This window comes from Vulpes vulpes, chromosome 3 (assembly GCF_048418805.1).
Source record: "Vulpes vulpes isolate BD-2025 chromosome 3, VulVul3, whole genome shotgun sequence".
NCBI classification, from domain to species: domain Eukaryota; kingdom Metazoa; phylum Chordata; class Mammalia; order Carnivora; family Canidae; genus Vulpes; species Vulpes vulpes.
In genome coordinates, this window is record NC_132782.1 from 131,111,077 (window position 1) to 131,399,434 (window position 288,358).

Below are 288,358 nucleotides of genomic sequence, written 5' to 3' on the forward strand. Positions count from 1 at the left end.
CTAAGAATTAATGTTGTTAAATCTCTCCAGATTTATGTTGAAAGTTTTTTTGGGGTATGAAAACTAATTTATGTTGCTTTCATACTCTATTCTTTTGCATCCTGTTCTCTGGGTTGGATGTTTAGCTATACTTGTTAAGTCCTAGGCGTCAGAGTGAGCAGTTTCTCCATTTCAACATGGCTTCAGCATTCACTACCTCTCTGACCCTTAAATTCTTTATCTGGAAAATGACAATAATAATAGTATCTACCTCCAGGAGTTACTATGAGGATTAGAGAAATACTTAGTGTTTCTTTTTTTTTTTTTAAAGATTTTATTTATTTCAGAGAGAGAAAGAGAACACAAGTAGGGGGTAGGCAGAGAGAGATGGAGAAGCAGACTTCCCACCGAGCAGGAAGCCCAATGTAGGCTCGATTCCAGAATCCTGAGATCAGGACCTGAGCTGACAGTAGATACTTAACCAACTGAGCCACCCAGGTGCCCCTCACTGCTCTTTCTTATTAGTAGTATTGATGGAAATACACATACACCTAATTTTTACTCTGATGTTTCATCATCTTCTTGGTTTTCAGGTTTATCTCTTGAAATCAATATGGAGAAAGTGTTAGGACCTAAAGGGAGTTTCTCTTGAATAGCACTAGATATAAACAAAGCAGGCAAGTGGTAAAAGGGACTCTTCAGGACTGCAACTGGAAGGCTTCATAGCTATTAAATGTTTCCCTCACTGGTGGCTAATATTCCATAAGCAGAAATCTGGCTGCTTAGGTAAGAATTTTGCTCAAAAATAAATATAAAAAAATACTGCTGGGGAACATAATGGAGTGAATAATTCTTAGAATAATCCCTCTTTCCTAAGAAGAGGGATTTTGAATGAGATTATAAAGGAGAAAATATGGGGGGGCAATGGACTTCTGATAATCATAAAAAAACAATTAGAATATTGAGAAGATAGTATTCCAAGGACAAATGAAAAGGTTTAATTATTAAAATGTCAGAGTTAAGAGAGTCCATTTGCAAAATCCTGATATTGTAGCAGATTATGAGTCTGGGTAATGAGACAAGTCAACATGAAGAGTGGAAACTGCTGTCTGCAGGTGTTGTCTTAGAAGGCAGGGTGAGTGGTTAGGCTTCCTTATCTACCTCCCTTAGATTGCTTACCTACGCTGTTGGAATTATCTGGCAAATGCAGGTGGTCCTGGAAACTGAGGATTAGAACTGAGGCTCACAATGAGTATGGTGGCCCCACTCAGACCCATGGCTCTCAGCTTTGATGTAGTTCCCATGATTTCACTAGAGTCTTGGAGACTGAGCAAGCATAGGAGATCTGTTGGAGACCAAAGAGATTTCCTAAATCACAGACTTGTCAGGAGTTAGACAGGCTTATGTTTGAGTCCTGACTCAATGGCTTACTCACTGTGTGACTTTAGCAAATTGCCTAACTGCTCTAAACCTCAGGGTTTTTTTTTTATCTGTAAAACAAAGATTAATACTACTTCATGAAGTTATGAGTATTAAGTAATATACTTCACAAAACAAATGAACAAACAAAAAAACAAACAAAAAAATCCCCAGATTCTTACATACAAAGAACAAACTGGTGGCTGCCAGAGGCAAGATGAGAAGGGGGATGGGTAGAATAAATAAAGGGGATTAAGAGGTACAAACTTCCAGTTATAAAATAAATAAATTCCAAAGATGAAAAGTACGGCATAGGGAATATAGTCAATATTACAATAACATTGACTGATGACAGTTGGTGACTACACTTATTGTGGTGAGCCGTGAGTAATGACGGAATTGTCAAATCATTATGTTGTACACCTGCAACTAATATAACACTGTGTGTTAATTATACTCCAATTAAAAAATATATGCATAGGGATCCTTGGGTGGCGCAGCGTTTTAGCGCCTGCCTTTGGCCCAGGGCGTGATCCTGGAGACCCAGGATCGAATCCCACGACAGGCTTCCGGTGCATGCTTCTCCCTCTGTCTATGTCTCTGCCTCTCTCTCTCTCTCTCTCTGTGTGACTATCATAAAAAAAAAATATATATATATATATATAGTTCATGTGAAGTGCTTAGCATGTATACCTAGCTATATATAATAAAGTATAGCTATTTTTATAATTATTTTTATGGTGGGGGTATGATGGTTTGTCTTATGTGTCAACATGGCTAGACTATGGTATCCAATTATTTAATCAAATACAAATATAGGTGCTACTGTGAAGGTAATTTGTAGATGTGGTTAACATCTATAGTTGGTTGGTTTTAAGTAAAAGTGATTACCATTGATAATGTGAGTAGGCCTCATCTAATCAGTTGACGGCCTTAAGAGTAAAAACTGAAGCTTCCTGGAGAAGAAGTTCCACCTCAAGTATGCAGCATAAAATCCTGCTTGACTTTTTAGTCTGCCAGCTGCCTTACAAATTTTGGACTCAAGACTGCAACATCAACTCCTGTGTGAATTTCCAGCCTGCCAGGCTGCCCTACACATTTCAGACTAGCCAATCCTCCAAATCACATAAGCCAACTCCTTAAAATAAAGGAAGTGTGTGTGTGTGTGTGTGTGTGTGTGTGTGTGTGTATCCTATTGGTTCTGTTTCTTTGGAGAACCCTGACTGATACAAATAGTATTGTATATGTATGAAATGTAGTTTGGCCATAGATCAATACAAGAGTTTTAGAAAATCCATTAGAGATAGTGGAGGAAGGAGAGAGGACAAGAGAAGTTCTAAGAAAAATAGCATCCTCTATATAGGATGCTCACTAGACCCAATTAAAATTTCCAGGAAGTAGGATCCCTCAACTTTTGTATAACCCAAAGTGTCTATGCAAAGCTGGGCCTGGTCTCCCTGGAGAACTTTCAAACTTTCACTTCACTATTACTGAGGATCTTCTCCCATGGAGAATTGCTTGCTCTACCATACCCCTTCCAAAGTGGCCCTCTGGGATTCACTGGAAGGAGCTATCAGACTTGCCTCTTTTTCATGGCTCAGGCCCTTCACAGTTAATCTGAAGACTGAATGATGCTGTTCAAGAATCAGGTGCCTTAGTGCCTCAGTTGGTTAAGTGCCATAAGTATAGACTCTTAATCTCAGGTCTCAATTTCATGGTTGTGAGTTCAAACTCTTAATCTCAGGTCTCAATTTCATGATTGTGAGTTCACTCCATGCTGGGTGTGGAGCCTACTTAAGGAGGAGGAAAAAAAAAAGAAACACTGAAGGAAGTCTGGCCCTCCCAGGCTCCTATTCCTCAGTGGCTCTGGACACAAGGTAAACGGCAACAAAATGCTCGGGAACACAATTCTCATCCAACCCCTAAGGATTCCAAGGGTTGACTCTTTCCTGGTTTATGTCATGTACTAGTTTTTATATGTTTCCAAAACAAATATAGATACAACATAGTGATTAGAATCAGAGTTGGAATTTGCTGTTTTAGGGTCCCAAAGGGCACCTAGCTTTTAATTAAAACTCAGATAAACTACTTACTGTATCTGGGCAATGAAGCAGTTACTTCAGATTTTCTTTACACATTAATCATATTAATGATTCAGATTTTAAAAATCAACTTGTCAAATGACTTAAAAACCACTCATTTCACACATTACTTAAAATTACTTAAAAAAATCAAGATATTACTGTGCGTTGAAGACCATTTGAACAAATGGAAACCTAAGAGGCATACTACCAGTGTGGATTGTCTTGATAAAAAAGATTTTTTTGCATTATACATATTAAATGTGTAGGTGATTAAATATGGCCAATTTTATCTCACTTAAATTTCTATTACATGGGTCTCATCAGCATTTTTTCCCCTCAGTCTGTTATTTTATTTTTAGGATTTTATTTATTTATTCATGAGAGAGAGACAGAGACAGGCAGAGGGAGAAGCAGGCTTCCTGCAAGAAGCCTGATGCAGGACTCGATCCCAGGACCCCGGGATCACAACCTGAGCCAAAGGCAGATGCTCAACCATGAACCACCAGGTGCCCTCCCTCTGTTTTACCTTCCTGAAATTCCAGTTTTATCAGATCATGATTAACAATGAGCTTCCTCAGGCCGTGGTTGGCTCTGTCAGCTAAGCATCTGCCTTGGCTCAGGTCATGATCCAGGGTCCTGGGATCAAGCCCTGCATTGGGCTCCCTGTTTAGCCTGCTTCTCCCTTTCTCTCTGCCCCTCCCCCTGCTCATGCTCTCTCTCTCTCTTTCTCTCTCTCTCTCTCTCTCTCTCTCTCTCTCTCTCCCCCCCTCACAAATAAATGGATAAAAAAATATTTTAAAAAATTTGGGGGCGTTGACTGAGGAATCAAACTGAGGGGTGAGGATGAATTGGCTAGACAGCAAAACTGATAACCATAAAACTGAAAGACTAGATTGAGGAGGCAAATATTGAGCACATATGGATAAAATTTTATATTGGTAGATGTTAGAAGGTGGAAGAAGAACGTTAAGTATCCTCCAAACTGAAAGGCACTCTGTGACCAGAAAGCTAAGGAAGCTACTTCATATCATTTACCCGTGGGTTTTATTCCGGATAACTTAGTGACAGGAGTGGAGGGCATGGAGACCAGGCAGACAATGATGCAGATGCTGTGCAGCTACTCTCCTCAAAGTCTGGAACTTAATCCACAAATTTTACAAAGGAAGGGATGTGCAGAGGTCACTGAGGTGAGGTCAAGGGTTTAACATGTAGCAGACCTCGTGCACCATCTGAGAGCCAGAGGCGAAGGAGGGAAAGAGACTATGTTATCTCTACTAGTTATCTAAGGAACTTTAGGGAAGATCAGAACAAACCTTCCTTCATTCCAATCAGGGCATACATCAATCTCTGAGGGGGCTGAAACACGTAGCCCTGAGGGAGGTCACTGCGTGGACATGAACAAGATGAAGTGCCAAAGATGGTGTACCATTGTCACACTCCTAGGCCAGAAATATGTTTCATCCTATTTTCAATGGAAGAAAATAATTTGAGGAAGAATGCAGCTATAAAACTGTTGAAAATTATTGTTCATTTGACCAAAATCTGAGTTTTGATCTCATTGATGTCACTGCCTACTCTGTATCTACACCCAGGTAATTCAACGTGCCGAGGGTAAAACACATAACCGCACCAAATGCTCTCATTTTAAATTCATGACTGTGAACATCAGGTGGATCATTGATGATGCCTGGCAATCATACTATATTTCTTTAGCGAATTCATTTTCTCACTCTCGTAGACGACTATTTCATACCTTTTCTTGGCTCCTTAAAACTGCCAATATTTTTTCCACCTCCACTCTCAGATGATGACATCTCTTCTTAATTCACCAAGAAATAAGCACAACCAGAAAAGAATGTCTACACATTCAAACATGTTGGTATTTGTCTTGCTTTAATAACAAACAAAAAACACTGCCTTCAACCACTCCCACATTTTTTACCTTTCCTTTATGGCAAAACCCTTTCAAAGACTTGTCTGTTTCTCTAATTCTACTTCCTTTCCTCTTAGTTTTTCCTGGACCCACTTCAGTCAGGCTTTTGCCCACACTGTTCTTGGAAACAGCTAATGATCACCAGTGAGTTCTATATTGCTAAATCCTATGACCATTTCTCTTGACCTATCAATAACAAGTGACTCAGCATTCTTGAAACACCTTTTTATTTTCTCTTGGTTTTCCTTCCGCTTCACTGGCTGCTCTTTCTCAGTCTCTCATTGGTTCCTCTTCAGCCCAAACTTTCATTTTCCCCAGGCTAAGAATCAGTCTTTGATCCTCTCCTCTCTCTTTTTTTTAATCTATACTCACTCCCTTAATTCAACTTCATGTCTTCAAAAGTGTCCATAAGTCTGATCTCATTTTTTAAAATAAACAAAAAAACAGTAGGTTTTCAATACTCAGAAATGAGACAGAAAGGAAATAGGAAAAAAAAGTAAAAAAAAAAAAAAAAAAGAAAGAAAAGAAAGGAAATAGGCCAAAAAAGGAATGGTGATTATCATTTGGTCATGAGATTATAAATGCTTTTAATCTCTATTTTTTTTTTTTTGTAATCAATTAATGTGTATTGTTTCTGTAATCAGGTAAAAAAAAAAGATTCATGGCTGGAGGAATGCAAGGAGACTTACCTAATAACCTCTATTATTATTTTTTAATTGTATTTTTGAATTATTATTTTTTTAATATTTTATTTTTAAGTGATCACCCAATGGGGGGCTCAAACTCACAACCCCAACACCATGTTCTACTGACTGAGCCAGCCAGGCACCTCACCCAATAAACTTTAAAACGGTCTTTTCCCAGGGGATCCCTGGGTGGCTCAGCGGTTTAGTGCCCAGGGCGACTCCCTGGAAATCCTGGGATTGAGTCCCATGTTGGGCTCTCTGCGTGGAGCCTGCTTCTTTCTCTGCCTGTGTCTCTACGTCTCTCATGAATAGATAAATAAAATAAAACAGTCTTTTCCCACCCAAAGCATCAGAACACTTCAAAAATAATGACAGCCATGCAGATTTGAAACAATTCTTTAGAGATGGAAGAGAAGGAGCCTTGGCCAACAAAAACTATGCCAACTTACTTGCATTGTCCAGGAGGGGAACTAACTATATTTCCTAGGTGTTAAGGACATTCTCCTGGGAAAGGAAAATAGGAAGATCCGAAGGCTCAAGGATCTTAGACTTGGATATTTTCTTTGAAGTAGAATGAAAATTCACTGAATGCTTTTGTTTCCTAAAATTGGAATTTCAATAGTATTACTTCTTGTTTATAAAATCAGAGTTTTTCTTTTAAAACAATTGTATCATGTAATATTTGTTCAAAAAAACATTGGGTGTAATGAAATTCAAGAATTAAAACAAACTTCAACCTGGAACTTCACTTGATTAATAAACATTACCAATATCTTTGCATGTATTTATGCCACTCCCTTCCTATCCTGTTTGCCTGCCTCTCTCCCTGGAGAAAAAGAACACTAATCTAAATTTATCATTTCCATATCTATTTCAATAGTTTTGTTTGGTATATATATTTTCTTAAACAATTTCTTATTTATTTCTTTTTAGAACTTCCAAAAAATAACATCATACCTTATCATGCTTTCTGTAAGTTGCTTTTGCAACTCAATATTATGTTTCTAAAGTTCATCCACATTGTTGTATGGAGCTGTAGTTCATTCATTTCTGCTGTTATATAATATCTTATTGTGTTAATATACCATATACTTTCACCAATCAATGAATATTTGGTTTGTTTTCAGTTTTTTCTATTACTAACAATGCTACTCTGAGCTTTCTCAAAACTGTCTCCTGATACACATGGGTTAAAGTTTTTCTAGGCCAATAGCTTTTGTGCTTCATTTCACTGCAACCCAAATAATGAGTATATTTTACTCAGTAATTCAGTACACCTGCATGGCACAGATGGCTAGCTGTTATATGCTTCCATGCTGTAGAGTTATGGCTGGAAAACAGAAGTCACTTAGAAGTTTATATTCAAATACTGAGATCTCTGGAGATTAAAATTGGTTTCTCTATCTTTTCATCTTTTTTTTTTTAAAGACTTTACTTATTTATTCATGAGAGACACAGAGAGACAGAGACATAGACAGAGGGAGAAGCAGACTACAAGTGGGGAGCCCCATGTGGGACTCAAACCTGGGACCCTGGGATCATGCCCTGAGCAGAAGGTAGACCCTCAACCACTGAGCCACACAGGCATCCCAATATTTTTTCATCTTTAATATAGAAAGAGAAATAAAAATTTTGTTGTTGACTTCTAATTTAACTGCATTTTGTTCAGAGAAAATATTCCATATAATACCAATTGTCTGAAATTTGTTGAAACATGATTTATGGACTGAAAAGTGGTCAGGTTTTAGAAATATTCTATGTCAATTTTTATTAATGTTCTATGAGTGCTTGAGATGAGTGAGTATTCTCAAGTTATTGAATATAGGCTTCTATTTTTATGTGATAAATTAAGATTCTTACATTGTTTAAATATATATATATATATGTATATTTTTTTTTACAGATTTATTTGAGAGAGAGTGTACACCGGTCCATGGGGCAGGGGGAAGGGCAGAGGTGGATGGAGGAGAGGATCTCCAGCAGACTCCCAGGTGAGCATGGAGCCCATCCTAGGGCTCAGTTCCTGGACCTTGTGATTATGACCCGAGCTGAACTCAAGAGCCAGATACCCAACTGATGGAGTTGGGTATGTGCCCCCATTTAAACATATTTTTAAGATTTTATTTATTTATTTATTTATTTACTTACTTACTTACTTACTTACTTATTTGAGAGAGAGAGACTGTGTGTGTGTATATGTATGTTTAAGCAGGAGGAGGGACATGGAGAGAAGGAAAGAAAGAATTTTTAGTAGACTCTGCTGAGCTCTGAGCCTGATGTGGGGTTTGATCTCACTACCCTTCCACCTGAGTGGAAACCAAGAGTCTGACGCTTAATTGACTGAGCCACCCAGACACCTCTAAGTATATTTTTAAAAATGTTTACAGGTTGGGGGGGGGGGGGGGGCCTGAGTGGCTCAGTCAACTGTCTGCCTTCAGCTCAGGTCATGATCTCAGGTCCTGCAATTGAGCCCTACATTGGATTCCCTGTTCAGTGGGGATCCTGCTTCTCCTCCCCCATCCCTGCTCTTGTTCTCTCTCGCTATTTCTCTCTCTCAAATATATAAGTAAAATCTTTTTAAAAGTATTTACAGATGAAATGAATTTGTTTTAAAATATTCCAGTTCTTAAAAAAAAATAAAAAATAAATAAATAAAATATTCTAGTTCTTCTTAACTCCCTCAGAAATAATTGGAGAGATATTTTAGGTAAGATTACCAAAATGAATGATAGTACTTAGGGGTTTATTCTATCATAACGGGTTTGTTTTTCTTTTTAAGATTTTATTTATTTATTCATGAGAGACACAGAGAGAGGCAGAGACATAGGCAGAGGGAGAAGCAGGCTCCATGCAGGGAGCCTCATACCAGGGTTCTTAAAAGTGTGGTCTCCAATCAGCGGCACCAAAACTACCTGGTAACTTGTTAGAAATGCAAAATCTTGGGTCCCACCTTTGACCTATTGAATCAGAAACTTCAGACTTACTGAATTAACAAACTCTCCAGGTGATTGTGATGCCAAATAAAGTTTAAGACCACAGTTATCTTTTAGTTGATATTTGCCTGATTTTTTTTCTAGTTGAAATTTTATTGAGATAATTGCATATGCAATTATAAGAAATCATGCAGAGAAATCTCTTCTGTGTTTTGCCCAGTTTCTTGCAATAACATTTTGCAATACTATAGTATATTGCAACCAGGTTACTAAAATGGATAATTTGCCTTTTTTCTATCACTTTTTTCTATCATCTTTTCTTGTTCTTATGTTTTAGATATGTTGTCTCTTGTAGTTTATCTCTGATTTTATTTCTATTTTTTAATCCAATCTATAATAGGCTAGTGCAACCCATTTACATTTACTAAATTAGTAACATATCTACTTGTTTCCAATTTCTATTTTTTCTTTTTCTTTTTCATATGCTATTTTGCTTCTTTGACGCCTTTCGTTTTTTACATTAAGGTTTTAAAAAAATTGTTAACTTGTATATGATCATATTCCATTTTATCCTCTCTACTAGCTTGGAAATAGCATTGTCTATTTCTGTTCTCTTAGTGATCACCCTTGAAGCATACTTAACAATATCCAAGGTTAGTATCTTCCCTCCAAAACAATATAACAAACTTTGAACCCTTTAATTCTGGTCATCCCAACCTAAATGTCATTATTTCCAGCTTCTTAGTTTTATCCTTTTCTTAATCCTCTAAATTAGCATTAAACAGATATTTGTTTAGATCTAGCTACATGTTTGCCTGTATCTTTGCTCATTAATTCATCTCCCATCTCCCAGCAAAGGATTATTTTTCTTCTCTTTTCCTGCTCCTGATCTGAGACTAGCAGCATTGGCATTACCTGAGCAATTATAAATGCAGCCTCTTAGGTTCCCTGTTTAGATCTACTGTCTACATTTTCTGCATTTTATGAAAATCCCTGGGGTTATTTGCATACACATTAAAGTTTGAGAAGGACTATCCCAAAGTATTTCCTTTAGAAATTCATAGACTCCTTGTTCACTACAATCTGCCTTACTTTATGAAAACTTCTTTGATCACCCTAGTATTAGTCAGGATTCTTTAATTCTTAATTAAAAACCCAACTCCAACTAGTTCCTTACCATCCCTTCCTCCTCCTCCCTCAGTCTTCCCCTGTCATAGCAGATGGCAACTCTATCCTCTGGTTGACTAGCCCCTAAACCTCAAAGTTATCTTTGATCTTTATTCCATAGCCAGTCTGAAGGGGAATTACATAGGCTGAAAACAAATCCACATTTGCTCACTTCCCTTAGCTAACCTGAAGGGGAATTACATTGGCTAAGATTATACCCACATTTGCTCGCTTTTTCTCACCCTCTTGCACTTCCCACTCCAGGCCACAGTCATCATTTCTCAATAGCTTCTGGTGACTGGTCACCAAGTTTCTACCCTTCTCGAGAGTCAATTCACTGCATGGGAGCCAAATGATGCTTTTAAACAGAAAACATGAGTTAGATCACATCAATCTGCTTATTTGTCCCATTTAGAGTAAAAGATGGCCAGTAAAGCTGCCTATGTTGTCTGGTTCTGCTTTCTCCCTGATTTCATATCCTAGAATTTTCTATGTTGCTTGTGCCATTCTAACCACACCACCAGCCTCCTTGCTGTTTCTTGAATATACCAGGCACATTCCTCCTTTAAGGCTTTTGTTGTACTTGCTTTTCTCTACCTAGAATGCTCTTTGCCAGATGGCTTGCTCTTTTACCACTTTCTTTGTGAGGTCTTCCTTGACTTTCCCAGTTAAAAAATAACTCTTCTCTACATTCTCTTTCCCCTTCCCTGTTTCAGTTTCCTCCATACACTTATACCATCTAATATTCTATACATTTTTGTTGTTATTTATTTTTTCAATTTATTATTTCAACTAAGTCAAATCAAGATTCTTTCTCCTCATTCTCCATTCTTTTCTTCTTAGGTGATCTAAATTCCTGGGAAGCCCTCTTTTCTTTTATTTTTTTATAGTAGAAAAGTAGACATAACATGAAGTTTGGTAAACATGAAATTTACCATTTTAACTATTTTTAGACAATGGTTAGATATTTAACCATTTTTAGACCATTTAGGTATATGATTCAGTGGCATTAAGTACCTTCACAATATGGCATAAGGATCATGAATATCTAGTTCCAAAACCTTTTCATCACCCCAACCAGAGATTTTGTGTCCGTTTAACAATGACTCCTCATTTACTTCTCTCTTGGGCTCTAGTAACCTCAATTCTACCTTCTGTCTCTATGACTATATTTTCAAAGTTCATCTGGGTTCTAGCATGAATCAAAACTTTATTCCCTTTTTGGCTGAATACTATTCAATTGTATGGATATGCCATATTTGATTTGGACTCTTGAGTTGTTTTACTTTCTGACTATTATAAAAAGTAGTGCCGTGAACATCTGTGTATCTGTTTGAGATCCTGTTTTGAATTCCATTAAGTGACTTGGAGTAGAATTGCAGAGTCATATGGTAATTTTAGGTATAACTTTTTGAGGACATGCCAACTGTTTTCCACAGCGGCTGATTCCAGTTTTTACGTTCCTACCAGCAATGCACAAGGTTCCAATTTTCTCCACATCTTTGCCAACATTTGTGATTTTTTGCTTTTTTCATAACGGTAATCATAGTGGGTATTAAATGACATTATGGGTTTTGATTTGCATTTTCCCAATGGCTGATAGTATTGTGCATCCTTTCACATGCTTCATATACTTTCTTTTTTTTAATTCAAATTCTATTAACCAACATATAGTACATCATTAGTCTCAGATGTAGTGTTCAACAACTTATCAGTTGTGTATGACACCCAGTACTCATCACATCCTGTGCCCTCCTTAATGCCCATTACCCTGTTATCCCATCCCCTGTTCCTGACCTTAGTGGAAAAGCCAGTTTTTTTCCCATTGAGAGTGACATTCACTGTGGGCTTTTCATAGCTGGCTTTTATGATGTAGAGGTATATCCCTCTATTCCTACCTACACTGTGGACAGTCTTAATCAAGACACAATGCTGTATTTTGGTCAAATGCTTTTTTAGACATCGAGGGGATCATATGACTCTTGTCCTTCTTTTATTAATGTGATGTATCATATTGATTGATTTGCAAATGTTGAACCACCTCTGCAGACCAGGAATAAATCCATCTGGTAGTGGTGAATAATCCTTTTAATGTACTGTTGGATACTATTGGCTAGTATCTTGGTGAGTATTTTGGCATCCATGTTCATCAGGGATATTGACCTTTTTTGGTAATTCTCCTTTTTTGGTTGAGTCTTTGTCTGGTTTTGGGATCAAGGTAATGTTGGCCTCATAGAACTAGTTTGGAAATCTTCTTCACATTTCTGTTTTTTGAAACAGCTTTAGAAGAATGGGTATTAGGCTTTCTTTAAATGTTTGGTAGAAGGGATCTCTGGGTGGCTCAGCAGTTCAGCACCTGCGTTTGACCCAGGGCATGGTCCTGGAGTTCCAGGATCAAGTCCCGCATCAGGCTCCCTGCATGGAGCCTGCTTCTCCCTCTGCCTGTGTCTCTGCCAATCTCTGTGTGTGTGTGTGTGTGTGTGTGTGTATGTATGTGAGTCTATCATGAGTAAATAAATAAAAAATCTTTAAAAAAAAAACCCTGCAAACCTCATTTCTTTATAATAAATAAATAAATAAATAAATAAATAAATAAATAAATGTATGTTTGGTAGAATTCCCCTGGACTCTCGTTTGTCAGGAGTTTTTTTTTTTTTTTTTTTTTTTATTTATTTATGATAGTCACAGAGAGAGAGAGAGAGAGAGAGAGAGAGAGAGAGAGGCAGAGACACAGGCGGAGGGAGAAGCAGGCTCCATGCACCGGGAGCCTGATGTGGGATTCGATCCCGGGTCTCCAGGATCGTGCCCTGGGCCAAAGGCAGGCGCCAAACCGCTGCGCCACCCAGGGATCCCTGTCAGGAGGTTTTTAATTACTGTTTCAATTTCCTTGCTGGTTATGGATCTGTTCAGGTTTTCTATTTCTTCCTGTTTCAGTTTTGGTAGTTTATAAATTTCCAGGAACACATACATTTCTTTCAGATTGCCCAATTTGTTGGCATATAGTTGTTCATGATATGTTCTTAAAATTGTATTTCTTTGGCATTGGTCATGATCTCTCTGCTTTCATTCACGATTTTATTAATTTGGGTCCTATTCTTTTTGATAAGTCTGACTAGGAGTTTATTGATTTTATTAATTCTTTCAAAGACCCAGCTTCTAGTTCCATTCATCTGTTCTACTGTCCTGGTTATATTTCATTGAGTTCTGCCTTTATTTGCTGTTCTCTCTCCAGCTCCTTTATGTGTTAAGGTTAGCTTATGTATTTGAGACTTTTTACATTTTTTGAGACTTATATTGCTATGTACTTCTCTCTTAGGACCATCTTTGCGGGCAGCCCCGGTGGCTCAGTGGTTTAGCGCCGCCTGCAGCCCAGGGTGTGATCCTGGAAACCGAGGATCGAGTCCCACATCCGGCTCCTTGCATGGAGCCTGCTTCTCCCTCTGCCTCTCTCTGTGTGTGTTTCTCATGAATAAATAAATAAATCTTAAAAAAAAAAAAAAGGGACCATCTTTGCTCCAAAGGTTTTGAACAGTTGTGCCTTCATTTTATTTGTTTCCATGAATTTTTAAAAATTCCTCTTTAATTTCCTGGTTGACCCATTCATTCTTTAGTATGATGCTCTTTAACCTCCAAGTGTTTGAGTTCCTTCCAAATTTCCTCTTGTGATTGAGTTCAAGTTTCAAAATATTGTGGTCTGAAAGTTTGCAGGGAATAATCCCGCAGTCTTTTGGTATTGGTTGAGATCTGAGTTATGACCCAGTATGTGATCTATTCAGGAGAGTGTTCCATGCACATTCGAGAAGAATGTGTATTCTGTTGCTTTAGGATGGAATGCTCTGCATGTATCTGTGAAATCCATCTGGCCCAGTGTGTCATTTGAAGCCCTTATTTCCTTGTTGATCTTCTGCCTAGATTGTCCATTGCTCTGAGTAGGGTGTTAATGTCCCCTAATATTATTGCATTATTATCAATATGTTTATTTAATTTGATTATTAATTGGTTTATATAATTGGCTGCTCCCAAGTTAGAAGCATATTTATAATTGTTAGATCTTCTTGTTGGATAGACCCTTTAAGTATGATATAGTGTACCTCTTCATTCCTTACTACAGGCTTTGATTTAAAATCTTATTTGTCTGGTATGAGGATTGGTACCCTAGCTTTCTTTTGACGTTCATTAGCATATAAATTATTTTTCCATCACTTTCAATCTGGAAGTTTCTTTAGGTCTAAAATGAGTCTCTTGTAGACAGCATATTGGTGGGTCTTGCTTTTCTTTTCTTTCCTTTTTAATTTTATTTATTTATTCATGAGAGACACACAGAGAGAGAGGCAGAGACATAGGCAGAGGGAGAAGCAGGCTTCCCGCAGGAAGCCCAAGGTAGACTGGATCCCCAGATCGGGGATCACGCTCTGAGCCAAAGGCAAACACTCAACTGCTGAGTCACTCAGGTGTCCCAGATCTTGCTTTTCCATCTAATCAAAACCCTGTGTGTTTTGATTGGCGCATTTAGCCTATTTACATTCAGAAAACTATTGAAATATATGAATTTAGTGCCTTTGTATTAGTAAAGTCCCTGTTTCTGTATGGATTGTTTCTGTTTCTTTCTGGTCTATGTTACTTTTGGGCTCTCTGTTTGCTTACAGGATCCCTCTTAATATTTCTTGCAGGGCTGGTTTAGTGGTCACAAATTCTTTTAGTTTCTGTCTGTCCTGGAAACTCTCTATCTCTTCTTTCATTCTGAATGACAGCTTTGCTGGATAAAGTATTCTTGGCTGCACGTTTTTCTCATTTAGTACCCTGAATATATCATGCCAGCCCTTTCTGGCCTGCCAGGTCTTTGTGGATAGGTCTGTTGTCAACCTAATGTTTCTACCATTGTAGGTTAAGAACTTCTTGTCTCAAGCTGCTTTCATTATTTTCTCTTTATCTCTGAAATTTGCAAGTTTCACCCTTATATGTTGGGTGTTTATCTATTTTTATTGATTTTTAGAGGGGTTCTCTCTACCTCTTGGACTTGAATGCCTGTTTCTTTCCATAGATTAGAGAAGTTCTCAGCCATGATTTGCTCAAATAAACCTTCTGTCCCTAATTTTCTTCTTCCTTGGAGACCCCAATAATTCTTATATTGTTTCATTTTATGGTATTGCTGATTTCTTGAAGCCTCGCCTTAGTTGTTTTTCTCTTTTTTTCCTCAGCCTCCTTCCTTTTCATCAACTTGCCTTCCAGGTAACTTACTCTCTCTTCTGCCTCATTTACCCTAACTGTTGGAGCATCCATTTTAGACTGCATCTCAGTTAAAAACATTTATTTTACCCTGATTAGATTTTATTTCTGGACTAAGAGATTCTCTAGTCTCTTTTATTTTTTTTTTTCAAGACCAGCTAGTAACTTTATAATTGTTATCCTGAATTCCATCTCTGATATTTTACTTATATATGATCAGTTAGATCTGTGGCAGAGAGTATTACCTCTGGTTCTTTTGCTGTGAGTTCCTCCATCTAGTCATTTTTCCCAGAGAATAATGGGTGAACAAGTGAACAAAATCAAAAATACCAACTCTGATCCAAGCAAAAGACACACTAGACAAATCCAAAGAGGTCAGAAACCAAAAAAGAAAAGAAAAAAAGAGAGGCGCCTGGATGGCTCAGCAGTTAAGCTCTGCTTTTGTTTGTTCTATTCAGGGCATGATCCTGGGGTTCAGGTATCAAGTCCCATATCCGGCTGCTTGAGGGGAGTCTGCTTCTCCCTCTGCCTATATCCCTGCCTCTCTCTCTTTCTGTGTCTCTCATGAATAAATAAATAAAATATTTTAAAAAGAAGGAAAGTAAACAAGCAAGCAAGCAGGGGTGGGGTGGGGGGTGGAGAGAGAATATAATCTCACAGGTGGAAAAAACAGGGTGATTTGCTTGGTCCTGGGTGTATTTTGGTCTGTTTGTTAGGAGACACTAAATCCCAAAATTATAAAGGAAACAAAACTTATATACATCCCCAAATAAAATTGAATACAGTGAAAGGAAGCCAACAATGAAAAATATATCTATAAAATGCAAATATAAAAAATGAAAGTTAAAAAAAAAACTTAAAAACAAAGACTTAAGAAAATAAGAAACTAGTTGAAAAGGAAAAAAAGAAAAAATAGAAGGACAATTTTAAACTGAAAAATAAGTGAATCGTGAGAGGAAAAAAAAAACCCTCAAATTCTGTATATTAGTTTCCCCTAGTCCTGAAGTTTTGCAGTCCTGCGTGCTTCATAATCTTTGTGTTCACCTGTTATTTCAGCTGGTCTTCTGGGGGAGGGGTGTGCTGTGCAGAATCTCAGGGGCTTTGCCTAGGCGGACCTAATCCGCCCCTTGCCAGGGCGCAGGGCTCAGTGTGAGCTACTACTGGTTGCTCCGTGTGGCTTTTGTTCCCTGAAGGCTTCTCCGCCTCTTTAGAGGATGAAAATAAAAATAGCCATGCCAGGTCACCAGCCCCAGAGCTGAAAGATCGTGGTTCCCTCTTCCGTAAGCCCTCAGGAGAAAGCAGTCCTCACTTTCGTTTGTGGCAAGTTCTGCAGACTCCTTTGGTGCGCTATGGCACAGATCGTCCCAGGGGAAGGCGGGGGTGGGGGTGGGGTGGGGTGTCTGCATTTCCGTCTTTTGCAGGGCCCCTGCACAGACAGCAGTCACTAGGTCATGCACACTCTTCGGGGAAGGCAGAGGGCTGTCACTTCTCTGTCCTTTGTAAGCCCCCCTCCCCCCCAATAGAGCTGTCTCCCCATCGTGCTTGTTTGGGGTTTATGGTGACCTGAGCTGAGATCCCCACCCCTGCTCACTGACCCTCACTGGGTTTCCTGCTCCAACGCTTAGGAACTCTGTCGCCCCTGGGACCCCTGTTCTTTCTGTGAGCCTCGGGATCCTGAGACCAACACTGTCCCACCTAGAATTCTGCTCTGTTTTACCACCTGAGCACCTTTCAGCCTGGGATGTCTCTCTCTGGAGCAGATTTCTAAAGTTTCTGATTTTGTGGTCCGTTGCTGTATCACTTTCTGGTAGGCGGCTTATGGAGGCTCCCCCAGACTTTATCTTCTGATGTATCCCCTCAGATTCACTTCTCCTCATCTCCTACCTTGCAAAAAGTGGTTGCTTTTCTATTTGAAGAATTGCAGCAATTCTTTTCTTGCATCTCAGGTTGAATTCATAGGTATTCAGAATGATTTGATAGTTTTCCATCTAAATTCAGGGGACCAGATGAAATAAGGTCTCCTACTTCTCTGCCATCGTGCCTCCCTTGACTTTATATACTTTCTTTAGAGAAACGTCTATTTAAGTCCTTTGCCCATTTTGTAATTGGCTTATTTTTGTTGTTGATTTGTAGCAGTTCTTTTTATAATCTGATAATCCTTTATCAGAAATATGACTTGAAAATATTTCTCCCTTTCCATGGGTTATTTTTGTTAACTCTTTTGATAGTGTCTTTTGATGTACCAATATTTTAAATTTTTATTAAGTCCAATTTATGTATATTTTCTTTTGTTGCTTATGTTTTTGGTGTCATTTAAAAATCGTTGCCAAATTCGATGTTATAAAGATTTTTCCCTATTTTTTTATAAGAGTTTTATAGTTTCAGCTCCTGAGCTTAAGTCACCAATTTATTTTGAATTAATTTTTCAGTGCGGGATAAGGTGAGGATCCAACTTTATTTTTTTGCATGTGATATATTCAGTTTTCCTACTATATATATTTTTAAAGATTTTATTTATTTATTCATGAGAGACACACACACACACACACACACAGAGGTAGAGACACAGGCAGAGGGAGAGCCCAACATGGGACTCGATCCCGAGTCTCCAGGATCAACGCCCTGGGCCAAAGGCAGGCGCTAAACTGCTGAGCCACCCGGGAATCCCCCTCCTACTATATTTTTTAACTTACAGTACATATCTGTTCATTGTCTGTTTATTCTCACTATAATTTAAGCTCCGTCTGGCAGGGTTTATGTCTGTTTTTGTCACTGATATGTTAATTATCTATTGCTATTCTATTTATTGCTATTTGTGGTTTTAAAAAATCACCAAATATTTAGTGCCATAAAACAACAGTAAACATTGTCTCTTACAGTTTTTTTTTAAGATTTTATTTTTAAGTAATTTCTACACCCAATGTGGGGCTCAAACTCAAAACCCTAAGATCAAGAGTCACATGCTCTACAACTAAGCCAGCCAGGTGTCCCTCTCTTATAGTTTCTGTGTGTCAGGAATTTGGGATCAGCTTTCTGACTGGTTCTGGCTTGGGGTTTCACATGAGATGCAGACAGATGTCGTTTGAAGAAGTTCCTTGGGGAACTGAAGGATCCACTTCCATAGTGGCTCACTGAGTGGCTGTCAGGTTTGTCTTCGGTGCTGATGGGATTTTTTTTTTCTTCATAGAGTTCTGCACACATGGTGGCCAGCTTCTCCCAAAGCATGTGGTTTAATAGAACAAGGCAAAAACTCCAGCGTCCTGATGCTAGCCTCAGAGGTTGTACTCTGTCTCTGCCATATTTTATTGGTCCCACAGACCAGCCTCATTCAATACATAAGGTTCTGTAGGTGTGCATGAAAAACAGGCAGCAAAAATCACTGGGCCAAATTAGAGGATGGGTAGCACACATGTATCTAGAATAGTGCCTGTTAAAATAATCAGCTGGGCAGCTCGGGTGGCTCAGCGGTTTAGCACCGCCTTCAGCCCAGGGCCTGACCCTGGAGACCCAGGATTGAGTCCCATGTCAGGCTTCCTGCATGGAGCCTGCTTCTCCCTCTGCCTATGTCTCTGCCTCTCTCTTTCTGTGTCTCTCATGAGTAAATAAGTAAAATCTTAAAAAAAAATAAAATAATCAGCTTTAATAAGTATATATTATATATAAAGTTTGGGAAAAGCCAAGATTGACTAGACTCAGGGATTCTAATATCTTCAGGATGTTCTCCAACTCATTTTTGTTTCTCTGAATATAGCCAGGATCTCTGGACTCATATCTTTATTTATTTTTTTAAAGATTTTTATTTATTTATTCATGAGAGACACCGAAAGAGAGACACAGGCAGAGGGAGAAGCAGGCTCCCTGCGGAGAGCCCGATGTGGGTGGGACTCTCCTGGATCCTGGGACCACACTCTGAGCCAAAGGCATCCGCTCAACCACTGAGCCACCCAGGCGTCCCGGGTTCATATCTTTAGAGCTTCATAATGAGAAGAAAAAGGGCCTTTACTTGTCCAAGTCTGGTTTGAAAAATCCCATGGCACAACTTTCCCAGGCCTACCCCTTAAACCAGTCAGTGTGGTCATGGGGTAACATGAATAGTTTAGCTTGTGTGAGGCACCTACATCTGTTAATAGAAGATGGAAGGGGGTGTGAGCAGATAAAAATAGTACAATTCCTTCAGGCAGGTTAGGTACTCCCCATTTTGTATATTTCCACCATAACATATCACCATATATAATAGAATATTCACATATTGTCCATTTATTTCTTCAAACGTCTGTCTTCTACACCAGACTATATGTTCTAAAACTAGAGCCTGAATTGAGCTTCTGCTTTTGACTCAGGGCATGATCCCAGAGTCCCCGGATTGAGTCCCACGTTGGGCTCCCCACAGGGAGCCTGCTTCTCCCTCTGCCTTTGTCTCTGCTTCTCTGTGTCTTTCATGAATGGACATACAAAAATCTTAAAAACGAAAACAAAAAACTAGAGCCTGAACACCTGTACTACATTTTTGTAACTACAAACAACATAGGCTTTGTAGCGAAGAGAGACTTATGCTTGCAGTTTTACTTTTCCTTTTACTATCACTGTGACTTTGGACCAGCCTTAATCTCCTCATCTTGTGAATGGGCCTGATAATGGCTATCTCACAGGAAGCACAGAATGTTTTTGTTGACATATTGTAGGAAATGAGAGTGTTAGTTTTTGTCCTCCTTAGGAAGGTGCCTGACACAATTGTATATACTTAATATATTCGTGAGTGAATGAATGAGTAAATAAATGAAACATTCTTAGTGACTTCCTTGGGGTTCACTTGCAAATGATGATTATAATATTGTTATGGTGAAGATTAAGTGAGATGATAGATGAAAAGTGCTTCCAAAGCACAACTCATGGTAAGACTTCTGAAAAAAAAAAAAAAAAAGCTATCATTATTAGAGAAGTGGTTTTCTGAAACTAACATTTTGGGTCTCTTCCGAGACAATGGGAGAATAATGGAGAAGAGAATATGTCTCTTTAGATATCTCTCAAAAAGCATATCACTTGCTTCTGTATTTCACAGTAAACTCTCAACTACTAGCCCTGAGTCGTACAAATGCTATATCCATTAATAGAACACAGTAGCCTACAGTGTTCTAAGAGTTGAGGAATTAAAAAAAAAAAACCCAAAATGTAAGTCCTACCAGATTAATAATTTTGTCTAGTATCTAAGACCACCTAATATTTAGAAGTTTCTAGCCCATGCCTCAGTATCAGCATCAGCATCAGTTTCTAGCCCATGCCTCAGAATACAGCAGTTCATAGAAGTTGTCATCCTGAGACAAGTCAAGCCATTTAAGGAAGGAAAGAGAAAGAAAGAAAGAAAGGAGGCGAGGAAGGGAGGGAAGGAGAAAGGAAGGAAAGGTGGAAGAAAAACAAAATCAATTAGTTTCTCAAAAGACCAAAAAAAGCATTGATTACTGCATTTCTAGTCCTCCACATTCCCAACTTCCTCTAAAGGTTCTACCAAACAAATGTATAAGGTGGAACTGAAAGGGTGTTAAATGGGTGGATCCCAGTGGCAGTCACTGTAAACACTCCCTGTGAGTCAGCTATAAATTCAATTCAAATCCCCAGTCTCCCTTTCTTTGCTTATCATGGTTACCACCAAAATGCTGCCTTTCGAAATGCTAGTGGGAAACAGTTAAATGTCTACAATGTTTGATTTTATCAAAACTTCTAAAAATGTAAGCACTGCAACATATTTTATTACTGAGTTGGGGTTTATATACTGAACTTAGTCTTCAAAACACAGGAATAGCTTGTTACCACTTCTTCAGTTTTAAGGATATTATTGTATTATAACCATTCAAGGGATTAATAAGAATTTATGAGCATTAGGTTTAATTTCACACCCGTAGGAGAGGTATTTTAGCAACTGACTTTTTGTAATTCAATACTGTTTCTTTTCCTTGCTGTAAGAGGCTACTGATTATCTTTCTTGAATGTGCATTCTCAGAGTAGAACTGATGAGTACATAAGGGCTTCAAATTTTTCATGTGCGGAGAAAGAATAGCTAGAAAAATGCCTGGGTTACCATAGTATTCATTCACAAATTCCATTTGGTGGCAGTGTTGAAGGTTGTGTGGTCTTTCAGTGATGACTTCAGCAGTGGTGGCCCTGTTGTTTGGGAGTGCAGTTTATAATAAAAGCTAAATTAATTTTATCATAAAGCAATACCTTCCTAATGTAGTTTCCTCATCCTTTTTTGTGGAGGTGAGGGCAGAGTGTTAATTAACATTGGCTAAAGTTTGTACTTTACTGTTAGACCATTTTCACATGAAATAACACATCTCAGTATCTCAATCTTTGGCAACTATTATACTTATTTGCTTGACGAAGTAACTGAAGGCTAGAGGAGTTAAAGGCCAATTAGCAGGGGGTAGAGTCAGGATTTTTCTAGTTCAGAGTCTTAAAAAATCTTTAATCTTTCTATTTTCGCACCTTGGTGCTTTATTGCTTTGTTTAATAGCAATTACAATTGCTACCATTTGTTGAATTGCTTGTGTGCCTTGCATATATTATTTCATTTAATTGTCACTTCAGTGCTTATGTCCATATGATTATTATTTCATAGTTTATGGATGAGAAGATTGGATCTCAAAGAGGTTAAAGCACACTTTTGGCAAGCACTTGAAATTTTATTTTATTTTATTTATTTTCTATTTTTTTATTTTTTTACATTTGAAATTTTAGGTCACAGTCTAGTAGAGGTTACTAATTCTCAGATAATTGGATAGTTTAAGTGAAATTACTATTTTAGTTGCATCAAATTTTATCTTGTTTTAAAACAGTTACCTCAGAAAGTAAAAAAAATAACAGATTTGCTGGGATGGAAACCGGCCCTCTATTGATGTCCCATTTTGGTGGCTCAATTTTAAAAGTTGTTGGATTGATAGTATGAATGTCTAATATCACATATACAAATGTCCCAATTCTCGAGCCAGAGAGCTAGTTCTTTACCACAGTTGTGGCAGATCTAGTCTCTACCTGTGCACAAAGTGCCAAGAGATGACAATAGAACTGTGTGCCTCTTAACAATGTTCTTTTCTAAGATAATGTATCTTGCAAACAATGGACTGTGGTAGAAATAAGTGAGGTTAAAGCCATTCTTAAAACTTTGATACATTGAGAGGCCACAACTTTGGTGCTCAAGTGAATTTGGATTCAAGTTGTGGAAATCAATGAGCCAAGTGAAATAGGCTTTCCCTATTTCATCATGAGCTTTCATTTTTCAAAGCAAGATATTTTGAACATTAGCTGAAATCTCAATGGAGTGTTTTTTTTTTTTTTTTTTTTTTTCTTTTTCTAGAAGAGTGCTGCCAGGAGAACTTTCTGATAGATGGAAATGTTCTATATCTGTGCTGTTCAAGATAGTAGCCAATAGCCACATACAGCTATTACTGAACACTTGAAATGTGTGAGTGTGAGTGGGAAACAAATTTTAATTTAAGTTTCAATGTAAACAAGCACATGTGGCTAGTGGCTGCTGTATGGGACAGTGCAATCCTAGAATGTAACTGAGATGCCCTGGTTCTCTAAGGAAGCCCCAAATGCCAGATGCCCAGGGTGAGGGTGGGGTGTGGTTCCACTCCACTGGTGAGTTCCTCTTCCGTGTACTGGGTAGTTTTTTGCCTCTCAGGGGAATGCCTCCTTTGCTTTTCCTTTCTGTGAGCAATGACTCACGAGGCTGACTTATAAAACACCTTTGGCAGTTGAATGCTTGGTGTTTTGAGATTTAACCCTTGCCAGGTTTAGAGGGAATAGAGCTCAGACCCTCTCCTGTGTGGTGACACAAATCAATGCCAAGGTATATGACATTAGAACATAGAAAACTTTTGAATTGCTAACTTAATTTACCTCAAATTTAACAGTCTTCAAGGAGGGTGCCACTGCCCACTGCACCCATGCTTCCTCTATTTTGAAGTCCCAGAGTGCGAACAGCAGAGAGGTTGCGAGCTGGAGCAGAGGTGGTGTTGGTGTGGAATTCACACGGTAGAATTTCACTTACGCAAGTGCTCAAGCACTCGTGAGAAATCAGAATTAGCTATTTCTCTGGTTGGATTGAGCTATTTCAGTGAAAAGTTAAAGTGTAAACTCTTTCATCAAATAAATTGAGTGAATGCAGGAAAGGGGTAAAGCAGGGAGATTGCTAGAGCATCAGAGCTAATGGAGCTTCTCTCCTCCAGCCATTTAAGATAAAATATCTCAGGCATTTAACACAGCGATGCTGATTATTTAGATTATTTGGAATACGTATATGTATTTTATATTCATATATATTAATATTTATATAGTGCCAATTAAAAAAATATAATTTGGGGACACCTGGAAGGCTCAGTCAGTTAAGTGTCTGCCTTCAGCTTGGGTCACCATCTCAGGGTCCTAGGATGGAGCCCTGCACGGGCCTCTTTGCTCAGAGGGGAACCTACTTCTCCCCTTGCCCCCCACCACTCGTGTTCTCCCTCCCTCTCTTTCAAGTAAATAAAATAAAATCTTAAAAAATATATAATTTGTATCAATAAAATCACACTAAGCGTGTTTTTTTTCATTCATTCAAAAAACATTGAACAGCTACTGTGCAAGTACTGGGGCTACTGAGAAGTAAGACAGTATGATTTCTTTTTTTTTTTTTTTTTTGACAGTATGATTTCAATCATTAAAAGCTCTTGATCTAGTGGACAATATATATAAACTACTTTTGGCATTAGACTGACTGGGTTCAAAGCCTTGCCTCACCATTTTCCAGTCTATATAGGGGCAAGTTACTTGGTATTTACTCTCATTTTTCTCATATGCAAGGTAGTTATAATAATATCTGCTTCATGACCATACTACAAAGATTAAAATAACATTTGTACAGCCCTTGCCAATACTCATACACAGAAAGTACTCAACCGTGTGTTAGTTTATTTTTAAAATAGTAAGTCTTGTTTATTTTTATATAGTTCTTCAAGGTAAAATTCACATTAATTGAAATGTTAACTGTACAGTTTTTGACATAATGAACACACTTTTGTAACTCATACCCCTATCAAGATTTAAACCATTTTTATTACCCAGAAATTTCTCTCATGTACCTTCAAAGTAAATTCCCTACCAGAGGCAACCAGTTATACTTTCTTCACCACTGATTTGGTTTTGCCTTTTCTGGAACTTCAAATAAATAAAACCATACAGTAAGCACTCTATTGTGTCATTTATTTATTTTTTAAAAGGTAATATATTCACATGGGTGGAAACTGAAAAGGTACAAAAGGGCAGTCCTGTCTCCCAGGCACCCAGTTTTCCTCTCTTGAAGCAACCAATGTTATTAGTTCCATGTGGGCCTGTCCTGTAGCTACCATTAATATAGGGGTTTATGGGATCCCTGGGTGGCGCAGCGGTTTGGCGCCTGCCTTTGGCCCAGGGCGCGATCCTGGAGATCCGGGATTGAATCCCACGTCGGGCTCCCGGTGCATGGAGCCTGCTTCTCCCTCTGCCTGTGTCTCTGCCTCTCTCTCTCACTGTGTTCCTATCATAAATAAATAAAAATTAAAAAAAAAATATAGGGGTTTATACCAGGAGCTTTGAGAACTCCATTTTATAGGTTACCCAAAGAATATTGTGATAGTTCAGCTAAAACAATATAAAATCGGTTTTAAAAATAACGAGTTTTTTTTTTAGTTTCTGATTCCAAATGTCAAACTGTGACATTTTACCTCTCTATGACTTAGGTAATCTTTAAGCCACATCTTGTTTAAATTCTAACATTCTATGATTTTCATTCATCAATTAAACAAAAACATATTGAACAAATATGGAAATATAAACATGATCCAAAGAAAACCAAGCTCCTGGACTTATGAATGTAATAGTCCAGTGGTGGGGAATAAGAATTCAACAAAATTATACAACTACCATTTTAGCACACTGTGATAAGAAGAGACCAAGGTGAGGTCTGAAGGTGCTTCTCAGAGGTAGAGACAAGAGCTGACTGAAGTCAGAAGGATGAAGGTTGGAAATGCTACTTGCACTGAACAAAGCATATGCACAAGCTCTGTGGATAGAGGAAGATTTGAGGGATTGGAGGAGGCCAGTGTGGATGGAACAGAGAGCAGGTTGGAAGAGACAGAAGTAGTTTGAACAGTAAGATAAGGTGGAGAGAAGAGATTGATTGACAAGGCACCTGAATATGCAGGGCTTGGTTAGTAAGGGATTTTGTCTAAGAGAATGGGAAGCTATGTAAGTGGTTTACCTGGGAAATGACAGGGTCACATGTAGTCTTTTGTGTGGAGAAGAGATGAGAGAGGAACTAGGGCGAATGTGGGTAAGCCATTTAGAAGAGTAGGTTAGGCACTCCCCCTTCACCCAGGTGGCTTAGACTAGGGTGGTGATGAAGGAGATATAAGAGAACATTTTCAAGGAAAATTTCAGAGGATTTGCTGATAGATATAATGAAGGAAGGAGTAGATTTTCAAAATATCTCTTAACTTTCTTTTTTTTTTTTTTTTAAGATTTTATTTATTTATTCGAGAGAGAGAGAGAGAGAGAGAGAGCAGAGACACAGGCAGAGGGAGAAACAGGCTCCATGCAAGGAGCCCTACGTTGGACCTGATTCCAGGTCTCCAGGATCACGCCCTGGGCTGAAAGCAGACGCTAAACCGCTGAGCCACCCGGCCTGCCCTATCTCTTAACTTTCTTATACAAAATGGATTCAGTTTCAATAAAATTGTTGACCAAAATTGACTTTAAATAATGGCATGACCTGAAAGTCATGAAAAAGTTTGTCCCTTAAAATTTCAAGGTTTCAAAGTTGCTAGCTGGGCGGAGGGCATGTTTCTACTTCCTATATTTTAGTATTTCCTAAGCCTGTTTTTTTTTTTTTTTTTTTTTTAAAGGAGAGTTCTTTTCTCTAAAATGCTTACCACAGTGGAATCCCTTCTGGAGACTGTAAATTTATATCAGAAAATAACCAGGGGCTATCTAATATTTAGGCAAACAATTTTGGAGTCCTTTTTTGCTGGCAGTTGTCATTTTGTAACTTACACATGTGTAATGAAAGTAATTTATATTGCTCTTATCATTTTTTCTTGTCCGCCTTTCTTGGAGTTGGACTGGAATTGGTAGATAGTTTCGGTCCCAAACTAACTACTTCTAAGAACTTATTTCTTCGTTGATACTGGATGGTTGCCGGGCTGGACTTCACGTGTTTGTGCCCATGTTCCGCCCCCTGTCGGACTCTGCATAAACCCAGCGTGTCCAGACGACTGAAGGTAGAAGCATTTGCCATCACAAATGGTATTTGCACAGTGATCATTGTTCTGGAGAGTGACCGAGGTCACTCTCGGGGAGCTCGGGGGGCCTTTCGGAAGCCTGCGCTAGGCGCCGCGGGCCGGCGGCCTGGGAGGCGCGTGGGCGAGGCGGTAGCGAGAGGCCCGCAGCTGCGAGCTCGGGGTCGTGCGGGGCCCGCTGGGGGGGGTGTGTGTGTCCGGGGCAGCTCGTTCGCGCAAGGGGGCGGTTCAAGAGACCGGGAAGTCTGCAGCTGGTAAGGCCGAGGGCTGAGCGCTTTCAAAGAGAGGCGGAGGAGGGAGCGGGATTTCCCCGCCCCCGTTCCCCCACGGCCCAATCCCTTCGGCTTCTCCTTTTCTCCTCCGGCCGCCCGGCCCCTAACCTGCTCGAACCCATTATGCGGTAGAGGCGGCCGGTCTCTTTAAGGCCCCGCCGCGCCTGCGCCCTGGGCTTTCCTGACGCGGCGGGCCGGACCCCGGAGGAGCCTGCGGGCGGGCAGGGCAGGGGGCCGGGGGTCGGGGAGCAGCGCCGCGGCGGCGCCCGCAGGCTGCGCGAGGCTCGGAGGCCGCCCTGAGCTGCCGGGCGGGCGCGGCGCTCCGGGGGGCGAGGAAGGCGGCCCGGGGAGCCGGAGCGGGGCCGAGGCGCTGAGACGCGGCGGCGAGGCTGCCGGCTGGATGGGAAGTTAATGTTTACGGCGGAGTCCACCCAACGTTTCCAAGGTGAGGGGCGCCGCGCCAGGCCGGGCGGGCCGCGAGCCCGGGTTCCGCTGGGCGCGCGGCGGACGGCGGGGCCGCGGCGCGGCGAGCGGGGGCCGCCGCCGAACTTGCCGCACGAGCGGGGCGGGCGCGCTCGGCGCCGCCGGGGCCTAAGTTCGCTGAGGCCGCGGCGGCCCGGGACCCTCCCCCCGTGGGCGCCGGCTAGGAAGCTCGCCGGCGGCGCCTGCACTGGACTCGCCGCGAGGCGGAGGGACCCGGCGGCTTCGGGGGCGCTCGCCCGCGGCTCCCGGGGGACGCTGACCTTTCGGCCTCGCCCTCGAGGCCAGGAGTCCGTGCTCGCCGGGCGTCTTCGCGGACTGAGACCGCCGGCGCCCCTGACTTGCAAAGTTGGCGTCTTTACGTGGGCCCCGGGATTCTGCGCAAGGCGTTTCTCCAGGCGGGTGGGTGACGGGCTCGCCAGGTGTGCTGCGTGAGCCCCAGGGATGCGCTCGGGCAGCGATCGCACCCGTGCCCGGATCACCTCATGACTAGCGGGGCAAGCCTCAGATTGACCGCAGAATTTCCGCTGCACTGGATTGTGGTGTTGGTGTTTGCTTTAGAATTGCCGTGATTTCTTTGTGCCTTTTTTTTGTTTTTTAAGGGGGGTGGGCGTCTTAATCAAGTCAGTTGTCATCCTTTCAACGAAGAGTTAACAAAAACTTTTGGAGTGGTTCCTTTGCTTTTCCCTGTATCCTTTGCCGTTAGAGGTGACTTTGAAAAAGCAGCATTTTCTTGCAAAGATATCTTTTCTTTGGGTTACACTGTAGAATAATAAACTCCTTTCTTCGCTGAAATGAGAGAAACCCAGTGCTCCTTGAAAATCAAGAAAAGCTATCTGTTGGTGGTTTTTACTTTTGTTCTGGACTGATATGTGTTAGTGTGTTAGTAGTTTTTTTTTTTTTTTTGGTTTTTAATTTCATTCGTAAACTTTGTTGAGTTCACCTGAAGCTCCTTTTCTGTTCTAAAACGCTAGCCTTACGGTCTCTGAGAACTTTGTGTCAAGAAAACTTAGAAAACTTATTGAAGAATAATAAACAGAAAAAGTGCACAATCCGGAGTGCAGGTAAAGGATTTTTTTTTTTTTTTTCCAAGTGTGCCATCGCAGTTCAGGAAACAATATTTCTAGGTTGGAGTTTAGACCTGAGAGTGGAATTGTTGGTTTGTGAGGTATGTGAATGATAAAACTCTAGCATTAGGTACTGTTGAACATTTCCCCAAAGTGGTTGTGCTAATTAGCAGGGAATGGTAATCCAATTACCCCACATTCTTGCTGATGCTTGTCAGTTCAAAACATTTTTGCTATTCTGGTAGAGGTGCAATAATATATTAGTGTGGTTTTATTTTGTGTTTTCCTAATGGTTGTGGTTTTATCTTTTATTGGTCATTTGTATGTCTTCTTTTGTGAGATGCCTGAGTCTTATTTTTTAGGATTTTTTCGTTAAGAGCGCTTTCTGGGAGGTACACACACACACACACATATCCATATCTGTAACCTGTACATAGTTTATCTTATTCCATTTTGTCTTTCCATCTTTTGATAGTGTTTTTTCTTTTTTTTGATGGACATTGTTAATTTTAATGAAATGTATTTACTGTTTTTCTTTGAGTACTGCTTTCTGTGCCCTATTTAAGAAATCATGCCTAGCCTAAGAATATGAAGATATTTTCCTATGTTACCTTACAGAAGTTTTTTCCCTTACAGAAGTTTTATTTTGTTTTACTTTTCACATTTAATTTGTGCAATTTCGAGTAAATTTCAAGTGGATTGTAGGGGAATCAAGATTCACTTTTAGCCAGGTGAATATCTTTTTGACCTAGCACCATTTTTGAAAATAAAGTACCATACTTGTCCCTCTGCACTGTGTGGCACTTTCTCATAAATCAGGTGATTGTGGATCTGTTTGTGGATACTGTATTTTGTTTTACTGGTCTATTTGTTATCCTTGCACCAGTATCACTATTAATTAATGTAACTGTATAATAAGCCTTGATATGTGATAGTATAAGGCATCTAACTTTGTTTTTTTTAAAATATTCGTCAGTTCTTGCCTCTTAGCATTTCCATATAAATTTCAGATTCTGCTTGTCAATTTCAACAGATTTTGGAAATTGGAATTGAATCTATATATATCAATTTGGAGAGTATCTTAACATTGAGTTTTCTAGTTTATGAGCATGGCATATACTTGTATTTATTTAAGTCTTTAAAATTTCAGTAATGTTTTGTAGTTTTCTGTATAAAAGTCTTGCATATCTTTTATTCTTAGCTATTTGAAATTTTTGATGTTACTTTAAATGATATATATATATTTTTAAAGATTTATTTATTTATTTATTCATGATAGATGTAGAGAGAGAAAGAGAGAGGCAGAGACACAGGAGGACAGAGAAGCAGCCTCCACACCAGGAGCCCGACGTGGGACTCGATCCTGGGACTCCAGGATTGCGCCCTGGGCCAAAGGCAGGCGCCAAACCACTGAGCCACCCAGGGATCCCCTTTAAATGATATTTTAAAATGTCATTTGTGGCTACTATATAGAAGTACAGCTGATTTAAGACTTTATTTTTTTTTTAATTATTTTTTTTTTTTAAAGATTTTATTTATTTATTCATGATAGTCAGAGAGAGAGAGGCAGAGACACAGGCAGAGGGAGAAGCAGGCTCCATGCAGGGAGCCCGACGTGGGATTCGATCCCGGGTCTCCAGGATCGCGCCCTGGGCCAAAGGCAGGTGCTAAACCACTGCGCCACCCAGGATCCCTGATTTAAGACTTTAATCTTCACTCAGGACCGAATCCAAATTATACTTTGTATGTTCTAGTTTTCCAAGTTCTTTTTGTGTGTGTGTGTGTGTGTGGTGTCTAGTCTAGTACCAATTAAGGAGTATATAGTATTGAGTATATTGAAAATCACTGTGTTAGGCCTTTGTAGATACAAAGCTGATTAAGATGCTGCCCCTGCCCTTAAGGGGTTTAGAGTCTAGGAGGGGTAAGTAGAAATTCAAGAAGAGACCTTTATCCTCCACTAAAAATGCTATTATCAAAATTGGTTTGGCAGCATGCAAAAAAGCCATTTAAATCAAACTGGACAGGGGAGAAAGTGGGGGAGGTAATATGACTGGCTCGCACTGTTCTGAGAGCTGAGCAAAGGAAGTGGGCTGTGGGTGGGTAGGGGCTGCTATTCACTATACAAGCTTCTGCTTAATCCTTTGGCTTTCAACCTTAGCCTCACTCCAGTCTTTGGGAGTCTGGAGTCTCTCCAAGTCACTGTTTCTAGAGAATAAATTTATGAGTTGACATAAGTGAAGGGAACTAGAGGGTCTATATTTTATAAATTTGATGCAGACTAAATTTTTAAAAAATTTTATTTATTTATTCATGAGAGACACAGAGAGAAAGAGAGGCAGGGACACAGGCAGAAGGAGAAGCAGGCTCAATGCAGGGAGCCTGACATGGGACTCGATCTCGGGTCTCCGGGGTCACGCGGAGGACTGAAGGTGGCGCTAAACCGCCGAGCCACCGGGGCTGCCCTTGATGCAGACTTTAAATTGCTAACCTGCTCTTCAGCCCCATACCTCTTCCCCACTGACTGACCACATACTGTCTGGAAACTCCCAAGTCCTGACCCTGCCTGGGGTTCTATGAGTGAAGCATATCAGCTTTTGACCATATTCCCTTATGCAGGCCTGTAGGTTTGGCTTCTTTTCTACTCAGTTGTGTATTTTTCTATGTCTTGTTTCACGAATGCCTTATCTTCTTTTATCTATCTGAGAATGTTAAAGATAGTTTTTTTAAGCTTTCTTTTTCCTTGCAGTTTGTTTCCTCCAAGTTACTTTTTTTCTGTTTGGCATTAGCCTCAGCACTAGAGATCCTCCTTAGAGTTTTGATAATCCTTGGTTTTTGTTCATGAGTGAGAGTGGACAACTAAAAGCCGATTGGAAGCCCTGAGCTTGTAGGTGGGGCTTACTTCCAGTTTTATTCTATGAACTCCATAGAACAGTGGTTCTCAGTTTTGGTTGCACATTAGAATCATATGGGGAACTTTATTTTTTTAAATATTTATTTATTTATTTATTTATTTATTTATTTATTTATTTATTTATTTATATTTATGAATGATAGACACACACAGAGAGAGAGGCAGAGACACAGGAGGATGGAGAAGCAGGCTCCACACCAGGAGCCCGACGCGGGACTCGATCCCGGGACTCCAGGATGGCGCCCTGGACCAAAGGCAGGCGCCAAACCTCTGAGCCACCCAGAGATCATATGGGGAACTTTAAAAATACACAAATACACAGCTAAACTAAATACAGCCGAATCACTCAGATTAGGACCCAAGTAGCAATATTTTTTAAACATTTAGGTATGATTGCATACAGAAAGATACACAAATTTTAAGTATAGTTTGATTTTGTCATGTATACACCCATGTCATCAACAGAGGATACAGAGAACCTTAGAAAGAATTCCTTTATATCTCTTTGTCTTCCTTACTCCCTGCGCAGAGGCAGCCGATATTCTGATTTCTATCCCCATAGATTAACATCAGTATTTTTTAAAGTTGTCCAGGTGATTCCCCTTTGTCGCCAAGATTGAAACCATTGGTTCAGTGGACTGTTGGAGTTACTCTAGCGTCTTTCCTTTTGGTCAGGCCAGATTTCCCAGAGAGTATTTTTCAGTTTTGTTCTTGGAGGGTAGCAGTTTGGTTGCCAGTGATCTGAGAACTCTAGAAAAGGGACTAGGTAATGAGCCATAGAACATTTAGTATAGGGGCGGCCTGGGTGGCTCAGAGGTTTAGCGCCGCCTTCAGCCCAGGGCGTGATCCTGGAGACCCGGGATTGAGTCCCATGTCGGGCTCCCTGCATGGAGCCTGCTTCTCCCTCTGCCTGTGTCTCTGCCTCTCTCTCTCTCTCTCTCTCATAAATAAATAAATAAAACCTTTTTTTTAAAAAAAGACCATTTAGTATATAAGATCACATAATTTGCTTTTTTTTTGTTGGGATACCTGTGTCTTCCACCATGTGTGGTTTACCCTCTTGAGAGAATAAATCTCCAATCAGCTGCTGCACTGAGGATGGGCCACTCAGCAGCTTGAGGAGGAATGGGGTCTAGGTTTCTAAATGTTCATAGCTTTCACCTGATCCTTTCTTTAGTCTCCCATACCCTCTTTGTTTTGGCAGTCCTGGAGCCTTTTGAGGAGTGCATAGTATAAATTAGGTTTGCTCTGAGTTGCCAGCACTGCTAGTTTGTAATTTGGCTGTCTTTAACAAAGTCGGTTACCACTCCTCCATCTTCTTTCCAGCTTCCAAAATTTTATTGCTGTCATCTCTTCTGTTCTTCTATCCTTATGGTTTATGAGCTAAAAACAGAACACAACAACATCATTTTCTTTATCCTTGCTTTAGTAGAGTTTTGGGGAGGGAGGAAAATTAGATGTGTGTGTTCAATCTGCAAACTTAACCTGGAAGTCCATCATCTGCTTTCCTTTATACAAAAATGTGTTGCCATCTGCTGTTCACTCTTGTCTTCTACTTGTAGGGCTATATCTTTTAAATCTCTTTACTGTTATCTAAGAGTGTCAGGAGGGAGAGTACCTAAATATTGGACCAAACTGTCATTTTTCTAGAAGTCCCCAAATTCTTTCAAGAAGTTCTTGTCCCAGAATTGTACATTCTTAGGATTGGAAATGGTTTCAAAGGTAAGCCAGTCTAGTGAACTGATACTTTGTATAAAGTGGGAATCTCCTGGTGAAGAGGGGATTCATGATTGGAGAAAGAGGATAGTGGATCTCTGCAAGGGGTGTGAAAAATCCATATGGACATCAGACATTTAATATTGAAAGAATAAATAATCTTGCATATTTGTAACATATAAAAGTTACTAAAAATAATGGTGGTTTTGTCTTTTCAGTCAATAATACTTCAACTATGGTCATGAAGGAAGAATATTTTGAAGAAAGATTATATACTAGAAAATATTGGAAACGATTGCTAAAGATAAAGTTGTAGCGATTTTAGTTTGTAGTTAACATAAACTGATAAATTAAAACCACCCGTTAAAAGCTTTATGTTAAGTTTCGCTAATAGCTTTGCTGTTCTTTATACGCTTTATTTTCTTTAAAATACTTATTAAGTCTCTAGGTTTCCAAAAGGTCTTTGAGACAGTTTTTACCATAAAGTTTACAATGAAATGAAAATACTATTCTCAATATAATTTGTTTTCTCTTAGGCTAAATTTATACAAATTAAAGTATTTACCTTTAAATTGTGTCTGCCCTTTTCTGTGCCAAAATGTCTTTTTTCATAAGAAATTTGTGGTGGTATTTTATTGATTTCTTACTGTCTTTATTACTTAATGTCCTTATTTGACACCAAAAGCTGCCAGCCCCATTTTGCTCTTCAAATTAATTTCTGACAAGTTTTGTAAAATGTAAAAGTTTGCTTATAACTGCCCACAATTCTCAATGCCTTTTTTGCTCCTCCACCAATTATTTTCCTTCTGTTTGCATATAAAATTCAAATATAAATAAAAGATAACACTGGCAGTTATCACTGTCTATCTTGGTCATATGCTAATTCTTTCTTGGAAGCATGTAGGTTAATTAGTGTTTTGTAGATAGAATTTGTTCGCTGTGGTCCCATATGTTTGCTCAGAAAGGATCATCCCATTCTCATTATTTCAAATTGCCTGGTGTGTTTATTTGTTGCCATTTCCAGGTCTTTTTAAAATTGTATCTGTAGTTCAAGAGAGCTTTCCCCTGCCTGTGCTATTTGCAGTTTATCCTTTAAGTGGCCAAAGATAATGTGGATTTAGTGCTTGTTAATTGTTCTTTGTACTAATCCAGCCCTGACAGTTGTACTCTGAAACGTGTTCCCCAAAGCTGGTCAAACTGGCCATTATCTGGTCTTCATTGTTGGTTTCGCTATTCATCGTCTGGTGGGTTCATGATTAAGGCTCTCTCCTTGAGGACCTGCTAATTCCTGTGTTCTTGGAAGAGACCTTGATGAGAGATAGGAACAGAACTGGTTTTATTATTGATCATTCCTCTTTTTTGTTTTTCATAGCAAAGTGCAAGCACTGATACAGAAGTGAAGATGGGAATTTTGTCTTACTTTCAGTTGGTTTTCAAAAGATTAATAGCTGTCTTCTTTTTTGGCCTAGTACAGATCTTTTGCTATGTTAAAAATGAATCCAACATTCTCATGAATTATGCTTAGTAAGTTTGTTAGATCAATGTTAATAGATACTGGATAAAAGTGTAGTTTTAATGAACAATTATATAATATGTTTAAATGAGCTGCATGAGAGAAAAGTTTAATACTACCAGGTATACTAGAAATCAAGATAGTTTAGAAGACACGATGGTGAGAAGATAGAGCTTAAAGTAAATTGAATATATATATATATTTTAAGATTTATTTATTTATTCATGATAGACCTAGAGAGAGAGAGAGAGGCAGAGACACAGACAGAGGGAGAAGCAGGCTCCATGCCGGGAGCCCGATGTGGGACTCAATCCCGGGACTCCAGGATCGTGCCCTGGGCCAAAGGCAAGTGCCAAACCGCTAAGCCACCCAGAAATTCCCCTTAAAGTAAATTGAAAATGAGTTTTAGGGAATAAGCCCATGAAAAGTCTAATGCCTTTGAATATTTATCTGAAATACATGTAAGGGATGAGCACAAAGTTAAAGACTTGACTGCCTTTTTGAAAATGTGGAGAAGCTTCTTTTCTACCGTCAATGAGCAAAGTTTATAAAGATTGTCAAATATGATGGTACATTTACGTGTTAACATACAGGATCAGAAAAATGAATCAGTAAGTGATCTAGAAATACAAAGAAGCTATAAAATTGTCAATAAGTCATTAAGAACCACCAAGATAACACACATTGAGCATCTCCAATGTCTAACATAATGATAGGTATTGGGAAGATAATGATCTATTCTACATAGATAAAATCCTTTCTTTTTTTTTAATTTTTATTTATTTACGATAGTCACACAGAGAGAGAGAGAGAGAGAGAGGGGCAGAGACATAGGCAGAGGGAGAAGCAGGCTCCATGTACCGGGAGTCTGACGTGGGATTCGATCCCGGGTCTCCAGGATCGCGCCCTGGGCCAAAAGCAGGCACCAAACCGCTGCGCCACCCAGGGATCCCTAGATAAAATCCTTTCACAAAATTTACAAACTAGGCACAGTTGATACATTGTTTCTAAGTGAGATGATAGTTTTGTAAAAAAGAAAAGTAAGTGAATAGTTTTCTTAAATCTTGAGGCTTTTTTTTTTTTTTGATATTTTATTTATTCATGAGAGGCAGAGGGAGAAGCAGGCTCCCTGTGAGGAGCCTGATGTGACACTCAATTGCAGGACCCCAGGATCATGACCTGAGCCAAAGACAGACACCTAACCACTGAGCCACTCAGGTGCCCCTCAATCTTGAGGCTTTTTATAACTAGTAAGGGAAAATACTGAGTGAAATAAATTTTAAATCTTAATATTTGCTTTAAAAGTTTTTTGAGGGATCCCTGGGTGGCGCAGCGATTTGGCGCCTGCCTTTGGCCCAGGGCGCGATCCTGGAGACCTGGGATTGAATCCCATGTCAGGCTCCTGGTGCATGGAGCCTCCTTCTCCCTCTGCCTGTGTCTCTGCCTCTCTCTCTCTCTATGACTATCATAAATAAAAAAATAAAAATAAAATAAAAAAAAAATTAAAAAAAAAGAAACACTGTAAAAAAAATAAATAAAAGTTTTTTGGAGTAAATTTATATATAGCATAGAACTTAACTATACAATGGAGTGAGTTTTGATAAATGCATATGCCTTTGTGAATCTCTCACTCTCTCCCCGCAATAATCCTTCATGGTTCTTTTAGTCAGTTCCTGCTCTGTTATTTTTTTTTTTTTTACCACAGAGTAGTTTTTCTTGTTCTTGAACTTTACATAAAAATAGAATAAGTGTGTATTCTTTTCTGTCTGGCTTCTTTTGTTCAACATGTTTCTGAAATTCAACCATGTTTTGTTTTGATTTAACCGATTTAACTGTTTTTGCACATATCAATAGTTCTTTTTAGTTGGTGTGTTATCCATTGTATAACTATGATATAGTTTATCCATTCTGCCATTTCGCTTTTGTGAATAAAGCTGTCATGAACACTTGATTATTGGTCTCTTTATAGACATACTTTTTCTTATTTCTCTTGGATAAATAACTAGGAGTGAAATTACTGAGTCATGGGGCAGATATGTGTTTAACTTTAGAAGACGTTGCCATATATTTTTCCTGAGTGGTTCTACCATTCTACAGTCTAACGACTGTGAAAGTCTGTGAAAGGTCTAGTTAAGTGACAAATCGGAAGTGAGTTTCCGAAAGATTGTTCTGGTACAGTGGGGCACAGGACTTAAGATAGGGAAAACACACAGTAAAGTAATATAGTTGAAAATTGATGTATTCCTGTTTCAAGTAATTGATAGGGAGAGAGAATCTTAGGGGATTCTAGAGCTATGGTATGTGGAGTGAGGATAAGGGAGGAGTCAGAATGACCTCCATGTATCTGTTCTAGGCTGGTAAATATTGGTGTGGCAGTCATTAATGGAACCGTTGAAGAGTAGATTTTGGAGGGAAAAGAGGGTAATAATTCTGTTTTGTTTATAAGTAGTAATTGGGGATAAAAGGAAGTAGATGAGATAGCTCTGGAAGTGCATGTAGTGAGGAAAAAGCCCAGGTTAGAATGGGATCTTTGGGGGCCATTGACGTTTCAGAAATGACCTGATGAAAAGGAGTCTAGTCTGCTAAAGAACAGAAAGAGTAGCCACTAAAGAAGGAAAACCAGGAAACTGATTTAACAGAAGTTGAGAACTTTGAAGAAGGAGAGAAGGGCTTGAATGTAGTGCCTGTGAGTAAAAAATAAGTACAGCCATTTTGGAGGTTTTTTCTATGTATATCTGCAAAAAGTTTAAATGTCACTTCTTTTTTTTTTTTTTTTTTTTTTTTTTGAGAGAGTAAGTGCATGTGAATGCATGTGGGCAGGGAGGGCAAGGTGGGTGGTGAAGGGCAGAGGGGGAGGGAGGGAGAGAAGGAATCCTAAGCAGGCTCCACACCCAGCATGAGTCCAATAAAGGGCTTGTTCTCATGATCTTGAGATCATGGCCTGAGCTGAAATCAGGAGTCAGATGCTCAACCGACTGAGCCACCCAGGTGCACCACATTTCTTTCTTTTTTTTTTTTTTTTCTTCTTTTTATTTTTAAAGTAACCTTTATACCCAGTGTGGGGCTTGAACTCACAACCTCGAGATCAAGAGCTGCACATTCTACCAAATGAGCCAGGCAGGCACACTGAAATTTCACATTTCTTGATCTCTTATTTTATGGAATAACTCCTAGAGAACCACAGGAATATGGAAAGGTGTGTTTAGAGGTATTCATGGCACCTAGTATATAATAATAAAAAATTGAAAACAACTCAAGTAGCTGTCAATAAAGGATTGCTGAATTTGGCATCTGAGTGATTCAGTCGATTAAGCATTTGCCTTCAGCTCAGGTCATGATCCTAGGGTCCTGGGATCGAACCCCACATCAGGCTCTTTGCTCAGTGGGGAGCCTGCTTCTGCCTCTTTTGCTCCCCCTACTTGTGCACTCACTCTCTCTGTGTCAAATAAATAAAATCTTAAAAAAAAAAGGGTTGCTAAATAAAATGTACATTCTTATGATAGAATGTTATACAGCTAATGTAATATGCTGTATATTTATTGCTACATTTCCTATTGCTGCTGTAATAAATTAGCAGACTTAGGTTAAAACAAAGACTTAGTCTCTTATAGTTATGGAGGCCAGAAGTCTGAAATGTTTCACTAGGCTAAAGTCAAGATATTGGCAGGGCTGTTTTCAAGGGCAGAATCTGTTCTTTTGCCTTTTCCAGCTGTTTGAATTGCATTCTTGGTATTACTTGCGTTGTCTTCTGTGGCCTCTTCCTCTCTTCTAAGCCAAGATTTTAGTATCTTCAGATGGGCCCAATCCAGATAATCTGGATAACCTACTCATCACAAAATCCTTGACTTAATCCACCAAGCCTCTTTTGCCATTTAAGATAGCATTCATATGTTCTGGGTATTATGATGAGGAGCTCTCTAGGAGACTATTAATTAGGCTACTACATAATACTAACAAGGACAGAAGATTGAGATGCATTTTAAAAATTCTCAAATATATGTATAGTATGATCTAATTTTTAAGTTAAAAATACATATATACTCAGTATATGTATAGAAAATAATTTTTTTAAAGAATAAATCTTGATGGAGATAGACTATGCTGCTAATGGGTGATCTTTGAGAGTAGGATTACAGAGTATTTAAACTTTTAATTTTTTTCTGTGATTGGGCAGCCCCGGTGGCTCAGCGGTTTAGCGCTGCCTTGGGCCTAGGGTGTGATTCTGGAGACCCGGGATCGATTCCCACATCAGGCTCCCTGCATGGAGCCTGCTTCTCCCTCTGCCTATGTCTCTGCCTCTCTCTCTCTCTCTCTCTCTCTCTCTCTCTCTCATGAATAAATAAATAAAATCTTTAAAAAATATTTTTTTTCTGTGATATTTCAATTCTTTTTTTATAAGTTTATTTTTTATTAGTGTTCAATTTGCCAACATATAGAATAACACCCAGTGCTCATCCCATCAGGTGTCCCCCTCAGTGCCTGTCACCCAGTCACCCCCACCCCCCGCCCACCTCCTTTTCTACCACCCCTAGTTCGTTTACCAAAGTTAGGAGTCTCTCATGTTCTGTCTCCCTTTCTGAAATTTCCCACTCATTTTTTCTCCTTTCCCCTTTATTCCCTTTCACTAATTTTTATATTCCCCAAATGAATGAGACCTATAATGTTTGTCCTTCTTCGATTGACTTATTTCACTCAGCATAATACCCTCCAGTTCCATCCATGTCAAGGCAAATGGTGGGTATTTGTCATTTCTAATGGCTGAGTAATATTCCATTGTATACATAGACCACATCTTCTTTATCCATTTATCTTTCGATGGACACCGAGGCTCCTTCCACAGTTTGGCTATTGTGGACATTGCTGCTATAAACATCGGGGTGCAGGTGTCTGGCGTTTCACTGCATCTGTATCTTTGGGGTAAATCCCCAGCAGTGCAATTGCTGGGTCATAGGGCAGATCTATTTTTAACTCTTTGAGGAACCTCCACACAGTTTTCCAGAGTGGCTGCACCAGTTCACATTTCCACCAACAGTGCCAGGAGGGTTCCCCTTTCTCCACATTCTCTCCAACATTGGTTGTTTCCTGCGTTGTTAATTTTCCAAAATAAAGGATAGAGTATTATACTGGGTCACATGTTGTAGAGAGATAGAGGCTCTTGGTGAGTGACCTTAGCAAGTGGTTTCAGTAAAAGGGTAGCATAGAAGCCAGATTGCAGTGAAAAAGTGGGAGGTGACGAAGGGAAGAATGAATAGCTAAATATCGTTCCAGTTGCTTAGCTATGAGGAGTGGCAGGATGCTGTGAGACTGGGATACTTAGAGGGATAAATAAGATCCAGTGAGATTTTTCAATATGGCAGAGCAGCAGGTTTGAAAGTTGAGGGCAGAAACTGGGAGGAAGAGAGAGAAGTTGAGTTCCAGGATAATTCAAAGAGCATGAGGCCTGAGGTCTTCTGACTTGGTTAAGCAGAGCTTGTAGCTCTTGCTTGTAGCAGCTAAGACCTAGAGGAGTGTGGCTATGCATAGTAGTTAAATTTATGTTTTAGTTTTATTCAGTATTATCAGATTAAAAAAAAATCTCTTGCAATCCTGCTTGCTGCTTTGGCATCTTCTGAAAGTCTGAGGTTATTGTTTATGTAAATTTAGTCTTTTTAATGCACTCTCACTGTTTTGGTCTGTCCTCAAAACTTCTGATTGTTTCAGTAGTCTAGCATATGAGTTTCAGAGATAAGACCATAGTTTTCTAGGTGCAACATTTTGGGATTTTTTTTTTTTTACTGTTATTCAAACTAATTTTTGCATTAAAAGATCTGCTTAGGGATCCCTTGGTGGCTCAGCCGTATAACGCCTGCCTTCGGCCCAGGGCGCGATCCTGGAGACCCGGGATCGAGTTCCACGTCGGGCTCCCTGCATGGAGCCTGCTTCTCCCTCTGCCTGTGTTTCTGCCTCTCTCTCTCTCTCTCATGAATAAATAAATAAAATCTTAAAAAAATAAAATAAAAGATCTACTTAGGGACGCCCAGGTGGCTTAGCCATTGAGCGGCTGCCTTTGGCTCAGGGTGTGATCCTGGAGTCTGGGGATGGAGTCCTGCCTCGGGTTCCCCATGGGGAGCTGGCTTCTCTCTCTGCCTGTGTCTCTGCCTCTCTGTGTGTGTCTCTCGTGAATAAATAATATCTTAAAAATAAAGATCTGCTTATATAAGTTTGTATCAGTTTTCTCTTGATTCTAGAATGTTACAAGAGGAAAGCATGGGAAATAACATTCACTTCCAACTATTTTCAAGTTCCTAACAAGGAAAAAGAGCTTAAATAACTTTTGAGTAGCTTAATTGACTTGAGGAGGCCACATGTGTCTTGTAAATAGAACCTGGTACTTTTTTTTTTTTTTTTTTTAAAGATTTTATTTATTTATTCATGAGAGAGGCAGAGACACCAGCAGAGGGAGAAGCAGGCTCCATGCAGGGAGCCCCACCTGGGACTCAATCCCAGGTCTCCAGGATCACGCCCTGGCTGAAGGCGGCACTAAACCGCTGAGCCACCCTGGTACTTTTACCTTGTTGAGATGCTGAGGACCTTTTTTTTTGTTTTTTTAAAGATTTATTTATTTATTCATGATAGATATATAGAGAGAGGAAGAGACACAGGCAGAGGGAGAAGCAGGCTCCATGCTGGGAGCCCAACACAGGACTCCATCCCGGGACTCCAGGATCACGCCCTAGGCCAAAGGCAGAGGCTAAACCACTGAGCCACCCAGGGATCCCCCTGCTGAGGACCTTTTTAAAAATTATTGTTTCATTGATAATTTTCATTTGTGCTAGGATTTCCTGATTTTTCATATGTATTTTTCTATCTAGTTTTGATTAACATATTTCCCCCTCATGATTTGATCACTCTTCCTTTTTTAGTATCCGTGTAATTAATTAACATGACTAGCATTAAGGTAGAATTTTTACGACTTTGCTATGATCTGTGCACTATTTACCCATTTGGAGAATTACGTTGAAGATTTTTTTTTTTTAAGGTTTTACTTATTTGAGAGACAGAGAGGCAGAGACATAGGCAGAAGGAGAAGCAGGCCCCTCAAAAGGAGCCCAAAGTGTGACTCGATGCCGGGATCACGCCCTGAGCTGAAGGCAGACGCTCAAGTGCCGAGCCACCCAGGCGTCCCTATGTTGAAGATTATTATTGCCATTTTAAGATTTTTACAAACAGTGGTAATTCCTTCTTATTTCACATTGAGTGACAGTGCTTAACACATTTATTTTTTTTAAAGAGCACATGAGCAAGTGGGGGGAAGGGCAGAGGGAGAGACAGAAACTTTTTTTTTTTAATTTTTTATTTATTTATGATAGTCACATAGAGAGAGAGAGAGGCAGAGACATAGGCAGAGGGAGAAGCAGGCTCCATGCACCAGGAGCCCGACGTGGGACTCGATCCCGGGTCCCCAGGATCCTGCCCTGGGCCAAAGGCAGGCGCCAAACCGCTGCGCCACCCAGGGATCCCGAGAGACAGAAACTTAAGCAGGTGTGGCACCTAGCTCAGAGCCCACACTGAGCTCAACCTCAAAACTGTGAGACAATGACCTGAGCTGAAATCAAGGGTACTTGCCAACTGAGCAACCCAGGCACCCCTTAACATACTTTTTGACACAATGCTTGATACAGTGTGTATACTGAATAAAAAATTTGTGTAATATATGATAGATTTTAGGAGATACTTGTTCTGATTTTGTGCTTTTTTTTCAGACAAGATTGAGACATAGGTAAACCAGTATTTTAGTACATACGCTTATTGCTGCCAGGAAAAAACTGTGTATGCGGATATGTCCTTTTTTTTTTTTTAATTTTAATAAAGAGTTTTGTGTTTGTAACAGGGGAAGGTTGAGGTCAGGGAACAGACTTAGTTCCTTACCCATGAACTTCAGCACCTCAGCTATAGCAATTTTAGGTGCAGCTCAAAGGATCAAATTTTAGTTAGATAGCACTCTTATTCAGTGTTCTTTAGATAGCATTCTCTCCTCTCAGTTATAATACAAAAATATTTTGGGGGAAATTACATCAGTAATATGGTAATACAATAAAATATTTTACAGAATAATAATTTCCCGTTCTATAAAGGAAAAACAATCTTTTTGTTAAATCTAGTAAAATTCTGTATTATAAATAATTTCATTATAAGAATTGATGGCTGGAAAAAAATGTGGCATGATGTAGTGGAACAAGCATTTTGCTTTGTCATTTTCATTGTTTAACCTCTCTGGGTCTGGTTTTTTTTTTTTTTTTTTTTTTTTTTTTTTTTTTTTTTTTTTTTTTTTTTTTAAGATTCATCTATTCAAGAGAGACGCAGAGAGAGAGAGAGAGAGAGAGAGAGGCAGAGACACAGGCAGAGGGAGAAGCAGGCTCCTCACAGGGAGCAGGATGTGGGACTCGATCCCAGACTCAAGGATCACGCCCTGAGCTGAAGACAGATGCTCAACTGCTGAGCCACCCAGGCATCCCTCTGGGTCTGTTTTTTTTTTTTTTTTTTTTTTTTAACCAGAAAGTATGTTTTCATGTTTACTGTGCAAAGATGGACATGAGGAGTGCAAGTAATAGATGTAACGTTCCTGGAGTAGTAGCTGTTATGTGTTTTGATGTCCAATATAAATAGCAGCTGTTATTTTATGATTATGATGTTATTAAAGGAAGACTAAAAAATGCAGAAAGGACAAATGAAATTTATATGGAAGGTAGTATATAAGGAAGATCAGTCTGACAAGATCAGTCAGCAAGATTGGTTTCAAGTTTATATTAAGTTTTGAATTACCAAAATAGCTTTACCAAAACTAACTGTAAGATCATTTTCTCATATGTTAAGGTGATAATAATAATAATATACCTAATATATAATATTAGGTATATAATATACCTAATATAATAATAATATACCTAATTATTGTTTGATTATTGTGTGTGCTTAAAAATATCTTATTCTTTGGATGGTTTTAGTTGGCATAGTAGCAGGAGAGATTCTAGGTTTGTGTAATACCTTTTATGGATTCTTTACTGAAGTGTATAGCATTAAGTAAGACTTTATTTTTTTTAGCATGAACAAAACTTAATTCAGATCCATAGCTCATTGTAATTTTGGTCATTTAATCAAGATGGCTTAAAGGAGCACTATTTCTTAAGAAATACGTGTTACCTAGTAATTAATATATGAATTCATAAACATGAAAAATATTTTAATACTGGGTAGTAGTTGAAATGGCCAGTTAAAATATTTCATTAAATTTTTGAATATGATTGAACTTGTATGACTCTTAGGTTTTTTATTTTTATTTATTTTTATTTTTTTAACTCTTAGGTTTTTTTGTTTTTTTGTTTCTTTTTTTTAAGATATTTTATTTATCTATTTATTCATGAGAGACAGAGAGAGAGAGAGAGAGGCAGAGACACAGGCAGAGGGAGAAGCAGGCCCCATGCAGGGAGCCTGAGGTGGGACTGGATCCTGGGTCTCCAGGATCAGTCCCTGGGCTGAAGGCGGCGCTAAACCGCTGAGCCACCTGGGCTGCCCTAACTCTTAGGTTTTAAATGCTAAGTGAATGCTAATTCTTCAGGATAATTGCATGCTATTTCTAGTACAGTTTCAGATACTTTAAACATTTAAAATATTAAAACTGAGTAGTACTTCATTCACTTGAAATGTTTCAATCATGTAGCCTATAAATATCAGCAATACTCAGATGTTTTGAACGGGTTGGAAGAGTGTGTGTGTGTGTGTGTGTGTGTGTTGGGGGGGTAACTTTATATGTAGCTTACAGTATTTCTGAGCAAAGTCCAGTAGAATTAAGGGAATTTAGGGAAGCCTGGGTGGCTCAGTGGTTGAGTGCCTTGCCTTTGGCCCAGGGCGTGATCCTGGAGACCTGGGATCGAGTCCCACATCGGGCTCCCTGCGTGGAGCCTGCTTCTCTCTCTGTATCTCTGCTTCTCTCTCTGTGTGTGTCTTTCATGAATAAATACATAAAATCTTAAAAAAAAAAGAATTAAGGGAATTTAGTTAGCTGGAGAGCATTGCACATGGCACCCTTTAGAAAAGTTCTTTAACTATAAATACAGATTTGCAACTATTAAACCGTAAACTTATTATTGGAGCATTAAATATAAAATATTAGCAACAAACTGATATTTTATATTTAGAAGATCTTTTGAAAAAAACTCAAGTCCCATAAACAGGTTAGTTGGAGTTGGTAGCCATGGTAAAATTCTGTTTTCCTCCAACATAGGCATGGAATTGTGGTGGCCGTTGGTTTTTATTCTCTGTTCATTTTCTTTTCTTCCTTTTTCTTTAGAAACTCTTGTTGTAGTTTGTAAAGTGGGAAGGTTTCCTTTTGTGCATAATGTTAAAGTCAGGAAAATGACCAATGTTTCTCTAGATATGTTGTACAGATCTGCTCTGTTAATATAAAAAATTATGAGGTTTTTGTTGATATTCTTAAGACTTTTTGTATTAGTATTACATGGCTTAAAAACTATTGCAGTCTATAATAGACCATTTACAAAGGACATACAGATCTTCATGTGATACGTTGACAATTTCATTTTTAAATAGAATTTCCATCTCAATATTTTAGTTAACTTCTTAAGTTGGTAATCAGATTGGTTTTGGGCAGGCCCTGTTCTATCAAAATCCCCAGGGTTATGACATGTTCAAAAGTGCTATTTTTTTACTTTGATGTTCTATAGTTAGTTTTAGCTCACCTTCCTATCAGTGATTTATACTTGTCAGGATATTTTTGTTTTGGGTGGGGCCAAATGGTCAGTATTCTGGCTTCATCATTTATTAGCTAATGGATCTTAGACAAGTTGTTTAATCTACACAAACATCAGTAAAACCTATATTAGGGTTATGGTGAGGATTGAATAAGATAGTGGATGTTGGGCAGCCTAGGTGGCTCAGCGGTTTAGCGCGGCCTTTGGCCCAGGATGTGATCCTGGAGACCAGAGATCAAGTCCCATGTCAGGTTCCCTGCATGGAGCCTGCTTCTCCCTCTGCCTGTGTCTCTGCCTCTCTCTCTTTGTCTCTCATGAATAAATAAATAAAATATTAAAAAAAAAAGATAGTGGATGTAAATCATGTCACAGTGTCTGGTACATAATAAAGTATATTGTAGATGATGGTGGTGGTTGCAGTAGTAAGTACAAATTTGTATACAAATTTCACTTTTTTGAAATTCAGTTCTAGACTTAGGAGGGATCATAGAGATGGAAATGCACTGTATGCCTACAGAAAATAAATTAACTTAGAAATTTGTCATGTAGACACTTAAAGGAAACTAGTCAGCAGTGTTGCTCTTATTTCCTGTTTTTTTCCCTTTCACTGTAATCTGTTCTGTTTTTTGATTCCTGTTGAAGGCAGTGCTCTGTATCTTCCCTTCCTCCATCTCTGTTTAACAGCTGTTAACTTACATAAATGAAAGACATAGTTTGAAATTCTTCGTGGATATTTACAGGCTATGTTTTTAAATCTGTATCCTGGGATCCCTGGGTGGCTCAGCGGTTTAGCGCCTGCCTTCAGCCCAGGGTGTGATCCTGGAGACCTGGGATTGAGTCCCACATCAGGCTCCCTGCATGGAGCCTGCTTCTCTCACTGCCTATGTCTCTCTGCCTCTCATTCTCTGTGTGTCTCTCATGAATAAATAAATAAAATCTTAAAAAAAAAAATAAATCTGGGCAGCCCAGGTGGCACAGCGGTTTAGCACCGCCTGCAGTCTAGGGCATGATCCTGGAGACCCTGGATCGAGTCCCACGTCAGGCTCTCTGCATGGTGCCTGCTTCTCCCTCTGCCTGTGTCTCTGCCTCTCTCTCTCTCTGTGTCTCTATGAATAAATAAATAAAAAATCTTTAAACAAAAAAACATTAAAAAAATAAATCTGTATCCTATATTTATTGATAATAACTCAAAACATGCAAGACATTGCTATTTATAATATTTATGCCCATGTTTACAGAATTGGAACAGTACTTTTTTTTTAAATGACATGATATGATTTTTATTGTTTATTTTTTTAAAAGATTTTATTTATTTATTTTGGAGAGAGAGAGAAAGAGCAAGCGAGCAAGCAGGGGAAAGGGTAGAGGGATGGGGAGAGGGAATCCCAAGCAAACTCTGCACTGAGCATTGAGCCCATTGATCTCCCAGGACCCTGAGATCATGACCTGAGTTGAAATCAAGAGCCAGACACTTAACCGACTAAGCCATCCTGGTGCTTCTGGAACAGTACTTTCTTATATCCTGCTTAAAAGATTGAAGATGTATATTACATTTGTACCAGCCTTAAGTCCTACCGAAACAAGGTTAAGTATAAATAATTTTTTTTCTTTTCACACATTTATTCAGTTGAATATCAAGTTTTTCATGGGCTCAGAATTTCCAGAACTTTGAAGAATGAAGAGAAATAACAATGTATACAGGTATAAGTTAATTTTTTATGTTTACATTGATATAGACCATTTTGAAATTTGAACAAACGTTTTAGAATATACTTCTAAGTTTGGTACATTGTTGTTTATTTTGGAAGCATAAAAGACCTTTCTGCATCCATTTGCCATTAAAAACACTTCTACAGAAACCTACTAAAAAAGCATGTTGCTAGAAGTTGGTGAGCTCTGGACTTGTAATCCTGTATAAGCAGAGTTGTAGCTTAAGTAATAATTCCAGAAATACAACATCCTGTCATTCACCTACCTCCCAGATTCCCTGTGAATTTATGGATTCCTATGAAGCTTATGGTAAAACTTGATATGCTTGTAATAATAAATTTTAGACTAACTGTATAAATCATTTAAAAAGTAAGATGTAGGTGGAAGACCTTGAATATCTATAGATTTGTCCATCTATTTATTCTTAAGGCCAGCTTTTGTTGTTGAGTGTCTAGTGTATAGCAGGTATGTGTTAGGCATGCTGAAGGGCAAAGTAGTACCTTCTTTTTGGTCAGAACGAAAAAAAAGATGCTGTCAGGTTCCAACTCTTCTCCCTTCTCAGTAGTATACCTAATCTGCAATCCTGACCTTAGTATTGATCTCTTAATATCTTACTTCAGCATTTTGTTGCTTTCTCCCGTTTATTTCCTTATTATATATTATTTTTCAGGTTAGAACATATATATCCTGTCATGACAAAGGACTTTACGAAAAGGATTTTCCTTCATTTATGCAAATAATACATATTTTTAAGAAAATTTGTAAAAAATAAATATGAATATGGGTTTTAGTGTGAAACCATAAAGTTAACATTTATATATTATAGAATATATAATTTTATATATATTATACTCTGTATATTCTATATATATATATTTTACATCTAATAGAATATTATAGAAAATATAATTATATATATTATACTCTGTATATTCTATATATGTATATATATATTTTATATCTAATAGAATATAGCCTGATAGTCTATTTAATTTTGTTGTGGTAATTCCTGTTGGCAGTTTCTGTTGCTATTTGCCTTTATAGTCCCTCTGTTGGTGTTCCAGCCAGAGCAGACTATTAAAAGTATGTTTGGCACTTGTATGCCAATGTTTATAGCAGCATTATTCACAATAGCTAAAGGAGGAAACAAGCCAAATGTCCATCAACAGATGAATGGATAAACAACAGATGAGTGGAGATCTATTTATCTATCTACCTACTTATCTATACCTATCTTTCAACCTTAAATATATCAAGTTTTTTATAGTCCAGAGTTTCCAACACCTTGTAGAATGAGAGAAGCATATATATAATGAAATATTATTCAGTCACAAAATGGAATGAAACTCTGATACATCCTGTGGTGTGGATAAATCTTGAAAACATTGTTGAATGACATAAGCCAGATGCAAAAGGACAAATATGATTCTACCTATGAATCTAGAATAGATAAATTTATACAGTCAGAAAGTAGATGAGAGATTACCTGAGGCTGGGGGGAAGGAAGAATGGATACAGAGTTCCTCTTTGGGGTGATGAAAAAGTTTTGGAAATAGTGGTAATGGTTGTATGACATTGTGAAAACAATTCCAGTGAATTGTATACCTAAAAATGGTTACAGTGGTAAATTTTATGTTAAATATATTTTACCATAATTAGGAAAAAAAATCTATTTAGAACTCTTAAGGGCATGTGGCTAGTTCACAGTTTTACTTCTGTGTGAGGTGATCTCTCTCATTCATGTTCCATCATGCTCCCCTAGTTCCTGCTCCATAATTTTTTTAAAAACAGGCTGGCACTGATTATTTGAGTGGTATTTTATGGATAATTAATTTTTCTTCTTGATTTAAGAATTTTTTTTTGCTATAAATGTACATCACTCAGTGAAAAAATCTATAAGAAACATTTTGAAAACAAAATGAAATCAGAAAAATTCTTTTTTATCTTTATTTTATTATTATTTTTTATTTTTTTTTAATTTTTATTTATTTATTTTTTTTATTTATGATAGTCACACAGAGAGAGAGAGGCAGAGACACAGGCAGAGGAAGAAGTATGCTCCATGCACCGGGAGCCCGATGTGGGATTCGATCCAGGGCCTCCCGGATCGCGCCCTGGGCCAAAGGCAGGCACCAAACCGCTGCGCCACCCAGGGATCCCTTTTTTTATCTTTAGTATACCTTATAAATAGTATGCTTTTCTTTCTCTTATCCTTTATCTCTTCCTGATCATCTCTCACTATTTTTGATATATATATTCTTTAATTATACAAGTTTTATATAACCAAATTGGAGATAATTGGGAAAAGAATGAAATTCTAACATTCAAATTCTAACATAACCTTGGTTTTAATCTTGTGTATTTCCCCCCTTCCCATCTTAACACCACAGTAATGAAAACGTATTTACAACAGCTCTTTTTACCTAGTTACATCATATCCAACTATCAAGAAAAATTACAAGCTATACTAAAAGACAAAAAAAAAAAAAAAAAACCAGTTTGAAGTGCTAGAACAAGCATCAGATCTAGCCTTAGGTATGGTAGGGGTATTGAAATTATCAGAACAAGAAAGAATTTAAAATAACTGATGAAAATGCTAAGGACTGTAATGGATAAGGTAGACAGCATGTAAGAATAGATGGACAATGTTAGATGAGAGAGAGAAATTCTAAGAAAGAACCAAAAAGAAATGCTAGAGATCAAAGACATTGTAGCAGTGTAACAGAGAAACACTGTAACCATTTGATGGGCTTAGAAGATTGGACTACTACTGGCTGAGGAAAGAATCTCTGAGTGTGAAGATGTTGAATAGAACCTGCTAAAACTAGAAAGGAAAGAGAAAAAAGATGAAAAAAAAAAACAGAACAAAATACTCAGGAACTGTGGAACAGCTACAAAAGGTTTAACATATGCGTAATGGGAATTCCATAATGAGAAAAGGAAAGGAACAGAAGAAATATTAGAAACAGTAATGACTGAGAATTGCCCCAAAATAACATCAGTTAGTGAATCACAGATCTGGGAAGTTCAAAGAATACCAAGCAGTATAACTGTGAAAAACTACACTCAGGCATATCAGTTTCAAACTACAGAAGATCAAAGATAAAGAAAAAATTCTGAAAGAAGCCAGAGGAAAAACACACCTTATCAATGGAGAAGCAATGATGAGAATTACAGCCAATTTCTCAGCAACCATGTAAGCAAGAAGAAAATGGAGTAAAGCATTTAAAGTGCTTAGAGAAAAAAACAAAACAAACTCAACCTACAATTTTGTATCTTGCAAAACTATCCTTCAGAGTGAAGGAGAAATACTTTCTCAAACAAAAATTAAGAGTATTTATTGTAAAAAAAAAAGAGTATTTATTGCTAGTAGACCTGCCTTGCAAGAAATGTTAACTTTTTTAGAGAGAAGAAAAATAATGCATATCAGAAACTGGAATCTAGGGATGCCTGAGTGGCTCAGAGGTTGAGCGTCTGCCTTTCGCTCAGGGCGTGATTCTGGGATCCAGGATCGAATCCCACATGGGCTCCCTGCATGGAGCCTGCTTCTTCTGCTATGTCTCTTCCTCTCTGTGTCTCTTGTGAATAAATAAATAAAATCTTAAAAAAAAAAAAAGAAACTGGAATCTATGTAATGTAAGGAAGAGCATGGGAAAAGGTATAGGTGAAGGCAAAATACCTTTTATTTTTATTCTTAATTGATCTAACAGATGTTTCTTCAAAATAATAGGAACTGTGTATATGATTATAAATGCTTATGTTTATATATATGCTTAGTCATAAGTGAAATGAATGACAGCAACGATACAAGGGATGGGGACAGTTACAATTATTTTATTATTATAGGGTGCTTACACTACCCCGGAAATGGTATAGTGTTATTTAAAAGTGGAATTTGATTAGCTATACATGTATATTGCAAACCCTAGGCCAACCATGAGGAAAAGTAAAAGAGGGGACGCTTGGGTGGCTCAGGGGTTAAGCGTCTGCCTTCCACCTCAGGGTGTGATCCTGGAGTCCCAGGATCGAGTCTCACATCAGGCTCCTTGCATGGGGCCTGCTTCTCCCTCTGCCTATGCCTCTCTCTCTCTGTGTGTGTGTCTCTGCCTCTCTGTGTGTCTCTCATGAATAAATAAATAAAATCTTAAAAAAAAAAAAAGGAAAAGGAAAAGAAGATGTATAAGGGATATACCAAAAAAGGACAGAAAATGCAATTGTATAAAATGCTCTCTCAGAATCACAAAGGGCAGGAGTGCCTATGTGGTGCAGTTGGTTGGGCCTTGGACCCTTGGTTTGGCTCAAGTTGTGATTTTGGCATCATGGGATCGAGCCCTGACCTGAGTTCCCTGCTCAGCATGGAGTCTGCTTAAGACTCTCCCTCTGTGCTTTCCTCTTGTGCACACTCACTCTCTCCCAAATAAATGAATCAGTTAAAAAAAAAAATACAAAGGGCAGAAAAACAGTAAAAGACAAAAATAGAAACAAAGAACAAGGGAAACAAATAGAAAACAGTAATGGATATGGTAGATGTTAATTCAGTTATATGGGTATTCACTTTGAATAACTGTGGTCTAAAGACACAAATGAAAAGATAGTGGTTATTAGTGTGGATCAAAAAACAAAATCCAATTCTGTTGTCTACTAGAAATCCACTTTATTTTATTTATTTTTTAAAAGATGTTTATTTTATTTTAGAGACAGCAAGTGTGAGCAGGGGAAGGAGTAAAGGGGGAGGGAGAGAGAATCTCAAGCAGACTCAAGCCCATGAGGGCCTCACTTTCACAACCCTGAGATCATGACTTCAGCTGAAATCAAGTCATGCTCAACTGAACCACCCAGGTGCCTCAGAAATCCTTTCTTTCTTTCTTTCTTTCTTTCTTTCTTTCTTTCTTTCTTTCTTTCTTTCTTTCTTTCTTTCTTTCTATATCTATCTATCTATCATCTATCTTATTTATTCATGAGAGACATGGGGAGGGAGAGAGAGAGAGAGAGACAGAGACATGGGCAGAGGGAGAAGCAGGCTTCATGCAGGGAGCCTGACATGGGACTCGAACCCGGGTCTCCAGGATCACACCCCGGGCTGAAGGCAGCGCTAAACTGCTGAGCCACCTGGGCTGCCCAGATATCCACTTTAAATGTAAAGATGCATATAGATTAAAAAGTGGTTGGAAAAAGATATAAAAGATAAACCAGGCTAACACTAATTAAAGGAGTAACTATATGTATATATTTTTAAATTATTTATTTATTTATTTAAGAGACAGCATGCATGAGTGGAAGCGGGGCAGAGGGAAAAGGAGAGGGAGAGAGAATCTCGAGCAGATTCCATGCCCAGTGTGGAGCCAGATGCATGGATTAATCTCGAGATCCAGAAATCATAACCTGAGCTGAAATCAAGAATCCGAGGCTTAACCAATTGAGCCATTCAGGCACCTTGCAGGAGTAACTATATTAATTTCAGATAGAGGAGAGTTCAGATGAAGGAAAGCTTTCAGAGATAGAGGGGAATTACATGATGATAAAGGAGTCACTTCTCCAAGAAGGCGTAACAATCCTTAATATCCTTAATAGGTGGAATCCTTAATATGCACCTAAAAACAGAATATCAAACTAAATGAGGCAAAAACTGATAGAATTCCAAGAAGTTAGATGAATCTACTACCAAAATTGGAGATTTGATTACCCTTCTATCAGAAATGGACAGATCTAGCAGACAGTAGGGACATAAATGAGCTAAACGACATTAGTAATCAATTGATTATAATGGATGTCTATAGACTACTTCATCCAACATCTGCAGAATGCACATTCTTGTCAAGCTCACATGAACACTCATCAAGATGACCGCATCTTGGAACGTAAAACCAATTCCTTGAAGGACACAATCTGCCAAAACTCATGTAAGAAGAAATAAACAATCTGAATAGGTCATATGTGTTAAAGAAATTGAATCAATAATTAATAACCTTCCGGAACAGATAATACCAGGGCCAGATAGGGTCACTGCTGAATTCTACCAAATATGTAAGGAAGAAGTACCAGTTCTCTACAATCTTTTTCAGAAGATAGAAGCAGAGAGAATGCTTAATAACTCATTCTATGAGGCCAGCATTACCCTAATACCATAATTGGATGAAGATACTATAAGAAAAGAAACAGACTCATATCTCATGAGTATAGTTTTTATATATTTTTTTAGTACAAAAATTCTCAAATATTAGCAAATGGAATCCAATAATATGTAAAAAGAATCACATATCATGGCCAGGTGGGATTTATCTAAAATATGAAAGGCTGATCTAACTTTTGAAAATCAATTAATATAATACATCACTTCAACAGACTAAAGAAGAAAAATCACATGAGCATATCAATAGATGTAGAAAAGCATTTGACAAAATCTAATCCCCAGTCATGATAAAAACTCTTAATAAACTAGAGGGGAACTTGATAAGGATATATCTTGATAAAGATATATTAAAAAACTTGATAAAGATACATATAGAAATGTGTACAGTATTTTACAACATTAAGTACAACATCATACTTAATTACCAATGAGAAATTTGAAATTTTCCTACCAAGATCAGGAACAAGACAAGGATATTCCCTATTACCACTGCTTTTCAACATCATACTAAAAGTCCTAGTTAATGCAATAAGGTAGGAAAAGAAAAGGTGTACAGGGTTTGGGAAAGAACTAAAAAAACCTCTCTTTGTTCACATATGCTGTAATTGTCTATGTAGAAAATCTGAGATACGTAGGAGGAAAACCTCCTCTGAGACTAATAAACACAGTCTTCCTCTGTGTTTGATGGGGTAACCAACAAATCCATTGTAAGTAGAAAATATCTAAGTCAAAAGTGCACTTAACACCCCTAACCTAATTTAACATCATAGCTTCGGCTAGTGGACCTTAAACATGCTCAGAACACTTAGAGTGGCCTACAATTGGGCAAAATCATGACACAAGCCTATTTTATAATAAAGTGTGGAATATTTCATGTAATTTATTGAATACTGCAGTGAAAGTGAAAAACAGGATAGTTGTATGGATACCGAATGGTTTTATCAGTTGTCATAACTTACTGTCATGACTGTGCAGCTGATGGGCAGCTGTGGCTCCACTGCCATTGCCCAGCTTCACAAGAGCATTTGTACCACATGTTGCTAGCCTGGGAGAAAAGATCAAGATTTAAAATTCAAAATACAGTTTCTACTGAGTGTGTAGCGCTTTCACGCCATCATAAAGTTGAAAAATTGTAAGTTAAATCATGGACTGTTTTTATAGTAGAGTAACAGGAAAAAATGTTAGTACACAAAATCAGTTGATTTTTCTATGTATATAGGAATGAACAAGTGGAATTTGAAATTGAAAACAATACTATTTACTATCTCAAAAATGAAGCATATTTAAATCTAATGAAATATGTTCAAGGTCTGACATAACTAATGAAATATGTACAAAGTGTATGTGAGGAAAACTAAAACTCTGGTGAATGAAATCAAAGAACTACTGAATAAATGGAGAAATAGTCCATGTTTATAGATAGGACTATTCAATATTGTAAAAAAAGTCAGTTCTTCCCAACTATGTAGATACAATGCAATCCAAATCAAAATCCCAGAAAATTATTTTGTGGATATTGACAAACTGATTGTAAAGTTTATATGGAGAAGCCAAAGACTCAGAATAGCACAGTTTTGAAGGAAGAGAAGAAAGGTGGAAGACTGCTGCTACTTGACTTCAAGATACATTCTTAAGCTACAGTAATCAAGGCAATAAGATATTGGTGAAAGAATAGACAAATGGATCAATGGAACAGAGTAGAAAGCCCAGAAATAGACCCATAAAATATAGTCAATTAATTTTTAACAAAGGAGCAGAGGCAATAAAATGGATAAAAGATTATTTTTTCAATAAATAGTGCTGGAGCAATTAGGCTTCCACATGCACAAAAATGAATTTTAAGTATAGATTTTACATCCTTCACAAAAATTGATTCAAAACAGATCCAACACGAAAATGTAAAATGCAAAGCTATAAAAACTCTTAGGAGATAACAGTAGAAATTTTAGGTGGCCTTAGATTGGTAATGATTTATTAGATGCAACATCAAAGGCTTGATCCCTGGACTTCATTAAAATTAAAAATTTCTCCCAAGCCACAGACTGGGAGAAAATATTTTCAGAAGACATATCTGATAATGTACTGTTACCCAAAATATAGAGAACTTTTAAAACTCAACATTGAGAACACGACATAATTTAAAAATAGACCAACGATCTTAACATACTTCACCAGAGAAAATCTACAGATGGCAAATAAGCATATGAAAAGATGCTCCACATAATGTGTCATCAGGAAAATGCAGATTAAAACAATGATGAGATACCACTATACTCCTAGTGGAATGGCCAAAATCTAGAACACTGAAAACACCAAATGCTAGTAAGAATGTAGAGCCACAGGAACTCTCATTCATTATTAGTGGGAATGCAAAATGGTACACTCAATTCGAAATACAGTTTGGCAGTTTCTTATAAAACTAAATTCAGAAGTTTATATGAATGCAATTCAGAAGTCATGCTTCTGGGTATTTACCTAAAGGATTTGAAAAACTATGCCCACAGAAAAACCTGCTTTATTTCTAGTTGATAAAACTTGAACTCAACCAAATTATCTTTCAATAGTTGAATAGATAAATAAACTGGTACATCAAGACAATGGAATCATATTCAGTGCTAAGAAAGAAGGAGCCATCAGGCCATGACATACATGGAGAATGTTCTTTCTCCCTCCTGCCCTCTATACCCAGGGTGGAGCCCAGTGCAGGGCTTGAGTTCATGACCCTGAGGTCAGGAGTCAGATGTTTAACTGACTAAGCCACTCAGGCACCCTTAAATGCCTATTTATAAGTGAAGGAAGCCAGTCTGAAAAGGCTATACACAATGTGATTCCATTAACATGACATTCTGTAGAAGGCAAAACTATAGAGATAATGTAACGCTCAGTGGTTGCCAAGAGTTGAGGGGATTGGAAGGAGAGCATAGGAGAATTTTTAGGGCAGTATAGCTACTCTGTATGGTACTATGATGATGAATACTTGTCATTATACATTTGTCCAAAACTATAGAATGTACGACACCAAGAGTGTACCCTAATGTAAACGATGGGCTTTGAATGATAATGGTGTCCCATTACTTTTATCAGTTGTAGCAGATATTCTATCTGGTGGGGCATGTTGGTGTTGGGAGGCTATGTATGCATGAGGGCAAGGGATATTTGGGAAATCTGTACCTTCTGCTCAGTTTTGCTGTGAACCTAAAACTGTTCTAAAGAATAAAGTCTACTTAACACAAAACCAAAACAACCACAGAAATTACAAAATACCTCGTTGTATTGTGCTTTGCTTTATTGTGCTTGCAGATACTATTTTTTACAAATTGAAGGTTTGTGGTAACTGGCTAAGCAAGTCTATTGGCACCATGTTTCCAACAGCATTTCCTTATTACTTCATTTTTCTGTCACATTTTGGTGATTGTCACAATATTTCAAACCTTTTCATTATCTGTCATAGTGATCTGTGATCAGTGATTACAACTTGCTAAAAGCTCAGATGATAGCATTTTTTAGCATTAAAATAGTTCTTAATTAGGTATATGCATTGTTTTCTTAGACATGCTTTTACACACTTGATAGAGTACAATATAGTGTAAACAACTTTTATATATACTGGGACACCAAAAAATTCATTTAACTCTCTTTATTGCAGTGGTCTGGAACTGAACCCACAATATCTCTGAGGTATGCCTATAGAGGACAGAGTAAAAATTTTTGAGAATGGAAGTCTTTAAAGTACAAAAGGAAAGTTTTCTCTGTCTGCTTTTATTTCTCTTGCTAAATTTTCACTCTCTTGAGGTAGCTGTTAATAGCTTGAAAAATAACCTATCAAAAAATGGAATTATACTGCACATCCTATTCTTCACCAATAACTGATTGGTTCCATCATATTGGGAATTTCATTTTTTTTTAATGGCTCCATTCTGTTGTATACTGTTGTCATTTATTTGCTCATTCTTTAATGGGCATTGAGATTATCACCAATGGTTTCATATTAGAAATAGTTCTGTGAGGGCAACCCCTGTGGTGCAGTGGTTTAGCACTGCCTGCAGCCTGGGGTGGGATCCTGGAGACCCGGGATCGAGTCCCACGTCACGCTCCCTGCGGAGCCTGCTTCTCCCTCTGCCTGTGTCTCTGCCCCGCCCCCCCCCCTTTGAATAAATAAATAAATAATAATCTTAAAAAAAAGAAATAGTTCTGTGATTAATTTTAGTACATACATCCTTAGACACGTTCCTGAGTCAGCTTATGCACATGTAAATTTTGTTATATATACTTCCATATAGTCTTTCAAAACAACTTCATTTACTAATGTATGTGCTGACAGTAATGTGTTTGAAAATATTCATTTACTTTATTCAAAGCATTGGATTTTTTTTATAATGAAATATTTCAAACTCAGAAGGTATTAAAAAAAGTATATTAAATGCCTATATTCCCATCACCAACCTTAACAAATAAAGCATTACAAAGCACTTCTAACCATTGTGCCCCCTCCTTCCAAACATAATATTTTTATGCTCATGAATATGTATATATTTATAAACAATACAACATATAGCCATAATATATTTCATAGGGTAGTTAGCATGGTTCTTGATAACCCTGCTTCCTGATATTTACATTCTGTATAGTTTCCTTCTACACTAAAAATGGCTTGTGGAATAAATAGGTTATTGCAGAAATGAAAGAATGTGACTTAAGATGCAAGGTCATATAAGGTATTACATCTTCTGTTTTACTTATTTATTCTGGGGGAAGTCAGCTGCCACACTGTGAGGATACTCACCAGTTTTCTAGAAAGGTTCTCATGTGAGGAGCTGCAACCCTCTGCTAATAACCATGTGCAGGAGACATCTTGAAGCAGATTTTCTAGGCCCAGTCAAACCTTCAAAGATGATAGTACTGGCCAAGAGCTTGCCTGCTATTTTATGATAGGTCCTGAGCCAGAATCACCCAGTTAAACTATGACTTAAATCCTGCCACACAGAAACTGTGAGGTAACTAATATTTGGTATATTAAGCTTCTAGATTTGGGGGTAATGGAAGAAGGAAAGAGAGATAAATAGGTAGATATGGGAACCTTGGTCCATGCTTTGAATTATTTTCAAGAGAGACCAGGAGAATGATTATCTGGTACTTTTTAGAATTAGATGAGGGAAATTCCAGAATACTAATGGGGATGCAGATGTTGGGTGGTCAGAAAGAATGACAGCACAGTTGACCTTTGAAGAACATGGGGCTTAGGGGATGCAGAACCCCTGCACTGTTAAATCCATGTATTACTTTTGACTCCCTGAAAACTTAACTACTGATAGCCTACTGTTGACTGGAAGCCTTACTGATAACATAAACAGTTGATTAACATATTTTGTATGTTATATGTATTATATGCTATATAAAGTAAGCTGGAGAAAAGATGTTATTAAGAAAGTCATAAGAAGAGAAAATACATTTATAGTACTGTATTGTAAAAGGTCTGTATAAGTGTAGCCACACAGTTTAAACCTGTGTTGTTCAAGGGTCAACTGTAAATGGGTTTTTGACTGCACAAGTAGTGGGAGGGTTGGCACCCTAACTGCTGTGTTGCTCAAGGGTGAACTGTATATACTTTTCTGTGGCGTTTGCCATATTGTAATTGTTCCCATGTTGTCTCCTCACACTCTATTAGGGTGAGCTACTTGAGGATAGGACAAGACAAGAACTATGTGTCTTACTCATCATCCCACTCAGTGCCTGGCCCTGTACTTACCCTAAGTATTTTTGTAGTGGAGGTAAAGACCTTAGAAGGGATATTAAATCCCTGAAGCTTAGATAGCCAGATTTTTGAGTCATTGTCAGATAGCATGTTAAGACCGCCCTATTTCTTCTAAAAAGTAGTCATTGGTCAACTTCTGAACTACTGCTGATTTGGCTGTAGGCGTTTGGCACTGATTTTGAAGTCATGATATTTGGCTATTTGGCTGGTTTTTTTTTTTGTTTTTGTTTTTGTTTTTTTAAGAGGAGGAGAGAGAGGGTGGAGGACGGGCAGAAGGAGGAGGAGAGAGAATTTTAACCAGGCTTCACGCAGGGCTCAATATCACAATCCTAAGATGATAACTTGAGCTGAAATCAAGAGTCTGTCATTTAACTGACTGAGCTACCCAGGTGCTCTGATATTTGACTTCTTTGCTATTGTTCTCTGGAGCTTGGATTAGAGAATGTTTTCTGTAGATTTAATTTCAGACTCCTAGGCATATTAACTGAAGCTAAATATTTCCTTTCTTTTTTTCAAAATATGAAAGAATTATAAAGACCTATAGCCCTTTTAATTGAGGACTTCGCTGGTGTATGTACAGGAGGCATTACTACTTACATCCTAATAGATTTTTTTGTTTTGTTTTTGAATTATGGAAAGATAATATATTACCAGCAAGAGGGTATTATATCCAATTTTAGAATATCTGGGTTTGAGTCTTTTAGTTTTTATTAGTAAGTCTAAGCCTCTCCAAGCTTGTTTTGTATTTGGAAAAATTCTTGATTCAGTTCCACCAATTTCAGCACCCCTTGCCAAATAACCACAGAATGCTAGTTTCTCCTGTCACAGTAAATGGCACCACTGATTGCTCAAGTCAGAGTAGATTACACTCATGTTTTTTCTTTCTCCTTCATTCTTTTTCACTTTCATTTAATCATGGTTACTTTGTTTCATTTTCTACAATATCTTGCATGCATCTTTTCCTTTATCTCTGCTGCCCCCATAATAGCCTAAACCTTAATGATTTCTCACCTAGATTTCTCTTTCTTCCTAGTCTCCCTACTTCAGCTTTTATTCTGTGTAATTTGTAGTTTAAAAGGAGAGTACTCTTTTTATAAAACAGAAAATATCAGATTTTACTTTGCATATTTAAACTCATGTGATTTCCAGTTGTACTCCAAATAGATTCCAAATTCCTTTCCTGTAAGACTATTAATGATTGGGCACCCATTGACTTCTCATCTTTCTACACATTTATTCATTCATTCATTCATTCATTCATTCATTCGAGATACAGAGAGGCAGAGACATAGAGGGAGAAGTAGGCTTCCCACAGGGAGCCTGATGTGGGACTCAATCCCTGGACCCCCAGATCACACCCTGAGTGAAGGCAGATGCTCAACCGCTGAGCCACCCAGATGTCCCTCTACACTTCCCTTTAAATTACTATGTATTAGCTATAATGGTCTCCTCTTTTTTTTTTTTTTAAGATTTATTTATTTATTTTTATTTATGATAGACACAAAGAGAGAAAGAGGCAGAGACACAGGAGGAGGGAGAAGCAGGCCCCATGCAGGGAGCCCGACGTGGGACTCGATCCCGGGACTCCAGGATCGCGCCCAGGGCCAAAGGCAGGCGCCAAACCGCTGAGCCACCCAGGGATCCCCCCTAATGGTCTCCTCTTATCTTAGTTCTTCTAACCTGTGCGTTCAATATGGAGGCCACTAACCACGTATTGAGCACTTGAACTGTGGCTAGTCTGAATTGAGATGTGCTATAAGTGTAAAATATACACTGAATTTCACCCTTAGTATTAAATAAAGAATGTAAAATATTTCATTAAAATCTGTCAAAATAATGTTTTGGATATATTTGGGTTAAATAAAAGATACAATTTCACTTTCTTTTGTTCTTAAAGTATAGCTCCTAGAAAATTTAAAATAACTAGTATTTGCATTTGTGGTCTACCTCATATTTGTATGGGATAGCCCTTCTCTAACCCACTAAGCTTTTAAATTCCTCAGGGCCTTTATACATGTCATCTCCCTAACTCTGTTTTTTTGCCTAGATCTTTGCGCCGCTGGCTGCTTCTTGCCCATCTTCTAGATCTTAAGTTGAACATTCCTTCTTGGGAAAGACAGTCTTTAACCAGTCTATCAAATTAAGTTACTGTTTGTTGCCTTTAAGTCATATATCTTTCTCCACATTTGTTCAGTCTTTTACTTCTTAACTAGCTCCATGAGGGGAAAGAACATGTCTATTTTATGACTATATATTCATATGCATTCAATACCTAATGAAGTACTCTTTTAGAGTAGGTTCTTAATAAATACGTGTCAAATGAGTAACACAGGACTATCTTCTCAAATCTGCTTTAAGGATCAACTGTGTGGAACTATTTTATAAACTATAAAGGGCTGTACTAATTTATATGTAGAAAAGCTGAATAAATTGGTTGTATACCTCTGGAAATTAAGATTTAATTGGATGAAGCAAAATCTGTGACTTTAGCTTGCATTTCAGTGTGTTCTTCAAATTTTTCATCTAATAGTTTGACACATTATTCATGTATTATATCACCTAGAGCTTTTGAGAGTTATGTTTTGTAAATATTCTTTAAAAACCATTACTTCTATTCCTTTCCTTTAGAAGTTTTTTTTTTTTTCTATACCTTTAATTTTCTTTGTAGGGATAGTTAGGTGTTTTAAATAGTATCAGACCTCAGAAATAGCAGGTGCTAAAATACTTGTAAATGAACGCCTGTTCCTTTCAGTTTTGGCAGTATATTTTTCTTGGCCATTCCAGAATACAGCTCATTATGCTAGGAAGTATTCAGGCATCTTTCATGCTTAAGTTATGAGTGAAAGTCTTTAAGAAATTACCTCTGTAGGAAGGATACTTGTCACAAAGTTTAGTTTAATTTGATTTTTTTTTCCTTTGGTAGTTATACAGCTGTATTTGTATATAAGAAAACAAAGGGTGAGAGCAACCCTCTTGAGTCCCTTTCCTCTTCAGGAGTTTTGTATTATCACTTTACTATCTTTCAAAAAACCTTGCTTTGCTGCCCTCCCCTGTCCCCCCAAAAGAAAACAAAGGGTGACTAACACAGTTTGTAACTTTACTGATTATGAGACCATCAATAACAGCAGAAGTCTGGAGGAGGTGGAGGAAGATAATTCTTTGTAAACTGTTAAAGATGAGGACAAAAAACAAGCAAGATTCCAAATATAGTTTTGAAATGTGTGATTAGTTTACATCTCTGAAAAAGCTTAGGAGATCTGTTGGGAGCACCTGGGTGGGCCTTTTTAATAGTAATCATAGTAGTAGTAATAGTAGTAGTAGAAGCAGTAGAGATAGTAATGTAGTAATAATGACAAACATTTGAGTGCTTACTATGCCAAGAAGTGTTCTGAGTGTCACAAAACATTTAATTTTCATGCAAAGCATAGGGGATTGATATGCTTATTTATTTAAACAAATATTTTATTTGTTCATGAAAAAGAAAGCGAGTGAATGAGTGCAGGAGCATGAGAGAGCACAAGTCAGGGAGAGGAGCAGAGAGAGAGGGAGAAGCCCACTCTCCTCTGAGCGGAGCGGGGAGCCAGATCCCGTGCTTGATTTCAGGACCCTGGGATCATGACCTGAGCAGAAGGCAGACGGTTAACTGAGCCACCCAGGCATTGATATACTTATTAATCCACTTCTTTTCAGATGAGGAATTGAGGTGTCAATTAGTTAAGTAAATTGCTTAAAGTCACACAGCTAGTTAAGTGGTAAAGATTATTAGAACCTGGGTATGGAGTTTGTATTTGATCCAGCCTAGAGTAAAAATAAGTGACCAAAGATAGATTTATGGGGGACAACATTTGATAAAGCATAGAAAGGATCCAACAAAGAAAATTCCTGAGAAGTAGAAGGAAAGCCCTAAGAACAGGTTGTCATAAAAGCCTTGGGAAGAGAGAGAAGAAAAAAATGATAGTAGGAAAATAGCTGCATTTATTGAGTGCTAAGTATATGCCAAGTATTTTGTGTACATTTTATTATCTGTTTTACAAATAAGAAGCTGAAGCTTAATATCAGCAGCAAGCAGAGGACCTGGGGTTGAACCCAGGTCTCTAATGTCATAGCCCAGTGTTCAACCACTGAGTCATGCTTTGTAACAATATCAAGTGAGGCTGTGTGAGATGAGAACTTGTGGAAAGTAGCAGTTAAATTGGGAAGAAAGGTAAAATCAGAAAGCCAGTTCAAGACATACAATAGTTGAATAATAAGAATTTAAGTAAGAGGAAATTTAGGGAGTATATCATCAAAGAAAGAAATCAGGAAAACTTCCCAGAACTGAAGGACATGAGTTTTCTAAGTTAAAAGAGCCCATCAAAGTGCTAAATAAAATAAATAAATACTGGCATCAAGGCATTTCATCGCAAATTTTAGCAATTAAGGATCAAAGAGAACATGAAGTTCCCAGAGGTGAAGGGAAATAGGATAATTAACATAATTAGAGTGGCTTCAGACTTTTCAAGAAAAGTAACGGAAGATAAAAGACAACTGAGGGCAATGGTCTTCAAAAATCTGAGGCCAAATTATTTCTAATGTGGTTTATAATGCAGCTGAACTTTCAAGTGTTACAGTGGAATAAAGGTATTTTCACATAGGCAGTGTCTTATATTTACCTTTTAGGTAGCTATGAAAAGAGGTAACCCGCCAAAATGAGAGAATGTATCAAGAAAAAGGAAGATAGACATGGGATTTAGGAAACATTATCCAACCCAAAGAGAGGTGAAGGAAAAACCTGGATCCTAGTGAAGGGAGATCCCCAGGTGGTAGTTGAGCACCAGGTATAAATAGCAGCCAGTTCAGAATGGAGCAGGTCAGAGTGTTTTAAAGTGGGAATGTTCAAAAATAAAAACTTGATTAGAGATGAGGAGGGTTGTCAAGCATTCCCTGCATCATAATATCCTCTGTTATTTTACGAAAAAATTCATTCATACCTATTTTTTAAAAAGATTTTATGTATTTATTCATGAGAGACACAGAGAGAAAGAGAGAGGCAGAGACACAGGCAGAGGGAGAAGTAGGCTCCATGCAGGGAGCCTGACGTGGGACTCAATCCCGGGTCTCTAGGATCTTATCCTGGGCTGAAGGCAGTGCTAAACCGCTGAGCCACCCGGGCTGCCCCAAACCTAAAATTTTAAAAACAGCTTCCTACATATATAATTCATGTACTATACAATTTACCCATCTAAAGTGTACAAATCAGTGGTTTTTAATTTGTCCAGATATGTGCAACCATCATCAGAGTCAATCTTAATATATATATATTTTTTAATTTTTATTTATTTATGATAGGCACACAGTGAGAGAGAGAGAGAGGCAGAGACACAGGCAGAGGGAGAAGCAGGCTCCATGCACCGGGAGCCCGACGTGGGATTCGATCCCGGGTCTCCAAGATCGCGCCCTGGGCCAAAGGCAGGCGCCAAACCGCTGCGCCACCCAGGGATCCCCAGAGTCAATCTTAGAACATTTTCATTACCTTAAAAAGAAACCTTGAACCCTTTAGCTCCCTGACCCTCCTCTCCCTGAAGTCCTAAGCAATCACTAATCAGTTTTCTGTCTATAGATAATGCCTATTCTGGACATTTCTTACAAATGGAATCATATGTAGTATTTCGTGACTCTTTGACTTAGCATAATGTTTTCAATATTATCCATGTTATGGAATATGTCCGTGCTTCATTTCTTTTTATAGTTGTGATATAAGTTTGTAAAGTGTAAATTTAATTACAAACTGCTTTGCCATTGAACTAAGCTCTTGTATATCTTTACTGAAATGTTTCTAATTTAGTCTCAATGAAAATATGTTTATAATAAAGTCTTCAAATTACTTATATCCTGTATCACTCAAAAAAAAACAAGATTCTTGGGGCACCTGGGGGGCTCAGTGGCTGAGTGTCTGCCTTCAGCTCAGGGAGTGATTCCAGATCATGGGTCCAGGGATCAAGTCCACATTGGGCTCCCTGCAAAGAGTCTGCTTCTCCCTCTGCCTGCCTGTCTGTCTGTCTCTCTCGGTCTCTTATGTATAAATAAATAAAATCTTTAAAAAATAAACCCCAAATTCTTAACTTTAAGAAAATAGCCTACTTGTTAAATAAAAGGCTTCCTTGAAATTCTTATTCTTGGCATTGCTTTAGCATGCTAATCAAAATGCCATTTTAATAGCAGTGGAAAAGTAATGATGTGGTTTAAATGCATTTGACTCTGAGCCACAAATCAAGGATAAATTTTCCTAACTGAATTAAGTTCTATTCTCTCAGGCCTCCAAAGCATTAATGTAATTTTCTGGTTCTAATGTCTACTGATTTTATTTTAGTGTACTGTCCTTGTATCTACTTATATCACCTACAAGTATATAAAAAGATGGTCTTTCTCCACTATGTGAGCCCTCGATCCCCTCGAAAACAATTTCAGAATGATGTCTTTACTAATAATTTATACTTTAGTTTCCTGGTTTCAGTTAATTTTAAATATTGTTAAATAATTTTGTGAGGGATCCCTGGGTGGCGCAGCGGTTTGGCGCCTGCCTTTGGCCCAGGGCGCGATCCTGGAGACCCGGGATCGAATCCCACGTCGGGTTCCCGGTGCATGGAGCCTGCTTCTCCCTCTGCCTGTGTCTCTGCCCCCCTCTCTCTCTCTGTGACTATCATAAATAAAAAAAATTAAAATAAATAAATAAATAAATAATTACGTGAGATAATATGATACTATTCCAGTTACGATAGCTGTATAACAAACCACCATAAAACTTTGTGGCTTAAGATAATTGCTTCACTGTGTCCGTGGATTCTCTGGGTCAGGAATTTGGACAGAGCATTAGGAGAAAGGCTTGTCTCTCCTTCAAAATGCCTGTGCAGCAGAGAAGCTGGGAAGACTTAGAGGCTGGAGTTGATTCTTCATTCCTGTCCAGTGGTTGATGCTGGGACCTCAGCTGGGCTGTTAGCCAGAATGTCTGTACTTGGCCTTTCTGTGTGGTCCTTGTGTGGGCTAGTTTAGGTTTTTCAACAACATGGTGGCTGGGTTCCAAAAGTGAGTCTCAGTAGCCATTTTTGATATATATTATTGGTTGAGGCAGTCAAAAGTTAACCCAGGGAGGTCATACCAAGATACATAGTAATTAAAATGGCAAAAAATAGTGATAAAGAGAGTTTTAAAAGTAGCAAAAAGAAATAAAACATTTACATACAAGGGAAAGGCCATAATACTATCCGCAGAGTTTTCAGGAAAAACTTTGCAGCCCAGATGGAAGTGGCATGATGTATTCGAAGTGCTGAAAGGAGAAAATCTGCTGCCAAGAATATACTCTATCCAGCAAGGCTATCATTCAGAATAGGAGAGATCAAGAGTTCCTAGTCAGATAGGAACAAGAGCTAAGGGAGTTCCTGACCACCAACGTAGCTCTACAAAAAATGTTAAAGGGGAACATTCTTTGAGTGGAAAGGAAAGACCATAAATAAGAGTAGAAAAGTAGGAAGCACAAAAGCTGTAAAAATAAGTATATCTGTAAAAATCAATCAAGGGATTCACAAAAGGATGTAAAGTATGACACCATGTATCTAAAACATGGATGGGGATTCAGGGATAGAGAGAAGATATAGACTGCTATATGCAGAAGTCCTTATATACAAACTGAATGGTAACCACAAATTAAAAACCAGTAAGAGGTATAAAAAAAGAAAAGAAAGGAACTCAAGTATATCACTAAAGAAAGCCAACAAATTATGAGAGTATAGAGCAAAGGAAGAAAGGAACAAAGAACTACTAAAAACATGAAAAGCAAGTAACAAAATGGCAATAAGTACATACCTATCAGTAAGTACTCTGAATGTAAATGGACTTAATGTCAAAAGACACAGGGTAATGGAATGCATAAAACAAAAAACAAAACAAAACAAAAACCAACCAGGACTAGTAGAACAGATCAGTGAAACCAGGAGCTGGTTCTTTGCAAAGATCAACAAAATTAATAAACCTTTAGGTAGACTCATCAAAAAAGAAAAAAAGGCATCAGAAATGAAAGAGGAGAAATAACTAATACCACAGAAACAGAAAGAATTATAACAGAATATTATGAAAAATTATATGCCAACATATTGGACAACCTAGAAAAAATGGATACATTTCTAGAAACATACAACCTCCCAAAACTGAATCAGGAAGAAATAGAAAGTGAACAGACCCAATGTGGGGCTGGAACTCACAACCCTGAGACAGAGTTGCCTGCTTTCCCAACTGAGGCAGTCAGGCACCCCCCACTCTCATCACTTTTAGTCAGCATAGTACTGGAAATCCTAGCTACAGCATCAGACAAGGCATTCAAATCTGTAAGGAAGAAGTCAAACTGTCACTCTTTGCAAATGACATGATACTATATATATAAAACCCTAAAGACTCCACCAAAAAAAGCTACTAGAACTATTAAATGAATTCAGTAAGGTTGCAGGATACACGATCAATATTCAGAAATCCTTTGCATTACTATACATGAATAGCAAAGCTTGAAAGAGAAATTAAGAAAACAATCCCATTTACAATTGTACCAATAATAGTAAATATTAGGAATAAATTTAACCAAGGAGATGAAAGATCTATATTTTGAGAACTATAAAACGTCAGTGAAAAAAACTGAAGATGACATAAACAAATGGAAAGACATTCCATAGTCATGAATTGGAAGATACTGATACGTGCCCGTGTTACCCAAAGAATCTACAGATACAGTGCAATTTCTATCAAGATACCAATAGCACTTTTCACAGAACTAGAATAAATAATCTTAAAGTTTGGAACCACAGAAGACCCCAAATAGCCACAACAGTCTTGGAAAAGAAAAAGCTGGAGGTGTCACAGCCCTAGATTTCCAGATATACTACATAGTTACAGTAATCAAAACAGTTTGGTATTGGCACAAAGTTTGAGACACATGGATCATTAGAACAAAATAGCCCAGAAATAAACCTATGATTTTGTGGTCAATCAGTTCTTGACAAAGGAGACAAGAATATGCTATGAGAAAAAGACATCTCTTTAGCACATAGTGTTGGGAAAACTGGACAGCTATATGCAAAAGAATCAAACTGGACCACTTTCTTATATTGTAGACAAAAATGGAATTAAGGATCTAAATGTGAGACCTGAAACCATAAAAATCCTAGAAGAGAGCCCAGGCAGTAATTTCTCTGACATTGGCCATAGCAGTATTTTTTTAGATATGTCTCCTGAGGCAAGAGAAACTAAAGCAAAATATAAAGCCCTTCCAAAGGCAAAAATAAACTATTGGGACTATTTAAAAGCATAAACTTGTATACTGCAAAGGAACCAGTCAATGAAACTAAAAGACAACTGACTGGGAGAAGATATTTGCAAATGACATCCAATAAAGGGTTAGTCTAAAATGTATAAAGAACTTACACAACTTAGCACCTAAATAACAATACAATTAAAAATGAGCAGAAGACATGAATAACATTTCTCCAAGGAGGACATACAGATGGCCAACAAAGTGAAAGATGCTCAATATCACCCCTCATCAGGGAAATGCAAATCAAAACCACAATGAGATTTCACTCCATACCTATGAGAATGACTAACATCAAAAACACAAGAAACAAGTGTTGGCAAGGATGTAGAGAAAAAGGAACCCTCTTGCAGCATGGATGGGAATGCAAGCCACTATGGAAGCAGCATGAAGGTTCCTAAAAAAATTAAAAATTGAATTCCCATATCATAATGGGTATTAGTGCATATTACTCAAAGAATATGAAAAACTAACTGAAAAGGATATTTGCACTCTTATGTTGATTGCAGCATTATTTACAATAGCCAAATTATGGAAACAGCCCAAGTGTCTATTCATAAATGAATGGATAAAGTAGAGAAAAAACAAAAAACAGACCTTGTTTGTTTGTTTGTTTTTTAAATAGTGCTCCATGCCCAATGTGGGGCTTGAAATTATGACCCTGAGATTGAGCATTGTGTGTTGTACCAAATGAACCAGCCAGGCACCCCCAAAAACAGACTCTTAACTATAGAGAACTGATAGTTACCAGAGGGGAAGTGGCTGGAGGGTGGGTGAAATAGACAAAGGGGATTAAAAGTACAATTATTTTGATAAGCACTAATATGCCCAATTACTAAATCTCTATATTGTGCACCTGAAACTAGTATAACACTGTATGTTAGTTACACTGGAATTAAAATAAAAATAAATTTTAAAAGAATAAAATAGTCATTTTTGGGAGTGAAGAGCATCCTTATAGTAAAATACAGAACAATAGAAGAACCATGATTGTTTTTCATGGGAGATCCTATTAAAATCTTGTAGTAATATCTGAGAATCCTACTAAACTCTATTATTAAGATTTTACTTTTTTAGAACAGTTTTAGACTCACAGCAAGATTGAGTGGAGAGTACAGAGATTTCCCATATACTCCCTTGTCCTCCAACATACTTCGCTTCCCCCCTTTTCAGTATTCCCCATCTGCATGGTACATGTGTTACAATTGACGTACCTACATTGACACACCATAATCACTCCAAATCCACTAGTTTACATTAGAGTTCGCTCTTAGTGTTGTGTATTGGATGGATTTGGTCAAATGTGTAAGGATCCGTGTCCATCAGGTGGTATCGTACAGAGTGTTTTTACTGCCCTAAGAATCTCTATGCTCTGCCTGTCCATCTCTCCCTTACTCCAGCCCCTAGCAACTATGGATCTTTTTACTGTTTCCATTGTTTTGCCTTTTTTGTATGGTTGGAATCATCGATTCCGTAATCATAGATTATGTAGTTTTCTGAGATTAACTAAGCCCTTTTAAAATTGAGATAATGATTCACATACCATAAATCCACTCACTTAAAGTTCAGTGGCATTTAGTACATTCACAAGGTTGTGTAGCCATCAGCACAATCCAATCCCAGAACATTTTTGTCACTCCAGAAAGAAATCCCATGTACATTAGCAGTCATCCCTTATCCCCTTGAAGTCACTGATCTACTTTCAATCTCTAGATTTGCCTGTTATGGACATTTTATAAAAATGAAGTCCTACAATATGTGTCATTTGTGCCTGATTACTAAGCATTTTTAATGATGGTTTTACCTTTTCAAAGTATGTTCAATATTTAAAAATAAATGCATAACCTCTCTATGAGGTAGACAGGAACTTTGTGATGTAATGGCATTGTCAGATTTACTATATCTTCATGACCTCAGTTTACCATAGGATGAGGGAAGGAGATTTAGAGGTGACAGGGTGGAGATTTGGAAAAGTACTGTAGAGTTAAAGGAAAAATAGAACATGATGATATTGAAAAATGAATCAGTCCTATGGGATTTTTAGAACCAAGAGTATTAAACTTTATTAAAATGCAACTGCAATTAAATACTCCAGTTATATTTAAGTATTTAACATTTAAAGATGAGATAATGAGCCTTCATTAGATCTAGATTGAATCTCGTATCAGTTGAATTTCAGCAAAGTTGGAAGGATGTCAGGATTGTGCTCTTGGTTATTTCAAACTCTTTAAATGGAAGCCTGTTGCTACAGTGTGCAGAAGGGGTATGAAAAGTTTATTTGTTTTAATAAATGAAAAATAAGCAAATAGGAATCTTTTGCTTTTCCTACAGTTAACTCTAGTAGAGAACTTTTATGTAATGGAAATGTGAAGTCTTAATTTTTGAAAGTTTGTAAGTATATTTGAAATTAATGGTTAGTATTAATAACGGTAACAGTTTTCTGTAAATTTTACATTAGGTTTTCTGTTTACTGTGATTGTGTTTACTGTGATTTACATTAGGTTTTCTGTTTACTGTGATGCAAATTAGTGCCATCTTCACAAATGAATTTGTAGTTGTAATTATGTAGAGAAGATCAGTAGGATAACAAATCACAATGGGCTATTTTGTGGTCTACCATGACTCCTACTATTTAAAGGAAGTTCTGGCTAAATTATCCTTTGGTTCCTGTCAGGCTTTGCCCTGAGGAGGTATGCTGCTGCTCTGCTTTGGCGAGGGCTTCTTTTGCCCGGAAGCCTAAGTGATCTGCCCCATACTTCTTTTCCTTGGGTTCCACACTGTATCCTACTTGTCTTTCTTGGAGATTCTTCCCTCAACAGTGTGGGTTCCCTTATACCACCTATTATACTGTTTCTAAGAGAAGTAAGTTCTAAAATAAGTTACTAAAGATAAGAGGTGTTCTAAGGTTAAAAAAAACTTCTGTCCCTTTCAACACTTGTAATCACATTTTTGTCTTAGAAGTTCCAGTCTCATATTGAGTTGCTCAAATATGATCTTAGAATCCCTTTTCCATTTTATCCTTTCCTTACATCAAAATATTCTGCTGGGTTGAGATGGAAGAAATAGGGCAGGGGGATAGAGAGAGAGTCATCTATGTTTTGAGGTGACAAAAAAGGCTTTGGGCAAACCATGAGAATAGTGTTTGCTAAAATAGTTTCACTGGGATTGTATGTCTTGGTGTTGTAATTTCTGTGTGCATGAATTGCTATATATAACTAAGATTAGCTGAGACTATGCTGATTCCGAAAATAATTCACAGTGTTTTAGCCATTTACCTATGATATAGAATTTAAGATCTTCTCAAAGCACATAAAAGTGCTTCATAGTTACTAGCTTTTATATAAGTACTTCACAATCAAGAAGCTCTTTTTATGGGGATTCCTGTGTGGCTCAGCGGTTTTAATGCCTGCCTCACACCCAGGGTGTGATGCTGGGGTCTCGGGATCATCGAGTCCCACGTCGAGTCCCATGTCGGGCTCCCTGCATGGAGCCTGCTTCTCCCTCTGACTGTGTCTCTGCCTCTCCCTGTCTCTCATGAATAAATAAAAATCTTTAAAAAAAAGAAGCTCTTTTTATGATAGTTTTTAGAAAATGTAGGCCTTTAAAAAGCCTATTAATACCTTATTTTATAAACATATCATTAAGAATGTTTAGTTTTATATAGATATTCAAATATGGCTATTATGTATATTGTTTTTCATTAGTGAAGTGATAATGCTATGTTTGAATATTATTTATATATATTTTGTTTTTCAGCTGAATTTGTATACATATCTGTTTAGGAGATGGGCATGATTTATACTGAATATATGGATATCAGAATCTTAGCAACTGGAGAGATCTTAAGGGCTTTTTAAATTTTGGTTACCTACGTCAAACAGAAAGTTATCTTCAACTTCTGACATTTGGCTGTTATAATAACTGCTTTGTTATAGCCATTGATGGGATGTCTATTCTTTCTAAGCATCCCATTTTATTTCTGAATTGTTCTAACTATGTGAAAATTGTGCCTTGCATCTCTCCCACTCTACTCACTTAATCATTTATCATAATTTTGTTCTTCTAGAAAAAGTCCCTCTTCTATAAAAATACTCTTTAGCCATTTGAAGACAGGTATCATGGGTCTTATTACATTTTAATTTATGCTAAGCAACCCTAGTTTTTGTTGAATTATTAGTTATGTTACAGCATTTCTGGGTCCTCATCACCCATTGGACATGTTTTAATTACTTGGCTTTCAAATGTTTTTCATTACAGAATACATTTTATATTCCAACTCAGTATACTAAAAAATGTATGTATACATTTTTACATTACATTTTTGTATACATTTGTATACAAACGTATACATTTTGTATACATTTTGTAAAATGTATAAAAATGTATACATTTTTACAACTACGTACTAGTTGTAATACATATATTGTAACTAAACCAACAATTTCATAAGAATATATGTTCATATAGACAATTTCATAAGAATAACAGTATACGTTTACATTGATATTTTCTTTTTCATTTTTAAAAGGTGCTGGCATTACCTGTCATATTGATTTTATTACTCTCTGAAGAACTTTAGCATGTAGTTTGGAAAACACTGTTCTAGTTTGTTCATGTTGCAGAACTGAAATATTTTCCAAAAGCTGGATGTTAGGACAATTGTTGCTAAAGTAGGTTTTACCTTTATAACCTCAAAGAAAATATTGTGATGGTGGTTATTAGGTATAACTTAACTTATTAGGTAAAACTTCTTACCTTCTTGGTAATAAATGCAATAAAACTAAAATATATTCAACTTTCATTTTTATTTGTAGGTGGCGACAGACAAGGTTGCAGAAAAGCTGAGTTCTACTCTCTCATGGGTGAAGAACACAGTATCACATACAGTCAGTCAGATGGCCAGTCAGGTGGCAAGTCCATCTGCTTCATTACACACTACATCCTCATCTACCACACTATCCACGCCAGCCCTTTCTCCATCTTCCCCTTCACAGTTGAGTCCAGACGACTTAGAACTCCTGGCTAAACTGGAGGAACAAAACAGGTGAGTGAGGTTGCTTGGCTTTTCTTTCTTTGCAGTTATACGAGCGCAATCATTCATTTATGTATATATGTATATATAAGTTTACCCATACTATGAATGTTTATTTTCTAGTGTTTGGCTCCTTGTTTATCAGAATTATTTTTTAACAAGAGTATTCAAGTCTTTTTTGGAAGAGTTGGTCTTAAAACTAAAGTTGTACTAAAATTTTCTCCTGGCTCAGATAGCTTTAGAGATTTTTTTTTTATTTTTTTTCTTTTTATTTATTTATGATAGTCACACACAGAGAGAGAGAGGCAGAGACACAGGCAGAGGGAGAAGCAGGCTCCATGCACCGGGACTGATGTGGGATTCGATCCGGGTCTCCAGGATCGCGCCCTGGGCCAAAGGCAGGCGCCAAACCGCTGTGCCACCCAGGAATCCCTGCTTTAGAGATTTGTTTCTTAATATAGCAAATTCCCTAAGTTCCTGAATTTTAGGATTTTTTTTTTAAGGCAAAGAAACTACCATTTTTTCTTTTCTTTTTTTTAAGATTTTATTTATTTGAGAGAGAGGGAAAGAGAGTGAGCATGAGCAGTGGGAGGGTGGGGAAGGACAGAGAGGAAGAAGCAGACCCCTCACTGAGCAGGGAGCCTGATGCGAAAGCAGGGCTCAATCCTAGGTCTCTAGGATCATGATCTGAGCTGAAGGTAGATGCTTAACCAATTGAGCCACCCAGGTGCCCCTAAAACTGCCATTTTTAATTTAAACTCTAACTAGTCCCCTTTGGTTAATTTATAAAGTAATTTAATTTAGATATCTGATTTATGGTTTAGAGTGGGAAATCTCTTCATTCAATTTATTCATGGAAGGCAAAATGCCCTTTTCTCTTAATGGGAATGAAATAGAATAGTTGTTAGGAATGTATACTCTGGACCCTATAAACCCTTTCACATTATTATTATCAGAAGCTCTTTTTGGGCATTAGCTACAAAAGAATTATTGGAAGACTTCCTTTTTATGTTCAGTCAAGATATATACTACCACTGGCTTTAAGGGTAACAAGAGAGATAAGTTTTAGTAACTTTTTTTGTATATAATTGACATAATAGAGTACATATAATTAAGGTGTGCAGTTTGATAGGTTTTGACATATGTATATATATTTGTGAAATAATCACGAAAGTCCAGAAAATGAACATATCTATTATCCCCCTTCCCATCCCTAGGCAGCTATTGATCTGCTTTCAGTTACTGTAGATTAGTTTGCATTTTCTAGAATTTTATAGAAATATGGAATAATATAATAAGTACTTTTCTTTACATGGAGTATTTTACTCAGCATAATTATTTTGAGATTCATCCATGTTGTAGTGTGTATGAATAGTTCACTTTTAATTGCTTAGTAGTATTCTATTATGGATATATCATAATTTATTCACTTTTTGTTATGAAGTGCTGTGAATATTATTTATTTGTGTGTACAAGCCTTAGTATACATAGATGTATGCTACATTTCTCCTAGGTGGATACCAAGGATTGGAATGGCTAGTTTATATGATAAATGCATATTTAACTGTCAGACTGTTTCAAAAGGGCCTATACTTTTTCACATTCCCACCATCACTATGAAATTTTCAGTTCATCTACATCCTTGCTAATACTTGGTTAGTCTTTAGTTTTAGCCATTCTAACAGTATTGTTTTACTTTGCATTTCCTAATGGTGTTGAGAATCTTTTTATGTGCTGATTTGCCATTGAAGTATCTTCTTTGATAAAAGAAATTTGAAATTTTTTGCCCCTTAAAAATTAGGTTATTTGCTTTCCTATCATTGTATTTTAGGAGTTCTTTGTATATTTGGAATATGAGTTCTTTATCAGCTATATGGTTTTAAAATATTTTTTACCAGTCTGTGGCTTATCATTCTCTTAATAGTATCTTTTGAAGAACATATGTTTTAAATTTTGATGAAGTCCATTTTGAAATGGTTCTTTTATAGATTGTGTGTGTTTTTTTTTAAAGATTTTATTTATTTATTCATAGACACACACACACACAGAGGCAGAGACACAGGGAGTGGGAGAAGCAGGCTCCATGCAGGGAGCTTGATGTGGGACTTGATCCTGGGTATCCAGGATCACACCCCAGGCTGCAGGCGGTACCAAACTGCTGCGCCACTGGGGCTGCCCCCACATTGTGCTTTTGATGACTCAAGGTCACACGGCTTGACTCCTGTATTTTCTTACAGAAGTTCTAATAGCTTTATGTTTAGATCTGATCTATTTTGAGTTAGTTTTGTTTATGGAGCAAAGTATATGGATTCAAAGTATCTATACTTTGAATATGCATATTTAATAGTTCCTGTACCATTTGTTGAAAAGGCTATTCTTTCTTCACTTAAGTACTTTTGCACTTTGGTAAAAAATTAGTTGTTATTGTATGTATAGGCTTATTTCTAGACTTAACTCTGTTCTATTGATCTGTTTTCTATCTTAATGCCAGTACAGTTCTATCTTGATTACTGTGACTTTATACTATGTCTTGGAGGATCATGTTAATCCTCCAACTTAGTTCACCCATTTTGACTGTTTTTGGAACTTAGCATTACCATATGAATTTTACCTCAAGTTGTTAATTTCCACAAAAATACTTGCTGAGATTTTGATTGGAATTGTATTGCCTTATGTATCCTTTAGCCTTGCTAAACTTGTTCTGTAGGTTTATATTTTTGTTGTTTTTAGATTCCATGAGATTTTTTATGTAGATGAGCATGTCATCTTGAATAAAGCACTTTGAACTTCTTTCTTTTCAATCTGGGTGCCTTTATTTATTTATTTTTTTTCTTGCCTATCACAACTGGCCAGCACCTCTAGCAAATTTGAATATTAAGTGGTGGACGTACATTCTTGTTTTCCTCATCTTGGGATAAAGCATCAAATATGTTAACTAGGTTTTTGTAGATGGCTTTTATCAGATTGAGGAAGTTCCTTTCTCTTCCTTGTTTGCTTAGAGTTTAAAAGAAATAGATTTTGGATTTTGTCAAATGCTTTTTCTGCATTTATTGAGATAATCATGTGGTGTTCCTCTTATTGTTTAATATGGTGAATTACATTGATTTCTGAATGTTAAATCAACTCTGCATTCTGGGATAAACTCACTTGGTCATGATATATTGTCTTTATAAAATATTGTTGGATTAGATCTGCTAAAATTGTATTTGGGATTTTTGCATTTATGTTCAGAGTGAATATTGATCTGTAGTTGTCTTGTGATTTTTTTTTGACATTTGTATGTAATGTTTGTGTCCTTTTATTGTCTTTTCTAATATAAATGTTTGGTGCTGTATATTTCTTTTTAAGCCCTCCTTTAGCAATAGCCATTTAAACTCGTTGAGACTTGTTTTATGATCCTGAATGTGATCTTATTTTGGTAAACATTTTATGTGAATTTGAGAAGAAGGTATATTCAGCTGTTGTTTTGAGTATTCTGTAAACATTAATCAATTAAATTTATTTGATAATATTAAGTCTACTGTATCTTTGCTGGTTTCCTGTTTACTTGTGATATTGGATATTGACAGAAGACTGTTGAAACCTCCAACCATAATTGTGGATTTGACTATTTCTGTTTAAATTCTTTGTAGTCTTTGTTTCATGTAGTTTAAAGTTGTGTTTTTGAGTATATAAGCATTTGAGTTTGTTATGCCCTCTTGTGAAATATCTTCTCTAGTCCTGGTAATATTGTTTGCTTAGAAATCGACTTTATCCCGGGGCACCTGGGTGTTGCAGTCAGTTGAGCATCTGAGTCTTGGTTTTGGCTCAGGTTGTGATCTTGGGGTAGTGAGATTGAGCCCTGCCTTGGCTCAGCAGGAAGTCTGCTTAAGTCTGTCTCTCTCTCTCTGTCTCTCCCCACCTACACTCATGTGTACACACAGTCTCTCTCTAAAAATTAAAATAAATCTTAAAAAAGAAATCTACTTTATCTCGTATAGTTATTGTAGCTTTCTTTTGAATAGTGTTAAAATTTTATATATTTTTCCATCCTTTTTTTTTTTTTTCTTTTGAATCTTTGTCAGCCAGGCAGCATATAGTTGGGTCTTGCTTTTTAAAATACAGACTAATGATCTTTGCCTTTTAATTGGAATATTTGCACCATTTACTTTTTAAAAAATTGTAACAACAAAGTTTTATTTGTTTCTCATTTCATTTTCATCTCATGCTGCAGGTTAAGTACATCTTTGTTCCACACTTCTTCATTTTAGGACCAGTAATCAGTCCCTATTCAGGATAAATCAGACTTGCAGCAAATGGAAAAGAAATAGAGTGGGAATACCTTAAAATGTCTATTAGGGAGTGATCTACATAATAGTCTTGCTGGAAAAACACATTTCTGACTCTAACAAAAAGTAAAATGGCAAACACTAGGTCTAGCTCTCCTTTCCCTGTTCTGCCCTACTATCCTGCTAACCTATTAAACCCATGGAAAAATTATAAGAATAATAACTTAAATTTTCTTTGACCACTTCTGGGGTATATAATGTAGATATGCAAGTTATATAACTAAAGTAAAAATTATGAGATGTAACTACTACTTAAAATAAGGGATATATGGATATGCTTTTATTTAGGATTTTTTGTTCTCTTCTCCAAATATAGATGAGTCTCTGGTTATGTTACTTAACTCTCTTTAATTCAGAAAGTATAAAAATGGCAATATATTAGAAAATGATTTAAGAAACATGAAAATACCAACTTTTTTTTTTTAATTCATGAGAGAGAGAGGGAGAGAGAGAGAAGCAAAGACATAGGCAGAGGAAGAAGCAGGCACATAGGCAGAGGGAGAAGCAGGCTCCATGCAGAAAGCCCCATGTGGGTCTTAATCCCGGAAATGCCCTGAGCTGAAAGCAGACGCTCAACCGCTGAGCCACCCAGGCATCCGAAAGTACCAAATTTTTATATAGTTTTTCCTACTTATAGTTTTACTGCAATTATGACTTTTAAAAAAATCAGTGCATGTGGCAATCCCAGAAAGATGTGAAGAAATGTGAAGAAATATCAAAGATCTGTTTGATGAAAGTTAATGATTGATAGCCTTAAAGTTGAAATGGGACAGCTATTTTTTTCTAATGTGTTAAATGTGTTTTTCATTTTAAAAATACAAAGGCTTTGGCAGAGATGAATTTAGGAAGGTAAGGTTCAAGTGTGATAGCAGTGCATTTTAATTAAGGAGGGAATGTTGCTGATTTAAATTTTTAATGGGTCAGCCATTATTTGTGTGGTTCAAAAGTTCGGCAATGCAACCATGTTTGTTTCCTTTTATATTCGACTATTTGGAATAAACATTTACTTTTTAACAGATTTTTGGAGATGAGATATGAGAATAAGGAAATGAATAAGGGTTCTTTTAAACTAAAGTAAATGTATTTTATGTATTTTTAAATGTAATAAGCAAGAATCCTTGAAACCTTAATTTACATATCTTTATCTTACCAACATCTGAATTCACCCTGTCCAGTATGTTAGCCACAAGCCAGATGTGGCAAATTGAACACCTAAAATGTGGCTGGTCTGAATTGTTATATGCTGTAAGACTAAAATGTATACCAGATTTTTGAAGAGTTGATTTGAAAAAAAGAATATCTCAATTAAATTTTTTATTACATGGTAAAATGATATTTTGACTATATTTGGTAAAAATTATTAAAATTAATCACATTAAATTTTTTTTTTACTTTATATGTGGCTTCTAAGAACACTTAAACTGATATAAAGGGCTTGCAGTATATTTCTGTTGTACAGTGCTAATCTAGATGATCTAACTTTCATCTTATCTTTATAATTTTACTACTAAAGCATTACCTTGTTTTCCTGAGGGTACTCTCTATAACACAACCATGACTATGAAGGAAGTAAAAACAGATCTTTTCAAATTTCTCTGTTAAAAATTCATGTAATTTCAATTGTATGAGAGGCCTTTAAGATCTTCACATAAACTCTTTATCCTTTTCTTTTTATTGAGGATTATGTTGAATTTTATCAACTGATTTCTAAGGAATTTGATAATATAAAGAATTTATTAAACTTATGTTCCTATTGTTTTAAAATTAAGAAATGTAAGAAGTCTGCTTTGCTTGTCTGTCTGGAATGTCTATATAAAAGTAATCCCCAAACCATCAGTTTATGATCAGGATATTTGAGAGGGAGGTGCGAGTCTCCTGTGTTTGCCTTCTTTGAGACCCCATCTTAAACAGAAGCAAAAGAAAACCCTCTCATGCTTTCAGAACTGGAGCCATCCCTGTCATGTGTAGGTATCTCACTGTAAGTTGTCTCTGAATTGTTTCCTGTGCTAATTTGTTGGGTTTTCTCTTAATTCTCCCCTTTTTGTTTCTGTTGCTTTGAGACTTGAATTTGTGCTTGATGGTGTTGATGAGAAAAGGTGTGCCTCCTCTGTGAATCAGCCAGATATTTTGTTGCTACTGATTTGCCTTTCTTTTAACTTGCTACTTGCTATTCTTTCTCCTAGTACATTCATATCCTGTTTCTTTGATGTAACATTATGAGAGATACTTAAACAGTGTTTGGAAAGTTGATCCCCCTGAACCAAGTGCCAGTGAATTTAGTTTATGTAGTAATTTTTTACATTAGCTTTTCTTGGATCTATCCTTATCTCTTTGTAAATTATCTTAACAGTTTACACATTTCTAAATGGCATGATGACCTGTTGCTGTGTATCCTGATCTTTTAGTTCTGATATCCATAGGAACGCATTATGCTGAGTAAAATAGGATATCATAAATAGAGTAGTTCCCCATTGTCTGTGGAGGATACATTCCAAGAATGCCAGTGCTTGGTTGAAATTGTGGATAGTACCAAACTCTGTATATGTACTGTTTTTTCTATACATACATAGCTATGATAAAGTTTAATTTATAAATTGGGCACAGTAAGAGATTAGTAACAACAACTAATACTATAATAGAACAATTACAACAATACAGTGTAATAAAAGTTGTGTGAATGAGGTTTCTTTCAAAATATCTTAACGTACTCTTCTCTTGTGGTGATGTGAGATAAGATGTCTACCTTGATGAGATGAAGTAAGGTAAGTGACGTAGGCATTGTGACATAGCATTAGGCCACTCTTGATCTTCTGTTTATAAGTCAGAAGGAGAATCACCTGTTAATGGACCGCATTTGATTGTGGGTGACTGAAACTGCAGAAAGTGAAGCTGTGGATAAGGGGGTGGGGGGACTATGATAATTGCCAGATTTCTATTTGTAGGCTTCACTTCTTTTCTAAGGTTCTTTTACATTGCCATGCGTCTTACCTACATTGATGTCCCCCAAGTACTTCATACGCCAGATACCCAAAAGAGAACCCATTGTTTTCCTTCTCCCTCATTATATTTTTCAATCATGGTATTATTGTGAGAGGTATTATTGTTTTCTTTGATGTTTATCAAGCTACTCTTTTTTTCTCATATGCCCATCATGAAGTACACCGTCTGCTGTTTTCCTTAAATAGGTGACCCTTTGGTGAGAATAAGTTTCAGTTCCTCAGGAGCAAAATTATGGTGAAGGTAATCTGCCTAATATAAAATTGAAACTACTTTCTGTTGGCGTATTCGCTTGTTCTCAGTTTAGTCACTAGTTCTGTCCATAAGGGAAATGGAAGTTCTTTTTCTCTCCTGAGTCTTCTAAGCTTCTGGAGCAGCCAAATACAGATTCACTTAAAGTGTAGTCCAACTGAAAATTAGCTTTCTCACACTCCCATCTCAGTTAATGTGGGGTTATAGCCATTGTAAATGCTGCCCTTAGAGCAAAAACTTGGAGTTGCTTACTTAGGCTGAGGATTATGTATTCTCCAATAAATAAACATCCAACCTTTGATGTTTTAGTCTGGCAGCATTCTAGGAGGATGAATAAATTTGGGCTTATGAATTACTGTATAATAGTGGAAGATAAAAAATGGCCAAGAGGCCACACAAACCTGTGGAGAATGCCTTTGATTGTAGCATATACAATATTCCTGCTGGGTCAGTATTCTTTTCCTTGAATCTGTTAAATTTCTTCTTATATTAGTCATAAGGAAATTATGATGGGATAGAAAGGTACTTTCTTTTTTCTGCAATAAATCTGTACAAGGCAGTGAACCCACATGCACTGCAAAAAGGGAAATAAGTACGTTTTGAATAGACTTCTCAGCAGTACACAGACCTGTGAGTAATGCTGTATTACCATTTTTCCAGTTGCTAGTCTCAAGTCTTTTTTTTTTTTTTAAGATTTTATTTATTTATTCATGAGAGACACACAGAGAGAGGCAGAGACACAGGCAGAGGGAGAAGCAGGCTCCTCACAGGGAGCCTGATGTGGGACTTGATCCCTAGATCCGGGATCACAACTTGGGCTAAAGCTCAACTACTGAGCCTTTCTGGCATCCCAACTAGCCTCAAGTCTTTGGAAATTGTTGACATTTTCAGATAGTATGTACTTTCTACTATCATGTCAGAATATTTTAATTATATTACAACTAGGTGGCAACCTTTTAGGAGTCTTCCTGAGTTGTTTCATTACTGTATTTAGCAAAGAGGAATAAGAATACATGATTCTAACTACCTATTCTGTAAAGTACATTTTCTTCCTTTCCTTTCCTTTCCTTTCCTTTCCTTTCCTTTCCTTTCCTTTCCTTTCCTTTCCTTTCCTTTCCTTTCCTTTCTTTTCTTTTCTTTTCTTTTCTTTTCTTTTCTTTTCTTTTCTTTTCTTTTCTTTTCTTTTCTTTTCTTTCTTCCTTTTTTCCCAAGGATTGTATGTGTTTATTTGAGAGAGAGAGAGAATGAGCAGGAGGGAGGAGGCAGAGAGAGGGGGAGAAGTAGACTCCCTGCTCAGCAGGGAGCTGGATACTGGGCTTGATCCCAGGACCCTAAGATCATGACCTGAGCCAAAGGCAGACACCTAACCAACTGAGCCACCCAGGCTCCCCAAGTCTACATTTTCTTTATGAATGTGTAAATTCTTTTTCTGTGTACCATGATTTAGTAGCTCAATGGGGAGTCTTGACAGTATCAGTTCAAGTACTACTTTCTGGAAAATGTTCCAACTCTCTAACAAAAGACTTCTTCATTGTACCTACAGCATTGAAAAAAATTCTGAAGTTCATCTTTAGAAAAGTCTGAAATTTGCTAGCGTGACCAATGAATTTGAAAAGGAAAAAATGGAATAATGTTCATATTTTCCTTTCTTTACAAAATAGATACATTTAAGGGCACTTGGGTGGTGCATTTGGTTAAGAGTCCGGTTCTTAGTTTCAGCCCAGGTCCTAAACTCGGGGTCCTGGGATTGAACGCTGCATTGGGCTCTATGGTAAGCATGGAGTCTTGGGATTTTCTCTCTTCCTACCCTTATGCCACTCCTATTTGTGCTCTCTCTCTGTCTCTAAAATAAATATAATCTTTAAAAAACAACAACAGCAAAACAAAATACATATATTTAATATATAAAAAATAGTCTTTTACAAAGTAATAGTCATTTAAAAAAAAGTTTTAAAGGGCTTAAACTACTCAGCAATAAAAAGAAACAAACTAGCCTTCCTGAAAGGGCTTTCAGGAATAGAAAAGCAGTAGATTCTCACCTAATTGTCAGTACTCCTAGAGTCATTAACCATAGATAGTATTTTCTTTCTTTCTTTTTCTTTTTTTTTTAAAGATTTTATTATTCATGAGAAACACAGAGAGGAGAGAGAGAGGCAGAGACACAGGCAGAGGGAGAAGCAGTCTCCAGGCAGGGAACCTGATGTGGGACTCGATCCCAGGTCTCCAGGATCACACCTGGGCTGAAGACAGCGCTAAACCGCTGAGCCACTGGGCTGCCCCTATAGATAGTATTTTCTATAAATTTTTATAAAGTTGGTGTATAATTTGCAATCAGAGAAATGCTCAGTTCTTTAGTTTGAGTTTTGACACATTTGTGTGTAAACCGTCCATTAACACATAGATGATTTCTATCATGTTAGAAAATTTCTGTCATCCCAGAAAATTCCCTCATTCCCTTTCTAGCATCCTCACCCCTCTGAAACTTATTTTGATTTTTATTGCCACTGATATATTTTACCTGTTCTTTTTTTATATAACACTTTTTGAGATATTATTCACATACATGCAATTCACCAATCTAAAGTATACATACAACTCTGTTTTTTTCACATATCCAGAGTTGTATAACCATCACCACAAGAAAGCACATGTCCATAAGCAGTTACTATTCCATTCCTTCTTGCTTCTCTCACTTCTACTCCATTTCTCAGCAAAAACTAATCTACTTTCTGAGTTCTAGATATTTTATATCTGTAGAGTCATACAATGTTTCCTTTTGTGACTTCTTTCACTTTACATAATGTTCTCAGGGTTTGTCCTTGTTGTAGCATGTACCAATACTTCCATCCCTTTTCATGACTGAGTAATACTTCATTGTATGGCTATACCAGTGTGGTTTTTTTTTTAAATCCATTTAACAATTAATGGACATTTGCTTTGTTTCCACTTTTTGGCTAATGTGAATAATACTGCCGCTAACATGTGTTATGTAACTTTTGTGCACTGTCACCACAGGAAATTGCGTGTCCATTAGCAGTCACTTCCCCTCCCTTCTTGGGCATAGATTTTCATTTCTCTTGATTGTATACTTAGGAGTAGAATTGGTGTTCACATGATAATTCTTTGTTTAATTATTTGAAGAATTACCATACTGTTTTCCAAAATGGTTTTTACCATTTTACATTCCTAAAACTGGTGCCTAAGAGTTCCTATGTCTACATTTCTTCACCAACACTTGTTATTAGGTCTTTTTGATTATAGCCATCCTAGTGGTTGTGAAGTGGTGCCTATTAAGGTTTTGGTTTGCATTTCCCAAATGATTAGTGATGTTGAACAACTTTTCATATACTTATTGGCCATTTGTAATTTTTTTGAAAAATGTTTATTCTGATTATTTCACCATTTTTTTAGTTGAGTTGTTTGTCTTTTCAGTGAGTCATAAGAATTTCTTATATATTCTAGATAAAAGTCTTCTGAGTTGCAATTTTTTTTCCCTATTCTGTGGGTTTTCTTTTCAGTTTCTTGATGGATCTAGTAAGGTATGAAACATTTTTAATTTTGATGAGTTCAATTAGTGTGTGTTTGTGTATTATTTATTCAATACTTTTGGTGTCATATTAAGAAGGCTTTACCTAACCTAGAGTCATGAGGATTTACTCTTATATTTTCTTCTATAGTATCTTGTTCTTGAACTTCATATAAGTGGAATCATGTAGTATATGCTTTTTTGCATCTGGCTTCTTTCACTCAACCTAACATTTGTAAGATTCATCTATGTTATTATGTGTATCAGCAGTTTGTTACTTTCTTTTTTCTTCATTTTTTAAGTTTTTTTTTCTTTTTATTGCTGAGTAGTATTGCAGTGAATGAAATCTATCACAATTTGATCATTTATTTTTTTCTGGATATTTGGGTTGTTTTGGGTTTTAGCTATTATGAATAAAGCTTCTCTGAACTTTCTTCAAGTCTTTCTGAGGACATAGGTATTCGTTTCTCTTGCTGGGTCATATGAAAATGTATTTAGTCCTTCAAAGTGGTTGAAGTATGACCATCAATATATGACAGTTAAAATTGCTGCCATCCTGGGCAACACTTGTTATGGTCAATCTTTAAAATTTAGCCATTCTAATACATACATAGTGTGATTTTAGCTTACATTTCTCTGATGACTAAAGTTGTTCAATGTTTTTTTTATTTCTTATTGGCCACTTGATCTTCTTTTGTAAAATGACAATTTTAGGTCTTACTCATTAAAAAACTGTATTAACTTTTGATTTTAAGATTTTTTGTATATTCTGGATACTGATCTTTTGTTAGATACATATGTTGAGAACACTTTTTTCTTAATCTATCACTTACCTTTTCATTTTCTTAAGGGTATATTTTGAAGAGCAAAGTTTTTAAGTTTGATTAAGTCTACTTTATTTTTTCATCAATTTTTTTTTTATGGTTAGTGTTTCCTTGTGTCCCATGAACACATTTGTTTCCTCCAAGGTTGTAAAGGATTTTTCCTGTTTTCTTCAAGGAGTTTTAATAATTTTAACTTTTATATTCATAGCTGTTGTCCATTTGAGTCATTTCTGTATGTCAGGGACAGTATTTTAAATAATGTAGTATCTTTATTTGGAATACTTCATTTATACGTTTTTTCTTATACTTCTGTATATTTGTGTATATTATTTCACTGTCCTCTGTTCAGGTTTTCTGTTTCTTCCTGTTCCAGTTTTAGTAGTTTGTGGTTTTCCAGAAATGCGCCCATTTCTTCTAGATTGCCTAATTTATTGGCGTAAAGCTGCTCATAATAAGTTTTTAAGATCATTTGTATTTCCTTGGTATTGGTGGTGATCTCTCCTTTCTCATTCATGATTTTATTAATTTGAGTCTTTTCTCTGTTCTTCTAAATAAGGCTGGCTAATGGTTTGTCTATTTTATTAAATCTTTCAAAGAACCAACTCCTGGTTTTGTTAATCTGTTCCACAGTTCTTCAGGTCTCTATTTCATTGGGTTCTGCTCGAATCTTTATTAACTCTCTTCTTCTGCTGGGTGTAGGATCTATTTGCTGTTTTTCCTCCAGCTCCTTTAGGTGCAAGGTTAGCTTTTGTATTTGAGTTCTTTCCAGTTTTTGGATGGATGCTTGTATTGTGATATATTTCCCTCTCAAGACTGCTTTTGCTGTATCCCAAAGATTTTGAAAGGTTATATCTTCATTCTCATTAGTTTCCATGAATCTTTTTAATTCTTATCTAATTTCCTGGTTTACCCTTTCATCTTTTAGCAGGATGGTCCTTAACCTCCACGTGTTTGAAATCCTTCCAAACTTCTTCTTGTGATTTGGTTCTAATTTCAAAGATTATGGTCTGAAAATACGCAGGGGATGATCCCAATCTTTTGGTATCAGTTAAGACCTGATTTGTGACCCATTACATGGTCTATTCTGGAGAAAGTTCCATGTGCACTTGAGAAGAATGTGTATTCAGTTGTGTTTGGATGTAAAGTTCTGTAAATATCTGTGAAATCCATCTGGTCCAGTGTATCATTTAAAGCTCTTGTTTCTTTCCAGATGTTGTGCTTAGAAGATCTGTCGATTATAGAAAGTGCTACATTCAAGCCACCAAGTATAAGTGTATTATTATTATCTAAGTATGTCTTAACTTTGGTTATTAATTGATTGATATACTTGGCAGCTCCCACATTCAGGGCATAAATATTGATGATTGTTAGGTCTTCTTGTTAGATAGATCCTTTAAGTATGATATAGTGTCCCCTCTTCATCTCTTACTACAGTCTTTGGGATAAATTTTAGTTTATCTGATATAAGGATGGATACTCCTGCTTTCTTTTGAGGGCCATTTGAATGGTAAATGGTTCTCCAACTTTTTATTTTCAGACTGTAGGTGTCCTTATGTCTAAAATGAGTCTCTTGTAGACAGCAAATAAATGGGTCTTGCTTTTTTATCCAGACTGAAACCCTGTGCCTTTTGATGGGGTCATTAAGCCCATTCACGTTCAGAGTTACTACTGAAAGATGAATTTAGTGTCATCATGATACCTATTCAGTCCCTGTTTTAGTGGATTGTTCCCTTGCACTTCCTCTTTCTATTACAGAATCCCCCTTAGTATTTCTTGCAAAGCTGGCTTGGTGGTCACATATTCTTTCAGTTTCTGCCTATCTTGGAAGTTCTTTATCTTTCCTTCTATTCTGAATGAGAGCCTTGCTGGATAAAGTATTCTTGGCTGCATGTTCTTCTTCTCATTTAGGACCTATTTCAGTGTCCTCTGAAGATAAACTATTTTACCCTCTTTTCTAACTCACACCCATGATTGCACCTGGCATTCCTGCTTACACCAAAAGTTATAACTTGGCAATCTCTGAGACCTTTCTAACTCTCTAAAAGCCTTCTGTTTAGGGACTTTTTCATCTATACTTCCTTTGTATCTCAAACTTATGTTTAGCTTAGGAAATACCAGTATTTCCTTTTTAACTACATGTCTCTATTGATGGTAGTGCAGTAGTTAAATTACTTGGCATATAACAAGCACTTAATGAATAATTAACTGAAATAAATAACTTTGGCTCAAGTTATTTCAGTAAAGTTTGTTTTTCTATACTATTTAGAATTCAGAGGGATTAGACTCATACATAAAAGTACTTACATAGGTACACTAATTTTTTCCATAAGATATATTGTGGACTTACTGAAATAATATCTATGGAAAAAACAGTAGTTAAGTAAACACCATCATTAATTATTTTTTCTAATAAAGAATATTTATAGCAAATAGTTTGACCCTTAATTTTTCTGTTTCTAGCAACATTTGAGATATTTTATATAAATTATTGTTGCAGTGGAAATAAAGTATCCCATAAATAAGAACAGAATTTGTTCAGTTTATGTTATTGTGTTTTATTATTGAATATGACATATTTGGGATTTGAAGTTTTTTTTAATATGGAGATTTTGATTTTATTTTAACTCAGTATTTAATGTACTTTGAACTGAGCTAAATCCTGTCAGGAACAAAAGGATGATTAAGTTATAAATCTCCCACACAAAGGGTATTTCTATAGTCTATTCAGTAGGATTTGACACATATGTTTCTTTATTAGTTTTTATTTATCTTAAATTACTATTGGGAGCATTTCTTGTATCCTAAGCAGATGACTTTCTCAAGAAATTACTGGAAGTATATATAGCCATGTTAAAAACACAAATAGATCTTTTAGGGTTCTTATTTGAATGACATGTAATTTACATCTTTATAGTGATGAAGCCACATTTTCCAACCTTTCTTGATAGTCTGTTTCTTTATGAAAGAAATAATGGATTTGATGTGATGAGTCATGGACTTGATCTCTGAAATTATCTTAATTCATCTTTCAACAGATAAGGAAACATAAAGGTGATAGAGCCTTAAGAGTGAAGAGGTCTCACTTTGAGAGTGCAAACCCAATGATAAATAACAGCTGTTAGTTGCCTGAGTTTTTGGGAGATAGTAGGGATTATCGTGATCCCTGGGTGGCTCAGTAGTTGAGCGTGTCTGCCTTTGACTCAGAGCATGATCCCAGACTCCCAGGATTGAGTCCTACATCAGGCTCCTTAAAGCCTGCTTATGTCTCTGCCTCTCACTCTCTCTCTCTGTCTCTCATGAATAAATAAAATAAAATCTTAAAAATAAATAGTAGGGACTATGGAGACTGAGTGGGTTAAAATACTCCATCTAAAGAGTGAAGCACCTACTCTGCTATACCTTGTTGTTCCTGTGCAGGAATATGGGCCTGGTTTTGTCCTATCTTTTTATTTTTCAACAGAATCCCCAGAGTTGTGAATAAATATGAATATATGTGTATATAAACAAGTAAAATATTCCAATTTAATATTAATAATTGTTCAGTTTATACAAACACTGTATGGCCTATTCCAATTTAATATTAATAATTGTTCAGTTTATACAAACACTGTATGGCCAAACAAAACACTTTGGGGGGCAGATTTATACGTGGGTAGAGAAAAGTGAAAAAAGAAGTGGTCTTTTTGGGTGATTTGTATGGCCCTGCCTTGCTGTTTTTTTAGCCTACAACACATTCTAAACATGTTAGGATTAGTTCTTTTGTAAAATTTGTTATACCTGTTCCAACTGTAGTTTCTTTATTTCTGAAGCCCTCCCAACTACTTTTCTCACCGAATTCCTTCTAATTTGTATTTTTTAGTGAGATGAAGGGAAATTATGTTGGGACTAATAGCACTAAAATATTTCACATAATTTACTATCAAGTTTTGAAATTTGGGGCACCTGATGGCTCAGTCAGGCATCTAACTCTTGGTTTTGGGTCAGGTCATGACCTCAGGGATGTGAGATTGAGCCTTGTGTCAGACAGAGTCTGCCCTCAGTGCAGAAGTCTGTTTGAGATTCTTTTTCCTTCCCTCTCTCTTTGCCCCTCTCCCTATCTCTCAAAGTCTTTAAAAAGTTTTTGAAATTGCCATGCTTAGATGAAAAAATATAGCAGTAATTTTATAGATGCCAAGAAGATTATTGAAATTGTGTATATTCTAAAACCATGGCTATAGTGCAGCTCTAAGTATCATCATTACTTCATCTGGTATCACTGTGAAATTAGATCTTGAGCAATTTTTAATTATGTTTTAGATTGTTAGAGACGGATAGTAAGTCTTTAAGATCTGTAAATGGGTCAAGAAGAAACAGTGGCTCCTCCCTTGTATCAAGTTCATCAGCCTCTAGCAACCTCAGCCACCTTGAAGAAGATTCTTGGATTCTTTGGGGAAGAATTGTAAATGAATGGGAAGATGTACGCAAAAAAAAGGAAAAGCAAGTTAAGGTATTCTTTCTTGAAGTTCTTCCTCTTATCCCAAAGGGGCATCAAGGCATGAGTTAATAGATTTTTAAATTCTAATTTAGATTCTAATACTTTCCAAGTGCTATAATAAAGAGCTCTGCTTTATATGTTTTCATTTATTTGTGCCTATAAAAGTTTTGATTTGTAGATACCAGTTTTTATAAGTGTCTCCTAATGGCAGAAATATATAGCTGAAAATTATTTTAGAAATTAAATTTTTGCATTTTTTTATATTCAGGAATGAAGTTATAACACCCAGCATCTTTGAATTATTAGTATTTTACTTTTTTTTTTTTTTGGCCTGAAACACCTCTTTGATAGTTAATGGTTACTGTGCTTTCATTCACAGCTCTGCAGATTATCAATTCCTTCCTTAATAGCTTTGGAGGCCATACTTTGGGAGAAATGCCAAGAATTTATCCATGGTATTGTAGCCCCCTGACCAGAATAGGACACACTCAAGGGCCAAGTCTTATTAGCCTTGATTAAAAGGTTCCCTAGTATTAAGGGTAGCTTTGTAAATTATAAATTTGATAAAGTGTTCCATTCCAACCCCCAATATGTCTTCGATGGCTTTTAAGGTAGGAGACTTAAATGGTTCATTTTTAAAATTTTATCCTTTTATTTTTAGGAGCTTGTTCGTAAAGGGATACCCCACCACTTTAGAGCAATAGTTTGGCAACTTTTATGTAGCGCACAAAGTATGCCAATTAAGGATCAGTATTCAGAACTCCTGAAAATGACCTCACCGTGTGAAAAATTGATCCGAAGGGACATTGCTAGAACTTATCCTGAACACAATTTTTTTAAGGAAAAAGATAGCCTTGGACAGGAGGTTTTATTTAATGTAATGAAGGTAAGTTTTATTTATTCATTTTTTGAAGTGAATTCTCAGAAGGCTGAAATTATACATATAGTGAAGCATGAACCTTCACCACAAGTTTATTTTTCAGAAATTTGTCATTAGAATAATTTCTGCTTTAATTTTAATGCTACGTTACTGTTCATTTTGGAGAACTTACAAAATTCATCCCTTTGCTTGGTATTAGTTGGTTAAAATCAAATAGCCTATAAATCAATATACACCATAGAAAGATCCTTTATGAAAATGGATCATTTATCTTATGTGAGTTCCATAATCTAAGAACAAAGTTTTCTGCTTACTGTGGCCAATACTGCTAAAGACTCTTAGCTCTTAAAAGTGTGTGCCATTGTCATTTTTTCTTTCAATATTGCCTTTTTTCTTCTCATAATTCCTTTCCCTTTCAACTACCTCTGTGAAATATTAATTTCTTCTTAAACCATTTCAGTTTTTCCAATGCTTTACCTTAACCTTACTCTGGTTTTACCTCAGGTAAACATTTTATAAGATTTGTTACTTCACTGATTTATTTTCTTGTCCTTAGGAGCTCTCAGTTTCTAATTGGGAAATTGTAAAAAAAAATTTTTATGTAATAAATCACCTACTTTTTAAACACTTATAGGATAACCTCTACAACCAGCAAGCAAAAGCTTTTCTAAAAAATAAATAGTCTTTACTCCACTATATTTTTAAGTGTTTAGAGAAGGAAGATATAATATAGCATGTTAAAGTCTTCTGAACATTTTTTACTTTTTAGGCATATTCTTTAGTGGATCGTGAGGTTGGTTACTGTCAAGGAAGTGCTTTTATAGTTGGATTGTTGCTTATGCAGGTAAGTTAGTATAAATCTTAAGTGTCTGATTAAGTTCTTTATTGAAGTTGGGTTGGTGAATTTAAAAATCAAACTTGTTTTTATTGTTTGATACTAGGAATTTTTCCCTAGGCATAATTTAAATAGGGATATTTAGTTTGCACTTGAAAATATTAAAAGTGTTGAAAATAACATATGCAATAATATCCTGCCACTAAATGAAATGTCCGTTTCATTGTGGCCATAATATCCCACTAAAGCCTGTATCTACTTTTAAATCTTAAATTATATGTTAATATTTAATAAAGACTAATCTTTTCTCATTCAAGGAGGACATGATTGAAGTGTTGGTATGAAAATCTTGTTTATAGCATCCATCTTTGAAATTTACACAGAAATTTTGGTTGTCATAGATTTGAGGGCTTGTTACGCCTATCTTGTTATATAGGCTCTAAAATATAGGTACTCAATTATTTTTATTGTCCTGAAGATAATAACCTATATTTCTATTAGCAACTAATTTTGGAGTGGGTTTGGGAGGGATGTTTTTAGAAGTCAGGAACAGATCCTCAGTTTATAAATTGAATTAAGGGAATTGACTAATAGTGTTCTCTTCACCTTTGTTGAAATTTTTTTTTTAAAGTCTATCGTACTCTATAGGATTCTTAGACTAAAATATAGTCTGAAGAGAAACCTTGGAGATAGCTTGATTTGAGTCATTCATACACACACACACACACACACACAGTCATCAGCTTTGAACCCAGTATCATATATATATATGATATGAGCATCATATATATATATATATGTATGTATGTATGTATGTTGGTTTTTGTATCTCAGTACCTCAGTACTACACTGAGTTTTGTGAATGTGGGCTACATTATTTAATCTCTCTTTGAGCCTTAATTAGATAATACTGTCTACTTTCCGATGCATTGTGAGGTCATATGAAAAAATAAATGTAAAAATCTAGCATGGTGTTTGCCACATAGTAGACATGCAGTCAAAGTTCAGTGACTTGCCCAAGATCACTCTTCTTGGTAGATAAAAGCAGAGTAGGAACCTGAAACTGTTTCCCCTTGCTTTGCTTTAATTTCCCAGCAGTTCTGCCTGAGTTTTAAACCTCTGTTACTATCAAACTACTTTTCTGAGTAGCAAAAACCTGATGTCAGAGACACTGGTGACAGATTAATAAGAGTGACAGATTTTTATTTTGTTTTATAACATAATAACTGATTGTTATTGTTGTAAGATAACTGTCCATTTCTAGGTGACATTGGATTGTAAATAATAAAAACAAAACTAGATTTGTTGAGGTATAACAGCTTTGCACAGTTGTGATTTTTCCTAATCTGTATTCGGTAGGGTTTTTACTACTGAACTCTCAAGCATTCCTATTATCAATCCAGTGATTTTTTTTTCATAATTCTATTCTTTTTACTTTCTAAATTAGCTTCAAAATAACCTTTCAGTATTTATTTCTGTTAAGCATTTTTTAAAGAACAGATTTTCCTTACTTGAGTTAGGAATCTCATAACTGCAGAGCTAGGCCTGTTTGAATCCTAAGGGGCCATTACATTTTTCTTCAGGATAGTGTAGGCAATGCTGGTAGCAGTATTTTTATTTAATGATTAATTTCCTTAGCTAGGATTATCAATGGCAGCTAATATATTACCATATGATAATTTTCTAGCCCAGGGCCATAAACTAGAAAATTTGGTGCAGCCAGATTCAAAAGCTCCCTCTCTTTGGTTTTTAAAGTATATTCTTTAATACTTTGTGCTATATTGCCTCCCACATGTTAGCTTGGCAAAATAACTCAGAGTCTGAGAAAAAATTTTGCAAAGTTAGCTTAATTAATACATGTTTTTAAAAATAGCTACAAGTGCTGGATATATGTTTGGTGTATATCTTAATACTCCTATAAAATTAGGTAGATTTTGTCTCCTTTAGACCTTTGCAAAAGGCATGGATTCTCATTAAGTCAGTGTCATAGAGAAAATACGTAGCAGCTCTAAGATTTGGTGCCCAGATTTTTAATAGAAAGGAGTGGCTATAAAACAACTGGGTGATTGTTCTTCATATTTATATTTTCCTTGGTATCACACTTTTTGTTTTGTGACCATTGTTTCAGTCTTCTTGAGAAGGACCCAATGATTTTTTTTCTTTTATTCAATTACTTCAACTTTTTAAAAAATATTGTCAGTTCCCATATCAGTGCTATTGCAGAGGAGGGAGGGAATGAAACTTTTTTGATAATGTTCAGAAGAGAAGAAATTCTTATAAGACAAAAAATTTATTCATCCTCACTGTGACTAGAATGAGGGGTGGTAGGGGTGGAATGGAAAGGGAAAGGTAGTGGTAGAAGAAGAGGTTAGAGAAATAGTAAGGTGTCATATAATGTAGGACCTTGTAAGGATTTTGGCTTTTACTGAGGATATGACAGGCTACTAGAGTGTTTTGAGCAGTAGAGTGAAATTGTCTAATTCATACTTTGAAAGGATCACTTTGCAGCTCCATGCTGATGGGGAACAGACAGTTGGGAAGGAAACATAGGAAGGTGGCAGAGAGACCCATAAATGATGTAGGAAAGATACTGGATTCAAAGCTGATGACCAAGAAAGAATTCTTGAGATGTCTGGGGCAAAAAGCTGGTTTTATTAAAGCATGGGGACAGGACCATGTGCAGAAAGAGCTGTACTGGGTTCATGAGGAGTGGCCTATTATGTACTTTCAAGTTGGGAGGGGGTTAGGGATAGTGTAGGTCTCTAAGGAATTTTGAAAACAGGGTTTCCAGGACTTTGATGGAGCTAGTTATAGTTGGGAAAAGGTCATTTATTACTGCCTAATGAAACCTTAGTCATGAGACCCTTTAGATATGTATTGGTGGGTCGGTCAGTCATATGCTTGGGGGATGATTGCCAACATGTATCTGGGAAGGTAGAGATGAAGGAAGTTTCCAAAGGACTTTTTATTTGTCAAAGTAGACTTACAGAATTCTGGGGTCAGGCTAAGATTGCCTTTGCCCTTAGCGAATTATTAACATTGAGACAGCTGAGTTCCTGGAGGAATGTCACTTTGCCTGTTTCAAGGACTTGTCAGTGGGATGGAATGGAAAGACTTTTCTTCCACTTTTGCTTCCCACATCCGTGAAGAGGTTCTTGGAATTGTCCAGACAATGGACTGCTCTTTTGATGGTGGTTTGGACTAGGTATCTCTGGTCAGAAGTGGTTGATTCTTGAAATAATTTGAATTTAGAGCCAACAGGAGTTACTGATAGATTGGATGTGTAGTAAAAGAGAAAGGAGACAGTGATGGTGCATAAAGGTTTTGAGTGGAAGTTTGGGCAAAGAATGGCAGGTAGGAAACTAGGAGTGGTTTGAGATGTCTTTTGGACATCCCAGTGGAAGTATAAGTAGGGTAGTTGGAAATATGAGACCAGAACTAAAAGTTCAGGCCAATAGAAGAGAGAGACTGGGGGCTATAAAATGGTTGCAGATGCAGGTAGAATGGTATTGTGGTGAGGTGAGAATGGGAAAATTCTGTTGTAATTGCTTCTAATTTTTAAAAAAACTGAAATACCAATAAGATCATTAACTTAGAGTTGGTGGGAAGGAGGTAATGGAAGCTTGAGGACAGAGATGAAAGTTTGAAATGGTGGCCTAGGAGAATGAGAGTGATTGAAGTAGGGAAATAAAATATACCAGAAACATTAAAAGTCCACAGAATTCAAAGTGAGACCAGCCAGCATGGTTAAATGTTTTGTTTTTATCCAGCCACTTTCTCCTGCCTAAATGTAGTTGTAGAGTTGGATTTATTCAAAGGTGGAGTTTTTCAGTTGGAATTATTACTGAGAGAGAAAGACGTGCAATTGTGGATTTAAATGAGTGAATAAATATAGCAAAGACCACACAAAAGAGCTGGGAACAGAAAAAAGGTAATGTGGTATAAATGAGTGATAGACTTGCAAGTCATATATACTCCATGTGTATTAATCTTCATCACAACGCTGTGAAATTAAGTGCTGTTATTTTACCCATTTGATGTATGTTGAAACTGAGCAATAGGTTAATTTGCTGAAGGTCACATAGCTATTAAGTGGACTTTGAATCTTAAGTGGTGTGGCTCTAGAGCCTGAGCAGGGATCACTGGAAGAAAGGAAGGCAAAGATCTGCTAGGCCAGGGCATTAGTCCTCATGAAAATGAGTGGGGTTTGGGTACGTCACCTAGAAGTTACTACAAAAAAGAGAAGTAGTAATACCCACAAGTATCTGTTTCAGAGAGGAGAGGGAGTCATTGCAATGACCATGAGTCAGCAAGGTCCAAGGAAGGGCATATACCTATTTCCTGGTGTCTTCCAGTGAGATGGGAAAGGAAACAGCCATCTTAGGGGAGACAAGATTCAGTTAGAGGAAAAAGATGAAAGAAGATTTGGTAAAGAGATTGAGGATCTAGTTAGGATATTTTGTTGATGGCAGGTTATGAGTTCCAGAAAGTGCTATGGAAAAGGTATAGGGAAGGCTGGATATGGGGTTAGATTAAAGAGCAGTAGAACCACATGAATGAGAGTTCTGGGTTCTTGGGCTTCTTGCAGTGAAGTAAATTAATGGGAATGATGGGATTGATAAGAATGGTCTCCAAGGCAGAACTGTGGCTATATGTTTTGGGAAGAAGGAAGGAAGTACAGGTTTTACCAACAGTAACACTTCTATCCATGGCTGTGGCAAGACCAGGAGAAATGTAATTAGAAGCAGTCTTTAGTAAGAAGACTACCTAGAGAGACTTAGGTTTCCTCTTTTAAAACACCTTGATATAATGTGAGTAAATGAGCATTGGAAAATTAGCAAATGTTCTGAATATCTGTGAGCTCTTTTAAGAGCTCTTACATTCATTATCTTATTTGATATAGTTTTTTTTTTTGTGAGTTATACATAAAATTTGAGATTGGTACTTTTAAACCTTGCTTACGGATTCTTTGAAAATTTATTTTATGTGTGTGTGTGTGTTTAAAAATACTTATGCTGTATCATATCATTTTTGCTCAGGACTGTTGAAAGTTTTCCCATTTCATGTAAGGTAAAAGCCCAAATCCTTACAATGACTTCTAAAACCCTATGTATTCTGGTTCCCTGTATTTCTCCTTCATAACCTAACCACCCCTTGTAGAATTCCTCCTAATTAGTAGTCTCTTGTTTGCTGTTGCTTGAGCATGCCAATTGTGATTCTACTTAAAGGCCTTATATTATTCCTTCTCCCAGGACTACTCTTTCCTCAATTGCTCCCTTATTTTCTTCAGTACTCTGTTGAAATGCTCCCTTATCAAGGGACTTGCCCTAACCTACCTACATAAATAATGTATCTCCCCAGCATTTCCTGTTACCCTACTCTATTTTATTTCCATAGTACTCAAAACCATTAAGCATACATATGAATTGGTTTATTACATGTATTGTCTCTCTCCCCTCAGTAGGATGTTCAGGTTTCATGAGAGTAGAGTGTTTATTTTGTTCAGTGGTATATACCCAGAAAAACAGAAGTATCTGGCTCTAACTGAATATTGATTTATTGAATTCATGAATCAGGCAAGTGAGGCAGTTAGTCTCAGAGGTTATAAGATTTGTTTAACTTTTCATTCTGAGAATGGGAGATCAGAACCTTTTGATTCCAGGTTCAGTGTGCTTAACGTTGTATCACATGGCCTCTCAAAACTGTATTTCTCGTTAAAAGGGTACTTAGTTTAAATAGAATTTAGCTTATTTGTATATCACAGAACGTTAACCTATATTGCTTCCCCCCCCCCTTCTAATGTAGATGCCAGAAGAAGAAGCTTTCTGTGTATTTGTTAAATTAATGCAAGATTATAGACTTCGTGAACTTTTTAAACCAAGTATGGCAGAATTGGGCCTTTGTATGTACCAGTTTGAATGCATGATACAGGTAAAATTGTAGTATTCACAGGCATATTGCCTTTATATTTTTGTCATCTTGGTTTGAGTGATGACTAAGTAAACTTAATGTTTAAAGTGTTACAGCAATTGAAAAATCAGTGTTTTAATCACATGATCATTCATTGGTTAACACAATTTAGACCTACTTCCCAGTTAGATACTGTTTACAAGTAGATCACAGTCTGGAACTCGACTGCCGTTCTCATATTCAAACTTTACGCATTTGTGCCTAATCTGTCACAACCACATTGCCTGAATGCATGAGTTTCCCCTTTATGCCCTATTGTATTCTATTGTTATATAGACTGTGCTCTCATAGGAGCTCCTGACATTATGACACTGACATCAGTTCATTTCCTTTGAGACTTGTCTGTTCTGGTTCTTTCAGTCCTCTCTCCTGCCTTTCTTTTTTTATCTTACTTTTTTGCTAGCCTGTAATCTGTTCTTAAAATAAGGCTTTTATGTTCCTAGTTTAAGACTGAGAGTCTAGTGTGAGGGTGTAGAGAAGAGCAGAGGAATCAAAATCAAATGAAAAATATTCTTTGTAATATTTTTCCTTTCTGGAGTTAATTTATATATTTATATGTAGTAAACTAATATATATATTGTATTAACTAATACATATATATAATAATACATATACATAGTATATATATAGTATACACACACACGTATATATATATATATATATATAGTTTACTATATTGTCCTTTAATATAATAGTGTATTTTCATTTACTTAAATTTCAATTAGATAAGCAGAACTTAAGAATATAGGTTAATGATTCAGCTGACATGAGAGCCACTTTTACAAGTCTCCTTTTCCTGGCGGCCTTACCTGCAAGAATTTTAAAATCCTTTATCTTTTGTATGTGTAGTGGGAAAAAAGGGATATGCAAAGTGTTTGCACATTTTTTTGTGTGTGTTTGCACATATTTTTAAAGAAAAAGAGAAGATAAAGTCTTGAGATGATTCTTAAATTTTTCTTTCTGAAATAGTAGGCTTTTTTTTTTTTAAGATTTTATTTATTTGAGAGAGAGAAAGAGGACATGAGGAGGGGAGGAGCAGAGGTAAAGAGAGAGAAGTAGACTTCCTGCCAAGTAGAGAGGGAGCCCTATATGGGGCTCAATCCCAGGACCCCGAGATCATAACCTGAGCTAAAGGCAGACGCTTAACTGACTGAGACTTGTCACCCAGGCACCCATGTAGGCTTGTTTTAACCAACCTTAATCTTTCTTGGTTTATTTTCAGTTCAATGTGTCATTTATGTTTTGAATTACTAGAATTGAGGGAGCATGTGTGTTTTGGATGAAAAGGTAGGAAGGTAAGGATAGATAGCACCTGAAAGTGTTTCAGCATAGCATTTCTTTCCTTTACAATTTTTTTTTTGGAGGGCAGCCGGGGTGGTTCGGCAGCTTAGCGCCACCTTCAGCCCAGGGCATGATCTTGGAGACCTGGGATTGAGTCCTGTGTCGGGCTCCCTGCATGCAGCCTGCTTCTCCTTTTGCCTGTCCTCTCTCTCTCTCTCCCTGCTTCTCCTTTTGCCTGTCCTCTCTCTCTCTCTCTCTGTGTATCTCTCTGTCTCTCTCTCTCTCTCTGTGTGTGTCTCTAATAAATAAATAAGATCTTAAAAAAAATAAAATAAAAAAATTTTTGGAATTATTATAGTTTATAGAAAAGTATTAAAAATACTAGACACTGGTGTTTCCACCAACATGATTAAGCAAATATTAAAGTTTATTTACTTGTTTTAATTATTTTTATTAATAAATATTACAGATACAGCCTAAGTTCCAACTCTACATCCTTTTCCCCTTCTTCCCTTCCCTGATAGTAACCATCATCCTGAATATCAATTTCAACATCATAATTGATGCCTGATCTTTGTTTTTGATAAAGTCTTTTCTAGTATATACACAGTAATCTGGTTTAAAATGCTCAATTTTATTATGTTTTAATTAATTCTTTTCTTCTCTTTAGGAGCATCTTCCAGAGCTCTTTGTACATTTTCAGTCTCAGAGTTTTCATACCTCAATGTATGCATCATCTTGGTTTCTGACTATCTTTCTTACAACTTTTCCATTACCAATTGCAACAAGAATATTTGATATCTTTATGTCTGAGGTAAGCTAATGGGCAAGCTGAGCAGAGTAATCCTTGGGTTAATCGTTAGAGCAGGACATTGAGGAGAAAATAAAGGAGATCCATGTGTTCCATACTAAACTACTCATACGGATATTCTCCTTTAAACCTGTCAGTACGTTTAATGGATGTTAGATAAGGAAGCTGAGACTTCAAGGAATGTTAAATAGCTTGTCTGTGGACACATAGCATGTAGTAGTAGTGTAGTAACTGTTGTTCAAATACAGGCTGTCAAAATCTGGAGCTCACACTCAAGCAAACCTCTGTATCACTTCCTGAATGATTCAGTGAGAATTAGTGAGAAATGAAATTTGCCTTATAGTTAATATTATTGCACTGCATCTGTTACCCAAAGAGCAAGAAGTAATGAATGTATAATTTTCTTCTATTCCATGAATATATTGCAGGTAGTCCTTTTAATTGTCATTGTCATGTTGTAGTCATCCTTTGTCTTTTATTCTGTATTTTGGATGATAAGGTAGGAAGGCAAGGTTAGGCAATGAATGGTAGCACCTGGAAGTATTATTATTGTTAATAACATCTTAATCAGGGGGTGGCTGCCTGGCTCAGCTTGGGAGAGCATGTGACTCTTGATCTCAGGGTCGTGAGTTCAAGCCATGTTGGGTGTAGAACTTATAAATGAATAAACAAAAAAACACACAAACAACATCTTAATCAAACCCAGTGTTCATTGTTATTAATTAGATCTGGGGAAGATTAGTTTATTATATTACCTAGTTAAATTAGTTTAGTTTGGAGCCAGCAAACTGTGATTCATGTACTGACCACCCTGTTTTCAGGTACCAAATCTGTCCTACCACTTATTTTTGTACATAAAGTTTTCTTGGAACATAGCCATGCCCATTTGTTGTGTTATCTCTGTCTGCTTTTGGGCTTAGTGGTAGAGTTGAGTATTTGTGATAGTAACCAAATAGCCCACAAAGCCTAAAATATTTGCTATCTGACTTTTTTACAAAATTTGCCAATTTCTAGTAAGATCACTAAATGTTTACCGTGCTGTTCTTTTGAATGATTATTTTTTGTCAATGGCAGAGTAAGACAAATTTGGCTTTAAAATGTGTTTCCACAGGGTTTAGAAATAGTGTTTCGAGTAGGATTAGCACTTCTTCAAATGAATCAGGCAGAACTGATGCAGCTTGACATGGAAGGGATGTTACAGGTAGGTCAGTTCATGATTTCTTGAGTGTGTTTAGATATTACTGCCAATTAGTTAATAATAAGCAACACTAAGTAGTTCTTATGCTTTTCTTTTATTGTGTTTTATTAGCACTTTCAGAAGGTCATTCCACATCAGTTTGATGGTGGGCCAGACAAATTAATCCAGGCAGCTTACCAAGTCAAATATAACTCAAAAAAAATGAAAAAGTAAGTATTTTATATTTTGATTTTTAGTCATGAGTGTTTGTTGAAGCATATAGGAGATTAACTAGAAGTGTCAAAACAGTCTAGTGATAAGTGCAGTTTTCTTCCTCAGTTCATAGAACTGTAGCATTTTAGTTCATTGTGTTGGTTTGTAGTAACATAAATTTAATGTTGGAATTTCATACTTCTCTTAGTATTGGTGCTTGGGACCATTATGTATTACCTATAAAACTGCCCTTTCCCATTCCACATTGTCTGGAATTAGGAACCTGGTAAATGTATATACGTGAGTGTGCTCTTACTTTGAAAACTACTCCTGTGGTGTGATCCACTTCACTGACATTCTTTTATGCTCAACTCCAGAGTGTCACTTAAGTTCAGGATTAGTCTAACCAACGGGATAGGCATGAGGTATAGATTGAGAATTTAAGTTTTTGTTTATTGTGAATTATTATTATTATTATTTTTTTTTTTTGTGAATTATTTTTGAATAAGGCTTTTCTTGATATGTTTTTAATGGAAGTTCAAGGAAATCCCAAGGATTAATTTTTTGAAATGTGGTAAAGATAATTCAGAATGATAGCTGTTGGTCCTCCAGCCTCCGATATTTAGATAAATCTTAGCCAGAGGTCATAGTTACCACTCCTGATACTAGTTTCTATGGCACAAGATACTTTAAAATGATAGCAATACTATATGCTAACAGTTCTCAGTATCTTCACTGTTGTAACAAAATTACATTCATATCTCTTACATACGCCCATGGATGTTCCTACCCCAGAAAGTATATAAGTGAGAATTATGTTATTAAAATTAGCTCTAATTTGCAAAAACAAGCAAATTTATGAGCTTTCACTAGTATTAATAAATAACTTGTGAAGTTATTAAAATTAGCTCTAATTTGCAAAAACAAGCAAATTTATGAGCTTTCACTAATATTTAACTTATTTATTTAACTTGTGAAATTTCTAAATCACATTGCACCATAATGTTGAGACATTATTGACCAAAAAGCTATTCCCTTCTATAATTGATAAAACCTTTAGGAACCATATCAACTTTCAGCTCTTGGTAAAACCACATTTAAATCACACTAGCCAGGGATCCCTGGGTGGCGCAGGGGTTTGGCGCCTGCCTTTGGCCCAGGGCGCGATCCTGGAGACCTGGGATCGAATCCCACGTCGGGCTCCCGGTGCATGGAGCCTGCTTCTCCCTCTGCCTGTGTCTCTGCCTCTCTCTCTCTCTCTCTCTGTGTGTGACTATCATAAATAAATAAAAATTAAAAAAAAAAAAAAACATTTAAATCACACTAGCCAAGAATAGAATTTATTGTATTTTAATTACAGAGAACAACATAATTGATTTTCCTTTTAGATTTTATCACCAGTATAATCCCATTTCTGAAATTTTATTCTCTATACTTATCAAACTTCTGACACCCTAGTTCTTTCATTCGTACTCATATGATGTCTCTGTTCAACTTTAAGATCTCTACTCTGATGTTAGATAGCCTTCTTCTGATCCAAATAAGTATACCTCTATGTTTTGTACCCTGTATTCATGTAGTCAAGTGCTGGAGAAAATTGCATAAACAGATTGCTGGCAGTAAATTGTATCTCTTTGCCATTTCATGTGTATTTTTATTGACCTTGATTAATTCTCCCATTCCCCATGGTGATTATTTCAAACTTTGCCATTTCCCTAGATTGTGTCCCCATTTTTGCCCTAACTCTTTGGCAGGTTATTTTGCTTGTTAATTAATTCGTCAGCCATCATTTTTCAAGCTCTCTGAACCTTTTCTCCTATAATTTGCAGCTTGCAGAATTAGCCATATTTCTTTTCTTCCCTTTTCAGAATATAGTATTTCTATTCCTTTACAATGCTAATTCAGTATGTTATTTCCATCTCTTCCAGGTCTTTGCTGAACTAGTTGTTTCTACTTTTATCTTCATCCCTTCTTTCTGTTTCATTTTCTTCAATGTACAAAGGTATTTTTGATTTCTGACTTAAAAGCGTCAAAACAAAACTGACCTCAACATAGCAATTCATTCTCTTTTTATGAAATTTAATTGTGAAGGAAAGAATAATTTATTTATTAGCTTCAGATCATATTTCATCTGCTATTTTTTTCCATTTGGGACATTTTTCAAATATACAGAGACATAATGGAATAGTAAATATCCATATGCTTATCATCTAGATTAAACAGTTAATATTTATCTTCTTAAAAATTTTAATTCTAGGGCAGCTCAGGTGGCTCAGCGGTTTAGCGCCGCCTTCAGCCCAGAGCCTGATCCTGGAGATCCGGGATCGAGTCCCATGTCGGGCTCCCTGCATGGAGCCTGCTTCTCCCTCTGCCTGTGTCTCTGCCTCTCTCTCTTTCTCTCTCTCTGTGTGTCTCTCATGAATAAATAAATAAAATCTTTTAAAAACTTAATTCAAGTGTAATTAACACAGTGTTATATTAGTTTCAGGCATACAATATAGTGCAACATTAATACTTTGTCATTTACTTACTTCATCTACATTATTAGATAAAATTCTATTTTATTTGAAAGTAAATTACGGATATTATGACATTTCACCCCAATATTCAGTAGAGAAAAGCGGGATGAAGGACATAGAGTGATGGAGTGCTATTTTAGGTATAGCACTCAAGGATAGAACACATAAATTGATAAGGTTCCATTCGAGCAGATACTTGAGAAAATTGAGAGTGAACCATGTGATTGTATTCCATGTTGATAGAAGAGTAAATGTAATGATGACTGAGGCCAGAATGTGATCGATATGTTTAAAGGACAGCAAAAAGCCAACGTGACTGTAGTGTAGGCAAATAGGAGTGTGTTGGCTAATGAAATCTAAAACATAGTAGAGAGCAAAGGATATTTAAAGCTGGGCTTTTTTTATAAGGTAGTTACTACCTACATGTATCTACTAAAATTTTTAAAACTGAGGATTTAATTCATCTGTTATATTAGCCACTTTTCAAGTGCCCATTGTCACTTACATTTGGCTAGTGGCTACCATATTAGACTCACAGATCTAGAACATTTTCACTATTGTAAAGTTTTGTTGGACATACTGATCTCCTCAGGGACCAGACTTATATTTTAAGTCTGAGGGAAGGCATTAGAGAATTTTGACAAAAGTGACATCACCTTATTTTAAAATTTCACTCTTTTTGTTGTCTAGAAGAGTAGGTAGAGGTTGACAAGGTGAAGAGAAGGAGGGCATTTTAGGCAGAAAAGTAATATGTACAAAGGCTCCGAGGTTCCTTTAAGACAAGAAATTTGCAAGCAATCATTCTTAGGCTTTGTTTTTTTGTTGTAATTTCATTTTGGTATATTTTTTTTTTCCATTTTGGTATATTTTTAAACCTTTTAAGAGTTATAAATAATATGTGTGCATGTAAGTAAAATCCATATTCATTTTTAGGGGATCCATTTGAGAGTAAGTTAAGATGCTGTGCCCTTTTTTCTTAAACACTTGAATGAATGTGTACTTCCGAAGAACAAGGACTTTTATTTTTTTTTAGCAGAATCTAATAGTTAATTGAAATCAGAGAATTATATAGATACAGTACTATTACCTAATTCCCAAAGCATGTTCAAGTTTTATCACTTGTCTCAATAATACTCTTCGTAACTATCTCCCCTTTCAAATCCCCACCTAATTCTCTCTCCTATCCAGTCCCTACCTTTCATCTCCTAGATTTTGGATCCACTTTAAGTACTCCAGGATCATGTATTGCGTTAATTGTGTCAGATCAATCTCCTTTAATCTGAAACACTCCCTCTATTCTTCTTGTGTTCTTGACCTTGATAGATTTGAAGAGTACAAGCTAGTTACTTTGTGGAAAATCCCACAGTTTGGGTTTTTCTGACATTTCCTCTTGAATAGATTCAGATTGTGCATTTTTGGTAGGCATACCAATGATGGGTCTTCTCAGTTAACCATGCAGTGGGTATATGATACTGGTTTGCTCAGAATTGATGATGGTATTTCTAATTACTGGGTTAAGGTGATGTCTGCCAAGTTTACTACAAAGTTATTATTTTGTATTTTATTATTAAGTATTTATATCCAGATGCTTTGAGATAATATAATATCCTGTTCTTTACACGCCTTCCCTCACCAGATTTATATCCACTTACGATTTTCTCACTCCCTCATTCCTTCTTTATTAATTGACATTCTACTCTAAGGAAGAGCTTTTCCTTTTGATATATTTACTCATTTATTTATATAAGTGTGAACTTGTGGGCTCTTTTTTTTATTTGGTGAATTATAATTCATTACTCTCCAGTTACCCTGCTTTGTCTAGTAGGAGCCCTTTCAAGCTGGCTGTGGTGTCCTTTTGACATGTCCCCATGGCTCTTTGAGAATTGCCTTATTGTAAGGCAACAGAAAGCTCCAGACTCATCTTGTGCCTTTCCTGTTCCTGCACAGGAGCAAATCATTTCTCCAAAGGGCCTTGATTATTTTTAGTAATAAGCCTTTTAAATGTAGCCTGAAGGTAATGGATAAACACTGAAGCAGTTGAACTCCAGGAGTGGCATGATCCAAATCGACATTTATAAAAACATTATCCTGGTAATAGTGTGCAGAAAAGATTGAATTATGAAACTGGCAGTAGAGAGGACAGTTGTCAGATTCCTCTAGTAATTTAGTCAAGCTATAATGAAGGCCTAAAAATGTTGCCAATACAAGAATGATATAGCTCTGTAGTTACTTTGAAGTTGCTTTGTAGAAACCTTATAAGCATACCTAGGCCAACTGATGATCAGGGTCAACATCAACAGTGATATCTGGTGAGAATTTGTACCCTTGATATTATGTGATAAAAATGGGACTGATTTCTGTAGTCTTCTTCCTCCAAACCCATAACCCCAGTACAATCATTAGCAAAAATAAGATAAATCTCAATTGAGGAATATTCTTCAAAATGCCTCACCAGTACTCCTCAAACTATCAGGGTCATCAAACATACGGAAAATCTGACAAATTGTCATAGACAAGAGGAGCCTAAAAAGACATGGCAACTTAATGTAATATGATTCCCTGGATGGTATCCTAGAATAGGAAATGGACATGAGACAAAAATTAAGACATCTGAATTTAGTATGGACTCTGGTTAACAGTGTATTAATATTAGTTCATTAATTGTTACAAAGGTAGTATACTAATGTAAGATGTTAAACATAGAACTGGGGATGGGGGTATGCAAACTCTGCACTCTTCTCAATTATTTTGTAATCAAAATCACTTCTCAAAAATAAAGTTTATTTAAAAGCCATCAGTGCAGTTGAAGAAGAAATAATGTATTTGAGAGCATTGTTAAGAAGGTTGAATTGAACGTGTTTGGTGACTGAATTGGGAAGCTAAGATTAAATGATGATTTCAAGTGTTTTAGGTACATGAGTGAGTAATGATAACATTTATCACCTAATACATAACAAAGCAGGCACTTGTGAGGACTATAAACTTACTTCAGCAGTGCAGCCATTGTTCAAACATTCTGTACCTCTTGAGAGTCTTGTAAATTCTTTTGAATATATTACTCTTTTAGATACACCAAAGTAATAGACATGGTAGTGTAACAGTCAAAGGTGTGACCTTAGGCAAATTTCTCAGTCTTTCTAAGCCTCCAAATGGGCATAACAACCAGCATTAAAAAGTCATTGTGGACAGAGGATTGTAAGAAAATGGAGTAGAAATCGCCAGGGATCGGTCTCCCACCTAGAAAACAATTGCGGTGGCAGAATCTGATGTAATTGTTTTGGAACTCTGGGGCTTACTGAAGAGTAACTTCTAAGGGAAGGCTTGAACTGAATTGTGGCTAATTTAGTCAATTTCAGTTCTTAGCACATTAGTACCCCTTAGCACCATCCTTCTTCACCCTTCAGCCCATGGTATGCAGCTGTGCTTGTATTTCTGGAGCAACTTTCATGCAACTTGGAACCAGGGTGGGCACAAGTGACCTTGTCTTCCAGGTACCTGGAATCTGTGTGCTCTGATCTGATTGCTGTGCCATTTCTGATCACAGGTGCAAGGAAGGTGCCATTAGTGTTGCACCACTTTCCATTGTTACAAGTCCCCTTATCCTCCAGCTGAAATAATTGCCAAGAGATTTGAAGGGCCATCATTCTTCTCTTCCCTTTATTTTTCCCTTTCCCCCTTTGTTTAGTTTGTAACAGGCACCTGGGTGGCTCTATGGTTGAGGGTTTGCCTTCAGCTCAGGTCATGATCCTGGGGTCCTGGGATCGAGTCCCGCATCAGGCTCCCCGCAGGGACCCTGCTTCTCCCTCTGCTTATGTCTCTGCCTCTCTCTGTGTGTCTTTCATGAATAAATAAATAAAATATTTTAAAACAAAAGCAAATATCTAGCTTATAACAAAAATCACAAGGCATATTTTAAAAAAAGGAAAGTATGGCCCAAAGGAAAAGAATATAGTTGACTCTTCAACAACATGGATTTGAACTGTGCTCATCCACTTATATGCAGATTGTTTTTGAGAAATGCAGCACAGGACTGCAAATGTATTTTCTCTTACAATTTTCCCTATAACTCTTTCTTTTCTGTAGCTTCCTTCATCTTAAGATTACAAAATATGATACTTACAAAAATATGTTGACTACGCTATTTGTAAGAGTTCCAGTCAACAGTGGTGACGTGTTTGGAGAATCAAAAGTTACACACAGACTTTCAACTGCACAGGGATGTCAGCACTTCTGATTCTCATGTTGTTCAACGGTCAGGTGTAAATAGAAACTATATCTGAAAGCGACTCGATGGCAGATAAAGTAGACAAGTAGAGACTTTAAAAGAAGCTCAAAGAACTAAAGGAAGATGTGGGGAAAATCGAGAAAAAGATAGATGAACAAAATGGAAATATCTGTAAAGAGATAGAATACGTAAAAGCGAACAAAAAAAAATATTCTGGATCTGAAAAGTCTGGTAACTGAAATGAATGATTCACTAGAATGATTAAAAAGTAGATTTGAGGGCAGCTCCGGTGGCGCAGCGATTTGGCACCGCCTGCAGCCTGGGGTGTGATCCTGGAGACCTGGGATCGAGTCCCATATCAGGCTCCCTGTGTGGAGCTTGCTTCTCCCTCTGCCTGTGTCTCTGCCTCTCTCTCTTTGTGTCTATGACTAAATAAATAAAATCTTAAAAAAAAAAAAAAAAAAAGTAGATTTGAGCAGGCAGAAAAATAAGTGAACCTGAAGGCAGAGTATTAGAAATTGCTGAATTTGAGAAACAAAAAGTTTCAGTTTCATAAGATGAACAGAACAGTGGACATGCTGGTGGTGATGGCTGCACATTATAAATATACTTAATAACAGTATACCTAAAAATGGTTAAGATGGTAAATTTTGCTAGGTGTATTTTATCACAATAAAAAAAAGTTATTGTGTGTTAAATGAAATTTTATATATAAATAGTAAATAATGGGTTTTTCTCCTTTAAGGGAGAATTTGATTTTTGATGGCAGGTGTAAGTTTTTTAGGGGCCTTGGCTTGTTAGTATTAGGAGAAGTTAAAGTTACTAACATTTTTGGTCCAGAGTAAGATCTAAAAGTAACTTGGTGGGCGTAATTTTTGTATGGTCTATAAATTTTTGTAAAGATGATTTTACACTTAGAGTCGCAAAAATAGTACATTGCATTTGTTTGTCATTTCTTACTCTCCTACAATTAGTGACGGTTTTTCAGTCTTTACCTTTTGACCTTGATACTTCTGAAGTGAGCTGGTCAATGGATTTGCTAGTTTGAGTTTGTTTGATGACTTCTCTTGATTAAATTGAGGGTGTGCATATCATGGAAGCGAAGTACCCTTCTCAGTACATCTAAACAGGGGATGCATGATGTCCGTATGTATTATTGATGGTGTTAATCTTGATCAGTTGGCTCAGGTGCTATCAGGATACCAATATACTACAAATTTACTATTTTGAGAGAAATATTTTGAGACTGTGCTTAAGTTTTTACCCATTAATTTTAACATCCTTTGGTTTTTCTTGCCTGTGGGGATTATTGTGGAATTTTAATGGTGTTTTTAATGTTTTATTATCATTATTTTTAATGGTGATTTTAATATTTGCCTCATTCTTTCTATGTTTAGGAATCCTTTTGTTGGGAAGACTCGTTCTGTTTCCCCCATTATAAATTTTACACTCAGTTTTTAGTACTTGTTTTTTTTTTTTTTTTTTTTTTTTTTTGGTTAAAATCCAGTTGAACTATATCAATGTATTTTAATTTGAGGAAGAAAGATGGTTCTTTTCATAAGTTTAGGACTGAATAGAATCTGTAAACTCACTTCTCTGGTGCCTTGTATATTTCACTTTCGAAAGTTTTTTGTGTGGTTCTCATTTTTACTTGTGAAGTAATTTTTTGATAAAATTCCATGTAACTATTCAGATGATTTTTCTAATATCAAGTATCTCAAGTTAAAAGTTGGAATCTGCTGAAATTATATTTTGTGTTAATATGTAGTTTTAAATTTTATAATTTAGTAACTACTTTGGAGTAAAAACATATCTTTGATTTTTTTTTTTCTTCCTCCTCTTAGGCTTGAAAAGGAATACACTACAATAAAAACTAAAGAAATGGAAGAACAAGTTGAAATTAAAGTAAGCATCTCAGGACTTTTAAAAGTGCCAAACATAAACTTATTAAAGTCAGTTGTTTGTTTATGTTGATATATTTATTTCCTGTAGCAAATTTAGCAGTGATGTTTATTACTACTTACTGATATTATTTACATCTCACTAGGTTATAGTTTAAAATAGACCTTTCAAAAACCAGAATAATATAACAAGTGATTCTTATTGTAGCGTGAGAGCAGCAGTATTTCTGGATTTGTTGTTGGGTCATGAAGAGAAAATACTTCTATGGAGAAGATAATTACCACTTAATTTAGGCATATTTTTAAAAATGCAGAGAAGTTCATCTATAACATGCGTAGATTAATAGAACAAATATTTGCACCAAAACCAATTACGGATGCCTTAAAGCTGAAGGAAATTTTGGCTAATTCTCTTAGCCAATTTTCTCATCTCTAAGCAAAGGTTATACTTTTGAAACTGTCTATGGAAACAGGTAGATTGCCAGTTTTAAGGGATATGTAAATTCCTATGTATATCTCAAAATTCTTATATGTGCCCCCTGTAGGCTAGAAATTCTTAAGATGAGGATCTTTGGCATTGTTTGAGCTGAGAGTTAAGGAAAGTTCTATAGGCTTTATGCTGATATTTCAGGATGAGGATAATGAGTAAAAGCAGGAGTTAGTGAAGAAACTCTGACTTGCTGATCATTGGGTCTTATCTGTCTTATATTCTCCCCCTTCCAAAAAGAAAAACCCACAAAGAAACAAAAATAAAGCAAGTTTTGAGTGACTACACCTTTTTTTTTTTAAAAAACTCTACATTTGGATGTGTCTGAGAGTTTTGACTTGAACCTGGCAAGACGTTAGATGATCACCTTATTTATGATTCTTTAGCCATGTCTTAATTCACCATTGCTATAAAATACCTCTTCATTACTCACATCTACAGGCCCTTTTTACACGAAGGGAATAGGTTTTATGAAATTGATATACTTTCTTGCCATGGTCCTTCTCAAAAGCCTTCTTGGAGACAACCTCTCCCTTTTTTATGTGTGACCTCTCTCTCATCTGTCTCCCTTTTCTAGATGTTTTATTTTCATTTCTATCCATATTCCCTATCAATAGGAAATAGATACTTCTACATTTTTCAGAGAGAGAAAGAAAAGACCTTTGTGGATGTTTTTCCCTCCTTTTTAAAAATTCTGTCACCCAACTGCTGCTCTACCATTTGCTTTTCTTTTAGGTCCCATGAGTAAGAGTAACATTAAATCATACCCTCCACTTCAACCTACTAAAAGTGGAAAAGTACGTCATCCTGATGAGTGGGGAAAGAGTATGGGTTATCGCATACCACGAATATTCGGAACTGCAAATCAAGAATCTGAGGATGGGAAGCCATCCTGTTCATTTCACCATGCTATGATATTGCAAAACAAAACACAGTTCTATGAACAATTTTTGCTCTTAAAGAAGTTTCTTCTAAAATTAAATCACATGAATAGTAGGAATACCAAGAGGCCTTTTCAGAAAGATCTTTAGCAAAATTTAGCTTGTATTTGCAGTTTTTCTTGAAACTTCAGTTTTGGGGGAAAGTTATAGTTCATATACCTCACAGAGTACTTTTGAATGCCAGCTCCATGTGTCTTAAGGAAAAACAGATGGCACAAGTGTTTATAGAGAAGAAATGGTGGGGGGAGGGGAGAAATGAAAGTTCAAAAAGTTAGAAACACATTGGGTAAATAAAATCTGCTGATCTCAAAGATAGTTTGTTCCTTTTATATTTTGTGGTTTTTTTTTTTTTTTTTTTAATTTATGATAGTCACAGAGAGAGAGAGAGAGGCAGAGACACATAGGCAGAGGGAGAAGCAGGCTCCATGCAGGGAGCCCGACGTGGGATTCGATCCTGGGTATCCAGGACCGTGACCTGGGCCAAAGGCAGGCGCTAAACCGCTGCGCCACCCAGGGATCCCAGTTTGTTCCTTTCATAAAATTTTGTTTCCACATAGTGTTTTATTACTCTCATACCATTTGCATCTCTCTCTCTTCACTCCTCTGGTCACCAAAAATGACAAAGCCATGATAATTTTTGTAGGACTGTCCCCCCTCTTTTTTTCCTTTATATAAGCTTGGGTATGTCTGATATTTGACTTGGCAGCTCATCTCAGTCACAATCAGATGACCACTGCATTTACAGATAGTGAGCCATGTATTATTGGAGCCTTTCTCTATAATAGGACACGCCACTTCCTTAGTCACACACTCTTCCCTTCTCCCCGAGGTCCCTTTTACAAGGAAGTGAGTTCTCTTAAATTCATACTTTCTTGTCTTGGTCCTCCTCAGAAGCTTTCAGCGAGATAATCTTATGCTGTTTTTTACACAAGTAAATGGTATGATCATCAAATTATTTGATGTTTTAATATGGAAGTAAAAAAATCAGCCATTGATTTGTTAACATTTCCCTTTTTTTTAACTTAAAATTCTAAGACCTTTGGGTTGTGGACCTTTTAGTCTAACAGTTATATCTGGAGGCTCCCTGATGAAGATAATAACTTTTAATTATTTTCCAACCCTTTTCTGAAAGTGTAAAAGAAAGATTTTGATAATAATGGTTTCACATGGAGAATCTTACATTTTATTGTGTGAAATTTTTTGTTAATAGAAACAGCTTTCTCAGTATCTTCCAATCTATTGATGTTCCACCTGAGGGGGAGGAGGTAAGAAATATTAAAATTCTAGCTTATATTAGGGTACCTCACAAATCTTTAAAAACGAAAAACTTTTATTCCCCCACTCTATTTAAGACTGACATGAACTGATAATCTAATATTCATATTTAAATTTTGTGCTGTGGGACATATAAGTCCTGCAAATGGGAGGAATTAGAGATTCTGACGGATTTTTAGCCAGAAGGTGGATTTTTTTTTTAATTTAAAAATTATGAAGTATTCTGGATATGTTGACAAACAGAATAATATAAAAACACTTGTGTATTCACTGCCTGGCATAAAAAAGGAAAATATGACTAATGTTATCTGAGTCATCCAGGAGTTATATTTAACAGTGTGAAGTGTTATATTGACACATTTATTTAACACTTAATATGTGAAGGGTCATTTACATGCATCATCTACTTTTATTCTTCTAATAACCTTATGAGAGGGTTCTTATCCTCATCTTCTTGAGCTTCAGGAAGCTCAAAAAATATGCAAGTTGTCATATTGCTAGAAAATGGTGAAAGTCAAGCATTTGAAATCTGATTTATGTTTTTCTAAGACCATATATTCTTCAGTGTATACACTGTGCTGCTTTCCAAAAAAGACTTAATGCATTGTGATGTAAGGTTTTTGGATGCCCGTTTTTCAGTTTCAGCATCACAAACTTTCATTAAATATCTGATGGCTATATAATAATATCCATGGGGGGTACAATAGCATAATTTATTCAAGAAGTCATCGGTTTAACAGATATTTGTAGAGCCTACTACATGTCCAAGCACTGTTCTAGGCCCTTGAAATGTATTGATGAAATAGACCAATTTCTGCCCTCATGGAACTTACATTTTAGTATAGGAGTCAGACAATAAACAAGTAAAATATATAGTACTTTGTTGAGGATAAGTGTTAAACAGAGAAAAGAATATGTCTGGGAAGAGAGGGTAAAATGTTAGTGTTTGGATTAAAAATTTAGAGAAGTTGACTAGATTACTTTTGAATAAGTACTTGAAGGAAGTTTAAGACCTAGGTATATAAATATCTGGAAGGAGAGCAGAATCCAGTCAGGAGTGTGCCCAGTAAGGAAACCATTGTGGATGGGACAGCATACATGATGAGGAAAGTGAGAGGAGTAGGGTGTCATTGAACATGTGAAGTCAATAACTTTGAATCCGGAAAGCCATTTGGGTTTTCAGTGAAGGAGGAGAAGGTAGGTTGAAGGTAGATTACAGGGGACAGGAAGACTAAGTAGAGGCTGATGAAGTACTACAGGCCAGAGATGATGGTGGCTTGGATTGAGGTGGTAAGAAGTGATTGGATTCTGAATAGATTTTAAAGATAAAGCTGGCAAGTTGATTGTGGCGGTGTGAGAGGATAGGAATTCAGCATTTTGGCTTTAGTGTGTAGAAAAATAGAGTTCCCAGTGCCTGAGATGGGAAGTTTATGGGAGGATCTGGTTTTGGGAGGAATATCAGGAGCCCAGTCTGAAGTATTTTCAGTATCAGATGCCTAGGAGATGTTCAAGGAGCCCCTTGAATATTCAGTGTTGAGTGTAAGAGAGGACAGGCTCAAAATATAAATTTTGCAGTTACTGCCAGAATGAGGATAGTAAAAACCTTTAGAGTGGTTGAGATTATCTGGGGATTGAGTATAGATGAAATAGAGAAGAGAGTTCAAGAATTGAGTCTGATCGTAAGCCAACATTTAAGTTAGAAAGATGAGAGCAAAGCAGAACACTAGGGAAGTATAGTGTCCTAGAAGCCAAGAGAAGAGAGAGTTTCAGTAAGAGAAGGATTTTATTTTACTATGTCAGTGCTAAAGAGTGTTTCTGTGAGAGGAGGATGGAGAAATAGTAATTGAATTTGTCAGCATGGAGATAAGCTAGAAAAAAGAGAAGAGGTGGGAACTAAAACTTGAATGAAACTGGAAAAAAATTTTAAAAACTGGAAAAAATTGGATATAGGTTATAAAGAGAAATAGGACAGGCAGTAGCTTAGAGAGAGGGTAATGATGTTGAGGGGATTTTGGTTATTCTTTACTTTTTTGTTAAGACGGGAGAAATAACCATGTTTTTATGGTGATAACCAAGTAGGAAAAGTTGATGATGTGTGAATGGCAGGGAGTAATTACTAGGGTCAGCATGGTTTAGGATTTAGACCGTGGTAGGAGCATTGGTCTATTATCATGGATAGTTAATCCACAAGAACAAGAAAGAATCTAAAATATATGGGGGGAAATGTAGGTAAGATGTAGGATGTTGTTGTGGGAGTTTGCTAAGTTCTGTTCTTATTGTTTTAGTTCTTTCAGTGAAATTTGAAATAGGATTATCATTTAGGAGTGATAGTGAGATGAAGGGTTCCTGGGTTAAAGAAAGAAGAGTAAGTACGAAATACGACCTGAGAGGGTGAGAGAAGGAATGGCCTATGGAAATACATTATTACTGCTACAGTGCATTAGTAGTCCAACTGAATTTAGTGATTGTTAATTTAAACAAACTTCAGTGTTTTATTTTTCTTCAGTTATATGTACCAGCATAGGTGCAACACAGAGTTATCAGTACGCTGACCCAGAGTGGTGGTTTTACCAGGCAAGTATGCTAACTCCTAAGGGAGAGAGTGCAGAGAGGAGGATAAAAGCAAGGAAATATCTATCTATAACGATTGGAAATTAAACTTTGTAAAGAAGGAAGGGAGCACATCAGATGTGGGACAATGAAAAGTTGATAGGATCAATGGATTGTCCCCATAAGGAAAATTATTGTGTTTGAGTTATTTCATAAAATGAGTAAGAATAAAATGGCAAGAATAAAGTGAGTTGTTAGAAACTGAAATTTCCCCATTTGGAGATATTTAGTTTTTTTTTTAAATCATTTTTCATTATTAAAAATAGCACCTATAGTTAGCATGTTTATGTATAAAGTTTTCTGGCACCTTATATTTTTTTAGCCAGCTGTAAAGAGTAGAATAATTGTATTATAGGATATTAGTATTTTTCAGACTTTTGATATGTACTAAGTAAATTTCCTAAAGAGTATTTCCAGGGTATGTTTTTTTGGGCAGCAATTTTCCATTCCACTAACATCTTGCCTACATTGGTTATTTCATTTTTGCTGTCACATTTCATCTCATTTTTTCTTTTCTAATTTGGTAGGTCAAAAAAGTCTCTCCCTCTCGCTTTCTTTTAAGTATATGCATCTGTTAGTCTTTCTCTGTATAGTTTTCACTTTAAAGTTTAGAAAACATTCTTAATTCACTCTGGCAAATGTGATTAAAAAGACAAATACTTAAAAATTAGAATTCAGTCAAGTGATAGATATTAGATACTCACTTTCCTATATTTCAGCAATAAACATTTCCAGAATATCTTAGAAAAAGAAATTCCACTTAAAATAAGAATAAAAGCATATTTAGGGATCACCTAAATGAAAAATAGGATAGAGCCTAACAAATTATCACTGAAAAACTTTGCATAAAGGCATTTAAAAAGGATGACTAAAGGGAAAAAACAAAAAGAAGTCTGCGTTAAATAAAGTTATTTCTCCATCAAATACATATTAACACATCCAGTCATTTAATTCCCCATGATTTTGCAGAACATTAAAAACATCTAAAGATAGTTGTAAAAAATAGAGAAAAATGATAAAATACTACTCATGCCTGACTTAAAGAATGTTATGAGCATTGTTTATCATTAATCAAGCTCTTGGTATTATGTGCAGTAATTCTTCCCATATCATTGCAGGCGTTACTCTAATTTTCTAGATGAGAAAATGGAGAGTCTACAATATTGAGTAAGGAGCACAGGTGTTAATTTTAGAGTGAGGATTTGAACCTACAACCCATCTAACTTCAAAACCCATTCTCTCAACTAATTTAATATATTAGCACTTAGGATTTGGGAAGGATAAACAAAATAATATAAGAATGGGAGAAATTAGCTCCACCAGACCAAAAGGAGATCGCAAAGCTATAATTACCAGAATACTGTGGTACTAGTCCAGAAAAAGAAAACTTGTAATTTAATAGGTAATCCTGAAATAGTCTTTAATAACTGATAAAGTTTATCAATTTGTGATGAAGTAGATGTCACATAAATGGGGAATTGGTTTATTTAAAAAGTGGTGTTCAGACATTTGAGTGTATGTGTGTGGGAGAAATCAATTTAGACTTTAATCTGTAGCAAACATTCAGAAGATTTATAGGAGATGGAGAGGGAAACCCAGATGAATGTTTTTAGTTCTAAATTTTATATTTTAGCATTATTTCTGTTGTAACATTAACTTTATTCACTCAATTGTCTGGTTGAACTTAGCTTTCTAAGTATTTTGGGATAAACAAAAAAATTTTTTTTTTCTGATTAAGTATGTTGAGAACATTTTGAGAATCACATTTGTTTCTTTGGACTTGCAGATTTTTAAAGGCATTTAATAATTGCTTATTTGCCTAGACCATTGTGCTACACATAATATGTATAGCCAAGAAATGAGAAACCTTTTCTTCTTAAGCTATTTTGTAGTCTGAAATCACACATAAAATAATAATGATTTCAGACCACCTAAATATGTTGTAAATATGTGTCTTCCAAGAATAAAATCTAATTTGCAGATCTTTATAATAACTCTTAAGATTTATTTCTTCCAATTTGTGGTTCACTTAACAAGATACAGTAATTCATAGAATCTCTATTTCCTTGGTCTGAGACTTTATATATTAACTATATTTTAGTCTTTACTGGAAAAATGGTAGATTGAATTAATAGAAATTTCTGAGGAAGACATTTTTAAAAGCAGAAATATAGAGGATGATAGGGTTGGAAGAAGGCTGGATTGAGTTCTGGAGTAAATTTGTACAAAAGGTAAGGGGAATTTGAAATTATAATGATGGCAAAATGAAGGGGTAACTTAAAAGATTCTAAAATGAAAGAATAACATCAGGATTCATACAAAAATATGTTGATGGAATATGCAAAAAGGCAGTTTTTTTATGTAGAGTGTTTTAGTTTTGATACTTAATAGCAGTAATTTGATAGTTTAGGGAGTTGAGTATTGAGCCATTAGGTGAAGATTTTTTTAAATCTGGTTTTACTTTTTTTTTTTAAAGATTATTTATTTGAGAGAGAAAGAGAGCACAAGAGGGCGGAGGGGCAAAGAGAGTCTTAAGCAGACTCTGCTGAGCGCAGAGCCCAACTTGGGACTTGACCCTGAGATCAGTCTCTGAGCTGAAATCAAGAGTCAGGCTCTTAACCAGCTGTGCTACCCAGGTGTTCCAAATCTGGTTTTGCTTTTTGGAACTATTTTAAAATGCTAGTAATCAGAAGTGTGTGTGTATGTGTGTGTGTGTGTGTGTGTGTTTAAGTTTGGTGGTGTGTTGTTTTTTAATCTTTTTTTTTTTTTAGTAGGCTCCATGCCCAACATGGAGCTCGAACTCATGACCCTGAGATCAAGAGTCACATACTCTCTGCTGACTGAGCCATTTTTTTACGTTCAGAACAACTCGTAATTAATTTGATGACAGTAACTCAATCTTTATATTTTCAGAATGTGAGGAATTTTGCAGCTTTCATATACAAGGCATAAATGAAGGCTGGTCTAGTTCTGAACTGACTATTTGGTATTTTTTCTATGAGCTGCATTTTTCAGATTTCTTATTTATATGATAAACATTTGAATTCTATTTGTATAGATAGTCTTTATAAGAGGTAAATGAATTGGAATCTTTTCTATATGATGGGGATGTTAAGGTAGATGAGAAAATACTGATTATGAGTCATGGTAGGTACTTTAAAAGAAAGGGATTATTTCTGTATGTAATGTAGCTTATATTTAAAATGCAGTCACAGCTGGATTGATTAAATGTCATTTTCTTTACTATGTATTTCCTACTCTGAACCTGTAAGAGGTTGACAGATAATAATGTAATCATTCCTTAGACCGTTGCTATTTATTAAAGGTGGTACATTTTAAGGGCTATGATTTAGGAATCTTTTCCTCTCAGGAATGCTTGCAAACAAACCTCTTGTTTTGTTTGTTTCTTTTTTTTCTTTTTCTTTTCTTTTCTTTTCTTTTTTTTTTTTTTTTTTTTTTTGCAGAGGTTACGCACAGAAAATAGACTTTTAAAACAGCGCATTGAAACATTAGAAAAAGTAAGTAAATAACTACTTATGCAAGTTTCTGTTGAATGCACAGCATTATTTTCTATTTTTAATAAAGGCTCAAGAACTCTATCACAAATCTCCAAAAGTTGTGGCATTAACTGCTTAGCTTGCCTAACTTACTACTTAACTAAATAACTTGTCATTAATAAAAATTGATCACTATGAGTCCTTGAACTTTAAGGTTAAAGTTTTAATTAAGGTTATTATTAGAGTAACATATTGATATCATTTGCTTTCCTTATGTATAATCTCTTTAAAAGTATGCTCTTTAGAGGTAACCTAATTAAGAATTCATTCTGTATAGTATTTTGAAAATGACTTTAAAATGTTGCCCTGACTTTCTAGCCACATATTAAATGTGCCAGTGATTCCTTTAAAGCCTAGGATTCCTTTGAGTTAAGTCAGAATGACTGATTTCTCCTAAAAATTCACCATGTTGTTGGTTTTCAACACAGGGGAATTATGCTTAAACATTTGATTCTCAGACTTATTTTGATACTACTTATTACCTCTTTCTTCCTCTTTGTATCATATAAAATAACTGGGCAGATGTGGAAAGTTTTGCATTATTTTTGTAGTCTTGCTCTGATGCTTTAAGAATATATTGAGTAATAAAAGTATAGTCTAAGAGTTTTGGTTTATTAAAAGAAAAACCTGAATTCACAGTCTTTTGGTGTTGGAGGGGCTTTTTTTTTAAACCAAAGATGAGAGTAAGTAGGTTTATAAATGATATTGCCAAGTATCTTAAAATCTTCCCTGAAAATCTACAGATTGGTAAGAAAGAAGACATGAAGAAATGGATAGTTTGGATATTTGTGTTTTGTTTGAAAACGTTGCACTACACACAAGGATAGGATGTTTATTACATGTCTTTTTGTTGTATAGACATTTCAGGTACAATATATTAGATAAAAAATAGTTTGCCTGTATTTCCTTCATCTTGTTAGAGTTGCTTTGAGGATAATTCTACTTTTCTGGTGACTCTGCAAAAAAGGATGAGCTTAATTTAGTTTTTAAGTTCTAATTGCATACTGTTTTTTCCATTAAATACTCAGTTTATAAATATCTGTCTTCTTAGGTGGTCTTTTATCTTTGGAATGAGATATTTTCACAGAGAAAGTGTTTTCATTTCATTGAACTGTCAGAAAGATAAAGCTGTAGGAAAGTGTTAAGTTTGATTTTACTTCTAGAAAATTAAGTACCTTTCTGCTGGCTTACATGGCCTAGGTCTGTCCTTTAGCACTTAGAATTCTACAAATGCTTAGGTATCCATTAAATTCTGTAACTAAAATGTTTACTTACTGAGTTATTGCTAGTTTATTACGGTGAGCTCATTAATTTCATTTGTCGTATTTTCCTCGCTTTGCTTCTTTGGAAGTTGCTGTTATACAAATTGCTGTCACACTTTATAAGTGGAATTGCTTACTCAAATTCCTTCTCCTTTTCCTATAAGTGGTTTGACAATATGGCTGACTCCCAAACATGAAGAGTTAAAAGTATGCTTTAAAAAGAAGCTATTTGCTTGTCCCAAACGATGAAAAAACCTCTTGTGTTTGGTCTTCTAGAAGCATATGATTTTTGGTAGTCTATGCTTATTTTGATATATTTTTCTTAAGGGTTAAGAATAACAGACACAGTAAAAAGTAAAAAATTAAAATTAAAAAAAAAAGCGTTAAAAATCAAACCTAAACATTGATTTAATTACAATGAAAAGTAGATGGAATTTGGGTATGCTTTGTTTCTTCTTATTCCTAATTTTATGCACCTTTATTTTATTTCTTTCTCTTAAATTTCTATCTGAATTTTTCCTTTTGTAGGAAAGTGCTTCCTTGGCAGATAGATTGATACAGGTATAGTTTTTTTGTTTTTGTTTTTTAGCATTTTCTCTAACTTTACTTCTAAGGAAAGTCCTAAACCTAGAGATTCACATTTAACGCATGCAATTTTACATGCATTTTCCTAGAAATAATTTTTTGGGCTGGTATATATGCGTGTAAACTTAATTTTTGATAACAGTGTTATCCTGGTTTATTAAACACCTTATGCACGTTTTAAAGCTAACTTTATTTAAAAATACTTATTCCAAAATATCAATCAGTGGATTCTGCAAAATTAACTACTATTCGTTGAAAATTTTAGTCCTGCATGTACTCAGTAATATTGCATGAATTGAATTTTTATTGACTGAGAGAATTGTTCTTAAGATTATCAGATGAATTTTTAAATTTAGTTTCCCCAAATTTGCTGGAGCAATAATGAGCTGCTGGTTAATAATTACTCAGGCTGTTCTGTTCTCTGAGGTGATTTTTTTTTTTAACATGTCACAGTAAATAACTAAACCTCACAAAGGTAGTCTTTCTTGAATCTATCCTAAATTGCTTTACACACACACAAATTATGTCCTAAGGGACAAGTGACAAGAGCCCAGGAGGCTGAGGAAAACTACCTCATAAAACGGGAGTTGGCCACCATCAAACAGCAGAGTGATGAGGCCAGTGCTAAACTGGAGCAAGCTGAAAATACCATCAGGAAGCTCCAGCACCAACAACAATGGGTAAGGAGTCTGGTAGTGCTTTTTCTCACCTTTCTCATCCCTTTTCCTTTAAACTTTTTTTTTTTTTTTTTTTTTTGGAAAGCACAGCTTCTGTGCTCTTGTTCTAAGTAATTTTGTTTTCTACTTTAATTGAATTCTTAATTTTATGTTCTATAATACTGAGGGATCTTACTGTGGTCTAAAGACTCTTCATTCTAACATTCTTTCTCTGTCCACACAGTTTTGTTAGAAATAGGTAATCTTTTCTTACGTTATATTTTAAGTCACAGAAAATAAATGATGTTTGTCAGACCGGTTTTTTCGTTTTAGAAATCTGTTTCATGTTGGTATTTTGCTATGGGTAATTTTTGAGTCTTAACTCCAGCTAATTCTTGTTAATTGTGCAGATGAAATATTATCCAACATAGAGAATATATGTAATTACCTCATCAAAGTTTTGATAATTTGGGGATTTATGTCTTGTGAAAAACTACAGCCTTAACTTCCTACATCAAGACATCAAATAATGGATTAAGATATATGCTTACATTTTTTCAAGAAGAGAGAAGTCTCAAAATGAAAAAAATGAACTTTTAAAAAATTATGTTAAGTAATTTAGGTTACTGATAGCTACTGATTTTATCTTTTGCAACTGAGACATCACTTTCCATTGGCAAGTTGAGACTAGTGTGATCTTGAGCAAGGATATGAGGGCTAAAAAGGCCAACTATGTATTTCTAAAAAGATATTACTTCTTGTTTCCATTTTCTGCTCTCAGGTAAGAGTTGGATTGTAACAGGAATAGGCAGAAAAAGTTATGCTAAATGTAGAATTCTGCACAAGTCTGGAAGGCAAATAGAATGACTTCAAAGTTGGACTTAAACTTTTATTCAGTAAAATTAAGAAACTATCATAAGTTGGCTATGAATATCAGAAAATTGAAAGCAAAAAGAAGAAATTGACAAGCAATTTTTTTCTCTTTAATGAAGGTATTAAGAAAAATTAATACAAAGGAGTAAAAGAATACTAAAACATTGGGAACTCTAATATTTTGTTCTGCCTTTGTATGAAATGTCAATATCAGAGCATAAAAAATAGAAAAAAAGAATTGGGGACATCCTATTGGGGATTAAGTTGAGCTGAGTTATCAGTGTAATGTGATTTTGTTATAGGGAAAGATAGTATTATTTTTGCATTTAGTATAAGCTACAGTGCTAATACATTAGAATTATCAATTACTGTTTTTTTTGCATAGTTTTTCAAGTATTGAGACCTTTGGACATAAAAATAAAAATGTTGGTTTATAATGAAAAAAGTAAAATGGGCAAGCAAAATTGGCCAGAATGAACTGAAGCTTTTGAAAATAAAATATAACAAAAGAATCTTTGTGCTGTTTCCAGGACAAGATAGTCTCACATTATGGGTCTAAAAAGTAACAAGTAGAATGCAGATCTCTACTTTGATTTTGTTTATATTTTTTTTCTCACTTGGCAGACTTTCTTCTAAACTGGAATAAAATGTAAAACAAACATAGAAAGCAGTGATGTACAAAACAGGTGAAAGTAACAGAGCCTTGGTTAAATTTCCAACTTCAAAGCAAAGTGCATATCTCTAGATAATAAACTAATTTGCAGAATACAGGAATATTATTTTTAAAGGATTTTAGAAAATAAGAGATACTAAAGGCTTTGAGGTGAGTCAAACATAGCTCTTTAAGTAATAATAGTTAGATATCTAAAAAGAGAATCAGTGACTTTGATGATGCTTCATTAAAAATTCCTAGAACATCTGGTTTGTGAACAGTTAGAAAAATAACTTTTACGCATTAAAAAGGAATTTACTATGTATAAGTCAGAACAAACTGACTTTGTTTCTGCAATAAACAAAAACTGTGCCATAATTGCAGCTTTAAAAGTTGTTAGGTACTCTCATGGTATCTTTCTAGTCAAGGTAGAGAAATATAGATGAAAGTAGTAAACTTAAGTGGTTTTATAGGTAATTAACCATATCAAGAGGTTGTCTATTTTGAAGCAAAGAGATGTCAGATATGTTTTGTCTCCTAAACCTATGCTTCCAAGTATTTTAATGTTATTAAACCCTTATGTGCAAGGTATGTTTAAGAATTTTATATATGAGGGGCAGCCTGGGTGGCTCAGTGGTTTAGTGCCACCTGCATCTCAGGGCCTGATCCTGAAGACGGGGGATCGAGTCCCACGTCGGGCTCTCTGCAGGGAGCCTGCTTCTCCCTCTGCCTGTGTCTCTGCCTCTCTCTCTCTCTCTCTCTCTCTCTCTCTCTCTCTGTGTGTGTGTGTGTGTGTGTGTCTCACATAAATAAAATCTTTTTTTAAAAAAAAGAATTTTATATATGAAATACTTCAGGGCAGCCCTGATGGTGCAGTGGTTTAGCACCGCCTGCAGCCCAGGGTGTGATCCTGGAGACCCAGGATCAAGTCCCACGTCAAGGGGACGTGGGACTGCATGGAGCCTGCTTCTCCCTCTGCTGTGTCTCTGCCTCTTTCTCTCCCTGTGTTTCTCATGAATAAATAAATAAAATCTTAAAAAAAAAATACTTCAGAAATTTAGTTAATATGTTGCACAATGAATCAAGATTCCAAAATATATTTAAAGTATATTTAAAATGAGAAACTAAAATAAAAGGTTATTTTACCAAAATAAATCTTCAGCCTTGCCCTTAAGACTCATATTCAGAGAGATGTCTTAGTGATACTTTATGTAACAAAGACCTAGAAATATTTTTAATTAACAAGAAATCAGGAATTAGCCAATAACATAATATGGGTTTACCCTCTCCTCCCACCAATCCGAAGTAGTCTTTCTAGAAGTACAGTGATCCAATTTAATTTTAAGTAGCTTGCAGAAAATTTGTAGTGTTGTTTCTAGTTTGAATACCAAAACTCATGTGAACTGTTTTCATGCTGTATTATGGCCAGATGTAGGAAAGACTGTGGCAGCTCTGGATGTTTTTAGACTACACTAAAGAAGACTTTATGAGAACATCATAGATATAGTCATTTAAAAGTATTTGAGAGGTGATCTTATAGAAGAATGATTAGCTTTTTTTGATATTGCTTCAGAGGCCAGAATGTATTTAAGGTCGACGGATACAAAATCTTATGCATTGGGATTTTGACAAATGGAGTAGTTGCTTGAAAGTAGTGAACATCAGTTGCTACATGTTTTGATTACAGCCTTCCAGTATAACTTCATGAATTCTTCAGAACTCAGAATAAAAGGTTTCAAATCTCTATTCCAGGAGGAGGTATTGAATTACCAATGTAACTCTTCCACCACCATCACCCTCTATTGCTAATAGTATTATTTTATATGATATAAAGAGCTTTGGATTTCATTTATGGGACTGACTTCTAGTCAGATTGTTTTTGCTAAATTGTGTGATTTTGATATTCAAGGACTTAGGCTTTCTTTTTCCTCTAAAATGATTACATAGGGGAGCCCAGGTGGCTCAGCGGTTTAGCGCTGCCTTCAGCCCAGGGCCTGATCCTGGGGACCCGGGATTGAGTCCCACGTCAGGCTCCCTGCATGGAGCCTGCTTCTCCCTCTGCCTATGTCTGTCCTCTCTCTCTCTGTGTGCGTCTCTCATGAATAAATAAATAAAATCTTTTAAAAAAATAAATGATTGCATAGGGTTAGACCATCTGAAGTCTCTTTGACTGAATGAACTTAATTTGAATGAACTTAATGAATTTGAATGAACTTAATTGAGTACATTCACATGCAATAAAATTCATCCAATTTAAGTGTATAGTTTAATGTGTTTTAACAAATATGTCTAGTTGTATAACATCACCTCAACCAAAATAGAGTATGTCTCTCACCCCCCAAATTTCTGTCTTGTCCCTTCACAGTTCATTTCTCCACTTCTAGCAGCCGTTCTGCTTTCTGTCATTGTAGTTTCCCTTGTTTTAGGATTTCATATAAATGGAATCATAAGGTATGAGGATTTTGTGTCTGACTTCTTTCAGTTAGCATATACACTCACTTTTTTCTTTTTTGGCAATTTTTTCTTTATTGTGATAAAATAGATAAAACATAAAATTTACCTTTTAGGTGCACAGTTCAGTGGCACTAAATATATTTTACAGTGCTGTGAATAATAACCACCATTTATTTCTTGAACTTTCTCATGATCCCAAAGAGAAGCTTTGTATCTATTAAAAAATAGTCTCCCCTTTCTCCTTCCCCTGATAATCTCTGCTCTCCTTTCTGTCTTGTATGAATTTGCCTCTTGTAGGTAAGTCATATAAGTGGAATCTTAGAATATTTGTCCTTTTGTGTCTTGCTTATTTCACTTAGCATGGTATCTTCAGGGTATAATAATTTAATTAGAAAAAAAAATAAAAAAAATTTAATTAGTTTTTATGGTGGTTGAATAATACTTTATGGTTATACCATATTTTGATTATCCATTTGTTCATCTTTGGTCATTTTGGTTTTTTGCCTTTTGGCTATTATGAATAATGCCACTGTGGTCATTAACATGCAAGTATCTGTTTGAATCCCTGTTTTAATTCTTTGGCATATATACCTAGAAGTGGAGTTACTGGATCATATGGTAATTCTGTTTAACTTTTTGAGGAACCACTAAACTGTTTTCCACAATGGTTGTACCATTTTAATTCTCACCAGCAATGTACAGGAGTTCTAATAAATTTTTTTTACTTCCTCATCAATTCTTGTTATTTTCTGTGTTTTTGGGTTTTGTTTTTTGTTTTATAGTATAGCCGTCCCTTAATTGGCGGTGATATTTCATTGTGGTACCTAGAAATGAATCTAACCAAGAAGATGAAAGACTTGTACTGAAAACTGTGAATCATTGTTTATTCATCTGTTGATGAAAGAAATTAAAGAAGACCTAAATAAATGGAAGGATGTCTGATGTTTAAGAATTGGAAGACTTAATATTGTTAAGATATCAACACTATCCAGTATTATCCACAAAACTCTAATTGTCTTTTGCAAAAATGGGAAAGCTGATCCTGAAATTCACATGGAATTGCAAGGAGCCCTAAATATTAAAAACAATCTTAGAAGAACAGATTTGAAGGGTTCACATGTCCCAATTTGAAAACTTACTACAATGCTAGAGTATTCAAAACAATATGATACTGTCATGATTATAGACATATAGATCAATGGGTTAGGAATTTTGAGAGTCCAGAAATAAACCCATGTTATCTGTGGCCAGTTGATTTTTTAACACGGGTGCCAAGACCATTTGATGAGGAAAGAATAATCTCTTTGATAAATGGTGCTGGGAAAACTGTATATCTTCATGAAAAAGAATGAACTGGGACCCCTACCACAGAACATGTAAAAATTTAATTTAAAATGGATTTAAAAAGAGATTTTATCATTTTAAAATAACTTTTATGGTTTTAAAGCCATATAATATTCTTAGAATGCATATGAATAAATCATCATAACCTTGAATTTGGCAATGGATTCTTGACTATGAGTTTTTTCATACCAAAAGTATAAACAACAAAGGAAAACAGGTAAATTGGACTTCATTAAAATTAAAACCTTTTGGGCATCAAAGGACATTATCCAGAAGATGAAAAGGCATCTTACAGAATGGTAGCAAATACTTGTATCACCTATTTGATAGAAATTTAGCATCCAGAATATATAAAGAACTTTTAAAACTAAAAAAAAGACAACACAATTTTAAAATGAGCAAAAGATTGCTGCATTATTTATGGTAATCAAGACATGGAAACAACCTAAGCGTCTTATGAATGGATAAAGATTGTGTACACACAATGTACATATGCACATGTGTGTGCATGCCACACACACACACACAGAAATACTACTCAGCCACAAAAGAATGAAATCATGCCATTTGCAACAACCTTGGATGGACCTTGAGGGTGTTAAGTGAAATAAGTCAGAGAAAGAAACAACATGTGATCTCATTTATATGTGAAATCTTAAAAAAAAAAAAAAAAAAAACTCATAGAGAACAGTTTGGTGGTTGCCAGAGATGGGGAGGGGGAGGTGAAATCAGATGAAGAGGGGTCAAAAGTTACAAATTCCTAGTTACAAATAAGTCATGAGGATTTAATGTACAGCATGGTGACTATAGTTCCTGTGTTGCATGTTTAAAAGATAATAGATCTTAAAAGTTCTCATTACAAAAAATTTGTGACCTTATGGTGACAAATGTTAACAGCATCCACCACTTGATGTGATCATTTCACAATATATACAAATACTGAATCTTTACATTTTACACCAAAACTAATATATGTCAGTTGTGCCTCAAAAAATTTTTTAAATGAAGAAAGGGCTTGACTACACCTTTCTCCAAAGAGAATATACAAGTGGAAAACAAGAATGTGAAAAGAACTCAACATCATTAGTCATTAGGGAAATGCAGATTGCAAAGAGGTACCAATTCACACTAGGACAGCTATAATAATAATTTTAAAAAATCAATTGTTGGCGAGGAGATAGAGAACTTGGAATCCTTGTACACTGCTGGTGGAAATTAGCGGTTCCTCAAAAAGTTAAACAGACTTACCATATGACTTAAAATTCAACTTCTGTGTATATACCCAAAATAATGGAAAACTGATACTCAAGTATGTGTACACACATTTGTAGCAACATTATCTACAAAAAAAGTAGACATAGCCCAAAAGTCTATCAGTGGAAGAATGGATAAACAAATTGTGGTATATGCATTCATGAAATACTTTTCAGCCACAAAAAGGGTTAAAGTACTTTACTATGGATGAACCTCCAAAATCTTAAGTGAAAGAAGCCAGACACAAAGATCACATATTGCATGACTCTATTATATGAAACATCCAAAATAGATAAATCCATGGAGACAGCAGATTTGTGTTTGCCAAAAGGTTAGGGTGGGAAAGGAATGAGAAGCTGCTTTATCTGTAAGAGGTTTTACTTGAAGTGATGGAAATGTTCTTAGAACTAGGTAGAATTGGTAGTTGCACAACATTTTGAATGGCCTAAATGCCACCTAACTGTTCACTTGAAAATGGTTATTTGAATTTTACCTAAATGTTTAAAGAAAAAGAGTCTGCAGAAGTCAAGAAATGTGTCTCAAGAAAATGACACATTTAGTTTGTGATTGCAGTAGAAGGTGGGAATAAGGGAAAATATATTAAATTGAAGTGCTGGAACCCATTGGTTAAGGTCAGAGTAGGGCCAGAAGCAAGTGAGCTAGCTTGCTTGTATGGGGAGCCTGAGAAGAACGGGAGCTTCCTCAGGGCTGGGGTTGGGCATGTGTCAATCAAGAGTTATGGTCACATTGAGATGAATATTGGAAATTTAGATAGCATAGTAGCTAATGCGGGTGACTCCCTCACAGTGAATTTACAGGAGTGAAGGATCAAGGAGGTCTACCTATAACTGTTGGCTACAACTACTAGTTATGATTAGGAAAAAATGTAAAAAGATGAAAAAAGATATACTATGCAAACAGCAGAAGGCTGGAGTGTCTGTATTAATATCACATAAAGTAGACTGATTTCTTTCTTTTCCTTTTTCTCTTTTTTTTTTTCTTTTCTTTCTTTCGAGAGGCAGAGACACAAGCAGAGGGAGAAGCAGGCTCCCTGCAGGGAGCCTGATGCAGGACTTGATCCCAGGACCCCAGGATCACGACCTGAACCAAAGGCAGATATTCAACTACTGAGCCACCCAGGTGCCCTCGTAGACTTCAGAACAAGGAATAGTTCCTTGATAAAGAGAGACATTTCATGAGTCAATTCACAAAGAAGACATAATCTTATTTAGGATTGTATGTATTTAGGAATATATGTATCCTAATGTGTGCTCCTAGCAATAGAGGCGTGTGAAGCTGAACTGGTAGATCTGGAAGGTGAAATGGACAAATCCACAGTTACGGTTATGGTTATCATCTTCAGTATATCCCTGTCTCAGTAATGGATGAAACAAGTGGTTGGAAAATCAGTATGGATGCAGAAGACCTGTGCAACAACTTGCAACTATGCCAACTTGACCTGTTTGGCATAACATAACAGCAGAATACATACTGTTTTCAAGTGCACATAGAACATTTACAAAGATAGATCATATTCTGGGCTATAAAATAAATGTTAACAAATTTAAAATAATTGAAATCATACAAAGTATTGTCTTTAACAGCATTCAGTTAGAAATTAATAATATCTGGAAAATCCCCCAAATATTTAGAAATTGATGCATTTTTATCCATGTGTCAAAGAGAAAAATCTCAAAGGAAATTAGAATGTATTGAATTAATTGAAGACACAGCATTATCAAAATTTGTAGGATTCACCTAAAGCAGTATGTAGTGGAAAATTTATAGCATTAAATGCTTCTATTAGGAAAGGAAATAAGTCTCAAACTAATATTCTAAGGTTAAGAAACTAGATGTACGAGAGGAAATTCAAACGAAAGCAGGTAAAAGGAATAAGAAATAAAAAGAGTAGGGATGCCTGGGTGGCTCAGTGGTTGGGTGTCTGCCTTCAGCTCAGAGTGTGATCCCAGAGTCCGGATCGGGCTTTCTGCATGGAGCCTGCTTCTCCCTCTGCCTGTGTCTCTGTGTCTCTCATGAATAAATAAATAAAATCTTAAAAAAAAAAAAAAGTAGAAATCAGTGATACTGAAAACAATACAAAACAAAAATGGAGAATATCCATGAAACCAAGTACTGATTCTTGGAAATCATTAATAAAGTTGATAAACTTCTGTCTAGACTGACTAATTAAGAAGAAACAGTAACCAATGTCAGAGATGACTTTGACTTCTGATAGATGGAGTCAAGTTTCATATTCTGGAGTTGTTCTTCATGGTATTATATTTACTGTAAATTAGAGTCAGTTAAAAAATATTAACACCTAAATGATCAATAATGTTGTGAATTTCATTTTGCTTTAAATCAGGAAGCACATAACATAAGTTGTTCTCACTGTAATGATACTGAGTTTGAGTATCGTGTTGAGTTTACCACAGACTCTCTGCCTTGTAAAAATAAGATTTCTTCTTTGCGACTATTAAGTAATCTATTGGGAAATACTTTTGTGCCACATAAATATCTTGTCCTCTATTCACCTTTTACCTGATGGTTTTAGTATCCACTAACTAGGTTACCAAAATGGTGATTTTCGTATTTTTCTCATTTTTTCCTACACATATTAGCTAATGTTCCTTTATAAAGTCTTTCTTTTTTTTCCTCCTTAATCTTTCTTTTTTTTTAAGATTTTATTTATTTATTCATAGACACACACACACACACACACACACACGCACACAGAGAGAGAGGCAGAGACACAGGCAGAGGGAGAAGCAGGCTCCATGCAGGGAGCCAGACGTGGGACTCGATCCTGGGTCCCCAGGATCACTCGATCCTGGGTGCCCCAGGATCAAGTGGCACCAAACCACTGCACCACCAGGGCTACCCTCCTCCTTAATCTTTTATATTCACTTATTATGTACTCATATCACTCCAGATTCATGGACTTTAGTTTGTTTAATGTTTTATGTACTTTTTAATGATTTTTAATATTGTTGTTATAATGATATGCCATACTTATTTCACAGTAATAAATTTAACTTTTGAGCAGCAGTTTTTAAAAGGTAAATTTTATTTTTACTTAGTTTTGATCCTTGATGTTCTTTGAAAAGCATTTCTTTATTTTCTTTAAAGATTATTTTAGAGAGAGCACATGTGCCCAAGTTGGGCAAGGAACAGAGGGGCAGGGAGAAGAAGGGAAAAGAATCTCAAGCAGACTCTGCATTGAGGTAAAAGTCAGTGTGGGGCTTGATATCACCCCCCCAAGATCATGACCTGAACCAAAACCAAGAGTTGGATGCTCAACCGACTGAGCCACCCAGGTGCCCCTGTAAAGCATTTCTGCAGTCACAAATACTGAATGATTGCCTTTGACAAATCATTGATTTCATTTTGTGCTGGCTTTTAGTAGCTTAAACCTGATATTGTTGTTTTCAAAAATGATCAAGTGAATTTATTAGCAAATTTACTAGTTAGGACATTAAATAAAATTTAATACTTAGTATTTAGTAGTATTACATGAAATATTAAACGAGCCATAAGATAAAACCAAACATTAAGATTAAACTGTTCCTTTAAGTATTTGTTTTACATGTTCCATGAACCCCCTAGAAATAGAAATGATCCAGTGGTATTTTTTTTTTAGATTATTAATTTATTTATTCACGAGAGACACAGAGAGAGGCAGAGACACAGGCAGAAGGAGAAGCAGGCTCCATGCAGGAAGCCTGACGTGGGACTCAGGCCCTGGGCTGAAGGCGGCGCTAAACCGCTGAGCCACTGGGGCTGCCCGATCCAGTGGTATTTCATATAGTTGCATGTTTGACTCTGACCCTTTTGAGTGTGGTGGGGCATAAATGTATTTTTAGACAATATTTCCTGGTAACCAATGGTCTTTGAGTCTTGCTTGAACTATTTAAGTTTTTTAACCTATACCTGAGAGCTTATCATACAGGTTATTCTGAAGAAGCAGTTTTGTCCAGCAGTTTGTTGACTAGGATCAAGCATCAACAAGAATTGTAACAGTTAAAACTGCTGAGTGCTGAAATGACTGCCTTTTGAAGTTCTCAGGACCTTTGTACTTGGGAGTACTTAAGGGGAGGCTAGAAAAGATTTCTTCAGACAGTCCTTCCTTTTCCTAGAATTCCAGAATAAAACATGAAAGAATTATGTAATACTTTTAAGAACCAAGGATTTGGGGCACCTGGGTGGCTCAGTCAGTTAAACGTCTGCCTTTGGCTCAGGTCTGATCTCGGGGTCTGGGATGGAGCCTCTCTTGAGCTACCTACCCTACTCAGCAGGATTCTCCGCCTCTCTGCCCCTACCCCCTGCTTGTGCTCTTATACTCTCTCTTTCAAATAAATAAATAAAACCTAAAAAGAAAAAAAAGAACCAAGGATTTGATATGAGCAATAAAAACTCATCTTACCTAAAATGAACACACAAAGGTTAATAAACTAAAACCAACGGTTTTTCAGTAGAAGTTATGAAATCTTCTAGATGATTTATTTTAGAAAAAGTGTTTAGCAGCTTTAGGAATTGCCTCACACCTGACTTACGTAGTGGATTACTTTTCTTTAGGAATATGGAAGTTAACGTTTAACGTCTCTTCCTGCATTCTAAACACTCTAGCTCTACTTCAGGGACATTTCAAGAAAAAGGCATTTAATTTGTAATTATTAGTAAGTTTACATAAGTCTTTTTTTCAAATAGAGTAATGATTTTACAAATTTAGCAGACTCTTAACACTGCTCATCAGTATGCCTATACATGTGGACAGGAGTCCCCCCCCCCCCCCCTTTTTTAAGAAGTTTTCTTCCAAAACTAATTTTGACATTAGTCTAAAATTAAATGTTTTACATTCATATGTGGTCATCTTTTTTTATCAGCTTAAATGATAAATGAGCATTCACTTTAATGGAAGTAATTGTTTTTTTTAAACATTTTCTTCAGCATTAAAAAAAAAATCCTTGCAGTTTGAGTATATATATATATATATATATATATATATATATATGCAGAGACAAACTTCGACCTTAAAGGATGTATATAATTTTTCAGATATTGGGAACAAATCATTTTAAAAGGATATACCAATTTTTCAAAAAAAATTCAGTGTATTAGATCTTTAAATAGTACATCCATATTGCTTGAATTTTTATAATTTTTAAAGATTTTATTTGAGTTTCAAAAGAAATTCAGTGTAGTAGATCTTTAGTACATCCGTATTGCTTGAATTTTTATAATTTTTAAAGATTTTATTTATTTGAGAGAAAGCACAAGCACAGGGGGAGAGGGAGAAGCAGGTTCCCCACTGAGCAGGGAGCCAGAGTGGGGCTCCAGCCCAGGACCCTGGGATCATGACCAATGCTGAAGGCAGATGCTTAACTGACTGAGCCACCCACATGCTTTGGATTTTTTTTTTTTTTAAATAGCTATTTGGAGCTTATAGGGAGGATTATAGAAATCTTCTTGGGGTCATATGCTGAGGCTGAGAGCAAGACATAACATTTTTTTTAAAAAAAATTATTTATTCATGACAGAGAGAGAGGCAGAGACACAGGCAGAGGGAGGAGCAGACTCCATGCAGGGAGCCTGACGTGGGACTTGATCCCGGCCGGGTCTCCAGGATCAGGCCCAGGGCTGAAGGTGGTGCTAAACCACTGAGCCACCCGGGCTGCCCCATATAACATTTTTTAAAAATTGAAGTACAGTTGATATATGAAGTTAGCTTCAGGTGTGCAACATAGTGATTCAGTAATTCTATACATTACAAAATGCTCATCACAATAAAAGTATATCACAGTATTATTGACTATATTCCTTATGCTGTGCTTTTCATCCCATGACTTGTTTATTTTAAAACTGGGAGCTTAATTCCCTTTACCTATTTCACCCATCCCTCCTCTTCCTCCCCCTTTGGCAACCACTCACATTTATGAGTCTCTTTGTCTCTTTATTGTTGTAAGATAAAATTTTTTACTTAATTTTTTTGTTATGATTTTGTTTTGTGATAAAAAAAAATCCTAGTCTGGACTACTAGCCTTGTGTAATAATTTTTCAAGTGCTTTAGATGTGACAGTAGAAATGTACCATATTTCCATATTATTATAAATTTTATTTTTGAAACAAATAGATTTTATAAGTTATTTTTGCAACATTCAGTTACCACTACCTATGTTTAACATACAATATATAATAGAGGGAATGTTGATGTTATTTAATCAAAGTATAGTTGACATATTAGTTTCAGGTATACAATATAATGATTCAAAAATTCTATGCATTATGAAATGCTCACTGTCACCAAAGTTATTATTGACTGTATTCCCTGTACTGTACTTTTCATATTGTTGGTTTTTTCTTTTCTTTTTTGGGTGGGGGGAGAGACAGAGGGAAAGAGAGAGAGGATCTTAAGCAGGGTGCATGCCCAGCATGGGGCTCAGTCTCATGATGCTGAGATCATGACCCGAGTCAAAATCAAGAGTCAAATGCTTAACTGACTGAGCCACCCAGGCCCCCATATTGTTTTTTGAACCAAGAGTTGAGTCGCTAATTTATTCACTAAATATTGTTTGCTCACTTACTATGAAAAGCACAGTTTAGTTCTGACAGTACAGTAGCAAATCAGCCAAACTTCCTGGCACTGCTTGTATATATAGAGGTAGATATTTTAAAAATTAATTGTATACTTAATTATTTAGAGTTGTGATAAATACTATAAAAAAGAATATAGAGTTCCATGAAATGTGGGTTCCTGAATAGGACACATAATTATCAGGTTTTGAACTTAGTTGCTTGATACATAATTAAATTCAGGGAATATTTGATACATTTGTGTAGACAAACATTTTTCCAGTTGGAATTTTTTTTACTTCATAATACAAGAACCTCTCCAAATACAAATTTTTGCTTTTCGTTATATCACTCATGTATCCTTCAGACATTAAATGTGAAAATCTATTTTTTTTTTTTTTTTTACCAAGACACAAGAGAAAAAGGTTACTAAGGGTTTTACTGTAACTCATCCTACCTTTGTAACTTTTGTAACACCAAAAAAGCATATGGAATTGAAAAGCAGAGACTTCACCTACTAAAGACAATTTGTTTCTTTAGAGTGGGATTGCTGGTATCACAGAAGCATTAAGAGACTCACTGACAAAAGTGAATTTGATGTTAAGTGTAAAGAAGTCATTCATTATTTATAGACTTTTGAATAAATTGTCCCTTGCTGACTTAGCCATTGTAATTGTAGCAGTTTTCATTTGATAAATCATATATTTGTCCAGGTTACTCATGTGAATATGAAGTACATTTTTCATATTAAAAAAAAACCTTGTTTTATAGTAAGTGGAACAGAACATCTTAAAATGAAACAGCACATCAGGAATGGTCAAGGTTTGGACATGGCTAGATAGCTGCTTTTAAATCTCTGAGCTTTTCTTGGCTTTGATGGTTTTCTTTCTTCCTCTCAAAAGTTTATCATTCTGAACTCCAGTCGACCTCATAGAAGCCTAGTTTTTGTTTTGGTTTGTATTTAAGGTTTTGCTGTAATGTTGTTGGTTTCAGGATTTTGGTTTTTTGTCTGTTTGGTCTGGAAAAACTATAAAAAGAGGTAGATGAGCCATGTTAAGTTCTCCTAAATAGACATGGAACTAGGGATTTTTTGTTCCTCAGTGTTCACCTGTTTCACAGCCTCTGCCCCTTATGGCACTTCCTCCTGGTAAGGAACCAGCAGTTGCCCACATGTGCTGCATTTTTTTTTTTCAGGCTTAGTGGTACCAGTCACCTTTCCTGACATCTCTATTTCTACTGTGAGTGAGTTAAAAGGCTTCACAAAAACAAACCAAAAAAACCACCGTTTTGTAAATAACACTTTCTTTTTTCCTGTGTAAAATTAAAAACAAACCCCTTGAAACAGGTAGTTTACATTCCAAAGCAGCGTATTTTAACATTGCCACATTGGTGCCAATTCTTCCACTCGCTGGTTGTGTGTACTTAAGGCAACTTACTTAAATTCTTTGTGGTATAGTTTGTCCTGTGTATAGTTGAAGGTTGTTGAGACTTAAGGGAGTTGGTTCTCTTGGGTAATGCCTGGCGCATAGTGAGTGTTAAATAAATGGTGTACTTATTATTAGGATTAGTATTAACATTTTTCCAGATAATTAGTTAAAAAAAAACAACATTATTCCATTATTTACCAACTTGCTTGGTGAATGTCATAGGCTGCTAGTAATAAAAACCAAAACTTAGGGCTAAAATTGACAAGGCAGAATTTTTAATAGGCTGAATATTGACAGAAGTATCACTTTCCTGACTGCATGTAGAACAGCAAAAATTTGAACCAAGAAAAAATAATTTGAATGAAAGAAATTGGAAATGGTGGAAATTATGACCAAAAAAGTATTCAATTGCAGAAGCTCTAATGGGTCAAATTTGAAATGGATCAAATTCCAATCAGTGAGTTTAATTCTTATTTGTAAAATTTATCATACATTAGTCAGAGTTCTTCAGAGACACAGAGTCAGTAGGGGAGACACACACACACACACACACACACACACACACACACACACAGTTTTGAGAGTAAAAGTTCAAAGGCCGAAGAACCAGGGAAGCTGATAGTATAAATTCCAGTCCAAGGGTAGGGGAAGACCCATATGCCAGATCAAGCTGGCAAGCAGGCAGGGCATGAATCCTCCCTTCCTCCACTTATTGTTCTATTCAGACCTTCTATAGATTGGATGATGCCCACCCACATTGAGAGGGCAATCTATTGAATCATCTGGAAACACCCTAGACACACCCAGAAATAATGTTTAGTCTGGGCCCCCTGGGGGCCCAAATTTAAGTTGACACACAAAATTAACCATCATTAAGTCCAACTCTTGTCAACTTGGCAACCATGTGCATCTCCATATAAACCTACTTAGTCTCCACATAAAGACAACAACAAAGTCATAATTTGGACTAGCATGATATGGTTAGCCTGTGCACAACTGAAAATGCACTAATGCCTTCCCCAGAAGAGAAGTTAGTCTTTCAGTGATGTTTTCTTGATATCCTATAACTTAAATACTATGATGTAAAACTAACAATAAATACTTGGATATAAAGTCAAGACATTTTATATAAGGAAATGAAAGAAAACATATTCATAGCAAAATTAGAAGGAAATACTCATGACAATTACAGTCCTCGTTTCTGTCATACACTCATAGCTTCTATATCTACCATCTTCCACTATCCACTCTATTCCTTTTGCTTTCAACAAGCACATCAGCTGATCATGATTCTTTGGGGAGGTAATCCAGACCTTCATTCCTGAAGGGTCTGGGCCATTATTAATCCTTCCTAATGTTTCATTGACCTTAATCACAGGGCATGATAATGCTAAGAGACACTAAAGGATCTTCTGTGTTCCACACATATTCTTCATTTCCACCTCTTAATTCCTGAGTTTGTGAATTCTGATTGTGGGAGAAAAGGCACCATATATTGGACACTGATTCAGAGCACATTCATCATTCTGGAGAATCTTGCCCCAGCCCAAGATATTGCCATTTTGCTAGCACTGTAATTTGGTCTTCAAAAGGTCATTCCACCATTGTATCAAGCCAGCTGCTTCAGAATGTTAGGAAACATGGCAAAACTAGTGAATTCCATGAGCATGGGCCCACTGATGCACTTCTTTGATATTAGGTGAACTTCTTGATCAGAAGCAATGCTTTGTGGAATACCATGATAATGGATAAGGCATTCTGTAAGTCCATAGATAGTAGTTTTGACAAAACCATTTATGTGCAGGGAGGACAAATCTGTATCTAGACTAAGTATCTGTTCCAGTAAGAACAAAGTGCTGCCCTTCCATGATAAAAGCAGTCCAGTGTAAGCAACCTGCCACCAAATAGCTGGCTAGTCATCCCAGGGAATGGTGTCACATCAGGGGCTCAGGGTTGAAGATGCCTTTGCTGCTGGCACATTGGGCTCTCAGCAGTGGCCAAAACTTTGGTGAATGGAAGTCTAGGTTGCTGAGTCCATGCATAACCTCCATCCCTCCCACCATGGCTGCTTCATTCATGAGTCTATTGGACAGTGATCGGTGACTGAGGAAAAAAGCTGACTGATATCCACAAAGTGGGTCATCCTATCCAGTTGATTTTTAAAATCCTTTGCTGAGGTCACCCTTTGGTGAGCATTTCCATGGGGCACAAAGAAATGTCTTAATGTTTTTTAGCCCATTCAAAGAGATCTGTCTACATCTTCCCTGAATTTCTTTGTCATCACTTTTCCCTTCTACATTAAACCAAGGCATATCTGGCATTTCCAGTACACTCACTGTGGGCCACATTTTGTTCCATGTTTCAGACAACCAAACAAATGCTAGAACCTTTTCTTTTTTCTTATTTTTTTAAAATTTATTTATTAATGAGAGACACAGAGAGAGAGAGAAAGAGAGAGGCAGAGACACAGGCAGAGGGAGAAGCAGGCTCCGTGCAGGGAGCCCAACGTGGGACTCGATCCCGGATCCCCAGGATCATGCCCTGGGCCGAAGGCAGTGCTAAACCGCTGAGCCACCGGGCTGCCCGCTAGAACCTTTTCTAACTCCCTAAGTCTAAATGTAGACTCTCTGTTTATTGAACCTATATGAATATTAACTGATTCCAATGGAAGTACTTTTTGTTCAGTAAAAATGCATATGAATATAATTGGACAAGGCTAATTGCCATTTAGAAAACTGATAATTGGGTGAAACTGACTTAGTAGAGTTAGACTCATTCTGAATACTTTATTAAAGTGTGTTGATGTTTATATAATTTTCAGCAACATATTAATAAACAGAATCAAAACTTCCTCAGACTCAAAACAGTAGGATCACAAAACACATACCTAGTCCAGGTGGTAGAATTGTAAGAATGCCTTGTTTTTATTATAATTTACAATGAGATGTAACAGAATATTAATACCCACTGTAAGTGCTATAATAGGAGGGGATTTGTGTAAGACTATAGCAGCAGTTCAGAGAAAGAGGTGAGGGCATGAATAAAAACAAGGATAGTAGAGATTAGAGGAGCAGACAAATTCAAAAGATACCTGGAAGAAAAATTAAGGTTTTGTGATTAGTATGGGTTAAATAGAAGAGGGAAAGTTTTGACTTGGTCAGTTGTTACATGGTTGGATCCCTAGCAGAAGAGTAAATACTTGAGGACGAAAAGATGGGGAGTTCAGTTTTGACATGTTGAATGTGAGGTGAATTTGAGATGCTTTGAGCCAGATAGCAGAGACTAGTAACAACTTATGAATATGGATCTGTAGCTTAGTAGAAAGATCTGGGCTGGTAATACAGATTTGAGTGTTATGCACTCTATGTACTTATGTGTATACTGTCCCTGGAATTTCATCATTGTATGTTCTCCCTCTTACTGTCCCTCTTTCCCTCTACCTTCCCTTTTTAACTGTTACACAGAATTTTCCTTGGTGAGTTCATCCACTGCCTGTTGATACTGCCTGTACACAGACTATATTAGATAGTGGGTGAAATCACATAGGGTGAATCTACAAAATTAAAAAAAAAAACAGATTGACAGAAAACAATATTGAACTCCTGGGGACTGATAGACACATATACATGTACATATAGTCATATATACCTATATGAAGTAATAGAGTTGGCAGAGGCAGCAGAAAAGATAGGATAGTAGAACTATGGAGGAGTAGCACCTCAAAATCTAAGTAAAAAGTTTTAAGAGTGATCAGTTGTATTAAATTCCATATACTGTCTAGTGAAAGTAAAAGCCGAATAAAAGGGCTTACCATTGACTTTTTATATCGTTACTGTATATTGATGTTGTTGGCGATGAGATCAGTTTCAATACGGGATAAGAACTAAAGCTAGTTTACAGTGGATTGAGGAACAACCCTCAACTCAATGTGAAGTATGAAGGAAGAAGTAACATATAAACTGTGGAATTTATAATTTGTACCTTGAACAATAGAAGTCAATTAGAAGTTTTTAAAATTTTATTGATAAAAACCTGTTCCCAATATTAGTACAAGGGTCTTTTTGTGCTTGGGTATATCAGTTGGTTTACACCAGATCAGTGACTCCATTCTCTTTTGGGCCATCAGGGCTTGATGTTTTCCTGGGGATCTCCTAATATAGAATCTTGGCAAACACACCTGAACTACAGTTGTCAGGGCTTTAGATTAGGGCAAGAAATTCTAGTATTACTCATGGAATAACCACAGTCCCATTAAACAAAATTTGTGGCACCTGCATTTTGGATGTGGTTATTCCAAAAGAGTCCCTTTTCCCTATTTAGTAAGGTAAGTATTTACTAAAGAGATATACTTGTTGCACATATACTCCTTGTATAGAAATACTGTTTAAAAAAAAATAGAATACTGTTTTAATCGTACCAGAAAATTACTAGGAAAAATAATGTGTAATACATTGAATTAAAAAGCCCTCCTTTGTTTAATAAGTCAACTATTCATTTAAAAAACCATCTTTTTGAGTAACTGGGGTAAGGGAGTATTATGTCTTAATTAAACATTTAATAGTTTTTAAATAAAGTTTTAATTTGACATCGGTCTTATTCCTAATGTATTAAAGAGTAAACTATTAATTGAAGAAGGAACTATTCTTTATTCAAGCTAATTTATTAGGAGATGATTCTCTGTGACTATTTTGGAATTTTGAGTTGTTTCTTTACTATGTGATTTAAATGTGAAATGATAGTTTCTTTTAAGAAGTCTTATATAATGGTGAATTAGATATCTTTTTGCTTTCTTAGAACAGCTTTTTATAGAAACTGGCTTAAAAAGGGATTTCTTAAGTGGCTGCATTCACATTAAAGAGCAGGAAAGGAGATGGAAAGGTTTTGTGCTTCTGTGGTTAATTTCTTTGTGCAGCATCTTCTTTTTCTCGGTTTCCAGCAGTGATTTTCATGCATATCCTTAAAGAGCTCTACATTTCTAAGAGCAAATACATTTTTATTCTGTTGGGATTTAGGATGGTTCATGTCATTTATGAATGCCTTATTTTTATTTAAAAAAAGAATTACTTTAAAATAGAATTTTCAGTAAATGTGTACCTGTGTAGTGTATAAGAGTATTGTCCCGTAGCAATAGAATGTGAGCCACATATGCATTTTAAAGTGCCTTATTAAAAGGAGTCATAATTATAGATGAAATTAATATTCTTAAACTCAATGTGTGTAAAATATTATTTCATCCTGTCATCAATATAAAAATTATTAATGAGATATTTTGTGCTTTTATTTCATAATAAGTCTTCAAAATTCAGTTTGTATTTACACTTACATCCTTTCTTATTTGGACTAGCAACATTTCAAGTGCTGGGTAGCCATATGTGGCTAATGGCTACACTCTCATACAGGGCATGTCTGTAGAGTCAGAACAAGTTCTTAGTATCTGGATGGATGGACAGATAAAAGGAGATATTTATCTTTCATGAATTGGATTTGATTAGTATAATAACTGTTTACCAGTAAAGAGTAATGTGTTTTATCCATAGATACCATGACTGGACTTTTTTATTCATTGGAAAGTTATTTGGAGTAGATAAACTAGAAGTAATGGGGAGATCAGACTTTTACATTTGATTGCTCTTAGTAACTGTATTGTGTAATTGCATTTATTTTTATTGTATGTACATGTTCATACTTTATGGAATTTCATTATATGCCTATAATTTGTAGCATAAATGCAATTCCAACTACAATGAAGATTTTGTGCTGCAACTAGAGAAGGAATTGGTCCAAGCCCGTCTGAGTGAAGCTGAGTCTCAGTGTGCACTAAAGGAGATGCAGGATAAAGTCCTGGATATAGAGAAGGTGAGAACAATATAAATACTGTCATTCCCAAATTAGAGGAGACATGTGATAGATGTACTTATTGAACAGTTAAATTGGACTTGGTGTTTTTCTACATTGGAAACCTTACACATTAGTTACCATAAGAGAAAAGGAGAAAGAAAATAAGCTTCTCACTCTTTGTTGTTGCCATACTACTCAAAACCCCTTTTTTAAGGGTTTAAAAAAAAAATTGGAACACTTTTAGAGGAAAGCAACCACGGTAATTTTGAGATGATTTAACATTTAAATGAAACTTAGGGGATACATATTAATGGTTGTCTTCAAATAGTATATCTTTATCTGTAAGAGATAGGATATGAGTAATACATAAACATTTCAAAAAAATTTCATCCGAGTGTTACTGTTAAAAATTTCCAAGCTACTATAAGCCACCTCAGGACATATGGGAAGATCTTAGCCTAAAGTGTACTTACAGAAGCTAATTTACTTCTTTTCAAGGTTACTAAAGAACTTTAAGGATTAGATAAGTAATAGAAATAGAAATGTTTTTAGGTTTCTCATAGTTTTCAGACTTGAGAGTCTGTGTTCTAGATCACAAACCCTGAATCTCTTTTTGTCCTCTATAAAATCATTGGTGGCTTAGGCTCTTTGTTCTTTTTACCAGGTAGTATCTAGCTATCAAATCAAAGACTTATAAATAATGAACATGACAGCCTCAAGTTGTTCCTGTTTCTTAATGAAATAAAGCAGGGTGTAACAACCATCAGTAGTGGAATATTTGGGGCGCCTGGATGGTTCAATGGTTGAGTGTCTGCCTTCGGCTCAGGTTGTGATCCTGGATCCTGGGGTCGAGTCCCACATCAGGTTCCCCACAAGGAGCCTGCTTCTCCCTCTGCCTGTGTCTCTGCCTCTCTCTCTCTGTGTCTCTCATAAATAAAATCTTAAAAAAAAAAAAAAGTAGTGGAATAATTTTGCTAGAGATCTGCTTGCTATTTTTATATTATTTTTAGAGAATTTATTTTCCTATTTGTTGAGAAAAAGGCAGCAAGGGAGTTATAAAAAATGCATAAGAGAATATTTGGTTTCTAAGTTAGGAGTACTCTGCGTACCATAATGTAGATAAGAATCTCAATTTGTTAGTTTTGCATATGTGGTAGAAAGAAATGTCGTTGGATCCAACTTAGAAATGGAGTTCTTAAATAGGTCTGTTGGTATTCATATTATAGAGAGGAAATTAGAAGTCTTAGTGCTTCCTATGGTTAATTTCTTCTTGCAGGATTCTTTTTATGCATATACAGTAAATTTCTGGTATTCAATCGAGAAAGTATTTATAGTCCACCGTAAAAATGTGTAATTGGCAAGAATAACTTTATTCATTATCTCTAGGAGCTAAAATCTTCATGTCCTACTGTGAAATATTTTAGAGTTATAAAATTTCATAGACTCAGTGCTTGAAATCTCAGTATACCCCACTTTACCCAAGGAGCTTTTACTGTGGCCTAATTTAGGATCTGTTGGTCATAGCCCAGAGCAGTGTAATAGGGGCTATCCTGTATCTAGGCTGGGTCTTTCAGTGGAGTAAGAGATTAGTCTAGATCTTGTACTCTTTAAGCAAATATGTAGATCACCTTAGTATTAATTTCTTAATCTTGATATAAATAATAACTAATGTTCAACGATTTTATACTCCTTTCCAAAGTGACATGCTGAGAAAATACGTTTTGTATTTTGTATTGTACACAATCTATTTTACAAATAGATTTTGGATTATTCTTTTCTATAAGTCTTTAAAATATAAGTGATGTTCATGCTTTGTTTGGAGTCCTAATCGGACGTTAGTAAGCTTATTGCCATGTTAAAAACATTTTAATGTAGCATACACACACAATGGAATATTATTTGTCAAAGAAAGGGATGAACCTTGAAACATGATAAGTGAAAGAAGCTAATCATAAAAGGTCAGATATCATGTGATTCCATTGTTATGAAATGTTCAGAATAGACAAATCCACAGAGACAGAAAGTAGTCTAGTGGATGTCAGGGGCTGAGGGAGGGGAAATGTGGAGGGACTGCTAATGGGTATAGGGTTTCATTGTGGGGTGATTAAAATGTCCTGAAATTAGATCATGATGATGGTTGTACAATTCTGTGAATACTCTTAAATCCACTGACTAGTGTACGTTAAAAGGGTAAGTTTTATTGTTTGTGATTTATATTTTAGTAAAACTGTATAAAATTAAATATAATTATGTATGGGACAAAATAGTTCTTACAGCATATGTTTTATTTCATTTTTTAAATTTAAAAATCCCAAAAAAATAAAATAAAATAAAATAAATTTAAAAATCCCAAATTTTCTCTTGCTATAGAGAAACAACTCTTTTCCTGATGAGAATAACATTGCAAGGCTTCAGGAGGAGCTCATTGCTGTGAAACTGAGAGAAGCAGAAGCTATTATGGGATTGAAAGAACTGAGACAACAGGTTAAGGATTTAGAGGAACACTGGCAGGTATATCAGTATACTTTGCGTGCGTTTTAAAAAGCAGGTGAAGCCTAAATGTTTAATTTGTATGAGTTTGAAGTGCTGATGATCATCATTAGGATTTGAGTTTAAAGTGAGACTCTTTAAATGCAAAAATATGAAGGCATTTATAAATTGAAAGAACCTTTAAGCTGTTTCTTCCTTTTTAATTCATATAATTAAAAAGATAAAATAGAGATCAAGTCAAGTTGTTGTTATTGTACCATTGTGATTTATGTAACTTCTTCTAATGAAGAGAAAAGAAAATTTTCCTTTATATAGGACATTTTTCTGTTGATATTAAATCCATTGGTCAGTATGAAACAGCAGGATGACACCAATATAAATTTGTCTATACATTTGTAAACTGTTTTGAAAATTGGTTGTTTCACAAAATCAGGCATTTATATGCCCACAGATTTTTTTCACATATGAGGAAAAGTGCTGATAAGGAACCAAAAAACAGAATCTAGAAGCAGGAGAGGAAAATAAAAAACACTACATATCATTTCAGATTAGTGACTTTGGTTTGAATTTGGGGTAGGGTTACCTCTAGCAAAGATTGAAATTAGTCCTTGATATTGCCACAACATTTTTCTTTTTTTTCCAGAAGTATCAGGCAGCAATAAACTGTAAATTAAAAACAAAACCGATGCTTCACCATGGATACTTTGAGAACATTTCTAATATTCCTTAATTCATGAATGGCCCCGTTTTTTCTTTTCTTGGGATTTCATTAAAAATTTGGAAATCTGTCATAATAAATTTAGGGTGGAAATTGTGTTCTATACAATGATCCACAGTATAAACAGATTTGAACTATATCTGAGCTTGTATTTCAGGTCTGCCATTTACTGGCTATATTGACCTTTCTGAAGTTACTTAATCACCATTTCCATTTTCTGACCTGTATAATGAAGATAATAGTACATAACTATTAAAATTTGCTGGGGATTAAATCAAATAATGTATATATAGTGCTCAATATAGTACTGGACATGAAATAAGTTCCAGGAAAGTTAGCTCTTATTTTGATACTGGGAATATTTGTTGCAATATAATTTTTTCTGTCTTTTAGCGCCACTTAGCTCGTACTACTGGGAGGTGGAAAGACCCACCTAAGAAAAATGCTGTAAATGAGTTACAGGATGAACTGATGACCATTCGACTTAGAGAAGCTGAAACTCAGGCAGAAATAAGAGAAATTAAACAAAGGATGATGGAAATGGAAACACAGGTATGATGGGAAAGCCCAGTACCTTTAAAAAATGGCCATTAGCGTGGGGCACCTGAGTAGCTCCATTGGTTAAACTTTGGACTCTTGATTTTGGCTCAGGTCATGACCTTAGGAGTACAGGTGTGGAGCCGCCTTAAGATTCTCTCTCTCTCTCTCTCTCTCCTCCCCCCCCCTCTTAAAAAAAAAGTCATGAACAGGTCAAAATTTATGCACAGGTTATATCATCTCTAGAATAGATGTAGAATAGATATAAAAGATGGATATATGAAACTGTCTAGACTATAATTTCCTAGCCCAAATGAAAAGGGCTAAAAATTGTAGTCTTTGATATCAGAGATTTTAATGTTTTCTTTGACCCAATCGGCAAAGTTTAAGCAAGTCATAAAACTGTATTTAACTTGTTGCCTTATTGCACAAGTTGAGAGGAAATATTCATGTAGAGCAAAATTTCTCAACCTTGATTCTTAAGATTTTGAACCAGGTAATTCTTTATTTGGGGGACTGGCCTATGCATTGTAGGATGTTTACCAGTATTGCTGTCCTCTACCCACTAGATCCAATTTCACTGTACTCCCCACCCCAGGTTGTGATGACCAAAAGCATCTCCACACATTGCCAAATGTCCTTAGGGGACATAATTGCCCCTGGTTGAGAATAATTGGCGTAGAATATAATGTGAATGATGCTTCCTTATGTGTAATACGGTGATTCTGAGCAGTTAATTCCAAAATTATACTTCTTTTTCTCAAGTCTCCCCTTTCTGTAATAAATTCTATCTTAAATATACTTGATTTAAGATCTACAAAATTCTTTTAATGGAACTCACTTGCATTATAAAGTACATTTAATTTTTATGTGGTACATTTGTGTGGACCATATTCTTTCTGTATTCTCTGTAATGTTAGTTGGTTTTCTAAGTACTTAGTCAGTAGGGGGCATAGTTAACTCACGTATCATTCTGTATACCTGTAGGTAAAATTGTCTGAACTTGAATATGGTCACATGAATCTGTAAATCCTTTAGGTTAAACAATATACCTTGTTTTACACTGTTCAAAGTTATTTTCTTGTATTTTTCATTATAATTAAAAATAACAGTAAAATTTTGAAAAGTAGAAATCTAGCTTCTGGGACGCCTGGATGGCTCAGTGGTTGAGCATCTGTCTGCCTTTGGCTTATGGCATGATCCCGGGGTCCTGGGGTCGATTCCCACATTGGGCTTCCTGCATGGCGCCTGCTTCTCCCTCTGCCTGGGTCTCTGCCTCTCTGTGTCTCTCATGAATAAATGAATAAAATCTGAAAAAAAAAAAAAAAGAAATCTAGCTTTTGTATTGGGAAGTTTTATTTCATAAAAGATTTTTATCTCCTTGTACACACATTAAAGATGCAATACAGCCTTTAAGCCTATATTCAGGGTTTTTATCGTTCTTTTTTTTTTTTAAAGACTTTATCTAATTTGAGAGAGAGAGATCATGAGAGCACACAAGCAGGGGGAGAGGGAAAGGGGAGAAGCAGGCCTCCCACCAAGCAGGGAGCCCAAGGCAGGCTCAATCCCAGGACCCGGGGGTCATGACCTGAGCAGAAGGCAAATGCTTAAATGACGGAGCCACCCAGGCACCCCTAGGTTTTATTTCAAAGTGGTGAACGAATCAAATTCACAAACATCGTTTTGAGAACTTTTGAATACAAAGCACCGTCCAGCCATTAGAAAACTTAGCACATGGGAAATCAGGCATGCACAAAATACATTTATTATAATTCACTATATTACATGATGGTTGTTAAATAATCATTTCACACTATATGTAAATCAAGTCATTATTCTGTATACCTTAGACTTACACAGCACTATATATATCAATTATATCTCAATAGAATTGGAAAATGTATAATTTAGAAATTTGGTAATTAAAGAGTTCAATAGAAATTGCTATGGAAAATAGGAGGGGAAAATAAATTCCAACTAGATAGTTTAGGGAAAAGCTTGAAGAATTTGTACTTTGAATTGTACCTAAGTGTGATTTTGAATGGATTTTGCTGGAAGAGGAATGGCATAAGGCACTTTTTCCTAAATGCCAGGGCTCGAACTAGTGATGGTCCATACAGAGCATCCAGATTAAGAGATTTGTCCTTGTTGATACATGTAGTTTCAGTTCCTTAATTTTAGTGCCTTTTAGAAAATGCCGAGGAAGTACATCTTAGTTTATTGAACCACACACTCTTCTTTCTGTGTGCCAGTTTTTGCTATTACAGATAGTGCTGTTCTGAACATTCTTGCACATATTTCCTAGTGGATAGCTCTAAGAGTTTCTTCAGGACAGAGATTTTTTTTTTTTTTTTTTTTTTAATACCATAAACCCCTTTGGCAGTCTGGAGCCTCTGGACTCTTTCTCAAAAATAATGGTTTTTAATGCGTAAAGTAAAATACAGAACTGCAAAGCAAACTAGTTATATTGAGGTACAGTTGTCAGTATACAGGTACAGAGATGTACACAACGCATTCACATGGCTGGATTCAGGTTTTTAATATTTTGGATTTTTTTGTACCTAAGTTAAAATGTACAATTTTTCTTTTGGGGGGGCTTTTACTAGTTTCAATAGAAAGGTTATAAAAAGCTCATGGAATTAATTGGATTGTATTTTATCTTTTTTTGTTATAGTTTGTAAAATACTATCTAAGATTTGAATTACTTGTCACTTCAGTATTTACTGGAATCCATTCTTTTTGTTTTGTTTTGTGTGAATAGTAACTATCAGTCCTACTTACTGAAAAGTTACAAGTCTTTTCAGGTTTTCTGTTTTTTTTTTCTTGAGTCTGGTTTGGTAAGTTAATGTTTCCCTTCCATTTCATCTAAATTTTCAAATTTATCACTTAGAGTTGTTCAGAGTAGTTTTTAAAGAAATATCCTTTCTTTCTACTGATCAATATTTGTCTCTTTTTTCATTTCTAATAGTGTTTATTTGTGCCTGTGTATTTTCTTGGAAAGGCACAGAAGTTGACCATATTTTTTTTAGAAACTTGCCATTTTTATTAATATTTCTAAAGACTGGGGGCAGCCCGGGTGGCTCAGCTATTTAGAGCCTGCCTTCGGCCCAGGGCATGATCCTGGAGTCCCAGGATCGAGTCCCACATCGGGCTCCCTGCATGGAGCCTGCTTCTCCCTCTGCCTGTGTCTCTGCCTCTCTCTGTGTCTCTCTTGAATAAATAAATAAAATCTTAAAAATATATATATTTCTAAAGACTGGGTTTTTAGTTTTTGTTGGTCCTCCACGTTAATACCATTGTTTTCTGTATAATTTAGTTCTATTCCTTATATATTCTTTTATTATATGTTGCTTGGGTTTCATCTTTTTCCCCTTTCTTTGTACTCCTATTATGTTTTCTTTTATTTCCAGAAGTATAGATTTCTGGTTCACTTCATTAGTAGTTTATGTCATTATGTTAACTAACTTGCTTTGTGGTCACAGAATGTGGTCTGTAGAGTCTTATATTAGATCAAACTTCTTAATTATTTAATGTATCTTAAATATATTTAATGTATTTTTTGTATTTTCTATATCCTTCCTAGTTTTTGTGTGTGTCACCTTATCTTTGAAATACTAACTAGTAGATATTTTCTGTTGTGATTATGGATTTGTTTATTTCTCCTCAGAATAATAATTTTTTTGGCTTAAAATATTCTGAGCCTCTTTTAGAAGGACATACAAATGTATAATTGTTATTTCTTTTGTGGTAAAATGAATCTTACTATATACTGATCCTTTTTATCCTTCATGATGCATTTTGATTTAGTCTGTTCATCTTAACATAGTTATTTAAGCTGTTTGTTGTTTAGCATTTGCCTTAATATATCTTTTCCATCCTTTAAATTCCAACCTGTTTATTACATTCTGATGAACTTCATATAGGTATGTATTTTTAAAAATCCAGTCTGACAAATGATCATACAACTCTGTGAATATATTAAAACCACTGAAGTATAGGTACACTTTAGGTGAATTTTATGATGTGGACATCCCAATAAAGCTATAAAAATGCAGTCTCGGTCTCTTTTAGCTGTCATGTGTAGTACATGTTTGATGATTCAGTTTGGATTAATATCTGTCAGCTTGCTGCCTATCCTCTCTTTGTTCCATTATCTGTATTTTTTTTCTTCTTTTTTCTACTTTCTCTTGGATTTTGGGCATTTATTATAATTACGTTTTATCTCCACAATTGTCTTTATTTATACTCCATTCATTTTTTTTCTTTTTTACTAGTTTCTCTAGGTTTTTCAATATACATCTAATCAGAGCTTGTCTTCAAATAATATTGTACCTTTCACACATAATAAGGACCTTTCAACAGTATATTCCCAGTTCTTCCCCCTTTCTTTGTGCTATAGTTCTCATATATTTCACATATAGTCAACCATGTCATGTGCTACTAATTTTGCTTTAATCATTACCTTTCAGAGAAATTTTTAAAAATTTTAACATTTTCCCTTCAATTATTGCATTTTGGCATTTTATTTTTTTGTATAGATTTGCGTTTCTGTCTGGTGGCATATTCCTATTGCTTAAAGAACTTCCTTTAACATTTTTGTACTGCTGGTTAGCTGGCAGTACTTTTATTTCTTTGGGAAAGTATTTCTTCAATTTTAAAATGCATATTTGCTGGATATTGTATTTGGAGTTGTTTCTTGTTGTTTTTCTTCAACGGTGTAAGTTATTCTTCTTGTCAGAAACCATGCAAGCCAGAATTCTGGTTTTCTTCATCTGCATGTAATGTGTTTGACCCTCTGGTTACCCTTAAGGTTATCTCTTGTTTTTAGGAGCTTAAAGATGAAATGACTTTTTTTTTTTTTTTTTTTGCTTTGTTTTTATCCTGAGTTTCTTGGCCCTGTGTATTTGTGCCTGTCATGAAACTTGAAAAATTCTTGGTTATTCTTTCTTCAAATATTTCTTCTGTCCTATCCATACTCTTTTCTCCTTCTGGGATTCCCATTACACATATGTTAGATTATTTGATATTAATGGTAACTCTTGGATGATCTGTTCTTTTTTTCCCCCTCATTATTTGTTCTTTTTGCATTTCAGTTTCTATTGACTTAAATATTTATATTGACTTATCATTAAGTTCACTGATTATTCCACTCTGTGAGTTGTCTAATGAGCCATTGAAGGCATTCTTCACATCTACTACTGTGTTTTTTCATTTCTAGCATTTCCATTTGATTCTTTTAGTTTTTATTTCTCTGCTGATAGTAACTATGGGATCTTGCATGCTTTTCACTTTTTTCTTAGAGCCTTTAGCATATAATCCCAGTTATTATAAGTTCCCTGTCAGGTAATTTTAATATCTGTGTCATATGTGAGGCTAATTCTGTTGATTACTTTGTCTCTTGGTAGTGTTTTGTTTTTTCTTATCTTTTCCTATTCTTTGTAATTTTTTGTTGAAAACTGAATATCTTGTGTAGGACAATAGACTTAGGTAAGTAGTTTTTATGCCTGGAAATGGGCATACCTTTTCCTCTGCTAGGCCTTTAATGTGGGGGATTTGAGTTAATACAGTCAGGAGTTGGGCTGGGTTTGAGGTTTGTTGTTTCTGTGGTTACCCTCATTGCACCACAGGCTTCAAATTCCTCTAGCATGATCTTATTTTTAGAATGGGGGCTGGTTTGCCAGAGGGTTTTCTTAGTGTCTTTAGGTCTTCCATTTGCATAGTACTTCAGAGAGATTCAGTATTCAGAAGTGTTCCACTATTACTTTTTACAGGAAGTTGGAGGGGCAGAAGTGTTGCCCATTTTTCTAATAAAGCCTCAGTCTTAGGCTGCATAGCGTCCCTGGATCTAGAGTGTTTGACTTTCTTGGTGCTCCTGCCCTACCACCAGCTATAGTCCTAGGTCCACAATATCGTCCTGTTCCTTCCTCACATGTAGTGGTTTCTCCAGTGCTCTAAGGGCAATAGTGTTTTTTGCCCCATTTCAAGCTTATGTTCCCTAGAGGAGACAAGCAAGGTTTAATGCTCCTTTCGCATTGGCTGTTATTCTCCTCCCTCAAGCCTGCGCAGCGGAGATCTCTTTTTCAAGACTCTCATCTGTCTTTTTTGTGTGGTCCATGAAGAAAAAGTGTGTAAGAGCTTGTGAATTCTCCTGCTCCCTTAGGCTCCACACTCTCTAGCCAGTCAACACTTGGTCTCTACCAATTTGATTATATTCTGGCTGAATTATTCTTAACAGCTTTTGGCTTCATCTGTCTTGTCTGTCCTTATATTTTAGGGATAGTTAATTGCCTTGTGACCTCACCTCTCTGATTTTAAGAGAAGTCATGAATTTAGATTTTGGCTTGCTTTTTTTTTTTTTTTTTTTATTGAAAGAGTGAGAATAATGCTCTTTCTATTCTACAACCACATCAGGAATCCAAACTCTTTATTATGATGTATTTTAAATTGTTTTCTTTTTTTATTCCCTTTTTTCTGTTTTTTCCCTCCTTTTTTATTGGATTAATTTAGATGATGTTTCTTTTTCTGCTACTGGTTTGACTTTTATAATTCCTTTTCTGTTAGCGTTTGTTACCTACATAATAAAAAATAAAAAATGCTCACCTGACTGAACAAAGTTTGATGTTGATAATTATCCCCATCTTCCTTCTAAGTTATGTAAGGGCCTTGGAAGATCTTCATGTGCTCTTCTTTCATTTTCCAATCCTATATCTTACTATTATTGTACATCTTTTTTATATCTCCAAATTACAAGACATTATTGCTTTGTGGAGTCAGTGCTTATTTGGATTTGTCTGCCTGTTTGCTGAGTTTTTGCTCTTTTCTTTAACAGTTTTCTTTCCAATTTCAATCATGAGTTGTAAAGTCTCACTTTCTTAACAGTAAATATACTTTTTTCTCACTTTTATATGATAGTTTATTTGAATACACTAAAGTAGGATGAAATTTAGTTTTTAAAGCACTACAGAGTTTTCCTGTTGCAATGTCTATTGCATATTTCACCTTCCCTTTGCACAGATACTCAGTTTTGCCCTTGATTTGCATCTTCGTTAGCATTGTTTTGTTAAAGTGTGTCTTAGTGAGGGTTTATTTGTATTTATCCTGTTTGGGACTAGTTGTGCTTCCCAAAATGTAGATTCATATATATATCTTTATCAGTTGTAAAAATTGTCAACTATAGTCAACTCTTAGACAATCATATCTTACCTTTTTCTTTGTTTTCTGTTTTATTGTGAAACCCCCCATTGGGTGTATTTTGTACCTCCTTACTCTCTTCTGTGTCTTCTGACCACTTCTGGAACACAATTTTTTCAGTGTAGCTAATCACCTACTTAACCCTTTAATTTTTAAAAATTATTGGCCACATTAACTTCTAGAGATTGTATTTGATTATTTTTCAGATTTTCTAAATGTGGGGTTTTTTAAAGATATTTATTCATTTGAGAGAGAGAGACAGAGAGAGAGGGAGGGAGAGCATGCATGCATGAGTTGGGAAGGAGCAGAAGGAGAGGGACAACTGACTGAGGCCCCTGGTGCAGGGCTCCATCCCACAACTCTCTGAGTTTATGAAGTGAAACGAAATCAAGAATTGGAAGCTTAACCAATGAGCTACCCAGGCGCCCCCAAATTTGCTAAATGTTTTTTGATAATTAGTTGTTCTTTGCTTAGGTTTTTGCTCTCTCTTTTTATGCCTAATAATTTTAAATATACTATTTCATATAAGTCCTTACATGATTATTTTCCAACTAGAGTTTTTAAAAAATCTATTCTTTTGTCCTGTTGTCTACAATTTCTCACTCATTGTCAATTTTCAGTTTTGCTTATGTGTGGAGTTTTATAATTTTGGGTCATAGACTTGTATTGAGGGGTGGAGGAAGAGTTCTCTCTGTGAGAATTCTTTGAAGCTTATGTTGAAGGTATGTCCTTCTGAAGTATTTAGTGGTAGGAAAGAAGACAGTAAAAAGAAGTTGTGGAACATTTTGAATCTAAGCACTAAGTACTTGAGTACTAAGAAGTTCATTATTTTGTAGACAGGAAGATGAATAAAACTAAAGATGAAGAAACTGAGAAGTGGTAGAAAGTTTTGGACCTTAAATCTATTCTATGATGCAGATTTTTAAAAATCAAGGCAGGGTTGTTTTTATTGAATGAGATAGAATAGTTATAATAAAGGTAACAACCAAGAATTTATTAAGTATCTGTTTAATTTCAGACATTATATGAGACTCCTTTCATAAACTTTTCTCATATGATTCTTAAAACACAGCCTTTAAAGTCAAGTAGTAGTTTCTGTGCTTATACCAGTGTACTGAAATTTGTTGGGATTAGATAAGTTTAGCAAGGTTGAAAAACTAAAATGAGGAGCCAGATTTTTATCTTCGGTTATAAAATCCCTACTGTTTCTTTCAGATCCCTAATAGAATATTTTGGGGTTAAGAGAAACAGGCTATGTGAAACCTACATGGGGAAACTACCTCATGTCAGCCAATTTAAGGCCTATATATATATTTTTAGCATGTTCTATAATTGTAACACATTAAGTAGCTAGCATTGATTGAGTTCTTTCTATATATTAAGCTCTGTTCCATGTAATCTCTCATTTAATACTGAAGACAATCAAATGAGAAATAGGAAGTATTTTTATATACATTTTTCAAATGAGGAAATAGACTCAAATATTATAACTGGTTTGCCTAATCATCAGATAAAAAGTCAGAATTCAAAACCAATTCATGCTCCATAAAAAGACTGTTCTGTATGTTAGAGGAATATAGAACTGCCTATGACAAATTTCATGACACCAAGGATTTTACAGTTCAGTATTTGGTGATGGTACTTTTCAATCCGTCTGTGCTTTCTTTTGGAAACTGGAAACATTCTGTGTAAACATTCTTAAAGTTTGTAGATATGTATTGTATAAACAGAAAATTAGGAAGAGTTTGTAATATGGACCTTAAGTATTCTTTTGGATGACTTGATTTTTAAGCATGTTTTATAACTTGTTTTTTTAGTATTGAACTATTAAATAAAATTCAACTGTAACTAATAATATCATTTTATAAAATAGGGAGATAGAAATTTGTAGGTTTTTTGGAGTCTTTAATGTCTGAGTATTTACATTTTTAATTATTAGAATCAGATCAATAGTAACCATCTTCGAAGAGCAGAACAAGAAGTGATCAGTCTACACGAGAAGGTGCAATATCTTTCAGCACAGAACAAAGGACTGCTTACTCAATTAAGTGAAGCAAAACGCAAACAAGCAGAGATTGAATGCAAGGTAAATATATCAGCTACCTATTTTTTTGTCAATGTAATAATGCCTTTTTGTTTTGTCTCTTCATTATTTAAAACCAGATAAAACCAAAAAGAGCTAATTTTTTTCCCCCCACTTTTCCTGAACTGGGTTTAGTGGTTGCTTTCAGACAGGGTTAGTTCATCTTGCTGTGAGGTGGATTTCAGGCAGGAAACCTCATTTTCACCCAGTTGGTTAAATGCCAGTGTAGGAAATTAAGTTAAACAAGTAGTTGAAAATTGCTATCTTTCTGCAATTTTTCTTTTGACTTGTAACCCTTTAAAAGAAAAGCTTTTAAAATTGCAACAAAAAATATAGGTGATTTAGAGAGGTGTGTGAAGTGTTTGGATTTATAAAGCATCGAAAAGTATTTGAATGCAGGTAAATTTTTTTAAAAATCCATTTACAGTACAACAGTGGTGAGAAAGTAAGGGGGATAAGGAGTGGGGTGGGATGAGGAGGGAGGTGGAAGGAGAGAGAGTGAGTGTTAGAGAAAGAAATAACTGAAGAGATGACTATGGTCTGAGCATTAGAGTAGATTACTGAGGACTAGTTATGGGATTTTAAAAATAAACTAGATATCCATCTTTTCATGATAGGATAGCAGGAATGATGCTCTTTAAAGATTCCAGCCTTATTATTCTATGATAAGAAATAAGACTTTCAATGGTACATATGAAGCTGTAATTCCATCAACTTGTTCTGGTGTCATTAAAAACCAAGAATGAAGCTTGAGTGGTTTATCAGTGTCACTGAAATCCAGAGATGAAATTACATCCTAATAAATATGCATGGCTATTGCAGTTTACACTGACAGAAATCTGTAGGCAGTACTGAAATTTGTACTAACTTAAAATTAGTTCCTTTAGAATGATATGACTAATTTAAAAATAAAATTATGTGACATGAGGTTATATCAGTTTGATTTGCCCTTCTAATATGTGACTGAATTTTCATGATGCCATATTGTCTGTGCTGATTTATTTTTAATAAAGAGCTAAACTTAGTCTTTTTTCATTATTGGTGTAAGTTTTCCTTAAACATAGGTTGTTCACACTGTTACTGGATTTAATATTCCTCTCAAATGCTTTAGCACCTTTTAAGCAAAGTGTTCTTTGGAAATAATCTATGGGATTTGCTGATAAAAAATATATATTCTTTTAAATTTAACTAATGGACTCAGATTCCGAATTTTAGAAAATTTTAAGAACCATTATGAACTTTTATTTAATTTTTAGCAGTTCATTAATAATTCTGTGAAATATGTTACAGATCCTGACTTTGATATCTCCCCGTATTTACCCTGTGTATTGATTTATTCAATATTTTATAATACCATTTGCAGATTTTGAGAATGACCAGTGTGTTCATTGTTACCGTAGCACCTAGTACATTGTAATTAAGTATTTTACCTTGTTACACTTGAACAGTTCAGGAACAAACCCTAACTTTTTCAAGGAAGTAAGTCCTTCAATTATAGAAACTCTGATTCGTTTTCATTCAGATTTTTTTATAGATTTTATTTATTTGAGAGAGCACGAGTTGGGAAGTTGGGAGAAGGGGCAGAGGGAGAGGGAGAAGCAGACTCTACTAAGCAGAGAGGCCAACTCAGGGCTTTATCCCAGGACCCTGGGATCATGACCTGAGCCAAAGGCAGGTATTTAACTGAGCCACCAAGAGCCCCTCATTTAGTTTTATATGATTATAGTATAATTTGTTGATAAATAATTATTAAATTTCATTTTATTTTTTATTTCATTTATTTTTCATTATCAGGATATTGTTTTTAATATTAGTGTTATTTCCCCCTCTATTACTGAATTTGAATGTTTCCACTTAAAGGTGAAAATAGTGTAAGTCTGTCATCTTCAATATGAAAATTCAAAACACTGAAACCCAAGCGTTTCTCATAAATTTCAAACAAATTCATTTGAGTGGCCATTTATAGTTTTTATTTTATCCCACTTTGTATAGATATTTATACTTTATGGTTTCTTTGTGTTTAGCATTGAACATAGTATTTCATTATGGATGCTGCCACTGGATCATATTAATGTATGGTTTATGTACCTTATTATTTTTCTAAAATCTAAAAATTCTGAAATTCCATGACATACCTAGCCCCCAAGATTTTAGTAATGAGATTGTGGAATTTTCTATATAAATCTAAGTTTGAAGATTATAGAAAGATTTTATATTCTCTGGTTCTATATATGTATAGATATACCAACATAGATCTGTATATATCCATGAGAAAAGATATATTAATTCATATATAAATTTGTAAAATTGTATGATAAGTGATTTTAAGTGAAGAAAATCAAAATATTTTACTTTGATTATAATATTGTGCATATATGGAATAATGACAGGAAGGGAGCTGGAAGAAAAGAAATCTGGTGCTTATATGTAATATAAACTTAAATACCTTAATACATACACATTTTTTCATAATGCTTTGATTTTTTAATTTGAGTATAAATGAAAGCATTGCTCACGCTCTTTCCCCTTTTATCTCATTCTCTTCCTGACTCTACCACATACCCCTTCTTTTATTTTTTGCTAGGTAACTGCTTTTATTATTTTCTGATACATCTTTTCAGAGTTTCTTTTAGGCAAATACTATAGAGTAAAAGTACATATTTTTTCTTTTCATTTTCTTACATGAAAGTTAACATACTGTATGTTCTTCTCTTTGCTTTTTTTGTCACTATGTTTTTATGTCACCATGTTTCGTAGAACTTTCAATATTGTTTCAAGAGTCTTCTCATTAGTTTCTAAGGTACATTGTTTTCCATTGCATGGATGTACTTTAATATACTTAGTAACTGGGTCGTTGTTGATGGGAATATAGATTTTCCCAGTGTTTTGCTGCCATAAGGAGTGTAGTGACTGACTTTGTACATGTATAATTTCAGACACATTGAGTTATATCCACATTCCTATGGAGGTATATCTACACATTCCTGTAGATTTTTTGGTTAGTGGGTAAATACATTTGTACTTTCATGAAATTTTGTTAGATTACACTCCTTAGGATTGTACCGTTTTGTACTCTTACCAAGCGGACATGATAGTACCTGTTTCTCCATTATGTTACTTACAAAGCATAGAGCCAAACCTTTTCATTTTAAAAAGATATAACTTGTGGGATCCCTGGGTGGCGCAGCGGTTTGGCGCCTGCCTTTGGCCCAGGGCGCGATCCTGGAGACCCGGGATCGAATCCCACGTTGGGCTCCCGGTGCATGGAGCCTGCTTCTCCCTCTGCCTATGTCTCTGCCTATCTCTCTCTCTCCCTCTGTGTGACTATCATAAATAAATAAAAAATTTTAAAAAAAACTTAAAAAAAATAGATATAACTTGCATATTTTAGGACAGTGATTCTCAAGTAGGGATGGTAGGAGATGAGATTATGAGACTTCAAAGAATAATGGCATCTATTTACATATTCGTCAAATACTTAGGCAGCCCTTATTTTTCAGTCTTAGAGGTTCTAGGGATTCAGTAGTGAAGAAGATGAGCACAACGTTTAGTGAGACAGGAAGTAAAAAATACATAAGATCATTCCTAATGATGTACTATAAAGTGGGAGGTAAGGGGAAGTGGTGGTTAAGATGGAATGCCAGGTGGTGATTGTGAAAGCTGAGAGACATGAAGAATAGGAAAGAAGCAGACATATGAAGAGCCAGGGGAAGATCCTTGCAAGAAAAGGGTCACAGAATTTAAGATCCAAAAGCAGGAAAGAAGTTGGTTGTTGAGTCTTCTATAAGGTGAGAAGCTAGGGGTGCCTGAGTGGCTCAGTGGGTTAAACGTCTGCCTTTGGCTCAAGTCATGATCCCCGAGTCCTGGGATAAAACCCCATGTCAGGCTCCTTGTTCAGCAGGGAGCTTGCTTCTCCCTCTCCCTCTGCCTCTCTCCCCTGCTCATGCTCTCTATTGCTCACTGTCTCCCATAAATAAATAAATAAACAAACAAACAGTCTTTTAAAAAATAAAGAAAAGCTAATAAAATAAAACCAAGGAAGTAGGTTGGAACTCCATTTCTTGCCATGTAAAATTTTAGAGTCCATACTAATGAATTTGGGTTTACTCAATTTGAGAGGCCACTGAAAGGTTTTAGGCAGGAAAACTATGATTTTTTTTTCTGTTTTGTTGTATTTGCTTCAGTTTTTTTTTTTTTACTTTTGAAATATTTTTATGTTTACAGAAAAGTACCAAAAACAGAGAGTTACCATATACCTTTTAATCAGCTTCCCCTAAAGTTAACATCTTACATAACCGCGATATATTTTTCAGTACTAAGAAATGAATAATGATACAATATTATTACTAAACTATAGACTTTATTTAGATTTCCCCATTATGTCTCTGTCTCCTCTAATCTGTGACAGTTTCTTAATGTTTTCTTATCTTTCCTTACCTTGATTATTAAAAAATACTGGTCAGGTATTTTGTAGAATATCCTTCAGTTTAGGATTGTCTGTTTTCTCATGACTAGACTGAGATAATGTATTTTATGAAAGAGTACAGAGTTGAAGTGTCCTTCACGACATATCATGTTAGAAGACATATATTAATATATCGTATGGTTAGTGCTGTTAACCTTCATCATTTAAGTTGATGTCTGCCAGCTTTCTCAAACACTACAGAGCTTTTTTCCTCTGCTACTCTTCTTTACAAGCAAGTTATTAAGTCCAGCCCATAGTCCAACAGCAGGCAGGGCTGTTAAGTTATACCTCCTCAAGGAGAGAATATCAAAGAATTTATGGATGTATATTAAAACCACCACAGTAATTAATAAATATTTGGGGGGAACTATTTTGAGGCCGTGCAAATATTTGTAAAGTTTCAGCAATTACTTTTAGCCTTTATTAAGGGATATTGCTTATAGCAATTAATGTAATTATTTTTTAAAAGAACACATATACCACTGGAGATAGGTTTTAGGTGGGGTTGGAGAGAGATTTGATATGAGATCATCAGGAAATAGTACAAGACAGAGGTGCTAGCTTGGGCTTAGATATTAGCATTTAAATAAAGAGAAGTAGATAAATGCACAGTCTGTTTTTGTAGAGAACCGACAAGACTTGGTGATTAGATTGGAGAAGGAGAAGATTAGGGGAAGTTTTGTTTTTTTTAACTTGATTAACATAATTTTGTATGATTTATAATATATACATTTGTAAGTATTATGAATTTGTATAATTCAGTTTATATATATTTATATAAATAATAGTTTTACTTGATATAATTTTTATACAGTTAATTGTATAAAATTAGTAGAGTATAAATGTATTAGTTATCTATTACTATTTTTAAAATTACCTCTAAAACTTAGTGGCTTAAAATAACAATAAGCACCAATATTCTAGAGTTTCCATGGGTCAGAAATTGAGGAGCAGCTTATCCAAATGGTTCTGACTTAGAATCTCTAAGGAGGCTGCAGTCTTCCAGTGGCTTAACTGGAGCTAAAGGATAAGGTGTTTTAGGTGGCTCACAGGCTGAAAGTTGGTGCTGGGGCTGTTGGAGACATTACTGCCCTCAAGGGGATTTCTCTTAGTAAAAGATTTAGACAAGTACACACACAAGCACAATGCAATATGAGTAGTGCTATGATTGAGGAGGTATACAGGGCATTATAATGGGAGTTTAGTGTTAGGGTAATGGTTCAAGAATGGCTAACTGAGGAGTGATTAAAGCATTAAGACTATGTAGGAGTTAAGGAATGACAATAGAGCTCACTGAAGAAAGGGAATAGCATGTGTGAAGAGTAAAATGAGAAGGAACAAGAGGTTGCTTGAACTAAAAAGTTCATTGTAGCTAGAGGTAAGTGTCATGAGGAATATTGGTAAGATACAAGGCTAGAGAAGTGAATAAGGAGTAAAATCATATAGAATCTAGTTTATCAGTATATAAGGACCTGAGTCATTATCTCAAGATCTGTGGAGTGCCATAAAGTGTTTAAAATAAGGTAGTGACAAAATGAGATTTGAATTTTATGAAATATAGACACAGTGGTGTGCTGGTGCCAGCCAGGAAAGGCTTATAAGAACCACTTGTTAAATTTTCAGGAATTCTGTGACTCACTTATTAAAACAGCCATATTAACAATTAAGTTATATAGCATAATTAAATTATAGTAGAACAAAAATAATAAATACTCAAATTTCATCATTTCCTACTTAGTTTTTATATTTTACCACTATCTGTGCTTTTTTTTTTTTTTTTTTTTTTTTTTACTATCTGTGCTTTTGAAGTTATTTATATCTCTTGTATGGTGGAAATAACCATATAATAGTTTTCTACTGCACATTTTTTCCCAACTCAGTGTTCAATAATGTATGTTGGTACCTTGAAAGGAGCCATTTACATCGTAAAGGAGGATTTACATCATATTAGTTGTCAAACTATAAATCAGGGCTGGATTTATTATTTTGTAAATTATCTAGACCAAATGTTGGGAGACTGTAGCTCATAGCCCAAATCTGTTTGGTTGCATGTTTTTGGAAATGAAGTTTTATTGGAATACAGCCTTGCCTATTTATTTATATATTGTCCACCTTCACACTGCATTGATGCTAGGTAGAATAGTTGTGATACATGGTATGGTCCACAAATCTAACATATTTACTACCTGGCTCTTTAAGGAAAAGCTTTTGACTCCTGTGCTAGATTTTTAAATGCAGGTTAAAGTTTAAAAAGGGTTGTTTCTTCGACCTACACATTATGAATAACACAGAATTTTTAAGGAAATTTTCTTTCAGTGTTTGATTACTATTGCCAGGATCAACAAAAAAACTCTCTCTCACATTAACAAATGTGTGAAATTCTAACATAAGTCTTCTTTGTTTCACTTTTCATCTTCTAACAAAAATACTTAACATTTATATCAAAACTTCACTTACTACTTTTTCAACCATTGATGGCTTATGGATACAGTAGTTTAGAAAAAAATCAGTGAAAGCATTCTGTGAGAATATTGTGACTACACAGAATTGGCAATGAGTATTCTTTATCTTATTATCTGAATGTTCTGTATATCCTACGTATCAGTTTATATTAAAAAATATAATAAGCTGATGCTTGAACACGTATGTGTATACACACACACCCCCTCCAGGAGAAAGCTGATTGTTAGACATTTACTAGCACAGCAGTGGGTATACATGTGATCATATGCAAATTGGCAAAATATTTAAAGCAGTGTTTGCTTAACGTCAAGCAGCAATATCATATCTGAGATATAAAAATAAATATGAATTTTTATTTGAAAGTTTATTACACTTCTAAATTTGGTGTTCTTAGAAATTTTGGTATTATAGTACTGTCAGGTGCTAAATTTCTCCTAAGATCACCATGCTATACAATTTTATATGAATAATTGCTAACTTTCAACTGAAGTTAATGGAGGAGAAAAATATTTTTGCATACCTACTGACATATCTTCTTCATATTTTGTTATTTCTGGATCAGTATTATTTGTCATAAATATTGTTGAATAGTTTGGGGGTTTTTCTTAGTGAAATTTTGAGGTGGTAGAGTTAAGTGCTATGCTTTTCCTAGGAAGTTTAGAATTATAATATAATTTTTATTTTCTTTTGTATATTGTAAATACTCATTAACATTGCTTCAGAAAGAATATAATTTTAAAATATTATCTAGCTAATATACTCTCTCAGTATCCATAGTCTCTGTTAATCTGTTGTTCTAGCTATTTTAGTGTTTGAAAGGTCTTGATTTGTTCTTGCATAAAAAGTGAGCAGCTTTCATTGTCACCAGTGATTTGAATTGTTTTAAATAAGTTCATTTTTAATTTTAGCTTTTTATGCAATATTTATTTATATGAATGCTGTTTATTAATGCTTAAAGATGGAATCCTATATATTTGGTCTTCATATTATATCAAGTTCAGGAAATAATGGCACTTTTTCCTCTCATTTAATCATAGATCTATTTGTTATTTTTTAAATTTGAAGCAGGTTTTATTTTGACTTATTGCATGGTTTATTTTTGGTTTATTTTGTTTGCTGCCCTAGAACAAAGAAGAAGTGATGGCTGTGAGACTCCGGGAAGCAGATAGCATTGCTGCTGTGGCTGAATTACAGCAGCACATTGCTGAGCTGGAAATCCAGGTACCATATGAAAATAATAAAGTACACATAAAAATAATGCAGTAGTTTCTCTTTCCTTCTGCACCTGAAGAGTGATTTATATCTTCCTCCTAATGAATGTGATTCTATTTTCAACACATACTCATTTCCAAGTCCTTTTTTTTATTGTGGTAAAATACATACAGCATAAAATTGACCATTTTAAAGTTTACAGTTCTGTGACATTCAAATTGATGTAAAAGTCTCCACAACTCCTTTCATCTTGCAAAAATGAAAGTCTGCTTCTTGAGTATCACCTCATGCCCATCTTCCCGAACCACTGGAAACCACCATTCCACTTTTTATCTCTGAATTAGACTACTTCTAGTTACCTCATATAAGTAAAATGATATGGTATTTGTCTTTTTTTTAAAAGATTTATTTATTCATTTTAAAGAAAGAGAGTGCACAAGGAGTGGGGAGGGGCAGAGGGAGAGAGAGAGAGGGGAAGCTGACTCCCCTGACCCACCAACCAACTACGGGGCTTAGTCCCAGGACCCTGAGATCATGACCTGAGCCAGGATCAAGAGTTGGCCCCCTGATTAAGCCACCCAGGTGCCCTAGTATTTGTCTTTTTATGACTGGCTCTTTTCACTTAGTGTAATGTCATCAAGGTTTACCCATGTTGTAATATGTGAAAAAATTTCCTTCCTTTTTGACTGAGTAATATTCCATATTATATATATATACACCACTTTTGGTTAATTTATCCATAGGTAAATACTTCGGCTGCTTCCGCATTTTGGCTATTGTGAATAATGCTGCTCTGAACATAGTTGTGCAAATCTCTTTGAATCCCTGCTTTCATTTCTTTGGGATTTACCCAGAAGTGGGATTGATAGATCATGTGGTAATTCTGTGTTTAATTATTTGAGGAATTGCTGTACTATTTTTCACAGCAGCTGCACCATTTTACATTCTTGCTAGCCAATACACAGAGCTTTTATTTCTCCACATCCTCACCAACAATTGTTAATTTCCTGGGGTTTTTTTGATTGTTGATTGTTTTTCTATAGTAGTCATCCTAATCAGTGTGAAGTGGTAGCTCATTTGGGTTTTGATTAGCATTTCACTAATGGTTAGTGATGTTGACCATCTTTTCATTTGCTTACTTGCTGTTTGTATGTCTTCTTTAAAGAAATGTCTATGTGACTTCTTTGCTTAGTTTTTAATCAGGTTGTTGTTGAGTTGTAGAAGCTCCTTATATATTCTTGGTGTCAGTCCCTTATCAGATAGATAGTTGGCAAATAGTTTTTTTCCTTTTGGCGGGTTGCCTTTTTGTTTTTGTTTTGTTTTTTGATGCATGAAAGGTTTATTTTGTTTATATTATTTAAATTCAATTTGTCAGCATATAGTAAAACACCCAGTGCTCATCCCATCAAGTGCTCTCATTGATGCATGAAAGTTTTTATTTTTGTTGAAGTCCAACTCTTTTCCTTTTGTTGCCTCTACTCTAAGTCCATTTTTGAGTGATAGTTTACTATATTTGTACATTGCCAAAGCAATTTTCAAAAAATTCAAAATTAACCATTTTGTTGTTATATATCCTGTTTCTTATTGTACAACATAAAGTAGTAAATTTGGGGGCAGCCCGAGTGGCTCAGCAGTTTAGCACCGCCTTCAGCCCAGGGTGTGATCCTGGAGACCCACGATTGAGTTCAATGTCGGGCTCCCTGCATAGAGCCTGCTTTTCCCTCTGCCTGTGTCTCTGCCCCTCTCTCTCTCTCTCTCTCTTATGAATAAATAAATAAGTAAAATCTTTAATAAAGTAGTAAATTTCTAATATGGGAAAAACATTATGTTTGAAATCTTATTTCTTTCAAAATGTCTCATATTCGATTCCAAGCCATAATACAGTTTTTGTTGCAACATCTAGAATTTTCTTCCCACTTGAAATATCCTTTGAATTAAGTTTCAATTTAAAATTTGGTTCATTTCTAAGACTGATATATATTATAGCCTCATCTTTTGATCTGGGTCAAAAGTAATCATAACATACTGTGATTTGTGTAAGTTTATAAAAAATATAGCCTTTATGTTCTTTTTGTAATATTTCCTGTAAAGTAGCACATATTCAGAAAAACTTCAGATAGGTAGGTATTGCTACATGATATACTTGTAATCAGCAATTATATCATGCTATCATATGCAATTCTAGTTTAAGCCTGTAGTTTTCTGATATCAAGAAAACTATAGGGGTGCCTGGGTGGCTCAGTCTCTTAAGCATCTGCCTTCTGCTCAGGTCATGATCCCAGGGTACTGAGATTGAGTCCCCCATCGGGCTCCTTGCTCAACGAGAAGTCTGTTTGTCCCTCTCCCTCTGTGCGCGTGCTCTCTCTCAAATAAATAAATAAAAAATTATAAGATATTCTTAAAATTCTGTACATCTTAGTCACAAACAGTAAGATTTATATCACTGTTTTATTTATTCTGAAATAGTTATTAAAGAGAAGAGCCTGATACGCTGCATGTTTTGTTTAAAACGAAATATAACATGTTCCATCATTTCTGAAAATAGAAAATGCATGGAATTTTTACTGTCAGGAATATATTGGCATAAAATGGCTCTTGATTAAATAATCACTGGAATCCTTATTGCTATTCATTGGAGTTTTTTGGGTATTTATCCTGCTTGAGTTTATCTCATTTGTCATTGCTGAGTAGTCATGCTCTTTATGTTCTCTCCTCCCATGGCTTTCCATTCACCACTCACTTTTGCCTCTCTTCTTCCTTATTGTTTTCAGTCTTATCATTTCTGATTGTATTCCCCTGAGAATCCAAGTTCTTGGCTTTTTAAAAGCTGAATTTAAATGAAGGGTCTCAGTTACATGGCTTAGGAGCCATCTGTACAACAACAAACCTTATGTAAATCCAACCCCTAGCATGTTTCCCCCAAACAATAGTTTTAAAATCTTTTTAAATTATTTTAAAAATTATTAGCACAATATACCAAGAAGTTCATAATAAAAGGCTACATTATAATATGGGTAAACATATTACCCATATAATCACTGCTCAGGTCAAGATACAGAATATTTCCTGTGCCCCAGAAGTCTACCCAATCACACCTCACTCCTTTATCCTAAGTTTTGTGATAATCATTCCTTTACTTTTCCTTAGAATTGTGTTATCTTTGTATGCCTCTCTGATCTGTACAGTTTAGTTTTCCCTGTTTCTGATAGTTTATTTAAAGATTTTATTTATTTATTCATGAGAGACACAGAGAGAGAGAGAGAGGGAGAGAGGAGCAGAGACACAGGCAGAGGGAGAAGCAGGCTCCATGCAGGGAGCCCAATGTGGGACTTGATCCCGGGACTTCAGGATCACACCCTGAGCTGAAGGCAGGCGCTCAACCACTGAGCCACCCAGGCGTCCCCTGTTTCTGATCTTGAATGGAGTATTCTTAAATATTTTTTGGCTCTCCTTTATTCAACATTATTTTAGTAAGAGTAAGCATTTTTATTGTATATGGTCCATTTTATGAATACATCACAACGTATCTATCCACTCTAATATTATCAATCATTTGGGATTTTCCAGTTTAGGACTATTTTGAACAGTGCTGTATTTATGAGCAATCTTATGCACTATACTGACCACATGTATATATTTCTCTAATATGGAATGGTTGTATCACAGAGCATGCAAATCTTCAACTTTATTTTCTAAAGTGCTTGTACCAGTTTAAAGTCCCAGGAACAGCATATGAAAGTTCTTGCTTGTTCCATATTCTCCTCAACACTTGGTGGTGTCAGATGTTTTAACTTGTGCCTTTCTGGTGGGTATGCAGTGATATTTCATTGTGGTTTTAATTTCCATTTACCTGATTACTAATGAGGCTGGCCATTTCGATTTCTTCTTTTGTAAAGGCCTGCTGAAGTCTTTTTGTATATATATTTTCTATTAAGTTTCTGTCTTTATCTTTGGATATATAGTTCTTTATTTATTGATGTTATGTTTTGCAAATATCTATTTCTACTCTTGTCTTTTGTTGTTTTTTAACATATTGTGTCTTTTGATGAGTAAACCAGTAGTTTTAATGGACAATAGACCACTCCACCTAGAAGTTGCACAGGCACGTCAAATTCAACATGTCTAAAATTATATGTGTTCCAGGGTGCCAGGATGGCTCAGTTGGTTGAACATCTGTCTTCAGCTCAGGTCATAATGTCAGGGTTCTGGGATCGAGCCCCATGTCATGCTCTCTGCTTAGCAGGGAGTCTGCTTCTCTATCTTCCTCTGTGTGCTTCTCCTCCTGCTTGTGTGTGTGCGTGCACTCTTCTCTCTCTCTCTGTCAAAAAAAGAAACAGACTTTAAAATTATATATGTTCCTATTTTATCCAAAATTTTTTTCTTTTTTTATCTTTAGTCTTGATTAGTGATGGCATCTCTTACCGAATTGTTCAGCCTAGTAGGAGCTTCACTTATGCCTTTCTTAACGCTGTGTATCAAAGCTATATAGAGAGAATATGTAAACTTTTAACTTTAGTGGATAATATCAAATTATTTTACAAAGTGTTTGTGCTAGTGAACATTACCAACATTTTACCTGCTCACCTATTTTTGTAGTTTTGCTTTCAGATAATTGTTAATAATTCATACAGACTTGCCCACTCTTCAGTTCCTCCAAAAGAGAAAAGTCCTGAGTAAATCTAAAACTAAACCAAAGATAATTTTAATTTCATAAACTTTTCTGTTAATCTCTCTTAGCCTTTCTATTCCCCTAGCCATTCCCTGAATTCTTCAGCCTTACCTAAACTATTATAGTAACTTCCTAGTCAGTTCTCTCTTCTTTAGCCTCAGCAATTCCACAGAGCTATCAGAATTTATTTCTGAAAAATAAAAACTTTTATTGACTGCCTTTTACCTAGCAAATGATATCAAAATTCCTGAGCATAAAATGCTTACCTTTTCATTGTTGCCCAGACCTGCATGTCCTGTCTCATCTCTCAGCATTATCTCCCCATCCTCACTCCCTACCCCTTACACACACGCATGCACACACACACGCGCACACAAAATTTTTACATTCTTTCATAATTCTGTATCATTCTGTGAGCTACTATGTCTTCCTAAATTGCTGTTTCTCTATACCCCCATTCTTCTGCTTTTAAGGTGTTTCTTCTGAGTTCTTTTGCTATTAATACGTTTAGTAAATGTGTTTTCAGTAAACCTCTTGATGATCCAACTATCATTCATTTATTTGCTTATTACAGGCAGATCCATAATAGATTTCTTGCTAAAATCTGAAACTCCTTTTTCAATTATAAGAATAATACATTTTAGGCTATTCTTCGTCATGGAAATGTTTTAGATCATTTTGAAGTTCCACTAGGGGGAGAACTCTGTCAAATATTATGTACTTCATATCTCTTCGGATCAACTCTTCCAATTAATGTGACTCTCATGAATAAAAATTTTTTCCATAAACCAATTTCTCTCAAACTCTTCATTTAATAAATTATCGTATTATATAATCTGTTATTAATATAAGTAGACCTGCTTTAAAGTATTTATGAAAATTATACTTTTATAAGTGTCGTATTTAGATGAGGAAGTACATTAGATGAACAAATAGTCATTTTTATAAACACCAGCTTTCAGTGGTAGATACACTTATGAGGCTGAAGTTTTAAGTTTGATTTCAAAGATTCTTCAGCCATCGTGAAATGTTAGATCTGATTTAAAGTTTATAATCCTTCCCTATGTGATTGAGATATCTACATCTGTAATGTACTTAAGATTTTTATAATCTTTCCCCCCTGTCTTTGGAGGAGCTGTTTTATATTAGTGTCTTACAGTGAAGTTAATCTTTTTTTTTAAGTGTAGCAGTTTGCAGATTTTAGCTGTTTTCTTAGACCTGTTTGAGAAAGTTGTTAGCTGGGTTTCCTCCTTCTCAAGCAGAATGCCACTTTACAGATGGATTTTAGTCATCATTCTATTATAATGCTTGTTTGGAGCAGATATACACCTACGAAATTAAGAGGTTAAACTCTAAGTTTTCATTAAATATAAAAATTATGCCATGTATATCATTTTAATCTTTTGATCATTCAAAGTTACCATTTTGAAATTTTAATACTATGTAATCCTTTCATTTCATTCAGATCTCTATGATTTTACTAGATAAAGTTCCTTTGGCCAAATTTTCATCCAAAATAATACTACTATTCTAATCACTGTGCTCGTCTGTCATTTCATGTTTCTTCAAAAACAATTATTTCTTTCCATAAAAATATACATTTCTTGTTATTGTTGTTGTTCACATTCCCACCAGAGTGGAAGTGCAGTGAGAGGAATTTTTGGCCTGTCTTACTCAGTTGCTGTATATTCCTCAGTGGCTTGGTATATAATGGCTGGTGCATAACCTTAAGTAGTTAAGTGATCTAAACTACTTGTATTCGATGTTAAATTAATACAATAATTAACTCATCTGCTGTTTCTACAAGTGATTTTTACTGTATGTAGAGTATTCAAATTTTTAAAATTCAGAGATCATTACCGTATTCACACTTGCATCATTTTGCATACATTTTTTAGCATTAGGTCACTGATGAGGATGAAAAAATGAATTCATTTATAAATACATTTATCATCTTACACTCCCAAGAACAACATATGATACTTAGTAGGATGATAAATGAGTCACTGAGCATGGGTCCCTCTTTGAAAGGTTGTTGAATAGAATTCAAACCTCTGAAAATTCGTGTACATTTATTGTTGGTGTCAATGGCTTCAGTTACATCTGAGGTGATGCGAGTTGTTACCTTTTAAGGAAGAAATTTGTTTTTTTCTTCCTATCTGCACATATACTTTACAAACTGATTTTCTGGTTGAATGTATCTTTGTTTCTTTAAGCAGCCTGCAAAAATAAATATGATAGAACCTTACCAGAATAAAAAACTTTAAGAAATTTAATTATTATTAAGAGCAAGAGGATTTTAAATCCTACGTGATTCTGTGGTCACAACTTTTTGTCTTTCTGTTTTCTTATTAATGCTAGAGACATCTTATTTGTTAAGAATAGATTTTGGAAAAAAAAAAGTAGATTTTGAAGTCAAATTAATAAGTATCTTATGTTTGACAAGTTGTTTAACCTATTTTTTAATTTACTGATTCAGAACTGAGTATCTGAAAGTTATCTGCTTTACAGTTGTTGGTATTAAATGAGAAAACATTTGTAGGTCATGCAGATTTGGGGAAAGAATTCCCTGCTAAGGTGCTAGTAAGCCCAAAGAGCCTAAGGCCAGTAGCATGTCTGAGAAAAATCCCTGGGTGAAGTAAGAGGGGAAGTAGAAAAGTCTAAGAGGTAAATAGGGCAGATTATGTAGGCCTAAGAACTCTGGCTTTCTGTGAGTAAGTTGGAAAGTCATTTGAGCATAGGAATGATCAACTAGAAGACATTTAACCTATTAAAAAATTTTAATTGAACTTGATTCAGAGAAAAAAATGCTTGTAAGAGTAATTCATAGTACTTAGGAAGGAGGAAATAGTGGTTAATAAGTGTTTCCTCCTCTTATAGTGGAATTTTCCACCTTTATTGATCCAAATGTTATTTATTTGTCCAGGACTTTATATTCACACTAAATAAAACTCACTCTACTTTGCAGATGGTAGAACAAAACACTGAAAAGTTGATTTTTGCTCAGGTAGTTGAAGAAAATAGGTGGGAATTAAAAGCTTTCTGGTATTTAACTCAGAATTGAGTTTGTATTTTGGTTATTATAAAGATAAGCATATTAATTGTCATAGCCATATTAAAAGCTTCTGTGGATCAAGCATATCTGTAAAATGAATGCTGCTTTGTTATAAGTAATGGAAAATCTTAAATTTAAAACAGTGTAGTTCTACTCAAATCCAACTTTTTGTTCTTTCCTGGTACCCAGTAACATTTACCCACTTTCGTTACTTTGCCCAGCAGATAACCTCTAGGGATGCCTCAGATGGGCAATACCCCAACCACTCTTGACTTAAGAAACACCCACTCAAAATTCTGTTCTGACATAAAATGAGTGAGTTAGGTTTAAATCAGTGTGCCCAGATCAGTATGTAGTCTTGGCAGAGATGGAGAGGAAGTGATAAAATCTTTATCGCTGAACTTTAAAATATGTGTTTTAATAATGTTAAATTACAGTGGCATTACTAAATGATGGAGTTTATCATAAAACTTTGTGATCAGTTTGTGCTTTTCAATATTTCCTGAGCTAATTTGTTAGTAATTTCACAAGTGGTAGTTTATATGCCAGCTCTTGGCTAACTTCTTTTTGGAAGATTGTTTTTTTCCCCTTAAAGTATAATGATTTCCGTTTTGAGCAACTTACTTAAATATTAAGGTATTTTTCTTAAATGATTTTCTCAAAATTTTGTGCTTAGATTCTTTGGTATGCAACTTTAGTATGCAGTTAAATATAAAGAAATTAAGTACCTAGAGGTTTTTAAGGTATTGTTGTATCTAGAAATGAAAAATATCATTCAGGTACCCAAAACGAGCTCATAGTAGCATTTGAAAAATTAGTGAAGGAGAATTAGACTCTTAAGTACCATAATATCAGCGATCATCTTGGTCTTATTAAAAGTTAGTTTATGTATGCCTAGCAAACACATCTTGGTTTCTCATACCGTATTCTAATGAAAGAAACCAAGGCTCCTCAGACAAATAGCTGATTCCAGGACTGGGGCAGGAAACATAGCAAGGACAAAGATGAGCCTAGACACTTTGTGATACTAGTGAAAGGAAGGGCTTCAAACAAAACAAAGCAAATCACTACATTAATAGGAGTGTCTTAAAAGGACAGAAGAGCCAACAGAAAGTGCTCCTAATGGCAAAAGTAGGAAAAAATATTTAAAAGTAGTAGTAGATTTTAACTAACAGTATAAAATACCCATGAGTCCATACTGATATAAATAATGATTAAATAAATTAACAAATGGGAAAGACAAGATAAATCTCTATGCAGAACAATTCCAAATAACTGTTGTAGATATTCTGTTCTTAAGGAGAGGAAGAAGTCCTTTTCCTTAAGTGTAGACTGTGCACAATGACTTCTCTCCAAAGGGGACAGTATGGAAAGAACAGGAGAAAGTGAATAACCTTATAGTGGAGAAATTTTTTGTTGTTAAGATTTTATTTACTTATGAGAAACAGAGAGGGAGAGAGAGAGGCAGAGACACAGGCAGAGGGAGAGGCTGGCTTCGTGGAGGGAGCCCAATGTGGGACTTGATCCCGGGACTCCAGGATCACGCCCTGGGCCGAAGGCAGACACCAAACCACTGAGCCACCCAGGGATCCCCTATCGTGGAGAAACTTGAAAAATCCCACCTCAAACAGATAATCAAGGTCAACGTCAATAGTGATCAATCATATTGATAGTATGTACCCTTGATATAGTGTGATAAAAATGGTACTTCTATAGTCTTCCAGTAGCCCTTAAACCCCAATCTTAACATGAGAAGAAATATCTGACAAATTTTGATAGTGGGGCATCCTACAAAATACTTGACCAGCTCTCCTCAGAGTTCATAAAAAACAAGTCCAAGAAACTATCACAGCCAAGAGGAGCCTAAGGAGACATGATAGCAAAATGTAATGTAATATGGTATCCTGCATAGAATCCTAGGACAGAAAAAAGACATTAGCTTAAAAACAAACAAACAAAAAACTACGAAAATTTGAATAAACTATAGGTTTTGGTTAGTAATAAGGTATCAATATTGGTTTATTAATTGTAACAAATTTACCATACTAATAGAAGATGTTAATAATAGGGGAAATTAAGTGCAGGAGGTATATGGGAACTCTCTGTCTTCTCATTTTTTTCTGTAAATCCAAAACTGTTCTTTAAGAAGTCTATTATAAAATTAGTTTATATAATTTCATGATTTTTAGGAACCTAAGAATTATATAAATTTTAAGTTTTTGTCACAAAATTGATTTGTTTCTAATTAAACTACTATTTTTAAGAAATATTCTCTAGCTTTTGGACTTTGTGCAAATCCTGATTATTCGTGTGGGCATGTGGTTGGTCCTATAAGAAAGATTACTCTAAAATGTTTATTAGTGTACATGTTTCTTTTCTCAAATGGAATTAAATCAGTTTAGCATTAAAACATTTTTAGATTTATTTTCTCCCTTCCATACTTTTCAAATTACCGTATTATTTTCTTTAAATATTTATATGTACTTTTTTTTCTAGTTACTAAACCATAAAAAATATTCAAACCTTTTTGTCTGTGACTTTAGATTACAGGAAACTGTTTCAGAAACTTAGGATGGTACATGATATGAGTATGATTTGTTTTTAGATGTTTCAAATGAGTCACCTTGAAGTCACAGAAAGGCTACCATTTACCACATTTACTATTATGATTAATTTTCTTGAGGCAAAGTACAAATCAGTAATAACTTACTAAAGCTTAGTGGTTGCTATTGATGTTTCACTAAGGTTATATTGATTAATCACAGTGATTACTTATCAACTGTCAGGGATTTACTCAAATCATTGGGTTTTCTTCTACTATGGTAACTTCATATGCAGTTATAATTTGCTTAATACATTTTGCTTTAATATATGCATTGAAAATATCAAATTAGGACTTAAAAATTGTCCCCCTGCTGCAAGTTAATATGGTTGTCTCTGTGACCGTTGAGCATAGTTTCATAATATAGCCTTAAAAAAAAGTATTATTTAACCTTGAAAACAGTCAAGATATTGCCTTCTTAATGGAGTCTGAAATAGTTTAACTTTTACAAAGGAGAGAGAGAACTTGGATATATCTTTAGCATAGCCTCCATTTGTGTTACATTTTTCATATGTGAGTGTAATTTAAAATATTTTTAAAATGTAAGCTTTACACTTGCATTTGAGACTAAGCAACCTGCATTGTGTCATGACCCTTCTAATACCACAAACTTTCTGTAATACTACTCCCAGTGAAAAACCCACATCCTATGTATAACCTTAGATTTATTTTGAAATCTCTATGAAGAGAGCATAGAGAGATTACTAATTGTTTCTGTTATTTCCTTTAAGGGTGTGATGCCTATTTGTAAACCATGTTTTAATATGTGAGGCTTAAAATGTTGAAGTATATTTAAGTACTGATTTCCTATTCTAAAGTTATAAAAATGTAATAACTAATTATAAGTTTCAGTTGAGAATTGGGTGGTATATTAGACATATGTAGAACATTCAAGAAAGGAGAAAGCAATAGTACTTCCAGTAGCCAATACTTCTGATACCACTGGCCAGGAGAATACTAGTAAGCAAATGCAAATTTAATGATAAGCCTCTGTTTTTGTTTTATTGTTCTTGTTTGTATTATCTCCTTCCATTATAGGCTTATTTTGTGTTCTTTATGTAACTTCTTAAGATGGATGCCTAAATCCAACATCATTTTTATTATTTAAAAACACTGGTAACTACTCATCAATAGAATTATTAAACTGCAGTAAATCCATAGTTGGAATAGTCTCTGTCTTTAAGAAGAAAGATTTGCAAGACATATTAAATAAGAAAAACAAATTATAGACAGAATGTAGATCATTCCATGTGTGTGTTTTTACAAGTGTATGTGTGTGTATTACTTGTTTTACACATATTTAAATGCGTTAGAGTGTCTCCTGTGAGATTTATCAAAACTGTTGACAGTGTTCCCTCTGGGGAGAGTAGAGGGCTTGGTGCAAAGAGTAAGGGGCAGGAATTCACTTTTTAGACTTTATGAACTTATATTATTATATTGTAATTTTTAAATGAATATACATTTAAATAACTTCTAAGGTAATCATTGCTAGAATGGAAATAAGAATTAGAACTTCCAAATAATCAAAGGAAAATAGCAACAAAGAAAATTTGGTCCACCTGACAAAAGTGCCACACTCATTCTGTGGCTTTGAGGTCCCTGAGTTTTCTGGTTCTTGCCTATTTCTCTGACTATATCATAAATTACACTCCCTTCACATGTTATGCTCTAGCAACACCATCCTTCTTTTCCTTTCTTGGACCAAGGTTATTCATTCCTAAAAGGCTTTTGCTCTTGCTCTACCCTACATTTGGAACACCTGAGCTTCCCCTGGTAGTTCCTTTGCATCATTTTTATCTCAACTTAGAAGCCACCCATTCATAGAGATTTTCCCTGACCACTTTTGTAAAATTGGCCCCTCACACTGTTACTCTCTATTTCATCATCATTTTTTATGTTATTTATGACTACTATCAGAGTCTTTAATTATCTTCACCTTAAGAATTAATTTACTCCAACATATAATATATTAGAACCTTGTTTGAATAAGATAAACATATGGTCAACATATAACAGGTACTCAAAAATAATTGCAGGATGAATTTTAGGGGGCAGAAAACAGCCATGTTTAAAGGAGTTTGATATTCTATGCCATAAGAGGTAGTAGCATGTTCTAAGGACTGTATATGTAAAGATTTGTTTACTTAAAATGGTGCCTCAGAAATAGATTGAAATTGATCCTATATTTTCCTATCCAGCCATGTTATCTAACAAAACAGTAAATAATAGGGTTGTTGTTTTTTTCATTTTGTTTTGTTTTTGTTTTTGTTTTTTTTTAAGGCAAATACTTTTCTACTAAAAGCAGCCTGAGAGGGAAAGGAGCATAGGATAGTATAATAAACTTTAGACATGACAGCTAAGAAAGAAATAGACTAGTCTAGAGCAAAGAGGTCTACCAGGGCTTGGCTTCTAACCTCAACTGTCTCCCTCTCCTATTCTACTCACTGAGCTATATAGGTAAGTCAGCAAGTCCCCAGAGCATTAATTCATATGCCAAATGTGGAGAGAAAGAAAATGAATATATAATTTTCTGACTGAGGAATTACAAAAATTTCTAGAAGGGACACCCAGTCAAAGAGTAAAAAGTAAACATATGAATTTTAACTGAAGTGAAGATCTTAGGGACAACACACTGAATTTGGAAAACTACTTGGGGTTTTTGTTTTGTTTTTTAAATATTTATTTATTCATGAGAAACACAGAGGGAGAGAGAGGCAGAAACACAAGTAGAGGGAGAAGCAGGTTCCATGTAGGGAGCCCAATGTGAGACTCGATCCCAGGACTCTGGGGTCATACTCTGAGCCAAAAGCAGATGCTCAATTGCTGAGCCACCCAGGCATCCCTTGGAGAACTATTTGAACCCTAAACCCAGGTTTTGACTTATATCCCTCCAGTTAGGGAATACAGATATTTAGCAAAATCTCAGAAGAATAAGCAGAGCCCTTGTTTAGCCAGGTTCTTTCCTTCCCTATGCTATCCCCTCAGGCTATAGAAAAGTCAAACTTGAGCTTGGAGAGCAAAGAAAATAGATTTTATATATGGTGAAAGAGTTAATAAGTAACACGTATTCTTAAAGCATTAGGAATATCTGGACAGTCACCTAGCCATGATGCAAAAAAATGACATGACAGCTTGGTTTATATTGTTATAGTGGAGAAAGAGAAACAAATACCATTCAAAAGGATCCCAACCAAGAAGAAAGGTAATTCAAGGATAAGAGAGGAATTACAGTTGCTTCCTACTATAAAATAAACATGAATATAGGGATACCTGGGTGGCTCAGCAGTTAAGCATCTGCCTTCAGCTCAGGGCATGATCCTGGAGTCCCAGGATCAAGTCCCACATCGGCCTCTGGATGGAGCCTGCTTCTCCTCCCTCTGCCTATGTCTCTCTCTGCCTCTCTCTGTGTGTCTCTTGTGAATAAATAAATAAATAAAATCTTTAAAAAGAAAACCGAATTCAATAACATAAATCAAAATATGAAATGACTTTTTAAAACTGAGATAAGGGGAACACCTCGGTGGCTCAGCAGTTGAGTGCCTGCCTTTGGCCCAGGCCATGATCTTGGAGTCCTGGGATCAAACCCCACATCGGGCTCCCTGCAGGGAGCCTGCTTCTCTCTGTGCCTGTGTCTCTACCTCTCTCTGTGTGTCTCTCAGGAATAATAAATAAAAAGTTTAAAAAAAATAAAACTGAGATAAGAAGTGAGATTGTGGGGATCCCTGGGTGGCGCAGTGGTTTGGTGCCTGCCTTTGGCCCAGGGCGCGATCCTGGAGACCCGGGATCGAATCCCACATCAGGCTCCCGGTGCATGGAGCCTGCTTCTCCCTCCGCCTGTGTCTCTGCCTCTCTCTCTCTCTCTGTGACTATCATAAATAAATAAAAAATTTAAAAAAAAAAAAAAAAAAAAAAAGAAGTGAGATTGTACTGCTAAGGAAACAAAACCCAATAAATACATCGTTGCAGAAACAACAAAAGAATAGTCTATTCCATAAGCAATGCTGAAAAGTAGAATATTGGCATAGAAGAAAAGCTTAAGGTAATCATAGTGAATGCAGAGATTAAGAATGTAAAACAAGTATTAGCAAGTATGGTGAAAGGTAGATTATCTAACACTAAGGATAACTGGTGTCCCACAACAAATGGAAAGAAGATATATTCAAAAATATGAAGAATTCCACATGTGAGTAAAATTGTGGTACTTGTCTTTGCCTGACTGACTTATTTCACTTAGCATTACATTCTTTAGATCCATTGTGTCATTGTAAACGGCAAGATATCATTGTTTTTTATGACTAATATTCTATTGGGTATAAATACCATATGATTTCTCTCTTGTAGAATTTCAGAAGCAGGGACACCTGGCTGGCTCAGTCAGAAGAGTGTGCAACTCTTGTTCTTGGGGCTGTAGATTCAAGCCCCACATAAATGTGTTTCTGTCAATTTCAAATGTGTTTCTGTAATTTTCATCTTCATATTTTTTTCCTTTGAATTATTTAAGATAACTGTGTATAATTTTACAGAAACAATTATTTCTCTTTTTTAAAAAACCTGGCTGTACATTTTCCAGGATGGTAACATTGATCATAAAATTGTTTTTTTCTACTATTTTTTTCCCTCAGGCCTTTAAATTCCTCTATATAACACATGAACTCCAAATCATAAGCTAAAGGTGATGAATGTTTGATGGAGGAACATATGCAGGGAGAAAAAAATGGCTCAATAACTGTATTATTCACAGCCAAGCCAAACCATCTCGTTGAAATTGTTGAGAGGGAACAATTTATAGTATGAGTTATTAATCTCAAATGTATAAAATATTATTGGTAATATCTTTATGTAGGCTATCTTTAATTTTATACCTTGTTCTCCCTTGACTTCATATGAGAAGGAATTACTGAATTGATAAGTAATTCTAATTTGGTTTTTCATACTGGCCTTCTCCTCTACTTGATAAAAATGGCTGGGTCCCTATCAAATTCCAATACCTTAATAATCTAATAAGTTGATAATACTTCTTGTTGGCAAAATCGGTTCTTTATGTATCCTTCAAACAAATGAGAAAAGAAATATGCAGCCAAGAATACTTTATCCAACAAGACTGTCATTCAGAGAAAGAGAGTTTCCCCGACAAAAACGAAAGGAGTTCATGACCACTAAACTAGCCCTGCAAGAAATATTAAAAAGGACTTTTGAGGAGGATGAGGGAGACCAAAAGCAATAAAGACTAGAAAGGAACAGAGAAATCACCAGAAACACCAGCTTTATAGCGGCACTAAATTTGTATCTATTAATAATTATTCTGAATACAAGGAAATATTACTCAGCCATCAAGAATAATGAAATCTTGCCATTTGCAACAACGTGAATGAAGCTAAAGTGTATTATGCTAAGTGAAATAAGTCAGAAAAAGACATAATACCATATGATTTCACTCAACTGTATAATTTGAGAAAATAAATGAACATATGAGAAGGAAAAAAGGGGGAAGCAAACCCCGAGACTCTTAATGATAGAGAACAAACAGGGTTGATGGAAGGAGGTGGATGGGGGATGGGCTAAATGAGTGTTGGGTATTAGGGAGAGCACTTGTTATGATGAGCACAGGCTATTATATGTAAGTGATAAAGCACTAAATTCTACTCCTGAAGCCAATATTGCACTATATGTTAATTAACTGAAATTTAAATAAAAATTTGGGGAGAAAATGAGAGAAGAGCATGTTTTATCAGATGAATATATAGGAAGCTGTCTGATAATGTGATGCTAAGGAAGACATATGACAGACTTTGACAGCTAAGGATTGTACTCCCCAGCTTTGGCTTACTATCACTCTTTATGGGATGTCCAGGAAAAGATAAATGAATCAAACAGAAAATTATCGATACCATTTTTAGAAACAATTCTAACACATATCCTGCTGTGGTTTATCTCACAAACATGGAAGGAGTGAAACCTGATTTCTGCCCCTGGCTTTTTCCTAACTAGCCATGTGATCCTTGGTAAATCAGTTAGCCACCAAGTCTCTTTAGTCCTCTAGTGCTGTTGGATCTAGGCCATGCTTAGGTCAAGCCACCTATGAAGATATGCACAGGTATGGGGGCCATGCCAAAAGAGAGGGTGGCTTATTAATTTATCAGTCTGGAAAAAATCCTGCTAAGAGAAAAACGTGGTAATATGAGTGTAGTCTAAAATAATAGGTCTAGAGTATAATAGTCTTCAAGCTGACAGAAGAGGATCTCAAGAAATAACAGTGCTGTGTAGTAGAATGACAAGATGAAGTGATGCTTGCTTAGTTTTAGAAAGGCTTTTGGAAACTAATTCTTCAAAAGTCTCAGTATCCCAAGACAGCACTCCCAAAGGACTTGTCAGGTCTTCACTCAGCCTAGCATGACAGTGTTTATCATTAGTAAACAAGATATCATATATCCTTTCCTCATAGGTGAAAGAGCAAGACAAAAGCTGCTTTATACTTCACAAGAGCACCTATTTGGTGTTTAACTTTGTAGTATTAAAAGCAAAAACAAAATACAAAGCCAAGAAACAAAAGCAGAGATGAATCTTTCACTGAGTGATAAACCTTTGTGAATGGAATATGAGGATATTAAAATATGACAGTTCCAGCCATCCAGAAGATAAATCACATTTTTTTCAGCTACAGAGTTTTCCAGCTGTGAGCACTGTTACACTGAATAAAGTGAAGCTTAATAAGTGGCTGTTCGATGCTTTCCTTTTATGACAAATCCTTTCTTCTTTAGTGATTTCTTTGTGACTAGCCCTGTGCTTTTCCCAGAATTTAAAGTCATCTACTGATGACAGAATAATTTTGCAGAGACAGAAAGGCTAAAGGCTTTTGTGTGGGTTTAAAGTGATGTGACATATGGAGAGAGTTCTTTGGATCTCCTAAGGGATTGAAGAGTTAAACATGTAGGTTAGTCTCTTAAGGAAATAAATAAATAAATAAATAAATAAATAAATAACCGATATTTATTATGTTTCTCATTTTTATCAAATATATATAAATAAGTAAATATTTACCACTATAATATATAAAATGCTGTCTTCTTATGCTGTTTCTATATATTTTCTTAGTCTTTGGCTTCACATATTTAAGTTTTTGTGCTCCTGTCTTCTATGCTTCCTCCCTTAACCAACAATTAAATATACACTATATTAGTTTTATCCTGCTGCCTATTTGGTTGAAAAAAGGATTAAAAACAGTACTATACTTGGAGTTTTGTTGGAATGGGAAACTTTCAGCTTGCATAATATAGTCTCTAGACTTGGACTCTTAAAATATTGACAAAGTCATGACAAAGCGGAGGAACTATTATAGATTTAAAGAGGGTAAAGAGATATAATAACCAAATTTAACCATAAACCTTGGTTTAATTCTGGACAGTAATAATCCATTTGGGGCCCTTTTAAGGGAATTTGAATAGGAGCTACATATTCAGTGATACTGTGGAATTAAACTGTTACTTTAACTGTGATAATGGCATTTAGTTATGTGGGACAGTTCCTTATTCTTAGAAAATGCATGCTAAAATATATAGTAGTGAGATGTCGTATCTCCAATTTATATTCAAATGGTTCAGAAGATATCTCTACATTTAGAAAGAAAGAATGAAAGCCAATGTGGCAAAATAGTAATTGGTAAATATAGCTAAAGAGTATGTGGGTATTATACTATTTCAGCTCCTCTTGTAGTTTAGAAAATTTTGAAAACTGAAAAGCTAGAAGAAAAATTCACAAGATATAAATAATAGACTAGGTGCTTTTACGTGTTGTTTTCTACTACCTCATCTATGCATCTAGTACATTAACTGGGTATTAACTGGTTAAATTCTCTAAGAAAACCCCAAAACTTCTAAGCAAACTATCTGGTTGCACAGAGTATTAAAAAGCCTATGGCTTGAAACACAGCTTTTAAAATCTGCTATCTTCCTGTCTCTAAGGAAGTGTCCTTCCTGTGGCAAGATAGGGTAAGTTATAACCAGCATTAAAAACATAGATAAAGAAACAAGCACGAATGGACTCTTAGACATGCCTATTACAATTTCGCTTAAAAATTGAGGCTTTGTGAGTTTATACAAACCTGAGACCCTGCCTCCTCTTCTCTCACCTCCACAATATTTTTTAATATTATTAAAACCCCATTTTTTCTTCCAAACACTTAATCAAAGCAAGTTAACATTGTATTCACCTCAGTTTTGCTAGTGGAACACACAAAAAATATACTGCTTATTAGAGCTATAGAGAAAACGTTTCACATTTCTAGCTCAGTGCCCTAGCATGTTTTAATTGTTCAACTTTTTAAAGAGCATGTTGGAATACAGTAGATGTAGGTGACGAAATCTCTGATTAGGATGTACAGTTTCTGGGACACCTGGGTGGCACAGCAGTTAAGCCTCTTCCTTTGACCTAGGGCGTGATCCCGAGTCTGGGGATCCAGTCCCACATAGGGCTCCCTGTGGGGATCCTGCTTCTCCCTCTGCCTCTGCCTCTGTCTCAGCCTTTCTCTCTCTCTGTCTCTCATGAATAAATAAAAATCTTTTTTTAAAAAGTCCACTTTCTACTGTAACTGTATACACATTGCACAAATACATAATCATTTTTTTTCCTGTCGACTATTGCATTTACTGATTTTCCAATCAATCGTAATGAATATGTGACACATCTTGGGCACATTCCATCTCTACCTCATCTTTTCCTGGATTGCAGCTCCCAGTGGTTGTAGGGATAAAACAGATGAATGTATATACTTAAAGTCATTAAAACAGTCCAAGTAGTGAAACACCAGAATCAATGCTCTTAGGAAAATGCTCCTTTACACACATTTATGGTTATATTAAAGAACATAGTTTTCGACTGTATCAACCTGTTACCTGATAAAAAGTTTAACTGATTGGATCCCTTATTTATTGGCATATCCCCTCACAGATATTGATATTTTTAAGTTTTTTTTCTTGATTTTATTTATTCACAAGAGACGCACAGAGATAGGCAGAGGGAAAAACAGGCTCCCCACAGGGAGTCCAATATGGGACTCCATCACTGGGACCCCAGGATCACGACCTGAGCCAAAGGCAGATGCTCAACCACTGAGCCACCCAGGTGCCCCAATACTTTTAAGTTTTTAAAGAATTATTCTGCTAGTCCTCAGATCTTTGGTTTTCCTTCATTCTTATGAACAAGTATTTTAGTGTTCAGTCATAGTGTTCATATATGTGGGTTGTTTTTCTGATCTTTTTAAAAAAACATTTATTCATGAGAGACAGAGAAAGAGAGAGGCAGAGACACAGGCAGAGGGAGAAGCAGGCTCCATGCAGGGAGCCCAACATGGGACTCGATCCCGGAAACTCCAGGACCACACCCTGGGCCAAAGGCAGGCGCCAAACTGCTGAGCCACCCAGGGATCCCTGTTTTTCTGATCTTAAACATTATTTAGTTCCTCATCATACATTACTAAACTTTAAAATAATAATATTTTCTCTTTGAGAGCTAAGTTAACCAAAAAAGGGATTTGAGTTCAAAATTGAACCAACCTCTATAGACAGCGAACTGACCAGCTGAAACTAATATAGAAATAATATGAAGTGAAACTGATAGCAGAATTAAAAGAAATTAATTTAAGAAACCTTACCAGTTTTCCTTTGTTTTAAAATACATTCACTCTTGGAATGTAGAGATTATTTGTAAATAAGTTTATTAGTCTTGGTCATTTACCAAACTTTGTGCTGGTAGTTAAAAGAAATATTTACCTCTTTTTATTTATGTATTTATTTATGTATTTATGTATTTATCTATTTATATGGGGGGATTGTTTTGTGTGCTTTTTTTAAAATTTTTTTAAATAATAAATTTATTTTTTATTGGTGTTCAATTTGCCAACATACAGAATAACACCCAGTGCTCATCCAGTCAAGTTACCTCTTTTTTATATACAAAGGTAGAGTAAGTAAATTCTATAATAAGCATACACTTGTAAAATATTTGAGAATCTTAAAAGGTGAAAGTGTTTCAAAACTGGCATATAAATAAAATTTTGAATTTGTATTCAAAATTTTCAAAGATGGTACAAGCCAGTGTGTTTCTTTCTTTTCTTTTTTAATAATCTTTTTTTTTTTTTTTTTAAGATTTTACTTATTTATTCATGAGAGAGACAGAGAGAGAGAGACAGAGACACAGGGACACAGGCAGAGGGAGAAGCAGGCTCCATGCAGGGAGCCCAATGTGGGACTCAATCCCGGGTCTCCAGGATCATACCCTGGGCTGAAGGCGGCGCCAAACCACTGAGCCACCAGGGCTGCCCAGCCAGTGTGTTTGAAGTATAGATCTACACAATAGCTATATCAGAACTACCACTTATATAACTATCAAAGTGTACAGAATTTCAAACCCCATTTACAGATGTTTAGAATTCATTAGGTCAGAAATAGATTCTCTTAATCTGTGTGTTTACAAAACACCTAACCATTATCATCTTTGGGAGTCACTGTTTTAAGCATTTCCTAGGTTATGTTGTTTGTAGTATATTTGTATACCTTGTTGTTTATGTTATAAATTTTATTTGTATTCATTTAGTTAGTCACATTTTAAAAAATATCTTAGGGCAGCCCAGGTGGCTCAGCGGTTTAGCGCTGCCTTCAGCCCAGGGTGTGAATCTGGAGACCCGGCATCGAGTCCCATGTCAGGTTCCCTGCATGGAGCCTGCTTCTCCCCCTACCTGTGTTTCTGCCTCTCTCTGTGTGTTTCTCATGAATAAATAAAATCTTTAAAAAATATATCTCTTAGGATGTTTTTATTGCAGATAATAGGAGACTCTATTCTGGATGTATTTATGGCTTAAATAATGAAGGAGATTTATTGGCTTATGTATTTGAAAAGTCCAGAAATAGGATATATTTCAGGAAAAGTTTGATTTGGGTTCCAACATGTTTCATTAGACGTGATTCTAAAGGCTTTGCTCTGCTTATCTTTTTTTTTTTTTTTAATTCATTTTAGGAGAGATTGTGTGAGTGGGAGGAGGGGCAGAGAAGGGAGAGAGAATCCTCAACCAGATGCCCTGCTGAGCACAGAGCTGGATGCAGGGCTCAGTCTCAGGACCCCAAGATCATGACCTGAGTCAGAATCAAGAGTCAGTCACTTATTGGACTGAGCTAGCCAAGCCCCCTTCTGCTTGTCATTTTTTATCCTTAGAAGGCTTTTCTCATTGTGTTAAAGTGGCTAACAAATAAGCCTTATACCTACTTATCGTAATATCCAGAATAAGAAGCTATAACCCATAATTTCCAGTAAAAGTTTTGAGAGTCACTATTTGAGTAAGACCTGAACCAGACACACAGTACAAACAGATGTGACTATCCTGTTTGGTTTAAACCCTACCAATCAGGGCCTACCTATGAGGTTAAGGATGGGGATAATTCCTATCCTATGACCACTACATAATGAAGGAGAGAAAATAGATCCTGATATAACAACTGTAAAATCTACTCTAAAATACTATAGAGATAAACTGTAACTCAGCTTGGTCTCTAAAATTACATTGTTTTAATGAAGTACTAATTTATGATTTAATATTTTCAGTTTCTTAAGTTTCTAGTAAAATATGGAGAAAGTTCTAATTTTAGAGCAACAGGTAGATTATAAATGAAGAACCAGTAAATAACCTTTGGGAGATAAATACCTCCCACATATGGAAATGAACTACAGTATGGCCTAAGTGCTTGTTTTCTAGAGGGATGGGAGGCATGTATTCTTTTTGTATTGATGATTTCTTCCAGTATTTTATTATGAAGATTTTCAAACATACAAAAGTTGAAAGAGTTGGACAGGGAATATTCACCACCTCCATATGGAATTAATATTTTTATATATTTGTTTTATCTGTTGCTTTATTAGATACTTACCTATCCACCATTCAAGCTATCTTTTATTTTTTTTATGCATTTCAGGGTAAGTTAAAGTTGTTATACTCTCTCCCTAATCACTTAAACATGCCTATCTTTAGATTTTTGATGAACTTTTGACTAAGAAACTTCTACATGGAACTATAGCTTAAGGCTTTAATATGAATTAGATTATTATGGACATCATGATGATAATTGCTAAAATAATTATTGAAAGATCCAAGAGTGAAAGTGAATTGAAGCCTTTTATAAATATCACTTTATGTTCTCTTAATCTAAAGTCTCTTTTATTGCATGACAAAGCTAATATACTTAAGGTCAGTTCAGTGAAATTATAGAATTACCAAACTTGTTGATGTATTGGAGCTCTTACTTTATTTAAGTGTGTTACTTGCCTAATTAGTTTTGCTTAGGAAACCACTTAACTGGCAATCTGTTGTTACTATCAGCTGAGCCAAAAGAAAATGTCAAGAAAATCCAGGTTAGTGGTAAATTTATTAGTATAGCTGACATTTTCCCACCTGCTTATCAGAAAAGAACCATGTGGACATGATTGAAAATAGAAAACTAAAAATTTTTGCAAAAAACCCTTAAACATTAGATAATTGAATAAACTCAGAGGTGAAATTAAATTGTTACCCACTTTTTATAATAGTTAACTGGATTTTTTTTTGGGGGGGCATTGCAGATGTGTATTTAGTTACCTTTAAGGAAGACCCTAAAGAGCTTCGATTAACATATTTAAATGAGAGCCCATTTGCAGAGCATAAAAATCAGACTTTTAGAGAAAATGTTACTTATATTTTTAAATTTATTAATTAGCATGTAGGACATCTCTCACTTTACTCCACTTCTTGAAGTACCAGCCATATTCCCTTGCAGCAGACTGTTAAATCAGAACCTTATGCAGAGCTTTTCAACCAGTGTGCCTCTCATACTGGCATGCTTGCTATTAAAATGTGGTAACTGTGCAGGGATGGGGTCAGTGCTAGAGTGTAGAGCTGCTTAATTACCCTTCCTTTGCCCTCAGTTTAGTCAGTGTGCCTTACAAGTTATTATTTGGGTGTGTGTGTATTTGTGTGTACCTACAGAAATAATGGTTTGATGGGTATCAGATTTTTTTTTTTTTAAGATTTTATTTATTTGTTCATCAGAGACACAGGCAGAGGGAAAAGCAGGCTCCATGCAGGGAGCCCGACATGGGACTAAATCCCAGGCCTCCAGGATCACACCCTGGGCCGAAGGCGGCACTAAACCACTGAGCCACCTGGGCTGCCCGGCATCAGATTTTTTTGCTAAACTTTTGAATGTATGTTAAAAGCTTTCCAGAGAAACCTAATATTAAGCTTAAATAGTTATGTTTAAATCTAAAAGAACAATTATATACAATTATATTTAATCAAATATATAAGATTTTTCTCTTTGAAATTCTGCCTTTTTTTCTACATTGAATTGAAATTCAAGGAACACTTGATTTTTTTAGTCATAAAGTCCATAAGAGGGCTTCTTTGACTTTTCACAAATATCATTCAGGAGTCTTTTTTTTTTTTTCTTAAGTAAAAAACATTCAATTTCTTTATTGTAAAATTTCTTAATTGCCCTGCTTTTTATTAAATACTGCCTTTCCTCTAAAGAAATCAAGGTGCAAAATTTTTGGCTAAACCTTACTAAGACCTACCTTTGGGAGAAACATATCTTTGGAGTCAGTCACTTTTTGTAAAACAAATTCAATCATTCTTTTTTTTTTTTTTTAAGATTTTATTTATTCATGAGAGACACACAGAATGTGAGAGAGAGAGGCAGAGACAGAGGCAGAGGGAGAAGCAGGCTCCATGCAGGAAGCCTGATGTGGGACTCCATCCTGAGACTAGATCCCAGGACTGTAGGATCACACCCTGAGCCAAAGGCAGCTGCTCAACCACTGAGCCACCCAGGCATCCCAAATTTAATCTTACATGCCAGACTTTTCTTTCATGCAGGTTTCCCTATAGGAAAGAATTGGTATTAATTATGATTATTGGTCATTTGACAGCTTTTCAGACCTAATGTATTTTGCATTCTTGAACTTCTCTCTTACAACATTAGTACTTACTTTGGACATTGTCATTTTATTCATCCTGAGAATTTTATTTTGTCCTGCATGATACTCTTACTTTGGGATATTCAAAATTGTCAAGACCTTTGCTTTCACTGGAGACCAGATTTAAAGAAAACTTTTCTAAATCTAATCCCAAACCACAGATATCTAGCCTTTCCATCTCTTCCATGAGGATTTCTTCCTAGTAGGCAATTATACTTTCCATTTAATCAACTATTTCAAGACAGTTAATATGGCACAATGCTAAAATTAGGCTAAAATTAAAAGCCATCAAAGAGGACAGCTAAACACATAATAACCAAAGGAGTGATTCTTATCAAATTAGTCCCCTTTGGAAGTTGCCATTTCTCATGCCATATATAGAATTTGGAAAATACATTCTATAAAATTAATTTAATTTTCAGTGAATATTCTTTCTCCATATATTTTTTTCTTTTTTCCACATTCTTCCTTTTCTCCCCTCTTGATTCACTCACTACTTTTCCCTTCTACTTGACATAATCTTCTCCTACTTTGAGGATATACAGAACTGAGATGGAATAAGTCTAGAACCAAGGGAAATTGTGGAACATATGAATAAAAGAAAAACACAGCTTCATATATGATTTGATTGGGGCTCTGAGTCGATATCTCTGCTGTTTTGGTTTTGGTTTTTTTAATTGAGTATAATTGACATACAATGTTATATTAGTCTCAGGTGTACAGTTTAGTGATTTGACAAGTTTATACATTATGTTCACCACCAATATAGCTACCATCTGTCCCATTACATTGCTATTACAGTTTCATCGACTGTATTCCTTATGCTGTGCCTTTATTCCCATAACTGGAAGCCTGTATCTCACACTCCCCTTCACTCATTTTGCCCAAACCCACATTCCCTTACCCTCTAGCAACCATTAGTTTGTTCTATTTATAGGTCTGATTCTGCTTTTTATGTGTTTATTAATTTTTTTCTTTTAAGATTCCACTTATAAGTGAAATCATATGGTAGTTGTCTTTCTCAATCTGACTTATTTCACTTAACATTATACCCTCTAGGTCCATCCACATTGTTTCAAATGGCACGGTCTTATCCTTTTTATGGATATGCAATATTCTATTGAATATGGATACCACAAATTCCTTATTTATTTGTCTATTGATGGATACTTAGGTTGCTTCCTTACTGGCTATTGCAGATAATGCTGCAATAAACATAAGGGTGCATATATCTTTTTAAATTTGTGTTTTTGTTTTCTCTGGGTTAATACCCAATAGTGGAAACATTGGATCATATTCTAAGATCCAGTTATTCTATTTTTTATTTTTTGAGGAACTTCCATACTGTTTTCCAAAGTGGTTGCATCAATTTACATTTCTGTCAGTAGGTCATGAGGATTCCTTATACTTCACATCTTGTCAGCACTTGTTATTTCTTCTTCTTTTTAAAAAAAAAAATATAAGTGTTTATTTTGGGCTCTCACATCTTTTATTTTTTTTAATTTTATTTATTTATTCATGACAGACACAGCGAGAGAGAGAGAGAGTGAGAGAGAGAGAGAGAGGCAGAGACACAGGCAGAGGGAGAAGCAGGCTCCATGTAGGGAGCCTGACGTGGAACTCGATCCTGGGTCTCCAGGATCATCCCCGGGTTGAAGGCAGCGCCAAACTGCTCAGCCCTATTTCTTCTCTTTTTAATTCTAGCCATTTGTTGTGACAGGTGTGAGGTGATAACTTATGTGGTTTTGATTTACATTTTCCGCTAAACCGCTGGGCCATCGGGGCTGCCCTCCTTTCCCCATTTTAAATTGGATTGTTTGGGTTTGGGGATAGGAACTCCTTATTGGATGTATCATTTGCATATATCTTCTCCCATTCAGTAGATTGACTTTTTGTTTTATTGCCTTTTTCTTGATGATTTCCTTTGCTGTGCAGAAAGCTTTCTATTTTGGTGTAGTCCAGTAGTTTATTTTTGCTTTTGTTTCCCTTGTCTTAGGAAACATGTAGGAAAAAAATGTTGCTATAGCCAATGTCAGAGAAATTACTGTCTGTACTCTCTTGTAGGATTTTTATGGTTTCATGTGTCCCATGTAGGTCTTTAATTCATTTTGAGGTTTTGTGTGTGTGTGTGTATGGTGTAAGAAAAATGGTTCAGTTCCTTTTTTTTTTTTTGTACCTATATAGTTTTCCCAGCACCATTTATTGAAGAGACTGTCTTCTCCTCATTATATATATACTTGCTTCCTTTGTCATCGATTGACTATATAATCATGGGTTTATTTCTGGGGCTCCATTGATCTATGTGTCTATATATATTTTTTGCCAGTACCATACTGTTTTAATTACTGCAGCTTTGTAGTATATTTTGAAATCTGGTATTATAAGATGTTTGTTCTTGGGGTCCCTGGGTGGCTCAGCGGTTTGGCACCTGCCTTTAGCCCGGGGTGTGATCCTGGAGACCCGGGATCGAGTCCCACGTCGGGCTCCCTGCATGGAGCCTGCTTCTCACTCTGCCTGTGTATCTGCCTCTCTCTCTCTCTCTCTCTCTCTCTCTCATAAATAAATAAATAAATAAATAAATAAATAAATAAATAAATAAATAATTTTTTAAAAAAGATATTCTTCTTTATCAGGATTGCTTTGGCTTAAACCAATGTTTCTAAATTTTCAAAAAATATTTTTTTCTTAAATATAGGCTTATGGCTAAAAATCATAAGGTGTCTGTTTAATATGTTTAAGAAGCCTAGTGCATTTGGAATATAATTGTTGGGGATCCCTAGGTGGCAGAGCGGTTTGGCGCCTGCCTTTGGCCCAGGACGCGATCCTGGAGACCCGGTATCAAGTCCCACATCGGGCTCCCGGTGCATGGAGCCTGCTTCTTCCTCTGCCTGTGTCTCTGCCTCTCTCTCTCTCTCTCTGTGACTATCATAAATAAATAAAAGTTTAAAAAAAAAAAAAGAAATCTTAAAAAAAAAAGAAAAAGGAATATAATTGTTAAATTAGTTCCTTTTTGTAAATAAGATTTTATTTTTAAGAAATATCCACACCCAGCATGTGGCTCAAACTCATAACCCCAAGATCAAGAGCCACATGCTCCAGTGACTGAGCCAGCCAGGTACCCCTAAATTAGACAGTTCTTTGCTTAGATGATAATATGTGATTTTCATGTGTTCAAATATATAAGAAAAGTTTTAAAGCCTGTGGAAGCACCGGCTAGCTCATTTGGTAGAGCATGAGACTCTTAAAGCCTATAGAAACTATAGTTTTTCCTTTATATCTATACAAATATTAGCTAAACTGCTTCAACAGGCCATATTCTAGTGAAAGATTTTTAAGGCAGATTGCCAAAAACAGAAGGAGAAAAAAAAGGAGTTGGCCTGTAAGTATAATTGGATAGGATTTAAAGGGTAGACTAAGGGTACACAAGAATGCAATCAAGGTGAGAAGGACAGTTAATGAAGAAGAGCAATTCTTTTGGAATGGTACCCTGATTTTATAGGGGAGTCACCCATTCTGTTACTGGAGCAATTCTAGTTAGTTCTTCTTTCTGCCAAGGATATTAGGAGAAGGTATGTAAGAAGGAAAGTAGAGCATGTACTTAGCTACAGTCAGAGGACCAAACCAGGTGATGTCTAGGGTCCCTTCTTACTGTGAATGGAAAGATTGCAATAGAGATCTCCACATTGGAAAGTGCTCTGCAGTACAACCTTTACTTTCGAGGTAATTTTATGGACCTACAGTACATTTTTTTTAATTAATTTTTATTGGTGTTCAATTTACCAACATACAGAAAAACACCCAGTGCTCATCCCGTCAAGTGTCCACCTCAGTGCCCGTCACCCATTCCCCTCCAACACCCGCCCTCCTCCCCTTCCACCACCCCTAGTTCGTTTCCCCAAGTTAGGAGTCTTTATGTTCTGTCTCCCTTCCTGATATTTCCCAACATTTCTTTTCCCTTCCTTTATATTCCCTTTCACTATTATTCATATTCCCCAAATGAATGAGAACATACACTGTTTGTCCTTCTCCGATTGACTTATTTCACTCAGCATAATACCCTCCAGTTCCATCCACGTTGAAGCAAATGGTGGGTATTTGTCATTTCTAATTGCTGAGTAATATTCCATTGTATACATAAACCACATCTTCTTTATCCATTCATCTTTCGATGGACACCGAGGCTCCTTCCACAGTTTGGCTATTGTGGCCATTGCTGATAGAAACATCGGGGTGCAGGTGTCCCGGCGTTTCATTGCATCTGAATCTTTGGGGTAAATCCCCAACAGTGCAATTGCTGGGTCGTAGGGCAGGTCTATTTTTAACTCTTTGAGGAACCTCCACACAGTTTTCCAGAGTGGCTGCACCAGTTCACATTCCCACCAACAGTGTAAGAGGGTTCCCTTTTCTCCGCATCCTCTCCAACGTTTGTTGTTTCCTGCCTTGTTAATTTTCCCCATTCTCACTGGTGTGAGGTGGTATCTCATTGTGGTTTTGATTTGTATTTCCCTGATGGCAAGTGATGCAGAGCATTTTCTCATGTGCATGTTGGCCATGTCCATGTCTTCCTCTGTGAGATTTCTCTTCATGTCTTTTGCCCATTTCATGATTGGATTGTTTGTTTCTTTGGTGTTGAGTTTAATAAGTTCTTTATAGATTTTGGAAACTAGCCCTTTATCTGATATGTCATTTGCAAATATCTTCTCCCATTCTGTAGGTTGTCTTTTAGTTTTGTTGACTGTATCCTTTGCTGTGCAAAAGCTTCTTATCTTGATGAAGTCCCAATAGTTCATTTTTGCTTTTGTTTCTTTTGCCTTTGTGGATGTATCTTGCAAGAAGTTACTCCTACAGTACATTTTAAAATTTACTTTTAAAAACTTATATTCAGATAGCACTAAGATAACTTTTACAGAGACTTAAAAACTCTTTCAATCAAAATGTAGCTCTTTTTTACCTATATGTATGTAGTGATATTAAATGATCTTCAGGTTGGTTTGTTTGGGGTTTTTTAGATTTTTTTTTTAAACAAGAGACCCTGTGTGGAGTAGGAGGGGCAGAGAGAATAGGAGACAGACTCCCTGCTAAGCAGGGAGCCTGACCTGGGGCAAGTTGGATTTTTAAGAATAATAGCAAGTGTAGAACAGTGTTTAGAGTGTCTGTAGTATAGGTAAAAATATGTGTGTGTATATAATTGTGTTTGATTACGTATGTACAAAATATCATGAAAAGATTACACTAAAAAAATGTCAATGGTGGTTGTCTCCATTGGAAGGAAATTGAGTGGTTGTGACTATGAAAAGTAAACCAGTACTTTTCTGCTATCAGGAGTTAGTAATTTCAGTAGATGTTTCTGGATCACAGCTTCTTCACATTTTAAGCATCAACTTAAAATAATCAAGAGATGTCATAAACAATTCAGTTTCATCCTCTCATAAGCTCTGTATCTTGAAAGTCACATTTGTTTTCGATGATAAAGAAAAAGGCAGCTTCTCTCCTCCCCGATCTGTATCCCTGGAAAATGGTCACAGTATGGTTCTATATCTATTTGTTATTATTGGAGTACCTTTTTATCAGCTATATCTAGGACTCCCAGCATACTTTCCTAAATTAATTAAACAGAAGAGATTCAGAGCTATCCTTTTCCTTTTAAGAATGGTTGCAGAACCTTTTCTTTTTTTCTTTCTTCTGTTCGCCAAACAAAAGCTAATTCCCAGGGTAGCTGTGGGAGGCCCACTACCTTATCAACTAAGAGTTGAATCTCTTATGGTAGAGATAGAAAATCATTTGTGCCCAATGTAACTGGGAGAATGCCTTTGAAATTCTAGGGTAATTTTTTCACTGGTAGACCCATTCAATTGTTGATTTCTAAGAGTCTCTCAAAAGGTACATTTTACAAGTTGTATTTGTTGTAAACAACTTCCACTAAGCATTATTTAGAAACATTCAGTATAGTTTACTATAAATTACCTTCCAGACATAGTTTGAGAATACCTTCCAGATTAGTTCAGAATTTAGCAGGTAAAGGATATGCCTTTATGCTGTCCTATATCTTCAAATATTTGAGTACATGTTGTGAACGCTGTCTCTTGTTTTTGGTTTGTTCTATTGTCACAAAACAGAAAGAAGAAGGAAAGCTTCAAGGACAGCTTAACAAGTCTGATTCTAACCAGTATATTAGGGAACTGAAAGATCAGATAGCAGAGCTGAATCATGAGGTAAGTGATAAATTTTGATCTTCACATATTTCTTTCTTCCTTCCTCTGTATTGTAACAACACTGTATTACTGGCTGTGGCTGACTCTTTCATGATAAATATTTTCTGTGAATCCTTGATTATGATTAAATAATATTTTAGAAAATTGTCTTTTTAATAAGAATTATTCTTTTACAATATTGAGAATAATTTTCCTTAAGCCTTTTTATCATGATCTAAAATGATTAATATTGGCATGGCAATTTTTTTAAATTGTGATCTGTAAACCTTTGATAGTTTGTCTAGGTGTCATAAGTTACTTTTGTTAAAGTTTTCTTTATACCTTTCTTTATACCTAGATTTGTGTTATTTACCGTTGTGGATAGAGGGAAGTCTTTTTACTCTTGTCTTCTTATTCCCTTCATGGTGGTATTACTGAGATTGCAAAAAAGGATACTTGCCTAATATCAGTTAACAGATTTCTTAGTATCTAAGTACTTTTTAAACTGGCACTACCTTGAATCTATGAGATTTGACTCATGAAATTTTCAAATAGTATTATTAAGTATTCTCCTAAGTAATTTAAATTCATGTGTTTTGATTAGATACTTTTTGTTAATGGGGCTCTAGGTCAATTTCCTCATCCCTTATTATTTTTTAATGGTAAGTACTTATCTAAACATGAATACAAAAGCATATTTCTTATCTTAAATTATTTGTACAATAAGGTTTATTCACAATGATAAGATTTGAGCAGGTAACATAACTTCATTTGTTGAGAAAGAAACTCATTTTGACCACTAAATTAATTGAAACCTCAAAGGAAAAGTTTGGACATTACTCTTTCCTGATATTACACCCTTCAGTTAAAGTCTGAGTGTTTTGGGTAATAACTTCTGGAGGTAGTCAATCTAAGTAAATTCTGAATGAAGAAACAAAACAGTAACAAAAATGATAAATCTTAAATGTGGTTTAATTTAACTTGTCCTAAATTTTGGGAGTCATTCCTGTGATTTTCAACCAATAATAACATTTAAGGAATTCAGGATTATATTTAATTTTTACTTATTTGTGTGCAGTTTTTATAATCTATTCTGATCTAATAGCCATGTTTCAAAGAACAAGTTGCAAATAAGATGTAGAAATTTTTCTTGTTTTGAGAACCCTAGGAATTATTCTTTGTGTTCAAAAGCTTTTCTCAAAGGAAATTTTGACTAAAGCAGTCTCTCCCTTTAGAATTTTTTATAATTTTGATTTAGAGTGATTAGAAAGCTTTAACGATGCTGAATTAAGAAAATTGTACAGGATTGACTTTATTTCCAAGACTTGTCTAAAAATCAGCCAACAAATACTAACTTTGCCTATCATGTAACTTCACTAAAAAAAATTATAATCTCCTCTTCAGGACTGGCAGAAGATGGTTCATGAGAGGTCTCACTTCAATGTCATTTTTTTAATGTATGGCCTGCAAGGTAGTCTTTTGTTTTGAACAAACATGGAAAGGAAATTAATTAATAGAGTAGAATTTTCTACTGTTAAAGAGCTGGATTGTGTAAATTAAAAACTAGAACAGTTTGTGATGAGATGCTAATTGTGCTATTCAAAGTGCACAGGTCCTGGGCATAAGCAGGCCCCGGTAAGAAAACCTATAGAGGGTGAGTACAGTGCAGCTGGGGACCACACAAGAGTGCAGAGGTGAGAGTGAGCCAGCATGGGTGTAGGATTTAGAGGCTAGACTCGATTAAGAATTAATGAAATTAAGTTGTGGTAAATAAGGGTAGATTGCATAGAACCAGCTTATGGTGAATCTTCAAAGCCAGGAGAGATTAAATTTGCTAAATAAGATGAAACCATTATCGGTCTTCAGTTAGAGGTTCCTTTTCATTGTTTTCTGAACAGATTTTAATACATTCACCTGTTTCAAAATTTTCCAACTAAAGAAAGGATAAATGAAAACAAGTGAAATTTCAAACCAATATAATAGGTTATAAGTACACCTACTATACACATTTCCTTTGGCTGGGCCAGTTTCTTAAGAGGGTTAAAAAGGTATCACTTTTTTGTTCTAGTGATTTTCATTCTTGTGCTACAGCACTTCACAATGGGGGGAAAACCATAACCGAAGTCAGTCTGATCTCTACAACTTAACTTTTGCCTTGTGTGCTATAATTTGCCAGAATCTTTACCTTTTTTTTTTTTTTTTTAAGATTTTATTTATTTATTCATGAGAGACAGAGAGAGGCAGAGACACAGGCAGAGGGAGAAGCAGGCTCCATGTAGGGAGCCTGACACAGAACTCGATCCTGGGTCTCCAGGATCACACCGTGGGCTGAAGGCGGCGCTAAACCGCTGAGCCACCCAGACTGCCGGAATCTTTACCTTTCAACATAAAAATTAACTTTAAAATATTCATGTTATATTTGAACATGTGACTGTTAACAGTTACTTTGTTAGCTGATTTTTATACTTCTCAAAATGTTGAAGGAAGTGTTCAGAGAAACTTTGCAGATCTATAAAATAACAGTAGTAGTTACTGTTTATTGAGTACCCCTCTATTGGTCAAGTATTGTATCAGACACTTTATATTTGTTGTTACTAACCCTCATAATAATCCCACATGATGGCAGTATTCTCAGTTGAATAAAAAGACTCACAATAATTAAGTAACTTGCTGGGGTTATACAAGTAGTAAATGGTTGAACCAGGATTGAATCAAGTTTGGTTTATTTTTTTCTGTGCTGTTACAGACATGATATTAGAAAACATGTCATCAATATTTAAAAATCTAGAGTGGAAACTAATGACAGTATTTTAACTGTGTTGTTCCTCCCAGAAACATTACTTTGTATACATTCAGTGAGTGAATTCTGCAGTTGACCTAGCCACAGGAGTCTCTCTCTCCCTGTTAGCATTGCATATGGAGATTTATCTTCACTTCCTGCAGTTTACTGTGATCCGTCCGAGTGCCTTCTCTGACTCCCAACTCCTGCAGTTCCTATCATCATCACCTAACTAATTATGCTCTCAATCTTACCTACTTCACATAAAAATATTTTAATTTGGAGCCTCTTAAACCCTGCCAGGACCCTCATAGAAGCCACTGTGGAAACCCTTGCTGCCCCAGATCTGACAAGAACCTAGGTTAAATCCTCCCCTATCTTTACATCCTATCCTCATGGCATACAAAAAAAAAGAACATGCATCCTAGTTCAAGTACTTTTCTTATTCCATCTTCCCCACCTCTTACAACTCCTGTCCATCTATCATGACAGCCCCTACTAGGCACTTTAGTTTAGAACTGAAGTTAAAGATTGAAATATGGGATCCCTGGGTGGCGCAGCGGTTTGGCGCCTGCCTTTGGCCCAGGGCGCGATCCTGGAGACCCGGGATCGAATCCCACATCAGGCTTCCGGTGCATGGAGCCTGCTTCTCCCTCCGCCTGTGTCTCTGCCTCTCTCTCTCTCTCTCTGTGACTATCATAAATAAATAAAAAATTAAAAAAAAAAATAAAGATTGAAATATAACTCATATCCCTCAACGGGTTCACAGCCTAACAACAGAGATAGGTATACAAATAGATTGTAATATATAATGAAAAATATAGCATTATAGTAGTTAGCATTCATTTAATAGTTGCTCTGTGCCAGACACTGTCCTAAATGTTATACTTACATTGTTTCTTTTAATCTTCATGACATTCCTATGAAGTAGGTAGCATCGTTATTATTCATGTTTTACATTTAATAAAACTGAGGTTCTGGGGTACTAAATAACTCCCCATGGTCATATGCTAGTTAGTGATAGAGGTAATTCAGGTTATATGACTCCAAGCCCATTCATGTACTTAACGCCATATATTATAGCATTTTTTGAAACACATGGAATAAAATGGTAACAGCACTTGGGTTGGGCTTTGAAAATTGAGAAAAAATTTGTCACGAAGATTGGGCATCACAAGCATATAAGTCAGTACAAAAAACAAAATTGTAAGTTCTAGGAATGAATAAGCCATGTACTTTTGCAACGTAGGTCTGTCTACTTACAGCTACTGACCACTAAAGACAAAGAATATTTTCTAAATGCCAGGAAATGGAGCTAGAAGAAGGTAGAAAGTTACTCCCACTTAGAAGCCAAAAGAAATACACTCAGGACTTATGTAGGTATAATCCTGTGGTTTAGCCAAATTACCAGCTGACTAGTCTTTTCTGGGTCCTTTGAAGCCTTGCTGCTATTTACAGTATTATTTTATAGGAAAATGCATACTACATAGCTGATTAAAACGTTTTTTGGATGTAGATTATGTTTTCACTTGCTCTTGATGGTGATATGTTCTGGTGGATGTTGCAGGAATACGTTTATTTATTCCAGTCCAAAGATAGTTTATTTATGCTAAAAATTAAATATTTTTTATTAAACAGCTTTGCTGAATTTTTATAATGTCATAATAGTTCTAATATGCTTTAGGTCCTTAAAATCTCACAAAAGTAATTCTAGTTATATTTGTTTAGTAAGTTTTCAATATGGAGCAAGTTTTCCCTTTTTTCATTAAGCTTTTTTCTAGTGGTAGTTGTTACACTGGGTGTAGGTATTTTGGGTGATTATTTTAATTTTCACAATTATCCTGTGAAAATTATTGTATAGCCTCAGAGAGGCTAAATAACATGTCTTCAGTCATATAATCAGTAAGTAGCAGAAACTTAAATCAAGTAGGATTTTCAGTTGACTGTAATGCATTAAATTTAAAATGAAGTAAAACCAAAACAAACTATATATTTTTAAAAAGAAAGAGAAAAAACCTCTAGAGCATTTTTGTTCATTAATACATACCTTGCCTTGTTCTAGACATAATGAAGCAAGTTTGTAAAAGATGCAGAATAGCAAACTCTATTTTTGTGAGACAAAAGGAAAGAAAACTGTAGGAATATAATATGGAGCCATGAACAAGACCCTTACAAAAATGCATACCACAGGAGTATCTAGATATTTCTTAAAAGTGGGCCTCAAACTTGGCTCTAGGGTTTCCAGCAATCAACACAAAAAAAGGGGAAACCTGGTCACTTTTAACATTTCAGAGTGAATGTGTAATGAAAACAGACCAGTTGGTTAAGAGAGCTGCAACTGTTCCTGATGGTAAATCCAAACAGCAGTTTCTTCATTGCTTATTCATGAACAAAACCTTCTAGTATGACCAACTATTATAGACCAGCTATTACCCTTAACATTCTATAATAAAATGGGTTCACAATCATAAAAATTGAACAGTTTAAAGCCTTGAAAGATTTTTGATAGAATTATAACATGGAGGAAAGTGCCCAGGTGATAGGTTTACAGCTCAATAAATTATCACAAAGTGATCACACCCATGTAACTACCACCCATGTCCAAGAAATAAACTCAAAGTCCCATTCATACACTCTTGAAACCACTATTCACACCCTCTTCTTCAAAGATAACCATGATCTCAATGTTAATACAATAGCTTAAGTTTTTGAATTTTATATAAATGGCTGCTTATAATATATATTCTTTTGTGTCTTCTTTTGCTTAAAATTGTGAAATTTAACTATGTTATTTTAAAATGTAGCTGCAGATTATTCATTCTCATCACTGTGTAATTTTCCTTTGTATAAGTATACTACAATTTATTTATCTTTTTGTTGGTGAACATTTGAATTATTTCGAGTTTGGTCTGTTAAGAACACTACTGCAAATGGTTATGCCGTTTTACACTCCATGAGTCATGAAGACAGTTCTTATTGTTCTACATCCTCATCAACATGTAGAATTGATTGTCTTTATCTAATTTCTATCATTCTCTGGCTTTGAAGAGGTTTCTCATTATGGTTTTAATGTGTACTTGAGTAACTTTTTTCCCCTGGCACCTAGAACAATGTTGCCATGTAGTAGATATTCGATGAAAAAAAATTTAATGAATAAATGATTTCAAAAAGCTTTGCTGACAAGGTAACATAAAAGCTTTAATAGGAATGCTAAGAAGCTTCCTAATGTGCAAAAATCAGTGGAAAGAACATTCCAGGGATGCCTGGGTGGCTCAGTGGTTGAGCCATATGCCTTTGGCTCAGGCTGTGATACGGAGGTCCAGGATGAGTCCCACATCAGACTCCCTGCATGGAGCTTGCTTCTCTCTCTGCCTATGTCTCTGCCCATCCCTCTCTTTCTGTGTGTGTCTCTCTCATGAATTAATAAATAAAATCTTGAGAGAGAGAGAGAGAGAGAGAGAGAGAGAGAGAGAGAGAGAGAGAAAGAAAGAAAGAAAGAAAGAAAGAAAGAAAGAAAGAAAAGAGAAAAGAAAAGAAAAGAAAAGAAAAGAAAAGAAAAGAAAAGAACGAACATTCCAGGCAGAAGAAACAACTAGCACAAAGAAGTTAGGAGAAAACATAATGGACTTTGTGAGAAATCATACTAATGTGACTAGAGTATAGAGAAGGGTGGGGAAAAAATAATGTGAGATAAGGTTAAAGAGATAGATGAGGTCAAATCCTATATAATACTTTATAAGCCAGAATAAATAGATTGTGTTTTATTCTTGGTTCATTGGAAAGCCTTTGGATGGTTTTAAGCAAAGAGTGATGTGATCTGATTTGCCCTACCTTCTATATGGTGAATTGATTGTAGGAGAGCAAGAATAGAAATGGGGAAATGAAGGCAATTAAAATAGTCTAGGTAAGAGCAAAGGTGACTTAGAAGGATGAAAAAAGTGAAAATGTTGGCCACACGAATATATTAAAGATACGTTTTAGAGATTGAGAACTTGCTGATGGATTATATGAGGGACATAAGATAAAATAGTGACTCCAGAGATTTTTGGCTTGACATCGGAGTGATCGGTTGGTGCCATTTACTGAGGTTGGGAAGGAGTAGAATATCAAGAGCTCTGTTTTGTTTATATTAAGATTGAGATTCCTATTAAACATTAAAATGAAAATATAAGGTGTATGAGGTTCTAAAAAAGATGTTGGGGCTAAAATAGGTATAGTAGTTATTGGCATATAAATGTTATTCATAGATAAAGGGATGAGGTTCTAGGAGCAAGTGTATGGCACTCTCGACCTATAAGATCAAGAGCCAATAAAGGAGATCAAAACTACTCGTGGAGGGAAACTGGCAGCTCTGGATAAGGAGCCCCAGAAAGGAGACTATCAAGAAGGGAGCATTTCAACATAGTTATTTTAATTTGATTCTAAACCTCCCTGGTCTTCTTCAAGGAAGAATGTATTAAGAAAGTTATCTTCAGCACTTTTTTTTTTTTTTTACCATTTATCAGAGAATGATAGATAATTTATAAAAGAACTTGACAGGAGGAATTGTCTTTCATTGAACAAGCACTGAGACCCCCTTCCTGAAAAACTAACAGAAATGTCAGCTATTTCAGGACAAAGCTGGCCAAAACCCAAAACAATATAAAACACTATTATAGGATGCTATAAATAATATACAACCCAGGTAGGTAAAGCCAACTTTCATTTTAAGGAGAGCCTTTGTGCTGGTTCCCAGTGCCCAAGGGTCTTCTGTCATCCTGTCTTCTTTCTTGAGGAGACAGTTTTTTAAGTTATCCTGTGTTATAAGAATCTTCTGTTATTTCTACAAGCCAAGTACAAAATTAAAATTTTGAGTAAATAAAACAAAATCTAAAAAAACCCATTTTGAAGTTTGACTTAGAAAATGTTTATACATGAGTATTCTTTTTAAAATTCTGATAACTGTTTATGTATGCTTGAGCTATAGATTTAGTTAAATATCTACCAAAAAGTCATTTTGAATATCCTAACCATTATTAATATGTTTAATATGTATACTCATTTGTTATTAAACTAGAATTTTTGAAATGAGGAACTTTCGGAATCAAATGACAGACTGCCCTTTATAAAACTGAATCTTTTCTTTGCTCTGTGTTCTCCAGTTTAAACATAGTTAATAAAATCAGTTGAATTTGAATTTTTTTTTTAAGATTTTTTTTTATGTATTAGAGACATGGGGTGGGGGGGCAGAGACACAGGCAGAGGGAGAAGCGGGCTTCGTACCAGGAGCCTGACGTGGGACTTGATCCTGGGTCCCCAGGATCACGCCCTGGGCCGAAGGCGGCACTAAACTGCTAAGCCACTGGGACTGTCCGAACTTGAATTTTTTAAAAGAAGCTTAAAGACTCATTTAACATTGATCTTCATCTAGGCATCAAAACTAGAATATTAAAAGTAGAAAAGAGCTTAGTGATTTGGCTCTAGTTATTGGCAGCTATTCTTTTCTCTTTATTTCAAACAATAAATAATATTTTTTGGTTTTTTAACTGTATGCTTATTCTATATTGATTGTCTGTACTAGTCTTTATTTCCTTGAAAATCTTGTAAAACCCCAAGTATTATATTACCTAGTTTACAGAAGATAACCTAAAATAGAATTGACACTTTTACAAACTGCATTCATAATAGGGTATTAGTGGGTGGAGGCAGAAATAAAAAACAAAAGTAGTGTTTTCTTTTGTATTGGTGTCTGCTGATAATTGAATCTTAACTTTAGAATTATTATTATTACTTTTAAGATTTTATTTATTTATTCATGAGAGACACAGAGAGAGAGAGAGAGAGAGAGGCAGAGACACAGGCAGAGGGAGAAGCAGGCTCGATGCAGGGAGCCCAAAGTGGGACTCGATCCTGGATCTCCAGGATCACACCCTGGGCCGAAGGCAGCACTAAACTGCTGAGCCAGGCTGCCCTAGAATTATTTTTTTTTTATTTCAATACAAGGAGTTATAAGTATTCGTGCCTGTTGTTACAATAAAAAGTACCCAGTTTCCCAGTGTTGCAACTTCTTAATAAAAGAACAAATTCCTTTAAATTTGCTTTTTCTCTAGTTAAAGCAGTGTAAAGTATCATGCAGAAGTTCACACAAGTCTCACTATAGGAAAATTTTCTCTGCTGCCAAAAAGTCTCATATAGATAATGAAAGATCATATTTGTACTTCTATGAAAATTGCTTTAAGGCTCTTTGAATTAAACATTTAGCACTGTTTTTAAATCTTACAGCCTCCATTTATAGAATAAAAATTCATTCTTAATGACCTTTAGTGTTATTATTCGTATTCCTCTTATATCTTACTTTTAATCTTGGATAATTGGTTTATCTTATTTGAAGTCATAAGATAAAAAAATACTGAGTAGTGTACAGTATTTTATGCCTGCAGTAATATCACTATGTAGAAGACTTAAAGCTGAGATTTCAGATTCATATTTTTTTTAAGCCGACATGTTCCCAAAGTTTATCTAGTTTTTCACTTGATAAATGAGGAAGCTGAGGGCATAAGAGTTAAGGGACTTACCCAAAGTTACACAGCTAGTTGGTGGCAAAGACGGAACTACTGCCCAGGCATTCTGACTTCTGGTCTACTACATCCCACTGCCCTACCACAATCCTGCCGACCCATGTAATTGTCACATGTTAGTTAGATGTAGAAGGAGTCCCATAAGTGTTTAATTAAATTAAAATAAATTACATCTCTCAGATGGAAACCTAATGTCTAGTTAATAGAACTCTACTATCACCTAGTATTCTTTATTCTTCCAGCATCAGATTCTGGATTTCTCTTCCATCTGAAACTGGGGAATTGGTATGACTTGACCCTTCAGATTTTGTTTCAGTTTCCAGTAGATGCTACTAAAATCTTAACTTTTATATGTTAGATGATTTTTCTGAAAAACAGAGGCAACTTGGATTTTCTAGCCAAATTTGACATTCCCAGAAACATAGAACTAGATAAAAATAGCTAACCCAATTTCATATATACCTATTATTTAAGAAATACAAGCTTACTCAAGGACATAAATTAGCTCAGCTCTTCAATACATTCTGTTGCAAGAGTTTGTTATTTAACTTGTGACCAAACTTCCAACAATTGTTTCTAGATTAATTTTTTTAAATCTCCAAGGCTATATATCTTCCCATTCATTCTTTGTCTCCAAAAAGAATATATAACACAGAGGAAAACTATAATAATCCCACACAGGAAATCTGACTTTTTATTCAAGACTTTTAACCACTTTCCAGTTTTATGCTATATTCATAAAAGGGGGCAGTGTTCAAACCAATTATATGCCTCTATGTATTCTATTCCTACTATAGGTTAAAAAAAAAAAGATGTTTAAATTTGCTAATGAAAATGTGTGTTCTTTTTTTTTTTAAGATTTTATTTATTTATTCATGAGAGACACACACACACACAGAGAGAGAGAGAGAGAGAGAGAGGCAGAGACACAGGCAGAGGGAGAAGCAGGCTCCATCCAGGGAGCCCGATGTGGGACTTGATCCAGGTCCCCCTGGGCCAAAGGCAGGCGCTAAACCGCTGAGCCCCCCAGGGATCCCCGAAAATATGTGTTCTTAAATAGATTTCATTCAGTAAGGATAGGAGCATTCCCATGAAAACATCATCTAATAGCATATTCTTAAATCTTAGACATGGGAAAAATAAGATATAAATCCAAACTATTTCAAGGGCACCTGGGTGGCTCAGTCAGTTAAGCCTCCAGCTCTTGATTTCAGCTCGGGTCATGAGATCTAGCCCCATTGGGCTCCACATTGGGTGTGGATCCTACTTAAGATTTTCTCTCTCCTCTGCAATGAATTACATGGTTAACAGTTGACTTACACCACACACAAATAAACCATATAATTTCTTTTAAACTATTTCACTAATGTATAAAGATTTTAACGTGATTACAGTATTAGATGTATTGTTAACATTTAAGTGAAACTAATAGGATATCTTTGAAGATTTTTTTTTAAGATTTATTTATTCATGAGAGACAGAGAGAGGCAGAGACAGAGGAAGAGGGAGAAGCAGGCTCCCTGCAGGGAGCCCAATGCGGGACTCGATCTCAGTACCCCGGGATGACAACCAGAGCCAAAAGCAGATGCTTAACCACTGATCTACCCAGGCACCTCATGCTTAACGATTTCATTCAGCCTGATTTGGGTAACCAAATGAGCTACAGTTTTAAAGTCTAGTGAACTTACTCATATACTCAGGTTTCAAGACTTGAGATTCATTTTTAAAATTTTTCCTTTAGTTATACTGTATGTTGGCAAATCAAACTCCAAAAAAATAGAAAAAAAAATAAAAATTTTCATTTATTCAAAAGCTAATTATCCTGAGGCTTCTGGGGTAGCTCTGTCAGTTAAGCATCTGACTCTTCTTTTTTTTTTCTTTTAAGCATCTGACTCTTGATCTGAGCTTAGGTCTTGATTTCCGGCTCGTGAGTTCAGGCCCTTTGTTGGGCTCCACACCGGGCAGGGAGACTACTTTAAAAAAACAAAACTAATTATCCCTACTCTTCATCTAACTCTTACTTTCTCCTTTCATTATCATACCGATATTTCTAAACACATCCATAAAAGCGAGAAAAGGGGGAAATTTATAGGTACATGTGCAATTTATCAAGTTCTTAATGACAGTTCTGGATTTTTTGTTTTTAAATTGATTAAGTTTAGTTTTGTTGCTGAATTTTGTGTCTTTGTTCTCCAAAAAGAATTTACTACACGTGGTTGAGAAAAGTATCATTTGTGGAACAGTGGACATAGAGTCAGGAGACCTGGATTGTAGGCGTAGTTCTACCACTGGTTAACTGTGTAACCTTAGGATGCCAATTTACTTCATAAATTCAGTCGGTCAGTGAGTATTCAGTCTCTCTATCTGTGTCTCTCATGAATAAATAAATAAAATAAAAAAGGAAACACACACACAATATGGTGATCTGATTTTTTAATATATATTTTAATACATACATATATATTTAAAGCATGCCTCAGGCCTTGCTTCATTTACTGCATCCTAAAGCAGTCATGCTAAATAAGCTAAAGTGCTTTCCATCCCAGTCCTGTGCTTGGTATATAAAAGTCATTGTCCGAATTGTGAAGGAATTCGGACTGGTAGGGAGAACAGTATGTATGGGCAATGCTGTGCTAGAACCATGTGGCAACATGGCCTAGAAATGTATCCAAAAATCTCTGGGTGTGGGGCTACCTACACTGTGTTGGAGGAGGAGGAGAAAATAGCCAAGAAAAAGAGAGTAGAAGAGTATTTAGGCAGAGAGGCCATCATATGCAAAGGTTTGGAGGCAAATAAAGAGCTCAGAAAGGAGACAGAAGGAACAGCTATAAAAGTAGCAAGGAGGGACACCTGGGTGGCTCAGCAGTTGAGCGTCTGCCTTCAGCCCAGGGCATAATCCTGGAATTCCAGGATCAAGTCCCATATCAGGCTCCCTGAATGGAACCTACTTCTCCCTCTGCCTGTGTCTCTGCCTCTCTCTCTCTCTGTCTGTCTTTCATGAATAAATAAAATCTTTATTTAAAAAAAAAGTAGCAGGGAAATAAGTAGAGAGGAGCATTTCTGAAGCTGGAGACTTAGCCTGATCAGTTTGTTTTTAGTGTGTGGTCCTGAAAATAGCATTTAGAGAGATTGATATGAGGGCTGAGAGTAAAGCTTTCTTAATCAGACAAGAGGGAAATTCATAAATTAGAATGTTCTTCCTTGATTATGTTTTGAATTATATTCTCTTTAAGCCCTTGGTCCACACAGTACATTTGAGAGCCAGTTTGAATCTTTTCAGTTTAATTTCGATGTTCTCTTCCTATTATCCAAGCTACCCAATACTTCACACTTGTTTTTTATTGCTGGATATTCTTAAATCTAAAAGTCTAGTTTCTTTAGCTATGCCAAGATTTTGAAATATAACCAGTCTTTTTTAAAACCTTATTTTCTTTTGCATCAAGTATTTCAGTTTTAAAATGCTAGTTTTCAAAAGAAACAGTAACATAGTATTGACAGTTTTTCAAACTAGGCACATTTGTAAATGTGGTGTTCTGCAAACTTACTAAATGTCAACTAAAGGAGAATTGATAAAAGATGAGCTAGCTCCCTCAGATTTAGAAAAACTAAAAATTTAAATGTGGTTGGAAGTCTTTAGTGCAGTAAATCATGTGCTTTCCATGGACCCTATCTCACAGATGCAGTTGGACTTGAGATAATCAGATTTTCACTCCCCCACGAACTGGACAGCTAAAAATGTCATACCAATAATATGTGTCAAAGACTTAGCACTATTTTGCTGCCTGTCTGATTTAAGTTGTTGTGGTCAGTCTGAGGAACCTGTGATATGATAAGATAGCATTCATGAGGTCATGTGGTTTGCAAGTGCCCAATCTTAACTTAGCAGCTTATGAGCACCTCAGAATGAGGAAGAGAGGGCTACTAACCTTTTCTGTGTGAAAATTCATTTTGTGTCCAGTGACAAAATACTGTAGGTCTGTAGCTATATGTGTATATTATGTGTTTTTAAAATAATTTTTCCATTAGGAGTTAATTTTAGTTTCTGGAAAAAAGCAAAAGCTACAAATGCATTCATCTCCTTTTACTTAATACTTCTGTCTAAAGTATTAAACTTTTTACTGCATATATTTTCTGCCTATTAAGATAAAGCTGTAGAAAATAGCCAGCACTTCTTTCTGTTGAGGAAAAAATTGGACGTTGAAGACTAAAACTGTTGATGAATTTTTTAATCAATTAAATTTTCTATATTTCCTAAAGAGAAAATTACTCATTTTCAGTGTGGCAGTATCTCCATTGGAAACATACACACAGGGGATCCCCCGGGTGGCTCAGTGGTTTGGCACCTGCCTTTGACCCGGGCCTGATTCTGGAGACCTGGAGACCTGGGATCGAGTCCCACATCAGGCTCCTTGCATGGAGCCTGCTTCTCCTCTGTCTGTGTCTCTGCCTCTCTCTCTATCTGTGTCTCTCATGAATAAATAAATAAAATAAAATTTTAAAAAAAGGAAACACACACACAATATGGTGATCTGATTTTTTAATATATATTTTAATACATACATATATATTTAAAACAGGTTTATTTGAGGTATAATTCACATAGTACAGTTCACCCATTTTAAGTGTACATTTTAGTCATTTTTAGTATCTTCATAGAGTTGTGCAGTATTACCACAATTTTAGAATGTTTTTATCACTCCAAAAATTAATACCGTTTCCATCAGCAGTCATTCCTCATTTCCCCCAAGCTCCCTTCCCCCAGCTCTAGGAACTACTACTCTTCTTTTTGCCTTTGTAGATTTCCCTATTCTGGTTCATGTAAATGGGATTATACAATGTGTGGTCATCTTTGGGTTTTCATTAGCATAGTGTTTTCAAGGTTCATTCATGTTGTAGCATGTATCAGTACTTCATTCCTTTTTATTGCCTGATAATATTCCATCAAAAGGGTATATACCACATCCTATTTATCCATTTATTGATTGATGAACATTTGGGTTGTTTTCACCTTTTGGTTGTTATAAATAATGCTGATGTGAGTGTACATATTTCATTGTGACCATGTGTTTTCATTTGTGTTGAATATTACTTACTAGTGGAATTGCTGGGTCATGTTGTCACTCAATGTTTAACCATTTGAAGAACTGCAGTTGTTTCCCAAAGCAGCTGTACCATTTCACATTTCCACCAGCTGTGTATGAGGGTTCCAATTTCTCCACATGCTTGCCAGTACTTGATATTATCTCTCTTTTTTGTTATAGTCATCCTAGTAACTATGAATGTCATCTCATTTTGGTTTTGATTTGTGTTTTCCTGGTGGCTGATGATATTGGGCATCTTGTGATAGGCTTATTATATCTTCTTTAGAGAACTATTTAGTCAGATCCTTTGCCCATTTCATAATTGGGTTGTCTTTTTTTAATTGAGTTCTTTATGTATTTTAGATATAAGCCCTTTATCAGATAAATGATTTAAATTTTGGGTAAGTATGGGGATCCCTGGGTGGCTCAGCGGTTTAACACCTGCCTTTGGCCCAGGGCATGATCCTGGAGTCCTGGGATTGAGTTCCACATCGGACTCCCTGCGTGGAGCCTGCTTCTCCCTCTGCCTGTGTCTCTGGCTCTCTCTCTCTCTCTCTCATGAATAAATAAATAAAATCTTAAAAAAAATTTTTTGGGGGGTAAGTAATTAGACTGATAAAACCTATGATTTAGCTTTAGAGATTGTTCAATCTAGATAGAAAAGAAGTACTTCGTTTCGATGAGGGTGTTTTGCTAAACATTTGAATTTTTTCAGTACTTCAGCTAAAGGTTAAATCAAATGAAATGTACTTTGATGTAGCTTTAAAAGTTCAGAGTGAAACAAGTGTGAAGTGATTTATTTCCTGTAATTGGTCATAAATTTACATAGAAGCTCATATATTCCTAACCTCATCACCATTGACATTAGAGTACCTTCTAAATAATGTTAATGGTTTCAATTTTATCAAGATGTGTCAGCTGCCAGGAAGAGTACAATGCAGTTTCATTTTGTTTGCCGTAGTATACTGGGTAAATCTAAGCATACACTAGAGAAAGACTAAGTTCTTTGTAAATGACTTCGTTCTTCTCTCTCTCTCCTTCTCTAGTAACAAATTTCTTCAGGGCCAGACTTTCTTTCCTTTCCACCTTTTTCACTTATTGTCGTGTATACATATTTTTTCTTTGCTTCTAAAAGCATGGGCTTTTAACTATTGCATTTTATACATTTAACACAGAATCTGTATGCTTTTTAAATTTTAAGTGTTTTATCTTGTTTTTTAAAATAATTTACTTAGCTTAAAGCCAAAACCATTTTCAACATTGTTTTGTATTTCAAAAAAATTCTTGCATTTTTCAAGTTAATCTACTTTTAAGGACTGTAGGTCTGAATTTTTACTCTTGTCTATGTAATACACTGATCAAGAAGTCATGACCTCCAATTGATTGCTTTTATTGGTTTCCTGTTCTGATTCACTGGAAATCTTTTGGTTTGTGTGCTTATGGCTAGTTTTAATCTTTGTCATGCGTACAATTCATTTTTGGAAGAAGCTGATAATTGAGAATTAATTTAGCACACCATTTCCCTTTTACATTTTGAAAACTGAGAAAAACTATTAAAAGTATTAAGGATTTCAACAAAATTACTAATTACTCTTTGAAGGAAAAGAACAAAGCCTCTAGAACTTAGAAATTCAAATCTTTGTGATTGTTGAACTTTATGTCCATCTTCTCATATAAAGTATAACATATAGTTATTTAAAATTTTAGAACTTCTACATACAGAAATGTTACATTTAGCTTTAACAGTGATAGTTCGGTGTTTTACAAAGATTGATTATATAAACCCAAATGTACAAATAGGAGCTTTTATAATCTGATATGACTCAGTCTTGGAAACTTACTGCATCTGTTTTGCAGTTCACTTGGTTATCACATGACTCACTTAAATGGTTTAAACCCTGTCTAGTAGTGATCAAAGTTCATTTGGTTAGGGGTTTTTTTGGTGTGTGGATGACTTTTTTCCACTTTGTTGTGGACTGATTGTCTTTCAGAATATTCAGTGCAGCCCTTCTTAATTCTTTTGAATCTCAGAAAGTGGTAGCTTTCTGTACAATTCAGCCTCCAGTCACACACAGGGGAAATTTTTTTTAACTTGAAATAATATGCATGGGAGCACTTTTAACTGTAAAACCTCATATAAATATAAGGGTTTATTATTAATTCTATTACCCCTACACATTAAAATTGAGGAAGAATAACCTGTTGTGTCTCTTTAAAATCAACTCTAAAAATCAGCCCAAAACTTTTCAAGTTACCAATGTTCTGTAATTACTGAAAGAGAGCAAACACAGAGAGAACATGTGTACTCTATTCACCTGGGCATAGCCCAGGTGATCAAATTTCTCAGCACAGATTTCTCTATTATTTATTAGGAAGTTATATTTAAAGCCTACAAGTATCTAAAGCTATGACATTTCTCTGTTTTACAAAAGAAACTTCTATCTTAACATGTAGAGATTTAGTTAATGAAGTAGACTAATAAGAAATTTTTTAAATACTTGTGTATCTTTAATGATTGTGAGTCCTTTGGACCTTCAGAATATTCATTCCTGCTGGTTTGTGTCCCTGCTTTCAATTTTTACTGATAATCTTTATGTGAAATAAATATAATAGTTTTTAATATTCATTTTTAAGTGTTTGAATTTTTACTATCATGCAGTTAGAAACTCTGCTGTTTCCTGTCAAAACCTACGTTCATCAGACTATGAACATGACAGTTTCCTGTTTTCTTATTAGCTATACTGCCTCTTGTGCTAAATTTTTTAGAAGATGGTATAATATCTTAACACTTTCTTTTTCTACTTACTAAATACTCTCTTTGGGTTGTATTGTTGAATGCATGCAGGGAAATCTTAAAATCCAATCTCTTTGAAGCTAGTGAGAGGTTAAGATTTTGTTAGCCTTTAAAGTTGTAATGAATATGTCAGAATATCTGAAGTATTATTTAAACAAATTCTACATGTTTTTATTTTTTTACTCTCTTTATGCATAACATGATGAAGCAGTCCATATCAGGTAAGAAACAGTACATTATTGGGGTCTTGTATATTAGCACTCCCCTTTGTCGTCGTCTTAATATTCTCATTCAAAAAAGATGGGATGAATAATTAGTACCTGGGGGTTTTCTCAAGAATCTTGTTATCTTTTCAATGTAGTTCATCAATATTTCTTATGTGTCCACTCTTGTCAAGTCAGAATGCTGAGTTCTAGGATACAAAAATGATTTAGAAACAGTTTCCATCATCAGAGGCTAACAGAGGAGCTAGAATATATGTACAGCAACCATCCAGTGCTGATTTTAAATATTCATTATAACTTGGAAAAAACCTTATCTGTAAATAATATATTCAAATATGTGTCAATCAATAGAGTATTAAAGTTTATGAAAGTATTTATGCCTGTTAATGTATTAAATATGTTTTAAAATGATTAAAGTGCTAATATTTTAAACTAATACCAAAATAATACCAGAAAACAAAAAAATACTTTTAAATGTAAAGGAAGCAGTTTTTTCTGTTTTGTTTTGTATTGGATTCATTGAGACTTTTGTGAGAGTAACTGCTTATCAAAATGATCAGATACAAATGAATTTGGAAGCATTTTTGAGAGGTTTCATTGATAACCTTATTTTTTAATGTGCATGTTTTTTATTATGGAAATTTTCAAACATTTACAAATGCAGGGAGAATAAATCTAATGAACTTTGTGTTTCTGTCACTAAACTTCAAATTTTTCTTTTTCTCTCTTTTTTTTGTTTTGCTTGTTTTTGAACTTTTTTTTTTTTAACTATTGCAATGGAACCATATAGAATATGCTTTTTAGTATCAGGCTACTTATCGGCACCTGGGTGGTGCAGTTGGCTAAAGAACTGGCTCTTGGTTCTGGTTGGGTCCTAATCTCAGGGTTTTGAGATTGACCCCACATTGGGTTCAGTGCAGAGTCTGAGTTTCTCTCTCCCTCTGCCCTTCCCCTCCATAAAATAAATAAGTCTTAAAAAAAAAAAAGAAAAGAAATAGTTTTTCAATCAAGAGCTATAAAGCTAGAACTATACTCCTAACATTAGACATGTTATGCTTTAAAAGGCATAATCTGTCACCTGGATATGAATGAAGCTGATTCCTAGAATAAACTTTGAACTTGAAAGCTGACAGACATTTGATAGGAGGAGAAAAGAAGGCTCTGACTCTGAACACGTGTTCACTCACTTGGATATAAACTGAGATGTTGAGATGTCTAAAACTGGATGATGTTCCTCAGTAATGAATCCCATGGGAACTAGATTTGAAACTAGATGGTGAAGGTATCATATATTAAAATATTTATTAGCTTCATAGCTCTTTGCATTTTTATTTGCTCCCCCCCCCCCCCAGTTGGTTGTGTACATCAGGCCATTGTATTTTTAAAATATGACAGTGGCCAATGTTATGATGGCAGTGATAAATTAAAAAGAACATCTTAGGGATCCCTGAGTGGCGCAGCGGTTTGGCGCCTGCCTTTGGCCCAGGGCGCGATCCTGGAGACCCGGTATCGAATCCCACATCGGGCTCCCGGTGCATGCAGCCTGCTTCTCCCTCTGCCTATGTCTCTGCCTCTATCTCTGTGACTATCATAAATAAGTAAAAATTAAAAAAAAAAAAAAAAAAAAGAACATCTTAGGGACAGCCCAGTTGGCTCAGCAGTTTAGCACTGCCTTCAGCCTGATCCTGGAGACTCGGGATCGAGTCCAACATCAGGCTTCCTGAATGGAGCCTGCTTCTCCCTCTGCCTGTGTCTCTGCCTCTCTCTCTCTCTCTCTCTCTGTGTGTGTGTTTGTGTGTGTCTCGTGAATAAATAAACAAAATCTTTAAAAAAAAAAAAAAAGAACATCTTAAGTTCAAATTTATTTATCCTTACCAAATTTTCTTAACATAATCCTAATAGGGGATCCCTGGGTGGCTCAGCGGTTTGGTGCTTGCCGTTGGCCAGGGCGCGATCCTGGAGTCCCGGGATCAAGTGCCACGTCGGGCTCCCGGCATGGAGCCTGCTTCTCCTTCTGCATGTGTCTCTGCCTCTCTCTCTGTCTCTCTCTCTCTCTCTCTCTCTCTCTGTGTGTGTCTATCATAAATAAATAATCTTATAAAAATCATAATCCTAATATAGTAAATCCCTAAATATGATCACTTAGACCAGCGTCTCTCAGAATGTGATCTATAGATCATCCTGTTCAGAATTACCTGGAGTACTTGTTTAAAATACAGATTCCTGAGTCCCACTTGCTGAATCCAGGTGTCTGAGAGAAGGGGCCCAAGAATCTACATATTTTAAAGTAAGAATTTCAGGTTTTATACATAACACTATTAATTATTGTTCTAGAGAATTAGGAAGTCAGAGGGTGCTATTAACATCACCAACATTCTCCCAAAAGTAAGGACTCCAGAATGACCTACTGAGTTGAATAGTCCCTGAGATCATCTCTGGTAGTTTGTGGCTCTTTTAGCTTATGTTTGAAAAATGGCAAATCTGCTTAATACCTAAAGTAAGTATTTTTAAATGTTACAGAACTAGAAGGCATTTCTCAATCATCCCAGCAGTAATCAAAGAAACAAAGTGACCATAATAGTGGGAATTATAATAGAGAAAAATATGTAACGGTCATGCTGGCCAGGGCCAGATATAATAGGCATGCTCAAATACTCCTGGTGGCAGAATAAAAGCTATTGAAGATAAATGTGATCATATTGATCAGGAGAAAAAAACATGAAAATAAAAATCCTTTTTCATTTGCTTCCAAATAGCTAGGTGATGACAACACAGGAACCCACTAAATTATTCCCTGTATTTAAAACATTTTTTAAGATAATTAGAATATTTTACATATATGTTGGAAATTTTTTCTCAGAATTTTGAAGGCCTTGCTATACTCTCTTTACAGTTGAGAAGTCTAATATCTTTGTGATTCTTTTTTTTTTAAAATATTTATTTATTTATTTATGAGAGAGAGAGAGAGGCAGAGACACAGGAGGAGGGAGAAGCAGGCTCCAGGCAGGGAGCCCGATGCGGGACTCGATCCTGGGACTCCAGGATCACGCCCTGGGCCAAAGGCAGGCGCCAAACCACTGAGCCACCCAGGGATCCCCTCTCTTTGTGATTCTTAATCTTTTATATAAAACATCTTTTTGTTTTTTGGCTAGATGCTTTATCTTTTCTTGTTCCCAGTATCCTGAAATTTCATTGAGGTACCATGTGTAAGTCTACTTTTATCCATTGTGATGGATACTTGATAAGCTTTTTCAATCTCAAAGCTCATGTCTGTCAGGTTAGAGAAATTTATGTCTGAAACCTCTTTTTTAGAGTAGCCTGGATTTTTTTTTTTTTTAACACAGATGCAGTTTCTTCAGAGGAAATAAATGATTTTTAAAGAGTTTTCTTTTTCACCAATAGTCTGTTTCCTCCTAGTTGCCTTTTTCCCCCTAGCGTCTCTTAGGTGGTTTTGTAAAAAATAATTGACTCCCTGCTCAAACTTTAGGTTTAGAGAACTTTAAAAAGCTGGGAGAAAATTCTGAATGCTTGGATAGGGTTCTGTTGACTGTGATCTAGCCGAGACCCTTCTTTGGGAAAATCCCAAGATTCACCAGAATAGATTCCCTCTGCCTAAAATTCCAGAGAGTCCTGGTTCCTCTGTTTCCTTGGTGAGTCTCAAAAGTACTTGTATTCATTCACATTCAGTGACTTTAAAGCCTATGTCTGGTTTCACCTAGAAAAATAATACTTTTTAAATCTTTTTTATGATATGAGTGTGTTACTGGCATTTCACAAAGTTTTGCTGTTTTGTTGTTGTTTTATAAAAATGCTCTTTAACCAAAAATTTAAAAGACAAGGGGCTGCAGAAAGGTATATTAAAGTATATATGTATGTACTTTTCAAGAAAGACAGTCAGTAGCTTTTGTCAAATTCCTGATCCTGACAGGAATTGATTCAAAGGAGATACCAAACAAAGCAAACCAAACAAAACATTGCCTAAAGTAGTTGCCCTTACTCTGGGATGTGCCTCAAAATTACCCTGGTCTTTTGAACATACACATTCCTAGATCCTACCCTATACCAAGAGAAAGTTTCAAGAAAAGGCATTTAAACAGACTGGTCCTTGTTTCAACCATCAGGTAGTGGATTTTTCTCAGAACAGCTTGGTTGTACTACTTGGTTGTATCCATTTCTGTATGTCAGATACACACAGGCAGTTGTTCATTGTTCAGAAGCATTTTAATTGTGAATAAGACTTCCATTTCAGGTAAATCAACTGCTTTCTGACTCAGCCTCATTTGGTTTGAACAATCTACCACAGTGATTCTCAAACTGAGATATCAAGATTTCCTGAGATGCTTGTAAAAAAAATGTTTCACTCTCAGGGCACCTGGCTGGCTCAGTTAATGGAGCCTACAACTCTTGATCTAAGAGTTGTGAGTTTGAGCCCCACAGCAAGTGTAGAGATTATCTAAAAAAATAATAAATTGGGACTCCTGGGTGACTCAGTGGTTGAGTATCTGCCTTCGCTCAGGGCAAGATCCCGTGGTACGAGATCGAGTCTCCAATGGGGCTCCTTGTGGGGAGCCTGCTTCTCCCTCTGCCCATGTCTCTGCCTCTCTCTCTCTGTGTCTCCTGCAAATACACAAATAAAATCTTTAAAAAAATAATAAACAAATTTTAAAAAGTTTCGCTCTCCAGATTTTGATTCCTTAGATCTGAGAATGGATTCTGCATTTTTAATAATCATCCTTGGTTATCCTGATGGAGATGAGCAGTGGACCATATTTTGAGCTATACTAATCTAAGTGTGCTACCAAGAATAACAATAATATCTGTGGAAGTTTTTGTTGAGGGGTATAGGGTTGAGAAAATTGTCTGGATTTTGTTGTTTAAATATAATTAGCTCCTAAAAGTCTAGTAATAGAATTAGCAGTACAGCTCTTAGATCCAGTCACCCAAAGCTTTGCACTTTAGAAGGCCCAGCTGTGGTCTTCCTCTAGCCAAACCTCTCTTCACAGAATGAGGAGTCCCCCAGGATATCCTCACCTGAAGTTCAGCCCCTTCTAGACCACAATATGGGTTCTCAGTACCCTGAAATTCCTTGCCCGAATGTCCCCTTTCAGGGCCTGTACAGGCCTTCCTCTCAGAACCAATGAGCACACTCCTGGGTCTAAGAGCTAACTAAGGGATAGCTTCAGTTTTACCACATAGTCCTTTATCTTCAATTTGTCCTTCTCTCCAGAGCTCCTTTATGCTAATGCTATTCTTTATTAGCAGTTCTCAAAAAAGCTTTAGTTGCATCCCCTTTGACAGTGAGGAAATGACCCCTCAACCTAAAGTGAGTTTTATATAATATTTGAGGTCATTATTACATCTGATAGGAGGCTGCAGATTTTTAATTGCAATAAAATTTGTTAGAGCTGCAGCTTTCCAAACAATTGGGAAGTTGTGGTTTCCCTGCCATTCTCCTTTGGTAACAGCCAGGGAAAAGGAAAACATGTGTTCCATATTATTTCTTCAAAAGGATCTGGGAAGAAAAGAAAGAAAGAGATTAACTGACTTAATTTAACACTTGGAGCTATAAATTGTGTGTTGCAATGTGGTGATAGGATGTTGCATCAGAACGTGGCAGTTGTAGTAATGCAGTGGGTATCACAGCTCTGCGGAGGTTTTTTGGTACTCTGTGCCCTTTTGGTAAAAATTCAACTACAAGTTTAAGTCCTTTCTTCTCTGCCAAGGGAGATGGTGTTTCTTAAATTACATTGTACCTCACTGTAATTTTGTTCTTTTGGCCCAGGGCATAAGAATTTCTTTCAGGTTGAAGGTTTGCCTGAGGCCGACATGGCTGCACTGAGTCTCAGCGTCCTTCTTGTTTCCCGTTGTTCGCACATCAGCCAGGAAGAGTTGATGTTTCTTCACTTCTTCCTGGAAGTCTGTCAGGAAAGCTGGCAGGTGGATAGCAAGGCAGTAATGTCTTTTCTTTCAGAACCGTTAGTTTTGAAAGTATACGTAATAGTTCCTGAATATTTCACACAGGCTTTATCTTAAGATTTGAGCGATAATGAGTGACCAGGAATTTGCCCCTGAGAAACGAAGTTGAAGGTTAACAGCAATAAGGGTAGGAGGCATGGGATCTGTTTCAGCTAAATTCTTGCAAGTCAAGGTAGATTTTGGTAATTAGTTTTTTTCTATTACTGTTTGGGTTGTTTTGTTTTTAGCTCTTCTCTATTTTAAGAGAAAATTCATGGTGTGTGGGGGAAATTGAACAAGTGACAATATCAAATTAAATTTCATATTTAAAACCTAAGCTCTTGATGATGGGGGTGATGTCTCAATTATATGCTAGTAGAAGTCATAGTATGCATGCCAGTAGGTTTGGGAATTTAAGATGACTTAGGCAAAAAAGTGGGAGATGATAGAAAGAAATCACCTTTATTCCTGAAGAAGCTGGTTTTGGAGAATGTGGTTTGGATTTGTGACAACAATGGATTTTTCATTGCTGATCTCTAGAATTAGTCAGGCTTGCCCACCCGTAACAGGTAACATATGGTGTCAACATGAACTTCTGGCCATGTGAAACTCCTGTGATAGCCAGACCTGGTTCTGAAAGGTGGAAAGAGAAGAAAAATAGCTGAGCAGTGTATGCCATTCCTCTCCCCTATTCCCTCATGAGAGAAGTTGCTCCTTCTCCCTGGGGAGGAGTAGGGGAAAGAAGATAAGATTATATGCTACAGGGGATCCCTGGGTGGCTCAGCGGTTTGGCACCTGCCTTTCGCCCAGAGCGCTGGAGTCCCGGGATCGAGTCCCACTTCGGGCTCCCGGCATGGAGCCTGCTTCTCCCTCTTCCTGTGTCTCTGCCCACCCCCCCACCCCCCACACCCCCGTCTATCATAAATAAATAAATAAATCTTTAAAAAAAATTATATGCTACTGACACTCTTCCCATGCAGAGAGAAATCTCATTGGTTGCAAGATGCATCCCTGCCTTGAGTGGTTTGGTGGTCTTTGGGATATTATAATAGAACGGGGACTCACAGCAAATTTTCATCTTTTGTAAATGATTTTCATCATTCACAGAATTAGGGAGATGTGCTCTTAAGACAGTGTGAGTGATCAGAGTATGGTCTTAAAATCCTCATCTTTTAGAGATGCATGTTGAAATATTTACAAGTAAACTGATAGAACGTCTGGGATTTACCTCAGAGTAATCCAGGGACAGGAGAGGTACAAATGTAACAAGAATGTTGTTTTGTTATTGAAATTAGGTGATGGGTACATGGAGTTCATTATATTATCGATAATATAATGAAGGTTCTGTTTGAATCTAAATTATGCTATTAGATATGTGTCCTCAGCAAGTTACTCTATCTCAGTTTCTGTCTCCTAATCTCTAAAATGAGAATGATAGAATCTACCACATAGGACTGTCGTGATAATTCAATTAAAATAACAAGTTACGTGCCCATTACATAACACATAGGAGACACACAAAAATTAGTAGTTACTATTTTATCTACAAATGGAAAAAAAATGTATCTTCCTTCTTAAACATGAAACATTTGCTTTCTTAGTGTGTGTTTCCCCCAGTTGAGTATATTAACTTGGATTTTGTTTTGACAGCTCAGGTGCCTAAAAGGCCAGAGGGTCTTCTCAGGCCAGCCTTCTTTTGATGGAATCCACATTGTCAACCATTTAATAGGAGATGATGAATCATTCCATTCCTCTGATGAAGATTTTATGGATAATTCCTTACGGGAAGGTGGCATTGGTTTTCCTTTGCACAGAAAATCTGGCCCAATGTCTTTGGACCCCGCTGTGGCAGATGGTATTGAAAGCGAAACAGAAGACAGTGTGTTGGAGACCAGAGACAGCAACCAAGTGACTCGAAAGGAGCAGCCCCCAAGAAGAGAATCGTACTCAACCACTGTCTGACCATCACTGTGACCTAGACTGTGGGGTTTTTTAAGGGATCAGTTATCATATGATTAAGGGTTTGGGGAACATATCTGTTTCATATGTACATACTTATATACCTATATATATATATATATACATATATATATATTTTACAGTCTTATCTGCCTTTTTATCTTTGCCAAATCTTCACCACTGACTTACCATTGCCATAAAGTAGACTGGAATATGGTTAATGGGAAAAATAAGGTTCTAACAGTATTACTGAATATTAATGTTTCTTGTTTAGAAAATGCAATTTATCTATATGTGAGAAATATTTTGAAGTTCAGAACTATGGAAAATTGAATTTTCTTCAGATAAAACTGCTCTAGTGCAATATTTCATGGTCATTCAACAAATTACATATTTATGTTTATCAATTTGTTTTCAGGGCAGCTGTCTACAAACATTTGACCAATATAAACATTGAACTAATCTTGTGTTTTTGTGTTGGGGGAGTTTTTTGGGTTGGTTTTTTTGTTTGTTTGTTGTTTTGTTGTTTTCAGTTAAAATTACTGCTTTGGTAATAAGCCACTGAAAGCTCCCAAACACAAAGCCTTTTCTTTTTTCCATATAATTTTGCAAACACAAATTAATGGTCATTTGTCTTGAGGGTTTTAAGTTTTGTTTTAATTTCTAATTTTTATGTACATATGCTTCCATGTGTTGCCTACTGGTCAGAATAGTAGGTTAACTAAAAATAAATTGGGTTTTTGTACATATTTATAAGTCTGCATCACCCACATTGAACATCATTTTATATGAAGAATGTACATGTTGCAAAATGACTGCCTTCAGCATTCCAACAGGACTTCTGTAAATAATAGGTTAAAAGAAAATTGAAAATAAAACCAAACACTAATATTTTAATAGCTTTAGTATTTTGCTTAGCATTCAACACTAGCAGATTCATAAGTGAACTAATGCTTGTTCAGAAACACTATTGGTGACATATTTTACTTCATGTGTATATAACTAATAAATTTTTCATGATTAAAGAGGTTATAGCACATATTACTTAGTGCTAATATCTACTTAATATAATTTAAACAATGGACGGAGGTCCAAGATACACAAAAATTATATCTGCAAATAATCTATGAACATTATCTTCAGATTCTCTAGTTACTAATCCATAGATAAAGCCATAAGAATTTTTTCCTACCAATTCTTCCTTTTTATCTAGACTTTTTTTCGTGGAAATTTGAGTGACTGTCAATGGTAAATTGGTGGAAACACCAAATTACACTTAGATTACTTAAAGATAACAAGAATGTGTTGACTGGATGCTTTCCACTTCCATTTTCATCAGCAGCCTATGAAAAAAAAATAGCCTTCAAGGATAAGAGGAAAGTAGAATTCAGTATATATGGAGATACAACTTTGCACAGTATGTTGCATGCAGAAAAAAAAAAAATTTGTATGACAGGATGGAGTAGAAGAGAAAGAATCATTTTTGTGTCTAAAGCCAGGAGTTAAGCTTTATGGTATATTTATGGATTAGGCTTTTCCAGCAAGCACTTTGTAGCTATTTGCTTGGGAAACAAGATTGAAAATAATGCCTGTTGTGTCCATATCACCAGGTTAAATTCTAGTGGTTAAGTAATTTACCTGTGGTTACAAGTTAGTAAGTAGCAGAGCCAAAATTTTCATCAAGATCTCTCTGACACCAAGCTGAAAAGGTTCAGCTAATGAATTTCTCAATTCTCTGCTTTTCTGGCAATTAATGTGATTTCATTGGTTTCCTGAATATATATAGATCTAGATGTATAGATGTATCAACACTCATAAACTCTGCAGAGCTCTACTAGAATCATCTACTAGAATTGCCTGACTGGTGCTATTGGGATTCTCTTTTGGAGTTCGTTACTGTCAGCCTAGGGGCTGTTGATGCCCAGGTAAAATGAGGTGAGTCATGGCCACATGATTGCTTTGACCCCCACAATAAGAAATCTAAATGATCTAGACCAAGGGTCAGCAAATACAGGACATGAGGCTATTCCAACCAGCTTCCTGTTTTTACATGACTCACAAGCTTAGAGCTTTTTAATTTTTAAATACTTGGGAGAAAAAAATCAAAAGAACAATATTTTATGTCCCATGAAAATCATACGAAATTCAGTATTGATAAAATTTTATTGGAGCTTACCCATGCTTGTCCATTTACATCTTATCTGTGGCTGCTTCTCTGCTACCATGGCAAAGTTGAGTAGTTATAACAGGTACTATATGGTACAAACAGTCCAAAATGTAGGTTTACATCTCAGTAGAAGCTCAAACTACCTGTTTCTGCTGTAGAACTAATGGTTTGGAAGCCTAAAATTTCCTAGTGGATCTTAAACTCATAACTATTCAAAATGGAAAATGTTCCAGCTGTTTTATATCATGAAGTCTTTGATGCCAAAGACAAATTTGGAAGGACATCTGTACCTTTGGAAATGGAGAAAGGGAATAATTCCAGAATCCCAGCACTGTTCTTGCAAGCAGGCATATTGACCTTTAGCGTATGCTTCAATGAGCCAGTGTTATAATTTGACTTTAAAATAACATCTTTCTAGAATCATGTTTGAATTCTAAATTTGAAAGATATTCTTAGAGAATTTCCTACGTACTGTTTTCCAGTTAGGAATTAGGTGTTAACAAGAATCGTAGTAAGTAAATCCATTGATCTTGTAATTTGGACAATGAAAATCTAGAAACAACAATCGTCTCATTTAAGAGCTTTGATTCAAATACTCCTTAGAAGCGTTTAGAATCTTCCTGGTTTTTAGGATGCAACAGGATACTATGCCCTGATTTGATATTAAGACTTTTGAGGTATCAGAAAATGTTCTCTTGATAGATTTTATTTAATCCCTGGTACTCTGTGTCATTTAAATGTTACTCAGTTAAACACTTAGAGCTGAAGAATATTCAGGGAGGAAAAGTGAATAAAATAAATAGCACACAAAGTACTCTCTCAGGGTAGTTACCTTCCTGGTGTTGTTGCCATCTAGGTTGAAACACTAAAAGTAGGATCTGAATGAAATGGAAATTGCATAGGGTGATGAAACAGAACTTTTAGATCAAGCAAATTATTTCAGCAGCCTTTTAAAAATCAGTGGTAAATATTTTCTTCCTGTAAAAAGCAGTCAAAGATCTAACATTACACAATTTTTACCCTTTCTATTGATAGATATTAAGTATTCAATGTTCAATGACTATTGGGACATCAAGTCTCACCTGGCACACTAGTTTGGAAGAAAAAAAAAACTTTCTCTTAGCTCTGAGCATGATACAGCTTGTTACTTTCCAGATAGTGCCTTTGAAAACAAGGTCTAGACCTTTTTAAGTATTTTATTTGTAACATCATAAGAAATGAATTGGTTCCATCTTCTGCTTTACCTTTTACATAACACACTATCATTTTCAGATTTAAAGTAAAATAAGTATATGAATTGTGTTTCAGTAAAGCCCTTTCACAGCCAACTTAATCATTGTGTAGTACCATGTGTAAGGTACATTTTATTAAATCAGTGATTTACTTTATTAAAACAGTGTGCTTTAGCCTGAAAGTTATTGCTGCTCTATCATTAACAAAACAGTTTTTAAAACTAATGAATTTTAATTTAATTAATTGTCCTGGAATTAAAGTTCCTGGTTAAAAGTAGAGTGGATGCTCTTTATAATCCAACTTTTTACATCCCATCCATTGATCGACCTATCCTTTCTTTTCACTCCAAAGAAAAGATGATAGAATAATACATTAGATATACTATAGAGATGCAAAATTATAATGTTTTTCATTTTACTGTTGGAGTTTCTTATTGTAACATTGTATGATAACCTGAAATGTTTACTTGTGCCTTTACTTTAAACAATTATTAAAGTTTTTCATTTTATAAGAATTTCTGTTTCCTTAAACTATTCAACTTAAAAGGGGAGAGGCAGGACACCTGGGTGGCTCAGCAGTTAAGCATCTGCCTTCTGCCCAGGGCATGATCCCTGAGTCCTGGGATCGAGTCCCACAGTAGGCTTCCTGCATGGAGCCTGCTTCTCCTCCCTCTTCCTGTGTCTCTGCCTCTCTCTGTTTCTCTCATGAAAAAATAAATAAAATATTTTTTAAAAAATTATGCTTGGCCTAACATCACATATTCATTAGTGAGGTTTATGCTCCGTGAGTACAAGGACCATATCCACGTGGTCCACCCATGCATGTATAATTAGTCCCAAACAGAGAGCCGGGTACATGACATTTTTCAATTTAATGAAAGGCAAGATATAATCAGCAACATGCTAACTCTTTGAAAATATTAATAGCAATATTTTCATCTCACATTGTATTTTAGGCGATTGAATTGATTAGCAACTAAGTCAATAAGTATATTCAAATATATAACTTGAATATACTGTGAAAAGTTAGGCTTTCTGCATCTTTTTCACAATGTTAACATCGTTTATTTCAGAAGCAGTTCACTATATATTCTGCTTTGTTCCTGAAGGATTTCAGACACTTATTTATAAAGGTACACGAAATATGACAAGATAGTTGTAATACAGGGTCTGTGCACCTTGGCATTACTGACGTTTGAGGCCAAATTGTGGCAGGAGGCTGTCGTGTACATGGTAGGGATATGCAGCAACATCCATGGCTTCTACCCAGTAGATGCCGGTACCAGCCGTCCTTCAGTTGTTACAACCCAAAAGACCTCCACTTGTTGCCAATGTCCCCAGTCAGGAGAATTGGGAATGGAAATCACCCCTGGTTGAGAATCTGTAGTATAATTTAGAAGTGGGTCAAAAAACTATAAGCCACTAGGACCAAAACTAAAAACATATATACTTATTGAAGAAAGTTTGCAAATTTGACTCTTTAGTAGTAAGAAAAGTAAAACCTGAACCACAGTGAGGTGCCAATTCACACTTACTAGATTGGCAATTAAAAAAAAAAACATTGGGCAGCCCAGGTGGCTCAGCGGTTTAGCGCTGCCTTCAGCCCAGGGCGTGATCCTGGAGTCCCGGGATCTAGTCCCACGTCGGGCTCCCTGCGTGGAGCCTGCTTCTCCCTCTGCCTGTGTCTCTGCCTCTCTCTCTCTGTGTTCTCGTGAATAAATAAAATCTTTTTAAAAAAAGAAAACGTATTGATGGGGATCCCTGGGTGGCTCAGCAGTGTAGTGCCTGCCTTCAGCCCAGGGCTTGATTCTGGAGTCTCAGGATCCGGTCCCGCGTTGGGCTCCCTGCATGGAGCCTGCTTCTCTCTCTCTGCGTATGTCTCTGCCTCTGTGTGTGTGTGTCTCTCATGAATAAATAAATAAATAAAATCTTTTTAAAAAGAAAAAAAAAAGGTATTGGCAGGGATATGGAAAAATTGGACCTCTGCATTGTTGGGAATGTAAAATGGTGCAGCCATTGTGAAAAATTTTGGGAGTTCCTCAAAGTTAAACATAGAATTACCATATGATCCAGCACTTCCACTTCTAGATATGTACTCAAAAGAGGTTCAAACAGATAATTGTACACCAGTGTTCATAAAAGTATTATCCATAATAGCCAAAAGATAGAAACAACATGCCCATTATTAAAGGATGAGAAAATAAAATGAGGCATACATAAAAGAGACTATTACTCAACCAAAAAAAAGAATGAAATTCTAATACATACTACAATGTGAATAAACCTTGAAAACATGCTAAATAAAATAAGCTCTACACATAATATGGCTCCACTGATGTGAAGTAACTAGAATAGCAAATTCAAAAGAGACAAATAGAGTAGCTGTTAAAAAGGAATAGAGGTGTGGGGGGGAGGGGAGTTATTTAATGGATACAGAGCTTATGTTTGGGATGATGAAAAAGTTCTGAAAATGGTTAGTGATGGTTGCACAGCATCAAATGTATTTAATGCTGCTGAATTGTACACTTAAAGCTGTTAAAATGGTAAAAAAAAATGTTAACTTAAAGTCAGCTTATAATTAAATATGTTCAAATAAAAATTATAGGAGAAAAAAACTAAAATCTGAGTAGTTATAAGATTTACAGTACCCATTAAAAAGAATTTTTTAGATGTAGATTTCTAACACTAGACCGAACTCAAGCATTGTGTTGACAAAACCTGGACAGATCACAGAATTCTATGGCCTCCTTCTTGCTCCTTGAACACCACACTCCCATCCAGACCCTTGCCCTTCCTGGAATGGGTTTGGCCACATTCCCACAAGGCTAGCTACCCCCCTCCTCCTGGTTTCTGCTCAGGTGTCACCCACAGAGGAGGCCTTTTGTGACCATTCCTTTTTAAGTCTCTTTCCAGGCTTATTTTTCTCCATAGCATTGACGACTGTCTCACATTCTACACATTTTATGCCTTCATTTGTTTTCATCTACCCACTCTAGACCGAAAGCTTTATGATGTTTATCTCTATCCCCGGTTACTCAAAATACTGCTTTAGCTCACAATAAATATTTGTTGAATGAATGGTTGAATAAATCATGATACTTAATTTGTTTACTATTAAAATGGGATAGGGCAGCCCAGGTGGCTCAGCGGTTTAGTGCCACCTTCAGCCCAGGGCATGATCCTGGGGTCTCGGGATCGAGTCCCACGTCGGGCTCCCTGCGTGGAGCCTGCTTCTCCCTCTGCCTATGTCTCTGCGTCTCTCTCTCTGTGTGTCTCTCATGAATGAAAGAATGAATGAATGAATGAATGAGTGAATGAATGAATGAATAAATAAATAAATAAATAAATAAATAAATAAATAAATAAATAAATTGGGATAAACATCTTTGGAAATATGTCAGTGGAAAACCCAGAATCCCAATACAGCCAACCTAGCTCCCAGGATCTCTACATACTGAAGATTGCTTTGGCACAAGACATCCAGCAGGCACCAGTGAGGAGGCCACAGGGGAACCAGACCAACTCCTGTCCTCACACGTGGAATGAGATGCAATTGTACTGACACAATGTCATGGGAACTCAAAGGTTATGTCCAGAATAGAGGAATGGTCTCTTTGATTCCTTCCCCGGCTCCCTGCCCATTCAGAAGCCCCATCTTGCACTTTGGCAGGGCCATTGATCCCTGTCACAACTGCCTGGTGTGCCCCACTATCTCCTAGTCTAATGGCCTGCTCATACAGAGGTGCTAATATCTCCTGATTTGAGTGCATGGCCACATCCTTCCTGCCTGTCTAGAAATGAAGCCTCTTCAACCAGTCACAATGTGGGATTTCAGGCCCAGAGAACCATTCTAAATCCTCCTGAATCGATTCTCACAAGGTAGCTGCTGCTGTGTCCATGTAAGATCCCCACCTCCTTGTCACCCAGCCTGGCCACTTTTTCAGAACTGCGAGGGATCTTCTCTGATCAGAGTGAGGTGGAAAAAAACTAGTTGGCTTTAAAGATGCTTTTTCTCTGATTTTTTTTTTAAAGGAAATGCATACTGTACACATGAGAGACTCCAAGGCTGAAAGATGCTGTGGCAGTTGAGATGCACCTGGGAGCCCCCAACTGTTCCCTGGCTCAGCCTCAGGGGGTGGGACAGGCAGCCGCAGCACACAGCCCTCCACAGCAGACCGGAGCAGGGCAACCAGTGAAGTCACTGGGCCTCGAACCCGATGTCTCCCACCTGGCCAAGGGCTCTTCTTCCTTTTCAGGCAGAGGCTTTTCCAGTCTCTGGTGTCCCCTCTGTCCCTCCCACCCCAGGACTAGGTGCCTTGGTGTTTGCTGTACATCTCCCTTCAAGACACAATTGTGGGGGGCCTAACCTCCACCAGGCCGACACTTCCTATGAGTAAAAGAGATAGCATCTATTCCCCACTGTCCCACATTGTCACTTATGTTTTTACGTCTCGAGATCCAGCTTCTGCCCCCTGTGCCCTTCACCAGAGCTCAGGATTGGACCAACCATACTCCATTTACAAGTTGTTTAAAACCTTTGGTGCATGAATAAATGTTCATCTCTGCAGCCTCCTTACTACCAGATGAGCTTCTGGTCCCTCTTGGGCTGCTCAGCCTGAAGCAGCCCCTGAGCCACATACCTCTCCCAGCCCTTCCTCAGCCTGGCCGAGCTCCTGCCGGTGCTACACAAGCAAACTGCCAGCGGAGGAGATGGAAAACCAGACAGTGGGGAGTCGTGATGTTAAGCACAAATTTATAAATATAAGGGAAAATGTCATGCCCAGGTACAGTCTAGCTCTTCCCTTTCCTGGCAAACTACCTTCCAGTGGTGCTCTTTGCAGGGATGTTCCCGACGGGCAGCAGCCCTGGCCAATGCTGGGATTTGAGTAATCACAGGCCAAGTGGGGCGTGTGGGAAGGTGTGCTGTTTGCTCTGGCTCATGGCCCTTAACAATCTGTAGCTATTTTAAATGTATCCCACAGCCTTTCATTTGCTTCACTAATTTCTCTAAAATAGAATTGTCTATTTGTGGGTCAAAATTGGAGAAGCTTCTTGTTCATCACCAAACTGCTCTTTGGTGAGACTGGAGACCACACGTGTGCCAAACCCAAAACGGCTAGGCACATAGTGAGTGACTGAGTGCTCAATCAATGTTAGCTAAAAGAGATTGTGTATTGCATCTCTGGATCCCCAGAACTGATCAATACGGGCCTCTCAGAAAATAGTTTTGATTTGAATGTACCTCCTCCTGCCTTGACTTCTCATTGTACTTCAGTTCTGTTTTACCACTGTCTACATGGTATTTCCACATAAATGTGTTGTTTGACGTGTTGGCCTGACAGTTTTCCTATTTCCTATTTCTGCCAGCGGTGGTAATAATACCACTTGTTCTTGTGGTTCTTTTTGTTCGCATATCCTAAAATTTCAGTGGCTTGCAGCATCTTTTCTCATTCACACTACATGTCCATCAAAAGTTGCCCACTGCTCTGCTCTCCATTGTTTTCACCCTAGGACCAAGGCTGGGAAAGCCACTTCTACTTTGAATATTGCTGATTGTTATGGCAGAGGGGAAAGCCATATGGTGATGACATGCTAGCCCCCAACACTTTTGCCAGGAAGTGATATACATCACTTCCAGCTATATTTCACTGGCTAACATAAATCCCATGATTCACACACCCCCAGACAGAAGTGATGAATATTTGGAAACATGGTACCTACTTTGTTAACTATGCTAAATACATTTCTTTTTTTTTTTTTATGATAGTCACAGAGAGAGAGAGAGAGAGAGAGGCAGAGACACAGGCGCGGAGGGAGAAGCAGGCTCCATGCACCGGGAGCCCAATGTGGGATTCGATCCCGGGTCTCCAGGATCGCGCCCTGGGCCAGAGGCAGGCACCAAACCGCTGCGCCACCCAGGGATCCCTGCTAAATACATTTCTTAAAAAAACAACTTTAGTATAAATCATATACCAAATAATTTGGCCCTTGAAAGTATACAATTACATAATTTTTAGTACTTGCAGAATTACTCAATCAGCATCACTAAAGACAATGGCTCCCACTGGTTTCAGGATATTCACATCAATTTTGGAATATTTTCATTACTCCAAAAAAGAAATGAGAATACTCATCAGTGGTCACTCTTTATTCTCTCCTTCCCCTAGTCTCTACTACTACTAGGCAATTACTAGTCTACTTTGTTTCTATAGATTTGTCTATTTGAGATATTTTACATAAATGGAAGGATATAATAGATGACCTTTTGTGTGGAATTCACTTAGCATAATGTTTTTAGGACTCATTCATGTTGTAGCATATATCAGTATCTTATTCCCCACCCCCCATCATATTCCTGTGTATGGGTACCCCACATTTTGTTTATCCATTCATCATTGATACACATTTGGGTCGTTACTAATTCTTTCCTATTGTGAATGATGCTGCTATGCACATTTGTGTATACATCTCTGTTGGACATAGATATTTTCAATTCTCTTGGGTACATACTTAAAAGTGGAATTTCTGGGTCATATGGGAACTTTGTTTTTTGGTAACATTTTGAGGAACTACCAAATTGTTTCAAGTGTCTGCAATATTTTTACAATTCCACCAACAATGTATGAGGATTCCAATTTCTCTATACCTTTATCAACACTTATAATTGTCTATTCTTTTTATTATAAGCATCCTAGTAGGTATGAAGTGGTAGCTCTTTGTGGTTTTGATTTGCATTTCCCTGATGACTTATGATATTGTCTTTTCATGTGTTTAAAGACCCTTTGTATATCTTTCTTGGAAATGTCTTTTTAAAGCTTTTATGCATTTTTTAATTGGATTGGGGTTTTTTTTGTTGTTGTTATTGAGTTGTAAGATTCTTTATTCTGCCTAGAGGTCCCTTATCATGTTTGATTTGCAAATATTGTCTCCATATACTATAAGCTGTCTTTTTACATTCCAAATGGTATCCTTTGAAGCACAAAAGTGTTTAATACTGATGAAATCCATTTTGTCTATCTTTCCTTTAGTTGCTTGTACTTTGGATGTCATATCTAAGAAACAGTTGCCTAATTTGAGGTCCCTCTATTTTCTTCTAGGAGTTTGAGAGGTTAGCCCTTAGATATAGTTTGATGATCCATTTTGTATATGGTGTAAGGTAGGGATGAAGTAGTTTCTTTATATAAACCTTTATATTGGAATAATTTCAGATTTGCAAAAGTTGCAAAGATAGTACAGAGTTCCCCTATAGCCTTTATCCAGCTTCACCTAATGCCTAAGGTAAATATTATATATCTGTCAAAATAAGAAATTATTAATGGCATGATAGTTCTTTATTTTATTTTATTTTATTTTTGAATGGTATGATAGTTCTAATTAAACTATAGGCTCTTAGGGATCCCTGGGTGACTCAGCGGTTGATCACCTGCCTTTGGCCCAGGGCATGATCCTGGAGACTTGGGATGGAGTCCCACATCAGGCTCCCTGCATGGAGCCTGCTTCTCTCTCTGCCTATGTCTCTGCCCCTCTTTCTCTGTGTCTCTCATGAATAAATAAATAAAATCTCTATTTTAAAAAAAGCTAAATAAAATCTTAAAAAAATAAAATAAACTATAGGCTTTTAGATCCTGCCAGTTTTCCTACAAATGTTCTTTTTTTTTCTATTCCAGAATCTAATTCAGGATGCCACATTGCATTTAGCTAAGTACTTTTTTTTTAGCTAAGTACTTTTTATATGTTAAGTCACTTAATTCTCACAATAGTGTAATTCATTTTGCAGATGAGGAAATTAATGCACAAAGAGCCCAAGTCACTTGCCCAAGGTTATATAGCTAAGAAGTGATGGAATGGAAAATAAAATAAATAAAATAAAATAAATAAAAAAGAAGTGATAGAATTGTTCTCATCTTTGTCATCAATCCCTAACTGTAGATAAATTATACTACATCCTTCAGTTGCTGCCCAAGGAAGCTATCTGGAGTTAAATGTTGTGATGTTGCCAGCTTGAAAATGTTTTTATTCTATGTGATTGACAGTTTAGGCAGTATGGCAGAGACTGCCCCATGTCCCCCCAGTATCTTTGGATTCTTTCACAATGCTGTCTCTGGGTATGGGGGCTTTTTTCATTCATTGCATTGGGCTCTTACTGGATCCTTTCCATAGAGAGACTTATGTCCTTCAGATTTGGAAACACTGTGTTTATTTCTGTGATAATTTCCTTTCTCGTTCTATTAGTGAGATGTTGGAGCTCCTGGATTGATCCTCTGATTTTTCTGTCTTTTTCTCTCTTGTTTTCCTTATTGAATTAGTCACTTTCCAAAATTGGGAATATTATCACATTGATTTCTTTTTTTTAAAGATTTTATTTATTTATTCATGGTAGAGAGAGAGAGAGAGGGAGAGAGGGAGAGAGAGAGAGAGAGAGAGAGGCAGAGACACAGGCAGAGAGAGAAGCAGGCTCCATGCAGGGAGCCGGACATGGGACTCGATCCCGGGACTCCAGGATCACACCCTGGGCCAAAGGCAGGCGCTGAACTGCTGAGCCACTCACGGATCCCTCACATTGATTTTTTAACTTAACTTTCTTTCTTTTTTTTTACATATTTTTACATATTTCAATGGCGGTACATCATATAAACAAACTTAAATTTATTTAACCAATGCTCTATTGTTGCGTATGTGTTCCCTATTATTGCCATGAAACTTCTTAAAATAAGTTATAATGCACATCTTTATTTCCTCATATTATTAAAAACTTAATTCCTAGATATTTTAAATACTTTTTTGTGGGGCAGGGTGGCTCAGCGGTTTAGCACCGCCTTCAGTCCAGGACATGATCCTGGTGTCCTGGGATCGAGTCCCACGTCGGGCTCCCTGCATGGAGCCTGCTTCTCCCTCTGCCTGTGTCTCTGCCTCTCTCTCTCTCTCTCTGTGTCTCTCATGAATAAATAAAGTCTTTAAAAAAAAACTTTTTTGTGTACATTATGTCAGTTACCCTTCACGAATTAACGTTTCCATTATCAATATAAAAGCATATTTACTTTCCTTATAGAACATACTTTTGGAAACAGATAAGCTAATTTAAAACTGAAGATATATTCGTTATAAATGGAAACTTGTAGGGATTGAATATATTTTGCGGAAATTTTCCTCTCTAATCTGAGCAATAGCTTCATAGACTATAGTTATAACATATATTAACACTATTATGCTTCTAACCATCCTTAGAACAAATGCTCTGGATTACACATAGTTATCTTTCCTCTGGCTTATTTAAAAGCATTCTTGTCCTAGAGCTGTGATACTAAGGCATTAGATTAAGGTGAAAGGCACTGAAAAGAGTAAGGTGACCAAGAGCTTCCAAACACCTGGTGACTTACCATTAGCTGAATTTTATTGTTTATTTTTAAATTTTAGTTCTAGTATAGTGAACATACAATGTTAAATTAGTTTCAGATGTACAATATAGTGATTCAGCACTTCTACAGATTACTCAGTGCTCATTACCATAAGTATACTCTTAATCTCTTTCATCTGTTCCACCCGTCACGCCACCTACCTCCCCTCTGATAACCATCAATTTGTTCTCTGAAGTTAAGAGTTTGCTTTTTGCAGGGCACCTGGCTGGCTCAGTATGTAGAGCATGTGACTCTTGATCTCAGGGTTGTGAGTTCAAGCCCCATGTTGGGCATGGAGCCTACTTTGAAAAAAAAAAGTCTTTTTTCTTTTGTCTCTTTTTTCCTTTATTTATTTCTTAAATTCTACGTATCAGTGAGATCATATGGTATTTGTCTTTTTCTGACTTATTTCACATAGCATTATACTCATCCATGTTGTTGCAAATAGTAAGATTTAATTTTTTAAGGATTTTATTTATTTGAGAGAGAGAGCATAAGCATGAGAGAGAGAGAGGCATCACAAGCAGAGGGGGAGGAGTAGAAGGAGAAGCAGGCTCCCGACTGAGCAGGGAGCCCAACTGAGGACTCAATCCCAGGACTCGGATCATGACCTGAACCAGAGTCAGACATTTAACCAACTGAGCCACCCAAGTGCCCCAATTCCATTCTTTTTTATGGCTGAGTAAATATTTCATTGTATATATGTATACCACATTCTTATCCATTCATCTATCGATGGACATGGGCTGCTCACATAATCTGGCTATTGTAAATAATGCTGCAATAAACATAGCAGTGCATATATCTTTTCCAGTTAGTGGTTTTATATTCTTTGGGTAAATACCCAGTAGTGAAATTACTAGATCATACGGTAGTTCTAATTTTAATTTTTTGAGGAAACTACATACTGTTTTCCACAGAGGCTGCACTAGTTTGCATTCCCACTAAGAGTGCACAAGGTTTCTTTTTCTCCACATCCTCGCCAACTCTTGTTTCTTGTGTTTTTTATTTTAGCCATTTTTTAAATTTTTTATTTATTTATGATAGAGAGAGAGAGAGAGAGAGGCAGAGACACCGGCAGAGGGAGAAGCAGGCTCCATGCACCGGGAGCCCTATGTGGGATTCAATCCCAGGTCTCCAGGATCGCGCCCTGGGCCAAAGGCAGGCGCCAAACCGCTGCGCCACCCAGGGATCCCCTATTTTAGCCATTTTGACAGATATGAGGTGGTTCTCATTGTGGTTTTGATTTGTGCGTCACTGATGATGAGTGCTGTTGAACATCTTTGCATGTGTCTGTTGGCCATCTGGATGTCTTCTTTGGAGCAATGTCTGTTTATGTTTTCTGTCCATTTTTTGGATTATCTGTTTTTGGTGGTATTGAGTTGTGTAAATTCTTTATATATTTTGAAGACTAACCCTTTATCAGAGACGTCCTTTGCAAATATATTTTCCTATTCAGTAGGTTGTCTTTTAGTGATTGTTTACTGTGTTGTGCAGAAGTGTTTTGTTTTGTTTTTATCTCAATGTAGCTCCAATAGTTAATTTTTGTTTTTGTTTCTCTTGCCTCAGGAGATATATCTAGAAAAATGCAGCTATGGCCAATATCAGAGAAATTACTGCCTATGGTCTTACTTTTAGGATTTGTATGGTTTCAAGCCTCACATTTAGGTCCTTAAATTTTGAGTTTATTTTAGTGTATGGTATAAGAAAGTGGTCCAGTTTCATTCTTTTGCATGTAACTGTCCAGTTTTTCCAGCACCATTTGTTGAAGAAACTATCCTTTTACCATTACATATTCTTGCTTCCTTTGTTGAAGATTAACTGACCATATAATTGTGGGTTTCTTTCTGGGCTCTTTATTCTGTTCCATTGATTATTATTAGCTGAATTTAAATAAACTGCTTTGGATGTAGAAAACGTACAATCGGTTTTCACCAAAAATGAAGTTACCACCTTCCTAGATGTGATTTGTCAAGGACTAGAAAATAGACAAGAAAATTTTAGTAGGCTTAGTGATAAAAAAAAAAAAAGCAAAAATAGAATAACCACCTAACGTTATAAAAGTAAAGATATCTACTGTAATTTTTCCTTGCCTCAAAAGCTATTTCTAAGAAATGTCCTTATTCTTTATAGAGGCATCTTGAAATATTTACAGAAGAAATGGTATGACATTTGGGATTTACTTCAGAATAGTCAGGGGAAGAAGGGAAGCAGTGGATGGGGAGATAAATAAGACAAGTATGGCCATAGATTTACTGTTGAAGCTGCATGGTGAGTACACAGAGGACATTTTACTACTCTCTCTGTATATATTTGTTATTTCCCACAAAAACCAAAATGATACAAAAACAATGAAACCTCCTTTTCTATGATTATGTAGGCCATTATATTTCATTTAAATTGCCATTAGATTTGGCAATGTAAACACAGTCTCTGAGGCAAAATGATGGAGTCATATCCTAGATGTGAGTTGGCTCATGGGAGGTAACTCATTGTACCTAACTCTATAAACCATGGTCAATGGCCTGGATTTTTGTAGCTCACAAGCCAGTTTCTAACTGGAACTCAGTAATGGTCTTCCACTAGAAGCAATTGATTAAAAGATATGAATTCAGTAGTGCCTGGGTGGCTCACTCAGTTAAGCAACTGACTCTTTATTGCAGCTCAGGTCATGATCTCAGAGGCCTAGGCTGGATCCCTACATTGGGATATAAGCTCAGTGGGGAGTCTGCTGGGGATTCTCTCCACTCTGTCTCTCCTCCTGCTCACACTATCCTTCTCTCTCAAATTAATAAATAAATCTTTTTTAAAAATATGAATTCAATAAAACACCTGATGTGCTGGAAATCATCTAGACCTTGACTTGGATGTATTACTATGTAAAAATTAACCAAGCTATACTCAAGATTTATGCACATTTACTGTATGTAAATTATACATCAATAAAGGTTTATAGGGACGCCTGGGTGGCTCAGTGGTTGAGCATCTGCCTTCGGCTCAGGGCGTGATCCTGAAGTCCTGGGATCGAGTCCCACATCGGGTCCCCTGCATGGAGCCTGCTTATCCTTCTGTCTGTGTCTCTGCCTCTTTCTGTGTCTCTCATGAATAAATAAATAAAATATTTTATTTAAAATAAAAAATAAAAGTTTATAAAAGAGAATAAAGCACCCAACACAATTTCTAGAGCTGTTTAAGAATTGCTGTGAATTATAAGCTCTGATCCTCATAAACAAGTGGTATTGCTGACTTGTTGCCTCTACAGGCATGATCATACCCAGCAGAATAGCATCATTTATCTCATCTTTTATAAAGCCAGCCTGAATAAAAGACAATTTAATGTTTGCTTACTAGAGGGGACAGCATAACCAGAGTTAAAAGTCTGGGCTTTGGGCAGCCCTGGTGGCTCAGCGGTTTAGCACTGCCTTCAGCCCAGGGTGTGATCCTGGAGACCCAGGATCCAGTCCCACATTGGGCTCCCTGCATGGAGCCTGCTTCCCCCTCTGCCTGTGTCTCTGCCCTGTATCTCTGCCTGTTTCTCTCTCTCTCTCTCTCTCTCTCTCTCTCTCTCTCTGTGTCTCATGAATAAATAAATCTTTAAAAAAAAAAAAGTCTAGGCTTTAATGTCAAAATCACTTAAGTTTGAAAGCCATTAAATAATCATGTGGGGGCACCTGGGTGGCTCAGTGGTTGAAGCGTCTGCCTTCAGCTCAGGTTGTGATCCCAGGGTCCTAGGAGTCCTGCATCGGGCTCCCCTCAGGAAGCCTGCTTCTCCCTCTGCCTATGTCTCTGTCTCTCTCTCTTTCTGTCTCTCATGAATTAAAAGATAAATAAATAACTGTGACTTTGGGCAAAATTTCCTTACCCATAAAATAGGAATAATAATGATAATTGTGCCTACCTTAAGGGTGGTTGTATTCAGTGAGATAATATGGTGAGAGAACAGGTACAGTCTCATAGTCAAGAACCAAAACAAATTAGTTATTAGCTCGGTTGACAAATATCAAGCCTGGGTTCATCAGGCTAACATTGTGCACATAAGGACCAGACAACATAGAGCCCGCATCTTCCTCTGCCTGTGTCTCTGCCCCTTTCTCTGTGTCTCTCATGCAGGGAGCCCCATGCGAGACTCGATCCCAGGACCCCGGGGTCAAGCCCTGAGCCAAAGGCAGATGCTCAATCACTGAGCCACCCAGGCATCTCAGTGTTAATATTTTTAAAAGATGTTTTTATATTAAGGTTATATTGATGCTGAGTGTAGCTGAAATTATTTGGATGTTCATTATACTATCATTTAAACTTGTCTATATAAAAATATAAAATTGGAAGAATATTATTTTGTCCATGTTCTATGGAAGTAATGTTTTAGGGTCTCAATTTTGTGCTATGCAGACTCAAAACAATTTCCTTGAAGAACCTTACACCTGCCTTGGTTTTCCCTTGCAGGTAAGAAAAGCCTTTTAAACAGCCAGCTGTCCTTAGTACCTCAGCTTTCATAATAGGGCACACTCTACTATGAATTGTTTATTAAGGTATATGTGTCCGAATTTTGACAACTCAGACAGCTACATTCCAGGATGTAGATGGGAGTATAATCTCATTTTGTCATTGAATATTTATTAAAAACTCAATAGGGAGAAGCAATTTTCAGGGAAGATTATTTCAAGTATACATCAACCTATGCATTTTTTTCAGACGGTCTAGGCTAAAACTTATCCATGGATTAAACCAGATCAATAGACAGCTGGTACCTTGCTAGACAGTGCCATAGTTTCCCAAAGTATAATTTTTACCAAAATGTACTTTTGTATGATGTCAACAATGTATATTAAGTATTATGAGACACAGCAACTTTTGTCGCATCTATTTTTTTAAAAGATTTTATTTATTTATTCATGAGAGACAGAGAGAAAGAGAGACAGAAACACAGGCAGAGGGAGAAGCAGGCTCCATGCAGGGAGCCTGATGCGGGACTCAATCCCAGACCCCAGGATCACGCCCTGCACCCTGCATCAAAAGCAACCACTCAACTGCTGAGCCACCCAGGCATCCCTTGTTGCATCTATTTTAAGGATATCTGAAAACATTATTTATTTCTGTCACAATAATCATTTTTAGGACCCCAGAGGAAAACATATCTGATCTTGGCACAAAAAATAGTTAATAGTATTACTTAACCTCAACTTGGCAATGAAAGAAAGGAAGAAGGAAAGAAAGGAGAAAAGAAGAAAGAAGAAAAGAAAGAAGAAGAGAGAAGAAAAAAGAAAGAAAGAAAGAAAGAAAGAAAAAGAAAGAAAGAAAGAAAGAAAGAAAGAAAGAAAGAAGAAGAAAGAAAGTTTTCAAAAAAAAATTAAAAAAAAAAAAAAAGAAAGAAAAATTTCCACCTCCACTCTCTGGCTCCTTCTTCAAAGAATCCTAGCAAAAACATTAAGTTTTGGTACGAAAAGTAGCATGGTATATGCCAAAATCAATTCCTTTCTACAATCTAAACTGCAAAATGCTTCCCAAAGCAGAAGCAAACATGTCTTTGTGCATAAAATAGATCACATTCTTCTACAACTAGTAGAATATTTTGATGCTCCCAAGTCCTAACCCCTGCTTCATATCACGTGAGTCTCAGATTTGTAGCACAAACTGCCAGGTGTCAACTGGTTATATTAGTCAGGGTTCTTCAGAGAAGCAGGATCAATAGAATATATATATATAGACTTACAGGTTTTCCCCACTCTCTTAAGGTAGAGCATTCATATGAAACCTTTTGTAAGCTGAACTGGTGTAAAGGAAAAAGGAGTTACTCTTCATTTATATGGAAAATTTTTTGAGTGTTCCCAGACTCAAAAATAACCCCTCTTAGGCTTTTCTAACACCTTAGGACACATTTTGCTAATTGATAAACAAAATAAGTCCAGATAAACCACAGATGCTCACAGACACAGTTCAAAGCTATGGCAGCTTGGGGCACCTGGGTGGTTTAGTCGGTTAAGCTTCCGACTCTAGGTTTTGGCTCAGGTTTTGATCTCAGGGTCATCAGATGGGAGCCCCAGCTTGGTCTCTGGGCTAAGTGGGGGAGTCTGCTTAAGATTCTCTCTCTCTCTCGCTCTGCCCCTCCCACTCATGCCCGCTCTCTCTAAAATAAATAAATAAATCTTAAAAAGAAAAACAAACAAAACTATGAAAACTTGATGCTGAGATGCCGAGTGTAGTTTCTGAGGAAGGAACTTAGTGGGATCACTCTCACTGCTCAGAGTACGTGCTCCCTCTGTAAGTGCTTGATGCAAAACATATGCTGAATACTATTTTCATTTTTTTGCCTTTTTTTCATATCCTCTTAAACAGCTCTAGAAATAAAGTCTTCAGTGCTTTATTCTTTTTAATAAACGTCTACTGTATGTAATATTTACTGTAGATAAAGATTAAAAGTACTTAATAAACTTTTACTGTAAAAGGGCATAAATCTTAAGATTCTGGCTTGGTTAATTTTTACATAGACATACACCCAAGTTGAGATCCTCTTCAGATTCCATTCTGGGGCAGCCCTGGTGGCTCAGCAGTTTAGCGCCGCCTTCAGTCCGGGGCCTGGTCCTGGAGACCAGGGATCAAGTCCCACGTTGGGCTCCCTGCATGGAGCCTGCTTCTCCCTCTGCCTGTGTCTCTGCCTCTCTCTCTCTGTGTGTCTCTCATGCATAAATAAATAAAATCTTTAAAATAAAAAAATTTTAAAAAAAAGATTCCCTTCTGTTAGCAAAACAGGTACTAACTAGGTCTTTTGTAAAAGCAAGTGGCATAAAGCAAACTTGAAAAAATGGGGTATATCAGTATATAAGAAGAATTTTCTTACAGGAATTGGCTCACACTGTAATGGAGGCCAAGAAGTGCCACCATCTGCAATCTGCAAGGGACTAATGGTATAATTTATTCTCTGTCCAAACGCCTGAAAATCAGGGTAGCTGATGGTGTAACTCCAGTTACACGTGAGGACTGGAAGACTACTGGTGTACCTGGACCCCAGAGGCCCAGAACCAGGAGGGCAAGAGAAGATGAACATCCCAACTCAAGATAAGAAAGAGAGAGAGAGAGAGAGAGGAGTCACCCTTCCCTTCCACCTTTCTGTTCTCTTCCCTCAGGAGATCGGATGAGCCAGCCAATGGTGAGGGCAATCTTCTTTACTCAATCTACTGATTCAACGTGGTTTGGTAGAAAGAGACAAGATTTGGAATCAACAGATTTGGTTGGGTTTCAAAAAGCTGATAGTTATCAGAACCTGGGCTTCTTAAACACTGGTGTCCTTATGCAGGAAACAAGTGACTCTAACGTCTGCCTCAGAGAATTCTCAGCCTTCGCTTCTCCTCCATGAGGCCAGCACAGCAAAGTTGTGAGTACCCAGTGGGCTGCACCTGCCTACTATGGGTTCATGCCATCTGCCCAGGGATTTGCCTCTCAACTTGAGCCTGGGGTATTCATGTGAGCCTCACAGCTGGCCTAAGGTTTCCAGGATCCCCAGCTCCTACCTTACCTTTAGGTATGGGGTCAAACATTCCCCCAGGGGAGCTGTGTTTTGTGAATGATTTTTCAAAGTTACAATATAGAGGCTTTACTGTTTTAAAGTGAAGTGTTTCATCTGGGGTAGGGTAAAATGATAACCAAACATCCTGGAGGAAATGATGAAAAACTCAAAAGAAAAATAATTCTACCTTTCTCTCTCATTATATTTTCCATTCACCAAGTAAAATCTACTCCTTTGTTTTTTTTCCATAAAAGTTCACGCCGAGTATGTTTCTATGAAGAGTCATCTCATACAGCCCACACATAAGATGACACTTTATTCAGTCAATCTGTTCTTAGGAACAATGTAAAAATATATATGCGGTGAGGTTAACAATGTTCTTATTTGAACTCTGAACACCTCTATGTCTGAGAGCCTCTATGTCTTCAGCTGTTTGAAATCCTTAATGTAAAAGTTTAATTTAAATTTTTCATAGTAATGGAGTATTTTTATAATGTGACAACATTTAAATATATCAATCACAAAATGTTTATTAAAAGAAAACAGTGTTTTCTTTATATTAGAAAAGGTTCCAAATAATAATATGAGATTGGGTCTTACTCATAGCATAAGTCTTGTATTCAGTTGTTTATCTCCTAATTTCTCCTTTACCCCATTTCCCAATTTTTGCGTATGTTGGTAAAAAAGCATTACCCACTTTCCATAAATGATGATACCATCTATCTTATTCTGACTTATAGTGTCATTTGTGTTTTATTTTGATAACCTGCCACCCGCAAGAGTAGAAGGGAGACAATTATAATATCTAACATTTGCAATAAGGTATCACATAATTATCACTCTTCATTTATTTTCTTTGAACTCATACAATTTAGAAAATACATAAAACTTGTGTTTCTGACTACACTCACCAAAATAGCTAATCCAGAGACAAAAATTAAATAGTTTTTTAATACCAAGAGGAAAAAACCATGGCAATACGACAGGGTGTAACCACTGTCTAACAAATGCTTCTTGTTTACAAAATAAAGACCTGTTCTATGTCTAGTCTTTAACCAAAGTCTGACTCTTCCATAGTTGATTTTTATAACCTGTTAACTGTTTGTTAATTGATATGAATTCTTTGGCTTATGCATTACATAAACATGTTATCCAAAACAAATTTTCTGCTATGTATCAAGGGCCTTAAAAATATTCATTGTTAAATCCAGAAATTCCATCTCTAAAAATACATCCTAAAGAAACAATTTAAAATGTGGGCAAAGCTATATCTGGAAAACTTTCCATTGCATTATTTAAAATAGTAAAAACTGAAAACAAGCTAAATCCCAAGATGGGAGTGATTGCATGAATTACAGTAAACTAGATGATAGACCCCTACTTTAGCAATTGAGGATGACAAAAGATAATATTAAAGCAAGGAAAATGACTGTTATGATTTTTACTTAAATGAGTTTATTTTTACTATCAAAGAAAATATGAAAAATAAAGAGAGTACAAAGAAGTATGATTATAACATTCACTAAAAAAAGATACACTTTTGTGGCTATGATATGGTTATAATTATGTGGATTTTTTAAAAAAGATTTTATTTATTCATGAGAGACACACACGGGGAGAGAGAGAGAGAGAGAGAGAGAGAGAGGCAGAGACACAGGCAGAGGGAGAAGCAGGCTCCATGCAGGGAGCCCGATGTGGGACTCGATCCCAGATCTCCAGGATCACACCTTGGGCTGAAGGCGGTGCTAAACTGCTGAGCCACCCAGGGATCCCCCTTTTGTTTTTTCTTTATCAAATTAAATATATAGTAATTTATAGTGAAAAAAGTTTTTAATTTTGTTTTTAAAGATTCTATTCACCTATTTGAGAGACAGAGAGAATAGCGAGAAAGAGCGTGAGCGGGGAGGAAAGGGAGAAGCAGGCTCTCCAAGAGCAGGGCTTAATCCCAGGACCCCAGCATCACAACCAAAGCGGAAAGCAGATGCTAAACCAACTGAGCCATCCAGGCACCTCATGAAAAATTATTTTAAAAAAACAAACCACTACATTCTCATACACAAAATCTCTTGTCTGGCTTATGAAGGAGCTTCATGTTCAGTCCCATCCTGTGATTATTTTTTTGCTGTGTTTATTAAACACTGATTTTACTTTCAGCATGTCTTCCATAGCTATTCTCAGCCAATAGCTCATGGTCTCTGACACATGGAAGGCATCTCCTGTTTTAAAGATGTGCAAACTAAGTCTTGACACAGTTACTCACTTAACTTCCCCTAAATAAATCAATAGAAATCCAGAAATGAAAAAAATTGTTCCTTGATTCATTTTTCTCCAATCTTTAATTTAAAAAAAATACAAGTCCCTACACATTACTATAATGAAGTTAACTTATGCAAAGTTGAGTAAATTGAAGCAGGACTTGGAACAAGAAGGTTATGTCTAGGACAGCCTCCCTGAGAGATTTGTCCATTCTTGGTGTCCAGAGGAACCTGTGAAGGGCGGAAATCAAAAAGTTGTCCCATGGTCTTACAAGGTAAGTAGTTATTTTGACTTCACAGGTGAGAAACAGGCTGAGAGGGTTGAGCCCTATCACAGGGCTAGTAAGTGACAGAAGAGAAACTCATTTCTACAAATGACTGTCTGGAAAAAGCCTGGACTCTTTTCCCTCCTGGTTGCACTGCTATGAGCATCAAATGAGGCAAATATCACAGAAAGGTATGCTGGAAATGGGGGCATTGCCCGTTTCTGTGGTTTCAAGATCCCCCCTCTTCTTATGCCTACCCCAAATAGAACAGATTTGGTAGCTGTAAAGCTTTGTGAAAATATAAACGAGAACCTGGGATTTGCCTGTTACAATGTTCTTTTTTCGAAAGTCTCAAATCTTTTATTGTAGAGGAATTCTGATCTACTTGAAATAAATGGGCCACTGGCCAGGGCTTGGAAATGTTTGTGATAATGAAGAGCATCATTTGTTATTTGGCATCTACAGATACACGATTATTATTTAATAATAATTAGTAAATTACTGACAAAAAATAGCAAATTTTACATCCTTTTTTTGAAAACCAGTATGTAAAAAAATTATGCTCCAACCCTAATTCCGCTTACCATTAGAATCTATTTCAGTTCCAAAGGGGCACATTGGGGGAGGATTCTTTCTAGCTTGTAAAAATGTGCACTTTGGGGGCAGGGGTGTCTTATTCTCTTCATTTTCCGTTTAGTGGTAAATGAGAGGTAGTTTGAAGTAGCAGGAAATTAAGTTCATTATAAGTTAAGTTCATCATTTCCAGTGCTGGCGATTAGCTGCTCCTTGGCAAGTTTCTTAACCTCTCTCGGTGCCCTCTTCTTACTTTTCTCCTCTGTTCCCCCCAAGTGTGGAAGTCAGCATTAGACAGCTGGGAAATGACCTAATATCTCTAGTCAAATATTTTATATGTATTTATTTGAGTCGGTAATACATCCATATGGTTAAAAACTTTTAAGATTATAAAGAGAAATTCTATGCCATCTCATTCCCTCCTGCTTTTCTCTGAATGTCCCTGTCCCAGTTCTCAGTTTTATTTTGCAAATTCAGAGGATGTGCATGGCAAACTAAGAAAGATGACTAGATTTAATCTGAATGAAAGGGATTTATTCTAAAGTAATACTTGTATAGTCCCCTGCATAGCCTCCCTCATGTTTTCTGAGACTTCAAACATCAACACTCAACTAAACTACTAGTCACAGTGCCTTTTCAAGAAATTTTTACTTTGAACTTGCTCTTGTGCAAAGGAAATGGTTCAACCATTTCTCTAGAACTTGGTTGATAATAAATTTTCTTTTGTTCCATTTATAATTTTCTTTTAACATTTTGTCTTTTTCTACTGTTGCATAAGATAGGAGAACTAAGGGAAAGATTTGTTTTGGACTGCTTTGAGATTTTTTATACTTTAGGCCAGAACAGAGCGTATAAGAATTAAAAGTTTATATGTAACGTGCTTTGATTTCCCTTCAGTTTATTCAATATTTGTAATGCTGGTTAAGATTATTTACCTCGGGACGCCTGGGTGGCTCAGCGGTTGAGCGGTTGAGCATCTGCTCAGGGCGTGATCCTGGAGTCGGGGATCGAGTCCTGTATCTGGCTCCCTGCATGGAGCCGGCTTCTCCCTCTGCCTGTGTCTCTGCCTCCCCCCCCCCCCATGAATAAATAAATAAAATCTTAAAAAAAAAAAAAAGATTGTTTACCTCTGGGGTGCTGAACAAATGGACAGTAGTGAAAGAAGAATAGCTAAGCAGACCACTAAGATGTGCGTCTAGCCCAGCACTTGGCACACAGTAGGTGTAGGACCATTGCTATATAAAATATCTGATCTATTAAAGCATGCTTGAACTACTGCCATGGTAACCAAATATTTTTCTGCAAATCTTCGGGCTTACAAGGCAAATTAAAAATCATTTCAAAAAAACATTTCTCTCTAGAGAAACGGCTACAAGGACCCTGTTTTTCCATGACAACTTTGTTTTAACCTAAAATATGGCACTTTATTTTGCAAGAACTGAGGAGCAACACTCCCTTTTCCCGGTATCTGACGCTGGAGACTTACTGCGCACGAAGTAGTGATCAAAATCTAACTCCATCCACTTAGGAAAGTAACCTAAAAACAGCGATGTCCACCCCCTCAACCCCCCACCCCCACCCCCACCCCCGTCAGGAAAGGGTTTAGGTTTACGCAGACACAACAGGCCACACTCTATGGATCCAGGCAGACACTCAGCGTTGGAGGTTGCTGCATTTATTTATGGATGAGGTTTACATTCCCCCCCCCCCCCAGTTCTTTTTTGTTTTGTTTTTTTTTCCCCAGTTCTCTTAATAGAATTAATTAACTGCATTCATTCATGGACTCAGTCCACACGTTTCGTAAGAGCCTACCAGGGACATAATAGTGAAGATGCGCGCCTCCCCTCAAGGAACACACCATCCCAGCGAAGATCTACTCTTCAGTAGCCATCGGGGAGGTGCTTTTGCGGCCGCTGTATGACTGCTCGAGTCAGGACCCGGTGCCCGAGGTGCCCGAGGTGCCCGCGGTGCCCGCGGTGCCCGGCTCTCCCGGGCTGGCCGCGCAGGGTGGGGTCAGCCGCCGCCGCCGCCCCCGCCCCCGCCCCGCGCTCCCCCTCCCGCGCAGCCTTCAATGTCGCAGCTCGGACCACCGGAAATTAGCGGCGGGCGGCGGGGACCCGGCGGGGACCCGGCGGAGCGGGGGGCGGGGGCGGGGGCGGGGGCGGGGGCGGGGGGCGCCAGCCTAGCCCGGCGCCCGCGGGACGCGCCGCCAGCGCCCTCTCCGCCGGGGGCTCGGCGCTCGCCCACCTCTTCCAAATTTAACCATTACCTAAATCCGAAGGGAAATGAGCAAACCTCTCGGATTGGGTGTCAAGGTATTTTCAGCCTCGTTGGGCGTATTTATCCCGAAGTGTTTCCACAACAAGCTATTTCGGGGCCGCGGGGCAGGTTTCGCTCCGCGGCCGCCGCGGCCGCTCGCCGGGCTCCAGGCCGGCGGTGATTCACGGCCGCGACCCGGGGGCGGCAGAGCCCGGCAGGCGGCGGGGCCCGGGGGTGCCGGGAGGGTGCCGGGAGGGTGCCGGGAGGGTGTCCCGAGCCCGAGGGGCGGGGAGGGAGGCCCCCTGCGAGCTGGCGCTCCGGCTCCCCCGCGCTCCAGTCAATCTGTGTCCTGAATCCGTGACTTCCCGCTGCCGAAGTCTCCCAGAGCCAAGAAGGGTTCATTTTCTTTCGAGTCACTTCTAGTGTCTGGGTGTCGGGCCCTCCGGGGCTCTCCAAGCCCCGCAGCCCCACGGAGCAAGCCCGCGGAGGACGTCCCGGGAGGGCGGCGGGCAGGCCGGGGGGGCGCGGGGGGCCGGTCCACGGCCTCGCCCCTTGCGCAAGGGGAGCGCGCCCGCCTGGGGGCTGGGGGCAGGTCTGAGAGGGCTAGGAGAGCTACTCCTCAACGCTCAGGAAGTGAAGCTTGTGGTTTTGGGGGCTGAGCTCGGAAGGAGATTAAAAAAAGAGAGAGAGAGAGAGAGAGAGAGACAAGCGCAGCCTCTCCCGAAAGCAGCTCAGTTTGAAAACTCTCGGAGCGCAGCGCCCGCGCCCTGACCCCGCAGGTAGGTCCGCGCCGCCTGCTCTGCGCCTGCCCCCCTGGCGGGGGCGGCCGCGGGGACCAACCGGGCGCCGCCACTGCGGGGGCGACCAGAGGGCGCTGCCGGGGACCCCGCACCCGCTGCTGGCCACTGCGAGGGAGCCCCAGGACCCATCCGCAGGGGATTGTGGCGCAGGGGAGCAGGATTCATCCGGGAAGGAAACATCTGGTGGGGAGGCGGGGGCAGCTGGGCTCCGCGGGCTGCCCCCGGGCGCCTCGGCTCCCGCCTCCCGCCGGCCGCGGAGAGAGGCCCCGGCCCGCGTGCGCTCAGGGGCCGCCCCGCCCTCCCGCTGCCAGCTGCTGCGCGAGGTCTCCTTCCCACGCGCCCGGCGCTGGGCCCGCCCGCCCTGCGCCCGCCCTGCGCCCGCTGCCCTCGCCCTGGACCGGCCGCCGGCCTGAGCCGAGAGGGCCCCTCGCGGCCCGCCGGCTCCCGCGCGCTCGGCTCCCCCGGGCCCCTCCGCCCCCCCGCGCGCCGACGCAGACCCAGGCCTCGGCCGGGCCCTCGAGGCCGGTGCACCCCGTTTCCCTTTCCCTCTGGGTTTCATAGCTGTCTAAGGAATTCGTTGTGCGTTTGTTGTGTCTAATTATACGGCCGAAGTGGCGGCTCAGGCAGAGAGGCCCAGGGAAAGGTGTGCTGGCCAAGCTGCGCCCCGGGGCAGCCCGAGCGCCTCCAAGCCTCCCACCCGAGGGGCGGACTCCGACGGCGGCAGGTGGCCTCGCCGCTCCCAGGGGCCTCCTGGCTCCTAGGACTCCGGAAAGCTCTCTGGGACTCTGCTTCAGGTCCCCAGCCGCCCTTGCTCTCCAGCCTGTGCCCGCGCCACCCCAGGGAGGGGGCCGCAGTGGGACGTGCAAAGCCCTCCAGGGCAAACGAGACCCCATGACTCGTTCTGGGCTCGGAGCGCATCCGGCAGCCTGGGCCAGTGTCCTCCGTCCTGCCCGGGAGCCGCGCACTCCTCCGCCGCCGGCCTAAGCCTCGCGACGGCCCAGGACCGGGGGCCTCGTCCGGCCCCGGGTCCCCTAGCACCCTCGTTTCTGAACGAGGCCAGACCGCGGAGAGAGCCGCTGTGCCTGCGGCCCCCGCGTGAACCCGGCCGCCAGCTAGAGGACGGCGAATTCGTTTGCCCCAGACCTAGCCGCGGTCCGGGTCCGGGCCCGCCCCCGAGCAGCCCCGCGCGGAGCTGGAGGCTGCCCCGCCTCGCCGCCGGGCTCAGGTTTCGACCCCGGGATTAGATGAACTGATTGGGGGTTCAGGAGAGCGGCGCCGCGCCCCCCCGCACCCCTGCGCCCCGGCCCCCGCGGGCCGCCCCGGCTCTCCGCGGCCGCTAAGCCGCCGGTTCCTCGCGGACTCCAGCCGGCGCGCGCGAATCGCCCCACTTCCCCTAGACAAGGTTTTCGGTGAGCAGAACGGAAAGGGCCCTCTCCCAGGACTTGGTTTCCGAGGTTAGGTGTCCACGGTCTGGGGCGTGCTGCCCGGACTTCGCCTGCTGCTGCCGCCGCCCTCGCGTCTCCAGACCAACCTTCTCCCTGGCGAGCGGCGCGAGGGAGGGCGAGGGAGACCACCGGGGCGCGAGCTCCCTCGGGGGCCGGGGTCGGGGCCCTGTCACGCGCCCTCCCGCCACCTTCCTCTTCCTCTTCTCTCCCGCCCTCTTTCTCCGGCCTCCGCCGCCCTCATCCCCCTGGCGCGGCCTCCCGACCCCGCTCCTCAGCCGGCCCCGTGCGCCCCTCCCGCCCCCCGCGGGCTCCTGCAGGGCTTGGCTTCCAGCCCCTTCCAGGTGCCCCGCCGCCAACCCATCCCGCGGCCCCAACGGATGGACGCGTCCCTGCGCTCCGCCCCAGCCCGGTAACAGGCCAGGCAGGCAGTGGGTGCTCGACTTGGGGCAACTGACCAGTTGGGGGACATCGGCTCTCCGGAGAGCTTGGTCGCCAGAGCGAGTTTTCCCTTTTAGGGAAGGGGAGGGGCCAAGGGGTGTGGGCAGGGCAGGAGGAAGAGGCTCGAGCCGGGGCCCGGGACGGGTTGTACCGCTCAGCTGTGGCGGCGGCGGGCTCGCGCCACCTGTCCGAGTGCCACCTGGTGAGCGCGGCGCAGCCGGGCCAAGCTCCTCCTCCCGCGGGCCTTCCTCCCTCCTCCCGGCCGGCGCTCTCGCTCTCTCCACCCGGCTGCCCAGTGCCGGGCCCTGGAGCGTGCTGACCCGCGTTTGCACCCGGTTCTTCTCCTCTCGCAGGTCCCCGCCTGGCTGGGGCTGAGCACGCCCTCGGGGTGACAGTGGGAGCGGAGCGGAGAGCGCGCCCGACCACCATGCCGCGTTCGTTCCTTGTCAAGAGTAAGAAGGCTCACAGTTACCACCAGCCGCGCTCCCCGGGACCCGACTATTCCCTCCGCCTGGAGAATGTGGGGGCACCGGGCGGAGCAGGTACGGGGTGCGCCCAGGGCTGTAGATTGCGAGCCCCGCCACACCACCCTCCCCCAGGAGCCCTGCAGGGAGACCCTGACGCCCCTTTTGCTCGTTTCTGTTTCCTACCGTCTGGGTCCCTTCCGGGGCTGTCGCCTGGGTGCCACAGCCTCTTTGCTCCCGCCCTCGGACCGGGAAGGGTTCCCGGCCAGGTCTGGGTAGAGAGGAGGATGCCTGGGTGCCACGGCCTGGAGGGCGCCGCTTCAGAACCAGCGGGTCCACTCAGGCCCAGCCTGAGCTCCGATCCTGCCTCCTCTCCGCAGACGGCACCTCGAGTGCAGGCGGGGCGCAGACGGAGCCCCGGGGTCGTCTGTCCCCGGAGTCCCAGCTGACCGAGGCCCCTGACAGATCCTCCGCATCCCCGGGCAGCTGTGAGGGCAGCGTCTGCGACCGGAGCTCAGAGTTTGAGGACTTCTGGAGGCCCCCGTCGCCCTCTGTGTCTCCAGGTAGGAGCCCGTTGGGAGCTGTGAGGCCGGGGCGGCAGGGACCCCATGGTGAGGAATACACTGACTTGGCTTTGGGTGCAGAACTGCTAAATGGATGGCCGAGAGTCTTTCCGAAAGGCTAGCGCTTGTTCAAGGGGTAAGGGGCCCGTGCGGGGGAGGGGGGGACCTGGCTTCTCTGGGACTGCTTCAGCCCGTTGGGATGTCTGCTGCTTGGATCCCAGGCAGCGGGACTCGGGTTGTTCATTCCTAATATTCGTTTGGTGTAGATAGTGGGTGAGAGAAAATATATGAGTCGTCTGAACAGCAATCTCGACTTTTCGTTTTCTGATCAGTTGACTGTTTAGAAAGAGCTGGGATCCCCAAACCCAGACCTCCAAGTCTCGAAAAAACGGAGACCTGGGCAGTCTAAAACTCCCCCTGGCTCCCTCAGTTATTGGGCCTGGCAGAGCTGGGCGCCAAGCCAGAGGGACGGGTCCGACGAAAATCTCTGCCCTCCTCTGAGTCTTCGCAGGCTCGGATCCGGGGCCTGTTTCAGTTTTCGTTCTTCCAGGTTGGCCTAGCCCTGGGGCCCGTCCGTTGGCTTAATTTCCAGACAGTAATTGAGGTTTGCACAAACGTTGGGTGGGGGCATGTCTTGGGTCCTGGCCAGGGGAAGAACGCAAACCAGCCCGATTCTTCCCACAGCCTGTTATTTCCAGATTGCATTTACGAGTTTTAAAAGATAGCCTGAACCCCACCCCACTCTCAATTCGTTGACCTGGCTAAAGCCCTAACTCCAGCGAGTGTGTCTGGGAGCTTGAGACCAGAGAATTTTTCTTGGCTGTGCAGGACACGTCCTGCAAGACTGAGTGCTCCGGGAATTTCTCTGTCGGAATCTTGGGGCGCAAGAAACGGCTAGTCTGGAGTGTGCAGTGGGAACAGATTCATAAATCTGTATGCAAATAGAGAAAGGATACCTTGGGCATTTGGTTTTAGCAAAATTCCCGTTGGGCAGGGGCGCACAAGGCCACAAATATGGGAAAGCTATGTCCCTGGCAGGTGGCAGCTAAAACCTTAATTGTAAATTATTCTCTGAGAAATTTGAATTTGTTTTTTTTTTCCCCATCAAGCTAGGACAGGAATGAGAATGGTAGTATTTGGCGGGCAGTTCAAGCTCCAAACCCTCCTTTCTGCTGCCCCTTTGGGTATTTAATAATCGTTAGGAATGTTAACACCTTCCCGTTTTTTTTGTTTGTTTAAAAAAAAAAAAAACCGCAACAACAGATGTCTTCGGTAGGCCAGGCTGCATTTTATTGGTCCTCTCCCTCGCTCCTTACCGATCCCGGAAAGAAAAGGGACGGAGTGGGAACCTCTAGGGGCCGGGAGCGCTTGGCCCTGGGACCTCGGAGCAGGAGCGCTGTCCAGGCCCTAACGGGGGCCGCCTCGCCCGGCCTAGCTCAGCTCAGCTCAACATTTCTCCAGCACAGACAGCTTGGCGCGCTTTTCTCTGTGGGATCGCGAGGTGCTCGGATCCCGCCAGAAAATGCCGTCCTAACGTTTCCGCTGCCCTGGCACCAAATTTACCCATCTCCTCGACCGATGTCATTTTAATTATCCGTTTGCTGCCCTGCCGCCTCCAGCGATCCTCGAGGCCCCAGAGACCGGGGCCGCGTCTCATCCCGGGGGCGTCGCGGCTCCGGGCGCGCGGCTTTCCGCACCGGGGCTGGGCAACCTGCAGACGCCGCCGGGCGGCCCAGCCTAACTGGACGCCCCCCTGTGCCTCCACAGCCTCGGAGAAGTCGGTGTGCCCGTCGCTGGACGAAGCTCAGCCCTTCCCCCTGCCCTTCAAGCCGTACTCTTGGAGAGGCCTGGCGGGTTCTGACCTTCGGCACTTGGTGCACAGCTACCGGCCGTGCGCGGCCCTGGATCGCGGCGCCGGCCTGGGCCTCTTCTGCGAGCGCGCCCCGGAGCCAGGCCACCCCGCGGCGCTCTACGGCCCCGAGCGGGCTGCGGGCGGCGCGGGGGCCGGGGCGCCCGGGGGAGGAAGCGCAGGAGGTGGCGCTGCCGGCGGCTCGGGCCTGGGGCTCTACGGCGACTTCGGGCCCGCGGCGGCAGGGCTGTACGAGCGGCCCACGGCGGCGGCGGGAGGGCTGTACTCGGAGCGCGGCCACGGGCTGCACGCGGACAAGGGCGCAGGCGTCAAGGTGGAGTCGGAGCTGCTGTGCACCCGCCTGCTGCTGGGCGGCGGCTCCTACAAGTGCATCAAGTGCAGCAAGGTGAGGCTCCCGCGCGCCCGGCTCTGTCGGCCCCGCGCCCGCGCCCCCGGCTCGCGCCCCCGGGCCCCTCTCAGCGGCCTTCTCCCCGGCCCCACTCGCCGCAGGTGTTCTCCACGCCGCACGGGCTCGAGGTGCACGTGCGCAGGTCCCACAGCGGCACGAGACCCTTTGCGTGCGAGATGTGCGGCAAGACTTTCGGGCACGCGGTGAGCCTGGAGCAGCATAAAGCCGTGCACTCGCAGGTAAGCGCGGGGCGCATGGCCGCGCACGGCCCTGTGAGGTTCCCGAGTTCGGGGAAGGTCTGACTGTCAGTGCGGCACCCGCCACTCTCCGCCTGGCAGCTCTTCCCTTGGACTTCCCCGGACTGCCCCCAGGCTCCCCCAGCACGTCCCTTTGCCCACATGTAGGTGTGTAGGGAAAGGTGGCCGGCTGGGGCATCCAGGCAGCCCTAGAGCTCCCCGTCACTCGTTGTGAGCCTCTCCAGAGGATGATCCAGATCACTGCTTTGGGTTTGAGGAGGGTTTGTGCACTCTTGCTGCTGATCTATCAGATGTATTAGCTCTGGGGTTTTTGTGGCCTCGCTTTTCACCAAACGGCTGTCACTTCATTTGTATTGACCCCTCCCAACTGAAAAGAAGGGATGTCACCTCATTTAGAGCATGGGAGAGCATAATTGTCCTGTTCTTTCATTCATTCCTTTATTCATATCTGTGGTGCAACTTCCCCGTGCTAGGCTGCTCAGAATCCTGTAACAACACACTAGGTCCCTGACCAGATGCCCCCACAGAATTTTTTTAAGATTTTATTTATTCATGAGAGACACACAGAGAGAGGCAGAGACACAGGCAGAGGGAGAAGCCGGCTCCACGCACAGAGCCCCGTGTGGGACTCGATCCTGGGACCCCAGGCTTACACCCTAAGCCAAAGGATGCTCAACCCCTGAGCCGCCCAGGCTACTCTACCCCCACAGATTTTTTCAGTTTAACGGAATGACAGAGGGGTTGGTAAGCAATTAAGTACACAACTATGACAAGCGAATGCTTACTCAGAGACTTATTTACTAAAAAAGAGTACAATTCTTACAATTCTCGCATCTCTCTCAACACTGGCTAGAAGGGGCAGTGGCATCAAGTGACTGAGGTCTAAGCCTCCTGTTGAGGAGGGTGGAGAAGTGTTTGTAAATGGGTGTCAAAAAAGCAGGGTGGGGATACTTTTTGCCATGGGGTGTGGAGGGTTGTGGGCGAACTGTTTGGGCAGAAAAACTGTTATGAGGAAGAGGTGGGGAGGGTGGAGGTTGGACATAAATCTGGGGAGAGAGGATGATGGAGCAGACTAAGGCAAAGGGGAGAGCCTGAAGGAAGGGGGAGCCCTGGCTTTGGGGGTTTTATGGTCGGGTTAGTGGTGAAGAGGATGGCAGCCTAGGGTGACTACAATAGGAATGCCACGTCTTTCTGTCTACAGGAACGAAGCTTTGACTGTAAGATCTGTGGCAAAAGCTTCAAGAGGTCATCTACGCTGTCCACACACTTGCTCATCCACTCAGACACCCGGCCCTACCCTTGTCAGTACTGTGGCAAGAGGTTCCATCAGAAGTCAGACATGAAGAAACACACCTTCATCCACACTGGTAAGCTGAAGGCTCTTGGCTTGTAGGGAAACTCCTGGTGAAGGCTGGCGTGGAGGAGCATGATTCTTCCCTCTGAGGCCAATATAATTCACCTTTGCTGTGATATCCTGACTACAGGATGAGTGGTAGATGAGACCTTCTAGATGGAGTTAATCACTGCAATGTGTTCAAGAAAATAAGGAGGCATGGGAAGCCTGGGTGGCTTAACGGTTGAGTGTTTGGCTTTGGCTCAGGGCATGATCCTGAGGTCCCAGGATCAAGTCCCACATGGGGCTCCCTGCATGGAGCCTGCTTCTCCCTCTCCCTATATCTCTGCCTTTCTTTCTATATATATCTCTCATGAATAAATAAATAAATAAATCTTTTAAAAAAGAAAAAATTAGGAGGCAGATTCTCTTAGATTTGTTTACATACAAGGTTCTCCTCAGAAGGGCTTTGGGGTGGGGCTGCATTTGCAGAACTACTCAGCTGGTCAACCTCAGGTACACTATCCTTGCAAAGACTATTTTCTTATAGTTTAGCTGCTGTTCCAACTGCTGCATGATCTGGGTGAAATACGAAGCTCCAGAGATAGAGGACTTTCTCCAGGGCTGCTGGAGACTTTTTGTGTCTGCTAAGCACTTTTTAAATGCATTATCTCATTTTATGCTCACAAGAACTCTGGGAGGTAGAGACTATTCCTTATTCCCATTCTAGAGATGAGGAAAGTGAGGCACAGAAGGGTTGGGTAACCTATCCAAGGCTCTGATAGCAAGTGGCAGGGCCAGGACTTAAATTCAGATCTTCCTGACCTCAACTGTATATTAGCTTGACCACCATTTACTGTATTCTATTTTCAGAGTCATGAGGGTTGGTAGATGTAGAAAGCTTCTATTCACTTACTGCCCTTTTCAAAATATCAGCAAGTTCATACCATAATAATGGTAATTCTTTACCTGTGATAATACCTTATAATTTATAAACTGCTTTCAAATCTATCCCTTCTTTAAAAAATTATCCTCCCTCCCCCCGCTTTTTTTTAAAGATTTTAGTTATTTGAGAGAGAGACAAAGAGGGCATGAGTGTTTGGGGGGGGGGAGCAGAGAGAGAGAGGGACAAGCAGACTCCCTGGTGAGCTGGACATGAGGCTCGATCCCAAGATCTTGAGATCATGACCTGAGTCAGACACTTCACTGACTGAGCCAGCCAGGTGCCCCATCCTTTCTTTTGATCCTTACTGCCACCCCATAATGTAGCCTTAGCCTGATGAAACTCAGGGTGATTTACCAAAGATCAGACTAAGAGTGCATGTTGGGGCCATAGAATGCTCTGGATTCCAATTCTGGACTCTTTCTCTAACATTTTGATTGTATATAGGTGGCAGTTTTAATGCCAGGAGCAGTCTCTTTAATAGTAAATAAGACATGTACAAGAGACTCAGAATTCTCTCATTCCAGAATATGAACACTGATTTAAAACGGATTTCAGTGTTCCAAACACCTACCTTTGAGTTTATAAATATGTTGGGACAGTGTCGATGCCCCATCAGAAAACCCAGAAAAATATCTTACTTTAATCATGACCCCTTAACTGAAATTTCTGGGTAACCTACTCCTTTTGAGTAAAGGTTTTCCTGCCAAAATGCAACTAGGACCTTGACTGAATGAAACATTGAGTCTTTATCACACATTCACATCATAGTTAGAATTTGTTTCTCAAATTTGTTTGACCCTAAGGGAATAGCTAAGTTTTGTTGGGTTGTTCTTTATCAAAGAAATCTGAAGCATGAAGACAGAAAGGAATGAACAAGAGAGAAGAAGTTTCCTCAAAAACCAACCTCATCTATTTTGTGCAGTTTTCCAAGACCAATCCCTGACAATAATGCCATGCTAAGGCTATTTGGAAATTCATGCTATTTATCCAAATGTTAAACATCACCTGAATTGGGGGAAAAGACAGAACCTTTTTCTTTTGTTTGTGAGATGTTTATTTATTTATTTACTTATTTGAGAGAGAGAGCATGCACGTGAGAGAGCGCAGGAGGGGCGAGGGGGAGGGGCGGAGGAAGAGGGAAAGAATCTCAAGCAGACTCTGTGCTGAGCACAGAGCGCAACACGGTGCTCGATCTCACAACCCTGAGATGGTGACCCGAGCCGAAACCAAGAGTTTGAAGCTCAACCAACTAAGCCACCCAGGTACCACCAAACCTTTTCTGTTTGTTATTTATTAATCTATGGTGAAGACTTGCTAGGATATAAAGAATCTTTATAAAAAGAAAGTAAAATCAAGACAGAAAAGGATCGTTATTTAAGGAATACTTTGTGACCCAAATGTGGATTTTTAAAAATAAGACTTTGAGATGTGTCTATGCTTCAGATACATTCTATTGTCCTTCAAGAGCAAGAAAGAAAACAGATTCACTGGTCCATACAAACCAACACCCACTTGGAAACTCAGATTTGAAAACTTCCTCTGAATTAGAGCAGAGTCACATGGTTTGAAGGACAGGCCCCCACCCCCACATTGAACATCTGCTGTGGGAGCTCTCTGCTTCTAAAGCCAGGGCTGTCTTGCCAGGGTGGATTCAGCTGTGAGTCTGGGCACGTGGCCTTTGCTCTGTTTCCGTTTAGCAGGAAACGGTTTGAGGCCTTTTGCTGGGAACCCCCACTCAGAAAGTCTCCCTTTCACCTGGTGCACCCATGACTTCCCAGGACTTGCGTTGCAACACGTCACCCTCCAAGTTGCTTGAACGCCTTAGACTCTGGTGCAGCCAGCTGCTGCCAGGAGCATGTGGGTCACAGTGAGTTGCCTCTAGCTTTGTCATAGACTCATACTTCCCTCCCCCTCCTCCATCCTTGCAGGTGAGAAGCCCCACAAATGCCAGGTGTGTGGGAAGGCATTCAGCCAGAGCTCCAACCTCATCACCCACAGCCGCAAACATACAGGCTTCAAACCCTTTGGCTGTGACCTCTGTGGGAAGGGCTTCCAGAGGAAGGTGGACCTTAGGCGGCACCGGGAGACACAGCATGGGCTCAAATGAGGGCCCTGGCTGGAGCGGCAGTTACACAACACTACAGAGGGCAGCCTCCCCACTTGCCACCATCCACGTCTGACTTCTCAGGCCCTCCATTCCAGTCCAAAGATCCCAGCAGGATGAGCTCCTTCACCTTACTTCCTGGAACTCCAAGAAGGGATAAATTACCTATGCAAAGTTCAGCCCAGAGTGGGAACCAAAGGACTCATGGCTTTGGACATCCCGAATAGGCTCCCTGCCACTGGAAGACTCAAAGTCAAGAGGGGATCAGATAAAATCTTGAGCCCTGCAGCTCTTCCCATTCCCAGCCCTGCTCCACAGACAGAAAAGTCCTTCAGGTTTTTTACCTCCTCTTGACTTACTCCAGATACTTGTGTGGACAAGGAGGAATCACCATTTATAAGGTGGACACAGGCTAATGTTTTTATCTAGAATGATAAATGAGTGTTACTTTTTTTTTTTCTCTTTCCGGGGAGTCTGTTAACCTCTTTCTATTGGGTGCTGCCTATAAATCTTGGAGGAATCAGTTCTCCCCCTTGAAGACTGGTTCAGAAACTGATTTGGGGATGGAGTTTCATACTCTTGAAATTACAAAATACACTGTCCAGACTGCTCCAAGAAGGAGCAAAAGAAAAGTGGACCTGGTAGCGAGAGGAGAATCCTCCCTGCAGTGAAGCTTGTGAAGACTTCACCAGAGGAGGTAGAAGCACAGAGCAACACCTCTGGACAAGATGCCATCCATTCACTCAGCAAATGTGTATTGACCACCAGGTCTCAGGCCTATGCTAGGTATTGGGGAGCCAGAGATTCAAGTTATGGCCCATGCCCCTGCCCCTCAGAAGCTAACAGTTGCACCTCCAGGTGGCTAGATCTTTTTTTTCCCCTCCTAAGGAATTCAGAGAAGACAAAACAAAATCTTGACCCTTCTTTTCTGACACGTTTGGGTTTTTATCAAACATTAAAAAAAATAGCTGAACAGGTACTTCCAAGATTTGTGTGTATATTCAGTTTTTTATTGTTAAGCTGATATTTTTAAGATGTCTAAGCTAGCAGGCATGTGGAGTGACCCTCCATGTGTACTATAAAGAAAAAAAGTGGTATTTTTACTTTGATGAGGTTTGTAAATGTTTTTAGAACATCTGGAGTGCATTATGTTTGTTAATACATATTTATTAGAATGATGTTTTAAATTAATAAAGTATTAAGACTCTTACCTATTGCTTCTCATTTAGGCAAGGAATTTGGGAAAGATCTTTGTTTTAGTGTGTAGTGGGAGTTGGCATTGAAAGAAACTACAGTGGGATATTAAAAGTTAAGCAGTCAAGCCAATATTCAGAAGAAAGTAAAAATCCAATTGCTCTGATTTTCATTTGCTTTTTCCTTCTACACTTCAAAGATCCTTCTTTCTTAACAGAAAAACTAGGTATACCAAACTATGCTCCTACCTTATAGAGTCCCTAGTGGTCCCACATATACATAGGTACTTCTGAGGACTTCAAGGATGTTTTTGTTGGTTGATTGGTTGGTTGGTTGGTTGTTGTTGTTGTTATTGTTTTTTAATAGGTTAGAAGATTTCAGATGAATAAAGAAATCACAGGCCTTAGGTCTGGAAATTGAGTGTTAGTCACAGCTCTATCACCAATATGTTGTATGACTTAGGCAACTTCTTTGGCCTTCCTGATTCCAGTTTCCTTGACCATGAAATGTGGATATGGTTCTGTCATCCCAATCAAACCCTGACTATTTGATTCTGTGGAGACTGGAAGGGAGAGAAAGTATGTGATACTGGTTAGGTGCCTCACCTAAGGCAAGTCTAAATCTAAAGATGCATCAGGGGCAGTTAAATTGGAATTTGGGTTATTTCTAGCTCTATCCCACTTGTGGGAGTTTCTTGCATGAATCAGTCCTTTACAAGAATGAAACCGGAATAAGGTCCTGGCCTAGATCCTGACTACCTGTGTGCTCATTCTAGCATCTCCCAGCTGAGGTAGTGTGGCCCCTGGTGACCACCAGTGGATTGTACATTTCAATTCAAATCAACTTCACACATACTGATTGAGTAACTAGTATGTGCCTGGCACTGTTCTAGGTGGTGGGGATACAGCAGTGAGCACAGTATCCTGTCCTTTATTTGGTCACTGCTGAATCTTCAGCTCCCAGAACAGTGCGTGGCACACAATAGGAGATCAATAGGTATTTGCTGAGATAATAGGTAAATAAGCAAAGAAAATAAAGTCCTGCTTCATCCTGACTTTCTGCTTTCTGGAGCACAATGAAAAGAGAAATTGTGTAAGACTTCAGGAAACCAACTGAACACACAGGACTCTCCTGAGTTTGTGGGTGAGGGGGCTTTGATGCTATTTTTCTCCAGTGTCTCCAAATCTCAGTCCTTGGCTGTGCTCACCTGGTTTTCAACACCATGTCTTTCCATGTCAGTTTACTGTCATTCAAAATTTAAATTTGTTTATAATACAGTTTAAGATAATTTTCCAGAACTGATGAGTGAACAGTTACAGCATCCAGGAACCTCTTCTTAGTGTCCTGGGAAACAAGGTTCCCAATGAATAAAGAGCACAAAACATCCTTCCCACAGAATTCACTGTGCACACTGGTTGATTATTTCCAACCTGGTTTGAAAAGTAAAGAAGTTGCATCGAAGAGGTAAGTAGACTGATTGAAATCTAGTTATCTGTCCTATCCTTCTGTTATGACATTTAGAATTTTTGGACCATTTTCATAATTCTCGTTTGTGCTATAAATGAGAAGTTGTAATTTTGATGTTAACAGTATGATTTCATAGGGAAAAAAATACATCTGGATATCCTCAGTTCAGAATCAAAACAAATTACTGCGCCTGTTACTGTGTGAAATTTGAAGATTGCAAATATCTCTCTTAATGTTATTACTTGACTCCATTAAAAATAGATTGTGAATATTCCATGTCACATTATTCATGAGGCAGGCTCTATGCCTTTTGTCTGCCTGAGTAACAGTAGAAAGGGTAACAAGAGACACCAGAGCACACCTTTGTTTCTTTCACTAAATTTTTAATAACACCTCCAGCTAGCCAGTTGGTGAAGCTCAGCTCTTGCATAAAAGTGGAAAAGCACAGCTATCTCAGCGAAGACCAACTCTTTCACTAGCTAATTTGAGTTTGCGTTCATCTACACCAGAGATGATTAAATTACCTATCAAGTGTGCCGAGCTATCAGGATTCAGGCCACGTAAAAGGTGAATTTCATCTGATTGATTTGAGACAGGAATGGAACAATTGAGTTTTAAAGCCCCGCCTTAATTAAAGGCATAGCAAAGTATCACTCCCAGGTGAATTCTTGACTGCTATTGCCCTTGAAATTTGGGTGGCGATAGTGATTTGACCCACATCATTTTGCTGTGTGCCTGTTTGTTTAACCTGATCATTTAGCAGAAAGAAAAGAATTTAGAGGAAGGCCTGAAAGGACTTGACTACTTTGTGCTGTGCATTAATAGAGAACTATTTGTTTAAATCTCTGCTGCTATATTATTTCTACAGCAGAAACTTTGCAGGAAGTACTTCATATATTTATTTTGGAAACATTTCTATTATTAAGCCAGATTTTAAAAATAAAAAAATTAAAGAAATTTCACCCAAACCTTTCTACCTTCAAAGGTTATTTTATTTTTAGTGCTGCTTGCCAATCTTTACCCACATGTGTGCATATTTATAGTCTATATTTTTAAGCCCTATTAGGGTAATTTACAATTTATGTCTAGATAGCTCATATTTGCTTTTAATATGGACACATACTTGAAACTGAAACATTTATATTTTACAATGAGAATTTTGATGACTTTATGGTTAAATTTTATTGAAATTTTAGTATTTATTAGGATTTTGTCAGTCATTAAGATATTATATTTCCTGGTTTTACTTTAGAGGCATTCACTTCTTAAATAAAACATTTCAAACATATAAGAAATTACAAATAATATTATAAACATAATTCTGTATTTACTTCAAGTTTTATTTTAAAAATATTATAGACATAGTTGAATATCTTGTGGAATATGTTCCTCCCAAGCTCTTTCCCTTTCTTCTGTCCTCAGAGGCATCCTCTGTACCAAAATTAGTATATATTGTTGTTTTGACTATTTTTATACTTTTACTTACACGTATCACACCATATACTGTATATACTATTCAGCATAAATGGTGTCGTAGTGTATATATCCTTCCGCCACCTAACCTTTTTTTAATTTCACTCAACACTTTGTTTTTGAGATTTGTCCATTTAGTATGTGCAGTTTTGTTCATTTCTTTAGCCACTGCATAAAGAATTCTGTTATATGGATACTTGGTGATTATTTTTGTATTCTGTTGGGAGACTTCGGTTATTTCCAATTTTCCCTATTACAGACAATTCTGAAGCAAGCAGTCTTTCACATGGATCTCCTGTGAGCAAGATTTTTTAGGATATATTTCTGGGAGTGGAAATGACGGATATTACAAAATTGCTTTCCAAAGTGGTTGTGCCAATTTATTCTTACCAACAGTATAGGAAAATCCCTATTTCTCTGCACCTTACCAACATTTAGTATTGTCAGACTTCAAAAATGCCAATCAGATGGATGTGAAATGTGCTTGTAATTTGCATTTCCTGATTCCTAATGAGGTTGAGTATTCTTTCATAAGTTTCCTTTCCTGTGAGATGCCAGTTCATGTACTTTGTCCATTTTCAGTTGGGTTGTTTGCTTTACATCAATTCATATTTTACAAAATATTTATTTATTCAAGAGAGAGAGAGACCATAAGAATGGGAGAGAGCAGAGACAGAAGGAGGGAAAAGCAGATTCCCCACTGAGCAGGGAGCCCATCGTGGGTCTTCATCACAGGACTCTGGGATCATGACCTGAGCCGAAGTCAGACGCTTAACCAACTGAGCCACCCAGGCACTCCTATATCAATTAATATTTTAAAATATATTCTAAGTACTCACTGTTCCGTTAGTTAAATGCATTGCCCACATCTCCCAGTCTGTAGCTTGCCTTTTTGTTTTGGTTGGAGGGAGGATTTGTTTGTTTTTTGTGTCAATGTAGTCAAATATATCAGTCTTCAGGTTATGGTTTATGCTTTTTATATACTAATTAAGAAACTCTCTTCCCTGATAGGTAGTCATAAGCTCATTCCCTCTATTTTCTTCTAAAAATATTAAAATGTTTGCTTACAACATTAGCTTCTTATTTTTTTTAAAGATTTTATTTATTTATTTATTTATTTATTTATTTATTTATTTATTTGAGAGAAAGTATGCTTGCACTTGCATGAAGGGGGGTGAGAAGAGGAGGCAGAGGAAGAGATTTGCAAGCAGGTATCAAAACGCAGGGCTCAATCCTACAACCGAGACCATAACCTGAGTCAAAAACAAGGGTTGAAAGCTCAACCAACTGAGCCACCCAGATGCCTGGATTAGCTGTTTAATCTACTTATATGTGTATGATATGAAATAGAACCTAATTAAAAAAATGTTTCCCACATAGGTAACCAATTACTCCAACATTATTTATTGCAGACTACATCCTTTTCCCTCTAATTGTAAATCATTTCTATCATATGTCAAGTTTCTATTTCTGTATGGTTCTACCTCTGGGCTTCCTTATCTGTTTCATTGGCCATTGTCCATCTGTATGCCAAAGCAATTGCATCCTTTTTTCTACCCAGTGTCTTAAACCTGTGACAAACTCTTAGGAGCTAGTAAGGAAGGCTTCTCCCTGAACTGTTTTGTTCTTTTCAGGAATATCTTGGCTTTTGCTTGTGAAAAACTGTTGGATTTTTTATTTGTACTACATTTATTATTTAATGGGGGGAAATGGAAATTGTTTTGATATTAATTCTTCCTATCCATAAATAAGCTATATTGCTCATTTATTTAGGTCTTCTTTTATGTCTTTTAATAACATTTAATAATTTTTGGCATAATTTTCTTTTTTATTTGTTCACTGCTCTCGTAGTTCTTTTTAAAAACTACATTTTCTAACAATCTGCTGCTGGTATATGGGAACAAAATTCTAATTTTTTTGTATATTGATCATGTATCCTGTAACTTTTCTGAACCTTCTTTTTAGTTTGTTGTAGATTATTTCAGATTTTCTATGTAAGATAGTCATAACATATGCAAATGATTGTAGCTTTGGCCTTTTTAACATACTCTTCTTGACTCATTGCACTAGACAAGGCTATATTGAACAAAAGCAGAATAAGAGGCATCCTTGTCTTGTTCCTAACTTCCAGGAATATGCTTTTAATTTTTTATAACTTAGTGTGATATTTTGGGTAGGTTTTGGTACACAACTTTTTAAAAATCAAGTTAAGAATTTCTATTTCTGTTTAGTAAGAATTTATGTTTGTGTGCCTGGGTATTTAATTTTATTGTATAATATTTGGGCATCTGTTGAGAAAAGTGTGTTATTTAATTTCTAAATCTGATGGCTTTTATTCTTTGTCAATACAGTGAATGACATTTATAGACTTTCTAATGTTAAATTATGCTTGTATTACTGGGGGAAAAAACTCTCAACTTGGTTATTTTGAAAACCTACATTACTGATTTGGTTTGCTGAACTTTAAGATTTTTACATTTATGCTTATTGGTGAAATTGGTTTCTTTTTATTTATTTAATAAAGATTTTATTTATTTATTCACGAGAGACAGAGAGAGAGAGAGAGAGAGAGAGAGAGGCAGAAAGCAAAGCAGGCTCCACGCAGGGAGCCCAACGTGGGACTCGATCCTGGGTCTCCAGGATCATGCCCTGGGCTGAAGGCAGCGCTAAACCCCTGAGCCACCTGGGCTGCCCTGAAGTTGGCTTTTAATCTTTCTTTCTTATATTACCCATATGTGGTTTTGATATCAAGGTTTAACTCATTTCAAAATGAGTAGGACAGCATTTCCTCTTTTTCTGTTTTCTGGAACAATTTGTGAAAGATTGAGATTATATGTTCCTTGAATGTTTGACAAAGCTCATCTGGGCCTGTGTGTGTGTGTGTGTGTGTTTAAAGAGAAAGGGGAGTGTATATTTTAGACTTTAAACATGTCTATTTAGATTTTTGCTTTCTTCTTAAACCAGCTATAATAGATTACATATCTCAGGAAATGTTCTGTTTCTTTTAAGTGTTCAAATTAATTGCTATTATATTTAAAAATCTATGAAAACAGTATGAAATAGTATAAAAATCATAGTATTCTCTGATTTCAGAAAAATCTCTCTGTATCTAAAATTATGTTCAGTACTTCATTGTAATATTGTTTATTTGTGCCATTATCTTTTTCTTCCCAATTTTGTCAAACGTCTCTATTTTATTGATTTTTACAGCACATTTTCCTGTCATTTATTTTTACATTTTATCTAATAAGATTTCTTACTTGACAGAGGGAGTACTTAAAAGTGCATTTACAAATTCTAATCATTTCTTCCAGTATTTTTTTTACCAGTGAATTACAATTTAATTACATTTGATCAGAGAACATGACCTGCATGATATTAATTCTCTAATATTTGTTGAGATTTACTTTGTAGCCTCATCCATGGTCAATATTTCTAGATAACCTGTACTTGAAAGGAACGCATGTTTCCTAATTACCAATGATAATATAATTATGTCAACTTTCTTTTGGTTGTTTTTTTACATAGTATTTTTCTTGTCCTTTTATTTTGAAGCTTTTTTGTCCTTATGCTTTAGGTGTGTATCTTTGTAAAAAACATCAACTAAATATTGCTTACGTTTTAAAAGTCTTTCGGACATGAGTAAAATATAATTTCCAATCAAATCTTTGGTTTCTGAGGGTGCTTGGGTGGCTCAGCCAGTTAAGCATCTGCCTTTGGTTCAGGTCATGATCCTGGAGTCCTGGGATTGAGTCCCACATCCGGGCTCCCTACTCAGCAGGGAGCCTACTTCTACCTCTCTCTGTGCCCCTCCCCCTCCCCCCTGCTTGCGTTGTGCTCTCTTTCTTTCAAATAAATAAATAAAATCTTAAAAAAAAACAACCTTTGGTTTCTGATACTGTTTGATTTTGTGTGTGTGTACTTGTATGTGCACTTGTGTGTGTGTGTGTGTGTGTCCCCTTTTGGTCACACACACATTTGGAGGAGAAAAGTACTCAATTATTTTGTCCAAAAGAACAAGATACAGCTTTACTCTGCCTGTTCATTTTCTGACATTCAAGGAAAAATCCTAATTTTCAAAGTTATTTAAGCCTGAATTTGTTGTAACTGTGGAAGAGAAACAAAAGCAGGAAGTTAGATTTGCTTCTTGATGTTCGTTTTATGAACTTCATTGAGAATTTTTTTAAATTTTTGGTAAAATAGGAAGCGTAGTTTCAATTCTGTCTTTTAACATGAATTAGACAATTTTCTAGGTTGCACTTTCTGAGAAATAGAACCGAATGACATGCCTCTGTAAGGTTTTGCTGCAATTACAATTCCTTAATTTTTTTAGGGTAAGGAAGGTTGACTAGTTATCTCCTTTGATTTTTTGGAAGTCAGAAATGAATCTTTCATTATCTCTTGATAGACTTGTCCGTATTTCACCTCTTGGACATACATTCCCAGAGATTTCACACAAACTCGACTTCCTCTTTCCTCGTACTAAAATTGTTCATGGGACTCCAATAAGCAAGAGCAACAAGTTCTTAACTCAGCTGAGGGAATCCCATGACACTATCATATTTTTGCATACCTTTCTAATTTATCTTTGCACGGTCATTGGTTGTATCATGGGTTTAGGTACTATATAAAAGAACATATAAAAATATAAAAAATAAAGATAGAATCAAGTGAATTCTAAGACTTTTCCAATCCAAAGCTTCTCTAGTTTTAAGACCTTCCTTTTTCTCTAAGGGTTTATCTAAACTGACAACTAGAGAGGCATATTTCAGGAGTGTCCAGCTAAGTCCTTTCACTCCTTGGAGTGTTAACATTGGGAAGCTATGGAAAAGAGAGCCAGATTATTCCATGTTGCCAACTGACCAAGGATGGAAATCCGGTGACTAGCTATTCCATTTGGTAATCTGTTTCTTCATCTGTGATTCAGAGAGGACAGGAATAAGCAATTCTAGTCAATAGATGCTTAAAAGCTTGTGTTAATGGACTGTGATTCTATGAACCATATATGGGTTATTACATAAAGAAAATCAGATTATAACAAAGTCATATAACACTAAACTTTACTGAATTTTTACTTGATTCCCAACTCAAGCCTCGGGTCATTATTGATTCATAGAAGATTGATCAAGACAGAGTTCTCTTGGGGCACCTGGGTGGCTCAGTTGTTTAAGCGTTGGACTCTTGATTTCAGCTCAAGTCATGATCTCAGACTCATGAGATCAAGCCCACATTGGGCTCTGTCCTGGGCATGGAGTCTGCTTAAGATTCTCTCTCTCCTTCTCTCTCTCTCTCTGCCCCTCATCCCTGGTCTCTCCCTCTCTTTCTCTCTCTCTCTCTCAAAAAAAAAAAAAAATAGAGTAGCTGATAGACTTCAAGGCACATATGCTCTTATCAGTTACCTGAAATAGTGGACAGTAGATTGGAAGACACACCACAGTCCAAACATTCGTGCCAGAGATGTAGCTGATCCCAGTGGACCCATGAACTTATACTTTGTATTTCACTAAGGATTCCCTAGCATCCACAGGGAGATTTATTTTTCATTGGTCACTCTTGGTCCAAGATGAGGAGGTTCCAGGTATGGGAAGTGGATATGAAATTTCCTAGGAAATCTTCTATTAGCTTGGAGAAACAATATGGTGTTGTGAAAACAGCATTGAATCAGGAGTCAAGAGGTCTGATGTACAGACTCTGAATAAATCATAGTTCTCCAGAGAAATAGAACTAATAAGATACATCTCTATTTCTCTTTCTCTCTCTCTTTGAGAGACAGAATATGAGATTTATTTATTATGAGAAATCATCTCATGGGAATACAGAGGCTGAATAATCCTAAGATTGGCAGTCACCAAGTAGAGACCCAGGAAGGAGAGCCCTTGTAGCTCCAGTCTGATTCCAAAGACCTGAGAATGAGGAGAGGTGATGGTATATATTCTAGTGCAAAGGCAGAAGATCGATGTCCTAGCTCACCAGGCAGGCAGGCAAAGTTCCCTTTGAGTCTTTTAGTTCTATTCAGTTGGTTTGGTCTTCAGGTGATTGAGTGAAACCTATATACATTAAGAATGAAAATCTGCTTCACTCAGTCTGTTGATTCAAATGTTAATCTCATCTAGAAAACTCTCACAGGCAATCCACAATACTGTCTGACCAAATGTCTGGGCACCTTGTGGCCGAGTTAAGTTGACACATGAAATTAACCATGACAACCTCTAAACTGCTAGTGTATGTATATGTCAGAGTAAAGAGCACTAGTTGCTACCACTACCCCCCAAAATTCAAAGGCTTACACAATAAAGTTTATTTGTTTGAGTGTGTTCAGATTGCTGCCTTCACAGGTGATTGAGAGATCTCCACTTCTATCTGTGGTTGTCTAATGCTGCTGCCCTCTTCTAAGGATTTCTTGGGGTCCTCTGTTGGATTATCTGCATTTAGCTGGCTGATGAAGCTAGAGAATGTTTAGAAGATCATATGGGGACTTTATAAAGACAGACTGGACAATGGGATAGGTCACTTTTGTTTGTGTTCCGTTGGCCAGAATGCCAACACATGATCCCAATCTAATTACAAAGGAGGCTGGAAAATGTAATCTTCCTTTGTGCCAAGGAAGAGAAAATGGGGCTGGTGAGCATCTAGCCATTCTGTGCCACAGCCCTAACTAGCTTTTAAACTTAGGCTTATCCCCTCTCTGAGCCTGTTTCCTTCTTTGTAAACCGAGGAAGATGGACAAAGAGCTTTCTAAGGGACTTTCCAGCTCTGACCATCTATGTTCTGTAATCCTGTTGAAGCCCTGGCTGGACCCTGAAAACACCCAGCTTGGAAAGGATCTCTGACAGTCCAAGAAGGAAGAACAGTGATACCCCCAAGGATTTTATTCACCAAGGAGTTTATTCACTTCCTGAAATTCCCAAAGATCAAGTTGACCACCTCTCCCAGGGTGTAGCCTTATCTTAGGTCGAGGTGCCAGCCACATTTTACCAGGTGTGTGTGCAAATATTAATGTGGCCAGGAAACTTCCCCCTCATCTCCTCTTCTTCCAATTCTCATGCTGCAAAAAGTGATGACCACCTGCGTTTCTTCCCTAAGATTCTAGAGTACCAGAGGGGCCCAAACTATATACACCCAGCCCCAGAGGTTTCACAAAAGGCTGAGCTATGTCAGAGTAATCATGTTCACAAGTTTTCTTCTTTACTGCATTTTCTGATGACTTGCAATTTGTTTTCTGGTTTATTACCTGACTCCGCATTGGATTTTACACTCTATGAAGCCAGAGATCATGTCTGCTTTATTTACTGCTCCAACCTCAGGACCTATAAAAATGCCTAGCATATAGTAAATGTTTTTTTGAATGAATAAATATTACTTAAAAATTGGTGAAGTTTTAGTCTAAGTTCAGGACAATAGAATTTCTTGGGGGAAGTATGTTAATAATACATTCATATATTTACCTGAGTAACATTTTAATCTTACTGAGTCTATCATCAACACTAAGAACTTCAGAATAATGAGCAAGAGGCAAAATAATAGACTAGTTTAACCTAAGTGTAGGGGCCCTAAAAGGTTAACATTGAGAGCACAAGTACCGTTTCTCCAGGCCACAGAGCATCTGCTGTCAGCATTCAGTTGAGCTGCACTTTCTCCACATTATCATTGTAGAGTATGTGCCAAACTGTACCTACATGAGATGCTGGCCAATTTCAGAGTATGAGCAGCCTTTTTTTAAGTAGAGAGTGTAGTGTGGTTTTTTGTTTTTGTTTTTGTTTTGTTTTGTTTTAGTCCCATGGAGTAAAGGAATTACCTTTACTCCTAATTTGTGTATCAAATTCAATGTAGGTATCCAAAAGATCTTTTTGTCCCTGAGAAAAAGGTGTGATTGATTTCTCCTTAGCTTATGCTTTCAGTTTCACTGTGATTATTATCTCTTTGAAAAATCTGGTTTCCTTTACTCACCACCCACCCACCTTACAAATTAAACACATTTATAAGGTAAATCTATAGCAAAAAGAAAAAAAATATCATCTATATGTCAAGAGCCTAGTACAGAGAAGAGCCTTACTATCATTAATATTTTTATCATTATTTTATGTTCTAACGTTAGTAACTGCCACTTATTAAAAATCAATCTCAGGGGCAGCTGGGTGACTCAGTCACTTAAGCAACCGACTCTTGGTTTCATCTCAGGTCATGATCTCAGGGTCATGAGATTGAGCCCCATACTGGGCGTGGAGCCTGCCTAAGATTCTCTCTCTCTCTCTGCCCTTCCCTCTTCCCTCCCCCCATACACACACACACACACACACACGTGCACACGCTCAGTCTCTCTCTAGAAAAAAAAAAAGAACTATTCTCTGCTAAGAACTGCACTAAATTCTCTGCATACGTTTTCTCATTTAATCCTAACAATAAGGCACCTGGGTGACTCAGTTGGTTAAATGTCAGTTGGTCCTAGGATTGAATCCCACATCAAGCTCCCTGTGCAGTGGTGAGTCTGCTTCTCCCTCTACACCTCCCCTCTGCTTGTGCTCTTTCAAATAAATGAACAAAATATTTTTTAAAAATCCTGACAATATTCCTATGAGGTATTATATTGATCAAGGCCGTTTAGAGAGACACAACCAGACAATCTGGCTCTCAAGGCTGATCTCAGATGATTTGTACCCTTCTCTGCAGCCAGCTCATGTGATTGATTCATTTTATTTATAAATTAGATCATGACAAATTCTTACTCTGGAAATCCTGATTATCTTACTTACTAAATCACAAACATTCAACTAACAGAAGTATAATTATTCTTTCAAACAATTCGCAAAGATATTTAAGAAATTAGCTACTCATTGCTGAGGGCTGCAATTTACAGATATCTTCCCCAAGCCTGAGACTATTACACTGCCTGGTGCCCTTTGATGCCATCACCCGAGTTATTTCCATCCATCTGATGGAGACCAGACTTCTCTGTGTACCTGAATAAGTACAATTGAATGAGACACCTGATCCAGAGGTAAAGCTTTACTGATGTCCAGAGGTAAAGCTATACATACTCTCTTTGTTCACTAACTTAATGATTCTAAAATCAGAAAAGCAAATATGTCTCTGGCAGCATTTGGGAAGTGGGACTACACATATCATTTTGATTGCAGATAGAATCTCCTTGCAGATATTGATTATTCTCTTTTTTATTCCTGTGGAACTCACTGAGCAATTTCCAATTCACTTTAAAATTTTTTATTGTGTAACATTTGTTACAGAAAGAATATATGTAATGAAATTGTAAGTTGTGAGTATAATAATAAAATTGAGCAACCATGATCCCAGCCCAAGCTTAAAAACTAGAATTAAAAAAAAAACACAAAATACTAGAATTTTATCAATACCATTGACTCTACCTGTATAGTCCCTACCCTAGCACATTCCTTTCAGCATCATGCTTTATTTCTTCTTTTATCTGTATGCTTTTGGGGTAAGACCAGAAAGAGCTGAAACATTTTGTGACAAAAAAAATCAGCTCTAGTTCTCCCCACAGACTTTGAAAAAATATGTATTATCTCCATGGCAGGCACCCCCCTTCCCCAAACCCTTGCTTCCCGTACACTTAAATATAGGCTACAATTATTACTTCTCTATTTAGAGATTATTGTGGTTTCAGTTTTCATTGTGTCCTTGTGGGTTTTTTCTGTTTTGGTTGCCATTATAAATGTCTCTTTTATTCCCCCATGTGGTCACTTTCTTAAATACCTTGTTTAGTATGTCTTCAATACAGTGTGGTTTGAATGCATATATGCCAGCCTCAGGGATATTCAGATGCTTTTGTTTCATTCCAAGTATAGAAAACATGCAATGACGACTTAGGCTCTGTGAACCGTGGGGGAAGGGAAGAGATACATTTCTTTAGAGCTGATAATGTGTCAAGTTTTTTGCCAGTATTTTCCCAATACAAAATTCCTATTAGGTAGTTTTCATTATGTCTGTATTATAGATGAGAAAACTAAAACTCAGAAAGGTGGCTGCCGTGGGTCACACGGGTTTTAAGTTTTGGAGTCAAGATTTGAAGCCTAGTCTTCTGCGGATGTGATGGGTGAGGAGACAGTTCAGCCTAATGAGAGTCAGCAGTCTTCTGCCTAGATAACTGCCCTCACCCCTTTCTCTTGTAGAAATGGTAATACCAATACTACTCATTCACTTTATAGGGACTCTGTGGGGCCCAGTGAGGCACATTTTGGATTTCAGAGGACAGACACTGTAGCTGTCAAAAACACCATGCTATTTTCTGGTGGTCAGGCAGTGAGTGGTAGACATTTAGTTCTGGACCATCCTTGTTTGTGGAGACCAGCAAAGCTCAACACCTCTAATTTAGACATGATCCCAAACCTCAGGCCATACCTGTGCTCACCCATTTCTCTTTACCAAATCTATTCACACAGACTCTGACTTGTATCTTTGCCCCTCTCCTACCCCACCCAGTCTTCTCACCAAAATGAACTAAGATAGGACCTTAAGGAGGAAAGCCCAGAAACAAGACTCCTGGCACACAAACTCAGTAATCAGCTTACAAAGATGTTTAAACATATTTGACATACAACACTGTATAAATTCGAGGTGCACAATATGTTAATTTGATCCATTTATATATTGTAATATGATTGCCATTGTAGTGATAATTAGTATTTCTATCATGTTACATAATTATCCCTTCTTTTTAGTCATTGGAATAATTAATAAAAAATTTTAACAGCATTTAAAAGTGGTATAAATATATCAATAAACATAAAAATAGGTTGATTCACTACTGAGTTCCAAAGCATAGCTAGTAGGGAAACAATTTTTAAATACAGAATGACAGTCACAGCTTTGGGAGCATTTCACAAATGAAAAAGCTTGTATATGATTCAATGCCATGACAACTCTCTTTGGCCAAGGAATCTGAATATTTAAAAATGATGATTCTTCTCTAACTTCTGCCTGCCTCTGGTATTGGGTTGGTTTTCTTCAACAACCTGCTGATTGGTCATGGCAATGAGAAGCAGTGTGTGCGTGTTAGCATTCTGAAGGTGGTTTGGAGATTTACTCCCACTGAGTTGATAAACTTCCTCCTTCTTAACGGTTTTCTTGACTCCAATCCTAATCATTGCCTTCTTTCCAAATTCTCTATGTATGTTGCTCAGGAAATAAAAGTAGTTGTAAACCACAGAGGTTGGTTCTCACCAACTGCTGGATGCAACCTGTAGAAAACTGGACAAAGTACAGTCAACCCTTTCAGGACCCCAGAGCAACTCCAAAGTGAAGAAAGTGAACTCAATTTGTATTGTGTAAATTGTACCCTGAACAGTCTCAGGAAGTATCACAGCTTCCTGATTGCAAACCCAGATAAAGTTGAAGGCCACAGCTGCTAAGGACAAAAGCCACCAACCCCCAAAATGAAGAAAAATGACATCTATAGGCTGCAGTTATGAGAAAGTCCTATTAGGTATATCAGAGTCTAACACAAAATTCAGAGGAAAGAATTGGTTTTGTGTCTCACACAAATAAAGATCACCTGGAGCTTTGGAAATAGAAGGGTATTGAATATGGAGATCTGAGTGGTCTGGCTTCTAATGTCATAAAGTGAGTTTCTGCTGGCATCTTGCTGTAGAGCATTTTTTAAAAAGACTTTATTTACTTATGAGAGACACAGAGACTCAGGCAGAGGGAGAAGCAGGCTCCACACAGGGAACCCAATGTGGGACTCCATCCTGGGTCTCCAGGATCACGCCCTGGACTGAAGGCAGCGCTAAACCGCTGAGCCACCGGGGCTGCCCCTGTAGAGCATTTTAAACCTGATGAAGTGTTTCAGGGATATGGGGTGAAACGATGGAAGCCTACATACTGGGAAAATCTTATCCTTTAAAATCTCTGCTCTGCTCAACTTGCTTTCACTACCTGCAGTTAAATATAAAAGCCACAGTGTATTTTCAATATTAAGAATAAAAAGAGGGGACACCTGGGTGGCTCAGTGGTTGAGCATCTGCCTTTATTCAGGGAGTGATCCCAGAGACCCAGGATTGAGTCCCACATCGGGCTCCCTGCATGGAGCCTTCTTTTCCCTCTGCCTATGTCTCTGCCTCTCTATGTGTCTCTCATGAATAAATAAGTAAAATCTTTAAAAGAAAAAAAAAAGAAAAATGACTGCAGCATGGAAAGGAGATCAGGTTTGACTGCAAAGAGAGGAGTTAGAATTCCTTTGCTAACTAGTTGTGTGACTTTGAGTAATTTAATCCTCGTTGCTTTATCTGTTAAGTGGAAAGAATAATATCCATTTGTAGGATTATTGTGAAGATCAGAGATCATATCTGCAAAATGCCTGACCCAGAGCAGGCCTCTATAATAGTTATATGCTATTATTGTTAACCAATAGCTCTGAAATTCATCACCTAGCACCCAATTTGAAAAATAATAGAGTTGGAAATTTCCATTTCTTGTGGTAGTAGTATTGTGGATTAAATATCCCTCCAGTTTGAAGCAACTAAAATTCTGAATAAAATATTCAAAAATAATCGTAAGTGCATTCAAAATAAATAATTTCTTGATTTCAAAACCAGTAATGAAAGTATGAAATCAGGTCAGGAAACAAATGCCAAGCCAGCTGTCACCCTAAGACTTTTTTCAAACTCTAGAGAGTCTTTCCTCCTGTATGAGTCAGAGTATGGATCCAAGAGTTACAAGTAGGCTGAGCAAGCAGAGAATCTGATAGGAAAGCCACCTTATCACACCTTCAGTGCAAGGTTAACTAAGAAATCACACTGCACAGGAGATAATGAAGAAATGCCTATCCTCACCTTGGTGCTGGTGGAAGGAACAAAATTCCCCTTTGAGAATTCATAAACCAAGTAGGTCCTCACATGTGTTTTCTATCAGGATTCACTTTAATTTAAATGGGGAATTTATGTTGAAATTTTAATCTAACTATAGTCCCACATTGGTAGCACCTCAGGAAACTGATAGAAACAAATGCAAATTTCTCGAGAGGCATTTAACTTTAGTTCAGATTTCAAAAGAATTCCTACCTCAAAATAATTTAATTCAGATCTCAAAAGAATTGATTGGTTCCAATGAAAGGGGACAGCTTTAAAAAAAAAAAATCACAAAATATATAATGGATATAAGACACCATGAATGAGAACTATCAGAAACAAATTTCAGCAAATAGGGACCCACAAAAATTTTAGATGTTGGAATTGACAAAAATATGAAATATCTATGCTTAATATATTTAAAGAAATTGAATGAATATTTGAAATTATGAGCAGAGAATAATGACAATAAAGAAGGACCAAGCAGGGATGCCTGGGTGGCTTGGCAGTTGAGCATCTGCCTTTGGCCCAGGGCGTAATCCTACGGTCCTGGGATCAAGTCCCACATTGGGCTCCCTGCATGGAGCCTGCTTCTGTTCTGCCTCTCTCTGTGTGTCTCATGAATAAATAAATAAAATCTTAAAAAAAAAAAAAAAAGGACCAAGCAGATTTTAAAGCAAATAGAATTTCCAGAAATAGAACAAAGAACAGATAGGATAAATTGAAAACAAATAGCAAGATGTTAGAATCAAACCTAACCACATCAATAATTCTTTTATATGTAAAGGTCAAGAATGATTTAAACCAGTGTTGTCCAATACAGTAATTACTAGTCACATGTGGCTATTGAAATTTGGCTAGTGTGCCTGAGGAACTGATTTTTATTTATTTATTTATTTAATTTTTTTGGAACTGATTTTTATATAATTAATTTTAGTTAATTTAAATAGGCATATGTAGCAGGTGGCTACTGTATTGGGCAGCACATTTCCAAAGATCCCAATTAGGGGAAGCCTAGGTGGCTCAGTTGGTTGAGCATCTGACTCTTGATTTTGGCTCAGGTCATGATCTCAGGGTTGTGAGATGAGCCCTTTGTCAGGCTCCTAGCTGGGTGTGGAGCATGCTTAAGATTCTCTCTCTCCCTCTCCCCCGTCCCTCCTCCCAACCCCTATTTGTGCTCTCTTTCTAAAAAAAGAAAACAACAAAAAAAAAACCCCAAAATCAAAGATCCCAATTAGGAATCAGAGATTATCTGGGTGCCTGGTGGCTCAGTTACTTAAGTGTCTGATCAGCTCAGGTCATTATCTCAGGGTCCTGGGATTGAGCCCTGCCTTGGGCCCCATGCTCAGTGGGGAGTCTGCTTATGCCTCTCTCTTTCCCTCTGCCCCTCTGCCTGCTTGTGGTTTCTCTCTCTCTCTCTCAAATAAGTAAATAAAAAAGTCAGAGATGACCAGAGTGTATAGAAAAAGCAAGTTCTAATTATATGCTGAATTTTTAAAAATCTATTTTATATATATAGAACCAAATTGGTTAAAAGTAAAAGAATGGAAGGAGATATGCCATGATAACACTAAGTAAAAGAAAGCTGGAATGCCTATTTTAATGCCAAACAGGTTTCAGAGCAAAAATATGAGAGATAAAGAGATATTTCATAGAGATAAAGGAGACAGTTTCTCAAGAAAATGTCACAATCGAAAATATTATGCAGCTAAAAATAGAACTTCAATATACATGAAGCAAAACTGACAAAACTGCAAGGAAAAAATAGATAAATCCACAATTATAGGCAGTGATTTCAACATTACTCTCTCAATAATTGGTAGAATAAACATAAGCAACACTAACAAAAACCTTGATCCAATTGATATATATAGAACATTCCATCCAACAACAGCAGAATACATATGCTTTTAAAGTACACACAGAATATGCATTCTTTTTAAAGTAAAAAAATTTGTCAAAGTAGGCCATATTCTGAGACATACAAGTACCAATATATTTATAGTGATTCAAATAATATAAAGTTTATTTCTGATCAGAGTGGAATTCAGTTAGAAATCAGTAACAGAAAGATATCTTGAAATATCCAAGTACTTAGAAACTAATTCACTTCTAAGTATCACACAAGTCAGAGAAATTAAAAGGAGAGTTAAAAAGTATTTTTAACTGATAATGAAAATACAATATATCAAAATATGTGGGATTCAGCAAAGCAGAGCTTAGAAGGAAATTTATAGCACTGAATACCTAATTAGAAAAGAAGAAAAATTTTACATCAATAACTTCAGCTTCTATCTTAAGAAACTAGAAAAGGTACAAACTTTACCTGAAGTAAGCAGAATAAAGACCATAAAAAAGATAAGAGAAACCAGTGAAATGAAAACAGGAAAAATAAACTTCTAGCCCCACTAATCATGGATGAAAAGAAGACAAAAGTGACCACATCAAGAATGAGAGAGGTGGTATCAGTACAGATTCTACAAATATTAAAAGGATAACAAGAAATTATGAATAATTTATGCCACTAAATCCAACAACTTAGCAGGGGACAAATTCCTTGAAAGATACAAACTGCTAAAGCTCACTCAAGAGATAGATGAATTAGCTCTATAGCTACTTAAGAAATTTCTTTCTTAAATTTCTTAAGAAATTTCTTTCTAAAAGAAAATACTACTTGTGACTGGCATCACTGGTAAATTCTATCAAACATTTAGGGAAGAAATAATACAAACTTTATAAAAATTCTTCCAGACAAGTGAAGAGGAGAGAATACTCTTAACACTCTATGAAGCCTGCATTATCCTGATACCCAAATCAAAGAAAGACATTATAAGAAAACTACTGACCAATATTCCTCATGAACATAGATGTAAAAATTCATAAGTTTTAGTCAATCAAATCCAACAATACATAAAAAGGATAATAGGGGCGCATAGGTGGCTCAGTCACTTAAGCTCTGACTCTTGATTTCAGTTCAGGTCGTGATCTCAGCATTGTGAGACCAGCCCCACCTTGGGCTCCATGGTTAGCTAGAAGTCTGCTTGATTCTCTCCCTCTGCCCTCTCCCCACTCAAGCTCTCTCTCTCTTTCTCAAATAAATAAATAAAATATATTTAAAGGATGATATAACAGGAGAGTTTTAGTCCAAAAATACAAACTTGGTTTAACATTTTAAAGTTAACTAATATAGGGGCACCTGGGTAGTGCAGTTGGTTAAGCATCTGTCTTGGCTTTACCTCAGGACAGATCTCAGGGTCATAAGATCAAGCCTTGCACCCAGCTCTATGTTCAGCACCGGATCTGCTTAAGATTTTCTTCTCTCTCTGCTCCTCCCCCTACACGTGTGCACTCTCTCTCTCTCTCTCTCTCTAAAATATATAAATATATCTTGAAAAAAGATTATTATTGAGGTTAACTAATATAATTCATCATATTGCCCTGCTAAAAAATAGAAAAACCATATGCTCATTTCAATAGGTACAGAAAAAGCATTTGACCAAATTCAACATCTATTCCTGATAAAAACTTTAAGCAAACTAGTAATAGAAGAGAATTTCCTGGGCAGCCCTGGTGGCCCAGCAGTTTAGGGCCGCCTTCAGCCCGGGTCGTGATCCTGAAGACCTGGGATAGAGTCCCACGTCGGGCTCCCTGCACGGAGCCTGCTTCTCCCTCTGCCTCTCTCCCTCTCTCTCTCTCTCTCTGTCATGAATAAATACATAAAATCTTAAAAAAAAGGGGGGGGGGGAATTTCCTCAGCCTAATAAAGGACATCTGTAAAAAAAATTTATAGCTAATATCATGCTTAGTGGTGAAAAACTGAATTCTTTCCCTTGAGGGTAGGAACAAGCAACCATGTTTGGGTTCAGCACTTCTCTTCAACACTGCATTGGAGTTTCTAGCCAGTGCATAAGTCAAGAAAAATAAATTAAAGGTAAATGGATTAAGAAGGAAGAAAAAACTATATTTACTGACATCATAATTATCTTTGTGGGTAATCCAATGGACTATACAAAAAGAACTTACTAGAACTAATATGTGAGTTGAGCACATTTTCAGGGTTCATGATCATAGTGCAAAAATCAGTTTTATTTCTATATACAGTTGACTCTTGAACAACACAGGGGTTAGGGGTATCAACCCCTCACACAGTAAAAAATTTGCGTATAACTTTTGACTCCCCCAAAACTTAACTACTAATAGCCTATTGTTAACCCGTAGCATTACCAATAGTGTAAACAGTTGATAAACACATATTTTGTATGTTATATATATTATGTACTGGATTCTTACAATAAAGTAAGTTAGACAGAGGAAAATGTTATCAAGAAAATCATAAGGGAGAGAAAATACAGTTACACACATGTAAAAAATTCATTTATAAGTGGACATACATTTCAAACCTGTGTTAAGGATCAACTAAGTAAGCAGTGAAGAATTAGAAATTAAAACTACAAAAACAATACCATTTACAACAGAATAAAAATATGAAATAGGAATCCATTTGATAAAAGGTGAACAGTAACTATATAACGATGACTGTAAAACATTGATGAAAGAAATTAAAGAAGACCTAAAAAGATGGAGAGATAAATATATCATGTTCATGGAGAAGACTAGAGATTATTAAAATGCCAATCCTCCCCAAATTGACTTATAGGTTTAATACAATCCCAATCAAAATCCCAATAGACTATGTTTTTGGATAAATTGACCAATGGATTCTGAAATTTATATAAAAATGAAAAGGATCTAAAATAACTAAACAACTTTGAAAATAAGACAAACAAAAAAACAGAAAACAAAAATAAACTTGTAGTACTTACACCACTGGATGGCAAAACTTATTTAAAAACTACAGCAATTAGTACAGCATGGTATTGGCATAAAGTTAGACAAACAAATGAACATAGCATAATAGAGTCAGGAAAGAGACCCAGGCATATAAATTTCATTGATTTTCAACAAAGCTACCGATGTAATTCAATGGGAAGGAATGGAGGAGAACAATCTTTTCAACAAATAGTGTTAGAAAAATTGAGTAGCCATATGAAAAAATATCAACTTTGGCTTGCATCCTACCATATTAAAAAAATAATTAAAAAATAATTTATCATTGACTAAAACATAGAATTAAAACTATAAAATTCCTACATAAAAATATACCAGACAATCTTATTTATCTTGGCTTTGTCAAAGATTTTAAAAATATGACAAAAATCAAGACTATAATAGAAAACATCAATAAATTCAATTCCATCAAAATTAAAAGCTTTGGCTCTTCAAAGAACACAATTTAAAAAATGAAAGACAAACTACAGACTGGGAAAAATATATTTGCAAAAAATGTATCTGACAAAATTCTTATCTAGAATATGTAGAGAATTATTATAATTCAATAATAAGGAGACAACCCAATTTAAAAATAGGTAAAACATCCAAACAGACATTTTACTAAAGAAGATGTATAGATAGCAAATAAGCACAGGAAAAGATGTTCAGCATCATTAAGCACTAGAGAAATGCTAATTAAAACCACAGTGTGATACAACTACATATGTAATAGAATGGCTACAAGTAAAAATCTCATAATACCATATGAAGGGTGTAGACAATTGGAACTCTCATTCACTGCTGATGGGAATGTAAAATAGTGCAACTACTTTGGAAAACTCTTTGGCAGTGTCTAAAAATTCAAACATAGACCTACCATATAATCCTGGTATTCATTCCTAAATACTTACGTGAGAAAAATGAAAGCTCATGTTCATAACAAGATGTACATGAATGTTTGTGGCAACTTCCTTTGCAATAGCTAAGACTGGAAATGTCTAATGACAAGTGACATGATAAGCAAACTGTGGTAAATCCATACAATGGAGTACTACTCAGCAGTAAAAATAAATGAACTATATATAGATCTAATAATGTTCATGGATGAACTTCATAATAATTTTGTTGAGTGAAGGAAATCAGACCCCCTAAAAAGGAGCCAAACTATATTATTTCATATGTGTAAAATTCAAATTAACCTATAATGATAGAAAGTGAACCAGTGGTTGCTTGATAAAGGGTAGTGGCAAGAAGAACTGGAGAAAAGCTGTACAGAAAGACAGAAACAGAGAGAGAAAAACAAAGATCTTAAAGCAGCCAAAGAGAAAAGAAAACCATCTATAAAAAAGGGCAATTAGAAAAAAAAATAAAGAAAAAAAAGAAAAGAAAAAAAGGGCAATTAGACTGACAGTACATTTTATAAGAGCAACTAAGGAAGAGAATACAATGTAAGAATTTCTTCAATGTGTTGAGAGAAAATAGCCATCAACTTAGAATTCCACATTCAATGAAGCTACATTTCAGAAAAAAAAGATTGTATAAAGAATATTGTTTCCAGGCAAACAAAACAGAGACAACTAGTAAAAACAACTCCTCCCCTTTGATAACTTAAGAGCATGCATCACCCAAAGAGAATCACTATATGAAATCATAAAGGATATACTTTAGCAGAATGAAAAATGGAAAGCTTTAGATGTAAAAAAACATTAGACAAAAACATTTTGGTAAATATGAGAGCATATCTCAGCAAACACTGACTATGGAACAACATAATGTAACAAAATGCTCTTAATTTTTGAAGGGAAAATATAATTAAAATACTGGGTTTGGACTAGAATCAAAATCATCCAAGATCCTTGATTATTTAGGAGTAAGGTAAGATATGAGCTTCAGACTTTTTGTTAAATCAGCATGCTAAACTAGTTTAATTTCTGAAATAATAAACACAAGCACACATACTTTCCAATCAATTAAAGAGAAATAGAATTAGAAAAAGAAAAAAACATCAATTCAAGAGAAGGCAAAGCAAGAAATACCAAAAAAAAGTAAGAGTAATAGCATCTAGAAGATTTAGAATAGCATTTGGCATATTATCATTTTATATTTATTATATAATATAGTAATTTATTAGTAGTATAACTGTTATTTCTATTTTGTGTGTTATTTTTGCATAGGGGATATGCTAATCTTCTCTGTATCGTTTCAATTTTAGTATATGTGCTGCCAAAGTGAGCACAACTGTTATTTCTGTCCTGATAAATCTCTCTGTAGCATTCAACACAAGGACTCTAACATGCAAGTTCTACTAATACTGGTAGTTCCTTGATATTAACAAGTTGATAATGCTAATTAAAAGACTAGCAGTAACCTGGAAGAGTTAAAAATTCTGTTACCCACAAGGTGTATAGCCTTAAGCCAGTCACTTGACATTCTGGCCTTAGTTTCCTCACCTATAGAATGAGGGAGTTGGAGAGGATTGGAGGAGAGGTTCATATTGGATGGTTCTATACTTTTAAATCCTCTTTAACCAAAAGAAAGAGGAAATCTCCTGACTCAGCCCAAAACACAAACAGGTTCAGAAATGGTTTATTTGGGTGAGTGGCCATCTTGCCACAAGTACTCACAATAAGTTCAGTCCCCATTAGATAGGAAGCAGTGGCTCTTCTTGCTCATACTAGAGCCTGACCAACTTGGAGGCCACTGAGCAGAGTCAAAGCAAAGCCTCCACTCAAAGGAGACCTATTAAAGATACCCTTCCCAGCCAGGGTGGAAGGAATTCCAGAAGCTCTCAGAAGAGTTGGCAGGCTCACAGCTCTGCACCAATGCACTGGAGCTGGGCTGCTAGATAGTATGTAGTTGTCAAACAAACCCACTCTTCTTTCCCCCAGTTACACAAAGACTTTTCAAATGCACCCCTTTTAGCTGAAAGTCTTGAATATTAAACTTCTTAAATTTCCCTGTCATCATTCTAATTCATAGATGCGAGTGCCTACACTTTATGCATTTTACACGCATTCTGATACAATGGCCTCCAGCCCTACTTGCTGCAGAGGGAACTCAGGTATGCAAGATAACTGGCTCAGCTTCCAAAGACAAGCCTGGTAGGCATGAGAGCTGCTGAAGGAGGGCAGAGAGCCTCCTGGGAAGTCCTTTTGCATTTGGGTGTGGTGTGAGTCCTTGTGTTCCCAAATATGGTTTTATCTAATCTACCTTGAAATTGCCCTGCTGATTGACTGTTTTATGTTCAATAAAAAACTACTGAACTAAAGTTCCTCCTCCAAAGCTCTTAAAGATGCCCTGTCAGAAAGTAGTGTCACAGCAAAAGGATATGTGTATAAGGATGTTCACCAGAGCGTGGTTTAAGACTGTGGAAAAACCCATCAGCAAAGTCACAGGCACATTCATATATCATAATGCTAGGAATCTGACTTGTTGCAAAGCAAATCCCCGGGTGGCATATAAACTATGATCCTATTCTAGGAAAATCAATAGTAACGATAATGTTACCATATGCAGAGAAAAAATGGAGGAACACGCGCCATAATGTTAACAATGATTATTTGGGGATGGGGTGAAGTGGATGGAGTCTGGGGAGAAACATTTCTCTATTCCCTGGCCCCCTGGTCTTGATGTTGTACGCTCTCATTAGCCAAGGTGAGGTTTTTGGTACTGAGTTGCATTAATGGTCAATTGCTTTTTCCTCCAGAGACATTTTTTTTTTGCCTAGCTGTAGATTTTCTTTTTTTTTCTTTCAAGATTTTATTTATTTATTCATGAGAGACAGAGAATGAGAGAGAGAGGGGCAGAGACAGAAGCAGGCTCCATTCAGGGAGACTGACGTGAGACTCGATCCTGGGTTTCCAGGATCACGCCCTGGGCTGAAGGCGGCGCTAAACCGCTGAGCCACCTGGGCTGCCCTAGCTGTAGATTTTCTTCCACAACATGCAACAGCAGCTTATTGCTTTCATTCATTTCTAATGGCTCTGTTCTTAATAGGACATATACCTGTAGGTATTTACATATTAAAATACTTAAGGTAGCTCACTATAATACTTGACCACCAAGTTTGAAATTTATTTATATATTATTTTTGGTTAAATTAGCAAAGAGGTCATGTTATTTTTTCTATTTTAGAGTTTAAATTTCCTTAAAAAGATTTATTTATTTATTTATTTATTTATTTATTTATTTATTTATTTATTTATGAGAGAGAGAGGTAGAGACATAGGCAAGGGGAGAAGCAGGCTCCTTGCAGGGGGGCCGATGGGGGGCTCCATCCTGGACCGTAGGATCACGCCCTGAGCGGAAGGCAGATACTCAACCGCTGAGCTACCCAGGCATCCCTTAAATGTTTTTTAAAGTACTCAGTGTAGGACGCCTGGATGGCTCAGCGGTTGCCTTCTGCCTTCGGCTCCGGGCATGATCCTGGAGTCGGGGATCAAGTCCCACATCTGGCTCCCTGTAGGGAGCCTGCTTCTCCCTCTGCCTGTATCTCTGCTTCTCTTTGTGTGTCTCTCACGAATAGATAAGTGAAGTCTTTAAAAAAATAAAAAATAAATTAATTTATTTATGTGTGAGGATATTTATTGCAACAGAACTGAGGATTTCAAAGAGCTGAGATTAAAATCTGATATTGACTACTTGTTCAAAACTTTAAGGTTCCCGTGGCTCTTTACATTTTAAACATGTCTATTTGCATGCAACTAGAAAAGTTGACCCCAAATATTGCCTCAGTTTCCTGGATGTTACTAAGGAGTGTATGTCCTTTTACTTTATGTCTTGAGACCCAGCCTCACAAAACGTGACATCTTTTCATAGGATTTTTTGGTTTGCAGTTTATTTCATTTATTCCATTCATTCAATGAACATTTATAATTATCATCATTGGTATTAAAAACAATAGCTCACATTTATTTTTTTTTTAGATTTTATTTATTTATTCATTAATGAGAGACGGGGGGGGGCAGAGACACAGGCAGAGGGAGAAGCAGGGTCCATGCAGGGAGCCCGATGTCGATCCTGGGTCTCCAGGATCTCGCCCTGGGCTGAAGACAGCGCCAAACTGCTGAGCCACCTGGGTTGCCCTGCAGTTCTTTAATTAAATGCCTTCTTTTTGCCTGGCATTGGGGAGGATACAAAAATAACCTGGCCCTAAAGATATATAAATAATCCATATATGGTTCTGTGCTCAAAAGGAGGGTCAAGGCACCAGGTTAGGTAATTCTTGGGCTTAATAAGTGATTTCCCAACAAGGAAATCAAGGAAGCTTCGTGAAGAAGTTGGCATTATATTTGAGCCTTTAAGCAAAGGATTTGGTTATCTGGAGAAGGAGGGACATTCCAGATAAAGGCAGAAAGGTAGAGATAGGACTATGCAGGGCATGTGCTAGGTCCTGGGTATAGTGCGGCTGAAGCACATGGTACATGAAAGGAAGACTAAGGAAATAAGGCTTAAGGGGCAGATGCAAAGAATGTTCCATCGTAAGGACCAGTGAATCATTTATCCCAACACACTCATTTTACAGATGAAGGTACTAAGGCCTACAGAAAAGGGAAATCTCTTCAGTTATTCAGTAGTGGGGATAGAGTTACATCTCAAGCTCTCTTGGCTCCCACAATTGAGCTTCCAGTTACACTGGGACAGATCAGAAAATGCCTAGATGTAGGTGGTCATCTCAATGCAGAGGGGAGCTACTGAAAGTATTAAGGAGAATGTGACTAGCAAAGGTGAGGCAAGGACTAAGATATTTTGAAGGATCCTAGGCTAAGTGACTGGGAAGCTGGAAATTATATTTTGAGAAATGGCTTCTGTTAACACACAGAATCAGATCTAGAACAACATGATTAGTTCAATTAAAAACAAGCAGTTGTTCTCAAAGTAACTTTTTGATTAATGTAACCTCTTTTAAAACCTCAAGTTATTCGACATCTTCTAGTTTACAACTAGGTTAAGGAAGTTTGGGGCAAGTGGGCACAGTCTGTAACGGGTATGAAGTGCTCAATTTGCCTCCTTGGATTCTTTGTTTCTGCCTTTGGATGACAGAGTCAATCACTTGAGTCCACATCTTCATATACTTTGTATTCTCTTTACATCTGAAAAAGAGATAAAATATTGACTCCTTTTTAATTTTTTAAAAATATCTTATTTATTCATTAATGAGAGAGAGAGAGAGAGAGACAGGCAGAGGGAGAAGCAGGCTCCACGCAGGGAGACCGACGCGGGACTCGACCCCGGGTCTCCAGGATCACGCCTCGGCAGGCGCCAAACCGCTGAGCCACCCGGGCCGCACTAAAGTTTTTTTTTTACTAGAAGCTTATTTTCGTTACATTTATTTTTAGTTCTACTTTGCTGGGAAGCAGCATATCCCAGTACCTCGTAAAATAGCAAAGGGGATCAACCTAAGAGGTCACCCTTGGATACAGACACAGAAAACCTCCCTAATCAGCAGTGTGAATCTCATCCCTCTCGTCGGGAGAATTACAGACCAGCGATGCCCCCTCACCATCACTGGCACTCTCAGGGGGAGGCAAAGAGCGGAGTGTCACACTGTCTGGGTTCCAATCCCAGCTCTTTCACTCAGGAATCCCTGGGTAAGTCATTCACCGTTTCTGAAGCTGATTCTCTTCTGGAAAATAGAGTTGGCTAATAACTCATCTTGAGGTTGCTCTGTTGCGAGAACTGCTAGACAGCGGGCCAATAATAGTGGTCTCGGGGCCGGGGGCATCGTAAGCATCTTGCTCAACCTCAAGCTATAGGACTTGTCTGGCCCACACCTGAGGACAGACGAGCTGCTCAGCAAGCAGCAGGGCAGCCCGGGTGGCTCCGCGGTTTAGCGCCGCCTTCAGCCTGGGACGTGGCCCTGGCGACCCAGGATCGAGTCCCACGTCTCCCTCTGCCTGTGTCTCTGCCTCTCCGCAGCCTCTCCCCCCACTTTAATAAATAAAATCTAAAAAAAAAAAAAAAAAAAAGAAAGAAAAGAAAAGAAAGCAACAGCAATTCTCTAAGGAATTGTCGGCTCCCGAGGGCCTAGTGCCCTTGTTTTAGATGCGCTCTAGAACTAAAGACGTAACCAAACTTCGCAGTTTGCTTCTGGGTAAACTGGAGAACATAACCAAGAGCCTTTAAGAAAAAGCGTCTATTTCCACATCTCTGATTTATGTAAAACTATCCGCCCAAAGCAAAACAGACCCTTTCTCTCTCCCGCAGGCTGGCCTGCTTCCCAGCTGTTCCTGTTCCCTGCGGGGATTGTTACAGGCTCCACACGCTGCGCGGGAGCGGAGCAAAGTAAACAGCGCAGGCAGGCAGGCACCCCACCCACCATTTTATTTTCCTAAATCACTCCTTTAGCTAATATTTCAGGGACAGACACGCGACGCATCTGGCTCCAACCAAATATTTTCAGTCAGTCAGATTCCAAGGTAAATATTTGCCACTTTGATTGCAGGAACCGAGGTAGCGTGGGCCGCGGGGGCACGGAGCCGCCTCCGACCACGGCTCGCCGCCCTACCCGTGAGCCCCTGCGCGGGGCCCGCCCCCGCGCTTCCGGTCTTGCGCGCTCGGCTTGGCGTCCGCGCGTCTCTGAGGCCTGTGCAGGCGGTCGTCGTCTGGGCGAAGCCTGGTAGAGGCGGGTTGTGGGGTTTGTGAGCTGCTGCCTTTGCAGAGATCCTTGCATTTTTAGTAAGTGCTGTCTTTCCTTACTCTTCACGACGGACTCGGACTCGTCGAAAGGGTGCTTGTTGTGGGTGAGAAACACCGGGGGAGGGTTAAGGAGGTCTCCGAAACGTGATTTGGGGGGGTGGGGGTGGGGAGTGGGAGATGTCCCCCTGAAGCCGGTACCTATTACTTAAATTGCGAGACTTTAAGAGACTTTATTTATTTGAGAGAAAGAGAGAGAGCACACACATGAGCTCATGGGGGTGGGGGGGCACACAGGGAGAGGGAGAAGCCGACCTCGGTTGTGCAAGTAGCCCCCATGGGGACGGCCTGGCTCCTGGCTGCGTCCCAGGACCCAAGATCATGACCTGAATGGAAGGCAGACCCTCCACCGGCTGAGCCACCCACGTGCCCCAAGAGACAACGTTGGCCCAAGGTTTTTTGTTTTTGGTTTTGTTTTTTTAAGATTTTATTTATTCATGAGAGACACCGAGAAAGAGAGAGAGAGAGAGCAGCAGAGACACAGGCAGAGGGCGAGACAGGCTCGATGCAGGGAGCCCGATGTGGGACTTGATCCCTGGTCTACAGGATCACACCCTAAACCGCTGAGCCACCCCGGGCTGCCAGGCTCAAGATTTTTGAGCTACAAGAGTGCCCAGGGCTTTGTGTCTTATCATGTCCTTTGCACCTCTGTGAGAATGAATATATTAATTTTTTCTTATAGTTGCACATTTTATGCAGGAAGAATAATAAAGAGGGATGAAGACAGGAAAATGGCAGGTGAGGTGGTTTTGCTCCGTTCTGTGGCAGGGTTCTTAACCTTTTAGGAGTCGTTTGGAGACTAAAAATTAAAAGCTGTTTTCCCAGGAAAAGATTTGTGAACACAGTATTTTGCCTATAATCTGAGGAGATTCACGAATCTCCAGAACCTATCTGCAGAGTGCCATGGAGGAGCCAGGGACCCAAGGTTAGGAAACCTTGAATTTTAGCTACAGCATGCCCTCAGGGCATGCACCTGACATTCCTTGTCAGGCAAGACTAGGGTGAAAAAAGTTAGGCATTTGTCTTGGGCACAAAATTTAAGGGGACATCAAAAAGTTCAGAAATCAAGATAAATAATGTTTTAATGCAATATTTTGAACAATCAAATCTTCAAACTTGTGGCTTGTCAACCTTTTTTTTATAAAAAGAAATTATTGGAAATGGGTCCAGGATTAGAACAAGATGGAGAAGTTAAGGCTGTACCATTGCAAGTTCAGATTCTGTCTTTAAAGTTTTTTGTTTTTTTTTTAAGATTTTATTTATTCATGAGAGACAGAGAGGGGGGGAGGGGCGGAGACACAGGCAGAGGGAGAAGCAGGCTTCATGCAGGGAGCCTGATGTGGGACTTGATCCTGGGTCTCCAGGATCAGGCTCTGGGTTGAAGGCAGCACTAAACCGCTGAGCCACCCGGGCTGCCCTGTCTTTAAAGTTTTTATATTTTGTATATTTTTTAAATTTTTAAATAGTGCATTAAAATACTGTTTTGAAGGATGCCTGGGTGGCTCAGTGGTTAAATGTCAGCCTTTGGCTTGGGGCATGATCCTGGGGTCCTGGGATCAAGTCCTGTGTGGGGCTCCTGGTGGGGAGCCTGCTTCTCCCTCTGCCTGTGTCTCTGCCTCAGTATCTCTCATGAATAAATAAATACAATCTTGAAAAAAAATACTGTTTTGAATACTGAGCTTTTTTGATCCCTCTTTAATTTTGCGCCTGGCACTGGTGTCTCCTTTGCTTACCCTAGCCCTCAGCCACGCTTATGTCCAGGATGTGTTCAAGTAAAAACCAAATGTAAGTGATCACTTGCTGTGTCCTAGGCCCTGAACTCCCATATTTCCAGACAGCAGATATAGTGGGAAAAACTGATTTATCAAGAGGGTTGATGTTTAGTCTGTTATATCTTGCTGGGTGACCTTGGCCAGGTAACTTAGCTTTTCTGAAGCTCTTAACTGTAGAATGAGAGGGTGAGACTGGGTACTTTCCAGGCCTGGCAGTCTGTGGTTTTATGACTTTGAAAAAGGCAACTAAGCCAAATTGTTCCCTACAGAAGAGGGTCCTCAATATGCACCCAATTCTACATCCCAGCTCTCTAGGGTTCTCTTGATTTGCATTCTTGATGGAGGGGTTTTGCATTCTACAGACTCATTTGTCTCAGTGTGAGGGCTTTGACCATCAAATCTCTTCAACTTGAGTACTGATTGCTAGAATCACAGATCTTGAGAGCTGATGAGAGGAAAGTGCAGAGATGATTTTGTTTTAAGGAAAATGAGGCTCAAACAGGTGAAGTCAGTTGGCCAAGGTGGCAGTCTCAGATTTAGGACTAAAACCCCAGTACCTGATTGCCATCCGGTTTTCTTTTCACTTCACCTTGGTGGGATATGATGCATGCCTTTCTACTTCCCTCCAGAGACTCTCCTAAAAGTACTTTGAATTCTCTCATAATATTCTCTTTGATTCCTATGTTTTATTAGTCTCCTTGTTATGATGGTGCTCCTAGTGCTGGAGATTGAAAGCCAAAATTCTTGATCAGTGTCTTATCCTTAGGTATTCTTCCCTCTCCCAGCATCATTTTTGGATTTAACTTCTGTGGGGAATTTTTTTTTTAACTGCTACAAGGTATATAATCTTAGAAAGCTAACTTCCTCTGTGTTTCTTTTGAAAGATATTTTTAAACACGGAGAGTGATGCATAACGATCTGTAAGGTAAGTACTGTTATTATTCCTATTTTACTAATGAAGAAATTGAGGCACAGAAGGCTAATTAACTCGCCCAAGATCTCCCTGCTAAGAATCAGAACCAGCATTCAAATCCAGGCATCCTGACTCCAGGGACTGTGCTTTTGTAACTAGCACACTGTGTGGCTTCTCTTGTGGACCATTCCACCTGAGCTTGAACAGTTCCAGTGTGGGAAGCTATGTCAGGAGATCCTAGTTCTGTTGCTGGGCAACCCCTTCTATGGGAATGTCTTCCCTTCTTTTTGTTGGCACAAGCCATAGACAGTTATCCGAAATGATTTTCTATTGTCTAAATGAGGTAAAAAGGTGAGTGAAGAACATAAGGTAAAATCTCTCAGTCTGTCCTGCCTCCACCGAACATTCCTGACCCACTCATTTCTAGTTTTGTGGGATTCCTGAAAAGACACAAAGTTCCTTCTTTCAGTTTTGTATCTATTGAAAGTAAAATACCCATCCTGTGTGTTTATACCTTGTTCTGGGAAAGATTTAGTTTGGCCCACATGGATTAGAAAGTATGATTAAGTAGCATAAATTAAAAGTACATGACACGATCCAGCAATTTCACTTTTAGGCATTTTTTCCTTCAGAAATAGTTACAGGAATGTACCAGGATAAATATTCAAGGGATTTTATTTCATTTTTGTAATTGCAAAAAAATTGTAGGCAATTTAGATATGCATCAATAAGGAAATGGCCAAAAAAATAATAAATTAATGAAGTTGTGAGAAGATTTCAATCTAAACTTGAACTGGAGGATATGAAATGGATGCTCATGCATGCTTCCTCAGAAGAATGGAATTTAATGGAGAGACTGATTATTTGTAAATGCCTGATTTACAGACGATTGAGACTTATCTCCTGACCAGTGAACATCCACCAAGAATCTCCCGGATTGGCCTTCTCCCTCTTTGCAGTCCTTATTCATAAATACAGCCTGCCTCAAACCCTCAAATGACTCACCTATAGCTTGTTTACTGCATGTTTTTCAAATTGAAGTTCCTCTGCTATGCCCAAATAAACTCAAATTTCTGATAACTTGACCTTGCCTCAGTTTACCTCCTTGTTAGGTTGATAGAATACCTTTCTGTATAGTATTAAGATAAACTCCATTATTTGCTCTGAAAAAATTGTTATAATTTAAAAAATTATCCCAGTGGCAGTACATCAATTTAAAGAAATACTTTTTTCTGGGCAGCCCGGGTGGCTCAGTGGTTTAGCGCCGCCTTCAGCCCAGGGCCTGATCCTGGAGTCTCGGGATCAAGTCCCATGTTGGGCTCCCTGCATGGAGCCTGCTTCTCCCTCTGCCTGTGTCTCTGCACTTCTCTCTCTCTCTCTCTCTCTCTCTCTCTGTGTGTGTGTCTCATAAATAAAATCTTTAAAAAAATACTTTTTTCTCATTTCAAAAGGTTATTGAAGAAAATATGGAAAATAGTAAGTGTAAAGAAGGAAACAGAACCTGTAATCTTATACCCTAAAGAT

General features: G+C 37.2%; 2 protein-coding genes and 1 non-coding gene across 13 annotated transcripts; 2 read left to right on the top strand and 1 right to left on the bottom strand.

Moving 5' to 3' along the window:
• The first annotated feature begins 27,023 nt into the window (after positions 1 to 27,023).
• EVI5 (ecotropic viral integration site 5) lies at positions 27,024 to 222,327 on the top strand. Of its 11 annotated transcripts, none has more exons than XM_072754623.1 (21): positions 27,024 to 27,453; positions 73,181 to 73,410; positions 89,622 to 89,811; positions 90,461 to 90,685; positions 91,449 to 91,523; positions 97,320 to 97,445; positions 99,436 to 99,579; positions 100,688 to 100,777; positions 100,886 to 100,983; positions 109,555 to 109,615; positions 118,389 to 118,442; positions 120,272 to 120,304; positions 120,862 to 121,008; positions 141,280 to 141,414; positions 143,767 to 143,907; positions 144,998 to 145,156; positions 154,272 to 154,418; positions 162,469 to 162,564; positions 192,990 to 193,085; positions 210,484 to 210,496; positions 218,105 to 218,302. In XM_072754623.1, exons 2-21 carry the CDS (start codon positions 73,262 to 73,264, stop codon positions 218,152 to 218,154), a joined length of 2,229 nt encoding a protein of 742 aa, XP_072610724.1. In that variant the 5' UTR covers positions 27,024 to 27,453; positions 73,181 to 73,261; the 3' UTR covers positions 218,155 to 218,302. The 11 variants fall into 11 exon arrangements, with proteins under 11 accessions (XP_072610724.1, XP_072610725.1, XP_072610721.1 ...); XM_072754624.1 differs by having other exon boundaries at positions 210,487 to 210,496; XM_072754616.1 differs by lacking the exon at positions 210,484 to 210,496 and adding an exon at positions 47,071 to 47,144 and having other exon boundaries at positions 27,025 to 27,453; positions 218,105 to 222,327.
• A 24,608-nt stretch (positions 222,328 to 246,935) lies between these two features.
• On the top strand, positions 246,936 to 255,786 carry GFI1 (growth factor independent 1 transcriptional repressor). The gene is made up of 6 exons (XM_025996468.2): positions 246,936 to 247,286; positions 247,589 to 247,771; positions 249,539 to 250,026; positions 250,131 to 250,268; positions 251,488 to 251,653; positions 254,494 to 255,786. The coding sequence occupies exons 1-6, from the start codon at positions 247,172 to 247,174 to the stop codon at positions 254,670 to 254,672; spliced, it is 1,269 nt and encodes a 422-aa protein (XP_025852253.2). The 5' UTR covers positions 246,936 to 247,171; the 3' UTR covers positions 254,673 to 255,786.
• A 22,797-nt stretch (positions 255,787 to 278,583) lies between these two features.
• On the bottom strand, positions 278,584 to 278,690 carry LOC112918489 (U6 spliceosomal RNA). The gene has a single exon (XR_003234704.1). It is a non-coding gene; the product is annotated as a U6 spliceosomal RNA (small nuclear RNA).
• Between the last annotated feature and the right edge of the window lie 9,668 nt (positions 278,691 to 288,358).

What these genes read in the sequence shown, in the direction of transcription:
- EVI5 (XM_072754616.1), top strand. Translation starts at nt 73,262, where the DNA reads ATGGCCAGTCAGGTGGCAAGTCCATCTGCTTCATTACACACTACATCC. An exon ending in TTGATATCTTTATGTCTGAG is followed by an intron (nt 99,580 to 100,687) that starts GTAAGCTAATGG and finishes GTGTTTCCACAG; the next exon opens with GGTTTAGAAATAGTGTTTCG. An exon ending in ATTTAGAGGAACACTGGCAG is followed by an intron (nt 143,908 to 144,997) that starts GTATATCAGTAT and finishes TCTGTCTTTTAG; the next exon opens with CGCCACTTAGCTCGTACTAC.
- GFI1 (XM_025996468.2), top strand. Translation starts at nt 247,172, where the DNA reads ATGCCGCGTTCGTTCCTTGTCAAGAGTAAGAAGGCTCACAGTTACCAC. An exon ending in GGGGGCACCGGGCGGAGCAG is followed by an intron (nt 247,287 to 247,588) that starts GTACGGGGTGCG and finishes TCCTCTCCGCAG; the next exon opens with ACGGCACCTCGAGTGCAGGC. An exon ending in ACACACCTTCATCCACACTG is followed by an intron (nt 251,654 to 254,493) that starts GTAAGCTGAAGG and finishes CCATCCTTGCAG; the next exon opens with GTGAGAAGCCCCACAAATGC.